This window comes from Ahaetulla prasina, chromosome 3 (assembly GCF_028640845.1).
Source record: "Ahaetulla prasina isolate Xishuangbanna chromosome 3, ASM2864084v1, whole genome shotgun sequence".
Lineage (NCBI taxonomy): Eukaryota > Metazoa > Chordata > Lepidosauria > Squamata > Colubridae > Ahaetulla > Ahaetulla prasina.
In genome coordinates this window covers 14,783,870-15,072,227 of record NC_080541.1, presented here as the reverse complement: position 1 = coordinate 15,072,227, position 288,358 = coordinate 14,783,870, and the positions used below count along the sequence as shown (strand labels likewise).

The 288,358-nt window shown below is 43.8% G+C and overlaps 1 protein-coding gene and 1 long non-coding RNA gene across 4 annotated transcripts; both read right to left on the bottom strand.

The window, feature by feature from the left end:
• Nucleotides 1–7,953: 7,953 nt before the first annotated feature.
• Nucleotides 7,954–20,422, bottom strand: LOC131195286 (uncharacterized). The gene is made up of 3 exons (XR_009154397.1): nucleotides 20,182–20,422; nucleotides 18,079–18,127; nucleotides 7,954–9,567 (listed from the first exon to the last, which is right to left on the bottom strand). It is a non-coding gene; the product is annotated as an uncharacterized LOC131195286 (long non-coding RNA).
• Nucleotides 20,423–97,519: 77,097 nt separating this feature from the next.
• ADCY8 (adenylate cyclase 8) lies at nucleotides 97,520–277,213 on the bottom strand. 3 transcript variants are annotated; one of them, XM_058177076.1, is made up of 18 exons: nucleotides 274,603–277,213; nucleotides 207,201–207,350; nucleotides 203,177–203,307; nucleotides 199,866–199,977; nucleotides 194,004–194,131; nucleotides 182,065–182,223; nucleotides 173,571–173,841; nucleotides 148,908–149,105; nucleotides 135,156–135,256; nucleotides 132,616–132,817; nucleotides 131,005–131,094; nucleotides 128,370–128,542; nucleotides 123,415–123,496; nucleotides 114,831–114,989; nucleotides 104,882–105,028; nucleotides 100,195–100,287; nucleotides 99,000–99,114; nucleotides 97,520–98,019 (listed from the first exon to the last, which is right to left on the bottom strand). In XM_058177076.1, exons 1-18 carry the CDS (start codon nucleotides 275,479–275,481, stop codon nucleotides 97,532–97,534), a joined length of 3,678 nt encoding a protein of 1,225 aa, XP_058033059.1. In that variant the 5' UTR covers nucleotides 275,482–277,213; the 3' UTR covers nucleotides 97,520–97,531. The 3 variants fall into 3 exon arrangements, with proteins under 3 accessions (XP_058033059.1, XP_058033060.1, XP_058033061.1); XM_058177077.1 differs by having other exon boundaries at nucleotides 99,000–99,111; XM_058177078.1 differs by lacking the exon at nucleotides 148,908–149,105.
• Between the last annotated feature and the right edge of the window lie 11,145 nt (nucleotides 277,214–288,358).

Below are 288,358 nucleotides of genomic sequence, written 5' to 3'. Positions count from 1 at the left end.
TCTGGACAATAGCGGTTTCTAACTCTACATGAAACAAACAGGATTGGACTAGATCACAGGGGTGTCAAACTCAAGGCCCGGGGGCCGATCCAGCCCAGAGGGTGCTTAGATCTGGCCAGTGGGATCATCCTGGAAACAGCGGACTGGCCCGCAGTGCCTCTGCCAGAGAAAATGGAGCTAGGGAGGGCTGCGTGTGGCCCTCATGAGCTGTTTTCCCTGGCAGAGGGTTGCAGGAGGCTGTCGCAGCTGAAAACGGAGCTCGGGAGCCCGTTTTCGATGGGAGAGCACTTGGGGCACTACAGCCCCCCCCGACACGAGTGATGTTAAGCTGGCCACACCCATCCTGGCCATGCCCATCCCAGGCCCCCAAGTTCAAACCTAACCCTGATGCATCCCTCAATGAAATCAAGTTTGGACTAGATGACCTCCAAGGTCCTTTTCCGAACAAACAGGCAACATCCAAGTTACTAAATCTGAGCTGCTCATTTATTTTGTTTTTTTTGCAGCAAAGCCTTCGATTACAGCTGTCGCCTTAGTGGCACATTGTGAGCGTAAAATTTTAATCTGCAAAGTGGAGCGGTGTGATCAATGCCTACTTTTGATGGAGGATTAAAATTCGCATCAAAAACGCCACTCCTTTGCCAACGGAGCCATCACTAACCGGAGGAAGATCAGCCAAAAGCAAAGACCAGCAAATGTTCGCTTTCCACCCATTAAAAAGTTGGAAGCGATCCTTCAGTCACTTTACGATTATTATGTTTTAAAAGGGGTGGAGGGTGGGGTGTCCTCATCCACACCACCCGGTCTGGCTAAGTTTTCCTTCGATTTATTTATTTTGGTTTTGGGTTTTTTGCCTCCAACTCCTTAAAGTAAAAAACAAGCTACGTCTTAAAACTGTCTTGCGGAAGCATTTTTTTTTGGGGGGGAGGGGAAAGGGAGGAGCAGGAGAGGGATTCAGCTCACTCCCAAGATCTGATTGGATCTCTGGACCCCAGAATAGCCTTAATTTCAATGTGTGTTTTTAAGCCGCGGGAGAGCCTGATGTGATGGCGAGCATCCATCAGCCAAATCCCTGCGGCTTTGCTTTTTTGCAAAGAAAAGACTGCAAACTCCAATTTTGTCACTTCCAGCTGTTGCTACTTCTTTGGGAAAAAAAACAAAACACACAACCCAATTCTTTCAGCAGTGGCTAGAATAAAGCCTTCTGCGTGTCTGTCTAGGCTGAGTCACACACACACACACACACACACACACACACACACACACACACACACAAATAGTGCAATATTTGGACAGGTGTTTAGCTGGGGGATTGCAGCGATCAAGAAGGTGAAACAGCTACCAGTTTGGATGTTTAGGGTGAGATCGGGTGGGGGCGGGTTGGGTTATTCCCCCCCACCGCAAGTAAAGAAAGCAGATAAAATTGAATGTGGAAATGTCTTCTTGCTCATTATACCCAAAATCAAGGGGATGTTTGGTGTAGCAGTTAAGGCACTAGGCTAGAAATCAGGCGACTGTGAGTTCTAGTCCTGTCATGAAATCTGGCTGGATGACTTTGGGCCAATGACTAGGAGTCAGTGAGTTGTAGTCCCACTTTGGGTATGAAAGTCAGCTGGGTCAGTGGTGGTATTCAGCCGATTCTATTCGGTTCAGGCGATTGGTAGCGGTGGTGGCAGGAGGCTCAGCCCACCCGCCCGGACATCATCACATCCCATTTTCGATGCTCTGCGCAAGCGCGGAAGGTCCTGTGCATGCTCACATTTGTGAACCGGTAGCGAAGGTAAGTGAATACCACCCCTGGGCTGGGTGTCTTTGAGCCAATCTCCAGGAGGCTGTGAGTTCTAGTCTCACTTTAGGTATGAAAGTCAGCTGGGTGCCTTTGGGTCAATTCACCAGGAGTGTGAGTTCTAGTTCCATCTTAGGCATGGAAGTCAGCTGGGTGACTTTGGGCCAATCCACCAGGAGACAGTGAGTTCTAGTTCCACCTTAGGCATGAAAGTCAGCTGGGTGCCTTTGGGCCAGTCCACCAGGAGACAGTGAGTTCTAGTCCCACCTTAGGCATGAAAGTCAGCTGGGTGCCTTTGGGCCAATCCACCAGGAGATAGTGAGTTCTAGTCCCACCTTAGGCATAAAAGTCAGCTGGGTGACTTTGGGCCAATCACCAGGAGACCGTGAATTCTAGTTCCATCTTAGGTATGAAAGCTGCTAAGTGACATTGGACCAGTCACTCTCTTTTTCTCAGCCCAACCCACCTCACAGGGTCATTGTTGTGGAAAAAACAGAAAAAGGAAGAGGTATTAGGTATGTTTCTTGGCTTGAGCTACTAATAAAGTAATAAAGATGGGATAAAAACCAAACCAATAAATAAAATTGCAGAAAAGAAAAGGAATTGTGTGGTTTTTACTGGTTATACAGATAGGAACTAAAAAAAAAGGGCAAGGGACAGCTGAGTAAATCTGATAAATTGAAAATACTACTTTTCAAAAATAAATGTAGAAAATTTATTCATTGATGCAAATTGTATTAAAGGCCCAACTGAGATTTGTGGCTCATTTGGTGATAACAGAACCTTGCATAATAAATTCAGGAGAATAATCTCAGTGGGGGAGGTGTCAAAACCTGCCAGGTGGCAGGTGAGGAATTGCATGACGGCCTCACCTTTTTTGCCCACATGTCTGTCATTGTGCATGTTTTGGCACACGCTCAAATATAGACACTGCTTTTGAAGAATGGCTGCCTATTTTTGTGAAGGTACGCTTCAATGTCCAGGAAAAAAAAATTGCATCGGAAAAGCAAACAACCTATGGAATTGAATTTTAACTGGAAAGCATTTTTGGATTCTCATTTCATAGCTGGATTTTTCAGTCACATCTAAAATTGGGGTTTTCTTAATTATGGAGTTTATATTTAATAGATTTATTTTTATTTATTTATTTTTTATTTATGAATCATATTTCTATACCGCCCTTCTCCCGAAGGACTCAGGGCGGTTTACAGCCATATTAAAACCATTTCTACAAACGTTAAAATAAGATAAAATAAAATATTTAAATTTGGCTGACATTATAAAACCCATCTAAAACTCCCAATTAAAATTCCCAATTAAAACTATCAGGCCAGTCCTGCTCGATGAAACAGCCATGTTTTCAGCATGCGTCGAAAAGTCCGGAGATCGGCGAGTTGGCGCATGCCTGATGGTAGTTCGTTCCAGAGGGTTGGAGCCCCCACAGAGAAGGTCCTCCCCCTGGGGGTCGCCAGCCGGCATTGTCTAGTCGACGGCACCTGGAGGAGGCCCACACTATGGGAGTGCACTGGTCGCTGGGAGACCGTTGGTTGCAGTAGGCGGTCCCATAAGTAACCAGGTCCCATGCCATGAAGCGCTTTAAAGATGGTAACCAGTACCTTGAATTTAACAGATTAACAGAGTTGGAAGGGACTTTGTAGGTAATCAAGTCCAATCCACCCAGCCAAGCAGGAGACCCTACACCATTTCTGACAGATGGCAGTCCAGTCTCTTCTTGAAAGCTTTCAGTGATGGAGCTCCCACAACCTCTGAATGCAAAGCTGTTCCACTAGTTGATTGCTCTCACTCTCAGAAAATTTCTCCTTATTTACAGGTTGACTCTCTCCTTGTCAGTTTCCATCCATTATTCCTTGTCTGGCCTTCGGTTGCTTTGGAAAATAGCTTGACCCCCTTCCTCTCTGTGGCACGCCCTCAAATATTGGAAGACTGCTATCCTATCTGCCCTGGTCCTTCTCTTCACTAGACTAGCCATGCCCAGTTCCTGTAACCATTCTTCATATGTTTTAGCTTCCAGCCCCCTAATCATCCTGGTTTTTCTTCTCTGCACTTTTTCTAAAGTCTTTTTTAAAGTATGGTGACCAAAACTGGATGCAGTATTGTAGGTGTGGCCTTACTAAGGCTTGATAGAGTGGTATTAATATTTATATTTTAACTTAAGATTTGCTCCTCAGGAGGAAAGCTTTGGCAAACCTAGACAGCGTATTAAAAAGCAGAGACATCACCTGTTGCTGAATGAGACAGTTGTTAAGTGAATTTTGCCCCATTTTACAGCCTTTTCTTTCTCAGTTGCTAAGTGAACCACTGCAGTTGTTAAGCTAGTAACATGGTTTTTAAGTGAATCTGGCTTCCCCATTGACTTTGCTTGTCTGAAGGTCACAAAAAGATGATCACATGAGTGTGGGACACTGCAACCTTCATATATTTGAGCCAGTTGCCAAGCATCTGAATTTTGATCACATAAATCCTTGGGATGCTGCAATAGTCATAAGTGTGGGAAGAAAACTCCGGTACGGTTCCAAGCCAGGAGAAAGGTGCTGGAAATAAAATGGAGGCTGACTGCAAGGAAAGGATGTTTATTCGGTTTCCAGAAACTTCAGTGATAGCAGCAAATGGTGCTGGAGTGGCTGACAATTTAATAAATAATAATAATAAGATGGCTGAGTGAGTGGATGGATCTTTATAGAGTTCCGGGGTTTTGTGATTGAGATGCTCCAGGGGGGTTGTGCAATGTAGTGAGCCTTGTGACTTTTACTATTTCAATGGCAGTGGGTTAATCCTATTATGTTCTAAAGGTCATGTCCTGTCCTTAGAATTTGGGTGCGGGGATGTAAATTCATAATCCCATCAGCTGTGGGAACTGTGGGGGCAGAAAGCATTTTCTTTATGAATAAATTGGCCCAGTCTTTCTTAATAGGTATAAAATATCTAGCTCTAAAGACTTGAGGCTTCTGCTTGAGGCTATTAAGAAAGACTGGGGCTGCTTTCTGCCTTTAAAAACATGTTTCTCCATTTCTCCTTTGGGGAAATAAAACATTTTACCTCTTTTAATATTCCCCCAAATATTTCATTCTCTAGGAGTGGCTTCCCACAGTGTGAAAAACGGTCATAAGTCAACTTTTTTTTCAATGCAGTTGTTACTTGGAATGGTCACTAAGTGATCTGTTGTACCTCGAGGATTATTTGCGCTGTAGCTCAATTGTGCTGAGAAAGCTTTATGTCCCCCAAAGGGGCCGAACTGCATAGCTAAGCAGGATTATCTGCTATATTTTAGCCCCGTCTTCTTCAACCTGATGCGTACCACTCTCAGCCTCGCTGTGGATTTATTAATTTAGTTAAGCATTCACAGAGCCATCCAGCTCAGACCAAGTGACTTTGGGTGGCCTACTAAAATGAGAAGGAAAAAGAGAAAGGCATGATGGGAGTTGTAGTCAAATACCTTTCGGAGACTGCTAATTTGAGCTGGCAGCTGCCCAAACCACCATTACAATTCTTCATATGTCCTATATAGATCAAACCTTGTCTTTGTATCCCCCAGAAGCCCAGAATAAAAACTATTTAGCTTTCCACACACTGTGCCTTCAGATTATATTGTGTAATCAAAGATAATTGTTTTGCAGATGTAGTTGTGATGCTGAGGGAATATTCCGGTTTGAAGCAAATGGGAAATAGAGGTTCCCTAGCAAAGCAGTTCATTCCAATGGAATCGTAAAACATCACTTGCCATGTCTTGGCAACATTTTTATTGTTCCACACAATACCTCCCATGTAGTGGCACCTTAGGGAATTCTGGGGAAAAAATGCTTAGATGTTGCACCTAATAATACCTAGGAGTAAGATTGCCAGTTCAATTTATTTTTATTGGTCATTTCTCAACAGGGACACCCTACATAAAAAAAAGTCACATAAAGACCCAGTTTGGTCTAATGATTAAGATATCAGGTAAAAACAAGAGCCTGTGAGTTTTAGTCCAGCCTGTTGTGGTCCACCAGCAGCCTGCGGACCTGGCAGCGGAGTCACACAGTGACGAGGCTGGGGAGGACAATGGGCCAGTCCTAGAGTCAGGGGAAGGCCCAGACGAGGGCTCTGCATCAGAGGCAGAAATGGGGCCAAGGCCATCTGGGAGCAATGTGCGGACTCTGGAGCCTCCAGAGGCAGACAGCAGCGAAGCAGAGGAACAGGAGGACCCTGTTCCTAGTGCACGCATTCGAAGAGCTGCCAGAAGGCAAGAGCAGCTAAAGCAAAAAGGACAACTCGGGAGTAAGGCCAGGAGATGATTGTCTCCTCCCATAAGGCTTAAAAGAGCAGCAACGAGCCATTGGGTTCTTTGTGGAAAAGCAACATTGATTCCATTGCTTCTTGTCAGCATCTCTTGAACTTTGTGGGGTTTTTGCCAAGAAAAGCCTTTGGCAGGTTGCCAAAGACAACGAAGATTGGTGATAAGGCCGAAGGATTGTTTATGAAGAATTTGTTTTAGACTCAGCTGAGAATGAATTAATTCTCAGCTGTTTTAATAAAATAAGTTTGTTCAGGACTGAATTGTGTTTGGTAATCACTCCTTGGGCCTCGGTCACAACACCGCCTTTACCACGAAAGCCAGCTAAGTGACTTTTGGCCAATCACCAGGAGACTGTGAATTCTAGTCCCGCCTTCACCAGGAAAGCCAGTTGGATGCCCTTCAGCTAGTCACTCTCTCAGCCCAATCCACCTCATAGGGTTGTTGTTATTGTGTGGAAAATAGGAGAAAGGTTATTGGATATGTGTGCCACCTTGAGTTATTTTTAAACATAATAAATTAAATAAAAAATTAAAAAATAATTGTAATTGCACACATGAGATGTAATAGTGCCCCAAATATACTATATCTAATGGATATTTCATAAATTTGTTGGCTGCCATCACTGGGAGGAAGGTGTGTTGGATATATTTGCCACCTTGAGTTATCTGAAAAAAATAAATAAATAAAAGCAGGATAGACACACACAAGGGCAGCTCAGCTCAGGTTAACATGCTGAGCTTGTCAGCTGGAAAGCTGGCAGCCCAGGTTCGAAACCCAAGCATCACACGACAGGGAAAGCTCCAGTCCTCACCCCAGCTCCTGTCAACCTAGCAGATTGAAAGCATGCAAATGCAAGTAGATAAATAGGTACCACTTCAGTGGGAAGGTAACAGCACTCTGTGACATCATGATAGTGTTAGCAGAAGCAAGAAACAGACTCCTTGTCACAAAACACCCCTCTTTATTTACCTCTTGTGAATTAATTGCATTCACCCACTGAAAACTCCAGGCAATAGTCCATCAAAGAGTTAACTGCAGTAACAGACCTTATCAGTTCCTTGCGATAATTACCAGGCCAGGCTGTGAGTTCCCAGCTGAAAGGCTGCAAATTAAGTTCTCACAAGCAGTCTCTGTGGCAAGAAACACAATGAGCAAAATCTTCAGAAATACGAACAGTTGTCTCCTATGACAAGCACTCCTCTTTCCTTCTATATATTCCCCAGCCAGGGAGGGGCCATTCAGCATCCATGTGTGCTTTGCTTCCCGAGTCAACTCCTTGTCCTCCATTGTTCCCCTCTCCTAACTGCTCTGCGCATACGTGCATCTGGAACAGGCCCCAGCTGTTCTTCCTCCTCATTCATATCAGCCTCCAAAGGCAGCTGCCTTTCCACTGGCTGGGAATTGTCAGGCAGTCCTGGCTCGATCTCTGCGTCCAGCACAGAGCATCCATCAGAGCCTTTCCCAGATTCCAGAACTGGCCTAGATTCCTCCCAAACCTCCTCATCATCCATGGTCTGGCTGGCAGGCCACAACAAATGGCCACATGACCTCAGAAATGTCTTCAGACGGTACTAGATTAATAGCCTTGAAATGAAGATGAGCAACCTCTTCCCCCTATAGTTGGCAATGATTAAAGGAGTAAAAACTGCAGGGACTCCTTGACCTTTTTATTTATTTATTTTATTTATTTATTTTTTTATTTTATTTGATTTTTATACCGCCCTTCTCCCGAAGGACTCAGGGCGGTGTACAGGCAAGATAAAACCAGCAATACAAATATACAAGTTAAAATATCATTTAAAAAACTTATTTAAAATTAGCCTGAAATTAAATTACCATAAACTAAAAACCCCGTTTAAAAATTAATAAAAACAACTAACAAATAAAGTAGGAAGAATACAGACAGGAGGTTGAACCACCTCATGGTGTGACCGGAACAATCTGGAACTGAACACACTCAAAACCATAGAAATGGTGGTAGACTTTAGGAGAAAACCTTCCGTACTTCCACCTCTTACAATATTAGACAAGACAATATCAACAGTAGAGACCTTCAAATTTTTAGGTTCTACCATATTGCAAGATCTAAAATGGACACCTAACATCAGAAAGCCATCAAAAAGGCACAACAAAGAATGTTCTTTTTGCACCAACTCAGAAAGCTCAAACTGCCCAAGGAGCTGTTGATACAGCTCTACAGAGAAATTATTGAATCTGTCATCTGCACCTCTATACCTGTCTGGTTTGATTCTGCAACCCAACAAGACAGACACAGACTTCAGAGGATAATTAAAACTCCAGAAAAAACAATGGCTTCCAACCTGCCTTCCATTGAGGACCTGTATACAGCAGGAGTCAAAAAGAGGGCTGTGAAAATATTTACAGCCCCCTCACATCCTGGACATAAGTTTTTTCAACTCCTACCTTCAAAACGACATTATAGAGAACTGCACACCAGAGCAACTGGACACAAGAACAGTTTCTTCCCGAATGCCATCACTCTTCTAAACAAATAATTCCCTCAACACTGTCAAACGATTTACTAAATCTGCACTACTATTAATCTTCCCATCACCCGTCTCCTTTCACTTATGACTGTATGACTGTAACTTTGTTGCTTGTATCCTTATAATTTATATTGACATTGATATTGTTTTCTGATTGCTTATTTGTACCCTATGACTATCATTAAGTGTTGTAAGTGTTGTACCTTGATGAAGGTATCTTTTCTTTTATGTACACTAAGAGCATATGCACCAAGACAAGTTCCTTGTGTGCCTAATCATACTTGGCCAATAAAAAATTCTATTCCATTCCATTCCATTCCATTCCATTCCATTCCATTCCATTCTATTCTATGAAGAAGAAATATTATCTGGCAATCCAGATAAGACCCACTGACACAAGATAGGCCTGTTCATCAGATGATCTTTTCCCCACGATTTCTGGCATGGAGATCTGGAGAACAAACGAACAATGAATTCACATAGGGGGGAAAAAATCCTTCTTTTGGAATCCACGCAGAGATTCTCTGTTCAATCTCTATTTTTCTCCGTTAAATTTTACCTCTTCCCAACCCTGCTGGCTTCCCTGTCGCCTTGTTTTATTGAACCCCAGTTTGCCGCTGCGAAGTTGCATGTTGCGTTTTCGATGCAGCTGGTTGCACAGAGGCGTCTGCGCCTTCTGGAGCTCAGCATGCCCAGTTTATGTGGTGGCACACATCTTGGCACAATTAAATGCTCCCTCCTTTTTAAAAAACAAAAACAAAAAAAACCACACACACGAGGAAGATGAGGCAAAATATTGGCTGTAATTTACTTAAAACCAGCTGGCATATTAATCATAACGTTTTGCCTGTTCTTTTCTCTCGCTTGGTGGTTTGGGTCCGTTCCCAACTGGTCTTTCCACTGTGTGGGTTGCTCCATTTAGTCCTTGGCTGTCCTCATCCTTCGGCAAGGATTGTGCTTCCTCATCGCATAATGATAGCCTGTGGGATGTATCAGAGAACAAATTGCTAGCTGTGCCACACAGTTTCTCAACTTTCCAGTCAGGCTTATAGCTCTGAGATGTTCCTGTCAGCTTTAGAAACCATATTAACACCGGAAGCTTCCACGCCACCACATTCTTGTGCTTGGGAAACTAGGAGGGGGGATTTAGTAGAGGGAATGTAGTTAGACATAATAGCATTCTTCTTTTTGGTCAAGGTCATGGCATGCCTGCATCCGGAGGAGGAGTGGTTGAAGTTAGTGTCTCAAGTTGGGACAGATGGTGATTGGACCATGTGATGGACTGATGGGTGGAGGGGCTGGATTTGGGGTTTTGATTTACTGAGGGAAGACCTTGAACTCTCAGATTTGGGTTTTCCCAGACGTGTCAATATATCTACTCTAATAAATGGGAACTTTGAGAAAATGCCTGTCTCGGAGTTTTAATTGGGGTTGGGTTCTTCTGGAATGCTGACAGTTCCTTGGTCTCCCATCCAAATACCAACCATATCTACACCTGCTTAGCTTTCCTTCAAGATCCAACCATGGTCTTAGTAGTATCTCTTGAAGGTAGTAAACAAGAAATGTGCATAATTTAGCCTTAAAAGACAGAAGGGATATTCAGTCAGTTTAATGGTCTGCTTGAAGCTACATCAGAAACAATAGAATGTAACGCTGAGAAAAATCCACATTTGCAATTATTCCAGCTCTGGGCAATGTATTCATTCAGGCATAACCATCAACCTTGAAAAAAAATTTAAAATGGGGAGAATGCAAAGAAGAAGACAAATGATACAATTTTGTGGTTCACACAGAGGGCACTTTTGTGCACTGCAAACAGCCAGACACTGATCTTGTGATAAAATTAAATTAACTGGGACATAGTGATTGGACTCATTAGCAACACTGTGGCTGCAAAACTGCTGTCTTAGTAAGAGAACTGCTGTATTTATTTAGTGTTTCAGGCAAAGGCCAAGAAAACTGAAGCTAAAATGTTGTTTGGCTGGCAGATATAGACTCCAAATGTAAACTGTAAAAAATTAGCAACAGAGATTAATCCAGTGTTGGATATTCGAGCCCAGAATTAAAATTTCAAGAGTTTGGAAAACACCATTCTTGTTTTTCTCTTTTACTGTGCTATGATAAAATTCAGAGAAACTGATTATCTATGCACCCTGTTTTCTTGATTTCCAAACCGGTTTTTATTTATTTATTTATTATTTATTATTTCAACTTCTATACCGCCCTTCTCCCGAAGGACTCAGGGCGGTTTACAGCCAACTAAGAAGAAAAAAAATACAAAAATCAAAAACAGATTTAAAAGATTAATTTAGATAGGCTGAAAATACTAAAATACAGAAAATACTAAAAACTATTAAAATCCCCATTAAAAACTATTAGGCCAGTCCTGCACAATGGAATAAAAGAGTCTTCAACTCACGCCGGAAGGCCGGAGGTCAGGGAATTGGCGTATCCCTGGGGATAGCTCATTCCAGAGGGCTGGAGCCCCCGCAGAGAAGGCCCTCCCCCTGGGGGTCGCCAGCCGACATTGTCTGGCCGACGGCACCCTGAGGAGACCCTCTCTGTGGGAGCGCACTGGTCGGTGGGAGGCCACCGGTAGCAGAAGGCGGTCCCGTAAGTAACCCGGTCCTAACCCGGTTGCATATGATTTATGATTTCTTGCAATGGGGCTGCAAGGCTGTAGTGTCGTGCATTTATTTTGCAACCGCCCCACTTTTGATGGCTTGTCAAAGTCACGAGGATGATTGTGAACACAACTATGCAAAATACGGAGCAATGTGTGTGCAAGATGGATGGTAGAAAGGCTTAACGTCCATATGCACAACCGCAACTCGTGACTCCTGATTTTTAATTTTAAATCCGTCTTGCAAGGGCATTCAAGGCAGGGGTGAAATGCTCCTGGTTCGGACTGGATCGCCTGATCCGATAGCGATGGTGGTGGGTGGTTTGGAGAACCAGTAGCAAAAATCCCTGCCCCCACCCCCCGGTCCAAGCCCAGCTGAGCTGCGTGATCATCAGAGGCTTTTTTTTTTACTTTTAAAAGCATTCTTTCTTCTGCTGAAAAAATGCTTTTGAAAGTAAAAAAGAAAGCCTCTGATGATCGCGCGGCTCAGCTGGAATCGTCAGTGCCTTTTAAAAGCATTTTTTCTACAACCTCTTTGGCCAACGAGGTTGTAAAAATGCTTTTAAAAGGCTCTGACGATCCCAGCTGAGTTGCCTGATCATCAGAGGCTTTTTTTCTTTTAAAGGCAAAAAAAAAATGCTCAGCGGAGCCTTTTAAAAGCATTTTTTCTACAATCTCTTCAGCATGTAGAAAAATGCTTTTAAAAGTAAAAAAAAAAAGTTGGCCATGCTCACCCAGTCACATTACCCCCCCAAGCCACGCCCACAGAACTGGTAGTAACAAATTTGACGTTTCACCACTGATTCAAAGTTAGGCTACACTAGCAAAATGTTAATGAAAGATTGACAAAAAAGAGGGAGGGATTTATCTGAACCAGAGAATAAGGCACCCCTTGGAAAACAGGCGCTTTCATAAGACATCACTAGGACACTTAAGTGACTATCACCATGAATTAACACAATAGGAGAGGCAGTTTGATGCAGTGGTTAAGGCACCAAGCTAGAAACCAGAAGACTGTGAATTCTAGTCCCATCTTAGACATGAAAGTGACTGGATGACTTTGGACCAATCTTCAGGAGATGGTGAATTCTAGTCCTGCCTCAGTTATGAAAGCCAGCTGGGTAACTTTGGCCAATTATCAGGAGATGGTAAATTCTAGTCCTGCCTTACGCATGAAAGGGACTGGATGACTTTGGGTCAATCACTAGGAGACAGTGAGTTCTAGTCCTGCCTCAGTAATGAAAGCCAGTTGGGTGACTTTGGACCAACCACCAGGAGATGGTGAATTCTAGTCCCGCCTTATGCATGAAAGGGACTGGATGACTTTGGGTCAATCACTAGGAGACAGTGAGTTCTAGTCCTGCTTTACGCATGCAAGCCGACTGGGTGACGTTGAGCTAGTCATTCTCTCATACCCCAAACCACTTCGCAGAGTTGCTGTTGTGGGAAAATAGGAGAAAAGGGTATTAGGCATACTCACTGCTTTGAGTTTTATGTATGTATGTATGTATGTATGTATGTATGTAGGTAGGTAGGTAGGTATGTATGTAGGTAGGTAGGTCTTTGGTTATTCGGGTTTTCTCCCACGTAAAATTGGAAGTGTCTTGGCGACGTTTCGACGAAGTCTCAATCATCATCTTCAGGCTGGGTGTTTACAGCTTCGTGCTTCTAGGAGAAATGTGTGATTCCAGCTGTTTCTTCCTTTTAACTGCTAGTGGGGGTTTGAACTGATTGGTTGGGTGCATGGCTGTGTTCTTGGCTGTGGGCGCTTGGCTGTGAAAATAGCCAAGTGCCCAACCAATCAGTTCAAACCCCCACTAGCAGTTAAAAGGAAGAAACAGCTGGAATCACACATTTCTCCTAGAAGCACGAAGCTGTAAACACCCAGCCTGAAGATGACGAATAAGACTTCATCGAAACGTCGCCAAGACACTTCCAATTTTACACGGGAGAAAATCCGAATAACCAGAGACCTATATACAAACACCCGCGAAAACCTCAGAAAATATATATATATATATATATATATTTATATATATCTATGTATATAAAAAGAAGGCTGGATAAAAAATAGTAATAATAAAAAAATAAAATAAAATACTGTCTGGGTTAATGTAGTTGTATGAGCCTTGAAGAAAAATACTTGATCTAAGAGAAAGCAATCCATTCCTAACTGGAGCATCATCTGCAAACAGGACTTGGCGCTTGCTCTTCAGCCTCCTACCCCATCTACCCTGTCTAATAATGTTGACAAACTCACATTGGCTGACTTGCCCTGGGCCTCGGACTCTTGAAAGATAGGCTGAATTCACCCAGTGAGATATATCAAGGTTTGACAGCCTTATTCTTTTTTTTTTCTTTCCCCAGCCTCCTTCTTTGTCAGTTGTCAGAGGCAGGAAAATCGGCCTGATGGATGAATTCTCCAGCTCTGCTTAAAACCATGAGTCACTTTAGTAATCCAGCCTACAGTGATGGATGACAAGTTCATTCCCCCATTGGCAAAAATCAGCTGATGGAGGAGCTTTGTGCAGCTGCTGCTTCAGCAACGAAGAAGCAAAAGGCAGAAAGGAAGTTTGGTTTCCTACGGAACAACTAACCATCTTCTGCAGAAAGTCAGCACTCACCCATCCTGCTAGAGCAGGGGGAGTCAACCTTTTTATATCTACCGCCCACTTTTGTATCTCTGTTAGTAGAAAAATTTTCTAACCGCCCACCGGTTCCACAGTAATGTGCCGTGTATCGTCGTTTGCGCATGCCTCTCGCGCATTGTGGATTGGGTTGGGGGAGGGGCGCCAGCTACCAGCTCTGCTTGTCTGTTACAACTGGGTGGTGTGGGGGGAGATGTGCGAGCTATTCTGGGACGAGGCTCTTTTGTTTGCGGTCACACTATAGCGCCATTTACTTTCACTTATGTAACGTGAACTAAACTTATGCGCGGGTGATACAACTAGTATATTTTCAGAAATTTAAATTGTCACAGGGAATTTTATGAAAACCTAATGAAAATGTTTTTAAATAACCTATGAAAATTTTTTAAAAAGACAATTAAATTAAAAAAAGGAAAATGCTTCAGTATCGGATAAATGAGAAAGAAGGACTCACTGGAGAAGAGCCTAATGCTGGGAAAGATTGAGAAGAAGAAGAAGGGGACGACAGAGAACGAGGTGGCTGGATGGAGTCACTGAAGCGGTAGGCATGAGTTTAAATGGACTCCAGAGGATGGTAAAGGACAGGAAGGCCTGGAGGAATGTTGTCCATGGGGTCGCAATGGGTCAGACACGACTTCGCAACTAACAACAACAATCGGATAAAACCCCTACCACCCACCATGAAAGCTGGAATTCCCACTAGTGGGCGGTAGGGACCAGGTTGACTACCAGTGTCATAGAGCCATGATGGCAAACCTATAGCACGTGTGCCACAGGTGACATATGGAGCTATATCTGTGGGCATGCGAGCGTTGCCCTAGCTCAGCTCCAGGACGCATGTGCATGCTGGCTAGCTGATTTTCGTGCCTTCTGGGCCCACCAGAAGTTGGGAAACCAGCCATTTCTAACCTCCGGAGACCCTCTGGGTGTGTGTGGGGAAGGCCGTTTTTGCCCTCCCCAGGCTCCTAGAAAGGTTCGGGGAGCCTGGTGAGGGTGCAAAACAGGTCTACTGGGCTCACCGTGCCATGGCGTGGCAAAAGCGGGGGGAGCGCAAGGGGGTGGGTGTCACGCACACATGTGTGGGGGGTAGGTTACATTAAATTAAAGACCCCTTCGCTCTCCCCCTGCTTTTGGCACATGGCGGCAAAAAGGTTAGCCATCACTGTCCTAGAGAATGAAATATTTTGGGGAATATCAAAAAGGCAGGATAGAATATGTCCCCTAGAGGAGAGATGGGGAAAAATCTTAAGGGAGGCAGAAACCGACCCCAGTCCCCCTGCCCCAAACAGAAACTGAGGAGGCCATTTTTTCGAAATGCAGATTTGGTAATCCATGTAAGTAAGCAAGATTGGGTCGGAGAGAAACTCCAGATAAGGGACACAATTAGGCAAGCCAAAGGTTGACAAGGTTAGCTCAGATAAACACCTAGGATTTGCATTTCCCCTTTTGCCTATACAGCCAGCCATGACCCCTACATGACAATATAGGAATCAAGAAAGTGTTTAAAAAAAAACCCCACCCATTCTCAACTCCATTTTGTCAGCTCTCCCAGAACTGCATGCTGTGTGCGTGTTGGTTTGTTCACCAATAAATGGATCTTTCTTTCTTAAGTAGCCTCCATTTAATTCCCGGCTTGGAAGTGGACTGAAAGGGCTGACCTTTTACGAAATTTGCAAAATTATCACCAGGAGTTGCTAATAGGCAAGCGCAAACCATGAAGGGTTCAATTTAGATGAGCAGCTCAACTGAAACCTGAGTTTGGAGATTGCCAGCCTTGCTCTTTAAGTCAAATTGATCTGATTGATTCAATAAAGGATATTATTTGATTCAACAAAGGGATTCAATAAAGGTTGGAAGTATTAGTACCACTTTACTTAATAAGACCACACATGGAATACTGTATTGCATCCAATTTTGGTCACTGTTAATATAAAAAAAGATGTTGAAATACTGGAAAGAATACAGAGACGAGCAAAAAGGCTGATTAGGGGGCTGGAGGCTAAAACATATGAAGAACGGTTGTAGGAACTGGGTATGTCTAGTCTAATGAAAAGAAGGACTAGGGGAGACATGATCACAGTAGTCCAATATTTGAGTGGCTCCTACAAAGATGAGGGGCTCAACCTATTTTCCAAAGCACCTGAAGGCAGGACAGGAAGCAATGGATGGAAACTAATCAAGGAGAGAATTAACCTAGAACTAAGGAGAAATTTCCTAATAGTGAGAACAATTAACCAGTGGAATGCTTTGCCTTCAGAAGTTGTGGGTGTCCCATCGTTGGTAGCTTTTAAGAAGAGATTGGATAACCATTTGTCCGAAATGGTGTAAGATCTCCGGCTCAGGCAGGACTAGAAGACCTCCAAGGTCCCTTCCAACTCTGTTATTCTATGTTCTAGAGGGAGCTTTCTGTACACGGGAATAAAAATCTGTTGAGCCTCTGAATTGGTCTTAAGGAAGATGATTTGATTGTCAGGCAGCAAAACAATTTGGTCCAATGACTTAGTTCAGAATGAGGTTTTGTTCAAATCACTTCCAATAGAGCCTTCAGATAAAACCTTTGGATAATTGTGGTTGCTGGAAGAATAAACACACAGAGTCCTGCATGATGGACTATCTATCTATCTATCTATCTACCTATCTATCTATCTATCTATCTATCTATCTATCTATCTATCTATCTATCTATCTATCTATCTATCTACCTACCTATCTACCTACCTACAGATCAGTAGTTTTCTTGGCAAGAATTCAGAAGTGGTTGCCTCCTTCTTAGGGCTGAGAGAAAATGACCGGCCCAAAGTCTCACCTAACTGGCTTCATATCCTGTGGCAGCACTAGAATTCTTCGTCTCCTAGTTTCTAGCCTGAGGCTTTTCGTGGCTGGAGATGATGCTGGCTGAGGAATTCTGGGATTGAAGTCCACACATCTTAAAGCTGCCAAAGCTGAGAAACACTGCATTAAGCCAACTATTTCTAGCAACTACCTTGTTCTTCAGTGACAGGAAAAGCAGGAAAAGGGAAATCTGAAATAGCAGGACTTTTCAAGATGGGAGGGAGGAAAACAACATCTCACAACTGGTTCATCATCAGTATGGAGAGATATTGCTTTAGCAGAACTGAGATCCTTTGCTAAAGACCTCCAACACTGCAAGAACCCATATTGGATGATAGTTCTGTCTTTAGGTAGGAATAGTCAAGGCTCTGGTTTTCCTAGTTACAATGTATGGCTGTGAAAGTTGGACCCTAAGGAAGGCTGAGCGCCAAAGAATTGAGGCCTTTAGTTTTCTTGGCAAGAATTCAGAAGTGGTTGCCTCCTCCTTAGGGCTGAGAGAAAATGACCGGCCCAAAGTCTCACCCAACTGGCTTCATATCCTGTGGCAACAAACAGGCGAACAAACAAATCAGTCCTAGAGGAGATCAACCCTGACTGCTCCTTAGAAGGTCAGATCCTGAAGATGAAACTGAAATATTTGACCACCTAATGAGAAGGAAGGACTCCCTGGAGAAGAGCCTAATGCTAGGAAAGATTGAGGGCAAAAGAAGAAGGGGACGACAGAGAACAAGGTGGCAGGATGGAGTCACTGAAGCAGTAGGCATGAGCTTAAATGGACTCCAGGGGATTGTAGAGGACAGGAAGGCCTGGAGGAACATTGTCCATGGGAACACAATGGATTGGACACAACTTCACAACTAACAAGAACTAGGTAGGAAATGACCATTAACTAACTTTAAAAATTCTTCCCTTTTCATGGTTCTTGGCTGTTTACCATGTCAAAGAGGCTCTTTCTTCCAATGCAGCAGTTTACATTTGTTCCTTCTCTGAATTCTGCTGAGGTTAGTGCTCCGTTTTCAATTCTCCTTCCCTTTGTTTTTATTCTGCGTTATATTAGGGATATTCTTTATAGGAATCTATTTTAAATTTTTGAAGGCTGCTTTGGCAGCCTTGAGTAACAAAAGCAGTATTGTTTTACCATTTCCATAGTGTTACTTTTAAGAAGAGACTGGAAAGCCATTTGTCGGAAATGGTTTCTTACTTGAGTAGCAACTAGAGGACCTCCAAGGTCCCTTCCAACTCTGATGATGATAATGATGTAATCCAAGCTGCTGAGTTTTAGAAGTGTTGCATGGCTCAAGAAACAAGGGCATAAAAAAACAAACAAATCAGGATCCCCTCGTTTTCTTCTCAAAAAATTTCTCCCCCCAAATGAGAACTGTGCTTACCTTATATGAGTTTCTTAACTCTTGTAGGAAGTTAGCACCCACCACCGTCCTAGGAAAATGAGAGATATTATGGGAAATATTAAAAGGGTAGAATATTTCCCCAAAAGGGAGGCAGAAACTCCGCCCCCACCACCTTTGACAATGGGCCATTAAGGCCTGAGCAAGTCCATTCTACACAACAAAGATAGGATTAGTCCTCTACCCATCTAGTAACTGAACTCATCACATGGCGCCTGGGGAGATTACATCAGCCAGCAAGGCTCAACCAAGCCTGGGAGACAGACAGCCTACAAAGTTAGCTAAGATCCCCGCCTCCTGGGAGTCTGACTACCAATCAGAATTAATTAATTAATTAATATTTCTAGACCGCCCTTCTCCCGAAGAACTCAGGGCGGTTTACAGCCATATAAAAACAATATTACAAACCTTAAAATAATTTAAAATGAAATATTTAAATTTAGGCTAACTCCATTTAAAACCCATTTAAAATTCCCAATTAAAACTATCAGGCCAGTCCTGCGCGATGAAACAGCCATGTTTTCAGCTCGCGTCGGAAAGTCCGGAGATCAGGGAGTTGGCGAATACCAGGTGGTAGTTCGTTCCAGAGGGTTAGAGCCCTCACAGAGAATGCATTTTTTACACAGGAACAGGAAGCTCTAGGGTGGGGCCCAGAGAGGGCATAAAACCCAGGTACTCTCAGCATCTCTGCCCTTTTTCTGCTCAGGATCTCAAGCCATGCGATCCTGTTCATCAATAAACCTTCCTTTCAAGCAACTTCCATGAATCTAGTGTCTTTTTCCCCACTTGAAACTGAAGGATATTTCTTCCAACACCCTCATAAACAAAACACAAAGGGTAACTCTTGAGCTGATTTAACATCATCAAATGGTAACTATAGATACCCTTTAAAAAGAATGGTCCACTTGCAATTCCAAGGTGAAAAAAGTTATCAGATGTCTCTCTCTCTCTTTATTTATTGATGGGGTGGCAATTCTTGGAATTCTTCATATCAGGGCTTCCAAAATTGGCACTATGCATAGTCCTTGACTTATCCTCGAACCAATCAATCCAGAGGTTCAAATAACAAGGCTCAAATTATCCTACTACAGGCACATTATATGTGAAGCTTTCTGGAGAAGGCTCTGCTGCTGGAAAGTTGGAAGGAAAGAGAAGAAGAGGAGAACCAGAAACAAGGTAGATGATCAGTTACCATGGAAATGGGACCACCATTGGAAACCCCAAAGGACCAGGCTGGGGATAGATCATCTTAGAGAAAATTTACCTTTGTGATTGCTAAGAATTGATATTAACTTGATATCACACAATCAATCAATCAGTCAATCAATCAATCAGCTAACCACTTTCTTCTTTTTCTTACCGACCACACTGAATAAATGTCCATGAGTAAATGGAGAGAAAGAAAGGAAAATGGGAAGAATCCTATCATGGAACCCTTCACCCAAAGACCTTGATCTGACCAAGAAGGACCAGGCAGAGGAATGATAACGCTACATCAATTATGAAGTGTAAGGAATGTGATGGAGAGTTCATAGTGTAGTTCACTCTAGGAGAAGGAATGGCAGAAGCTGAGGGTGGAGTTAAAAGAGGAATAAGCCTAGAATCCCTACGTAGCCACAAGTGAACTAAGTCCAGCCTCTCTTGAGTTCTGTTGAACCTTCTCTAATTCTAAACAGGTGCTGACCTGTTAATTGAGAAGATTCTTGTGCATGGCAATAAATCACTTTAATTGAACCTTCATGTGTGGACCTGGCCTTTCTCACCTGATACCCATCTATCTGTCCCTGGACTGTCCCTGCTTTGTCTTCTGGGAAGGCTGCCTGGCTGCCATGTATTTGGGGAGAGATTAGGGGTGAAATGCAAACCAATACTAAAAAAAAAACTATTGGTTCTGGCGACCCAGAAGTTAGAAAGCTATCGGTTCGGGTGAACCGGTAGTTAAAAAAAGCTACTGGTTCGTTCAAACTGGTATTTCTGACAATCAGCTGTGCCGCGTGATTTATAGTAGCTAGAAAGCAGGAAATCCTGCTTTCTAGCGAACCTAAATCGCGTGGCACAGCTGTTCCCCCTCGCTGTTCTACTTACCTTCTTAAGCCTCCTTTTTCCGTGCACAGCGTGTGTTTGGTGTGCAGTATGCATGTGTGTGCAGCATGCGTTTGGCCCATGCACACGTGCAGTGCGCGTTTGACACACACCGCGCATGTGCAGGAAGTGAACCGGTGGCAAACCGCGGAGGATTTCACCACTGGGAGAGATGCTTCCATGGTGCTATTCCAGCCAAGCTGACCTAGCTTGTATCTCATCCGACTTCTGCGGTGCTCCTAAGAAACACAGCTAAAGCAAAGACCAGATGGCAGAGTGTGATTTACAGCTTCCTGTTTAAGGAGAACGAGTGAAATTTGTTCTTCCGGGCAGGTTGATATGTTTGTTTCCCCTGTTTGCCCCCTCCCCCGCCTTCAGCATTTTATTTCATGGTAGCAAAGCAAGAGAGCACAGTCTGAATTTTCCATTTAGGACAGGAGGCTGGGCAGTGGCCAGACTTTTAGGGCACAATGCAAGGAAAGCATTTCCTTGAATCTTTTAAAACTGCAGCTTGCCTGCTGGAACAGTTTGTTCCTTACAGCGAGTTGCTTTTTTCAAAGAAAGAGTCTGGATTTTGGCAGGGGTGTGGAAGAGGAGTGTGGAAAAACTTTTCTGTAACAGAAGCCTCTGGCCTACGAAAGGGAGAGAACGAGAGCTTTCCAAATTGCCCATGCCGACAGCTAGCCAAATGAAAAGAAAAGCTATTGTTCCTTCCTTAAGGCAAAGATTCAAAGGCATCTTGGTTGTGTCAGTCAGGTTCAGGAGTATGAATTACTCAGAGTCTTACTCCACGATTAGGAGAGCCATCCCGGCGCTCTTACAGATTATAAGGTTTCACCGTGTCGGTAGTACGGTGGGAATTGCACCCTAATATAAAGACTATTGGGGACGTGGTAGCTCAGTGGGTAAGACGCTGAGGTTGTCGGTTGAAAGGTCAGCAGTTCAGCGGTTTGAATCCCTAGTGCCCCGTAACTGGTGAGCTCCCATTATTTGTCCCAGCTTCTGCCAACCTAGCAGTTCAAAAGCACGTAAAAAATGCAAATAGAAAAATAGGGACCACCTTGGTGGGAAAGTAACAGTGTTCCGTGCACCTTTGGCGTTTAGTCATGCCGGCCACATGACCACGGAGACGTCTTTGGACAGTGCTGGCTCTTTGGCTTTGAAACAGAGATGAGCACTACCCCCTAGAGTCGGGAAGGAGTAGCACATATGTGCGAGGGGAACCTTTACCTTTACCTTTATAAAGACTCTTAAATAAAGAGTCACGGGGAAGTATAAAAATTAGATAGATGAATGAATGAATGAACAAAATGAATCAATGAATGAATGAATCAAAATAAATCACTCCAACTCTTCAGTATATAAAATGTATTTATTTGTTTATTTATTTGTAACTTTCTATAAATAAAGTGTAAAATGGAGACCCAGATTGTTGGGGGCAATATGCTGTAAACTCCTTAGAGGGGGCTATAAACTGGTATATAAGTCTAAGTGCTAGAATAGAATAGAATAGAATAGAATAGAATAGAATAGAATAGAATAGAATAGAATTTTCTGTTGGCCAAGTGTGATTGTACAGACAAGGAATTTGTCTTGGTGCATATGCAATTTCTATTTGCTATATAAACTTCTAGTATGCTTTAGTCTAGACCAATGTTACTCAACCTGGGCAAGTTTAAGATGTCTGGACTTTAATTCCCAGAAGCTAGGCATTCTGGGAATCGAAGTCCAGACATCTCAAAAGTTGCAAAGATTGAGAAACCCTGGACTAGATGACTAGTTTCCAGTGATCTATATTGACAGTAGTGGGTTTCACTTACCTTCACTACCAGTTTGGAATCGGGACCGTGTGTGTGCACGTTTGTTTCGCTTGTGCACAGCGCTTCTGCAAATGCGCAGAGCGTCTATGATGACATCCAGGCGGGTGGACAGAGCCTTCCGCCACCACCACTACTGGATCGCCCGAACCAAGGCGAACCGGTAGAAACCCCTCACTGTATATCAGTGTGTGGACTTCAACTCCCAGAATTCTTCAGCAGGTTAAAATCATGATATTTTTTTGTTTTTTAAAGTAGCGCTAGTCTTAGGAAAGTGTCCAATAAATGTTAACTCTCCAATTCATGAGGCTCTGGGTGCAAAATCCTTCATCCTCACAGACGTACCACTGCAGTGATGTTGATTCTGGTTTTATCTGCAAACATTTTCCCCCCTCTCTCGTCGAAAGATTTAAAAGTCAGTTGTAAAAAGAAAGAAAAGCGCTTCTTTTTAAAGAATGAGATTGAATTGTAGGGCACAGGAAGATCTGTTCTGAATTAGACATGTTTCTCTCCACATTACTTGCAAATGCTTCCTAGATTTGCACATGCTTTCCCCAACCTTGTTTACCAAGATTTCAGCTACAGAGCCGTAGGCAATGTTGCCATAGCGTACGAGCGATTTGGAAATTATCTCCTCAAACAGCTCTTTAATTTGCCAAACAGAAATGTTACATCAAACAGCCTCGATTGATTGGAAGAAAAGGGGGGAAAAAAACTATGTAGAAGGATTTGGCTTCCCTCAGAAAAAGCTGAGTCACTCTTGCCTGAAAAAAGATTTATCATTTTTCTTGATAAACTTATTCCTTAGATGCTGCCTCTGTTTATTTGTTTTGGGTGGTGATACTTGTTAAAAATTTAAGGAAATGCCTTTGTCTTTTGATGGGGACAGTGAAGTAGACTTTTAACTTAGTATTTTGTGGAAGTTGCATTTTCCCAAAGATTAGACAGGGATAATGGTATCTGCGGTTTGACACACTTAGAAAGGAATTCTGGTAAGGCTACAGGAAGAAAAGAAAAAACTTCAGGGTATACCCACTATCTTGTCCACCTTTTGCTGATAGGAATGCTATTGAGTTTGTAGAACTGCCATATCTGGGCTGCAAAAATCTGGATCACCACTAGATGGCAGCAAACAGAGGTGGGAAAACTAGCTCCTTGGTGCCATCTAGTGGCTCTCCAGAGTATTGCATTTTGAATATGGCAAACCTACAGTGCAGTACTTTCTCCTCATTTCCCCCAATATGTCCAGTTACAGACAGTTACAGGGTGGCTATATATATATATATATATATATATACTGTGACTTATACAGTGTATTTCTGGGAAATGCAAAGGTTTATAGTGACTCAGTAAGTTAATTGTAACATGGGGAAAAAAAGGAAGTTTATTCAAATTGCAACGCTTGGGATTTTTCAAACAACACCTGACAACTTCCCTGCTGTACCTAATTTTATTACTGTATAGATGTCTTTTAAATTAAAGCATGAATCACTTGCAAACAGACGGCATATCAAAGTAACAACGTCAAACTTAACCTGAATTTCTAAAAATGTTCGGATAGAAAACAAAAGACTTGGGTTGCTATAATTCGGCCTATTGGTGCTTAGGCGTGGCCACAAAAATCTCACAGCGGTCATTATATGAGTCCATAACACGCTTACAAAATTTTATACCCAGTTCACTGGGCCAGAGAGGCTCAGAATCCCATCCTATAGGATTGCCTGTTAGATAATGAACACAATTTGAATAGAATAGAATAGAACAGAATTCTTTATTGGCCAAGTGTGATTGGACACACAAGGAATTTGTCTTGGTGCATACGCTCTCAGTGTACATAAAAGAAAAGATACATTCATCAAGAATCATAAGGTACAACACTTAATGATAGTCATAGGGTACAAATAAGCAATCAAATCATGCTAGGAAACAATAGAATAGAATAGAATAGAATAGAATAGAATAGAATAGAATAGAATAGAATAGAATAGAATAGAATAGAATTTTTTATTGGCCAAGTGTGATTGGACACACAAGGAATTTGTCTTGGTGCATATGCTCTCGGTGTACATAAAAGAAAAGATATATTCATCAAGAATCATAAGGTACAACACTTGGTGATAGTCATAAGAAACAAATAAGCAATCAAATCATGTTAGGAAACAGTCAATATGAATCTTAAGGATACCAGCAACAAAGTTACAGTCATACAGTCATAAGTGGGAGGATAAGTGGGAGGGGAATGATGAGAAGATTAATAGTAGTTCAGACTTAGTAAATAGTTTGACAATGTTGAGGGACTTATTTGTTTAGCGGAGTGATGGCATTGGGGAAAAAAAACTGTTCTTGTGTCTAATTGTTCTGGTGTGCAGTGCTCTATAGTATCGTTTTGAGGGTAGGAGTTGAAACAGTTTATGTCCAGGATGTGAGGAGTCTATAAATATTTTCACAGCCCTCTTTTTGACTCGTACAGTATACAGGCCCTCAATGGAAGGCAGGTTGGTTGTAATTGTTTGTAATCTGACAGTAGGTAGGTACCACTGCCAGGAGTGTTTTCAGAGTTTGGGCAAAAAAAGTCAAGATGGGAAATTGCAATGTTGCATTCGATGCTCTTTGTCATATGCAATGCACAGAGCATTGAGATACTGGAGCCACTCTCTTGAATTTTGACTATCTGGAAAGACTTAAGGGCCTATTGCATTTGCTGGAGCAAGTCCCCAAGATCTCAACAAATGGCAGTTTGGGAAGTGTCAGAAGAGGACAATTAGCAGATACATGGAAATTAATTGTACAGGTAGTCCTCAACTTACGACCGTTCACTTAAAACCTGTTTGAAATTACAACAGCACTGGGAAAAAAAAGGAAATTATGACTGTTTTTCACACTTGTGACTGTTGCAGCATCCCCATGGTTGCATCATGATCAAAATTTGGATGCTTGGCAACTGGCATGGATTTATGACTGTTGCAGTGTCCCAAGGTGACGTGATCCAGTGTTGAAATGTAAAACTTGTTACTACTGGTTCTGTGGGTGTGGCTTGGTGGTGGGGTAATGTGACTGGGTGTTTTTTGTTTTTTTTACTTTTAAAAGCATTATTTTTGCCCTTTATTTTATTTATTTTTATTTATTTATTTTGTCACAACAGTATATATAAACATAAGCATGAAAGTAACTATATAACATATAAGCATATATATAAGTATGTAATAACTATATTAATTGGATATAATGAAAGAAAACAATAGGACAGGAATGGTAGGCACTCTTGTGCTCTTATGCACTCCCCTTACAGACCTCTTAGGAAAGGGGAGAGGTCAATAGTAGACAGTTTTTGGTTAATGCTTTGGGGATTTGGGGAAGAGACCACAGAGTCAGGTAGTGTGTTCCAAGCATTAACAACTCTGTTACAGAAGTCATATTTTCTGCAATCAAGATAAGGGCCTCTGGTGGCTCAACAGACTAAGCAGTCTGTTATTAACACAGCTGCTTGCAATTACTGCAAGTTCAAGTCCCACCAGGCCCAAGGTTGACTCAGCCTTCCATCCTTTATAAGGTAGGTAAAATGAGGACCCAGATTGTTGGGGGCAATAAAAGTTGACTTTGTATATAATATACAAATGGATGAAGACTATTGCTTAACACAATGTAAGCCGCCCTGAGTCTTCGGAGAAGGGCGGGATATAAATTCAAAAAAAAAGAAAAGAAAAAAAGATTGAAGCCGTTAACATTAAGTTTAAATCTACTGTTTGCTCTTGTATTGTTGTGATTGAAGCTGAAGTAGTCTTCAACAGGAAGGACATTGCAATAGATGATTCTATGATTCTACAACCTCTTCAGCCTTTGATAAGAACATGGGAGGAATTAAAGTATCTAGACCTGAGCCAGGCAGAAAAGAAACAGGTGGAGTTTTGATCACACTATCATGACTGCCATCCTGACTTTTTTGTCTATTCCCTATGGATATCTATCCCCCACCCTCGATTTTTAAGGAAGTCTGTAGAACATTCAAGTTTATTTCACCCAGAGGTGGTATTCTGCAGGTTCTGACCAGTTCTGGAGAACCGGTAGCGGACATTTTGAATAGTTCAGAGAACCAGTAAATGCCACCTCTGAATGGCCCCGCCCCCATCTATTATCTGCCTCCTGAGTCCCAACTGATCGGGAGGAAATGGGGATTTTGTAGTAACCTTCCCCTGGAGTGGGGAGGGAACGGAGATTTTACAGTATCCTTCCCCTGGAGTGGGGAGGGAATGGAGATTTTATAGTATCCTTCCCCTGCCACGCCCACCAAGCTACACCCACCAAGCCACATCCAGAGAACCGGACGAAAATTTTTTGAAGGCCACCACTAATTTCGCCCATGGTATAAAAATCTAAGAGATAATCTTCTTCCTTAAATTGGATAATTTTTCATTGTAGCACAGTCATCTTTAGAAAAACAGAGCTGGATTCAATTCATTTGATACGTTTATGCCCCAATTTTCATATGTATTTATTATTTCCATACAATAAAAATAGATATTGGTTTTTTCCCCCCTAACAAACTTTATTATACAAGAGAAACTTCACACATAATCGATAGAGAAAAAGAAGTTCATGAATAAATAAACAATTGATGGCTTCTACTCACACTTATATGACTATTTTTAATTTTCCTCCTCTCTCCCAGAGCAACACAGTCATTTGATGTGGAGCCAGCAAGGAAGATATTATTATGGGCATTGTTGAGATGCTAGCAGGAAGTTCTACAGCTTTTAATGCCTGGAGCTGTTGAATTTTGAACTTATATTTACTTGGCTGGCTCTTGTTGCCTTAATTAACTTTCTTGTACACAACATTTTCCTGTATATATTGTGAAGAGGTACAATGTAGGTCAAGCTCAATTCCCAGTGGTGACATCCTTGAAGTTTTCTCAACAGTATTACAAGAATATTCTGCAAAAATGTTTTCGGTGATTTTTTTGGGGGGTCAGGAGTAGAACTTTCTGATGGTTCCTCATTCAAGTATTAACTATGGCTGATGCTGCTTAGGGTCTCACTGACTCTGCCACCTGCTAGACCTATTTACAGAAGCAACTAGATGGATCTACAAAACAGTGGATGGAGGAATATTTGAATTCAGTATCCTTTATTCCAGGGGTCTCCAACCTTGGTCCCTTTAAGGCTTGTGGACTTCAACTCCCAGAGATCCTCAGCCAGCTTTGCTGGCTGAGGGACTCTGGGAGTTGAAGTCCACAAGTCTTAAAGGGACCAAGGTTGGAAACCCCTGCTCTATTCCAGGAGTATCAAACTCGATTTCATTGAGGGCTGCATCAGGGTTGTGTTTGACTTCGAAGGGGCCAGGGTGAGCATGGCCAGCTCGATGTCACTTGTGTCAGGGGTGCCTGTGGTAGCCTCAGGGGTGAAAGGCTCCTGGTTCAGACCAGTTCGCCCAATCCGTTAGTGATGGCGGCAGGTGGTTCAGAGAACTGGTAGCAAAATTCCCTGCCCCCCTTTGCCCATGCCCAGTTGAGCCGCACGATCATCAGAGTTTTTTTTTTTTTACTTTTAAAAGCATTTTTTCTTCGGCTGAAAAACTGCTTTTAAAAGTTTTTTTTAAAAAGCCTCTGACGATCGCGCGGCTCAGCTGGGATTGTCAGAACCTTTTAAAAGCATTTTTTTCTACAACCTCTTCAGCTGGAGGTGGTAAAAAATGCTTTTAAAAGTAAAAAAAAGAAGTTGGCCACGCTCACTCAGTTACATTACCCCACCGAACCAGTAGTAACAAATTTTACATTTCACCCCTGGGTAGCCTGAGTGCTCTGCCTCTGGTGGCTCAACAGACTAATGCAGTCTGTTATTAACAGCAGCTGCTTGCAATTACTGCAGGTTCAAGTCCCACCAGGCCCAAGGTTGACTCAGCCTTCCATCCTTTATAAGGTAGGTAAAATGAGGACCCAGATTGTTGGGGGCAATAAGTTGACTTTGTATATAATATACAAATGGATGAAGACTATTGCTTGACATAGTGTAAGCCGCCCTGAGTGTTCGGAGAAGGGCAGGATATAAATGCAAATTTAAAAAAATGGACTCCTTAACACCGTTTTCGGCTGCCATGGTCTCCTGCAACCCTCTGCTAACCAAAACGAAGCTCGGGAAGGCCTCGTGTGGCCCTCCCGAGCTCAATTTCACTGGCAGAAGCATCATGGGCTGATCCTTCACTTTTTCCAGGTGGCTCCACAGGCCAGATCTAAGTACCCCACGGGCCGGATCCAGCCCCCGGGCCTTGCATTTGACACCCTTGCTTTATTCTCTTGATTGGTTGAACTTTCACAGATAACCTTGGTTAGGATTTGACAACTTCCATGTCTAAACTACAGCTAATGTGTCTCGGTTAAGATATCCCAATTATGAAATTCCTTTCACATCTACCTAATGATTGGTGATAAGTTTTATTGGCTTTACCACCAATTAAAGAATTATCCATTCACCAAGATTTGGACTGGATTTATGCTACTGTGTTTTGGGGGTCTTTCCCTCTCATTAAGACCTCTGACAGTCTTTCAAAATTGTGATGTAACTTACCAGTATAAAGTAACATTAGTTTAGTTCAGTGGAAGAGAAGGACTATTGGTGACATGATGGCTGTGTTCCAATATCTAAGGAGCTGCCACAAAGAAGCGGGGATCAACCTATTTTCCAAAGCACCAGGACGCAAGACAAGAAACAATGGATGGAGCCTAATCAAGGAGAGAAGCAATCTAAGACTAGGAAAAAATGTCCTGAGAGTTAGAACAATTAATCAGTGTAGCAGCTTGCCTCCAGAAATTGTAGGTGCCCCAACAGTGGAAGTTTTTAAGAAGAGATTGGACAACCACTTGTTTGAAATGGTATATGGTTTCCTGCTTATGCAACAGTGGTGAAATCCTCTGAAATCCGCTACCGAGTCACGCGCACCTGAGGCGCACCCAAACAGCACTAAAAAAGGAACATTTTGAAAGCCTTGCAAATCTGCAAAGGTAAGTAGAACAGCGTGGGGGGGGGATCTGCTGTGCCACGTGATTTAGATTAAGTAGAAAGCAGAAAATCTGAAGATTCTAGCTAATATAAATCGTGCGACAGAGCTGATCATCGGAAATACCTGCTAGCACGAACTGGTAGCAGTTTTTACTACCAGTTCGGGAGAACCAGTCTGAACTGGTAGCATTTCACCCCTGTTATTCAAGGGATTGGACTAGAAGAACTTCAATGTCCCTTCCAACTCGGTTATTCTGTTAATAGGCATTTGTGGAATCCATGCAGTGTCTATTTCTTGGCCTGGCCAACCTCATTGACATCAATTTTCAAAGTCTGCCAGAGTTTTCTTCTCTCTCATCTTATACCAAAGAAAATCAAGATAGGGTTACTTTGAGGGTTTTTTCTCTCTCTCGTGCTTCTTGTAACTCTGGGCTCTATATCTTTTCTACGTTCTTTCTTAAAAGGTTACTCATAACTTACCCAAGGCTAGCTTTAAATATCTTCACACTTGGCTTCCCGTGTTTCCAATGAACTCCAAGAGAAAAGCTCATGTGGAAACTTCGCCAGGAGCCTTTTTCAACAGCAATGCTGCTGTCACAGCTAAAGGGAGGAGAAATGCATTTTTGGGAAATGGTTGGGTAATTTCTCCTTCCTTTGAATGAATTCTGAGAAATTATTCACCCAGCTTCTCTGCTGACTTGACTGTTGGACAATAACTCAATCTGATCATTAGAACGGAAGTTCTAATGTTCCCAAATGTTGGAAATTTATTTATTTATTTATTTTTCATATTTTTATACCGCTCTTCTCAGTGTACAGCAGAAATAAACCATAAATATCAAAAAATTTAAAATACAATAATCGATTAAAAATCTAATTCAATAAGCTGAAAAATTTAAAATTAATAAGTAAAAATTTATAAAATAGATTAATCCCTTTAAAACCCCACTAAAACCCTCAATTAAATCTTTATCATTAGGCCAGTTTTGAGCTCGCGTTTAAAGGTCCGAAGATCAGTGTGGACAATGTGGACAAAAGCTAGATACCTTCTTTCGTATATGGTGGTTATGCTCCGAAACTAAAAAGTATTGGACGAAGGTACATAGTTGGATAGAGGAAGTAACAGGCTTCAAGATAGAATACACACCAGAATTGTCTCTTCTAGGAATAATGAAAAGGAAATATGAAAAAAACCCCATATATTATTGTGCACATGATAACTGTGGCAAGATTGGCTTTCACACAATGTTGGAGAAGTCAAAACATACTTTCTGAAGATTTAATAATTAAAAAAGTATTGGACTGCGCCAAAATGGACAAAATGACTCTTGAATTGAAAGGATTGATGGATCTGGATTTTTTCGTAATATGGGAGAAGTGGTACAATTGGATCGAAAATAGAAGCAAAAAAAGGGGATAGAACTCTAAATAGAATGTAAAATTAGTATAAATGTATAGAACATAGGTGAATATTAATACGAGGATATAAAAATGGTCACAGTCATGTGTAAGCGGTGAATAAGAATTGTTCTGTAAAAACTTAATAATAATAAAAAAAGAACAGAAGTTCATAATTGATCATGAATTCTTCCTCCTAGGAGGCCATATCTTACCAGCCTATAGGATGAGGGGAATTTCCTTTCCTCTTGAAAATCCTGAATATCATTGTGAGTCTTAACATCTGACCTCAAGATAATTCTTTGGATGGAATAAGTTTCTCTCTTTTTTTCTGATTACTGTATTTCCAATTGAATTTCTCTTTATTATCAGTTTCTTCTTTTAAAAAACAACAACAACCATCCTCGTCTGTTTCAACAAGGTGTATTCTTCCTAACCAATGGGCAAGTGAACAGATAGGTACAGATTAACAGAGTTGGAAGGGACCTGGTAGGTCATCTAGTCCAACCCCCTGCCCAAGCAGACCATACACCATTTCTGACAGATAGCAGTCCAGTCTCTTCTTGAAAGCTTTCAGGGATGAAGCTCCCACAACTTCCGAAGGCAACTTCTGCTCCTTCAGTTGATTGCCCTCACTGTCAGAAAATTTCTCCTTATTTCCAGGTTGAATTTCTCCTTGTTCAGCTTCCGTCGGTTATTCCTTGTGTGGCCTTCAGGTGCCTTGGAAAATAGCTTGACTCCCTCCTCCTCTCTGTGGCAGCCTCTCAACACTGATTCCTCCTCATTGCTTGCATAGAATATAGAATGGTAGGGTTAAAATGGACCTTGGAGGTCTCCTAGTCCGACCACCTGCTCATTTCAGGAGCCTTATACCATCCCATCAAATGGTTGTCTAATCTATTATTGAAAACCTCCAGTTGATGGAGCACCCCCAACTTCTGGAGACAAGCTGATCAATTGTTCACAATGTCAGGGAATTTCTCCTTAGTTCTAAGCTGGTTGGCTCTCTCTTTAACAATAATGGGTGGAAATTTCCACCCGTTATTTCTTGTCCTGCCCTCTGGTGCTTTAGAGAATAATTCAACCCTTTCTTCTCTGTGACAGAGAAAGACAGTCGTCATGTCCCTCCTAATCCTTCTCTTCGATAGACTAGACAACCATTCCTCATACAATTGAGCCAGATCATCACAGGACTTCTGAATTTTTAAAATTAAAGTCAACCTCATCAGCTTATCTCAGCTTAGGCAGGAAGGAACAGCATCGCTGGTAGTCTTCCAGACATGTTTAAAAATACAAACCCACTTCCACCCCTAAAAGGGCAAATACTACAGTGGCCAACTGTAGATAAAAATCAAGTTTTACCATCAATCATGTTGTATCAGAATAAATATAAAACAGAAGATTGAGATCTTAGGAGGCCTCTGTGAGAGCAGATGTCCATAGACCAATAGATTGTCCAGTATAACCCATCAGGTTTCTATAAAGGAGGACTAGAAACACACTAGCACATATCAGCATACTCTTAAAATCTAGATAAATTCAACTTTATTCCAAGATCTAAATCAGGATGCACCTACTGTCTTTTGGTTAAGGCAGATAGTTTCATCAGCCACCCATGGAGTTTATCAATTCCCTTACCAGCTTATTAGCTGATATTTTTTTCCTATAACATTTCTAACTTTGAAATATTGCAATAAACGTCCTACCCACCTAATCTCCCCCCCCCGACTCCAGTATAGATATGAGTTATATTACTTGCTTTAGAAATATCAATGGATTTTTAAGACAGGCAAAAGCTAGAGAACAAGGAGATGAAATCTGAAATACTTCAAGCACTTATCAAATGCTTTATCATTTCCCCCCTAAATTCTTTAACCGAAAGCTTGATAAGGTATGATTTGTTGGACACCACCCGGCGTCACTTGCTTGTGAGATGGACAGCTGTGTAGCTTAGATAAGTAAAATAAAATGAATAAATATGCCTTGTTATCTCCTGTAACCTAAATCTTCTCAACTAAGGCCTCCGGTGAAAGTATTTGGTAGCACACTTAACTAGGTCACTTAGTGCAGGGGTGTCAAACTCAAGGCCTGAGGCAGGGGTGCTATTCAGCAGGTTCTGACAGGTTTTAGAGAACCGGTAGCAGAAATTTTGAGTAGCTCGGAGAACCGGCAAATGCCACCTCTGGCTGGCCCCAGAGTGGGGTGGGAATGGAGATTTTGCAATATCCTTCCCCCAGGAGTGGGGAGGGAATGGGGATTTTGCAGTTTCCTTCCCCTGCCATGCCCACCAAGCCATGCCATGCCATGCCCGACAAGCCACACCCGCAGAATTGGTACTAAAAAAAATTTGGATTTCATTACTGGTCAAATATCTTGGGTGAAGCCCGAGAATAAGTTGTGTGGACACATCATTCAACTTTATTTTGTTTTAGACTGGAAAATGGGAATGTGAGTTGGGTTCTGAATGTTTTATGTTTTACTTTAGTACGAACTGCTCAAACGCTGCCAAAGTGTCTAGATAAAATATACATGTTTCATCAGAAGGCATATCTCAAGATAATTTCTCGTATGCTGAATGAACACAAGATAAATCTGTTTATTTCCATGTTCTTTGTGTATATGAGATGGAGGAGAAATATTGCAGTCTCACATATTTGAAGCTTGGGCTGCTTGTCCTGCAAATTTTTTTTTTTTTTGAGAGAGAGATAGTTTGGTGAGATGGTTAAGGCACCAGGCTGGAAAGCAGGAGATTATGAGTTCTAATCCTACTTTAGGCATGAATCCTGGCTGGGTAAGTTTGGGCCAATCACCATGGACCAATCCCCAGGAAACTCTGAGTTCTAGTCCTGCCTTAGACATGAAAGCTGGCTGGCTGATTTTGGGCCAATGCACAGGAAACTCTGAATTCTAGTCCTGCCTTAGGCATGAAAGCTGGATGGGTGACTTTGGGCGAGTCACTCACTCTCAGCCCCAACCCTACTTCATAAGATTCTGCAGGCAACAACTTGCCTGCAGAAGTTGTGAATGCTCCAACACTGGAAATTTTTAAGAAAATGTTGGATAGCCATTTGTCTGAAATGGTGTAGGGTTTCTTGCCTGGGCAGGGGGTTGGACTAGAAGACCTCCAAGGTCCCTTCCAACTCTGTTATTATGTTTTATGTTTGTTGCGGGGAAAATAGGAAGAGGAAGGAGCATTGTGTATCTTTGCCACCTTGAGTTATTTATCAAAAAAATAATAAAAAGTGGAAATAAATAATAATAAATGATCCACAAAGGAATTGTTCTGTCCCCCACCTCAGTCCGGGAGGCACGCGAACTGACTCAGTTAGTTAGCAATTTAGTCCACGGCAACTATCAGCTCTGGCAGCAAACCAGCGTTCGTCTGCCAAGGTTTTCTTATCTCCTTGATGCCGACGTCGCAGAGCTCGTTACCGGAGCAATCAGGAAGTCAGGAGCAAACAGCAATTCAGGCCAAATGCTCAGTCAGATAGTTCAGCTCAAGTTTTCTCCAGTCAGTTGATTTGTTCATCATGAAGTAGTATAGCAGCCCCTTCTGCTTTTATACCCTGTGGGGTGTGGCTCCGTGACTCAGCACTTTCTAGGCCTGCCCCACCCCTGCTTCTGTTGTTCCCGCCTCTCTTGTCTACGAAACCTGGGATCTAACCAGGGCTGATTGTCCACAGCTGGGACTGGAAGCATTTCCTGGGCGGGGGGAGATACAGGAGATGGAGGCCTCGTCACCTCCTCCACCTGGCCTACCTCTGGCTCCTGGAGCTGAGCCAGAGAGGCAGGCCCTGCAGAAGGGAGCCCTGACGGCCCTTCCCCCTCACTCTCTGAGTCACTTTCAGGCAGGGGGCCAGGCTGGAGCCACAACAGGAATATATAAATAATATAAACCACACTAAGCTTGTTTTTTCAATATTCCATAGTAAGCTGGGTATGTGTGTTTGTATACATATGTGTATGTGTGTGTGTATATATACATACATACACACATATATATGCATGCATGCACACACACACATATAATACACACACACACACACACACACATATACATACATATGGTATATATCTACATAGATATACATACATACACATAAATATATATATTACATACACACACACATATATATACGCATGCAACAAACACATATATACATGCATACATGGCACAGGACCGGGTTACTTACGGGACCGCCTACTGCCACCAATAGCCTCCCATCGACCTGTGCGCTCCCATAGGGAGGGCCTCCTCAGGGTGCCGTCAGTCAAACAGTGTCGACTGGCGGCCCCCAGGGGGAGGGCCTTCTCTGTGGGGGCTCCTGCCCTTTGGAATGAGCTGCCTCCGGGGTTGCGTCAACTCCCTGACCTCCGGACTTTCAAACGCAAGCTCAAGACCTTTTTATTCCACTGTGCGGGGCTAGCCTAACGAAATTTTTAATGGGGTTTTATGACGATTTAGGATAGTTTTAATCATATTGGGCCAAATTTTAGAATCAGTTTCTTAATATCTTTTTAATTGTTTATGTCTATGTTGTTTTTATTTTGGCTGTTAACCACCTTGAGTCCTTCGGGAGAAGGGCGGTATAAAAATTTGAATAAATAAATAAATAAATAAATAAATAAATAAATAAACAAACATACATATATATATATATATACACACACACATACATGCATACACTCAGATTATTATGGAATATTGAAGAAGCAAGCTTAGTAAGGTTTCTGGATTGTTAGTGGTGGACTTCACCATCATCTGATGAAGAATCCCAGTTGGGGATAAAGATGGAGCCGATTTCACTGATGATGAAGAAACATCTGAGTCAGAGCAGGAGATTTAGTCAAACCGATAAGTCAGCTCTCTTGTTTTACCAAGTTCCTCCACTATTTTCTTAATATTGGGTTGAACCGCGGAGTCTGCTGTAGTTCAGAAGAGCGATGAGGAGCTACCTCATGAACCTCTGCTCCTTTCTCTTGGCTCTCTCACGCTTGTCATCTTCTGCCTTTTATTGGCTTTATTTTAATTTCTTGCTTTTGAGTGTCGTCAGCTACCCAGAGTCGTTAGGAGTCAGCCGGCATATCAGTTGAATAAATAAAGACACAGAACTAGGGCGATGTGACAAGCCTCTCGTTTTAAAATGGCGCATTCGTGCACCCTCAAACATTGGATAAATTGCCCTCCCTTGAGGATGGAAGTGGATTAATAGATGCATTGTGAGTCCCCCAAATAACTTCTCCCATCTGATCCCATTGATGCAAAAGCACAGCTGCGAAAAAACAACACCAACAGGGATTGTACCTTTATAATTCCGCTCACGTTTCTTAGGAGGGATGGTTTTGCCCTTAGATAATTTCTGCTTTGCTGGCAGATCCAGGCCATTATAGGCAGAGTTCGGACAATTTAACTTTCAGTATCTCCTAAAAGAATGTCTTTCAGTCCCCCATCCCACCCCACACATTCTGTAAAGCTTTCCGCCGAAAGCTGAAGACCTATTTGTTTGTTCGCGCAGGACTGGCATAGGATTTTAATAGGATTTTAATTAGTTTTAATGTTTTAACATTTTAAAATTTGGGGTTTTATTCTAAATGTTTTAATTCGGCCATTTGTATAATAAATTATGGTTTTATGTGTATATTGCTGTTGTTTTTTATTATGGCTGTAAACCGCCCTGAGTCCTTCGGCAGAAGGGTGGTATAAAAATTTAAATAATAATAATAATAATAATAATAATAATAATAATAATAATAATAATAATAATAATAATAATAATAATCTGAAAATAGAAGAGAATAGAAGAGCAGAGCCTACCGATGATACATTTAAGCAGGAGGCCCATTCTTCAACCATCCTCTTTGCAGTAAACGTGTGTTGAACCCAAGTCCTTATTCCTGGAGATAATTTATTTATTATTTTATTATTTAAATTTCTAGAATTTAAATAATGAATGAATAATGAAAAATAAGTCTTTGCTTCAATTTTCTTTGGTCTTAAACAGATCTGAACAGATTAACAGAGTTGGAAGGGACCTTGTAGGTCATCTAGTCCAACCCCCGCCCCACCCAAGCAGGAGACCCTACCTACACCATTTAGTTCCGTTTACCTTATTGTCATTGCACCTCGCACAACGAAATTAAATGCCATCTTCAATGGACGTCATACATAAGAAAACCATAAAAATAAAACAAAAACTTCACATTCCATACAATTGAATTAAAAACCCATGATACTGCATTAGTATTACACTATACAGTAGAATTCAATATAGTTACTGCCCTGGGATAGAAGCTGTTTTTCAGCTTATTTGTCCTTGTTTTTATTATCCTGTACCATGTGCCGGATGGTAATGGTTCAAAAAAAAAAAAAAAAGGTGCCCAGGATGAGATGGAGCTTTAAGAATGTTTTGAACTTTCTTAAGGCAGCGGGAGCTGTTCCAAAGAGGGGAGAGGGCAACCAGTGATCCTCTGGGCAATGACGTTGACCCTCTGGAGCACCATCCTATCTGCCACTGTGCAGATAGCAAAACATACACAGGTGCAGTAAATTAAAATACTTTCTATGACGCAGTGGTAGAAGGTCACCAGCAATTTTTCAATCAGTGGTTGTTTCCTGAGAAGTCTCAGGTGGTATAATCTCTGCTGGGCCCTTTTGACCAGTGCTGTAATGTGAGCGCCCCAGGTCAGGTCCTCTTTTATGATAACACCCAGAAACTTAAAACTGGCCACTTGCTCTGCTTGATCTCCATTGATAAACAAGGGCTGATGTCCGATCTATTCCTTCTGTAGTCCACTATAAGCTCCTTGGTTTTATTGGTGTAAAGGACGAAGTTATTCTCTCCACACCATGAAAACAATCAGTCCACTTCATCTCGATAGGCAGACTCTTTCCCCCCCACCCCGCCTCCCCCCTCCCCCCGGAGATGAGTCCCACTACTGTTGTATCATCTGCAAATTTCTGACAGATGGCAGCCCAGTCTCTTCTTGAAAGCTTCCAGTGATGAAGCTCCCACAACTTCCAAAGGCAACTTTTGTTCCATTGGTTGATTGCTCTCACTGTCAGAAAATTTCTCCTTATTTTCAGGTTGAATCTCTCCTTGATCAGTTTCCATCCATGATTCCTTGTCTGGCCTTCAGGTGCCTTGGAAAATAGCTTGACCCCTTCCTCTCTGTGGCAGCCCCTCAAATATTGGAACAGTGCTATCATGTCTCCCCTGGTCCTTCTCTTCACTAGACTAGCCATGCCCAGTTCCTGCAACTGTTCATCCTATGTTTTAGCCTCCAGTCCCCTCATCATCCTGGTTGCTCTTCTCTGAACTCTTTCTAGAACTTCAACATCTTTTTTATAATCTTGTCTCACTTCCAGAACAGGAAGGCCAGGCGTCCCATGTATCAGCAAATGAGCCACGATACAGGTCATGTCAGCTTGATTATAGGTAGTCCTCGACTTACGACCATAATTGGGCCCAAAATTTCTGTTGCTAAGCAAGACCGTTATCAAGGGACTTTTGCCCCATTTTCTTGCCCCATTTGTTAAGGGAATCACTGCAAGTTGTTAAATTAGTAACGTGGTGGTGAAATGAATCTGGTCCCCCATTGACTTTGCTGATCAGAAGGTCGCAAAAGAGGATCACACAATTCCAGGGACTGTCGTGTCCCCCTCCCCCTCTGATGACCGGGTCAAGAAAGTCCGTATCAAATGTGGCAACGAAGCCTCTGCAGGTTGTCAAATTCCTTCGAGGTTTCTCAGGGCAGGCAGGAGTCCAAGTTGTGACTTCAGCAAACTAGATGAGACTTTGCTTGACTCAAGGTTGGAATGCCAAAAGCAGGTCCTTTATATAGGCTGTGGAGTGTGGCTCCGTGACTCAGCATTTATCCAGGCCTGCCCCTCCTTTCCTTTTGCTGGCGTCACCTCTCAGATCTCCGGAAGCCAGGATCCTCCCACTTTGAATTCTCTTCAGCTGCCTCTACTAGAATAGAATAGAATATTTTAATTTAATTTAATTTTAATTTAATTTTAATTTAATTTTTAATTTTAATTTTAATGTCGGCATCTGGGAAAGGGAAGGGTCAGAGGGAGCAGGTCCGGGTAATTGCACCACTTGGCTGACTTCCTGCTTTGACAGCTGCGTCGAAGGAACACACACAGTATGAGTGAGCTGTATTGGATTTCTCTTTTCACTCCTTGACTCCTCTCCGGGCATGGGGGCAGGGCCGGGGGCTGGAGGCATGACAGGCCATTCATCTTCATTATCAGACTCAGAGTCTGATAATAGGCCCAGGAGGAGATGGGAGGGGCCCAGCTGAGGAGGACGAGGCACAACAGGGACACTGCTACGGTCATAAATGTTAGACAGTGGTCAAGTATCCAAATGTAAATCACATGACAATGGGGATACCATGCATTACTGCATGGCACAGGTAGTCTTACCTGGTACAGGTAGTCTTACCCAGTACAGGTAGACTTGCAGCCATTGCTTTAGCAGCCATTTAAGGTTACAACAGCAGTGAAACCATGACTTGTAAAACTGGTTCTTGCACTAATGACTGTAGCAGCCTCCCCATGATCACCTGATCAAAATTCAGGCACCTGGCACCTAATATGTATTTACAATGGTTGCAGTATCCTGAGGTCATAGGATTGCCATGTGACCTCCCCAGCCAGTTTCTGACAGACAAATTCAACGGAGGAAACTCTGTTCGCTTAACGACTGTGTAACTCACTTCACAAATGCAGCCATTCACTTAACAACAACCGTGGCAAAAAGGTACTCAAATCAGTGTCAGGCCTGGAAGCAGGGGTGAAATCTACTTACCATCTCTACCGATTCAGAAGTGCGTGCTCCATGCTCGTGCGCTCACTTTGCTCATGCGTGCTTGGACCCTCTGCACATGCACAAAGCCTTCTGTGCATGTGCAGAGGATCAAAAACAGGTTACTTCCTGGTTTTAACGATGTCCGGGTGGGTGGGCAGAGCCTCGCACTGCCGCCGCTACCGATTTTCCAAACCACGCACCACCGCCAGTCCGAATCAGTCTGACCCGGTAGCATTTCATCCCTGCCTGGAAGCCATCTTTTTCATTGGCTCTTCAGGCCTGCCACATTTACTACTGTGGGAAACTGGGAGGGGGGACCGTATGACACATTGGTGAGATGTAGTCATAATAACATTCCTTTCTCAGAGAGTCAAGGGTATCTTGCCCTGCACCTTGGAGCCTGGAACTGGGAGGCATCTCCAGTTGGGACAGTGCTGTGATTGGACCATGTGATGGACATGTGGGTGCTGGGCAGGGACTTGGACTTTCCTTTGGGTGGGGAAAACCTGGAAGCTTTCAGATTTGGGTTTTCCCAGATGTGCCAATATGACATCTCTAATAAAATGGAAACTCAAGCCTCTGAGTTTTCTTTCGTTGGGGGTGTTACTAGGAACCCTGACAATCAGGTCCATTCATTCCCTAAAAAAATTGTGATCCAAATTCGGATGCTTGGAAAGTGGTTCATATTTATGAAGGTCGCAGTATCCCGGAATCACACGAATTCCCTTTTATGACCTTCCTTACAAGCAAAGTCAGGTTCACTTAGCTACCGTAAAACTCACATAACAATTGCAGTGATGCAGTTAACAACTATGGCAAGAAAGGTTGTAAAATGGGGAGGGGGGGAATTCACTAACAAATGTCTCGCTTAGGAACAGAAATTTGGGAGCTCAGTTGCATTCGTAAATCGAGGACTACCTGTATAGATTTCTTGAGAGAACTAGGTCCACCAATCCCACCATTAGCATAAATACGAGATCTCGGTCCTCCAACCTGCTCCTCAAATCTGCTTCTTCATTAATTTGGGTGGTTTTTCCCAGTCGAAGCTAAATGAAAGAACTCAGTTCTTAATAACTCTTGTCATTTAACTAAGCTGTATAAAAGAGATCTGACAAGAAACCCCACATAGACTTCAAGATAAAAGCAGGAGCTATGAATATTAAAGCCATCAATCCGGGGGTGGGGGAGGGCTTTAAAACCATGCAGTACAATGAAATACAAAACTCTTTTCATGTCACAGGCAAGAAAATGACTGTGAGCAGGGTGATGATTCAATGCTTTGGGAAGGAGAAACAGTGATGTAAAATGTTCTTTTTTGGAATAGAACCGAGGTAGGAATTTAACAAACTGGGAAAGAAAACAACAACAATAAGTGAGAAGGAAGTTATGAGAAGAAAAGGCAGGAAAGTTGGATCTTCAGAGTCCTACATATCTTGGGATCAGTTTATTGGAAGGAAGAACTCTCCCCGAATTGCATGATTAAGGAGTACATGATATGATGATTAGGGGGCTGGAGGCTAAAACATATGAAGAACATGTTGGAAGAAATGTCCATCTGGGTTCAGTTCCAAGTGGGGAGAAAGACACTGGAAACATGGAGACCGCTTGGAAAGATGGTTTAATAGTGGACAGGACCACATAGTTTGAGGTTCTGGGCAAAAAATCACATGGGTGATATATATGTATGTATGTATGTATGTATGTATCTATGTATCTATGTATGTATGTAGGTCTTTAGTTGTTCGGGTTTTCTCCCGTGTAAAATTGGAAGTGTCTTGGCGACGTTTCGATGAAGTCTCATTCGTCACCTTCAGGCTTCAGCTTCATGCTTGTGGGAGCTTCTTTTGCTCCCAGAAGCACGAAGCTGAAGCCTGAAGATGACGAATGAGACTTCGTCGAAATGTCGCCAAGACACTTCCAATTTTACACGGGAGAAAACCCGAACAACCAAAGACCTACATACAAACACCCGTGAAAACCTCAGAAAACAAATATATATAAAGCCTCTGCTGGGCTTTGAATTTGAGCTTGTATTCTGATTGGTTGTCAGACTACCATGGGGCAGGGGTCTTAGTTAACTTTGCAGGCTGTCTGTGTCCCAGGCTTGGTTGAGCCTTGCTGGGTGATGTAATCTTCCCAGGTGCCATGTGGTGGGATGAGTAGAGGGCTAATCCTATCATGTCCTCAGGGCCATGTCTTAATCCCATCACCCTGGAGCTGAAAGATGCGGGGGAGGGGGAGGCAGGGAGCTGCAGGAAGCTGCTTTGTCCTTAAAAAAATTTTTTCTCCTTTTCTCATCCAGGGAAACATAATATTCTGCCTTTTTAATATTTCCCAAAATATTTCATTCTTCTAGGAGAGGGGTGGGTCCTAACTTCCTTCAAACAGTTGCAGGAATTGGGTATGTCTAGTTTAATGAAAAGAAGGACTAGGAGAGACGTGATAACATCTCTGACATTAATACAATCGAACCTGTCCAGAAATATTTTACAAGAAGAGTTCTCCGCTCCTCTGAAAACAACAAAATACCTTATACCACCAGACTTGAAATCCTGGGGTTAGAAAATTTAGAACTCTGCCGACTCCGTCAAGACCTGTGTTTAACACACAGAATCATCTATTGCAATGTCCTTCCTGTTAAAGACCACTTCAGCTTCAATTGCAATAATACAAGAGCAAACAATAGATTCAAACTTAATGTCAACCGCTTCAAACTTGATTCCAGAAAATATGACTTCTGTAACAGAGTTGTTAACGCTTGGAGCTCACTACCTGACTCTATAGTCTCAACTCAAAATCCCAAAGACTTCAACCAAAAACTGTCCACTATTGACCTCACCCCATTCCTGAGCGGACTATAAGGGCGTGCATAAGAGCATAAAAGTGCCTAAGGTTCCTGTCCTATTGTTCCCTTTCATTATATCAAATTAATATAGTTGTTGCATACTTTTGCTCATATATATGTTTTTTTTCTTTTATGATGTGTTGTTGTTTTATGTCGATGTTTATGGATACTGTTGTGACAAAAATAAAATAAAATAAATAAATAAATGTTCCAATATCTAAGGAGCTGCCACAAAGAAGGGGGGAGGGTCGATCTATTCTCCAAAGCCCCTGAAGGCAGGACAAGAAGATGGAAACTAATCAAGCAACCTAGAACCAAGGAGAAATTTCCTCGCCATTAGAACAATTAACAAGTGGCCATGCCCATCAAGCCACACCACGCCCACCAAGCCACGCCCACAGAACCGGTAGTAAAAAAAATTGGATTGTACCACTGCTGTGGACTTCAACTCCCAGAATTCCTGAGTGGCTATCTCTCTTTCTCTCATTTTCACTAATTTAGAAGTGGCTCCTGAATATTCTGGGCAGTTTACACTTTAAAAGCTAGAGCAGCATTTAGGAAGAAGTCATAAACAACTAGAAGAGAAAAGTCAAAAACCAGGGAAAGTTTTAAGATAACAACTGCTCAGTTAAAAAAAAAAAAGGGTGAAAAATATAATTGTATGTTTTTCTTTTCTTTGGTTTCTCTCTTGTAATTCTGTTTCTTATTTTCTATGTTTGTTCTTGTTTGTTTGGGACATTTTGTTATGATGAAAAGTGTTATGGATATAGAGATAGAGATAAGTAGATAAAGTTGAAAAGAAAAAAACGACCACAACAATCACAACACTTATCCACTGGGAAGGTTTATAACTTACATTCCCAGGATTTGGCTATTAATACAGCAATAATAATAACAACAACAACAACAGAGTTGGAAGAGACCTTGGAGGCCTTCTAGTCCAACCCCCTGCCCAGGCAGGAAACCCTACACCATCTCAGACAGATGGTTATCCAACATTTTCTTAAAAATTTCCAGTGCTGGAGCATTTAAAACTTCTGCAGGCATGTCTCATAATGTATCCAAGTGGGTGAGGGACTTCAAATGAAGCATAAATGCTGTATTAAATATTAACTGAGTTGGCCAATTGTTTTAAAAATCAGCGTGACAGCATCTGGGGTGGGTGTGGGTGTGTGTGTGGGTGGGGGGGAGTGGAAACTGTCTTCAAAACATAGTAGCAGACAGAACAAAGAAAGGGAAGAACAGGTAGCAGAAGAGGAGTTCAAGGGGAGGTGGGGAGGGGTCCTGCAAATGGACATTCCAACTTTTTGGATAAAGGACTCCAAGTCTTTTTTTTTTTTTTTTTTGTGAATGGTATTTTAAAGTTACTTTCAATTTTAGCCTCCAGTTTCCACCCTCATGGAATCTACCTTCCTTCCTTCCTTCCTTCCTCCCTCCCTCCCTCCCTCCCTCCCTCCCATCCTTTTGCCCCTTCTCCTTCCTTCCTTCCTTCCTTCCTTCCTTCCTTCCTTCCTTCCTTCCTTCCTTCCTTCCTTCCTTCCTTCCTTCCTTCCTTCCTTCCTTCCCCTTCTCCTTCTCCTTCTCTCCTTTCTTGCTCTTGCCTCTTGCTTTCTCCTCCTTCCTTCCTTCCTCCTCTTCTCTTCTCTTCTCTTCTCTTCTCTTCTCTTCTCTTCTCTTCTCTTCTCTTCTCTTCTCTTCCCTCCCCTCCCCTTCCCTCCCCTCTCCTCTCCTCTCCTCTCTTCCTTCCTCAGAGGGGAGATGTTACTTGATGATGCTTCTTAACTGTAGGCATATTTTGGTATCTCCTGCAGGAAGAAGGTGAATAAAAACGTGAAACAAAATCTGGAATGGGTGCCATCTTGTGGCAGTAGGCTTGTATAGCTTGGAAGGCCACTTATTCCTTCGAGTGGAATATTCATGCCAAGAGCTCAGAAGGAGCTCTTAAGAAAACGAAGCATTGAAAAAGAGGCTTTACTGCCTGTCACTACAAATTTTCACAGAAACAGAGATAAAGAGAGGGTTTTTTCCCCTGCAGTGTGCTGTTTCCCAGCCCGATGAATTCCTAGACATGTGGACTGCAATTCCCAGAAGCCCAAGGTGGGATTATACTACCTGAGAAATTCGAGAACTTGAAGTCCACCCATTGGGATTAGTTGAGAAACATCACTTTTGAGCAATAGGAAGGCAAAATCTTTTGCCATTCGATTGCTCTGATCTCATTATGCCTGTGGTAAAGGATGATGGGAACTGTGGTTCAGCAACAGCTGGAGAGCCATAGAGTTCTTCACCCCTTATTAGTTGTTAATTTTTGGATAAAAAAATTCCTCTGGAAATTCTTAAAATAATATCAAATTGTGCTCATTTCTCCCATGTGCCAATCAAAACACAGGGGAACTTAGTTAAACCCAGACAAAATCAGTAAAGATAGAAAGTGGGAAATAGAAAGCAGTATTTTCAGATATTCTAAAAGAAAACATGCTTTGGGTCATTCATTCATTCATTCATTCATTCATTCATTGAATAGCAATAGCAATGCACCAGAGGGCAGGACAAGAAACAACGGATGGAAACTAATCAAAGAGAGAAGCAACCTGGAATTAAGAAAGAACTTCCTAACAGTGAGAAAAATTAACCAGTGGAACAGCTTGCCTCCTGATGTTGTGGCTGCTTTATCACTGGAGGTTTTTAAGCAGAGACTGGTCAGTCGCTTGTATGAAATAGTCTAGGTGAACCTGTCCTTTAAGATTTTCTCCCAGAGTCCTCAGCCAGCAAAGCTGGCTGAGGAACTCTGGGAGTTGAAGTCCAAAAGTCTTAAAGGGACCAAGTTTGGACACCCCTGGTCTAGGGTCTCCTGCTTGCGCAGGGGGCTGGACTAAAAGACCTCCAAGGTCCCTTCCAGCTCTATTTCTATTTGTGATTTTGATTTGAATGGACAGAGGAATTATTGAGTCTGTCATTTGCACCTCTATAACTGTCTGGTTTGGTTCTGCAACCCAACAAGAAAGACACAGACTTCAGAGGATAATTAGAACTGCAGAAAAAACAATGGCTACCAACCTGCCTTCCATTGAGGACCTGTATACTGCACGAATCAAGAAGAAGGCCGTGAAAATATTTACAGATCCTTCACATCCTGGACATAAACTGTTTCAACTCCTACCCTCAAAACGACGCTATAGAGCACTGCACACCAGAACAACTAGACACAAGAACAGTTTCTTCCCGAAGGCCATCACTCTGCTAAACAAATAATTCCCTCAACACTGTCAGACTATTTACTGAATCTGCACTACTATTAATCTTCTCATCGCTTTCATCACCAATCTCTTTCCACTTATGACTGTATGAGTGTAACTTTTTGTTGCTTTCATTAAGGGTTAAATTGCAACCTATGACCATCATTTGTGTTGCAAATGTTGTACCTTTGATGAAGATTTTTTCTTCTTCTCTTTTTCTTTTATGTGCGCTGAGAGCCTATGCACCAAAACAAATTCCTTGTGTGTCCAATCACACTTGGCCAATAAATTCTATTCCATTCTATTCTATTCATGTGGTTGCAAGTGAAGGATTACCTGAATATGGAAACTGACTGCTTTGAAACTGAGTTAAAGTCTTACAAGGGTTTTAACGAACTAACAGGCTGCACTGGCAGTGCCCTCTTCCTTCTGATAAGGGTATTTAGATGGCCACATTTCTAATTTCAGCTGTGGGTGACCCTGTCTGGATGTTCTGCTTTAATTGTGTCTCGTTGCATAACCTCGGTGGCTTTGATCTGTCTTTGGTTTATTTATAACAGCTCCCTCTTGGTAAATAATGATCGCTGGTCCAGAAGCTTTTGCAGCTCAGAGAACTGGTTTTATGCTTACTCTTTGGTTGAATTGAACATCATTTTTTTAAACAAATCTCCGAGATTATTTGGGAGTCACTACCACTTTACCACCTGGGGATTATGGATTTAGAGCAGATTGGCAGAGCGGCCTAAGGAGCTTGTCTTCCAGCTGTCCCTTGCTGTTCCTGAAGATGACTTTAAAAATTCCATCTTCTTGGCAAGGATTTGGCAATAGGGGCAGGCTACTATCCATCCAGATTATGGAAATCATGGGGCCCAACTGGTTAAGCGTGCAGAGAATAGCACCAGAGATGATGAGGGGCGCTAGAGGCTAAACCATATAATGAATGATTGAGGGAACTAAGAGCTGTAGTGGCACAGTGGTTAGAAGCAGAGGGGATATTCAGCCAGTTCAGACCAGTTCACCTTGTTGTGGTCCATCAGCAGCCTACAGAGCTGGCAATGGAGTTGGACAGCGATGAGACTGAGGTGGGGCCAGGGCCATCGGGAAGTGAGGTGCGGACTCCAGAGCCTCCAGTGACTGACAGTAGTGAGGCAGAGGAGCTTGTTCCTAATGCACGCGTGAGAAGAGCTGCCAGAAGGCAAGAGCAGCTCAAGCAGAGAGAACAACTCGGGAGTAGGGCCAAGAGATGATTGGCCCCTCCCATAAGGCTTAAAACAAACCAGCAATGGCGTTTGAGCTTTGCCAGAAAACAACATTGATACTTCATCTTCTTCTTCGTCTATGTCTTTGTTTTTGTGGTTTCTAGATGTTTGCCAGGAAGGGCCTTTGGCAGTTTGCCTAATTGGACTAAGGTTTGTGAGATAACGGAGTGCTGGGAATGAAGTAATTCCCAGCTGTTCGAATAAAGTTGGTTTTTCCACAGACTAAGTTTATTATGACCTACTTGGGCCTGGGTCACAACATGCCTGAACTGGTAGCGGAAATTGCGGGTGGCCCTGCCCACCCGCCCCGGCTCTATGCCATCCTCTTTAGGCATGTTTTTGAGGCCAGAAGGCGGAAGGCACATGCACCAGCAAAGTGCGTGCACGGAAGGATGGGTGTGTGCGTGTATGGACGTGCTCACATTTGAATGCTCATATTTGTGAACCGGTAGGGAAATACCGGAATACCATCCCTGGTTAGAAGGCAGTACTGCAGGCTACTTCTGTTGACTGCCGGCTGCCTGCAATTTGGCAGTTCGAATCTCATCTGGCTCAAGATTGACTCAGCCTTCCATCCTTCCGAGGTTGGTAAAATGAGGATTGTTGGGGGTGATAGGCTGACTCTGTAAACTTCTTAGAGAGGGCTGTAAAAGCACTGTGAAGCATTTAAGCGTCTATAAGTCTAAGTGCTATTGCTATGTCGAGTCTAATGAAGAGAAGGATTAGGAGTGAAAGGATACCTGTCTTCCAATAGTTGAGGGGCTGTCCCAGAGAAGTGGTGTTTGACTTATTCCACACAGCGCCTGCAGGCAGGAGAAGAAGTAATAGGTGGAAGAAGATTAAAGAGAGACCCAAACTAAAATAAGGAGAAATTTCCTGACAGTTAGAAAAATCCATCAGTGGGAATGACTTAACTCTAGAAGTTGTGGATTCCCCATCACTGGAGGTTTTCAAGAAGAGTTTGGACAGCCATTTGTCTGGAATAGTATAGGATCTCTTATTTGAGCAGGAGGTTGGACTAGAAGACCTCTAAGGTTCCTTCCAACCCTGTTAATCTATCTTCTAAGTTTCTGCCCTTCCCATTGGCTGACTTCTGTCTGGAACACATTTCCCAGTTCCTGCTTCCTCTTTTTAGCGGTTGCTTCTGCTACAATCATCCTTGTTCTTTTCTTTCGTGTTCCCAGAACTTTGTCCACATGGATGCCTTCACGTTCCCTTCCCACATTCTTTTTTTTTTTAATACGAGTACAAATAGTTTTCTTCCCCTCTCCTTTATTGTACCCTCCTTGCTTTGAAGCTGTAAAGATTAAAGCAAAAGGAACAGGTTGTTCCTCCATTCCTGTCGATCTGTGGAAACTTTGAGGCAAGACAGAATTGGATGGTTCTGCTTCATAGGAGCAAAATAGCATTCAGTGAAATTCTGTCGCTATCTCCCAACGACTCTGCATGGCAAAGTAAAGGTTTTCTTTTTCACTTCAGGGAACTCTTGTGGTAAGGAATGGAATGGAAAGGAAAGAAATATGCTTCACTCAACCCTAAAGTGGAATTGCAAAGCAACCTCGCACCCAGAGCATTACAGCTTCCAGGAGCTGGATTGAAAGAGGTAGCTTAAGGATGAAAGTGTTTGTCAAAGTATTAAAAAATCAGCCCACTGAGAGAATAATTGTCCTAGTATACTGCACGAGTCAAAAAAGAGGGCTGTGAAAATATTTACAGACCCCTCACATCCTGGCCATAAACTGTTTCAACTCCTACCCTCAAAACTATTCTACAAAGCACTGCACACAAGAACAACTAGACACAAGAACAGTTTTTTCCCCAAATGCCATCACTCTGCTGAACAAATAATTCCCTCAACACTGTCAGACTATTTACTGCACTAGTATTAATCTTCTCATTGTTTCCATCACCCATCTCCTTCCACGTATGATTGTATGACTGTAACTTGGTTGCTTGTATCCTTACAATTTATATTGATATTGATTATTTCCTGATTGCTTATTTTTACCCTATGACTATCATTAAGTGTTGCACCTTATGATTCTTGATGAATGTATCTTTTATGTACACTGAGAGCGTATGCACCAAGACAAATTCCTTGTGTGTCAATCACTCTTGGCTAATAAAAAATTCTATTCTATTCTATTCTGTTCTGTTCTGTTCTGTTCTGTTCTGTTCTGTTCTATTCTATTCTAGTAATAGATGCTAAAAACATGTGCAAATATAAATGTAAATACAGGTAGTATAGGAGATGGCCAGGCTGAGTCTGAAGGAGGGGTCAAATGTATCATCAGCCATGAGTCCCTTTATGCCCACAAGTGATCCAAGACCAACCCGCCTTGAATTCCTCTGATTCTTATCTCCCACTTATTTCCCTTGACTGTTAGTAGTTCAGATTCTTGTAGAGAGCTTATGTTTGCAATAAATCTTTATATTTATTTGAATTGCCCGGATCTCCTGATTGCCCTGGCACTTGGCAGATAGTCCTCGGTTTACAAACAAAATTGAGACCGAAATTTCCATTGCTATCCCAGACAATTGTGAAATGAGTTTTGCCCTGTTTTATGACATCTCTCGCCACAGTTGTTAAGTGAATCGCCGCACTTCTTGTTTAGTTGGTAACAAGAAATTAACACTTCTTTGTTAAGTTGGTAACAACAGCTGTTAAGTGAATCTGGCTTCTTCATTGATTTGCTTGTCAGAAGGTTGCAAAAAGGATCACATGACTCTAGGATACTGCAACCATCATAAATACCTGCCAGTTGCCACATGTCTGAATTTTGATCATCTGCTGTGATGGTCGTAAGTGTGAAAAATGGTCATAAGTCAATTTTTTTCAGTGCCGTTATAACTTTGAATGGTCACTTAAATGAATGCAAGTTGCCTGACGACCTGTAAACAGAGTTCAGTACTGAAAAAGGGGCCTCTAGTGGCTCAACAGACTAATGCAGTCTGTTATTAACAGCATCTGCTTGCAATTACTGCAGGTTCAAGTCCCACCAGGCCCAAGGTTGACTCAGCCTTCCATCTTTTATAAGATTGTTGGGGGCAATAAAAGTTGACTTTGTATATAGTATACAAATGGATGAAGACTATTGCTTGACACAATGTAAGCCGCCCTGAGTCTTCGGAGAAGGGTGGGATATAAATGCAAATTTAAAAAAAAGAAAGAAAGCAAAAGCAATCAGAAAAACAAATTCTCTTTTGCTGGGGAAAAACAAGAGACCGAAATCTTTGCAACTTTGACCTCATTTGTTAAGTTGCCAACCAGTGGTGGGTTTCAATTTTTTTTACTACCGGTTCTGTGGGTGTGGCTTGGTGGGTGTGGCATGGTGGGTGTGGCATGGCTTGGTGGGCGTGACAAGGGAAGGATACTGTAAAATCTCCATTCCCTCCCCAATCCAGGGAAGGTTACTGCAAAATCCCCATTTCCTCCCGATCAGTTGGGACTCCGGAGGCAGAGAATAGATGGGGGCGGGGCCAGTCAGAATTTTTGCTACCGGTTCTCCAAACTACTCAAAATTTCCGCTACCGGTTCTCCAGAACTGGTCAGAACCTGCTGAAACCCACCTCTGTTGCCAACTCTAATGCTTTTCTAACTGCATCTCTGCAAATCAGTGATACAGCTTTGAAGACTCTAGCAGAAAAGAACCCTGAAATAAGAAGAAGGGGGAAAAGAAAGAGAGAGACATAGAGAACTGGTTTTGTGGTTCTCCATATTCTTAAAACCAAACGGAATGACAATTTTTTATTTTATTTATTTCGTCAAGCATGTATTTTATGACAGGTTCAAGTGTAAACTTAATTATAAACATTAGGACAGGTGTCGTGTCCCACTCCTCCTCTGACGGCCGGGTCTGGGAAGTCTGTATCAAGCATGGCCACGAAGCCTCTGCAGCTTTGCCAAATTCCTGTCAGAGTTCTCAGGGCAGGCAGGAATCCAAGGTGCGACTTCAGCAACCAGATGAGACTTTGCCTGACTCAGAGAATGCCAAAAAGCAGATCCTTTATATAGGCCATGGGGTGTGGCTCCATGACTCAGCACTTATCCAGGCCTGCCCCTCCCTTCCTTTTGCTGATGTCGCCTCTCCATTCTCCGGAAGCGGGGATCAGCCCACCTTTCGTCCTCCTGCTCAGCTGCCGGCAATTCTAGCTCGTGGCTGGCTTCATGCTCACACGCTGCAGGAGGGAGGTTTGTTTTCTCAGTCTGTCCGGGCATGGTGCCAGGGCTGGGGGCTGGAGGCATGCCAGGCCATTCTTCTTCACTATCACTCTCTGGCTGAGATAGCAGGAGATGGGAGGGGCCCGGCTTTGGAGAGGGGGGCGGGCGAGGCACAACAATTTGGGTTGGGGCGGCGGGAGAAGAATGAATTTTATTTTGTCTCTGTGGTCTTTGGGATGCCAACTGGGATTATTGCAAAAGATGGTCTATAAACACGGGATCATTTCTTGTCATTGTTGGAACAAATATCCATGTGGGTTCAGTTCCAAGTGGGGAGAAAGACACTGGAAACATGGAGACTGCTTGAAAAGATGGTTTATTATGGTGGATAGGACCACAAGGTTTTGAGGTCCTGGGCAAAAAGGCAAATGGGGGAGAAAGAGAGAGAGAGAGAGAGAGAGAGAGAGAGAGATTTATACCCTCTGTTGGGCTTGAATTTGAGCTTGTGTTCTGACTGGTTGTCAGACTCTCCATCAGGCCCTGCAGGGGCAACTCTGTAGGCTGTCCTGAGTCCCAAGCTTGGTTGAGCCTCGCTGGGTGATGTAATCTTTCCAGGTGCCATGTGGTGAGATGGGTAGAGGGCTAATCCTATCATGTCCTGAGGACCATGTCTTAATCCCATCACCCTGGATCTGAAGGGGGGAGGCAGGGAGCTGCAGGAAACTGCTTTGTCTTTAAAAGCATGTTTCTCCTTTTCTTACCCAGGGAAACATAATATTCTGCCTTTTTAATATTTCCCAGAATATTTCATTCTTCTAGGAGGGGAGTGGGTGCTAACTTCCTACATCTTTTGGGGAGAGATGAGAGAATGAAGTTGGGTTTTTCAGAATTGCTTGGTTAAAGTACATTCTGAACATTTCACATTGTTGCCCGAGCGTCATTAATTTCGACATGGACACAATCAAAAGACAGATTGAACTCATTTGTCTATCCTGAAGGTAGGCGTAGATGAAAGAAATGGAGATGTCAGCCAGATGCTGCTTCTACCTCTTTTATACAAACTTTGATCTCACATCTGTTTCAGCTTCCGATGCCCAAAGCCTGATTAGGGAAGCTGCTGGACTCCTACCATCTAACTTACAGAATTAAACAGAGTTGGAAGGGAAACTGGAGATCTTTTAGTCCAACCCTCTGCTCAATCCAGAGACCTTATATCATTCCATTCCGTTCCAGACAAATGGCTATCCAATCTGTTCTTGAAAACCTCCAGTGATGAGAGCACCCACAACTTCTGGAGTTTGGTGTCTCTGGAAAACCTGTAGTCTTGAAGTAGCATTTAAAAGTCTAGGCCACCCCGTTGAAAAGACAGAATACTGGAGGTGAAGATAGTCACCTGGAAGAGGCAGAGGAAGGTGGCTGTTGTGTCTCGTCCGCTTTCACCGCAGCCGGGGCCTTCTTATTTGCTTCCAAACGCTGAGGAATGTCCTAGTATGCCTCCCGGCCCCAGCTCTGGCTCCATGCCCAGACAGGCTGAGGAGGAAGAAGTACCTCCAGCCCCCAGCTCTGGCTCCATGCCCAGGCAAACGGAGCAACTAGACCCCTCCCCCTCCCCCATAGCATGTGAGCCTGAGGGAGGTCAATTACCAACAGCTGCAGACTGGAGTGACCCTCGCTTCAGAAGAATTGATAGGCGGCGGCGACAGAAGGAAGGGAGGGGCAGGCCTGGATAAGTGCTGAGTCATGGAGCCACACCCCATGGCCTATATAAAGGATCTGCTTTCTGGCATTCTCTGAGTCAGGCAAAGTCTAAACATATCTTGCTGAAGTCACTTTCTGGTCTCCTGCCTGCCTTGAGGACTTTGCTAGGACTTTGGCAGAGCTGCAGAGGCACGCCTGATTTGGATTTCCCTGACCCGGCCGTCAGCAGAGGAGTGGGACACGACAGTGGCTGTTGAAACAACACACTGCAACATAGTCTCACTGTTTAGAACAGGGATGGCGAACCTTTTCGGCACCGTGTGGAGATAGTCACCGGAAGAGGAGCTGCCCAGGGTGCATGTGCGCGCCCGAAAACGAACTTCCGGTTTCCTGCATGTGCATGCACACTGACCAGCTAGTCTTCCGGATTCCTGATGTGCATGTGTGCACGACGATCAGCTGGCTGGTACACGTGCTCACACAGGAAAACTGAAAACCAGCTCTTCCATTTACCAGCTTTACCGGTCCACAATAGAAGGCATTCTCACTTATTGCATCACAGTATGGCATGCCGGTCTGACAGCCACGGATAAAAAAGCACTACAGAGGCTGGTGAGCAAAGCACAAAACATCGTGGGCTGTCCCCTGATACCACTAGGCAAACATCGCTAGGGCTCACTGCCTTAGAAAAGTGTGGAAAATCCTCAGGGACGACTCACACCCTGGTCAGCACTTCTTTACCTCTGTTGTGTCTCGTCCAATCTCACCTCAGCCGGGGTCTTCTTATCTGCTTCCGAACACGGAAGAAGAAATACCTCCAGCCCCCAGCCCTGGCTCCATGCCCAGACAGGCTGAAGAAGAAGAAATACCTCCAGCCCCCAGCTCTGGTTCCATGCCCAGGCAAACGGAGCAACTAGACCCCTCCCCCTCCTCCACAGCATGTGAGCCTGAGGGAGGTCAATTACCAACAGCTGCCGACTGGAGTGACCCTCGCGTCAGAAGACTTGATAGGCGAAGGCAACAGAAGGAAGGGAGGGGCAGGCCTGGATAAGTGCTGAGTCATGGAGCCACACCCCATGGCCTATATAAAGGATCTGCTTTCTGGCATTCTCTGAGTCAGGCAAAGTCTAAACATATCTTGCTGAAGTCACTTTCTGGTCTCCTGCCTGCCTTGAGGACTTTGCTAGGACTTTGGCAGAGCTGCAGAGGCACACCTGATTCGGATTTCCCTGACCCGGCCGTCAGCGGAGGAGTGGGACACGACAACCTCCTACCATCCGGAAGGAGATATAGAAGCATGGCCAGCTGCACAAACAGGCTGAAGAACAGTTTTTATCCGTGGGCTGTCAGACTCCTGAATGGGAAATAACATCATAACTATGTAGTTTGATGGACCTACGGGCCCGGCGCAATGTATAACATTTTCACACTGTTGCAATAGGGCTGGGTGTTTGTTAATATGATTTATTGGGTTAGGGATTTTCTGTTTCCACTGTGAGTTGAATTGTGTTAGGGGCTGAGGGAGCTCCACCAATCTCATTGTACAAATGTTGTACAATATGTTGTACTACTATTAATCTTCTCATCGTTCCTATCACCCATCTCCTCCCACTTATGACTGTATGACTGTAACCTTGTTGCTTGTATCCTTATGATTTATATTGACTGTTTCCTAATATGATTTGATTGCTTATTTATATCTTATGACTATCATTTATTTACTTATTTATTGTTTAGAGTTATATACCGCCCTTCTCCCAAAGGACTCAGGGCAGTTTACAGCCAAATAAAACAAGCATATAAAACCATATAAAAGTTAAGAACATTATTAAAAAATTTATTCAAATTGGCTAAAAGCTAAAATCCAATAGAAAACTAAAAACTTAAGTTAAAACTCCATTTAAAAACCCCATTAAAACTATCAGGCCAGCCCTGCGCATGGAACAAGAATGTTTTTAGCTCGCGTCTAAAGGTCCGGAGGTCAGGGAACAGACGTATCCCTGTAGGTAGCTCGTTCCAGAAGGCAGGAGCCCCCACAGAGAAGGCCCTCCCCCTGGGGGTCGCCAGTTGACATTGTCTGGCCGACGGCACCCCTAGGAGGCCGTCCCTATGGGAGCGCACTGGTCGATGGGAGGCATTTGGAAGCATCATTAAGTGTTGTATCTTATGATTCTTGACAAATGTATCTTTTCTTTTATGTATGCTGAGAGCGTATGCACCAAAGAAAAATTCCTTGTGTGTCCAACCACACTTGGCCAATAAAGAATTCTATTTTATTCTATTCTATTGTGCAGTGACAATAAAGGTTATTATTACTATTCCAGTTTCTGGCACTGGATTTTTAGGCAGGAAGCAGACTCACTCTTAATTGCCCCCACCCTCCTCAATAGCCCACAGCAGATGTCAGCACTTAAGAGATAAAGAGATAGCTAGGTCTATTCATAAGCAAATGTTCTCACCCAAGAACTAACAAAGGTAGGATTAGCCCTCTACCCATCTAGCAACAGAACTCACCACATGGCACCTGGGGAGATTGTATCACCCATCAAGGCTCAACCAAGCCTGGGACTCAAAAGACAACCTACAAAGTTACCCCTGCATGGCCCCATGGGAGTCTGACAACCAATCAGAATACAAGCTCAAATTCAAAGCCCAACAGAGGGTGTAAATCTCTCTCTTTCTCTCTCACCCATGTGCCTTTTTTTTTTTTTACATTTATATCCCACTCTTCTCCGAAGACTCAGGGCGACTTACATTGTGTAAGGCAATAGTCTCATTCTATTTGTATATTTATATACAAAGTCAACTTATTGCCCCCCCCCAACAATCTGGGTCCTCATTTTACCTACCTTATAAAGGATGGAAGGCTGAGTCAACCTTGGGCCTGGTGGGACTAGAACCTGCAGTAATTGCAAGCAGCTGTGTTTAATAACAGGCTTCTTACAGCCTGAGCCACACCGCGGCCCCTATCCTGATCCTGTTCATCAATAAACCTTCTTTCCAAGCAATTTCCATGACTCCAGTGTCTTTTCCCCACTTTTATTTTTATTTATTTTATTTATTTATTTGGCTAGCATATATAACAGGTAAAAGCATTAACATAATTTGAATACATGAAAAGAGTAAGAGTAAAAAGGAATATTAGCACAGTGACGGTAGGCATGCAGGTGCTCTTATGCACGGCCCTTACAGACCTCTTAGGAATGGGGTGAGGTCAACAGTAGACAATTTAAGCTTAAAGTTTTGGGGGTTTGGGGAAGAAACCACAGAGTCTGGTAGTGCATTCCAGGCATTGACCACTCTGCTGCTGAAGTCATATTTGCTGCAATCGAGTTTGGAGCGGTTTACCTTAAATTTGTATCTGTTATTTGCTCATCAATTTTTGTGGTTGAAGCTGAAGTAGTCTTTGACAGGTAGGACGTTGTAGCAGATAATTTTATGTACTACGCTTATGTCAGACTGAAGGCGGCATAGTTCTAAGTTGTCTAAACCCAAAATTTCAAGTCTGGTGGCATAAGGTATTTTATTGCAGGTAGAGGAATGGAGGAGTCTTCTCGTGAAATATCTCTGGACTTTCTTGATCGTATTTATGTCCGATATGCAAGTGCGGATTCCAGACAGATGAGCTGTATTCAAGAATTGGTCTAGCAAATGTTTTGTATGCTCTAGTTAGTAGTACAATATTACCAGAGAAGAAGCTACGCAAGATTAGGTTTACAACTCTTAGTGCCTTTTTGGCAATGTTGTTACCGTGGGCTCTGGCACTTAGATCTTTAGAAATGAGTGCTCCAAGGTCTGAACTGAACCCAGACAGACATTTCTCCCAAAACTCCCCCTTCCCAGTTACTCACTGAGGAGGCATACAGTGGTGTTCACTGATGTGAAATCAAAAGTTTTGTTGACATGCATTACCTTCCATTCTGGCTTTGTTCTCCCTTACAAAAGAAAGCATTCTTCCCGAGTTATTTTCCAATTTGACTGCTCTCTCTCATCAAAAGCAAATTAAGCCCCCCAGCACTGTCTCTGGACTTCCCGCTGTTCTGAAAAAATGAAACACGCTTGATGATACTGAAATTCTTTTCCTTCTGAATTAAGAAGGAAACACCAGATGATGTTTTTAAACAATTTCGAAGCTCAGCGATGACATCCCAAATGCCTTTTTTAAAAAAATGCATATGTATTGATTTGCACTGGTGGGGCCATTAATTTTAAATTTTTAACTAATCCGTTAAAAAAGGGATGAGAGTTCAGAAAAGATTCTTTATGAATTGCCCGGGAATATCTGCTGAATGCATTTAGAATCATAGGGCTGAAAGGGACCTGGGAGCTTCTAGTCCAACTCCTGCCCATGGCAGGAGTCCTTACCTACCATTAAATCCATTGATACCAGCGATAACTACATCTTTATTTTAACTTTCATCAAATAAACCTACTTTATATTCCTTGTTCTAGTGTACTTTTTAGGAAAAAGAAGATTTAATACACATAGTCCTTGACTTACAACCATTCATTGAATGGCCATTTGAAGTTACAATGGTGCTGAAAAAAGTGACTTATAACCATTTTTCAAACTGATGACCATTGCAGCATCTCCACGGTCACATGATCCAAATTTAGATGCTCAGCAATTGCTTCACATTTCTGACTGTTGTCCTGGTATCCCAGGATCATGTGATCACTTTTTGCAACCTTCTGACAAGCAACCTTCTGACAAGCTTTACGCCGTCCTCCTCGTCCTCCTCGTCCTCCTCCTGCTGCAAGCGAGAGGTGCCTCTGAGACTCGACTGAGAAAGAGAGGGTAGGGGCAACAGCAGAGAAAGCTCTCTTCCTGGACCCTGCCAGCTGGAATATTTAGTCTGATGGGACACAACACATGGCTTGTGTTCTGTCTCCTTCCCCACTTCAGACCCACGAGCTGGCCTTCAGCCAGTGGATTCACGGCTCTTATCAGTCCTGGCAGAGAAATCGCAGCTGCCTGCCAAAGTTCAAACAAATGACTCACATAGCAAGACTTTCAGCTCTTTTTGAAACGGATCAGCTAAACTTTGCTTCCCGTGGAGTGAGAGCAGTCCCAATGCTCCTTATATATCCTGTGGGGTGGAGCTTCTGCCCCACTCTTCCTTTTGGTGATGCTGCCTCTCTAATCTTCTGAAGCGTGGGTCAAGCCAAGCTTGATTATTATTATCAGGTGTCTGAAGGCATAGCCTGGGGAAGGGAGGAATCAGGGGATGACGGCCTCATTACGTCCTCCGACTGGTCTGGCTCTGGCTCCTGGAGCCGAGCCAAAGGAATCGGTGCTCCCGAGGTAAGCCTTACTGGCCCTTCCCCCTCACTTTCTGAGTCACTTTCGGGCATGGGGCCAGGTTCGGGGGCTGGAGTCACACCAGCTTGTGTGCTAGAACAAATGGTATACGCCAATCCAATGTGGTGTCAATTTAGTGCTAACCGAACAGTAAATAAGCTGGAGCTTAATTTATGGTCCTGATTCATTGAGCCTGACATGTCCTGAAGTCAACTTGGAAGAAAAGGATGTTCTTTTTCGCCACATGTGGAATGATGAAATTTACTTTCACAAGATGTGGTGACAGCCACCCATTTACATGGTTGTTGTGGCCTGTCACACTCCGACGATGAGGAAGTTGGGGAGGAACTTGGGCCAGTTGTGCAGTCTGGGGAAGGCTCTAATGGATATTCTATGTTGGACACAGAGATAGAGCCAGGGCCATCTGACATTTCCCAGCCACCGGAGAGGCAACTGCCTTTGGAGGCTGAGATAAGTGAGGAGGAAGAACAGCTGGGGCCTGTTCCAGATATGCATATGTGCAGAGCTGTTAGGAGAGGAGAATAACTGAGGACAAGAGTCAACTCAGGGAAGCAAAGCACACATGGACGCTGAATGGCCCCTCCATGGCTGGGGAATAAACAGAAGGAAAGGAGAATGGCGGTCATAGGAGACAACAGTTCGGATTTCTGAAGATTTTGCTCATTGTGTTTCATGCTACAGAGACTGATTGTGAGAACTTAATTTGCAGCCTTTCATTTGGGAACTCACAGCCTGGCCTGGTAATTATCGCAAAGAACTGATAAGGTCTGTTACTGCAGTTAACTCTTTGAAGGACTATTGCCTGGACTTTTCGATGTTTGAATGCCATTAATTCACAGGAGATAAATAAAGAGGGTTTTTTCAGGACAAGGAGTCTGTTTCTTGCTTCTGCTAAGGTTGGGGTCAGAATAGTGGTTTTTAAAAAGAGGATGAACAGATCCATGGATGAGAGGGCTACCAATGTCTACAAGTCTAATTCCTGAACCATGGGCAGGACAGAGGCATGCCTGGTATGTCTGTGTGTATGTCAAAAAATCCTGATGAAAGGTGCAACAATATCAGAGGTGGGTTTCAGCAGGTTCTGACCAGTTTTGGAGAACCGGTAGCAGAAATTTTGAGCAGTTCGGAGAACCGGTAGTAAAAATTCTGACTGGCCCCACCCCCATCTATTCTCTGCCTTCCAAGTCCCCGCTGATCAGGAGGAAATGGGGATTTTGCAGTATCCTTCCCCTGGAGTGGGGAGGGAATGGAGATTTTATAGCATCCTTCCCCTGCCACGCCCACCAAGCCATGCCACACCCACTAAGCCATGCCCACAGAACAGGTAGTAAAAAATTTGAAACCCACCACTGAAAAATATGAGTCAAATTCTGCTGGTTTGTACATTTGTAAAAAAAAAAATGGGAAGAGATACTCCATAATTGTATCTGGAACGGCCCTGCCTGCTAAATTCTGATCTACATGCTCATTCTAATTTTATCTCTGTCAGCAAGGCCTTGGAGGTTCGCGTATGATTTCAAAAACCTGGACAACTTATTTGATGGGAACTGATTGCAGGGGAGGAAAGGATAGTTGTCAGTTTGCCGTCTAAAAATAAAACAAGACAACCGGGCAAGAGCTTTTTAAGTAAACACCATCCTTCCATATTTTTTTAAAAGCTCTTGATTGAAACATGCTTTCCTGAATCAGGGTGCCACAAATTATACAACGTTTTAAGGAACTCTTACCTGCTTAGGGTGTTCTGAGAATTCGCAGCTGGCTAGGTAAGCCTAAAATCCGTGGAGACTTAAGATGTTTTTTTTTCCCCTCTTGGAGACTTAGTTTATTAGAAGGGTTTTGACAGAGTAGAAAGGCGAGCAAATGAGACTAACAAGACATTGATGAGCTGCATTTGAAGAATAGCTGTTAAGGAGTTCAAGTAAATGGTATGAAAGAGGCTATGCACCAGAGTGAATAGGACCAGTGGTGGGTTTCAAATTTTTTTACTACCGGTTCTGTGGGTGTGGCTTGGTGGGAGTGGCTTGATGGGTGTGGCAGGGGAAGGATACTGTAAAATCTCCATTCCCACTCCACTCCAGGGGAAGGATACTGTAAAATCTCATTCCCACCCCACTCCAGGGGAAGGATACTGTAAAATCTCCATTCCCTCTCCACTCCAGGGGAAGGATACTGTAAAATCTCCATTCCCTCCCCACTCCAGGGGAAGGATACTGTAAAATATCCATTCCCACCCCACTTCAGAGGAAGCATACTGCAAAATCCCCATTTCCTCCTGATCAGCTGGGACTCAGGAGGCAGAGAATAGATGGGGGCGGGGCCAGTCGGAATTTTTACTACCGGTTCTCCGAACTACTCAAAATTTCCGCTACTGGTTTTCCAGAACTGGTCAGAATCTGCTGAAACCCACCTCTGAATAGGACTCCGTGAAGATATTAAAACAATGCTAAAGGAGAATATTTGTAGCTTGGGGTTGAAACGAGAGGTCCTCGATGCTCTCTGAGCTTGTGGCAGATGTTTCATTACCAAACTAGGCAATATCATCAATGCTAGAGCTGTAGCGCTGACCATGTTACCTAGTTTGGGTAATGCAACATCAGCAAGAAAACAACCAAACTTGGAGAGAATCCAGAACCCCTCATTAAAACACGTCTTTTGAATTTCCACCTTCCAGATCTCTTATATCAGGGATGTCAAGCTCGATTTCATTGAGGGCTACATCAGGGTTGTATTTGATCTCAGGGGGCAGGGGTGGCATGGTGAGGGTGGGCATATCTAGTTTGACCAGTGTGGCTAGGAAGGGCCAGGAGGGGAATGGTCACTCGTGTCGAGGCGCCAGCAAAAACGGGCTCCCAAGCTCCATTTTTGGCCACGACGGCCTCCTGTAACCCTCTGCCAATGAAAATGGAGCTCAGGGGGCAGCCCTCACAACCTCTGTTTTTGGCTGTGATGGCCTCCTGCAGCCCTCTGTCAGTGAGAACAGCGCCTCCTCGAGCTCTGTTTTTGCTGGCAGGTGGCTGCAAGAGGCCGTCACAGCTGAAAACAGAGTTCGTGAGGGCTGCCCCCCGAGCTCCATTTTCATTGGCAGGATACTGCAAAATCCCCATTCCCTCCCCACTCTGGGGCCAGCCAGAGGTGGTACTTGCCTGTTCTCTGAACTACGCAAAATTTCTTCTACCGGGTTTTCCAGAACCTGTCAGAACCTGCTGAATTTCACCCCTGCTATTGACCACATCCCAGGGCCCGCTAGGAAACCGACATTAACATCTTCCAAAGATGAATACAAACTCTTAACGTTAATTGATGACTGTGAATCTCACAATAGCCTCTCTTTACACACATGTAGCTTTGGGAGAGGCAATCTTTTAATTTTGAGGGTGGATGCTTTCAGCATCCAGTACACAGGGAATGTCATGTGGAAATTGGCAATAAACCAGAAGGATGGCCTTCAGAAATTAACCACAAGAAAGGACTTAATCAATCCCATTTAAAAGCAATAGGATTTGCAATTAACTTGATGAAATGGCAAGGAAGCTGATGGGTTTACCCCCCACTGAATGCTGACTGTGAAGAAAGAAGGCATGGCTGTTATCTCCTAATACTCTCCAGCAGTGGTGAAATCCAATTTTTTTTACTACTAGTTCTGTGGGTGTGGCTTGGTGGGCGTGGCGTGGCTTGGTGGGAGTGGCTTTGTGAGTATGGCAGGGGAAGCATACTGCAAAATCTCCATTCCCTTCCCACTCCTGGGGAAGGATATTGCAAAATCTCCATTCCCACCCCACTCTGGGGCCAGGCAGAGGTGGTATTTGCCGGTTCTCTGAACTGCTCAAAATTTCCGCTACCGGTTCTCCAGAACCTTTCAGAACCTGCTGGATTTCACCCCTGCTCTCCAGATGATGTAAGGGCAGTTTAAGTCACAGGTGGCAAATTTTAGGCCTGTAGATGTCTATGGAGATTCTCAGTCATCCAGGTCATGGTTGTCCCAAAGGTGCTTTTTCAAGAGGCAACTGGACTTTCTGTTTTTTCTTTGAAGACGTTTCGCTTCTCATCCAAGAAGCTTCTTCAGCTCTGACTGGATGGTGAGGAATGGAAGGATTTATATTCTTTGAGCGAGTCATTAAGGCCACCTAGAGGTTTATCTGTGTCCTCAGGGTCACCTGAGTGGTGCAAATGAGTGTGGAACCTCCTTGGAACTGATTTTTTTTTAAAAAAATATTCATAGAAAGAGCAAAATTTTCAATGTCTATATAAACAGTGTGTTGTCTGGGTATAGTTATTTTGGAACTGCTGAAAGGGCTGTATTGTAGACTAGAGATAGATGATGTCATATCCCTCCCTCTCTGTTGAGAGACGGCTGTTCAATTTTGACATAGATGGTCTCTTTGACCTCTCTTTCCAGTGGTCCTCTGCCCAAAAATGTAGACTTTGCTGTCTTCAAAAGGGTGGCCTTTGTTTTTTGAATGCAGATGGACTGCTGAATCTAGTCCCGATGGGTTTGTTTTCCTATGTTGTGCCATGCATTTATGAAGTGGTTGTCTTGTTTTCCCCAATGTACAGATCTGCACATGGCTCACTGCATCACCCTGTTAGTCCTGTAGACTTCAATTCCCAGAATTCCCCAGCCAGCCAAGTCTGATGCTTCCTAGGTTCCATGAAATCTGATCTGTTTGTTCCCACAGGAAGGCAAACAGTCTTGGGAGACTTTTATAAGATAGGTAGAGCACAATAAAGTTGCATAGTTGGATCTTTTACAAGTCACTGTAATTCTTTGCACCTGACAATTGGGTTGCTATATAAATTTGAGCATAGAACATAGAATTGTAGGGTGTAAAGGGATCTTAGAGATATTCTAGTCCAGCCCCCTGCTCAAGGCAAGAGGCCTTATACCATCCCAGTCCAATGGTGAAATCCTACCAGTCCGCACCTGGTTGGGTGAACCAGTAGTGATAAAATCTACTGGTTCATCTGAAGCGGTATTTCCAATAATCAGCTGTGCCACATGATTTATATTTGCTAGAAAGCAGGAAATCCTGCTTTCTAGTGAATCTAAATCACGCGGCACAGCTGTCCCCCCCCTCACTGTTCTACTTACCTTCAAATGGCTCGTGTTTGGTGTGCACTGTGCATGTGCGTACAGCGTGCATTTGGTGTGCATTGTGCATGCATGTGCAGCCTGCGTATGGCACGCACCACACATGTGCACACAGCAAACCTGTTCTGTCTCCTTCCCCACTTCAGACCCACGAGCTGGCCATCAGCCAGTGGATTCACGGCTCTTATCAGTTCTGGCAGAGAAATCGCAGCTGCCTGCCAAAGTTCAAACAAATGACTCATGTAGCAAGACTTTCAGCTCTTTTTGAAATGTATCAGCTAAACTTTGCTTCCCGTGGAGTGAGAGCAGTCCCAAAGCTCCTTATATATCCTGTGGAGTGGGGCTCCTGCCCCACCCTTCCTTTTGATGACGCCGCCTCTCTAATCTTCTGAAGCACGGGTCAAGCCAAGCTTGATTATTATTATCAGCTGGGTCTGAAGGCGTAGCCTGGGGAAGGGAGGAATCAGGGGATGACGGCCTCATTACGTCCTCCGACTGGTCTGGTTCTGGCTCCTGGAGCCGGGCCAAAGGAATCGGTGCTCCTAAGGTTAGCCTTACCGGCCCTTCCCCCTCACTCTTGGAGTCACTTTCGGGCATGGGGCCAGGTTCGGGGGCTGGAGTTACAACAAAACCGGTAGTAACCCGGGGAGGATTTCACCACTGTACCAGTCAAGTTGTCCAGTCTATTTTTGAAAACTCCAGTGATGGAGTATCCACACCTCTAGGAAGCAAGCTATTCCATTGATGAATTGTTCTCACTGTCAGAAAATTTCTCCTCACTTCTAGGTTGGATCTTTCTTTAACAAGCTTCCACCCATTGCTTCTTGTTCTGCCCTCTGGAGCTTTGGATAATACATCAATCCCCTTTTCTCTGTGACAGTCCCTCAAGTAATGGAAGATGGTTATCATGTCCCCCCCCCAACCCTTCTCTTCCACAGGCTAGACATACTTAGCTCCCTCAACTGTTCATCATATGATTTGGCCTCCAGACCAGGAGTTAGCAACCTGTGGCTCTGGAGCCGCATGTGGCTCTTTCATCCCTCTGCTGCGGCTCCCTGTTGTTGGTCGGCTCCCCAATTGATAGGGCTTTCAGTTAGGACAGGTAGAGGAAAAAGGATGCCATGCTAGGAGGAGACTATGATGGGGGAACTGGACTTCCAGTCGGCTCCAGAATTGAACGGGGGCTTCTGGTTAGGAGCTTTGTGGCTCATTGAGTGTTTAAGGTTGCCGATCCCTGCTCCAGACCCTTTACCATGTTGGTGGTTATTCTCTGCACATTTTCTAGGGCAGGGGTCACCAACCTTTCGGACCTCAGGGACCACTAAATTCATAATTTTAAATCCCGCGGACCACTAATATGATCTGCCTAATGACTGGCTGGGTGGGTGTGGCTAGATGGTCATGTGACTGGGTGGGCAGGGACAACTTGTTGTCACTCACATTGTGGGGCGCCTCACCAGACTCTACTTGCCCCTCCCTTCCCAGCCCCTCCTTACCTGCCCACCCAAGCTCCTTAGGGCCCTAACAGAAAGCAGTTGTTGGAGCTAAGCAGCCACCATGAGAAAGAGTGGGCAAAACAGCTCAGTTCAAATTGGATCTGACCGAGATGGAGGCTCAGCAGAAGCACCTCACTGAGGACTACGAGCATAGACTTTCCAAGCAGAGGGAAGACCTGCGGGAGTGCAAAGCCAGGTACAGGTGCCTGGAGGCTCAGTGGGCTGAGATGGTCAGCCAATTCCAGGCCATGATGCAGTCCCACTGGAACGAGGTCCTCCAGCTCTTTGCCACCAGCAGCGCTTCCCTCCAGCCTTAAACCAAAGCCCCACACCAGGAGACCCCAAGTTGGAATTTCTGCCCCCCCCTGACCTGCACAAAAAGACCCGAAGGGGGAGACTCTCTGTAGCAACACAAATGTTCATTGCATGTATCCAGCCATAGTTTGAGGACCCCTGATTTAGTGCAATATAAAAAATGCAAATAATTTTTCTGCGGACCATCAAAATTTTCTCATGGACCGCCAGTTGGTGACCGCTGTTCTAGGGCCTCAGCATCTTTTTTTGTATCATAGTGACCAAATTTATTCCCGGTCATTGAATATTTTCCCCCTCCTATCACATTACAAATTACCTTGGGGTTGGGAGGGCTTTTCGAGTTAAACCTAAAATTTGAAACATGTTTTTGAGAGACCCCCCCCAAACCTACACATTCAGAATTAGTCTGCATTTGGGAATAATTATTTGACCGAAGTTTTTGGTTAGAGTTGCCATAAGATGGCAGCAGAGGAAAACTGAAAATATCAACGTTAAGGGCATTCAAGGATAAGGAGTTTTCCAACTGTGATTAAGTTGCTCAAAATAGCAATATGTTTGAACCTGGAACTCTTAGGGGAAAAAAAAACACCTGGTGAGAAAGGAACATATTGAAAAGTATTTTCAACTCATCCTGGGCTTCTTGGAAGTATAATATAATTAAAGTTAAAAAGCTGCTTCTTTCTGAATCTGGCCTTGGTTGATCTCTGTTTGTCTATTCCAACTTGCAGACAATTTCCAAGGTCTTTTACCATCACAGTCAACTTGTTCTCCCCTCCTCCACTTGTATAGTTCATTTCGTTGGGCATTTATGCAAAGTAGATACCACTTTATAATGCCTTGGTAAGGCCGCACTTGGAATACTGCATTCAGTTTTGGTCGCCACGATGTAAAACAGATGTTGAGACTCCGGAAAGAGTGCAGAGAAGAGCAACAAAGATGATTAGGGGACTGGAGGCTAAAACTTATGAAGAATGGTTGCAGGAACTGGATATGTCTAGTTTAATGAAAAGAAGGACTAGGGGAGACATGATAGCAGTGTTCCAATATCTCAGGGGCTGCCACAAAGAAAAGGGAGTCAAGCTATTCTCCAAAGCACCTGGGGGCAGGACAAGAAGCAATGGGTGGAAACTAATCAAAGAAAGAAGCAACTTAGAACTAAGGAGAAATTTCCTGACATTTAGAACAATTAATCCGTGGAACGACTTGCCTGCAGAAGTTGTGAATGCTCCAAAACTGGAAATTTTTAAGAAAATGTTGGATAACCATCTGACTGAGATGGTGTAGGGTTTCCTGCCTGGGCAGGGGGTTGGACTAGAAGGCCTCCAAGGTCCCTTCCAACTCTGTTGTTATATTATATTATATTAAGAGGGGGAAAAATGGATTCAATACAGATATATTTTCCTTTTTTTTTTAAAAAAAGGAAAGAAATACCAGATGAAAGGACTTGGGTTTATTTTATTTATTTTTTAAAGTGGCGGAACATTTTTCATTAGTTCATTTTGAGGGGCCCTAGTTTCCCTCCTCTGCACTAGAACTGCAGAAGGCAAGATAACAAGTATTTGCAAAAATAAATATTCTGTTCCCATGTAGCCACTGGGTAGCAGTATCAAGATGACGAGAAAGAGAGAATTCTAATTTTAATCACACAGAATACTTCATACTCTTCTACCCTTCTGTCGTGTCCCACTCCTCCTCTGATGGCCGAGTCGGGGAAGTCCATATCAAGCGTGCCTCTGCAGCTCTGCCAAAGTCCTTTCAGAGTCCTCAGGGCAGGCAGGAATCCAAGGTGTGACTTCAGCAATCCAGATTAGACTTTGCCTGATTTAGTGCAATATAAAAAATGCAAATAATTTTTCTGCGGACCACCAAAATTTTCTCATGGACCACCAGTTGGTGACCACTGTTCTAGGGCCTCAGCATCTTTTTTTGTATCATAGTGACCAAATTTATTCCCGGTCATTGAATATTTTCCCCCTCCTATCACATTACAAATTACCTTGGGGTTGGGAGGGCTTTTCGAGTTAAACCTAAAATTTGAAACATGTTTTTGAGAGACCCCCCCCAAACCTACACATTCAGAATTAGTCTGCATTTGGGAATAATTATTTGACCGAAGTTTTTGGTTAGAGTTGCCATAAGATGGCAGCAGAGGAAAACTGAAAATATCAACGTTAAGGGCATTCAAGGATAAGGAGTTTTCCAACTGTGATTAAGTTGCTCAAAATAGCAATATGTTTGAACCTGGAACTCTTAGGGGGAAAAAAAACACCTGGTGAGAAAGGAACATATTGAAAAGTATTTTCAACTCATCCTGGGCTTCTTGGAAGTATAATATAATTAAAGTTAAAAAGCTGCTTCCTTCTGAATCTGGCCTTGGTTGATCTCCGTTTGTCTATTCCAACTTGTAGACAATTTCCAAGGTCTTTTACCATCACAGTCAACTTGTTCTTCCCTCCTCCACTTGTATAGTTCATTTCGTTGGGCATTTATACAAAGTAGATACCATTTTATAATGCCTTGGTAAGGCCGCACTTGGAATACTGCATTCAGTTTTGGTCGCCACGATGTAAAAAAGATGTTGAGACTCCGGAAAGAGTGCAGAGAAGAGCAACAAAGATAATTAGGGGACTGGAGGCTAAAACTTATGAAGAATGGTTGCAGGAACTGGGTATGTCTAGTTTAATAAAAAGAAGGACTAGGGGAGACATGATAGCAGTGTTCCAATATCTCAGGGGCTGCCACAAAGAAAAGGGAGTCAAGCTATTCTCCAAAGCACCTGGGGGCAGGACAAGAAGCAATGGGTGGAAACTAATCAAAGAAAGAAGCAATTTAGAACTAAGGAGAAATTTCCTGACAGTTAGAACAATTAATAAGTGGAACGACTTGCCTGCAGAAGTTGTGAATGCTCCAACACTGGAAATTTTTAAGAAAATGTTGGATAACCATCTGACTGAGATGGTGTAGGGTTTCCTGCCTGGGCAGGGGGTTAGACTAGAAGGCCTCCAAGGTCCCTTCCAACTCTGTTGTTATATTATATAAGAGGGGAAAAAATGGATTCAATACAGATATATTTTCCTTTTTTTTTTTAAAAAAAGGAAAGAAATACCAGATGAAAGGACTTGGGTTTATTTTATTTATTTTTTAAACTGGCGGAACATTTTTCATTAGTTCATTTTGAGGGGCCCTAGTTCCCCTCCTCTGCACTAGAACTGCAGAAGGCAAGATAACAAGTATTTGCAAAAATAAATATTCTGTTCCCATGTAGCCACTGGGTAGCAGTATCAAGATGACGAGAAAGAGAGAATTCTAATTTTAATCACACAGAATACTTCATACTCTTCTACCCTTCTGTCGTGTCCCTCCTCTGATGGCCGAGTCGGGGAAGTCCATATCAAGCGTGCCTCTGCAGCTCTGCCAAAGTCCTATCAGAGTCCTCAGGGCAGGCAGGAATCCAAGGTGTGACTTCAGCAATCCAGATTAGACTTAGGCAAAGTTAGAGAATGCCAGAAAGCAGATCTTTTATATAGGCCATGGGGTGTGGCTCCATGACTCAGCACTTATCCAGGCCTGCCCCTCCCTTCCTTTTGGTGACATCACCTCTCCATTCTCCGGAAGCGTGGATCTATCCATTGCATCGTTTTGTCTCCAGCTGTTGGTAATCCCAGCTCGTGGCTGGCTTCAGGCACACATGCTATCGGAGGGAGGTTTGTTTGTTCGGTTTGTCCGGGCATGGTGCCAGGGCTGGGGGCTGGAGGCATGCCAGGACATTCTTCAGCACTATCAGCGTCCGGCAGGAGATAAGAGGGGCCCGGCTGCAGCGGGGGGAGCGAGCGAGGCACAACACCTTCTGAGTTCTGAATGGCTTATTAAAGAGTCCTTTTATTGCTGAGAAACATAAAATCCCGAGGCTGGAAGGGAGCTTGATGGTTTTGTAGTTCAGCGGTCACCAACTGGTGGTCCACGAGAAAGTTTTGGTGGTCCGCAGAAAAATGTGGACATTATTTGCATTTCTTATGTTTTATTTCCATGTTTCTCCGGGACTGATTTTCTTTTAGGCTTGAAAATAAGCCCTTGGGCTTATTTTTTGGGGAGGTCTATGTTTTTTGAGGTGTAGGAGGCATCGAGCATGATCACCTCATGGCTGCTGGGCCCTTAACTGCGGTCCCTGGATCAACTGAGCCAGCGAGGGGCGGGAATTCTTATTTCTATCGTAAACACATGCTATCCACAATCATCCTTTTCTCCAGCAGCACCACCATGTGAGGGAAAGGGGGTGGGGGGTGGGGGGGCAGGGCTGAGCAACACCCAAGCTCCAGGCCTGGTGGAGCGCAAACCAGTGGTCACCACCTGCTCCACAGCCACCATGTGAGCTGAGGAAGAGAGGGATCCTCAGCTGCAAGGTTGCCTGATGGTGTTGTGACTCCAGCCCCCCGAACCTGGCTGTATGCCCAAAAGTGACTCTGAGAGTGAGGGGGAAGGGCCGGTAAGGCTTACCTCGGGAGCACCAATTCCTTTGGCCCAGCTCCAGGAGCCAGAACCAGGCCAGTCGCAGGACATAATGAGGCCGACATCCCCTGATTCCTCCCTTCCCCAGGCTACGCCTTCAGACCCAGCTGATAATAATAATAATCAAGCTTGGATCGACCTGCGTTTCAGAAGATTAGAGAGGCAGCGTCATCAAAGGGAAGGGTAGGGCAGGAGCCCCACCTCACAGGATATATAAGGAGCTTTGGGACTGCTCTCATTCCATGGGAAGCAAAAAATTAGCTGAACCATTTCAAAGAAAGTCTTACTCTGTGAGTCATTTGTTTGAACTTTGGCAAGCAGCTGCGATTTCTCTGCCAGGACTGATAAGAGCCATGAATCCACTGGCTGAAGGCCAGCTCGTTGCTCGGAAGTGGGGAAGGAGACAGAACAGATGGCGTGGGGAGGGCTGGGGCTAGCAAGAGTGTGCTGGAAACATCTCCAGGCACCCGGAGAGACAGAACTCCTGGCCCAGCAGTCATGAGGTGATCGGAGAAGGGAAGGGCTGCCTCCTGAGCTGGCCACACCCACCCCCTTCACTAGGCCTATTATTTTACAAATGTATTTATCTTTTTAAAAAAAAAATCATATTAGTGGTCTGCGGGATTTAAAATTATGAATTGAGTAGTCCCTGAGGTCCGGAAGGTTGGTGACTGCTGTTCTAGTTCAACCCTCTGCCCGAGAAAGGAGACCATATACCCTCCCAGATAAATGAATGTTCAATCTTTTCCGAAAAACTTCCAGCGATGGAGCACCCGCATCTCCAAGAGAAGAGCTGTTCGGCTGAGTAATTGTTCTCATTGTCAGAAATTTCTCAGCTGATCTCTCTCCGTCCCACCCACCTCATAAAATGATAAGACATGCTCTTATTTTTATTTTATTTTTTTAATGTAAAAGTCACTGGCCCAACAAGTGTTGCATCAGCTAACATTTCTCTAAAATCTGATCAGGATCCTCCATTGTTTGCGCAACCATCATCCCAATCTGTTCCTCCACAGTAATAACCATAAGAAGATAACAGATATTTATGGTTTCCCCCCGCCCTTGCTAATTAACAAGGGGCCTTGATCTTCCTTCAGAATCAAAGGAACAGAGGCACGAGTCAAAGTGAGCAACGAATGAATTGGCTCAAACCAGTTAGAAATTGGATTTTTTTTAAAAAAAAATTCTATTAAATCTTTTCTGTAACTGTAGGATACAGTATTGTATGAATGACTTCCCAGTGTTTTCACTATGTGTGTTTCTGTACGGCATTCTCTAATAAAAGCTGTACAATCATATGAGGCACGTGTACATATCAATACAGTTGTTCTGTATTATTATTATTATTATTATTATTATTATTATTATTATTATTATTATTATTATTATTATTATTATTATTATTATTTATTATTATTATATTTGTATACCGCCCTTCTCCCGAAGGACTCAGGGCAGTTCACAGCCAGTAAAAAGCACAATACATACAACATACATACATGTATGTTGATTGCCTCTGTATCAGAGGTAAAATCCAGCAGGTTCTGACAGGTTCTGGAGAACCGGTAGCGGAAATTTTGAGTAGTTCGGAGAACTGGCAAATACCACCTCTGGTTGGCCCCAGAGTGGGGTGGAATGGAGATTTTGCAGTATTCTTCCCCCAGGAGTAGGAAAGGAATGGGGATTTTGCAGTATCCTTCCTCTGGAGTGCTGTGGGAATGGAGATTTTGCAGTATTCTTCCCACAGGAGTAGGGAGGGAATGGGGATTTTGCAGTATCCTTCCTCTGGAGTGGGGTGGGAATGGAGATTTTGCATTCCCTTGCCACACCCAGCAAGTTACACCACGCCCACCAAGCCACACCCACAGAACCGGTAGTAAAAAAAAATTGGATTTCACCACTGCTCCATATGTTGTCCCACTTCAACCCCTTGGATGGTCAATTTTCAGAAGTTTTACAATACGTTTTAGCTTCCAGTCCCCCAATCATCTTTGTTGCTCTTCTCAGCATTCTTTCTAGAATCTCAACATCTTTTTTCTATAGTGGCAACCTAAATTGGATGTGATATTCCAAATACGGCCTTTTTATAAAATGATATTAACACTTCACGTCCTCCACTGTTCACGACAGCTCCCGAGAATCTCCTTGGCATAGAACAGGGGTGTCAAACTCAAAGCCTAGGAGCCAGATATGACCTGTGGGGTGCTTAGATCTGGCCCATGGAGATGCCCTGGAAACAGCAAATGACTGGCCTTTGGTGCCTCTGTCAGGAAAAATGGAGCTCTGTACGGCTGCCATGGCCCTCGTGAATTCCATTTTCTCTGCCAGAGGGTTGCAGGGGGCTGTCGCAGCCAAAAATGGAGCTTGCAAGGGCTGTGGGCAGCTGTTGTGATCCTTCAGCGGCCTACGGAGCTGGCAATGGAGTCGGACAGCGATGAGGCTGAGGTGAGGCCAGGGCCATCGGGAAGTGAGGTGCGGACTCCAGAGCCTCCAGAGACGGATAGTAGTGAGGCAGAGGAACAGGAGGAGCCTGTTCTTAGTGCATGCATGAGAAGAACTGCCAGAAGGCAAGATCAGCTCAAGCAGAGAGGACAACTCAGGAGTAGGGCCAAGAGATGATTGCCCATACTCCCATAAGGCTTATAACAGACCAGCAACGGCGTTTGGGCTTTGCCAGAAAACAACGTTGTAGCTGCGTTTTCTGCTTCATCTTCTGCTTTGTGTACATCTTTGTTTGTGTGGCTTCTCGATGTTTGCCAGGAAGGGCCTTTGGCAGTTTGCCTAATTGGACTAAGGTTTGTGAGATAACTGAGGAATTTGTGTTGGGAGGTATTTGTTTTAATTTGAGTTGAACGACGCTGTGAATGAAGTAATTCCCAGCTGTTCGAATAAAGTTTGTTTTTCCACGGACTAAGTTTATTACTACCTACTTGGGCCTGGATCACAACAGCAGCTCTGTTTTTTTGCTGCCAGAGATTTGCAAGAAGCTGTTTCAGCCAAAAACAGAGCTCGAGAGACCGTTTTTGATGGCATAGCGCTCAGGCCTCCACAGGCGCCCCCGACACAAGTAACGTTGAGCGGGCTATGCCCACTCTGGCCATGCCCCCACCCGAGATCACAATCCTGATGCAGCCCTCAATAAAATCGAGTTTGACACCCGTGGCAGAGATTATGGTTAATAGAATAGATAAGCCAATAAATATTTTCATTCCCTCGCTGCTAAAAATGGATCCCGAACTGATGAACGACACGAATAAAGTGCTAACACAGTATGATATTATTGTGCTAATGAGGATGGCATTGCTGCACATTTATTGCTGTGTCACTTTAACTTGTGCTATGACTTTTTTCAATGATTTTGATGGTGCCTTGGTTGTTGTTTTTTAATACGGCATTCGATGAATCATTTTCTAAATAGTCCGATGCCTCCTACAATAATTTAAGGTGTTAGGGCACTGTGCTTCTCTCCATCTGCTGACTTAAAACAAGACTTGGAATATTCAGATATTTGGAATAATACTTGGCCACACTTGGAATATTGCACCCAGTTTTGGTCGCCACGATGTAAAAAAGATGTTGAGACTCTAGAAAGAGTGCAGAGAAGAGCAGCAAAGTTGATTAGGGGACTGGAGGCTAAAACATATGAAGAACGGTTGCAGGAACTCGGTATGCCTAGTTTAATAAAAAGAAGGACTAGGGGAGACATGATAGCAGTGTTCCAATATCTCAGGGGTTGCCACAAAGAAGAGGGAGTCGGGCTGTTCTCCAAAGCCCCTGAGGATAGGACAAGAAGCAATGGGTGGAAACTGATCAAGGAAAGAAGCAATTTAGAACTAAGGAGAAATTTCCTGACAGTTAGAACAATTAATAAGTGGAACGACTTGCCTGCAGAAGTTGTGAATGCTCCAACACTGGAAATTTTTAAGAAAATGTTGGATAACCATCTGACTGAGATGGTGTAGGGTTTCCTGCCTGGGCAGGGGGTTGGACTAGAAGGCCTCCAAGGTCCCTTCCAACTCTGTTGTTATATTATATTATATTAAGAGGGGAAAAAATGAATTCAATACAGATATATTTTCCTTTTTTTTTAAAAAAAAGGAAAGAAATACCAGATGAAAGGACTTGGGTTTATTTTACTTATTTTTTAAACTGGCGGAACATCTTTCATTAGTTCATTTTTTAATAACGGCTTGCCTGCAGCTAGATATGTCTTTTCCATGACAGTGTTATCATTTTTAGTTCTGGGTAATTAATCCTCCAATTGATTCCATTCTTCTCCACAGCAGAAGATGCTTGTTCTGCTGAACCCAAGAAGGTTTTCCATTAATAAGACGGGATTGTGTCCAACATGTGTAAGAGGAAACAAAATGAAAACAGGGAAAACTGCGGCGTGAACTTTAATATACTCTCTTGGAAGCGCTGCTGCTGTTGAAAAGTCTTCCCTAATAGCAACGACTTAATTTTATCAGTTGTATTCACAGGTTAATAATACCTGAGTAGAGATATAAACAGTGGTGGGATTCAGCCAGTTCGCACCACTTCGGGAGAACCGGTTGTTAAGTGTCTGAGCAGCTTGGCAAACTGGTTGTTGGAAGAAATCATTAGGGCAGAGAACCGGTTGTTAAATTACTTGAATCCCACCACTGGATATAAATGTGATCTGTTGTCCCTTAAGGAAACGAATAGCAGTTAAGCAGGGAAGAAATGTGTGTTTGTGTTTAAATGACAAGGAGAACGATACTTGGGGGCACTTGCACGGGGGATCGTAGCTGCAAAGATGTGCTCTTTTTTGGCTTGTAAATGTGTCACATAGAACAGGGGTCTCCAACTTTGACAACTTTAAGCCTGGTGGACTTCAATTCCCAGAATTCCCCGGCTAGCAAAGCTGGGATTCTGGGAGTTGAAGTTCGCCAGGCTTAAAGTTGCTGAGGTTGGAGACCACTGGGCCTCTGTGGCTCAGACTGGTAAGACAGTCTGTTATTAACACAGCTGCCTGCAATTACTGCAGGTTCTAGTCCCACCAGGCCCAAGGTTGACCCAGCCTTCCATCCTTTATAAGGTAGGTAAAATGAGGACCCAGATTGTTGGGGGCAATAAGTTGACTTTGTATATAAATACAAATACAAATACAAATAGGATGAATATACAAATAGGATGAAGACTATTGCTTAACACAGTGTAAGCTGCCCTGAGTCTTCGGAGAAGGGCGGGATATAAATGCAAATAAAAAAAAACACAGAAGTCTGTAGGAAGTTAGCCCCCACTCTTCTCGAGGAAATATTAAAAAGGCAGAATATTATACCTCCCTGGAGGAGAAACGGAGCAACATGTTTTTTTTAAGGCAGGAAGCAGACTCACTCTTAATAGCTTCCGCCTTCCTTAATAGCCCACCGCAGATGTCAGCACTTAAGAGATAAAGAGATAGCTAGGTCTATTCATAAGCAAGTGCCCTCACCCAAGATCCAACAAAGGTAGGATTAGCCCTCTACCCATCTAGCAACATAACTCACCACATGGCACCTGTAGAGATTACATCACCAGACAAGATTCAACCAAGCGAGGGACTCAAAAGACAACCTACAAAGTTACCTTTGCATGGCCCCATGAGAATCTGACAACCAATCAAAATACAAGCTCAAATTCAAAGCCCAATAGAGGGTATATATCTCTCTCTCTCCCACCCATGTGCCTTTTTGCCCAGGACCTCGAACCCATGTGGCCCTGTCCACCATTAAACCATCTTTCCAAGCAGTCTCCATGTTTCCAGTGTCTTTCTTCCCACTTGGAACTGAACCCAGGTGGACATTTCTTCCAACAATTCCAAGCCCTGTTCAGGCAGGAAACTGTGCAATTTTCTTGGCAAGGGCAGTCAGTGAAGGAGTAGGCTGTTGGCTGAGATTTCCCCCCATCCCCAAATTTCCAGTCTAAACTACACCTCTAAGATTACCTGGTGGTGCCCCATCCAAAGGCCAACGCATGCTGAGACTTGTCGGGAATCACAATTTATAATTGTTTAATAATAATAATAATAATAATAATAATAATAATAATAATAATAATAATAATAATAATAATAATAATAATAATAATAATAATAATAATAATAATAATTTAATTTCTATACCGCCCTTCTCCCGAAGGACTCAGGGTGGTTTACAGCCAGGTAAAAACAACAATCAATAAATACAATATAAATAAAACCAATGTTAAAAAGCTTATTCAATTTGGCCCATCATTTAAAAAATACATTACATCATAAAAACCCCATTAAAATTACTAATAAAACTAATTTTATGCCAGTCCTGCGCGGAAGAATAAATACGTCTTCAGCTCGCGGTGGTAGGTCTGGAGGTTGGGAAGTTGTCAAAGTCCTGGAGGAAGCTCATTCCAGAGAAGGCTCTCCCCCTGGGGGTCGCCAGCCGACATTGTTTGGCTGACGGCACCCTGAGGAGACCCTTTCTATGGGAGCACACCGGTCGGTGGGAGGCAGGCGGTAGCAGTAGGCGGTCCCGTAAATAACCCAGTCCTAAGCCATGGAGTGCTTTGAAGGTGGTAACCAATACCTTGAAGTGCACCCGGAAGACCACAGGCAGCCAGTGCAGCTTGCGCAGGAGAGGTGTTATATGGGAGCCACGAGTGGCTCCCTCTATCACCCGCGCAGCCGCATTCTGGACTAACTGGAGCCTCCGGGTGTTCTTCAAGGGAAGCCCCATGTAGAGAGCATTACAGTAGTCCAGGCGAGAAGTGACAAGGGCATGAGTGACTGTGCATAGTGATGGTGAGAGCATTGTAAGGTGGTAGGTTCAAGTGCCAAAAGACTCTGGAAAGATTTAAAACTCTCCCTTACTGTTTTCAAAATAGATGCATGTTGTAAATAGATTTGTCGCTCTTCTAGCTGTTCTAACAAGAAATCTTGACAATACCCGCATAGCATAATTTCTCCTTTTATATGCAAATGCTTCCTCGCCTTATAGCTTCTTAGCAACTTTTCTATCAACAATTCTTCTTAAATTCCCTTTATTCGGGGGACTATGGAGTGGAAATTTGATTATACTGCCCTACCAGCTATGCTGTGTGAGCCACAACCTCACATTAAGCCATAATATGGTTGATTTGCTCAGGCACAGCATGTGATGTGTATACAGTGAAAATAAGGAAGAGGATTGATAATAAATTGGCTGGAGGTTATAGGTGTCTCATGTTAAATAAAATGAAAATAAATTGGAAATCCACTCCAAAGGAGCCTAGAAACTAGGCCAGGTATGAATTGTGCTTCGTGCTTTGTTAACCGGAGTTTATGGTTTTATCCTGTTGAGAAGCTACAGAGAACAATACGCTTTAAAAACCCTTGAAGCAAATTGCAGGTTGCAACTTTAGCTCCTCCGACGGTTTCACAAAATGTCAGTTTTGGCCTGGCAGCTTTTATGGATTTTCAAAGCGAACATTTTTTGAAGAGGCTTTTTTTTCTTCTGTAGCGTATATTTCACCTATTGATATTCTCCGGCAGAGTGAGAACTTATGGCCTGGTGTGGTTTGAAAGATCTGGAAATGGACAATTTATATTTCGTCCTCTGATTCTCCCCCACCCCTGGCTTGAGGTCGATAAAGTGGACAAGTGGGGAAAGTAAAACATTTGATTTTCTGGATTGGATTATTTATTTCCCTGTTCCAAGCTGCTGTTGGGGAGATCAAACACATCCTGGGAGATATACAATACAGAATGTGCAATAACAGAGTTAGAAGGGACCTTGGAGATCTTCTAGGCCAACCCCATGGTTGAAGCAGGATACCCTATAGTAAAGTGACCACATTTCAGCGATGGCAAAGCGGGACACCATTGACCGGGGGGGGGGGGCTTGCCACCTGGCTGAAGGAGGAGCGGCTGCTGCACTGCTTCTTGCCTCTTCCAGGCAAGCTCGGCTCTCCTCTCGGCTCTTCCAGACACCCTCCGGCGGGCGAAATCAAGCAGCGTCTCTCCTCCCACCTTCAGACGCAGACTCCATTCTCCATTCACTCCCATTCTGAAAATGGGAGGCGGCAACGCAAGAGGAGGAGGAGGAGGCAGGCGGAGGAGAAACGCTGCTTGACGTCTGTAACACCCACTCCCCCACCTCCGCCTCCTCCTCCTCCTCCTCCTCCTCTTGCGTTGCCGCCTCCCATTTTCAGAATGGGAGTGAATGGAGTCTGCGTCTGAAGGTGGGATTTTTTTAAAAAAATTTTTTTAAAAAAGAAATCAGGACTTTTTTGAAATGCCGCGGGACGCGGGACAAATTATTAAAAAGCGGGACGTCTGGTCACCTTATCCTATAGCCATGATGGTGAACCTATGGCACACATACCAAGCTGACACGCAGAGCCCTCTCTGCTGGCACATGAGCTGTCATCCATCTCATGCCCAGTGCGCATGCGTGCACATGGCTTCTAACGGTAAGCTGATTTTCGGATTGTGCAGGGGATGGGGTGTATGCATGCATGTGTGGGGGGCAGGGGGAGCGTGGGGGAACCAGTGCACGCATTCCGGAAGTGCCTCCGGAGCCCAGGAGAGGTCATTTTCGCCCTCCCGGAGGCTCGGCAAAACCCTCCGGAGCTTGGGGCTGTGAAAAACGGGCCTCCTGGAAGTTCTGAAAGTCCAGAAATGGGCCCTTTTCCAGCCTCTGGAGGGCCGCCAGAGTCTGGGGGAGGCCATTTTCACCCTCCCGGAGGCTTGAGGGAAGACTCTGGATCTTGGGGAGGGCGAAAACAACCCCCCCACACACACACCGGGGTGCAGATTGCTAAAATTTTTGAATCCCACCCATCACGTGCATGTGTGTGGGGTTGGGGGTCGCATGCGTGCACAACCCCTGCCTCCCCTGTGCATGTGTGCATGTCTCCGACATGTGCCCCTCCCCACACATCCCAAAAATCAGCTAGCTGGCGGGAGGCGCACTTGTATACGCGGTGGAGCTGAGCTGGGTGACGAGTCGCGTGCCCACAAAGAGGGCTCTGCGTGCCGGCTGTGGCATATATCACGGTCCTATACCATTTCAGACAAGTGATTGTCCAGTCTATTTCTTAAAAAACTCTCCAGTGATGGAACACCCACAACTTCTGACTGCAAGCTGCCCCCACTCCCCCAACCACAATTAATTAGAAATGCAAACTGACTAGATGTGCCAGCAATTTATTCTTGCCAAGTCCTCTTATCTATCAGAGCGACTGCAGTCCGAGTTGGAACAATCCCAAAGTTCAAAAGGAAACGAAACAGAATCCAGGAGCCGAAGTACAGCCAACGTTTTCAACAGTCAATTGTTTGTTCATCACAAGAACTATAGGGCAGCCCCTCCTGCTTTTATATCCTGTGAGGTGTGGCTCTGTGACTTAGCACTCTCTAGGCCTGCCCCACCTTTTCTTTTGATGTTGCTGTCTCTCCTATCTGCGATACCGGGGGTCCAGCCACGACTGATTGTCAGCAGCTGGGTCTTGAGGCATGGCCTGAGAGGGAGGAGATGCAGGAGACAGAGGCCTCGTCATCTCCTCCACCCTGGCCTGCCTCTGGGACTTGGAGTGGAGCCTGAGATGGAGGCTCCGCAGAGGGAAGCCCTGTCGGCTCTTCCCCCTCAGTCTCTGAGTCACTTTCTGCCAGAAGGCCAGGTTGGGGGGGGGCAAGTTCGGTGGGGGGGAGCGAAGACACAACAAGTTAATTGTTTTCACTTGTAGGAAGTTAGCACCCACCCCTCTCCTAGAAAAATGAAATATTTTAGAAAATATTAAAAAGGGACATAATATTACATTTCCCTGGATGAGAAATGGAGAAACATGTTTTAAAGACAAAGGAGCTCCTTGCAGCTTCCTGTCTCCCCCTACTTTTGTCAATGGGCCAGAGACAGAAACTCACCCCCCCCCCCCTTTGTCAATGGACCATCATCTGCAACACAATAGGATCCATCTAGCAACAGAAACTCACCACATGACACCTGGGAAGATTACATCAGCCAGCAAGGCTAGCTAAGACCCCCACCCCCCTGGGAGTCTGACAACCAATCAGGACACTCTTCCTATGCCCCAGAAAGTTCAAAGCTCAGAGAAAGCATAAAGCCAGGGAGCGCATAGCAGCTCAACCCTTTTCTGTTCAGGAATTCAAGCCATGTGAACCTGACCACCATTAAACCATCTTTCCAAGCAATCTCCATGTTTCCAGTGTCTTTATCCCCACTTGGAACTGAACCCAGATGGACGTTTCTTCCAACACGGTGTCAGGAAGTTACTTCTTAATTCCAGGTTGCTTCTCTCCTTGATTAGTTTCCATCCATTGTTTCTTGTCCTGCCTTCTGGTGCTTTGGGGAATAGACTGACCACCCGTCCTCAACAAGACCTGAAGACTTGCTTCAGAAGGCAAGATATGGCCTGTGGTGAAAGAAAGGCTGTTTGGTAGGTTTGCTTCTTTTCCTCAGTCACGAAATCAGATAAATACCTTTGCAGTTTCTTTGGGAATCTGAAATGACTCATGCTATGTCTCAAATAATGGCTAGCTGGAGCAAGACTTCTGTCACCCCACAAAAGCACTTTCAATTCTATATGGAGGAGCAGTCAGAGTAGAAGGTCAGCAGAAGGATGCATGTGTTTGTGTATGTGTATGTGTGTTTGTGTGTGAAAGAGAGAGCGAGAAAGAGAAGAGAGGGGAAAAGATTAATAAAGTGGATTAGACAGATATATGAGCTGGATTAAGCTCACATGCTATTGTTCATCACAAATCATTTTTAGTGTAAAACTTTTTTTTTTTTAATGTAACAAATCTATTTTGGTCTCCAGACTGAACCAGACAGTTGCATTAAAGTGCAAACTAGAAGAATAGAATAGAATTCTTTATTGGCCAAGTGTGATTGGACACACAATGAATTTGTCTTGGTGCATACGCTCTCAGTGTACATAAAAAAAAAACCCTTCATTAAGGTACAACACTTACAACACTTAATGATAGTCATAGGCTACAAATAAGCAATCAGGAAACAATCAGTATCAGTATAAATCGTAAGGATTTACGATGAGTTACAGTCATACACTCATAAGTGGAAAGAGATGGGTGATGGGAATGATGAGAAGATTAATAGTGCAGATTTGGTAAATAGTTTGACAGTGTTGAGGGAATTATTTGTTTAGCAGAGTGATGGCATTCGGGAAGAAACTGTTCTTGTGTCTAGTTGTTCTGATGTGCAGTGCTCTATAGCGTCGTTTCTGAGGGTAGGAGTTGAAACAGTTTATGTCCAGGATGTGAGGGTTCAACAACCCTCAACTACCTTGAACCAATAAAGAAAAAACAGGCCAGAACTGAATCTCCTGGCCACTGGCCACTGATGGGGCTGTCCAGTCTTTTTAAAAGAAAGCTCAGAACTCCTGCTGCCCTTGTCATATTGATGAAGGACACTTCGAGGGAAGCCATTGGTAGATTTTGCTGACTTTGTCTCTTGTCCTACTCAGGATAACCTGCAGGTGGGAAAAAACAGCCACCTGTCAGAGTATATTCACGAACTGGAATAGAGACATGGTAACAAGTCCTGCCAATGAATAGGCATAGCAACTACAGGTAAGTCAGCCAATTGGCAGCTGAGACAGACTGGAGCCAAGGCGTGTTTTAGTCTGCAGCTTCTGAGTCTGTGCTGAGAAATTGAAACGGAAAGCAGTCCGTACTTACTTGTCTGCTCTGCTGAAATGAAACTAACTGTTCTCTCCTGCCTTGTGTTTTGCCTGTAACTACTACTACGTTGAAGACTAATTATATTGGTATTGTATTTGTATATTCTTGTATATAAAGAAATTAATGAATCCTGCTGAATCAGTTTATCTGTGGGTACTTCTGGATTTGATTTTTGCAACAAACTCTGACACCACCAACCACTTTCCTTAATTGGGGTGGGTTGGCATAGGAGGTGAGTTTCGAGAGATGGCTAAGTCCCTGGTTTAGCCATCTGTTAGAGCCAGGCATTGAGATTTTGGATCAGTAGAGTGAAGTTGCCAAGGTTCCTGGTCCCTCAGATTTCAGAGGCTTCACTTATCTGCCACAATGACAAGGGATTCTCCAAAGCACCTGAACACAGGACAAGAAGCAATGGATGGAAACTAATCAAGAAGAGAACCAATCTAAGGATAAGTTTCCTGAGTAAACAATTAATCAGTGGAACGGTTTGTCTTCAGAAGTTGTGGGTGCTCCAACACTGGAGGTTTTTAAGAAGAGATTGGACTGCCATTTGTCTGAAATGATTTAGGATCTCCTGCTTGAGCAGGAGATTGGACTAGAAGGCCTCCAAGGTCTCTTCTGTTATTCTGTTATCATGTCCAGGGGGGAAAAAGGTGCTTTTTCTGGAGGCCTCTGGTGGCTCAACAAACTAATGCAGTCTGTTATTAACAGCAGCTGCTTGCAATTACTGCAGGTTCAAGTCCCACCAGGCCCAAGGTTGACTCAGCCTTCCATCCTTTATAAGGTAGGTAAAATGAGGACCCAAATTGTTGGGGGCAATAAAAGTTGACTTTGTATATAATATACAAATGGATGAAGACTATTGCTTGACATAGTGTAAGCCGCCCTGAGTCTTCAGAGAAGGGCGAGATATAAATGCAAAATAATAATAATAAAAAAAAACCTGGACTTTCCTTTGGGACAACCATGACCTGGATGACTGAGAATCTCTACAGACAGCAACCACCAAGGAATGGTTAAGCTGCCTACATGTAGTCCTTCACTTACGATCACAACTAGAACCAGAATCTAAGCAAGGTGATTATTGGGTCGCATCTCACATTACCACCTCCTTTTGCCATGGTTATTAAGGAAATCATTGCAGTTATTAAATGAATAGGTGGTTGTTAAGCAAATCCAATTTCCTCCATTGACTTGGTGTGTGTCATGTCACCAGGACTCTACAACTGTTGTAAATACACACCTGTTCCCAAGCACCTGAATTTTATCGCGTGAATGTGAGGAAGCTGCAATTGTCATAAGTCAAGGAGGGGTTGTAAGTCACTTTTTTCAATGCTGTTGTAACTTTGAAAGTCACTAAACAAATGGTTGCAAGTACCATTGAGAACATGACGGCTAAAAGTGGTTAACACAACATGTTTGTGTTATGTATCTTTAAATGTTTTGGCGGGAAACAAGCACGTTGCTGATTGGTTGAAGCCGCCGGTTAAACAGTATATAAGGAGAGGTTTTTCCCCAGCCAGGTTGCTGGGTTCACCCTATATTAAAGAGCTGTTGTCACTACCCTGGTCTCCAGCCTCGTTACTTCCCGAACTTAACACTGGCGATGAGGATGGGATTTCGAGGCTAAGGAGCACCAGAACCGAGCTGAAGCACGGAAGAACCGAACCCAGCAAACCCAGGGCAGAAACGCGGAGATGGCCAGTTACACTCCGCCCGCGCCGTTTGACCCAGCCAGAGAAATGGGAACGACATGACCCGTTTCGAAAGCTTCCTAGAAGCAAACGAACTGCAAGGAGTTCCAGACAACCGCAAAAGGGCATATTTCTTGAGCCACTGCGGTCCCGAGGTCATTGACATCGCGTAAGCCCTGGCAGAGCCAACGCCGGTACAATCGGTATCGTGGCAAACTCTGCAAACCCTGCTAAAAAACCATTTCGCGCCAACGCCGTCCAAATACGTGCGGCGTTTTGAATTTGGAGAGCGCCGACAGCTAGAGGGCGAATCCATCAGCGACTACATGGCCGCCCTGCGGAAAGCCTCCAAAGACTGTGGGTACCGAGACCTGGACGAGGCGCTGCTAGAGCAACTCATCCGTGGGGTCAGAGACATGCGTTTGCGGAGGCGGCTGCTATCAAAAAGCAATCTAACGCTGGCAAATGCTCTGGACGAAGCCAGAGCGCATGAAATGTCCACCCAAGCGGCGGAGACCCTGCAAAAGCCACTCACACCGAAGGCGAGCACAAAATCAACCCCGGTGCACCAAGAAGAGATCCAGACCGAATCAGACAGCGAGGATGAGGAAGGGGTTTGTCGTACCGAGAAACGTGGCAAAGAAGACCGGGAGGAATGCGGAAGTTGCGGAGGACAACACCAGCATCAACAATGCAAATTCAAATCGTCTCAATACAGTTGGAAAAGCAAGAGAATTTTATGTTGAGGTATTAAAAGTTGGAAGTCTTCCCCCATTGGAAGCTAGAAGAAGGGAGGCTGAAGTGAAGGAAAGAGAAGTGAAGCAGGTACAAGAACAGATTGTGATGGAAGAAGATTTATTACAAGTATTGGAAATACCTACGACGGGTTTAGATTCAAAAGAACAAAGGCTGACAAGAGCTGCTGCTAAACGCAAGGAACAAGAGATGAAGGCACAACAACAACTGGCAACTACTACAACGGAAACAGTGGGAGGAGCAAGGCCTAAAGTAAAATGTGATCTGCGGCTGGTGTTCCAAAAGTTTCCTTTGGCCGATAATGGCAATTAAACTATTATCTTGGAATGTTAATGGCCTGAATTCACCGCAGAAGAGAAGGAAAGTATTTCATTATCTGAAACAATTTAAAAATGACATTACCTGTTTACAAGAAACACATATTAGATCTTTAGACCAGAAATATTTGATAAACTCAAAACTGGGGGTACATTTTGTTGCCTCCTCTTTGGAAAAAAAAAACGGTTTAGTTATATATATAAAAAAGGATATATCAGCAAAATTAATTGAGGTGGATAAGCAAGGAAGATACATTGCTATTGAACTTTTGTTGAGGAAAGAAGGTATTATTAATAGGAGTTTATGCTGAATCAACAACAAGAAAATTTTTTCAAGTTTTTATATAAAAGAATAGTGTTTTGGGATTATAAATCATATATATTAATGGGTGATTGGAATGGTGTGTTGGATACTCAAAAAGATAAAAAAAGTTTAAGGAAGATGTCAAGTAGGGCGAAATTACCAAAGGTTTTTTTTGAAATGATGGAGGACTTGGAATTAAGAGATATTTGGAGAGAACATAATACAGAAGAGAGGGATTTTACCTTCTTTTCTGACAGGCATCAATCATTTTCGAGGATTGATTTTATTTTGATTTCTAATGATTTGTATTCTAGAGTGAAGAAGACTAAGATTTGTTCAAGAACTCTATCTGATCATAGTCCGGTTTGGATTGAAATTGATCGGGAAAAGGAGGCTAGGAGATCATGGAGGTTGAATGAGAATTTGTTTAAATATGAACAAAACGTAAATGAATGTAAAAGCAAATGGAGGAATTTTTTATTATGAATATGAAAAAGAAACATCTATAGAGATGATTTGGGACGCTAGCAAGGCCTATATGAGAGGAAATCTTATACAAATGAATATTAAATACAAAAATAAATTGCAGAAAAGAAAAGGAATTGGAAGAGGAAATTAAAAGAAAGAACAGTTATTGATAAATAGCCCAGGAAATAGTAAAATAAAAGAATCAATAAATATATTAAGAGGTCAGTTTAACATGTTGATGGCAGATCAAGTAGCAATTAATTTACAATATGTAAAACATGATACGTTTAATAATGCCAATAAGCCAGGAAGATGGCTTGCCTATTTAATAAGGAAAAAACAGAAATCACGAATGATTGATAAAATAGAATATAGGGGTAAGGAAGTTTATCAAAAGAATTTGATTAAAAAAGCATTTCTAGAGTATTATAGTAAGTTGTATACTAGGGATATGATTGATGATATAGAGATAGAAAGATATTTACAACAACAAAATATTTGTGAGCTTACAGAAAATCAAAGAGAAGAACTGAATCAATTAATTACTTCAGAGGAAATTTTGTTAGCAATTAAGCAACTTAAAATTGGTAAAGCACCAGGTACAGATGGCTTAACAGCTGTTTATTATAAAAATTTACAAAATGAGATGGTTGAACCACTTAAAGAGTTATTTAATAAAATTCAAATGGGAGGAGATGTTCCCCCTTCATGGAGGACAGCCTTTATTTCGCTAATACCGAAGGAAGATCGAGATGGTATTAAAGCAGAGAATTATAGGCCTATATCACTTTTAAATACTGATTATAAGATATTTGCCAAGATACTTGCTAATAGATTAATGCCAGTGATGAAGAATGGACACTCAAAGTATCAAATCTGGCAGAGATGGCAAAAATCTCCGCTTACTTGAAAGTCTATACACTAGAAAAATATATTTTAGAATGGAAAATGTGGATTGATTATATTCAAAATAAGTATCAGATAAAAAAATATCGAATAGCATATGAGTAAATTTAGGAAATATTTTGTATTAGATATATTTTTGAAAGAGAGGGGAATTGAGAGTGTGACTAAGTGTGGTGTGACTAGAGATTATAATTTAGGAATTATTTTGGATTATGATTGTTAGTTTTGATACCCTGCATTTTGTTCTGGGAAGTCGGGGTGGGGGGTGGGGGGTAAGGGGGAGGGGAATTGGGGGGGGTTTGGTAGAGATGGAGTGATGGTTAACGTACAGGGATTATTGAAGATGTATAAATATAATTAATGCAGGGTCGGGTCTGCCCAGTTACCACTTTAGAACGGTGGGGAGGGAGAAAAGAGAGTAGGAGGTAGGAAAGAGGAGAAGAGGAAGGAAGAGGGGTAGAAGAGGGAGAAGAAAGGTGTAGGGTGGAGGGAGGAGAGGATGTAGATAAGAGAAGGAGAGGAAGGTCTGGAAAGTAGAAGAAGGTAGAGGGAAGAGTGTTAAAAAGGGGGGTGGTGACTGGGCAAGCCCGACTAATTGTATATAACTGTACATTGGATGAATTATTTGATATGATTGTAAAAATAAAACTTTTTATAAAAAAAAAACAAAAACAATGCAAATTCAAGGACGCTACATGTCGGCGGTGCGAGAAGAAGGGGCACCTGGCTCAAGTCTGTCGAGCACCCCAACATTCCCGCCGAAAATTCAAACCGACCAATCAGAGCGCGGGATCGGCCAGGCGACCCGTGATTGGCTCAAACAAAAAAGGCGCGAACTTGAATCGAACGACCGTGATCATAGGCCGCGCCGCAACCAAGGTGGAGAAGAAAATCTTCACCAAACCCAAAATAGAAGGAGTGCCGTGCCGACTAGAAGTGGACACCGGGTCAGCGATCACAATCATGTCCTGGGACACTCTTGCGAAAGCTTTGCCAACAGTAGCAAAACGACACCTGCAAACACAACGGCTACGAGTCCACGACTATCAATGGAATCGCATCCCTGTTCGAGGGACCACCTCCATCCGAGTCGAGTACGGACCACACAAGAAGACCCTGCCCATCACGATCATCGAAGGGACCCTGCCAAGTTTGTTGGGACTAGACTGGTCCCGTGCATTGGGCATGGGAGTGACTGGCATCTACCGAAGTGACGTTAACCTTAAAGATGCACTCATGAGTGAGTTCGAAGATGTGTTCAAGGACTGCCTGGGCAAGTACAAGGGGACCCCTATTTCCTTTAACCTAGACCCCCAGGTAGCCCCTATCCGGATAAAAGCAAGGAGGGTACCTTTTGCCCTTAAGCCCAAGATTGATAGGGAGATAGACAAGTTAATAAGGCAAGGGATACTGGTACCAGTCGACCATGCCAAATGGGAGACGCCAATCGTCACCCCGGTGAAACCAGATGGGTCAGTTAGAATCTGCGCTGATTACAAGGCAACGTTAAACAAAGCCTTGCAAAAGAGTGCTTACCCAGTTCCCGTAGTGCAACACTTGCTGCACTCACTGGGACAAGGGCAAATTTTTGCTAAATTAGATTTAGCACAAGCCTATCAACAACTACCCGTAGACGCAACCACCGCCGAAGCCCAAACGATCGTGACTCATAGGGGGGCTTTCAAGTGTACCCGGTTACAGTTTGGGGTGAGCGTGGCACCAGGTCTATTTCAAAACTTAATGGAGCGACTTTTGCAAGGGCTCCCCGGAGTAGTCCCCTACTTCGATGATGTTTTGGTATCGGCAGAAAATTTAGAGGAATTGGGGGAGCGATTGAGAAAAGTTTTGGGCATTTTCCGGTCAGCCGGTCTAAAGCTTAAAGTGAACAAATGCCAAATCGGGGTAGAATCCGTAGAATTCTTGGGCTACAGAATTGACAAAGAGGGAATTCACCCCACCGAGAGCAAGGTCAAGGCAATAAGAAAGGCTCCAGCGCCCAAAAACAAAACAGAGCTACAGGCTTTCCTGGGTTTAGTGAACTTTTACGCGGTTTTTTTAAAAAATAAGGCAACGATTGCCGAGCCGCTACATAAATTATTGGGAAAGAATGCTGCATGGTCTTGGGGGAAGGCGGAAGCAAAGGCTTTCGAAGCAGTAAAAAACCTACTCTCGAGCAATAGCTTGCTAATCCAGTATCACAGCAATTTACCATTGGTTCTAGTTTGTGACGCTTCCCCTTACGGAGTGGGGGCAGTGCTCAGCCACAGACTTCCAAATGGCACAGAAGCCCCAATAGCATTCTATTCAAGAACGATGTCCTCAACCGAGAGGAACTATAGCCAGTTGGACAAAGAAGCCCTAGCTATAGTGTCAGGGGTCAAGAAGTTTCACGAATACGTTTTTGGCAGAAACTTTGAAATTGTCACAGACCATAGGCCACTGTTAGGATTATTGGCTGGCGATCACCAACGCCGGTGGCACTTTCACCCCGATTGACCAGATGGACTATCTTTTTGGCTGCTTACTCCTACAAGCTGCAGCATCGACCAGGAAAAGACCTGGGGCATGCGGACGCATTAAGCAGATGCCCACTGCCAGGGGCAATCGAGGACCCCACTCCGGGGACACCTGTACTATTGATTGACTCTCTGGACTCCGGCCCAGTCACATCTAAGGAGGTGGCTAGGGCGTCGTACTGGGACGTTACCTTAAGAACTGTACTGGGTTGGGTGCAAAGGGGGTGGCCCGCTGCGCCGGGCGAGCATTTTAAGGAATTTGTGAAGAAGCGGGGGGAACTCTCGGCTCAAGGGGGGTGCCTGCTATGGGGCGATCGAGTGGTGATCCCGGAGAAATTGAGGGGAAAGGTATTGGATCTTTTCCACGAGGGTCACCCAGGGATCGTAAGGATGAAGGGGCTAGCGAGAAGCTATGTTTGGTGGCCATTAATGGACTCAGAAATTGCTGAGAGGGTAGGGAAATGCCTGGCCTGCCAGGAATCCAGGCCACTACCCCCAACGGCCCCGGTTAGGGAATGGGAAAAACCCCAAGGGCCCTGGTCAAGAATCCACATCGATTTTGCCGGCCCCTTCCACGGCCAAACCTTCTTAGTGGTAGTCGACGCTTTCTCTAAATGGTTGGAAATCATTCTCATGAGATCCATGACAGCCGAGGCGGTAATCGCAGCCCTGCGGCACCTATTTGCAACCCACGGGTTGCCCGACACGCTAGTATCCGATAACGGCCCGCAATTCACGGCAACCCAGTTTGAGGAATACTTGGCAGATGAGGGCATCCGACATGCCCTCTCTGCGCCTTCCCACCCTGCGTCGAATGGCCTTGCAGAGCGTTCCGTCCGGAGCGCTAAAGAGGCATTGTCCAGGCCCAAGCCAGGCGACTGGCAAACAAAAATAGATTTCTTTCTGGCCGTTCAGCATAGAACCCCCAGCACTGCAACAGGCAGAAGCCCAGCCGAATTATTGATGGGACGGAAGCTCCGGTGCCCACTGACCGTTTAAATCCCACTACACACCAGAGGGTTACAAGGGGAACTGGAAAAACTAGAGAAATGGGCATAGGCGACGAGTGTGGGCCCGCAACTATGGGGACGGCCCAAGTTGGCTGGCAGGGCAAATCATAAAAGCAACCGGTCCAAAGTCATACTTAGTTGAGTTACAAGACAACCGAGTATGGAGGCGCCACATAGGTCAAATAAGAAAACGAATAGCCGAACAATCCGAGCTAAATGAAACAGACCATGACCACACATTATTTGAACCCACAGCTGACCTTAACCCAGGAGAGGCGCAAGACTTAGCTGAGTCCCAGGAGGTCCAGCGACGCCATCAGGTTCCCTTGGGAAACAGCAGGGACGACTCTGCAAGTAATCCAAGGCCGGATGGCCTAGAAAAAGAGTCTGCAAGTAATCCAGGGCCGGATGGCCTAGCGAAAGAGCTGGGAGGAGCAAACAGCCCCTCCGACCAGCTCAACCCACTCCCAAGGACTGAACCGCGCAGGTCCGAAAGAATCAGGAGACGCCCAGGTTATTTGCGTGACTACGTCGAAAAATAACATGTAAATAATATGTAAATATAGGTAAAGTGTTTTCTGGGAGGGGAGGAGTGTTATGTATCTTTAAATGTTTTGGCGGGAAACAAGCACGTTGCTGATTGGTTGAAGCCGCCGGTTAAACAGTATATAAGGAGAGGTTTTTCCCCAGCCAGGTTGCTGGGTTCACCCTATATTAAAGAGCTGTTGTCACTACCCTGGTCTCCAGCCTCGTTACTTCCCGAACTTAACAGTTTGTGTTGGAGTTAGGCGTGTGTAAAGATCAGCCCTTAGAGATGAGTGAGGGGTTACTTTAAATTACAATTAGCTGCCTAAGCTTGTGAGATGAGGTCCAGGAAAAGTGATTTTTAACAGAAGGGCTCCAGGTTAATTAAGGCTGGTGATCCCAATGACCAGCAGACTTCCAAATAATTCCAGAATTGTTTAATTGCTCATTTGCCATTTTTTCTAAACAACAGAAACAAAAAAATATGAACAGTCCCAGTGGTGGGTTTCAATTTTTTTTACTACCGGTTCTGTGGGTGTGGCATGGCTTGGTGGGCGTGGCAGGGGAAGGATACTGTAAAATCTCCATTCCCTCCCCAATCCAGGGAAAGGTTACTGCAAAATCCCCATTTCCTCCCAATGAGCTGGGACTTGGGAGGCACAGAATAGATGGGGGCGGGGCCAGTCAGAGGTAGTATTTACCGGTTCTTCGAACTACTCAAAATTTCCACTACCGGTTCTCCAGAACTGGTCAGAACCTGATGAATATCGCCTATGGACAATCCCTGTATTCAGGCATGAGCACTTAACTGCTCTGTGCGCGTGCTCCCTTTTTGGCACTCAATACTGAAAAGGTTTCCTATCACTGGTATAGGATTTCCTGCTTGAGCAGGGGGTTAGATTAGAAGATCTCCAAGATCTCTTCCAACTCCTTTATTCTGTTATTTAGAAGACTCAAAGCCACCCTTTTCAATGAGCTGTTAGAACTTGGGGAATGATAATGATGTTTGAGCCATTCCTTTTCACCGGATTTTAATTGCTTTATATTTTATTTATGACCGTTAGCGGTCGTAAATAAAACATAAGGTTTCCACTGAAATAATACATCGAGTCTACAGTGCAGGAACACAACCGTGTGTATTATTAGCTTTATAGTCCTCTTCAACCTGATTAATTCCCTATTTTTTGCCCCGTTCATTTTAAAATGAATTTTGTTGTGGTTATTGTGTTAATGCAGCCAGGATTAGAAACCAGGAAGCACTCAGCAAACATATTTATTATTAAAGAAATATGCGTACCAAATTAAAACATTTGGTAGACAAAGGAACTCAAAGAGTTACTTTGGTCTAGTGCAGTAATGGCTAACCTTTTTGCTGTCGCGTACCAAAAGCAGGGGGAGCAGGGGGGATTGCGTGAACGCGTTCCCATACCCATAATTCAATGCGCCCTGTCCCTTGCACATGTGCATGTAACCCCCCTGCACGACCCTTGCTTTTCGCTGGTAGGCGAAAATGGCCTTCACCAGCCCCCTGAGGCCCTCCGGAGGCCAGAAACTGCCCATTTCCCAACTTCCAGTGGGACCAGAAGGCCCGTTTTTCTCCCTCCTCAGCTGCAGAGGCTTTCTAGGAGCCTGGGGAGGGCAAAAACAGCCTTCTCCACCTGTTTCTCAATTTCTGGTGGGCTCGGAAGGCCTGAAAATCAGCTGGCCAGAGCGCACATGCGCGCTGGAGCTGAGCTAGGGCAATGCTTGTGTGCCCACAGATATGGCTCCGCATGCCACCTGTGGTCTGTGATCACAGGTCTAGTGGCTAAGGCACCAGGCTAGAAAGCAGGAGACTGTGAGTTCTAGTCCTGCTTTGCAAGCTAGGTTTTGGGCCAGTCACTTCCTCTTTGGGCCAATCACCAGGAGACTGTGAGTTCTAGTCCTGCATTAGGTACTAGAATTAGGTACTAAAATGAGCTGGGTGACTTTGGGCCAATTGCTAGGAGACTGTGAGTTCTAGTCCCAGCCTTAGGCATGAAAGCCAGCTGGGTGGCTTTGGACCGGTCACTCCCTCTCCGCTCAACCCACCTCACTGTTGGTTGTTGTTGTTGGGGAAATAGAGGGTGGAAAATGTGGTGGATATGTTTGTCGCCTTGAGTTATTTGTAAAAATAATAAAGGTGAGATGCATACAAACAAACAAGCTAATAAATAAAACCCTACTTTTTGGTGAGGCTGTAACTGTGGCATCTGTTCAAAAGTTTAACGAGGCTCAAAAGAATTTAACGAGGCTCAATCCCAGTAAAGGTTGTTCGTCTAAAAATAATTTCTATCTTCCCCACTTTTTTTTTTTTTTTAACTCACTTCAGTGTAATTTTAGGTGAGAAACAACTGTTGGCGATCCTTAGCTGTGAAAAATTGCTTGCGACAACTTTCTACATTCAGCTGATAAAGCCAGAGCACTTTACTTCTTGAGCATCAATACGAGAATGACAAGTGCTACTTAGGGTGTCAAGGCAAGGAACGAAAGAAGAGAAGTCACTGGAAGAGATGCTATTTCGGTCCACTTTGTGGAACATGTGAAATTATACTGGAAAGTTTGACAACTTCTGTTGTGTAGGAGAAGATACAGAGCAGAATTTGTTGGCAAGACAAAATTAAATGGAAAGTTTTGTCGTTCACCCTATCCCACCAGACTTGAAGTCCTAGGCTTAGAAAACTTGGAACTCCGTCGCCTTCGACAAGACCTAAGCTTAACTCACAGAATCATCTATTGTAATGTCCTTCCTGTTAAAGACTACTTCAGCTTTAATTGCAATAATACTAGAGCAACTAATAGATTTAAACTTAATGTCAACCGCTTTAATCTAGATGGCAGAAAATATGACTTCTGTAACAGAATCATCAGTGCTTGGAATACTTTACCTGACTCTGTGGTCTCTTCCCATAATCCTAAAAGCTTTATCCAAAAACTTTCTACTATTGACCTCACCCCATTCCTAAGAGGGCCATAAGGGGCATGCATAAGCGCACAAACATGCCTACCGTTCCTGTCCTATTGTTTTTCTTTTCTTCTTCCTATATATATATATGCTTATACCTCCTTATATTTATAGAATAGAATAGAATTTTATAGAATAGAATAGAATTTTATTGGCCAAGTGTGATTGGACACACAAGGAATTTGTCTTGGTGCATATGCTCTCAGTGTACATAAGAAAAGATACGTTCATCAAGGTACAACAAGGTATAAACATGTGTTTATATACTATATAATCTTTTTTGTATGATACCTACATATATTGTTGTGACTAAATAAATAAATAAATAAATAAATAAATAAATAAACAAACTTCAGCAACGTCTAAAATGCAGGTATCAGCTCCCAGAATCCTCAGCGATGGTCCTACTGGGAGAGGGATTCTGGGGATTGAAGTCCATACATCTGGCATTTGCCAAGGCCAGGAAATTTGCTTAAGAATATATAGTCTAAATGGGTTTCCTGTCCTGTACCTTAATTCCTGAAGTTTGATACATAATGCCTCTGCTTTCAGAAATTAAATCAATTGTGGTTTCTATTGTTTCACTGTGTGATGAGGAAAAGGAGATTCTAGCGAGGGAAAAAATCAGAATTTATCTACTTGGTTGAAATACTGTGGGGTCCTTCGTGCTCTCTGAACTTCGTTGCTTTCTTGCTGACGTTTCATTACCTAACTAGATAACATCATCAGTGCTAGAAAGAAGTGGGGTTTGCTCTCTGTTACATATAGTGGCTTGCCTTGCCTATGGAGATGCTATTCCAGAAGAAGGGGACAGCAACTGCATGTTTTTATGGCCCCTGATGATGACAGTCTCTGATTGAGGAAACACATAAAGACTCATCTCTGTTAGATTTTAGCAGCTTGCAGAGGTTGCTGGAACAAGGGAATTTCACAATTACGTGGGTCCTGAACCTTGATCAATAATATTTCCACTCAATAATCAATAATCTTTCTGAAGGGTTCTTGGTGGTCTCTGAGCTTGCTTGTTTTCTTGCAGATGTTTCATTATCCAAACTAGGTAACTTCATCAGTGCTGGTAAGGAGTGCTGTTTGCTGTCAGTTTATATTCCGCTGAGTTACCAGTCTGTGTGGGTTGGGGCGGTCTTAAGGATTCTTTGGTTGGATGGTTTACTGATGACTCTTTGGGAGTTTCTTGATTGGGGTGTTGTTTACTTGACTGTTGGTCTGAAGTTAACCTTGGAGTTAATTTATGCTGATCTGAGTGCTGATTACTAGTGGAGAGGTGCTGGAGTCTTTTTGTTCTCTTTTGGACTGGTTGATTTTCTCTTTTTCATAGTCTATAAAGGTAAAGGTTCCTCTAGCACATATGTGCTAGTCGTTGCCGACTCTAGGGGGCGGTGTTCATCTCCGTTTCAAAGCCGAAGAGCCAGCGCTGTCCAAAGACTTCTCCGTGATCATGTGGCTGGTATGACTAAACGCTGAAGGCACATGGAACGCTGCTACCTTCCCACCAAAGGTGGTCCCTATTTTTCTACTTGCATTTTTTACGAGCTTTCGAACTGCTAGGTTGGCAGAAGCTGGGACAAATAATGGGAGCTCACTCCGTTACGCGGCACTAGGGATTTGAACCGCTGAACTGCTCACTTTTTGATTGACAAGCTCAGCGTCTTAGCCACTGAGCCATTGTGTCCCCCTATGTAAGATAGGTAGAACACAATGAAGTTGCCAAGCTGGATCTTTCACAAGTCACTGTAGTTCTTTGCACCTGACAGTTGGGTTGCTATATAAATTTGAGCATAGAACATAGAATTGTAGGGCTGGAAGGGATCTTGGAGATATTCTAGTCCAGCGTCTTAGCCACTGAGCCACTGCGTGCATAGTCTATAGATGTTGTTAATGTCTATGTGTCTATCGATGGCTGATTTGTCAGAGTGCCATTGTCTAGAAATTCCCTGGCATTTTTGGACTTGGCCTGGTCTGGGATGGTCACATTTTCCCAATTGAAACTATGGTTAAATCATTTATAGAGAGACAGCAGCTCCGACCACGCTTTGCTCACAGAAGCACGAAGCCGAAAGCACCAGCCTGAAGATGATGAGTAAGACCTCGTCGAAACATCACCAAGATGCTCTCAACCTTACACGGAAAAAGACCCGAATATGCCAAGTCCTACATACCTATAACCATGAAAACCTACGAAAACAAATATGGTTAAATCTGTCTATATGTTGTGAAATTAAAGAATTGTCATCATGCCTTCTGACCGCCATTTGGTGTTCATGGATATGTTCTGCCAGTCTTCTGCCTGTTTGCCCTACATAGTGGTTGTTGTAGTTCTTACACTGTACGTTGTAGTTGGCTCGTGTTTTTTCTTCTGGGGTTGCTGGGTGTTTTATTTAGGATGTTTTGAACATCCTAATTCTAAACATCCACTCACCACCAATCAATACCCAGATAAGCAGATTTACCATGATGTAAAAAAAAATGTGGATCTCGCCTCTACTGGCTTCCAGATGCGAAAATTTGATCTCAGAAAATGGAGCTCCGTTTTCCTGAACCGCAGCAGCATGACGTCACCCCAGAAGTCAGCAGTGTTCCAATATTTGAGGGCCTGCCACAAAGAAGAGGGAGTCAATCTATTCTCCAAAGCACCTGAAGATAGGACAAGAAGCAATGGGTGGAAACTAATCAAGAAGAGAAGCAATTTAGAACTAAGGAGAAATTTCCTGAGAGAACAATTAATCAGTGAAACAACTTGCCTCCAGAAGCTGTGAATGCTCCGACACTGGAAGTTTTTAAGAATAGATTAGATAACCATTTGTCTGAATTGATGTAGGGTTTTCCTGTCTAAGCAAGGGGTTGGACTAGAAGACCTCCAAGGTCCCTTCCAACTCTTGTTATTCTATTCTACCCCAAGATATTCATGTTCTATGCAAAGTGGGATCTTTAATCTAGAGACTATCTTACAAGCCAATGTATTGTTTGTTTGTATCACAATAAGCTGCCCAGGGTTATTTACTTTATGGTAAGATGAGTGGCCAATAAATTTTTAAAAAGGTAAAAATTTCCCATCCAGTCATACCCAACTCTAGGGGATGGTGCTCATCTCTGTTTCTTGGCTGCTGGAGCCACTGTTGTCCAATGACACTTGTGTGGTCATGTGACCAGCATGACTCTATACAGAGGCACATAGAACTCTGTTACCTTCCCATCGAAGTGATACCTATTTATCTATTCGCATTTGCACGCTTTCGAACTGCTAGGTGGGCAGGGCCTGAGGCAAGGAATGGGAGCTCAACCAACTGTATGGCACTCAGATCTCAAAACTGGTCTGTCAGTTTTCCATCTGACAAGTTCCGCATCCTCCTTTGATACATTTTACAAATAAATAAACAAATGACGAGGCCTATGCAGTATCTTCAGCTAGATTGGGTGGCAGGAACCCATGACTCCGGAGCTGCATGCGGCTCTTTGGGCCCTCTGCTGTGGCTCCCTGTCCCATCACTGGCTGGCCCCACCCCTCTCCCTCCCTCGCCTGTCATGGGAAGGTAAGGGTGATGGCGGGGAATACAGAAGCAGCCGGGGCTGATTCTCCGGTGCCTCGCTCTCTTTGCTCATTGGTGCTGGGTGTGCCTTGCAACCAACGCCTGCCTCGCTAACACTAGGGCTAGTGGGGTGGGAATGGGATCCAGGAAGAGGGGATGGGCCTGCAGCGCCCAGCTGCAGCTTTAAGAAGCTCAGGGCAGGAGGAAAAGGGGGCTGGCTCTGCCGAACCTCGCACACCAACCACAGGGGTCAGGCTTGGATAAAACCAGAGTGCCCTCGCCAAAGACGCTTGCCCGTCAGCCGGTCTTCCTCTCTCTTTCTATGCCTCACTCTCTGTATGTGTGTATGGTTTTGCCCACACCTGACATTTATTTCCTTTTGTCAGCAAAACCATGCCCCATAGTGAACCATTCATTCGCTTAGTGGTCCTTAAGCAAATGCAGCATTAAGGACTGTGGTGCTGTTTTACAGTCACCATGTTTGCTTAATGTTGGCTCAGCTTTCCCTCCTTCTGAGGTCGATAAAACAAGGACCCAGATTGTTGGGGGGAATAGGCAGACTTTATAAACTGCTTAGAGAGAGTTGTAAAGCACTGTGAAGCAGTATATAAATCTAAGCGCTATTGCTATTAATTTTAATATATTTAATTTGATAGTGGAAAGAGTAAATAGTATAATGGGTCACAATGTAAGCCGCCCTGAGTCTTCGGAGAAGGGTGGGATATAAATGTAAAACAAAACCACAAAAAAAACCACAACAACGCGCAGTTGGAATGTGATTGGTTGGAGAGTGCGGACTCCTGCATGAGGCAATCTATGTTATGATTGGTTGCCGGGGGTAAAGGGGATGTTTCCCTTTTTCCCGCCTTTTTTTCTTCTGGGTGCCATTCTGCCATATACCTGACAATTTACCTCACGATGTAGTGAAGTGCCTGACTATCTTGTTTGCTGTAAATAGAACTGTAAAATATATTTATTTATATAAAACTACAAGTTCATCTCAGCATCCCTGACTCCATTTGGACACTGGCTGTTTGATTCTCTGATACTTAATGACCACTGCAAACATGTTTGCAAAATCAGGCGGTCATTGTTTTATGACTGTCAAAATTTATGACCCTGGTGGGCAGGCTCCATTGCGGTTGTACGTTGAGGACTAGCTGATGGGCAGGCTCCATTACAGGGTTGACCCTGATGGGCAGGCTACATTATAGTTGTATATTGAGGACTAGCTGTATGTTGAAACCTCAGAGGCCGGAAAAACATCTAAACTTTTCTACCCATCTTGGTGAATAGTTAAAAAAGGACTTTAGATCTTTTCAGCTCAAAGCTTAGTCCAGTCACCGTCTGCCTAATCCTTACCGCATCTTTTCTTTTAGCACGGAAATGTGTGGGAGGGAATCAAATCTCAGATGTCCCAACTTCAAGTTCAGAACCCAGATTTCTGAATTGGAGCGGGACCTTCAAACCATTGCTAAAAGCAACCTTGGATGAGCCGCTGCTGGAAAACTGTGCTGCTGTGGATGCAATGAACCCATTTTAAAGAAGAAGAAGAAGAAGAAGAAGAAGAAGAAGAAGAAGAAGAAGAAGAAGAAAAAACTGGTTCTAAAAAAAATTAAAACATATTTATTTATATATTTATTTCATATATAAAAGAAATTAAAAAAAAAGGAAAGGAAAGAAATCACAAGGAAGATGCAGGCTTATGGCAAATCCGTCTTGTCGGCGGCTTCTGCCTGGGCAGCTGACTCGGACCCGCCCGGAGTTAGTAAAGTCCGCCGATTGTAATGACCTTTAATGATGCCCGAATTATTGTTGTCGTTTAAAATTTGCTTCTGCTTTTGCCTGTTCAGAGATTGCACGAGCCCCAGCACGACAGCAGCTAAGGAATATTGTCCTGTTAGTTTTCTCGGTTGCATGGTCAAAGGGTTGGGCTGGACTCTTCCCAGAAGGAAGTAGGTTTTGATTTTGCCTTCTTGCTCGCTGATGCCCTTGACGTAAATCTCTCCCCGATAGTCAAAGGCGAATCCCCGGTCCTTCAAGATCAGATAGGTGTCCTCAGGCACTTGTATTCGGCCACTAATTCCAGTACTGTCCATTCGACTAGCTAAATTAACAGTTTTGCCCCAGATATCATACTGTGGTTTCTTAGCACCAATGACCCCAGCTACAACCGAGCCCTGGCTGATACCTAAGAAGAAGAAAAAAGCAAATTACGGTTATGGTCAATATTCTTACCACCGGTTTGCTGCACGTGTGCATGCTCGCTTCGCGTATGTGCGTGCCTTCCACCCATGTGCCCGAACTTCTGCGCATGTGCCTTGCTCACTCACATGCCTTCTATGGATGCACCTGGCCTTGAAAACATGCCTAAAGAGGATGGCGTAGAGCTGGGGCAGGTGGATGGGCCCACCTGCGATCTTCGCTACTGGTTCATCCAAACTGGCTGAATATCACTTCTGGTTATGGTACAGAGAAATCCAGGGGTGAAATCTAAAAATTTTCCTTGTGGGCATGGCTTAATTGGTGGGCGTGGCTTGGTGGTCAGGTGACCCAGTGGGCATGGCTTGGTAGTCAGGTGACTGAATGGGTATGGCCAATAATAATAAATAATAAAAATAATAAAGTATACAAAACTTGGGAGTGCACTGGTCTACCTTCTTTAAAAATAGAGGCACCGATCTACTAGCCTCTTGCAGTGCTGATCAGCTGTAGTGCAGCCCTTTGAAGCACTGTGGCAGTCATTTAAGGCTGTTTGCAGCTATATCACCACTGAGAGCTTCAGGGACAGAGAAGAGGAACAGTGAGGCATGGGCGCTGGTGGGTGGGTGGCAGGGATTTTTGCTACCGGTTCTCCGAACTACCCGCCTCCATCACTACCGGATCGTGTGATCCGGTCCAAACCGGGAGCATTTCACCCCGGAGCAATCTTATGAAATCTGAGTTATCCAATGAATCCAACTATATTGTGAAGACTTGCTTGCTCACATCAAGGGGGAAGTAAACTTTAGGTTTTCAAAGAGATGCATCTGTAAGTTTTGGTGACATTTCTACCTATGGCAAGCAGCACTGAAGTGATTCAATAAATAAAGGCTTTCTTTTCAGCTGGTGAGAACCCTTCTCATCTTGAACAGCGTGGAGGTCACTTAAAAACATTCAGCAGATACCTACCGATGCGGAGCTCAAAGTTGTTAAAAGAATGCTTGTTAATCTCTTGAATGCTTTCATTCAGTGCAATGGAGAAATCTGCCAGGGCGCATAAATGGCCCCACTTATCTTCACACTGCTGAGGAACGAAAGACAGAATCAATGCATCATGCGTGTTGGCTGATCAGCTGCTCCATCAAAATGGAGCCAAATTCTGACACAGTTCAGAGAATTGAACTTAAAGGTTGCAGAATATTACCCAGGAGAGAAGCATATCAGAACACCACAACAAAGAGAGCTTTCTTTGAAACATAGGAAGATTCTAGTCCTACTTAGTTCATCTATCTAATTTGTCCTTGGATGCCATTTTAGAATAGAATAGAGTAGAACAGAACAGAACAGAACAGAACAGAACAGAACAGAACAGAACAGAACATTGGCCAAGTGTGATTGATACACAAGGAATTTTTCTCTGGTGCATAAGCTCTCAGTGTACATGCAAAACAATAAAGTAATGATAATCATAATATCCAAGTAACAATTATCATAATAATGATACCAATAAGAGAAGGTAGTGGAACAGATGTGAAGGATAAAAATAATGCAGCCATAGTACATGGGTAAATAGACTTAGACATAAGACCATTTTGTGGGAATTAGGTGTTTGGAGAAATATTGAAGCAAACAACCGCTTTGTACAATTCACAACTCTGCTTTTTTAGGATCTCAAAATGGCAAAGAGATGGGACCGAAACAAAATATGCAGCTCTACCCCACATCTGTTTACAAATCTTCTTTCTTCGGTGTCTAAATCATTGACGAAGAAATAAGAAATGGAAAAAAATGAAAAAATATATGCTGGCAATAGAAAAGTATTTGAAATCCCATAGTTGGAAATTTATGTAGCTCAGGTTTCAACTATTAAGTTCTTGGTGTGCACCAAGCGTTGTTTCCTATATGTTATCAGGCTAGGTCAGGGGTCTGCAAACTTGGCTCTTTTAAGACTTGTGGACTTCAACTCCCAGAGTTCCTCAGCCAGCAAAGTCTTAAAAGAGCCAAGTTTGCAGACCCCTGGGCTAGGTGACTTCATCTGTGTGAGGGGGAGTAGAATTTTTGGGTTCTTTATATATAATGCTTTGCCCTGCTAGTCTTGGTTGGGATGTGGCTTCCTTCTTGAAACCAGACAAATATGTGTTAGAAAATCAGATTAGCTCCTTACCTGTTTTTCAGGCGATAGCCCTGATACCGCCATATATGTGCTTCCAATGGTTTTAATTTTCTCAATATCCTGAAACCGTTCTTCACCTAATAACTGAAAATATGGATTTCAAAGTCATGGTTATGAGTTATATTCTTGCTAAATGATTTCATTTTACATTCTTCACCCTGTGATTTATTGCTTTTGAGTAATGGACAATATAGGCAGTCCTTGACTGATGATCACAACTGAGCCTAAAGTTTCTGCTGGTAAGTGAGACAGTTGTTAAGTGAATTTTGCCCCATGTTATGATAGTTCTTGCCACAGCTCTTAAATGAATCACTGCAGTTAAGTTTGTAACACGGTTGTTAAATGAATCTGGCTTCCCCATTGACTTGGCTTGTCAGAAGGTTGCAAAAGGGGGAATCACATGACCCCGGGACACTGCAACTATCATAAATGTGAGTTGGTTGCCAAGCAGCTGAATTCTGATCACATGACCATATGGGGATGCTGCAACAGTCGTGAGTATGGAAAACGGTCATAAGTCACTTTTTTTGGTGAAGTTCTAACTTCAAAGGGTCACTAAACAAATTTATTTATTTATTTTGTTATTTGTATTTTTATACCACCCTTCTCCGAAGACTCAGGGCGGTGTACAGCAAAAATAAAACATAAATATCGAAAAAAGTTTAAAATACAATAACCACTAAAAATCTAAATTCAATAAGCTGAGAATTTAAAAAAATTTGAATAAAATTATTAATAAAATTATTCCCCTTAAAAAACCCATTAAAACATTCAATTAAAATTGTATCAGGCCAGCTCTGCTTGGTGAAAAAAGAAGGTTTTGAGCTTGCGCTTAAAGGTCCGAAGATCAGGGAGAAGTCGTAGCCCAACGGGTAGTTCATTCCACAGGGCTGGAGCTCCCACAGAGAATGCTCTCCCCCTGGGGGTCGCCAGACGACATTGTCTGGCCGACAGCACCCTGAGGAGGCCCTTTCTGTGGGAGTGCACAGGTCGATGGGAGGTTACCGACGGCAGTAGGCAGTCCCGTAAATATCCCGGTCCCATGCCATGGAGCGCCATGTTGTAATTGTTGTAACTTGAGGACTATCGGTACTGTATTGACCCAAAAGAAAGATGATCAATAAGCCTGAAAGATGCCATTCCCCTTCATGAAAGGAAGAAGAGCTAAAAATAATTGTTAACAGACAAATTGTTGTATAGTACTTACTATCCCTATGAATAGTCTGAATAATGAAAAATTCTCTCTCTCTTTTTTCAATGAAAATGTGAGAGTCAGTTTGATGTAGACTGGAAGCTCAAGATTATGTCTTCTATATTCCATTGTCAGGCCTGGAAGCCATCTTTTTCATTGGGCCTTCAGGCCTGCTACATTTACTACTGTGGGAAACTGGGAGGGGGATTGTATGGAGCCAAGGTGATATATAGTCAAAATAACATTCTTTTCTCAGAGAGTCAAGGACATCTTGCCCTGCACCTGGGAGGCTGGAACTGGGAGGCATCTCCAGTTGGGATGGTGCTCGGATTGGACCACGTGATGCACATGTGGGTGCTGGGCAGGGACTTGGACTTTCCTTTGGGTGGGGAAAACCTGGAAGCTGTCAGATTCAGATTTTCCCAGATGTGCCAATATGACATCTCTAATACAATGTAACTTTGAGGAAACTCAAGCCTAGGAGTTTTCTTTCATTGGGGGCAGAGGTGGGATTCACTGACCTTCCCTACCGGTTCGCAAATTTGAGCACCCATGCACGCACACACCACCTCTGCGCATGTGCACGGCCTGCACAGGCGCAGTAGTCATGCATTATGTCCGGGTGAGTGGGCTGAGCCTCCCGCAGTCTCTGCTGCCAGTTCGCGCGATCTGGACAGAATTGGCTGAATCCTACCACTGATTGGGAATGTTACTTGGAACCCTGACACCCGTACTGACCAAAATCATAGATCACGGACCATAACCGTCAGTGAAAAAACCTTCAACTTATAGTTGCCCAATTCAGGCTGATCATGAGAAAAGTAATAACAATAAACGTGTGCACATCTGCGCACTCTTGTGTAGCAATCATTTTTCCACGCAGATGGAGATTTTCATGAGATGTTGGAATATTAGTGTTGCTCATCGTTGCAATGAGGGCTTGATGGCTGCTCTATTTTGTTGCTTATGAGCTTAGTTTAATTATTCTGTTGGTTGGGTTTATTGCCTGGTTTTAATTGAATGGCGGTCTTTATGCTTTAACCTTTCAGCAGCCCGTGTAGGTTGCGAGAGAAATAAATAAGCAACCCACGGGGCTTTTCTATAATCCTGCAGAACGAACGTCTAAACGTGGTTGCTTCATTAAATTATGATGCCACTGGACCTTTGAGATTTTGTTTTGATAGTATTTTGTGAAGAACGACAGAACGATCATCTCTTTCCTGACCTTGAGAGAATTTGTGTCCATTAAATTGTCTTTGATTTTTCCAATCTAGGCAGTGTTTCTCAACCTTGGGAACTTGGAAAATGTATGGACTTCAACTCCCAGAATTCCACAGTCAGCCATGCTGACTGGGGAATTCTGGGAGTTGAAGTCCACACATCTTCGAATTTCCTAAGGCTAAGAAACACTGATCTTGGTTCTTTCCCAGGTAGACATTGAAGTTGGATGGTAATTGGCAGATTTTGAGGAAAAATCAAATCAGAAATCTAGTTCTAAGGCTCTTTAGAATAATTCGAACAAATACAGATGGTCTCATGACCAGAATCGGGCCCAGAACGTATGTGGTTAAGTGAGAAATTTGTGAAGTGATTTCTGTCGCCGTTTTTACAGCTTTTCTTGCCACATCTATTGTAATCATCTATTGTAATGTCCTTCTTGTTAAAGACTACTTCAGCTTCAATTGCAATAATACTAGAGCAACCAATAGATTTAAACTTAATGTCAACCGCTTTAATCTAGACTGCAGAAAATATGACTTCTGTAACAGAATCATCAGTGCTTGGAATACTTTACCTGACTCTGTGGTCTCTTCCCACAATCCTAATAGCTTTAACCAAAAACTTTCTACTATTGACCTCACCCCATTCCTAAGAGGACCATAAGGGGCGTGCATAAGCGCACAAACGTGCCTACCGTTCCTGTCCTATTGTTCTTCTTTTCTTCTTCCTATATATATATATATATATGCTTATACCTCCTTATATTTACTCATATATGTGTTTATATATTATATAATCTTTTTGTACGATACCTACATATATTGTTATGACGAAATTAAATAAATAAACATTTGTTAAGTGAGTCGCTTCAGTTGTTAAATTAGCCACGCGGTTGTTAAGGGAATCTGGGTTCCCCATTGACTTCACTCGTCAGACGGTCGCGAAAGGTGATCACGTGACCCTGGGACACTGCAACCGTCATAAATATGAACCGGTTGTCAAGCATCTGAACGTAACTCACGTGGCCGTGGGCATGCTGCAATGGTCACAAGTGTGAAAAATGGTCATAAGTCACCTTTCCCAGTGCCGCTGTAACTTCAAACGGTCAGTAAACGAACTGTTGTTAAATCGAGGCCTGCCTGTACTCGCACATGGCCACGTCCCTCTGCTTCCAGTTCTCAGTACATTCCTTCTGGCATTCTTTTTTTCAGCCTCCCTAACCCATATCCCTGTCCTTAATTAGATTATAGAATAGAATAGAATAACAGAGTTGGAAGGGATCTTGGAGGTCTTCTAGTCCAACCCAGGGGTGAAATGTAAAACCTGTTACTACCAGTCTGTGGGTGTGGCTTTGTGGGGGGCGTTAATGTGACTGGGTGGGCGTGGCCAACTTTTTTTTTAAAGAAAAAAAAAGCCTCTGACGATCAGGCAACTCAGCTGGGATCGCCAGAGCCTTTTAAAAGCATTTTTTTACAACCTCTTCGGCCAAAGACGTTGTAGAAGAAATGCTTTTAAAAAGCTCTGATGATCCCAGCTGAGCCGTGCGATCATCAGAGGCTTTTGTTTTTTTTACTTTTAAAAGCATTTTTTTGGCCAAAGAAAAATGCTTTTAAAAGTAAAAAAAAAAAAAACCTCTGATGATCGCGTGGCTCAACTAGGCATGAAGTGCGGAAAGGGATTTTTGCTACCAGTTCTCTGAATCACCCACTGCCATCGCTACTGGATCGGGAGATCCAGTCTGAACCGGGACCATTTCACCCCAGGTCCAACCCCCTGCTTAGGCAGGAAACCCTACACCACTTCAGACAAATGGTTATCCAACCTCTTCTTAAAAACTTCCAGTGTTGGAGCATTCACAACTTCTGGAGGCAAGTTGTTCCACTGATTAATTGTTCTCACTGTCAGGAAACTTCTCCTTAGTTCTAGGTTCCGTCTCTCCTTGATTAGTTTCCACCCATTGCTTCTTGTTCTACCCTTAGGTGCTTTGGGGAATAGCTTGACCCCCTCTTCTTTGTGGCAACTCCTGAGATATTGGAGATATTATCCTAGCTGCTTTCCATCATCTACTTAAGCTGGACTCACCTCCATCCTGAAATCAATCCATGTGCCTTAAATTAAAGGCCTAAATTAAAAAGAGATTAGCTGCTAGCTAAAATGGCACAAACGCAGAGGTTAACGTAATCGATTGGCTGACAAAATGCCAGGCCTATTGGCTTGGCCAGCTGTTCGTTAAACCTTACCGGGTCCTAAAGGTTGCAAAATTACCTCGTCGAAGTCAGCAATGATTTCGTTCAGCAGTCGTAGGCATTCCACACCCTGGTTGTTCATTTCGGTCTGGGAATAGAAGTCGGCAAAACCGGGGATAGAGGCAAACATGACGCCAACGGCATCATAGGACTGAGAGTACAGATCCTAGAAATGAGGAGAAGAGCAGAGAGAAGGAAAAAAAAGAGGCCGTTAAGGGAAATTTTGCAGGGGAGAACATGGGCATGCTTTTTCTTGCTGCTAATGTGTGCTTATTTTGAGTAGTGTGCTGGCCTAGAGGTGAAGATGCTCACCTCCGACTCGGAAGGTTGAGAGTTTATACTGATATTGATTGTTTCCTGATTGCTTATTTGTAGCCTATGACTATCATTAAGTGTTGTATCATTAAGTGTTAAATTTGTACCCTATGACTATCATTAAGTGTTGTAAGTGTTGTAAGTGTTGTAGCTTGATGAAAGTATCTTTTCTTTTATGTACTCCGAGAGCATATGCACCAAGACAAATGCCTTGTGTGTCCAATCACACTTGGCCAATAAAGAATTCCTATTCTATTCTATTCTATTCTATTCTATTCTATTCTATTCTATTCTATTCTATTCTATTCTATTCTATTCTATTCTATGAATATACTAAAAACCCAAAATATATTCAGAGGCTATACAAAAAAATCACATCATCATTACAACAATCATTGAACAGCCAATGGTGCTTCCTCAACCTCCCAACCCCAGTTTCTGCGGGGACATCTAGGTTTTAAGACGTTATGAAATGTCAGGAGTTGGCACTATCCCGATCTTCAGGAGAAGGCTGTTCTATAGGGCCGACTTGCAATCTCGCTTGCAGAAGAGAGGACATTTATTTAATTTGCTCATCAATCTAACCTTCAACAAACCACGCTGGTGGCCTGAGGTTCAATCTTACAACACGTGGTTAAATATTCAAGAAGAATTAGGAGTCTGTTTGGAGGTTAACTATCTAGCACTGATAATGTTACCTGCCATTGGGTAATGAAGCATCTACCAGAAAACCACCAAGCTCACAAGCACTAAGGAACAAGCACACAGTCGAACCCGGAGCTACAAAAATTCTCTTCTGTTGGTAGAACAGTTTGTTTCTTGCATACACATTTCTTGGTCATGATCACTGCGGGAACTTGTTGCTAGCTTCCCAGGGCAAATGCATCTATATTTAGAATCTATTGCTGGTAAGCTCATGGTTGGTGTGCTGATCCTTATACAAACAAAACAGCACCAACCAGAAACGGGGATGAGGGTACTTGGTTAAAATATTCTACATCACCATCAGTAAACAACCCCAAAGAACAGAAGATCACAAACACTAATGAGTGTGCACAGTGGCTATTGAATATTGTATGAGCATGCATTGTGAGTAGAGCAGAGTAGAGTAGAGTAGAGTAGAGTAGAGTAGAGTAGAGTAGAATAGAATAGAATAGAATAGAATAGAATAGAATAAACAGAGTTGGAAGGGACTTTGGAGGTCTTCTAGTCCAATCCCCTACTTAGGCAGGAAACCTCTACCATTTCAGATAAATGGTTCTCCAATCTCTTCTTTATTTATTTATTTATTTATTTATTTATTTAAATTTGTATACCGCCCTTCTCCCGGAGGACTCAGGGCGGTTCACAGCCAAGTAAAAATACAATACTATAAATACAAATTAAAATACAATTAAAAAACTTATTAAAATTGGCCAGAATTAAAATTTAGAGCTAAAACCCATTAAAACCCATTAAAACACTAACCCAGTCCAGCGCAGATGAATAAGTAAGTTTTAAGCTCGCGGCGAAAGGTTCGGAGGTCCGGAAGTTGACGAAGTCCTGGGGGGAGTTCGTTCCAGAGGGCGGGAGCCCCCACAGAGAAGGCCCTTCCCCTGGGTGTCGCCAGACGACACTGTCGCGCCGATGGCACCCTGAGGAGCCCCTCTCTGTGAGAGCGCACGGGTCGGTGAGAGGTATTCGGTAGCAGCAGGCGGTCCCGTAAGTATCCCGGCCCTATGCCATGGAGCGCTTTAAAGACATTCACCAACACCTTGAAGCCCACTGGCCACAGGTAGCCAGTGCAGCCGGCGCAGGATAGGTGTCACTCGGGAGCCACGAGGGGCTCCCTCAATCACCCGCGCAGCTGCATTCTGAACTAACTGTAGCCTCCGGATGCCCCTCAAGGGGAGCCCCATGTAGAGAGCATTGCAGTAGTCCAGACGAGACGTCACGAGGGCGTGAGTGACTGTGCACAAGGCATCCCGGTCTAGAAAGGGGCGCAATTGGCGCACCAGGCGGACCTGGTGGAAAGCTCTCCTGGAGACGGCCGTCAAATGGTCTTCAAAAGACAGCCGTTCATCCAGGAGAACGCCCAAATTGTGCACCCTCTCCATCGGGGCCAATGACTCGCTCCCGACAGTCAGCCGCGGATTCAGCTGACTGTACCGGGATGCCGGCATCCACAGCCACTCCGTCTTGGAGGATTGAGCTTGAGCCTGTTCCTCCCCATCCAGACCCGTCGGCTTCCAAACACCGGGACAGCACTGATGGCTTCATTGGGGTGGCCGGTGTGGAAAAGTACAGCTGGGTGTCATCAGCGTACAGCTGGTACCTCACACCGAAGCCACTGATGATCTCACCCAGCGGCTTCATATAGATGTTGAACAGAAGGGCGAGAGAATCGACCCTGCGGCACCCACAAGTGAGGCGCGCGGGGTGACCTCTGCCCGTCAACACCGTCTGCGACGGTCGGAGAGATAGGAGGAGAACCACCGATAAACGGTGCCTCCCACTCCCAATCCCCCAACCGGCGCAGCAGGATACCATGGTCGATGGTATCAAAGCCGCTGAGAGGTCTAATAGGACCAGGGCAGAGGAATAACCCCTATCCCTGGCCCTCCAGAGATCATCCACCAACGCGACCAAAGCCGCCTCAGTGCTGTAACCGGCCGAAGCCGGACTGAACGGGTCCAGATAGACAGTTTCCTCCAGGTGCAGGGGAACTGATATGCCACCATACTCTCTACAACCTTCGCCGCGGCGGGTTGGAGACTGGACGATAATTACCTAAAACAGCCGGGTCCAGGAAGGCTTCTTGAGGAGGGCCTCACCACCGCCTCTTTCAAGGCGGCCGGAAAGACTCCTCCAACAAGGAAGCACTCGTAATCCCCTGAGCCAGCCTCGTGTCACCTCCTGAGTGGCCAGCACCAGCCAGGAGGGCACGGGTCCAGTAAACATGTGGTGGCATTCAATCTACCCAGCAACCTGTCCATGTCCTCGGGAGTCACAGGGTCAAACTCATCCCACACAACATCACCAAGACCGCCCTCAGACGTCCCGTCCGAATCGCTGCAATCTTGGTCCAGACCGTCCTTCAGCTGAACGATTTTATCGTATAGATAACCGTTAAACTCCTCAGCACGTCCCTGCAACGGGTCATCCCGCTCCCCCTGGTGAAGGAGGGAGCGGGTCACCCGAAACAGGGCAGCTGGGCGGTTATCTGCCGACGCAATGAGGGAGGAGGCGTAGCAACGCCTCGCTTCCCTCAGTGCCACTAGGTAGGTCCTAGTATAGGATCTAACTAGTGTCCGATCAGCCTCTGAACGACTGGACCTCCAGGAACTCTCTAGGCATCTTCTCCGGCGTTTCATCCCCCTCAGCTCCTCGGAGAACCAAGGAGCCGGTTGGGATCTACGCCGGGTCAGAGGCCGCAAAGGCACGACACGGTCTAAAGCCCCAGCCGCAGCCCGTTCCCAGGCTGCAGCTAGTTCCTCTGCCGTGCCGTGAGCCAGACCCTCAGGAAATGGCCCAAGCTCCGTCCGGAACCTCTCTGGGTCCATCAGGCGCCTGGGACGGTACCAACGTAATGGTTCCGTCTCCCTGCGGTGTTGGGTAGCGGTCAGAAAGTCCAGGCGAAGGAGAGAGTGATCTGACCATGACAAAGGTTCAATGACTATTTCCTTTAAGTCCAGATCTCTCAACCACTGACCAGAGACAAAAATCAGGTCCAGTGTGCCACCCCCGATGTGAGTGGGGCCATCCACTACTTGAGTCAGGTCCAAGGCCGTCATGGAAGCCAAGAACTCCCGAGCTACCGTCGATGACGAGCCGGCAGATGGCAGGTTAAAGTCCCCCATGACTAAAAGTCTGGGGGTCTCCACCGCCACCCCGGCAAGCACCTCTAGGAGCTCGGGCAGGGCAGCTGTCACGCAGCAAGGAGCCAGGTACGCGACCAGCAAGCCCATCTGACATCTAAGACCCCACCTCACAAAGAGGGATTCACACCCTTTAAAATTCCAGTGTTGGAACATTTACAATTTTTGGAGGTGAGTTTTTCCATTGATTAGGAAATTTCTCCTTAGTTCTAGGTTGCTTCTCTCCTTGATTAGTTTCCACTCATTGCTTCTTCTCCTGACCTCAGGTGCTTTGGAGAATAGCTTGACTCCTTCTTCTTTGTGACAGCTCCTGAGATATTGGAAGACCACTATCATGTCTCCCCAGTCCTTCTTTTCATTAAATTAGACATACCGAGTTCCTGCAACCGTTCTTCATATGTTTTAGCCTCCAGTAATTGTTTTAACTGTTAGGAAACTTATCCTTAGTTCTCAGTTGCTTGATTAGTTTCCACCCACTGCTTCTTGTCCTGCCCTCAGGTGCTTTGGAGAATAGGTTGACCCCCTTTTCTTTGTGGCAACCCCTGAGATATTGGAACACTTCTACCATGTCTCCCCTAGTCCTTTCCCCCCCCATTAAACTAGACCTACCCAGTTTCTGCAATATTTTAGCCTCCAGTCCCCTAATCATCTTGGTTGCTCTTCTCTGCACTCTTTCTAGAGTCTCCACATCTTTTTTACATTGTGGTGACCAAAACTGAATGCAGTATTCCAAGTGCGGCCTTACCAAGGCATTATAAAGTGGTATTAACATTTTAGGTGATCTTGATTCTATCCCACTGTTTATGCTGCCTAGAACTGTATTGGCTTTTTTTGGCAGCTACAGCACACTGCTGGCTCATATTTAAGTATCCCTTGGTTACTCTTCTCTGCACTCTTTCCAAAGTCTCAACATCTTTTTTTGTATTGTGGTAACCAAATGTGGGTGCAGTATTCCAAGTGTGGCCTTATCAAGGCTTTTTAAAGTGGTATTAGTACTTCACATGATCTTGATTCTATTCATTCGCGGAAGCAGAGGGTGCATGTGTCTGCTGCTCACACAAATGGAGCTGTGTGCGTGCGCCCACCACTCACATGCCCCCCCCTTGCCCCCTAGGCTGGGCCACCAAACTGGAAAGGTTGGGGACTGCTGGCATGACCCACAGCTTCATAATGGGTGGAGAAAAAACCCTGAGAAGTGACACCCTCTTTCCCCAAATTCTTAGACTGTAAAGAAGACGGCGGGAGATTTGTACTTTCAGACTTGCAAGATTGTGACAATGTGGCCTTACAATTAAGTCGAATCAGCTCATGTGGTTCTGTCTGGCTTGACTTGGGATGTCTGACAAAATCTAATTTTAGTTCCCCAAAAGGCAGAGTCCAAGAATTAACACCCTATAAACACCTGACTCCCTTACATAACTGCCGTTCAAACAGGAGCTGCCCACACATCTGGAGAGGCTGGGGAAAGGGTTGAAATGCAATCTGTTTGCAGTCGCTTGTTTTAATCGATTCAGAAGCTTCCGTGCGGCGAGCCTTAAGCCAATCTGTGCAGAAAGGAAAGCATTCATTTCCCTATTCACTTCCCCTGGGGAAGAGGGAGGTTAGAATATTACGTAAATAAGTGTTTATGGTATTGAACCTTGAATGATCCAGGCAGCTGATGCTGAAACTCTCTGCAGGTCTGATTATTCAATGTAACAGCAGGAAGAGAATAAGCCTGGGTGGTTTGTGGAGTGGAGGGAGGGCGGGGAGAGGGGAGAGCATTACAGGATTCTTCTTGCAAATAGCTAGTATGCTTTCATTGCTAAGAACACATGTGCCAGGAGTGGGCTGCGCCCCCCGAGCCGGGCCCCCTGCCAGAAAGTGACTTGGAAAGTGAGGGGGAAGGGCCATCAGGACTTACCTCGGGAGCACCCGGCTTCCCTGGCTCAGCTCCAGGAGCCAGAGGCAGGCCAGGTGGAGGAGATAACGAGGCCTCCATCCTCTGACTCTTTCCCTCCCCAGGCTACGCCTCCAGACCCGTCTGATGGCAATCAGGCCTGGCTGGACCCTAGGTTTTGTAGGCAGGAGAGGCAGGAACGACAGAAGCAGGGGTGGGGCAGGCCCAGGCTGAGTCATGGAGCCACACCCAAATGATATAAAAGCAGCAAGGGCTGCTATACCTCTTCGTAGCAAGCAAATCAACTGCTTAACTAGAGCTGAATTACTGTTTGTTCCTGGTTGACTCATCAAGAGAGATAACAGAGACACTTGGTAGACGCTCGCTAGTTTGCTGCCAGAGCTGATAGTGCCGGCTAATTAAGTCATTGCTCAGACTGAGGCAAGGGGGACAGAACATCGGGAGAACCTTTAGCTAAGATTCTGTGCAGTGCGGCCCATTTTGGATGCAAGCAAGTGCAGGGCGTGCACGGAGGCTTGGGGAGGGTAAAAAAAATGGGCCTACCAGAACCCAAACAGGCCTCCGGAGCCTAGGGATGTTGTGACCCAGACCCGAGCAGGTAGCAACAGATGCAGTCCTTAGTAAAAATACACTTTATGCAAACAGCTGGGAATTAATTCATTCCCAGCGCTGGGTAACTCGAAACAAAACAAAGGCTTCACCAACAAACAAACGTTCTTTGGTTATCACAAACCTGAGTTCAGTTTGGATAACTGCCAAGGTCCTTTCTGATAAATGTCCAGAGCAGAGAATAGAGCAAAGCAAAGAGAGCAGCTGCAACGTTGGTTTCCGGCAAACTGAGACACCGGTGCTGGTTTCCTTTTAAACCTTATGGGAGGGGCCAATCATCTCTTGGCCCTACTCCCGAAGTGACCTCTCTCCTTGAGCTGCTCTTGCCTTCTGGCAGCTTGTCTCATGTGGGCATTAGGAACAGGCTCATCGCAGTCCGATTCTGCCGACAGCTCTGTAGGCTGCCATTTTCGCCCTCCCAGAGGCTCGAGGAAAGCCTCCAGAGCCCAGGGAGGGCACCAGTGGTGGTGTTCTGTCTCCGTCCCCACTTTGGAGTAATGAGCTGGCCTATAGCCAGTGGATTCACGGCTCCTATCAGTCCTGGCCGAGAAAAGGCAGCTGCCTGCCAAAAAGTTCAAACAGATTAAGACTTCAGCTCACTTCGACACGGTTCAGCTAATTTGCTTCCTGTAGAAATGAGAGCAGTCCCAAAGCTCCTTATATATCCTGTGGGGTGGGGCTCCTGCCCCACCCTTCCCTTTGATGACACCGCCTCTCTAATCTTCTGAAGCGCGGGTCGATCCAGGCTTGATTAGTATTATTATCAGCTGCGTCTGAAGGCGTAGCCTGAGGAAGGGAGGAATCAGGGGATGTCGGCCTCATTACGTCCTCCGACTGGCCTGGTTCTGGCTCCTGGAGCCGGGCCAAAGGAATTGGTGCTTCTGAGGTAAGCCTTATCGGCCCTTCCCCCTCACTCTCGGAGTCACTTTCAGGCATGGAGCCAGGTTTGGGGGCTCGAGCCACAACAGGTGGGTTGCCCCTGGTTGGGACTGGTTCTATAGAACTGGTAGTAAAATTGGTCGGAGGATCTGCCCACTGACCCGAACATCATCAAAAGTGATCTGTGCATGTGCAGAAGCTTCTGTGCAGAAGAGTATGCGTGTGCACGAGTGGCGTGCATGTGTGGGCACGATGCGAATCAGTCGTAAAGGTAAGTAGAACCCACCCCTGGAGGGCACCCCATCCGAACCGTGGTGCAGGAGGCCGACTAGGCCACGCCCACCATGCCACGCCCACCCAGCAACCAGGCAGAGAACCCCTTGCTAAAATTTTTGAAGCCCACCCCTGCATGTGGCTTACCATTAGGAAGCAGGTGATGTCTTTTACCTTATATAGCTACTTCAGAGGGCAGGAAAGAGTTAATATCACGGGCTTGGAAGGGACATTGACCGCTTCTAATTTATTTCATCTATTTATTTATAAAATGTATTTGCCACTCATCTCATATCCAGTGACTCTGGGCATTTTACAACATGAAAAAAAAACACATAATCCAATCCTTTACCCAGGGTACAAATCTGGATATTATCCTGGACAAACTGTGGCCCAACCTTTCGATGGCTCTTCGTTCTCCTATGTCAGGGGTCTGCAAACTTGGCTCTTTTTTAAGACTTGTGGACTTCAACTCCCAGAGTTCCTCAGCCAGCTTTTCTGGCTGATGAATTCTGGGAGTTGAAGTCCACAAGTCTTAAAAGAGCCAAGTTTGCAGACCCCTGTCCTATGTCTATAATCTGTAGGTGCTTCTGATACAAATAATGAAAAGTAATTTTGCTTGGAATGACCAAGGAGACCACATCTTTACCAATACTGGCAAGGCAAGTACCATATATAAATGGAGCAAACCCCACTCTCACCAGACTGATGATGTTACCTAGTTGTGTAATGAAACATCTGCAAGCAAACAACCAAGCTCAGTGAGCACCAAGTGTTCTACTGTCCAAACTTTGTCTGAAGATGTTCAAGAATGGAACCCCCACAACTCCAGAAGGTGGGCTATTCCAATATTTATAGGGGATTTCCCACCCCCCCCTTTTTTTTCCAAAAAAAAAAAGGATGTGTTTTAGGGTACAATGCAGTGGTGAAATCCATTTTTTTTTACTACCAGTTCTATGGGCGTGGCTTGTTGGGCATGGCTTGGAGGGCGTGGCAGGGGACGGATATTACAAAATCCCCATTCCCACCACACTCCAGGGGAAAGATACTGCAAAATCCCCATTCTCACCCCACTCCAGGGGAAAGATACTGCAAAATCCCCATTCCCACCCCACTCCAGGGGAAAGATACTGCAAAATCCCCATTCCCACCCCACTCCAGGGGAAGGATACTGCAAAATCCCCATTCCCACCCCACTCCAGGGGAAAGATACTGCAAAATCCCCATTCTCACCCCACTCCAGGGGAAAGATACTGCAAAATCCCCATTTCCACCCCACTCCAGGGGAAAGATACTGCAAAATCCCCATTCTCACCCCACTCCAGGGGAAAGATACTGCAAAATCCCCATTCCCACCCCACTCCAGGGGAAAGATACTGCAAAATCCCCATTCTCACCTCCAGGGAAAGATACTGCAAAATCCCCATTCCCACCCCACCCAGGGAAAGATACTGCAAAATCCCATTCCCACCCCACTCCAGGGAAAGATACTGCAAAATCCCATTCCCACCCCACTCCAGGAAAGATACTGCAAAATCCCATTCCCACCCCACTCCAGGGGAAAGATACTGCAAAATCCCCATTCCCACCCCACTCCAGGGGAAAGATACTGCAAAATCCCCATTCCCACCCCACTCCAGGGGAAAGATACTGCAAAATCCCCATTCCCACCCCACTCCAGGGGAAAGATACTGCAAAATCCCCATTCCCACCCCACTCCAGGGGAAGGATACTGCAAAATCCCCATCCTGACCCCACTCTGGGACCAGCCAGAGGTGGTATTTACTGGTTCTCTGAACTGCTCAAAATTTCCACTACCGGTTCTCCAGAACCTGTCAGAACCTGATGGATTTCACCCCTGGTACAATGACAGACTGTTGACAGCCTGATAAAAATTCTCTTTTCCTCCCCTTCATCAAGACAGGCCAGTTTTGAGTTTCTTCCTCAACCTTTCCTGTCTTTCTGGGTTAAGCTGATGTTTTGGCAAAGGGTGTCAATACCTCCCTCAAGGCTCTCTCCATTCCTCTTGACAGCTTGCCAACCTTTGTTATTAAAACCAGAAAGCAAACTCTAAAAAAGAAGCTTAGCTTTTTTTTTTTGGCCACGTCCATTACGAGAACCCAGTTCTTACGTACTTCATTATCTCGGTCCTTTTCCAGGAAGTGACGGGCCACGTGGCTTGGCAGGATATTGCGTAGCATATTTTCGTTGTGTTCCCTTAACTCCTTCATCTCGTTGATTTCTTCTTTGGCCTGGCCGCGCCACAGAAAGTCGAGCCTTGCTGTGTATTCAAGCTGCAAAGACAAGAAGGCCTCTTAAGATAAAGGTTCCCCTCGCACATATGTGCTAGTCGTTCCAGACTCTAGGGGGCAGTGCTCATCTCCATTTCAAAGCCAAAGAGCCAGCGCTATCTGAAGACGTCTTTGTAGTCATGTGGCTGGCATGACTAAACGGCAAAGGCGCACGGAACGCTGTTACCTTCCCACCAAAGGTGGTCCCTATTTTTCTACTTGTATTTTTTACGTGCTTTCAAACTTGGCAGAAGCTGGGACAAGTAACCGGAGCTCACCCCATTACATGGCACTAGGGATTCGAACCGCTGAACTGCCGACTTTTCAATCGACAAGCTCAGCATCTCAGCCACTGAGCCACTAAGCCACTGCATCCCGGTACTCTTAGCTTCATTTTAATTGAACACGTGGTCCATCCTTAAGACTAGGCATCTTTTTGTTGTTGTTTTGTTTTTGTTTACATTTATACCCCGCCCTTCTCCGAAGACTCAGGGCGGCTTACAGTGTATAAGGCAATAGTCTCATTCTATTTGTATACTTTTTACAAAGTCAACTTATTGCCCCCCCAACAATCTGGGTCCTCTAAGAGAAGTGTGGGTATATCAAATTAATTCTAGGGTGACCCAGTAGAGAAGCACCAACTTCCATATTTGGGCTTAGAAACAGTCTGGCAGTTAATGAAACTTGGTTCAGAGACGTTCAAACTAGACTATTGGGGGTGGTTTGTAGACTGTCTTCAAGGACAAATACAGTTCTAGTACATTGCAGGGTAAGAGAAGATCAGGCAGAGTTGGGTGATGGAGTGAAATGCACCATCAGCTTAGAGTTGTTACATTGCAACAGATGCTCCACGTCCATCTCCTCTTGAATTTTGTTGACTTTTATCTGATGCCAATTTGGTACTGAACTTTAGTTGACTAGATCTTGTTTAGGGGCTTGAGCAATGAACCTTGCTCAAGGTTCGCCTGCTGCCGACAGTTACCTCCCATTGTCCGGTATGTCCAGTGCGCGCCCACAGGGAGGGTCTTCTTAGGGTGCTGTCGGCTAGTCAATGTCGGCTGGCGGCCCCCAGGGGAAGGGCATTCTCTGTGGGGGCCCCGGCTTTATAGAATGAGCTGCTGGTGGGACTCCGTCTCCTCCCTGATCTCCGGACCTTTAAGCCTGAGCTCAAGACTTTCTTTTTTCACCAAGCGGGGCTGGCCTGAATTGATTTTAGTATGGGGATTTTAGTGGGTTTTTTATAGGGTTTTACCTAAGTTTTAGTTTTGATAAATTTTAGCTAATATTTTAATGTTACAGCGATTGAATCAGTTTTTTAAATTTGATAGTGTATTTTAAATTTTTGGGGATTCTTGTCGTTTTATTGGCTGTACACCGCCCTGAGTCTTCGGAGAAGGGCGGTATAAAAATATGAATGAATAAATAAATAAATAAATAAACTACAACTTAATGCATGGTCCTGATCCTTTGTGCCTGATATTAATCTAGTCAACTAATCATTTGGGATCCCTAGTATATATTTTAATTCATTTCTCTAAAAATTAGCCATTTCCATGTGTTTTTTTTTTTCCTTTGTAAAGTAAAAGTCAACTGAGAATCTCCATCGTCTATGGAGATTCTCAGTCATCCAGGTCATGGATGTCCCAAAGGTGCTTTTTCAAGAGGCAACTGGACTTCCTGGTTTTTCTCTGAAGACGTTTCAGCTTCTCATCCAAGAAGCTTCTTCAGCTCTGATTTCCCACCATCCAGTCAGAGATGAAGAAACGTCTTAGATGAGAAGCGATACATCTTCAAAGAAAAACCAGAAATTCCAGTTGCTTCTTGAAAAAGCACCTTTGGAAAAGTCAGCTGAGTCAATTTTTCTTTTAGCAGTAGCAATAGTGCTTAGACTTATAGGCAACTTCACAGTGCTTTTAATAATAATAATAATAATAATAATAATAATAATAATAATAATAATAATAATAATAATAATAATAATAATAATAATAATAATAATAATTTAATTTTTATACCGCCCTTCTCCCGAAGGACTCAGGGCGGTTCACAGCCAGAAAAAAACCACCAATACAATACAAATAAAAACACTGATAAAAAACTTATTAAATTTGGCCCCTAAATTAAAATACATAAAACCATAAAAACCCATTTAAAATTACAAATAATAATACTAATTCTATGCCAGTCCTGCGCGGAAGAATAAATACATCTTCAGCTCGCGGCGGAATGTCCGGAGATCAGGAAGTTGACGAAGTCCTGGGGGAAGCTCGTTCCAGAGGGTAGGGGCCCCCACAGAGAAGGCCCTCCCCCTGGGGGCCACCAGCCGACATTGTTTGGCTGACGGCACCCTGAGGAGGCCCTTCCTATGGGAGCGCACGGGTCGGTGGGAGGCAAACGGTGGCAGAAGGCGATCCCATAGATAACCCGGTCCTAAGCCATGGAGCGCTTTAAAGGTGGTAACCAACACCTTGAAGTGCACCCGGAAGACCACAGGCAACCAGTGCAGCTTACGCAGGAGAGGTGTTATATCTCTATCACCTGCACAGCCCTCTCTAAGCGGTTTACAGAGTCAGCCTATTGCCCCCAACAATCTGGGTCCTCATTTTACCCACTTTGGAAGGATGGAAGGCTGAGTCAACCTTGAGCCTGGTGAGATTTGAACTGCCAAATTGCAGGCAGCTGGCAGGCAGCAGAAGTGGCCTGCAGTACTGCACTCTAACCACTGCGCCACCGCGATTCATTTTAAAATGTTCCCTGGGGATAAGCTCGAGAGGAAAGGGTTAAAACTCTTCTCCCTCTCTGAAAGGATCCCGATGTGGATCAACAGGGCTGCATAGATACTTTGAAGTACATAAAATTAGGGCAGGAGTTGCACAATATGTAATTCATGTAATGTGCAGTTTGTTCTTCAGAATAGCCATCTAAGTCAAAGTTGTAAAAGACATCAAATCAATTCCAGTGTGAAGAATTATAAATGTCATTGCACCAATGATGTGTCCTTTGAATCTCTGAATGTGTAATTTAGCAAACCCTCCCCATGGGCATCATTACACTTTTACTGCACTCCATGTTAAAGTAACCTTTTGTGCTGGGGTCACGTCTTAGTTATTGGCTGGACAAAATTAGCTGAAGATAAACAAGGACTAACAACAGAATAACTGAGTTGGAAGAGATCTTGGCGGTCACAGATTAACAGAGTTGGAAGGGACCTTATAGGTCATCTAGTCCAACCCCCGCCTAAGCAGGAGACCCTACGCCATTTCTGACAAATGGCAGTCCAATCTTTTCTTAAAAGTCTCAAGTGATGAAGCTCCCACAACTTCCGAAGGCAACTTCTGTTCCATTGGTTGATGGCTCTCAATGTCAGAAAATTTTTCCTTATTTCTAGGTTGAATCTCTCCTTGTTCAGTTTCCATCTATTATTCCTTGTCTGGCCTTCGGATGCTTTGGAAAACAGCTTGACCCCTTCCTCTCTGTGGCAGCCCCTCAAATATTGGAAGACTGCTATCATGTCTCCCCTGGTCCTTCTCTTCACTAGACTAGCCTTGCCCAGTTCCTGTAACCGTTCTTCATATGTTTTAGCCTCCAGTCCCCTAATCATCCTGGTTGCTTTTCTCTGCACTTTTTCTAGAGTCTCAACATCTTTTTTATAGTGTGATGACCAAAACTGGATGCAGTGCTCTAGGTGTGGTCTTACTAGAGGCTTTATAGAGTAGTCTTAGTACCTCACTTGATCTTGATTGTATCTGTCTGTTAATACAATTTAGGATTGTATTCTAATCCAACCCCCTGCTCAAGAAAGAGACCTTTTACCATTCCAGACAAATGGCTGTCCAATCTCTCCTTAAAAACCTCCAGTGATGGAACAACTAGAATTTCTGGAGGCAAGTCGTTCCACTGATTAATTGTTCTCACTGTCAGGCAATTTCTCCTTAGTTTTAGATTGGTTCTCTCCTTGATTAGCTTCCATCCATTGCTTCTTGTCCTGCCTTCAGGTTTTTGGAGAATAGGTTAACCGTTAACCCCCATTTATTTCTGGCAGACCCTCAAATATTGGAACACTGCTACCATGTCAACCCTAGTTCTTTTTTTCACATAGCTAATTCCTGCAACTGTTCTTCTCATGTTTCATCCACCAGCTCCCTAATCATCCTTGTTGCTCTTCTCTGCAGTCTTTGTAGAATCTCAATGTATTTTTTTTTTATATCGTGGGTGCCAAAACAGGATGCAGTATTCAAAGTGTGGCCTTACCAAAGCATTATAAAGTGCTATTATCACATCACATATTATTGGGGGAGGTGGGTAATGCTTATTATATACTACCAAATGTGAAGACATTTGATCCTAAAGTTAACTGGAATTTCTGGGTATTATGGCCTTTGTCCTTCTTATATTTGATACCATCCCTTTTTCATGTTTTCATCAATTGTGTTGTAAATGTTATACCTTGATGAACGTATCTTTTCTTTTATGTACACTGAGAGCATATGCACCAAGACAAATTCCTTGTGTGTCCAATCACACTTGGCCAATAAAATTCTATTCTATTCTATTCTATTCTATTCTATTCTATTCTATTCTATTCTATTCTATTCTATTCTATGTTATATTTCTGATTCCTAAGCAGAGATAAATTACAAACATAATGCTTAATGACTATATGTCACAATAGATGTACAAAAACCTACCGTATTTTTCAGAGTATAGGACGCACCGGATTATAAGACGCGCCTTAGTTTTGGGGGAGGAAAATAAGAAAAAACTGATTGGCAGGTGGATTGCTTCCCGGAATACCCCCAAACAGCTGTTCCCAGAGGTGAATTTTAGCAACAGGTTCCTTGGTTGTGAGCTCTGTGCCTTGCTTTTTTTTTTTGCTCTTTTTTCTGCCTCTCAAACTTCTGAAACTGTTTCAGAAAAAACTTTTTTTTCTGCCTCTGAAAGCCTCCAAAACAGCTTCAGAAAAAAAGATTCTGAAGCTCTGTTTGGGGGCTCCTTTTCTGAAGCTCTGTTTGGGGGCTTCTTTTTTGAAGCTTAGTTTCTGATGCTTTTTTCAGCCTCTGAAACCTCCCTTTGAGAAGCTGGGTGAGGCTACATTCTGAGTACAAGACGCACCCAGATTTTCACCCTCTTTTTGGGGGCGAAAAGGTGTGTCTTATACTCCTAAAAATACGGGTAGGTCTAGTGCATTACGTTTTAACCATATCAACTTCCCCAAGCATGCTGACTGGGGAATTCTGGGAGTTGAAGTCCAGGCATCTTAAAGTTGCCTAGGGTGAGAAGCATGGGTCTAGTGGTTAAAGCGTTGGGCTAGGAATAGAGAAATGTGAATTGTAGTCTTGCCGTAGGCACCAAGCCAGCTGGGTGACCTTGGGCCAGTCAATCTTTCTCAGCCCTAAGAAGGAGGAAATGGCAAACCACTTGCAAAGTCTTGCCAAGAAAACTGCAGGAACCTGTCCAGACAGTTGCAAGGACTCAACATTGGCTTGAAGGTTTCCCCCACCAACACACACAATATACACACAGATACATACACACACACACACACGCACATGCGCGCGCACACACACACACACACACACACACACACACACACACACACACACTTATCAGGGAGACTCCATACCACATGAAAACTGAGTGGAAAATGCTTGTCAGGCATCCCTTGTCCAGTTCATAACTGGAATAAGTGGGGAGAAAAAAAATTATGAGATTTTCACTGAATATTTGTTCTCCCTTGGCAATTTTTTGTTGTCTAACAAATGGATAGAAAACCATCTGTCTTTACAGAGCCAAGAAATTTTTTACCAGACGCTATTTGAGATCATTATCTGCTCTTTAAACAAAGTTTAAACAAAATGAAATTTCAGTCAAGTTGAGCTTGACTTCTGGTGACTTTCATAGACCCGTCCACGTTGTTTTGTTTTGTTTTTGGCAACACAAAAGTGGTTTTCCATTATCCTTTTCTGATTCCCCCACCCTTTGTTACTTTATGTAGTTTACAAGCTTGGGACCATCCAAATATTGACCACATAAAAACCTTCTTCTGCTATTGAGATCCATTAAGGTCTAATAGATGTTGCCAGCTAGCTAAACTTCCTTCTTATCTTGTTTGTTTGGAAAAATATTGCAGGTTTATGAGTTCCTTTTTTGCTTTAGTGGAACTTGATTATGTTCCTGGACACCAGAGTGCAACAAAATGATTTTAGAAGCCTATAATATTTAAGTTCAAAAGCCTCTGCTTCTATTTCCCAACGACTGTTCAAAAGATATCTGATTTACCACGAGGCTAATGAAGTCTAATGCAGTCCTTGTTAAACATTATTATTTTTTAAATATAAATTGAGGACTTTGCAGAAGACATCATGCAGACCTATTGACTGTGCGACGAGAGACCTCTAGAAGAAATTACATTATGGTAGGGGAAAAAAAGTGCTAGTCTCAGGATTTTCTAAAAACTAATTAAATTAAAGTTTCTTACTAAGGATAAACAAACCAAAGCAGGAACAAAAATAGCGAACTGTATGAAGTACAGGGGGGAAGATTGCAACTTGAGTGGGAAGTCTAACAGTTTTGCTATCAACCCCCCTTGTGAATTAGGGGTAGGACATTTGCTCCCCCTAAGGATTGAGTCGTTCCATTTGAAAAAAGCTTTGAAAGCATAGAGCAACGTTGAGTAGCTAAAAGCGCTGATAAACCTCAGCATGGATAAGAATCTGAAAGACTCTTTAGCACCTGGTTGTTCCTCTCCTGAGAAATTCATTTCCTCCAGTTATTCTTTTTCACAAGAAGGAGAAAACGATACGAGCAAATATCTCGTTTTTACAATCATTCCCTTGGGTCAAGCAACGACATAGACCGATAAGATGTTTTTCAACCTTGGCAACTTTAAAAGGGGTGGACTCCAACTCCCAGTATTCCCCAGCCACCCCCTTAAATTGGTCAAGGTTGAGAAACACTGACATAGTAAAGCTAAAGCTAAAGGTTCCCTCTCGCACAAATGTGCTAGTCGTTCCTGACTCTAGGGGGCGATGCTCATCTCCGTTTCAAAGCTGAAGAGCCAGCACTGTCCGAAGACATCTCTGTAGTCATGTGGCCTGCATGACTAAATGCCAAAGGTGCACAGAATGCTGTTAGTTTCCCACCAAAGGCGGTCCCTAGTTTTCTACTTGCATTTTTTATGTGCTTTCGAACTGCTAGGTTGACAGAAGCTGGGACAAGTAATGGGAGCTCACCCCGTTATGCGGCACTAGGGATTCGAACCGCTGAACTGCCGACCTTTCGATTGACAAGCTCAGCATCTTAGCCGCTGAGACACCGCATCCCTTACTGCCATCCTTACCACCATCCACTAATTTTTCTGGGCAGTGATAAGGAAATCATTTGCCCTTCTTCTCGCCATACTGGTAGGTTTTTCAATTTCCTAATCTAATCCACAGCCTGAGGGAGTTCATGATGGTCTCACATCCAAAACCTGGTCAGATCCTAGCCATGACTTAATCATGTGGGCAGTGGTGGGATTCAAATAATTTAACAACTGGTTCTCTGCCCTAATGATTTCTTCCAACAACCAGTTCACCAAACTGCTCAGAAAGTTAACAACCGGTTCTCCCAAAGTGGTGCGAACTGGCTGAATCCCATCACTGCATGTGGGCCAAGTCATCATGGAGAATTGTCGACTTGGTTTTGTTTGGTTCTTACAGGATATTTTTTTCACAACCTCTTCAGCCGAAGAGGTTGCAGAAAAAATGCTTTTAAAAGGCTCTGACGATCCCAGCTGAGCCATGCGATTATCAGAGGCTTTTTTTTTACTTTTAAAAGCATTTTTTTGGCTCTTATGATCGCACGGCTCAGCTGGGCATGGGGAGGGGGAGGGATTTTTGCTACCAGTTCTCCAAATCACCTGCCGCCATTGCTACCGGATCAGACGATCCAGTCCGAACCAGGATCATTTCACCCCTGCCCCTGGGGCTTTGAGTTTAAGACCCCTGCCATATGTAATCAGATATTACTTTCCTGCAATTTTAATTTTTTAAAAAATCCCCTTTTTTACAGTTCCCTAACAGGAAATCTGCCATTCTCGTAGAATCTGTCTGCCCTGGTTTGGATTTTGCCGTCAATTTTGAATTTCCCGACCACAGCAAATTGAATAGAGACAGATCAGATAGTCTGAAACAGCTTTCTCTTTAATAATATTTTCATAGCAATAAAAAAAAAAGAGAAGCTGCATGGACCTGGCCGTGTGTTCATTTTAATTGGCCCTTTCTTTGAGGTTAATCAGGTCTTCAATTATTGAAGGTCATAAAATATTCTAGTCTGATATTTAATTATTTGCTCCAAAGGGGAGCTGTGATTGCCAGGTTCTAGCAGAGCAAGGGGAGATATTTTCTGCTGGGAATATGTGCAAATGGAAAAGAAACATTTGCCTTACCTGTTGGCCGTGATAAAACACAGCTAAGAGAAACATGGCCATGAGGAGCAAGGAAGCTTCTTTCGTTCCCAGGAAATCCGTGCTATAAAGAGAGAGAGAGAAAAAAAAGAGAATGAGGAGGCCATTAAAAAAAAAACAGAAAAGAAGAGGAAAGCTTAAACTAAAATACATTTTTTATTGTTTTGTTTTTAATTCGTCAGGTATGACAGTGGGCTGGGTGACTTTGGGCCAATCACTAGGAGACAATGAATTCTAGTCCAATCTTAGGCATGGAAGCTGGCTGGCTTACTTTGGGCCAACCACCTTCAGAAGACTGTGAGTTCTAGATCTGCCTTAGCCATGAAAGTCAGCTGGGTGACTTTGAGCCAATCAATCACCAGGAGACGGTGAGTTCTAGACCTGCCTTAGGCCTGGTCCATGGGTGGTATTCACTTATCTTCGCTACTGGTTCACAAATGTGAGCGCGCATATGCAGGACTTTCCGCACATGCGCAGAGCATCAAAAACGGGATGTGATGACGTCCAGGCGGGTGGGTGGAAGTCCCACCGCTGCTGCTACTGGTTTATCCAAACTGGATACCACCACTTGTTGTGGTCTGTCAGCAGCCTACGGAGCTGGCAACGGAGTCAGACAGCGATGAGGCTGAGGTGAGGCCAGGGCCATCGGAAAGTGAGGTGCGGACTCCAGAGCCTCCAGAGACTGATATTAGTGAGGCAGAGGAACCGGAGGAGCCTGTCCCTAATGCACGCATGAGAAGAGCTGCCAGAAGGCAAGAGCAGCTCAAGCAGAGAGGACGACTCGCGAGTAGGGCCAAGAGATGATTGGCCCCCTTCCATAAGGCTTAAAAAAGACCAGCACCAGTGTTTCAGCTTGCCAGAAAACAACGTTGTAGCTGCGTCCTCTGCTTCACGTATATCTTTGTTTGTGTGACTTCTGGACGTTTACCAGGAAGGGCCTTTGGCAGTTTGCCTAATTGGACTAAGGTTTGTGAGATAACTGAAGAATTTGTGTTTGGGAGGCATTTGTTTTACTTTGAGTTGAATGACGCTGGGAATGAAGTAATTCCCAGCTGTTTGAATAAAGTTTATTTTTCCATGGATTAAGTTTATTGCTACCTACTTGGGCCTGGGTCACACCACTGGTTTATTCATGTGTGAATGCAGGAAGGAAAGCGTCAAAGAATAGGGTATAGATTGTTTATGGAGAAGATACCAGGAAGTGGATGCATTGGTTCCCTCTCAGACGGGGTAAAATCCAACAGGTTCTGACAGGTTCTGGAGAACTGGTAGCAGAAAATTGGAGATTTTACAGTATCCTTTCCCTACAGTGGGGAGGGAATGGGGATTTTGCAGTAACCTTCCCCTGCAGTAGAGAGGGAATAGGGATTTTACAGTAACTTTTCCCTGGAGTGGGGAGGGAATGGGGATTTTGCAGTAACCTTTCCCTGGAGTGGGGAGGGAATGGGGATTTTGCAGTAACCTTTCCCTGGAGTGGGGAGGGAATAGGCATTTTGCAGTAACCTTTCCCTGGAGTGGGGAGGGAATGGAGATTTTACAATATCCGTCCCCTGCCACGCCCACCAAGCCATGCCATGGTCACCAAGCCACGCCCACCAAGCCACGCCCACAGAACCAGTAGTAAAAAAAATTGAATCCTACCACTGTCTGGCATGCTAGGTTTCTACATGCAAGGAAATAATCTACCCCCCCAAAAAAGTGCGCTAAGATGCTGTGCATATCACCATGCAATTATTCCGCAGCCTCTTCTTATTTCTTCAGAACAATGGAACAAAAATAGCCTCGACCAGCAGAGAGCCTTACCTGAATCATCTCATCCCTAGACAAGATAATTCTGCAAAGATGCTAGAAATATCTCATCAGCTGGAAAAAATATGGGCAGAAATGAAAGGAGAAAGTCTTTATAATGGCTCCTCAAAGAGGAAAACAACATCACGGCTGGTTTGATGTGTCAATCTTTTATTGTCAGGGGCTTTTCATTGAGTCTCATCTCAACGGAAACATGGAATTGGAGATAGTTTTTTTTTTAGCATCAGGTGGAAAACCAGGACAGGTTTTCCAACTCCATTGTTCTGTTATACTGCAAATAAATAGAGTCTGAGAGCAGTGGCGAAATCCAAATATTTTTACTACCCGTTCTGTGGGTGTGGCTTGCTGGGCATGGTGTGGCTTGGTGGGCGTGGCATGGTGGGCATGGCAGGGGAAGGATACTGCAAAATCCCCATTCCCACCCCGCTCCAGGGGAAGAATACTGCAAAATCCCCATTCCCTCCCCACTCCAGGGGAAGGATACTGCAAAATCCCCATTCCCTCCCCACTCCTGGGGGAAGGATACTGCAATATCCCCATTCCCTCCCCACTCCTGGGGGAAGGATAGTACAATATCCCCATTCCCTCCCCATTCCTGGGGGAAGGATATTGCAAAATCCCCATTCCCTCCCCACTCCTGGGGGAAGGATACTGCAAAATCCCCATTCCCTCCCTACTCCTGGGGGAAGGATACTGCAAAATCCCCATTCCCTCCCCACTCCTGGGGGAAGGATACTGCAAAATCCCCATTCCCTCCCCACTCCTGGGGGAAGGATACTGCAAAATCCCCATTCCCTCCCCACTCCTGGGGGAAGGATATTGCAAAATCCCCATTCCCTCTCTACTCCTGGGGGAAGGATAGTGCAAAATCCCCATTCCCTCCCCACTCCTGGGGGAAGGATAGTGCAAAATCCCCATTCCCTCCCCACTCCTGGGGGAAGGATATTGCAAAATCCCCATTCCCTCTCCACTCCTGGGGGAAGGATACTGCAAAATCCCCATTCCCTCCCCACTCCTGGGGGAAGGATACTGCAACATCCCCATTCCCTCCCCACTCCTGGGGGAAGGATACTGCAAAATCCCCATTCCCTCCCCACTCCTGGGGGAAGGATACTGCAAAATCTCCATTCCCACTCCACTCCAGGGGAAGGATTTTGCAAAATCCCCATTCCCTCCCCATTCCTGGGGGAAGGATATTGCAAAATCTCCATTCCCCCCCTACTATAGCCATCCAGAGGTGGTATTTGCCGGTTCTCCGAACTACTCAAATTCCTTTCCCACTCCAGGGGAAAGGTACTGCAAAATCCCCATTTCCTCCTGATCAGCTGGGACTTGGGAGGCAAAGAATAAATGGGGGCGGGGCCAGTCAGAGGTGGTATTTACCGGTTCTCCGAACTACTTAAAATTTCGGCTACCGTTTCTCCAGAACTGGTCAGAACCTGCTGAAACCCACCTCTAATGCCAGATGCCACTCCTCTCTGGAAGGATTACTGTAATGTAATTGATGTAGCTGGAAGGCATTTGACTCCAGCCAGCTGTCATGAAAATGACTGACAAGCTGGGGGATTTGGAAAATTGTAGCAACTCTATTTTTGATAGTTGCATTTTACTGTGAGGGACTATTTTATATAAGGAATATGATGCAGAGCAGAGGAACATCCATTCAGGGTTGTTATTTACTTTTTAAATGTATATGCCACCTATCCCACTATCTAAAGTGCCCCTGTGTGGCTAAATCTTTGTTAAAGGGGTCCAATTAAAAACAGTTATGCCCAGTTAAGCTGCAATTCGGTGTAATGGTTAAAGTCGCTGGATTAGAACCAGGAGACTGTGAGTTCTAGTCCCTCCGTAGGCATGAAAGTGTCAGGGTTTCCTATCCCCCCCCGGCCTATGGTAACTCGAGAGCAGCCCAGATATGCTTTGCGAGTTGACAGAAAGGTGGATGGGTAACTTTGGGCCAATCATCACGAGTCTGTGAGTTCTAGTCCCTTCTTAGACATGAAAGCTAGCGGAATGAATTTGGGCCAATCATCAGGTGATTGTGAGTTCTAGTCCCGCCTTAGGCATGAAAAGCTGGATGGGTGATTCTGGGCCAATCATCAGGAGATTGTGAGTTCTAGGCCCGCCTTAGGCATGAAAAGTTGGATGGGTGAATCTGGGCCAATCATCAGGAGATTGTGAGTTCTAGGCCCGCCTTAGGCATGGAAAGCTGGATGGGTGATTCTGGGCCAATCATCAGGAGATTGTGAGTTCTAGGCCCGCCTTAGGCATGAAAAGTTGGATGGGTGATTCTGGGCCAATCATCAGGAGACTGTGAGTTCTAGGCCCGCCTTAGGCATGGAAAGCTGGATGGGTGATTCTGGGCCAATCACCAGGAGATTGTGAGTTTTAGGCCCGCTTTAGGCATGAAAAGTTGGATGGGTGATTCTGGGCCAATCATCAGGAGACTGTGAGTTCTAGGCCCGCCTTAGGGATGAAAAATTGGATGGGAGAATCTGGGCCAATCACCAGGAGACTGTGAGTTCTAGGCCTGCCTTAGACATGAAAAGTTGGATGGGTGAATCTGGGCCAGTCATCAGGTTGATTGTGAGTTCTAGTCCCTTCTTAGGCATGAAAGCTAGCTGGATGAATTTGGGCCAATCACCAGGTGACTGTGAGTTCTAGTTCCACCTTTCCCACTTGATAAAAAGTGTCTACAAAAGAGATTTGAAACAAGATGGATCGATGACATCAGCAAGTATTGTGGGCCCAATTGGCAAAAAGAAAGCCTAGGACTGTATTGGTTGGGAACATACGGAAGACGCCTTCATCCCACAGCGGATAGACAATGGCTAAAATGATGATGATGAATGATGATGATGATGATGGGTTCCATCTGAAAGTCAGCTGGATGATTTGGGGCCAATCATCAGGCGATTGTGAATTTTAATCCTGCCTTTGGCCTGACAGCTACTGGATGACTTTGGGCCAATCCCTCTCTCTTGACCTAGCCTGCTTCACGGGGTTGTGGGGGAAATAGGAGGAGCAAGCAGTATTAGATATGTTTGCCCTCTTGAGTTATTTATAAAAAAACAATAAAGGCGGGATAAAGATCTAACGAATAAACAAATAAGTAAAGAAAGACTTACTCTCCATTATGATTGATGTCATCGTACTGGAGAAACAGGGAAGCATAAATGGTCTCAGTCAGGAAGCAGTAGATTGCAATCATGATGAGAAGCACAGCTAATTTAAGGACCGAATTGAGACGGAGAAACACGGCACAGGTCACCATTGCCAGGATACCAGTAAAGACGAAATACTTTATAAAGAAAATTGGGAGAAACATCAGCTTTTAGCTCAGCGACCTAAACTAATGTATTCAGAATCTCATATAGAACCATGTAAGTCCTTCAAGTATTGGATAACGGATATTACATCTCTCCTAAGTCTTCTCTTTGTTAGCCAGAGCAATAGCGCTTAGACTTATATGCCGCTTCACAGTGCTTTTACAGCACTCTCTAAGCAGTTTACAGAGTCAGCGTATTGCCCTGGAACCATCTGGGTCTTCATTTTAGTGACCTTGGAAGGATGGAAGGCTGAGTCAACTTTGAGCCTGGTGAGATTTGAACTGCCACACTGCTGGCAATCGGCATTCCGCAGAATTAGCCTGCAATACTGCATTCTAACCATTGCACCACCAATGGCTCATGTTAGGCTAAACATACCTAGTTCACTTAGCCATTCATCTTATAATCTAACATCGAGACCCTTTATCAACTTCATTACTCTTTTCTGCACTCTTTCTGGGGCCTCATAATAAAAAGCAACTTTGTTAGACTAAATTAGACTTTGCAGGAAAAAAATACAGAGGGATTTCCTCCGCTAACATATATGTCTGTGGAGATTCTCAGTCATCCATGTCATGGTTGTCCCAAAGGTGCTTTTTCAAGAGGCAATTGGACTTTCTGGTTTTTCTTTGAAGACGTTTCGCTTCTTATCCAAAAAGCTTCTTCGGTTCTGGCTGGAAGTCAGAGCTCAGAAGCGAAACGTCTTCAAAGAAAAACCAGAAAGTCCAGTCGCCTCTTGAAAAAACACTTCTGGGTCTGCTAACATATACATGTACAACAGCTGAAGACTTTTTGAGAGCTCTTGAGAATGTACGAATGTGCTGAAGTTTTTTATTTATTTTATTTATTTTGATTTATTTATTTTGTGAACCATATATAAGATAACAGGTATAAACATAATTTGGATACATGAAAAGAGTAAGTAAAAAGGAATATTAGGACAGGGACGGTAGGCACGTAGGTGCGCTTATGCACGCCCCTTACAGACCTCATAGGAGTGGGGTGAGGTCAACAGTAGACAGTTTAAGCTTAAAGTTTTGGGGGTTTGGGGAAGAAACTACAGAGTCAGGTAGTGCATTCCAGGCATTGACCACTCTGTTACTGAAGTCATATTTTCTGCAATTGAGTTTGGAGCGGTTTACCTTGAGTTTGTATCTCTTATTTGCTCGTGTATTGTTGTGGTTGAAGCTGAAGTAGTCATTGACAGGTAGGACATTGTGGTAGATAATTTTATGTACTGTCAGGCCTGGAAACCATACTAGGCCTTAGGTTTCCAGACGCTGCCACATTTTTCCCCTGAGGGGAAGAAGGGGGGTTGAGGGGTATGGTAACATTCTTCAAGCGGTCAAGGTCGGATTGTGTTCACATCTGCAGAATGAGGGCAAGAAGAGGTTTCAAATAAAGTGGAAGGACGTTGGACCATGTGACCAGCAAAGGGGTTAGGGGGGTGGGACTCTTGGGGTTTGTATAACTGGGAAAAAAATCCGGAAGTTCAGTTTTGGAATTTCACTCATCGTGTGCCAGTTTCCTTATGCTAGTAAAGAACTCTGAAAGACAATGGCTTCTGAGTTTTTTTTATGCAGAGGAGGTTTTTCTGAAACCTTGACATGTACTATGCTTAGGTCAGACTGAAGTCGGCGTAGTTCTAAGTCGCCCTCAAAGTCAACTGCCAGAAGGCCTTCTACCACAATGGGCTTATTGACCACTGACAATCTGTTTTTTCACTCTTACATAGGGGAATTATATAGGGGAAATTCCTGAATTTTAAGATTGGAATATCCTGTTCTTGCCCACTTTCTGTTTTGGACCATACTCCCTATATATCCTGGCAGTAGACCATGCATACTCCAGAACATCTGGAGAGCATCAGGATGCAAATGGCTGAGTTAGAGACAGTTTGGAAGGGTTCTTTCAAACCCACTTGAAATGAAGCAACTTGATATGGGTAGTCCTCGACTTATGACCGCCATTGAGCCCCAAATTTATGTTGTTACGTGAGACATTCGTTAAGTGAGTTTTGCCCCATTTCACGGCCTTTCTTGCCACGGTTGTTAGGTGAATCTGGCTTCTCCAGTTGATTTTGCTCGTCAGAAAGTCACAAAAGGGAATCAGGTGTCCCCCGGGACACTGAAACCGTCATAAATATGGATTTGTTGCCAAGCAACTTAATTTTGATCACGCAACCATGGGAATGCTACAACGCTTATAAGTGTTACAATGGCCATAAATCCCTTTTTTTCAGTGCCGTTGTAACTTCGAACGGTCACTAAATGAACTGTTGTAAGTCGAGAACTACCTGTAGTTTACAGCGTCACTGAAATAAAACTTTGCTTTGAAGGTTCACATCATCCCACAGTTTGTTATCGGCCATCATTGCCTAGCCTAACATATTGTGTTGGCTTTTCTCTGGGCAAAATGATATGCTTAGGATTACCTCTGGATATGAGCAAATATCTGTAAAATATACCGAAGAGTTGAAAGTTTGATTCTTAAAAGGCAGTTGTTTGTCCAAGTCACACCAGAGCTGTGGATGAAGAAAAGAAAGACGAGTAAGAAAAACAGTGCAATTGTTTTGTAGAGTCTGTGTTGAGAAATGTAGGAATGAGAATACTTGATTGGGGGGAGAAGAAGGAGGAGGAGGAAGAGGAGGAGGAGGAGGAGGAGGAAGAAGAAGAAGAAGAAGAAGAAGAGGAGGAGGAGGAGGAGGAGGAGGAGGAGGAGGAGGAGGAGGAGGAGGAGGAAGAGGAGGAGGAGGAGGAGGAGGAAGAAGAAGAAGAAGAAGAAGAGGAGGAGGAGGAGGAGGAGGAGGAGGAGGAGAAGAAGAAGAAGAAGAAGAAGAAGAAGAAGAAGAAGAAGAAGAAGAAGAAGAAGAAGAAGAAGAAGAAGAAGAAGAAGAAGAAGAAGAAGAAGAAGAAGAAGAAGACGACGACATTAGTGTTAATGCTTCCAACTGGGAGAATACTCTGGAATAAAAAACCACTTAAGAAAAAGCAGAAAAATAACCCTGTATTTTTTTTGAGAAGTCATATACTGAGGGCAATAGCGAGCAACTCTTTTGAAAGGATGAAGAATCTGTAGTGCATGGGTTTACAAGATGTTTCCATTGGAAGCCATATTAAAAGCATCAGCCACTCAAGCATATTAGAAAGCAAATCAGACAGTTCCCAGTTTCTTTCCTCCCTGTGGGAATTTTATGAGGGTCACAGACAACCTCTCCATGCTGTATGGTTCTAGGACTGGAATTCCCCACCTTGTATTACGCCAGATTTCTATTTTACTATTTCAAATATAGATAGATAGATAGATAGATAGATAGATAGATAGATAGATAGATAGATAGATAGACAGATAGATAGATAGATGGATGGATGTAGATATAGAGATAGAAATAGAGATATAAAGAGTGTTTTGCTTTAAGCCACACTCTTTTGTGAAATGGGTGGCCATAGAAATACGATAGATGATAAATAGATGATGGATGGATAGATAGATAGATAGATAGATAGACAGATAGATGATAAATAGATGCTAGATACAGATGATTGATAGATAAAATATGATTGATAGCTGATAGATACAGGTGATTGATATATAAATGCTAAATGATTGCTAGATGATGATGGTGATGATAATGAACAGATAGACTAAATAATCTGGGGTTTGATTTCCTTCCTTCCTTCCTTCCTTCCTTCCTTCCTTCCTTCCTTCCTTCCTTCCTTCCTTCCTTCCTTCCTTCCTTCCTTTCTCCCTCCCTCCCTCCCTCCCTCCCTCCCTCCTTTCACTTTCCAGAGGGAGTATATTTAAATGCTTTCAAGAGCAAAATATCAGAAGCTACTATTCTGGGAAATCAGCTTTCTCCAATCTTTCACTTTGCAGATTTTTGGGTTGTAGCTCTCATCATAGCCAGCCAGAATATTATGAAAGTACCAATAGAACAGAATTATTTGTAGCTCAGACTTCACAGTAAAGTGGCTTTTAATAACTAGTTTATGCTTTTTCTGCTCCCTTCTCCATTCAGACAACCTTTCCCTTTTGAAATACTTACAATATTGATGATGGCTCCCAAGAAATTAATCATAATTGAGGCAAATATGATGACATTTCGGGCCAGGTAGGTCTCATTAATCCAGCAGCAAGTTTTCCGGAGCACCAGGGGTAAGCATTTGTAATCCTCTGCAGTGGTTATCAGCACGAGAGATGAATGTAATATAATTAGAATTGAAAACTGGACAATCATTGGAATCATTCTGGAGAAGAAAGACAGACGCACGTCCTTAGAAGACAGAAAAACAGCCTTCTCCTGCATTTATAGGAAGAATAAAATCTAACGTTTCAGGTCTTCATTAAATCTTCTAATTTCATGTTCTCAGGACAGGTCATCCTGGAGAATGTCTACCCAGGTGGTCCTTAGGAGTTGATGCCAACTTAATAGCACTTAATCAATTCATTTTTATTATTGTGCATATGCATGCAATATACTTGTAGATGTAGGAGAGGAGCAGGCAGAGCTGGGGGGGGGAGTTAAGTGTGTGATCAGCCTAGAATTGCCATGTTGCCACAAACGGTCCACACCTCTTGAATTCCATTGACCCGAATCTACTGCCAATTTAGTATTGAACTTTAGTTGACTACATTCTTGTGTACAGGCAATACATTTTAACATATGGTCTGATCCTGACTGCAGGGGACCCATGCAGATATAACCTGTTCTTATATGACAGGATGACTAAAACAGTGCTTCTCTAAGACATTGTACTGCAAACTAGGGCATACAAAACAATACATACAATACAAAATTCTTGAATACAACTCGTCTGCCTGGAATCCACACTATATATCGGACATTAATACAATTGAGCAGGTCCAGAAGTATTTCACGAAAAGACTCCTCCACTCCTCTGCTCACAATAGAATCCCTTACGCCACCAGGCTTGACATTTTGGGCTTGGACAACCTAGAACTACGCTGCCTATGGTCTGACCTAAGCATAGTACACAAAATTGTCCACTACAATGTCCTACCTGTCAATGACTACTTCAGCTTCAACTGCAATAATACATGGTCAAACAATAGATACAAACTCAAGGTAAACCACTCCAAACTCAATTGCAGAAAATACAACTTCAGCAACAGAGTGGTCAATGCCTGGAATGCACTACCTGACTCTGTGGTTTCTTCCCCAAACCCCCAAAACTTTAAGCTTAAACTGTCTACTGTTGACCTCACCCCATTCCTAAAAGGTCTGTAAGAGGCGTGCATAAGAGCACCAGTGTGCCTACTATCCCTGTCCTACTGTCCTCATTTATTTGTACTCATTTCCTATGTTCATGTCCATGTTTATACTTATACCTGTTTTCTTATACATGTTTGACAAACTAAATAAATAAAAAAATGAAGTATATACACAAAGAGAAACATTACAAAATAAACATAATACTGCTTTAGAACGAAGATGAACTTTGGGGTGCTAGCCAATAGACCCCGCTCCTGGCAACTTTTTTGAAGCTTACTAAAACCATCTTTGTACTGTTGTGTACCTCTAAGCCAGTCCTAACTTTTGACGACCCCATGGATAAGTTCATGGAGTCTTCTCAGCCTGGACCCCATGGATAATTTCATGGAGTCTGCTCTGTTCTCACTGACACTGAGATGGAACGGAAGTTGCCTTTGGAAGTTGTGGGAGCTTCATCACTGGAGGCTCTCAAGAAGAGATTGAACTGCCATTTGTCAGAAATGGTGTAGGGTCTCCTGCTTGAGTGGGGAAGGGTTGGACTAGATGACCTTCCAACTCTGTTGACCTTCCAACTCTGTTGATCTGTATCTTTATCTTCAGATGTGGTGTGCCACTGACTTCTTTCGAGAATGGATGGACATCAGAGTCATCAAACTGGCTTCATTTCTCAGTTTCTAGCATGGTGCCTTTAACATGGCTTAGGGCCAGGGTACTTACGGGACCGCCTACTGTTACCCCACGCCTCCCACCGACCCGTACGCTCACACAGAGAGGGACTTCTCAGGGTGCCATCCGCCAAGCAATGTCGGCTGGCAGCCCCCAGGGGAAGGTCCTTCTCTGTGTCAATTGCCTGACCTCCGGACCTTTCGCCGCGAGCTGAAGATGTATTTGTTTATTCGCGCGGGACTGGCTTAAATTTTAAATTTTAATATTTTAATAGGGATTGAATTTTAATTTATATTTAATATAAATTTTAGGGGGTTTTAGGTCTAAATGTTTTAAATTTTGCCAATTATATAATAAGTTTTTTAATTTCTGTTTTAATTGTAAATTGTCACTTTTATATTAGCTGTGAACCGCCCTGAGTCCTTCGGGAGAAGGGCGATATAAAAATCTAATAAATAATAATAATAATAAAATAATAATAATAATAATAATAATAATAATAATAATAATAATAATAATAATAATAACCGCTACACCAAACTGCCCTCACTGCAATCACTACAAAGAGGTGCTAACTGCTAAACTATCTTTTGCAGGAACCCAGTTTTCCGATGCTATAGAAACCGCCATAAAATAGAAAGTTTATCCCAACTCCGATTAATCTCCCCATTCCAAACCAAACTCACCTCGAAGACGGAAGTAGACTTTGGATGGCGGTGATAAATACCAGGACAATCAATGCACACACCAAGTTTGACTTGAACACCTCATCCCTCATTTGGGAGTACTGAAATAGAAAACAGAACACAAAAGGGAATCAAGTAAGTGACGTTTCTAAATTAACTCTAGAAACAGAGCAAGGCACATATAGGAGGCTTCTGAGAAACTAGCAAACACAGCTCAGTAAAGGAAGCCCGCTGCTGGGATAAGTATTCAGTATATTAATAAATGAGAATATTTATGAAATGGTGGTAGACTTTAGGAGAAACCCTTCCATACTTCCACCTCTCACAATACTTGACAACACAGTATCAACAGTAGAAACCTTCAAATTTCTGGGTTCTATCATATCGCAAGATCTCAAATGGACAGCTAACATCAAAAACATCATTAAAAAAGGACAACAAAGAATGTTCTTTCTGCGCCAACTCAGTAAGCTCAAACTGCCCAAGGAGCTGCTGATCCAATTCTACAGAGGAATTATTGAGTCTGTCATTTGCACCTCTATAACTGTCTGGTTCGGTGCTGCAACCCAACAAGAAAAACACAGACTTCAGAGGATAATTAGAACTGCAGAAAAAATAATTGCTACCAACCTGCCTTCCATTGAGGACCTGTATACTGCACGAATCAAGAAGAGGGCCGTGAAAATATTTGCAGATCCCTCGCATCCTGGACATAAACTGTTTCAACTCCTACCCTCAAAACGACGCTATAGAACACTGCACACCAGAACAACTAGACACAAGAACAGTTTTTTCCCGAAGGCCATCACTCTGCTAAACGAATAATTCCCTCAACACTGTCAGACTATTTACTGAATCTGCACTACTATTAATCGTTTCATAGTTCCCATCACCAATCTCTTTCCACTTATGACTTTATGACTATAACTTGTTGCTGGCAATCCTTATGATTTACATTGATATATTGATCATCAATTGTGTTGTAAATGTTGTACCTTGATGAACGTATCTTTTCTTTTATGTACATTGAGAGCATATGCACCAAGACAAATTCCTTGTGTGTCCAATCACACTTGGCCAATAAAAAAAATAAAAAATTCTATTCTATTTGTAGCTCAGGGTTGGAATGGGAGGGGGGGGATCTTTTGTGCTCTCTGAACTTTGTTGTTTTCTTTCAGACATTTCATTACCCAACTGAAGGTTACCCAACTAAGTATGAACTGACATGGTGATAATTTTGGTCTATCTCGTTTTTTCTACATGTTTCACTTTTCTTCTTTGAACTGTAACTGCTATTCTAATAGCAAATCCTTCATTAAAAGTAATTGCATTACATTCTTGATTAAATTATCTTTCCATTGATATATAATTTTATGGTACTACTAAAAAAAAAAAGTGGTGTTATTAGCTAGTTTTCGAAAATACACTTTTCCCAAAAGGTTTCCACAATTGACCACTACTGTGGTTGGATATGTAGCACTGATTCGTTAGAATAGTACATATCATGCCCTTGTTGCAATATTCCTCTCTTTAGGTATTATTATCAGGCCCCAAACCATGAATGACAAGTAGTGATTCTCTCAAGCTTCCTTTTGCTATTGTTTCACACCTGTAGAAAAAAAAATCCTGCCAGACTGAGGACTCTACTAGCTGCATAAATTAGGTGAACTATTATGGAGGAGCTGTCTTCACCCTCTTTCTGGGCAACATCATCAGAACTAGTAAGGAGTGGGTTAACTCTCAGTTTATATTCTAGCGGCTGTTTATATTCTAGCTACTAGAATATAAACTGAGAGCAAGCCCCACTCCTTACTAGCACTGATGATGTTACCTAGTTGGGTAATGAAATGTCTGAAAGAAAACAACTAAGCTCAGAGAGCACCAAGCACCTACCCATATTGTTTAACATCCATACAAAGAAATAGCCCATCAAAACAAACATGCTTGCAAAACCCATTAAAGAATTGTGCACCCGCAAGCCCAGGAGAGCAGTCATTCCACCTTTGCGCTGGAGTTTTACTAAGATGGCTTTGTCACCTAATCAGGTGCACATTTTTTAAAGGATGGGTGGCCCCATTGAAGGGAAATGGTGATCTAGAAATGCAGTGAGATAAGTAGGAAGGAGTGCATCTAATGGGAATATCCTTAGGAGCTTGCTTGGATACTGCAGTCTCATTTTAAACAACAACATATATTTTAAGAAGATACTTGGTTGATACCTAGGATGCTGGCAGCAACCCGTATCAACCATTAGCACCAGTCAATGGTATTTGTGACACATTTTTAATCATGTTAAATGAATAAGTTAATAATAATAATAATAATAATAATAATAATAATAATAATAATAGGTACTTGGTTGATACCTAGGACGCTGGCAGCAACCCGTATCAACCATTAGCACCAGTCAATGGTATTTGTGATGCATTTTTAATCATGTTAAATGAATAAGTTAATAATAATAATAACAACAACAACAACAACAACAACAACAATAATAATAATAATAATAATAATAATAGGTACTTGGTTGATACCTAGGACGCTGGCAGCAACCCGTATCAACCATTAGCACCAGTCAATGGTATTTGTGATGCATTTTTAATCATGTTAAATGAATAAGTTAATAATAATAATAATAATAATAATAATAATAATAATAATAATAATAATAATAATAATAATAGGTACTTGGTTGATACCTAGGACGCTGGCAGCAACCCGTATCAACCATTAGCACCAGTCAATGGTATTTGTGATGCATTTTTAATCATGTTAAATGAATAAGTTAATAATAATAATAATAATAATAATAATAATAATAATAATAATAATAATAATAATAATAATAATAATAATAGGTACTTGGTTGATACCTAGGACGCTGGCAGCAACCCGTATCAACCATTAGCACCAGTCAATGGTATTTGTGATGCATTTTTAATCATGTTAAATGAATAAGTTAATAATAATAATAATAATAATAATAATAATAATAATAATAATAATAATAATAATAATAATAATAATAATAATAATAATAATAATAATAATAATAGGTACTTGGTTGATACCTAGGACGCTGGCAGCAACCCGTATCAACCATTAGCACCAGTCAATGGTATTTGTGATGCATTTCTGAATATTCAGTTGACTGAGTTTCATGTTTAATGAATAAAGAAAATGGCATGCTTGCGCATGTGAGGACCAGATTAACCAGAAGATAATCGCTTGCATGTGTGCACCGGGTGGCTACTCTTCCGGCTTCTGACATGTGCATTCATGCACGCGCTCCCATTTCGGCACTCAATGCCGAAAAGGTTTGCCAACACTGGCCTAGATTGTTGGAAAAAACTCAACGCATAGCAAAAGACAACACCAGCTAAACAACTGGCAGCTGCATGTCACACTGCTGGCCTCAAACATCTCAAACTGATCCTGCCAAGACTGCAGACATAACCCTTGTAACACTTACGACTGATCATTTAAGTGACTATTCAAAGTTATGATGGACTTATGACTCAGTTTTGAAGTTCCAAAGTTGAGTCCCTCCCCTCCCCCCCCATGCAGTCACATGGCTCCATTCTGGTTGCTTGGCAACCGGCCCTCATTTATGGCTATTTGCAGCATCTCATGGTCACATGACCACAATTTACAGTGTTTTTGCCAAAAAGAAAAAAAACAACAACAACCAGCACCGACTTCCCACTGTCATTAAAAATGGGACCACAAAACAACGGATTTGCTTTATGACTGTAGCATTCACTTAATGAGTGTCGCAGCAAAGGACATAAAATCAGGTCAGTCCCAATCATCACGACTTACAGCGGTGATGGGCAGGCTCCATTACGGTCATACATCAAGGAGTATCTGTACACAATTACAGCAGTAGCCCACTAGATCAGGGGTCTCCAACCTTGGCAACTTGAAGATTTGTGGACTGCAACTCCCAGAATTCCTCAGCCAGCAAAGCAAAGGAGGAACTCTGGGAGTTGAAGTCCACAAGTCTTGAAGTTGCCAAGGTTGGAGACCCCTGCACTAGATTGTGACTGTAGTGTCTTGAAAAATTAGGTCTATCTGGGTTTCACAAGCTTGTTTAGCTACTGAATCATCCATTGCAGTCATTAAGGGTGGAGTACCAATCTTTTTGAACTGCTGAACACTTTCACGCTGTTGAGAAGATATACAGATGGATGGATGGATTGATGGATGAATAGACAGATATACATAGCTTGATAGATGATAGAGATATATAGATTGAGATAGATCAATACATCTATCATTTTGGTAGATATATAATATAATATAATATAACAGCAGAGTTGGAAGGGACCTTGGAGGCCTTCTAGTCCAACCCCCTGCCCAGGCAGGAAACCCTACACCATCTCAGACAGATGGTTATCCAACATTTTCTTAAAAACTTCCAGTGTTGGAGCATCCACAACTTCTGCAGGCAAGTCGTTCCACTTATTAATTGTTCTAACTGCCAGGAAATTTCTCCTTAGTTCTAAGTTGCTTCTTTCCTTGATCAGTTTCCACCCATTGCTTCTTGTTCTACCCTCAGGTGCTTTGGAGAATAGTTTGACTCCCTCTTCTTTGTGGCAGCCCCTGAGATATCGGAACACTGCCATCATGTCTCCCCTAGTCCTTCTTTTCATTAAACTAGGCATACGGAGTTCCTGCAACCGTTCTACATATGTTTTAGCCTCCAGTCCCCTAATCATATTTGTTGCTCTTCTCTGCACTCTTTCTAGAGTCTCAACATCCATAGCTTACATACATACATACATAGCTCAACATCCATAGCTTGATAGATGATAGAGATACATAGATTGAGATAGATCAATACATCTATCATTCTGGTAGATAGATACATAGATTGATCAATCCATAGACAGACAGCTGACAGAACAGAACAAGGGCAGTTTGTGAAATGCACAAGGAGAATGAACTGATCTCCATATTCAAAACGCTTCTCTTCTATGTATTTAGAAGAGAGAGAGACAAGGGCTAAAGGCCAGGTTGTGTGTGTGTGTGTGTGTGTGTGAGAGAGAAAATCAGGATGGGCTGGGGCCACTTCCACACACCAAACACTGAACGTGAGGAGTACATGCAGTGAAGATTACAACGGCTATCAAAACGCCGTCTCCTGCCTCCCCTGCGCAAATTTTGTTTTGATCTAAAAATAAGCCTCCCGAGAGCTGTTGTGACAGAACGTTCACCCCATCAGCCTTTCAGCTGATACTTTTTACCTTTAAAAAAAAAAATAAACAACGTTCTCGCTTAGCAATAGAAATTTTGGGCTCAATTGTGGTTGTACGTTGAGGACTATCTGTAAAACTCAAGGCTCATAACTTACAAGAGAACATAGTAGCAACCTGGGGCGGTGGGAAGGTTATTTTCCTAACACCTTGATATCTCTTTACCTGATCAGAAGGAGAATTAGAATCTTAGAATCTAAAATTCTAAGATCTTAGAATCTAAGATTCTAATCTCTGGGCCTCTGGTGGCTCAGCAGACTAAGTCTGTCTGTTATTAACATAGCTGCTTGCAATTACTGCAAGTTCAAGTCCCACCAGGCCCAAGGTTGACTCAGCCTTCCATCCTTTATAAGGTAGGTAAAATGAGGATCCAGATTGTTGGGGGCAATAAAGTTGACTTTGTATATAATATACAAATGGATGAAGACTCTTGCTTAACACAGTGTAAGCCGCCCTGAGTCTTTGGAGAAGGGCGGGATATAAATTCAAATAAAAAAAATATCTTAGAATCTTAGAATAACAGAGTTGGAAGGGACTTTGGAGGTCATCTAGTCCAACCCCCTGCTTAGGCAGGAAACCCTACACCACTTCAGACAAATGGTTATCCAACATTTTCTTAAAAACTTCCAGTGTTGGAGGACCCACAACTTCTAAAGACAAGTTGTTCCACTGATTAATTGTTCTGTCAGGAAATTTCTCCTTAGTTCTAGGTTGGTTCTTCTTTGGGGCAGCCCCTGAGATATCAGAATACTGCTATCATGTCTCCCTAGTCCTTCTTTTCATCAGACTAGACATATCCAGTTCCAGCAACAGTTCTTTGTATGTTTTAGCCTCCAGTCCCCTAATCATCTTCGTTGCTCTTCTCTGTACTTTTTCTAGAGTCTCCACATCTTTTTTACATCGTGGCAACCAAAACTGAATGCACTATTCCAAATTCCATTAAGCCCTGCTCTCCTTCTTGGGTTGATGTGCATTTCAGGAGGGAAAGGTGAAACAAAGGGTAGGAGGATAATGGCAAGAATGGTCTTGTGGCATAAATTAGGCCGAAATCTTCCAACCAAGAGCTGGTTCTGTTCTATAATTTAGGGTCTTGGCATGTTGCTTGTATGTCTTCATGGAATCAGGAGAAGCTTCCCAAAGAAGAGAATTACAAAGCTGGAAGCTAAAACATATGAAGAATGGTTGCAGGAAGTGGATAGGTTTAGTTTAGGGAAAAGAAGGATGACATGATAGCAGTGTTCTAATATATGAGGGGCTGCCATAAAGAAGATGGGGTCAACCTATTTGCCAAAGGTGACCTGAAGGCAATGCAAGAAGCAGTAGTTGAAAACTAATGTAGGAGAGAAGCTACTCTAAAACTAAGGAGAAATGTCCCAACAGTGAGAATGTTGTGGCTCCCGCTCCCGAACCTGGCCCCATGCCCGAAAGTGACTCGGAGCCGGGCCTGCTGCCAGAAAGTGACTTGGACAGTGAGGGGGAAGGGCCATCAGGACTTACCTTGGAAGCACCGCCCTCCCTGGATCAGCTCCAGGAGCCAGAAGCAGGCCAAGCGAAAGGGATAACGAGGCCTCCTTCTCCTGACTCTTTCCCCCCCCCCACAGGCCACGCCTGCAGACCCAGCTGACAGCAATCAGGCTTGGCTCAATCCCAGGTTTCGTAGGCAGGAGAGAAGAGAACAACAGAAGCAGGGGAGGGGCAGGCCTAGGAAGTGCTGAGTCATGGAGCCACACCCCACAGGATATAAAAGGCAGCAAGAGCTGGTGTGTCTCTTTGTATCAGGCAAATCCACGGATTGACTAGAGCTGAAGGTTGTGACTCACCAGCGTCTTGGCAGCCAACGAGCGCTCTTGGCAGACCCTGGCTCTTTTGCTGTCAGAGCTGATAAGAGCCGGCTAATTAAGCCATCGTTTGGACGGAGGCGAGGAGGACATAACAGAGAACAATTAACCAGTGGAACGGCTTGCATTCAGAAGTTGTGGGTACTCCATCACCTGAGGCTTTTAAGAAGAGACTGGACAGCCACTTGGTATAGGGGTTGGTATAGAATGGTATAGAGTTTCCTGACTGAGGAGAGGGTTGGACTAGAAGGCCTCCAAGGTCCCTTCCACGTCTATTATTTTTGTTAAACCTAAATAGAGCTGGCTATCATCGAGTACCTTCTCATACCTGCACTTAACCAGGGTTACAAATGCTTTCTTGGAGCATCTGGTTTTTTGCCATGTCCTCTAGGATAGAGCCGCTTTCTCAAGTTATGAATGAGATACTGTGTTTTCCTATAAATATATTTTTTGAACCCCGAAATAAGTGCTTGGCCTTACTTTTGGGGAGGTCTTATTATTTTGGGGTGCATGGAGCAAGACGGGAATCCTCTTGCTATCTTACCTGATTCCATCTCTGTCTTCCTAACCCTAGACAGAGGAAATATCAGGGACCGGCTGCACATGCAGTTAAATATTTTCAGGGAGGGCTTATTTTTAGGGAAACACAGTAGGCTTACTCAGCCTTAGCTATACTAGTAGTTAAATTAACACTTCCCTCCCCTCCTTATATCATGGTCATCCAAGGTCCACCAGAAGATCAAATCTGTTAGGCTTTGGCATCCAACAGATGAAGGACAGCCAAGGTATTCAGTGATTGGAGAAGAACAATCAAGGCAGGATGGACGAGTACAGTAATAGGGACAGAACATTTCCTATAGTTTTTAACCAACTCAAGGATGGATGAGGAACTCAGGCAATGGGAAAGGTCTTGATTTTTAGAAATTGGTTGGCTTGGATTTGAACTTTCCTGACCATTGACCAAACTGAATTGATGGAATATGTAAGTCATCTAAAAGATATCAGGAAGGCTGAGCACCAAAGAATTGAGGCCTTTGAACTATGGTGCTGGAGAAGACTCCTGCGAGTCCCTTGGACTGCAAGGTGATCCAACCTTGTCAGTTCTAGAGGAGATCAACCCTGACTGCTCTTTAGAAGGCCAGATCCATGAAGATGAAACTCAAATACTTTGGCCACCTAATGAGAAAGAAGGACTCACTGGAGAAGAGCCTAATGCTGGGAAAGATTGAGGGCAAAAGAAGAACGGGATGACAGAGAATGAGGTGGCTGGATGGAGTCACTGAAGCAGTTGGCGTGAGCTTAAATGGACTCCAGAGGATGGTAGAAGACAGGAAGGCCTGGAGGAACATTGTCCATGGAGTCGCAATGGGTCGGACACAATTTCGGAACTAACAACCTCAAAAAATACCAAGCTGAGTGTTTAAGCTCTTTCTTCTCAGGAGAAACAAAACTTAATTCCTTGAAGTAGGTTCTAACCTCTATCTCTCAAGTATCCAGGCCTTAAAAGAAAATCTGTATCATTGTTAATAAAAAAATAGTAGTGTCTGAAAGTAATATATTCCAATAAAGACCTTTTCATGGAATACTTCCCCAGATCTAAGTGGATTTAATGTCTCAGCAATTCTAATAACAATATTAAAGATAAAGTCAACCACCAGGAGTGTAATTCATTTGTAAAATAGTTAGAAAATGATTTAAGGGCACTGTACCCTATGACTTATAGGGACACGGTGGCAGTGGGTAAGACGCTGAGCTTGTCGAACAAAAGGTCGGCAGTTCAGTGGTTTGAATCCCTAGTGCTATGTAACGGGGTAAGCTCCCATTACTTGTCCCAGCTTCTGCCAACCTAGCAGTTTGAAAGCACATAAAAAATGCAAGTAGAAAAAATAGGGACCACCTTTGGTGGGAAGGTAACACATTCCGTGCACCTTTGGCATTGAGTCATGTCGGCCACATGACCACGGAGACGTCTTCGGACAGTGCTGGCTCTTCGGCTTTGAAACGGAGATGAGCACTGCCCCCTAGAGTCGGGAATGACTAGCACATATGTGCAAGGGGAACCTTTACCTTTACCTTTACATTTTTACCCTATGACTATCATTAAGTGTTGTACCTTAGAATTGTTGATGAAATATCTTTTCTTTTCTGTACACTGAGAGCCTATGCACCAAGACAAATTCGTTGTGTGTCCAATCACACTTGGCCAATAAAAAAATCTATTCTATTCTAAAAAGATGGTACCCACAGAATCAGAAAGTAGCAACCTCTTCCCATTTTCAACCTTATTTTGGGAAAAAGAAAGAAAAGTAGGAGAGAATAAACCACTCAGCACTGTATTTTACTCGTGGCTCCCATGTAAAACCATTCCTGCATAAGCTGCACTGGCTGCCTGTGGTCTTTCGGGTGCACTTCAAGGTGTTGCTTACCACCGTTAAAGCGCTCCATGGCTTAGGACCGGGTTACTTACGGGACCGCCTACTGCCACTGTTTGCCTCCCATCGACCCGTGCGCTCTCACAGGGAGGGACTCCTCAGGGTACCGTCAGCCAAGCATGTGGGGGCTCCCACCCTCTGGAACGAACTTCCCCCAGGACTTCGTCAACTTCCTGACCTTTGGACTTTTTGCCGCGAGCTGAAGACATATTTATTTATTCGCGCAGGACTGGCATAGAATTTTAGATGTTTTTTATTCGGTTTTAATTTTATTTAGTGGGTTTTATTGTTTTAAATACATTTTAACTTGGGGCCATATCTAATAAGTTTTTTAATTACTGTTTTATTTTGTATTTATTCACTGTTGTTTTATCTGGCTGTGAACCGCCCTGAGTCCTTCGGGAGAAGGGCGGTATAAAAATTTAATTAAATAAATAAATAAATTTTAGCAGCATATTCTTAGGTGCTTGGGGGTGTCTCAGAATCAGTGCTTAGGGGGCTACTATAACCCTGAGCCCCAGGTGACGTATCCCATTTTAAAGATATAAGAAATGTTTCAGCCCATAACTTTGGCTTGCTGGTTTCTTACTATTCATACTCCCTCTATATATAATTTATATAGTTATATAAGCTCTGTGACAGTGTTATTTAGTCTGCTGTTCTCTTATCCATCCCTTTGCAGTTAGGTTCACCAGGCGTGCTAAACCTCATGCCCTAATCCACAAAACATATATCACACCACACCACATGCCCAACAAAATAAACTACAACTTCCTATCTTCTTAGTCTAGACTAGCACGCAATGCGCACCCAACCAAACTTTCCTGTTCATTTCATCCTTCGAGGTCTTGTTTTCAGACCAACCAATTCTTCGTCTCTCAAGTATCTGAACTCATAACAAGGGGAATTGTAGAAAAAGGGATGGAAACCTATCTAAGCGAGATCCAACCTGAAACTAAGAAGACATTTCTTGACAGTAGGAACAATTAATCGGTGGAATGTGTTGCCGTCAGAAATTCTGGATGCCCCATCACTGGTGGTTTTTAGGATGTGATTGGACAACCATATGTCCAGGATGGCTGTAAGCAGTGGTGGGATTCAGCCAGTTTGCACCTATTTGGAAGAACCAGTTGTTGGAAGAAATCTTATTTTGCTTTTTTTCCACTTTACAGGGCTAATCCTGTAAGGAAGGCAGGAAGGTAACATTCTGGTATTTCTAGCCTAATCTTTATTGTCCTGCTTACAGAAACTGCCTCTCGGGTTAACCCTTATTACATTGTAACAGCTAAGGCGAAGCACTTCATCTACGTGAGTGATGTTGAGTTGGCCACGCCCACACAGTCACATGACCACCGAGCCACGCCTACCCAGCTGGTCATTAGGTCAGAGAACCGGTTGTTAAATTATTTGAATCCCACCACTGGCTGTAAGGTCTCCTGCTTGAGCAGGGGGTTGGACTAGAAGACCTCCAAGGTCCTTTCCAACTTGGTTTCTCTGTTCTTTTGAACCCCGGGGACAGACCTTGGCTAAATGAAAAGAAGGGGCTTCAGGGAAGCAAAAACACCTCAAATATGTCAAACTATTTACTAAATCTGCACTGCTATTAATCTTCTCATCGTTCCCATCACCCTTCTCCTTCCACTTATGACTGTATGACTGTAACTTTGTTGCTTGTATCCTTACGATTTGTATTGATATTGATTGTTTCCTGATTGTTTATTTGTACCCTATGACTATCATTAAGTATTGTACCTTATGATTCTTGACGAATGTATCTTTTCTTTTATGTACACCGAGAGCATATGCACCAAGACAAATTCCTTGTGTGTCCAATCACACTTGGCCAATAAAAAATTCTATTCTATTCTATTCTATTCTATTCTATTCTATTCTATTCTATTCTATTCTATTTCTTTTATGTACTCTGAGAGCATATGCACCAAGACAAATTCCTTGTGTGTCCAATCACACATGGTCAATAAAGAATTCTATTCTATTCTATTCTATTCTATTCTATTCTATTCTATTCTATTCTATTCTATTCTATTCTATTCTATTCTATTTCTTTTATGTCCACTGAGAGCCTATGCACCAAGACAAATTCCTTGTCTGTCAATCACACATGGTCAATAAAGAATTCTATTCTATTCTATTCTATTCTATTCTATTCTATTCTATTCTATTCTATTCTATTCTATTCTATTCTATTCTATTTCTTTTATGTCCACTGAGAGCCTATGCACCAAGACAAATTCCTTGTGTGTCCAATCACACTTGGCCAATAAAAAAAATTCTATTCTATTCTATTCTATTCTATTCTATTCTATTCTATTCTATTCTATTCTATTCTATTCTATTCTATTCTATTCTATTCTATTCTAAATGAGACCAAGAAGTAAAGAAGAAATGAGGAAACCATAAACTTGTAAGTGTGATTGTTTATCCAAATGAAATGACAGAAATTGTAATAATGGCAAGGAGACGCAAGAATAAGGTAGTACGTCAGATGTTTAGGTGGTCTCATCTGTGGTACCTTTGCTTCCCTGAAGCTCCCACTCTTTCACTTACCCATGGCCTCTCTCCTGGGTTCCTTTTTCCACAATGACAAGTCAGTTGCCCCCAATCTTACCACCTTTTCCCCCCACAGTCGTTAAACGAATCACTGCCGTTCTCACGTGACTCATGAAGTAGTTAAGCAAATCCAGCTTAATGCCATGGATTTTGCTTGCCAGGAGATGGCCGAGAAAGTTGCCAACGGCAACCCCATGACCCTGGGATGCTGCAACCGTCGTAAAAACACGCCATCTGTCACGCCCCCGAATTCGGGTCGCATAACATGGGGAATGCCGCAACGGTTGTAAGTGTAAGGACCAGTTGTCAAGTCACGTTTTTTTTCAGTGCCGCTGTAACGTCAAAACGGCCCACTGAATGGATGGTTGGAAGTCAAAAGATGATCTGTATACCATTTTGGGGTTCGCACCATAGATCAGGGGTGTCAAACTCAATTTCGTTGAGGGCTGCATCCAGGTTGTGTTTGAACTTTGGGGGGGTGACAGGGGGGGCGTGGCCATGGTGGGTGTGGCCAGCTCGACATCACTGGGTGATGGGGATGCCTGAGGCGGCCTGAGCACTCTGCCAGTAAAAACGGGCTCCCGAGCTCCCTTTCTGGCTGCGACGGTTTCCTGCAACCCTCTGCCACCCAAGCTCTGTTTTCGCTGGCAGAGGCATTGCGGGCCAGTCCTTCATTGTTTTCAGGGAGGGTCAGATCTAAGCACCCCGCAGTCCGGATCTGGCCCCTGGGCCTTGTGTTTGACACCCCTGCCATAGATGAAACTATAAGTAACCAAACATGTTGCACTGTTGCACAAAAGGTCTATCACCCTCTTTCTGCATCTCACTCTGCATCTCTTTGTCTCTTTCTCTGACTCTCTCTAACTCTCTCTTTCTGTCTCCTCCTCCATCTCTACCTCCACCTCCATTTCCATTTCCACCTCCTCAGTGGTGGGATTCAAGTAATTTAACAACCGGTTCTCTGCCCTAATAATTTCTCCCAACAACCAGTTTTCCAAACTGCTCGGAAAGTTAACAACTGGTTCTCCCAAAGTGGTGTGAACCGGCTGAATCCCACCACTGCACCTCCTCGTCCACCTCTACTTCCACCCTACACCATCCTGGACAAATGGCTGTCCACCTCCACCTCAATCTATCACTCTAAGTTTCACCTGCTGTGCAAAGGCATCTCTTAAGTCTTTATCTGACCTAGCTAAGTCTTTATCTGACCTAGCTAAGCATGTGCAACTTTTCCTAGGGCCTCTGGAGGTCACCTGCTGATGACAAAGAGGGATAAAATTGTCCCTGGGGAAAAAAAGGAAAACCCTACATCTGATTTAACTAAACTGTAATTTATTAAAACTGCTGACCACCACACCTTCCATATTTTTCAGTTTTCCTCCTCTGATCCCATCCAAGACGTCTGGAGGCAACGTGTGGTGGGAGCTTTCAGCTTCCATTAAGCTTTCAGGAGCTGCCCACAGATCCCAAATCTCAGGATCTGCACCCTTCGTGTCTGAAGGAATCTTAATAACTCCATCTTTGAAAGGTGGGAAGAAAGGGAAGGGGGAAATTTAGAAGTGAAACCCACCACCATTTGGTCTTTGCTAATCAACGGTCACTGCAAGTCAATCTGAGATGGCAAAAGTCAATCTATCAAGACCCAGCTACCTTATGTTCCAGGCCAGAGTCTTTAAACATCAGGGAAAAAGGCTTGATATGCTCTCTTCGCAACTTATCGCCACTCCGCAAGTCGATGGTGTGTTCTATTCGCTTGTTAATTTCCTCAGGCCCAGACTGGACATGCAAAGCTTGTGCAAGATGGTTTGGAAGCAGATTTATTGAATTTCTTGTTAGGGCAGCCAGAGTCTAGGGGAAAGCACATGCAAAAAGAATAAACCGGCTAGTCCCCTTGTGGGTTAAAAAAAATGCAAAATGTTCTGTTCTTTTCAAAATGATCATGTTGCATTGCAAATTGTTAAACGGCATCCCATGCAATTCATTCATCCAGCCATCTGAACATTTTAGGAGGAGGGGGAGGAGGCTCAGCTAGCAAAGGACATCCGAGAAGAACAAGCAAACTCTCAGGGTGGCATCTTTTCTAAGCGGCATTGAGCCTCTTGATTTGTCTGCTTAACATTCATCTTGCCATTCATCCCTTTAAAAAAGAGAATGAAGTTGGGTATGGAATGGGATAACTCACCATGGCCAATTTATCATGGTGAACTCACCGTGGCCAACTTGTCATGGTGAACTTGCAAGGCCCAACTTGTCATGGTGAACTCATTCCGGCCAACTTTCCATGATAAACTCACCATGGGCAACTCACCATGGTGAACTCATCACGGCCAACTTGCCATGGTGAATTCATCATGGCCAACTCGCCATGGTGCACTCACCATGGGCAACTCACCATGGTGAACTCACCATGGTGAACTCATTGCAGCCAACTTGTCATGATGAACTCATCATGGCCAACTTGTCATGGTGAACTCACCGTTGGTGATTCACCATGGTGAACTCATTGCAGCCAACTTGTCATGAATAGAATTAGAATAGAATAGAATTTTATTTTATTGGCCAAGTGTGATTGGACACACAAGGAATTTGTCTTGGTGCATATGCTCTCAGTGTACATAAAAGAAAACTTGCCATGGTGAACTCACCGTTGGCGATTCACCATGGTGAATTCATTGCAGCCAACTTGTCATGATGAACTCATCATGGCCAACTTGCCATGGTGAACTCACCGTTGGCAATTCACCATGGTGAACTCATTGCAGCCAACTTGTCATGGTGAACTCATCATGGCCATCTCATCATGGGTAACTCACCATGGGCAACACCATGGTGAACTCATTGCAGCCAACTTTCCATGATGAACTCACCATGGGCAACTCACCATGGTGAACTCATCACGGCCAACTTGTCATGATGAACTCATCATGGCCAACTTGCCATGGTGAACTCACCGTTGGCGATTCACCATGGTGAACTCATTGCAGCCAACTTGTCATGGTGAACTCATCATGGCCATCTCATCATGGGTAACTCACCATGGTGAACTCATTGCAGCCAACTTTCCATGATGAACTCACCATGGGCAACTCACCATGGTGAACTCATCACAGCCAACTTGTCATGATGAACTCATCATGGCCAACTTGCCATGGTGAACTCACCGTTGGCGATTCACCATGGTGAACTCATTGCAGCCAACTTGTCATGGTGAACTCATCATGGCCATCTCATCATGGGTAACTCACCATGGTGAACTCATTGCAGCCAACTTGTCATGATGAACTCATCATGGCCAACTTGCCATGGTAAACTCACCGTTGGCGACTCACCATGGTGAACTCATTGCAGCCAACTTGTCATGATGAACTCATCATGGCCAACTTGCCATGGTGAACTCACCGTTGGCAATTCACCATGGTGAACTCATTGCAGCCAACTTGTCATGGTGAACTCATCATGGCCATCTCATCATGGGTAACTCACCATGGGCAACACCATGGTGAACTCATTGCAGCCAACTTTCCATGATGAACTCACCATGGGCAACTCACCATGGTGAACTCATCACGGCCAACTTGTCATGATGAACTCATCATGGCCAACTTGCCATGGTGAACTCACCGTTGGCGATTCACCATGGTGAACTCATTGCAGCCAACTTGTCATGGTGAACTCATCATGGCCATCTCATCATGGGTAACTCACCATGGTGAACTCATTGCAGCCAACTTTCCATGATGAACTCACCATGGGCAACTCACCATGGTGAACTCATCACGGCCAACTTGTCATGATGAACTCATCATGGCCAACTTGCCATGGTGAACTCACCGTTGGCGATTCACCATGGTGAACTCATTGCAGCCAACTTGTCATGGTGAACTCATCATGGCCATCTCATCATGGGTAACTCACCATGGTGAACTCATTGCAGCCAACTTGTCATGATGAACTCATCATGGCCAACTTGCCATGGTAAACTCACCGTTGGCGACTCACCATGGTGAACTCATTGCAGCCAACTTGTCATGATGAACTCATCATGGCCAAATTGCCGAAAGATACCTTGCCATGGGGTGATTCGCTGCAGGACAATTCAACAATTCAACTTAATTATTTAAAATAATTACTTTAATTTTTGTCATTTGCATTTCCTTTTGTCTCGCCTTTTGCATCCTTTCTTGAATGATTCTATTCCCTTTTCTTCAATATTAGTTCAATATTAGTGTAATTCTTGTCCTGCAGCAAGTTGGTGATGGCGAGTTGTCCTGCAGTGAGTTGGCCACAGTAAGTTTGCAGGAGTGAGTTGTCCTAGACCCAGTTGGGTTATCCTATGAAATTCACTGAAATGTTGTTAAAAGCAGGACACCTATCATGGGCTTTTTCTTATCCAATTAGCAATCACACTTAGTACTTAGACTTCACAGTGCTTTACAGCCATCTCTAAGCAGTTTACAGAGTCAGCATATTGCCCCCCCCCCAATCATCTGGGTCCTCATTTTACTGACCTTGGAAGGATGGGAGCCTGAGTCAACCTTGAGCCAATGACACTTGAACTGCCGAACTGCAAGCAACCAGCAGTCAGCAGAAGTAGCCTGTAATACTGCATTCTAACCACTGCACCACCATGGCTCATGTTATAAAGGAGTATGATGAACCTGAACACATGATCCCAGGAAGAAAAGGACTGTTTCCACATTAGAACTGGCTACAGCACTCCAAATCTGTGATCAGTCATTTGGAGGGATTCATGCTGACATATCTGCCCTACCCTGGAAACAATAACGCTATAGGGCACTGCACACCAGAACAATTAGACACAAGGCCAGCTTTTCCCCTGAATGCCATCACTCTGCTAAACAAATAATTCCCACAACACTGTCAGATTATTTACTAAGACTGTATTACTATTCTTCTTCTCATCCTTCCTAGTACCTATCTCTTCCCACTTACGGCTATAACCATGTTGCTTGTATATAATTTATATTGTTTATAAATTATAATTTATATTGTTTTATTTGTTTCCTAGTACGATTTGATTGCTTATTAGTAACCTATGACTATCACTAAGTGTTGTATCTTATGATTCTTGATGAATGTATTTTATTTTTCTTTATTTACACTGAGAGCATATGCACCAAAGACAAATTCCTTGTGTGTTCAATCACACTTGGCCAGTAAAGAATTCTATTCTATTCTATTCTATTCTATTCTATTCTATTCTATTCTATTCTATTCTATTCTATTCTATTCTATTCTACTCTACTCTACTCTACTCTACTCTATTTCTATTCTATTCTACTCTACCCTACCCTACCCTACCCTACCCTACCCTGTTCTGTTCTGTTCTGTTCTGTTCTATTCTATTCTATTCTATTCTACCCTACCCTACCCTACTCTACTCTACTCTACTCTACTCTAATTAAAAACTCTGGTGCTCTCTGAACTTTGGGGTTTGCTTCCAGATGTTTCATTACCTGACTAGGTAACATCATCAGTGCTAGGAGTGTGAAGTGTGCTCCCTGTTTCTATGCAGTAGTTTGCCCCAAGTAAGAAGAATCTATCCGAAGCAGATTCTGTGCATCGACAGTCTTGAAACAAGACAGAGACAAAAAACATCCTTTGACTTTGATCATAGACAGGCCTGAGCGTACTTTCATTGCACATCAAGTCAATGTTTTCCAGGGCTGTGTATTATGGTCCTTTCTCGAAGCATTTTAGATGATTTACCTATCTGGTCAAGGCTGACTCTTTCTAAACCTCTCTGTGAGCATGCACACAGAGTCTGCACTGGTGGGAACAAGCCTTGGACTTAATGCAAGATCTTTGGGCAGACAGTCACTCTGTGAACGAGATGGGTGGCTTCTAAATTAATTAATTAATTAATTAATTAATTATTAATTAATTCCAGATAGCTACCTAACTTGCTTGCATAGTTCTCTAGAAGGGTTACAGGCAGCCCTCAACTTCCAACTATCCAACATTTCCATTGCTAGGTGACGGTTAAGGGTTAATGATGAAGTGAGTTTTGCCTCCATTTTATGACCTTCTGCTGTTAAGTGAATCGCTGCAGCTGTTAAGGGACCCATTAAGCAAAGCAGACTTCTCCCATTGCCTTTGCTTCTTAGAAACCAGGTGGGGAGGCTTACAAAAGGTGATTGCATGTCACAAAATACGTGCCAGGTGCCACCAGCCTGAATTTTGATCATGTGACTCTGGGATGCTGCAACAGTCATCAGTGGGAAAACCAGTCACTTTTTCTCAGTGTTGTTGTAGCTCTGGAATGGTCAGTAAACGAATGGTTATAAGTCGAGGACTATCTGTACAAATATGATCAAGGGAAAGTGCTTACAAATATACTGTATTGAGGCAACTTCCTGAAGTTCCTGACCTGTAGGAATTTCTCAATACCTTCTACTGAATGCACCCTGAACCTTTGCCCAGACCTTCAAACTTCAGCGCACAAAGATCTATGCAGGAACCTTCTGGGAATGTGTAGGAGTGTGTCCATGCGCTGGCAGCACTCATATGTGTGCTCTGGTTGTGTATTGGGAAGCGGGCAGGATCACGGTTTTAACCCTTGTGCAACGTTTATGCAATATTTCTAGCTGGCTTCCTGATTATTTGTGTAATTGGAGATGCTATGACCTGGCAGATTCTCCATGTTCTTATATGAATAACCAGAGTTATTTGTTTTTCAGAGTGAGATGGGAAGCATATAAATTACAGTAAATTACATAGAAGATGATAGATAGATAGATAGATAGATAGATAGATAGATAGATAGATAGATAGATAGATAGATAGATAGAAGGATGATATATATAAAGAGATAGATGATAGATAGATTTTTTTTAAAAAAATGTATATCTACATATATATATATATGTAGGTCTTTGGTTATTCGGGTTTTCTCCCGCGTAAAATTTGAAGTGTCTTGGCGACGTTTCGACGAAGTCTCATTCGTCATCTTCAGGCTTCAGCTTCGTGCTTCTGGGAGCAATCAATTGGGCTTCAGCAATTGCTCCCAGAAGCACGAAGCTGAAGCCTGAAGATGACGAATGAGATTTGAAGAGAAAGAGAAATGTATGATCGCTGCTGTTTCTTCCTTTTAACTGCTAGTGGGGGTTTGAACTGATTGGTTGGGAGCTTGGCTGTGTTCTGATTGGGTGGAGGTGTGTTCTGATTGGTTGGGAGTTTGGCTGTGCTCTAATTGGATGGTGGGGTTGGCTGTGCTCTGATTGGCTGGGGGTGTGTTCTGTTGTGGGGGGGCTTAGTTGTGCTAGGTTGGTTTGAGATGCAGGGGGATTTGAATTGGTGAGTTGCATTGCTGTTGTTTGGCTTCGCGTTTGTGGTCGTGCTTCATCTTCATGGTGGGTGTCAGTCTGCTGCATGTATGGATTGGAGGGGTTTGAAATGGCTAATGATGCAGATGCGGTCTGGCTTCTGGTCCGTGGTCGTGCTTCATTATCAGTGTGGGTTTGAGTTTGCTTTCTGTATGGATGTGTGGTGGTGACATGCTGTTGGCACTCACGAGTGTGAGTCTTGCGTCATTCTTCATGTTAGGGACTCGTTTGTCGATAAAGGGCGGGTTTCCAAATGGCTGGTAGGCGGGAGGTATCATCTCGTTTATTCATGCTGTGTGGGCGTTTTTCTATCTCGATGGCTTCTCTGATTATTCTGTTGTTAAAGTGTTCAGTTTTGGTGATAGTTCTGGTATTTTTAACCAATTTATAATTAACCAAAGACCTACATACAAACACCCGCGAAAACCTCAGAAAACATATATATATATATATATATATATATATATATATATATATATATATATATATATATATATATATATATATGTAGGTCTTTGGTTATTCGGGTTTTCTCCGTAAAATTGGAAGTGTCTTGGCGGCGTTTGACGAAGTCTCATTCGTCATCTTCAGGCTTCAGCTTCGTGCTTCTGGGAGCACGGCTGAAGCCTGAAGATGACGAATGAGACTTCGTCAAACGTCGCCAAGACACTTCCAATTTTATGCGGGAGAAAACCCGAATAACCAAAGACCTACATACAAACACCCGCGAAAACCTCAGAAAACAAATATATATATATATATATATATATGAGAGACAGAGAGATGATATAGATGATAGAAATAGATAGATAGATATAGTAATAAATTGATGATAGACAGAATGATGATACACTTTTGGGACAGCCATGACCTGGATGACTGAGAATCTCCATAGCCACCAGTAATAAATGATGAGATCTGACATTTGAACTACAGAAACAACAGTAACAACAACACTGACCCTAAAAATCACACTATTTCAGTATTGTCCTTCCACTGCAGTTCTCCCTTGGAAACACACTTCGCTGTGATCCACAGTTCCTTGATTTCCCCCCTCCCCACTCCTGACCTTAAAAAGTTATGCTTCATAGCCACAAAGAAGATTGTGCACTTCAGCATATTTGCACAGACCCTATAGATTTCACCTATCCCATGTATAAAGGGAAGCCCTTGAACAATACTGGGACAAAGTATCACTACTATTTTAACAGCGCCATTTGCTCCTAACCGTTAAGCCTGATTTCAGTCAAATTTTCCACACGACAGCACCAACGGGTGGAGTTTACACATCGTAAAAGACACAAGCACAGACATTTAAAGCGGAATAATGAATAACAATGAACCCTATATGAACATCAGATTTGAGCATGGGTGAGTCTTTCATGCAGGTATCTTATTAGAATTGCTAAACATGTTCCTGCTTTCAGCTGTGTATCCATGTAGATCAGTGGTGGGTTTCAAATTTTTTTACTACCGATTCTGTGGGCGTGGCTTGGTGGGCGTGGCTTGGTAGGCGTGGCAGGGGAAGGTTACTGCAAAATCCCCATTTCCTCCCGATCAGCCGGGACTCAGGAGGCAGAGAATAGATGGGGACGGGGCCAGCCAGAGGTCGTATTTACCTGTTCTCTGAACTACTCAAAATTTCCACTACTGGTTCTCCAGAACTGGTCAGAACCTGCTGAAACCCACCTCTGATGTTGATCTACAAAGTGGATTTTTCCAACCTTGCAGGAAAAAGATGAGCTCTTTTTAATGTGACTTTGCATCCTGACTTTGTTCCTGTAATGGTACATGGGACTCTGGGAGACAGGAGAAATGGACCTCCATCTCTGGAGGTGGAAGGAAGACTCTAGTGGAGAGAAGGACCAGGGGAGACATGATAGCAGTGTCTAATACTTGAGGGGCTACCATAGAAAGGAGGGGGTCAAGCTGTTTTCCAAAGCACCTGAAGGCCAGACAAGGAATAATGGATGGAAACTGACCAAGGAGAGATTCAACCTAGAAATAAGGAGGAACTTTCTGACAGTGAGAACAATGAACCCATGGAACAGAAATTGCCTTCGGAAGTTGTGGGAGCTTCATCACTGGAGGCTTTCAAGAAGAGACTAGACTGCCATCAGTCAGAAATGGTGTAGAGTCTCTTGTTTGGGCGGGAGGGTTGATGACCTACAAGGTCCATTTCAACTCTGTTAATCTGTTGAAGATTCACAGCCAGGGTAAAGGTTCGATAAGCAGCAACATAGCCTGCAGAAGGAACGTGGGCATGGCAAATATCTCATAAGGGTCACAGAATAACAAAATTGGAAGGGACCTTGGAGGTCTTCTAGTCCAACTTTCTGCTCAGGCAGGAAAACCTTATTCCTGTTTCAGACAAATGGCTGTCCAATCTCTAAAGAGGGACCCACTTTAGTTTCTGGGACTGTAAAAGTGATAGGGGAGAAATAAATCTCTTGTCTTGCAAACTTGATTTTAGCCTTGTTAGGTAGTCCAAACAGGAAGCGTTCCCAGATGAACAAATCCTACTATATTGTCATAGGATTATTATAGGATTAACAGAATCTTGCAAGTTTGAATGTACATTTATCTCCATCACCTCTAAAGCCAGAAGTGGGCTTCACATAATTTAACAACCGGTTCGCCCCAGCACCGAAAATTTGAGCGTGCACACGGCTTTCTGTGCATGCACTTGGCTTGTATGTGCACTTGCACGCATCCACGTGGTTTAAAAAAACACAGCTAAATAAGATGGCATAGCGCCGGGGTGAGTAGGTGGGCCCACTCACAGGTCACAACTATCAGTTCGCCTGGTATGAACTGGTATGAACTGGTATGAACTGGTATGAACTGGTATGAACTGGTATGAACTGGTATGAACTGGTATGAACTGGTATGAACTGGTATGAACTGGTATGAACTGGTATGAACTGGTATGAACTGGTATGAACTGGTATGAACTGGTATGAACTGGTATGAACTGGTATGAACTGGTATGAACTGGTATGAACTGGTATGAACTGGTATGAACTGGTATGAACTGGTATGAACTGGTATGAACTGGTATGAACTGGTATGAACTGGTATGAACTGGTATGAACTGGTATGAACTGGTATGAACTGGTATGAACTGGTATGAACTGGTATGAACTGGTATGAACTGGTATGAACTGGTATGAACTGGTATGAACTGGTATGAACTGGTATGAACTGGTATGAACTGGTATGAACTGGTATGAACTGGTATGAACTGGTATGAACTGGTATGAACTGGTATGAACTGGTATGAACTGGTATGAACTGGTATGTCTAGTTTAATGAAAAGAAGGACTAGGGGAGACATGATAGCAGTGTTCCAATATCTCAGGGGTTGCCACAAAGAAGAGGAGTCAAACTGTTCTCCAAAGCACCTGAGGGTAGAACAAGAAGCAATGGGTGGAAACTAATCAAGGAGAAGCAACTTAGAACTAAGGAGAAATTTCCTGACAGTTAGAACAATTAATCAGTGGTACAACTTGCCTGCAGAAGGAACGTGGGCATGGCAAATATCTCATAAGGGTCACAGAATAACAAAATTGGAAGGGACCTTGGAGGTCTTCTAGTCCAACCTTCTGCTCAGGCAGGAAAACCTTATTCCTGTTTCAGACAAATGGCTGTCCAATCTCTAAAGAGGGACCCACTTTAGTTTCTGGGACTGTAAAGGTGATAGGGGAGAAATAAATCTCTTGTCTTGCAAACTTGATTTTAGCCTTGTTAGGTAGTCCAGGCAGGAAGCGTTCCCAGATGAACAAATCCTACTATATTGCCATAGGATTATTATAGGATTAAGAGAATCTTGCAAGTTTGAATGTACATTTATCTCCAGCACCTCTAAAGCCAGAGGTGGGCTTCACATAATTTAACAACCGGTTCACCCCAGCACCGAAAATTTGAGCGTGCACACGGCTTTCTGTGCATGCACTTTGCTTGTATGTGCACTTGCATGCATCCATGTGGTTTAAAAGAACACAGCTAAATAAGATGGCATAGCGCCGGGATGAGTAGGTGGGCCCACTCACAGGTCACAACTATCAGTTCGCCTGGTATGAACTGGTATGAACTGGTATGAACTGGTATGAACTGGTATGAACTGGTATGAACTGGTATGTCTAGTTTAATGAAAAGAAGGACTAGGGGAGACATGATAGCAGTGTTCCGATATCTCAGGGGTTGCCACAAAGAAGAGGGAGTCAAACTATTTTCCAAAGCACCTGAGGGTAGAATAAGAAGCAATGGGTGGAAACTAATCAAGGAGAGATGCAATTTAGAACTAAGGAGAAATTTCCTGACAGTTAGAACAATTAATCAGTGGTACAACTTGCCTCCAGAAGTTGTAAATGCTCCAACACTGGAAATTTTTAAGAAAATGTTGGATAACCATTTGTCTGAAATGGTGTAGGGTTTCCTGCCTGGGCAGGGGGTTGGACTAGAAGACCTCCAAGGTCCCTTCCAACTCTGTTGTTGTTGTTGTTTATTATTACATAGCTTGAAACAGATCTATACTCGTCTCCCTTTATTTCTGTATCGGTAAATATAAATTTAACACAAAACTAGTTTGTGGCGAAAGCAACTGCCAGTGAAGGCTTCTGGATTGGGGCTGAAAGGCGAAAGCGGAAGCAGTATGCTCCGACCCATATTGTGTAGACCAGGTTGCCCTGATAAAAAACACTTAATCTCTCTCCCTCTCTCTCTCTCTCTCTCTCTCTCTCTCTCTCTCTCTCTCTCTCTCTCTCTCTCTCTCTCTCTCTCCCTCCCTCTCTCTCCCCTGGTATAGCTGACAAAGCGAGGAGAGCCCGTGGCTTAGAGGTTAATACATCTACCTTAGTGGTGGGTTGCCCCTGGTTCGGACTGGTTCACAAGAACTGATAGTAAAACTGGCGGGAGGCTCCGCCCACTGATCCGGATGTCATCAGGAAGCTTCTGTGCATGTGCAGAAGCGCATGTGTGTGAGTGATGCAAGTGCACATGCGTGAGCGACGCAAGCGCACCTGCGGCCCCATTGCAAACCAATAGTAAAGGTAAGTAGAACCGACCCCTGATCTACCTAATATGTAAGTAGCCTGGGTTCAGGTATGGCTAGCTAACAAGAGCTACATGGAGTCCTAGTGGACAACCATTTAGATATGAGCCAGGAGTGTGCAGCAGCTGCCAAAAAAGCCAACACAGTTCTGGGCTCCGTAAACAGAGGGATAGAATCAAGATCACGTGAAGTATTAATACCACTTTATAATGCCTTGGTAAGGCCACACTTGGAATATTGCATTCAGTTTTGGTCGCCACGATGTAAAAAAGATGTCGAGACTCTAGAAAGAGTGCAGAGAAGAGCAACAAAGATGATTAGCGGACTGGAGGCTAAAACATATGAAGAACAGTTGCAGGAACTCGGTATGTCTAGTTTAATGAAAAGAAGGACTAGGGGAGACATGATAGCAGTGTTCCGATATCTCAGGGGTTGCCACAAAGAAGAGGGAGTCAAACTATTCTCCAAAGCAACTGAGGGTAGAACAAGAAGCAATGGGTGGAAACTAATCAAGGACAGAACTAAGGAGAAATTTCCTGACAGTTAGAACAATTAATCAGTGGTACAACTTGCCTCCAGAAGTTGTAAATGCTCCAACACTGGAAATTTTTAAGAAAATGTTGGATAACCATTTGTCTGAAATGGTGTAGGGTTTTCTGCCTGGGCAGGGGGTTGGACTAGAAGACCTCCAAGGTCCCTTCCAACTCTGTTGTTGTTGTTGTTGTTGTTGTTGTTATTATTATTATTATTATTATTATTACATAGCTTGAAACAGATCTATACTCGTCTCCCTTTATTTCTGTATCGGTAAATATAAATTTAACACAAAACTAGTTTGTGGCGAAAGCAACTGCCAGTGAAGGCTTCTGGATTGGGGCTGAAAGGCGGAAGCAGAAGCAGTATAGCTCCGTCCCTGATAAAAAACACTTAATCTCTCTCCCCTGGTATAGCTGACAAAGCGAGGAGAGCCCGTGGCTTAGAGGTTAATACATCTACCTTAGTGGTGGGTTGCCCCTGGTTCGGACTGGTTCGCAAGAACTGATAGTAAAACCGGTGGGAGGCTCCACCCACTGACCCGGATGTCATCAGGAAGCTTCTGTGCATGTGCAGAAGTGCATGTGTGTGAGCGATGCAAGTGCACACGCGTGAGCAACGCAAGCGCGCCTGCGGCCCCATTGCAAACCAACAGTAAAGGTAAGTAGAACCGACCCCTGATCTACCTAGTATGTAAGTAGCCTGGGTTCGGGTATGGCTAGCTAACAAGAGCTACATGGAGTCCTAGTGGACAACCATTTAGATATGAGCCATTCTCTCTCCTCTCTCTGTCTGTCTCTCTCTTTGTCTCTCTCTCTCATTCTCTCTCTCTGTCTTTCTCCTTCTCTGTCTCTGTCTGTCTCTTTGTCTCTCTCTCTCTCCTTCTCTCTGTCTCTCTCTCCTTCTCTCTCTCTCCTTCTTTCTGTCTCTCCCTCCCTCTCTCTGTCCTCTCTGTCTCTCCCTCTCTTCCCTCCTTCTCTTTCTGTCACTCTCTCCTTCTCTCTCTCTCTCTCTCTCTCTCCTCTCTCCCTCTCTCAAGACAAGTTCTGAAGACAAACAGAATGAGAACAAATGAGGACGTCTTCAGTTTGGGTAAAAAAAATAGAGACAAAAATCTACCCAACCATAGTGGTAAACAATTATTTTTTTGAGGGCTTTGAACTATGGGGCTGGAGAAGATTCCTGCGAGTCCCTTGGACAGCAAGGCGAACAAACAAGTCAGTCCTAGAGGAGATCAACCCTGACTGCTCTTTAGAAGGCCAGAACCTGAAGAGGAAACTCAAATACTTTGGCCACCTCATGGGAAGGAAGGACTCCCTGGAGAAGAGCCGAATGCTGGGAAAGATTGAGGGCAAAAGAAGAAGGGGATGACAGAGAACGAGGTGGCTGGATGGAGTCACTGAAGCAGTCGGCGTGAGCTTAAATGGACTCCAGAGGATGGTAGAGGACAAGAACGCCTGGAGGAACTTTGTCCATGGGGTTACGATGGGTCGGACACGACTTCGCAGCTAACAACAACAAAGCAAAGCCCAAATAATGATTGGATGGCTTGGAATTTCTTGAGATGCGATAGGGGAGGTGGGTATAGAATATAATGTATACCCTAAATATGCCAGTTAGTTATTCTTGGGAGGAAAAAAAGAATCTCTGCAAGAATATTAAGGTGAAATTTAGCAATTGTTACAGCAAATGCAGCTGTTTTCTGCAGGGTTAAACATAGTTCATATTTGCTTTATTATGAATGGCTGCAGTTCGGCAAAATCTCACCTATGTGAAATCTGCAAACTAGGATCTAGAGCCAGTGTGGTCTAGTGGTCAAATCACCAGCCTGGAAACTGGGAGACTGTGAGTTCTAGTTTGCTTTTGGGATAAAAGCTGGCTGGGTGACCTTGGGTCAATCACCAGGAGACTGTGAGTTCTAGTCCTGCTTTAGGCATGAAAGCCAGCTGAGTGACTTTCGGCCAATCACTGGGGGACTGTGAGTTCTAGTCCCACCTTAGGCTTGAAAGACAGCTGAGTGTCTTTGGGCCAATCACCAGGGGACTGTGAGTTCTAGTTCTGCCTTAGGCATGAAAGCCAGCTGGATGACCTTAGTCCAGTCACTCTCTCTCAGCCCAAACCACTTCACAGGGTTGTTGTGAGGAAAATAAAAGGAGGAAGAAGAATTAGGTAAGTTCGCCTCTGAATTATTTGTAAAAAATTTTTTTAAAAAATAAATTTATTAAATAAATAAATAAAATCATTTACACACAAACTATGAGCTCTATCCTATCTACTCCCCCAACTACACTCAGTGACGGAGGATTGAAAAAGAAAACAGCGATGGGTTCACTCTCAGGGGCGATAAATCAATAGTCAAAAGCTTAAGAACAGGGGCGTCAAACTTGATTTCACTGAGGGCCGCATCAGGGTTGTATTTGACCTCGGAGGGCCAGGGTGGGCGTGGCCAGGGTAGGCGTGGCCAGCATGGCGTCACTCATATCACGAGGCGCCTGTGGGAGCACGAGTGCTCTGCCAGTGAAAAGGGGCTCCTGAGCTCTGCTTTCAGCTGGGAGGGCCTCCTGAAACCCTCTGCCAGGGAAAAAAGAACTTGGAAGGGTCATGTGCAGCCCTCCCGAGCTCCATTTCCGCTGGCAGAGGCACCGCGGGCTAGTCCTTCGCTGTTTCCAGGGTGGCCCCGTGGGCCAGATCTAAGCACCCTGTGAGCCGGAAACAGCCTTCCAGGCCTTGACTTTGACAACCCTGCTTCACAAAATCAGGTTGCAAGCAATGCTCTGTGTGATCCCGAAAATGCCATTTTCTATCATTTTTTTTTTTCTCCCCAAGTAACTTTTAGAAACCTGCTGTTTAAACTTAGTCGTCCTTTGGCTCAACATCTTTATTCTAGTTTTAAACTTTGTGATTATTTTAATTATAATTCTCTTTTTATGAATATTTTTTAAAAATTATTTTTAGCTATTTTGAACACCGTTTTTGGCATCAAGGGGAGCAGAATTTCCATAAAGTATAGCACTACGGCATTCATATTTTTATTTTTTTTATCAAATAGGCATGCATAGGATAGGTATACAAGGGAGGAATAGATCCTGCTGAAATACAGTTTCTAAATTATAATTGTTGTGGGCCGCCAGCAGTCTGCAGAGCTGGCAACGGAGTCGGACAGCGATGAGGCTGAGGTGAGGCCGGGGCCATTGGGAAGTGAGGTGCGGACTCCAGAGCCTCCAGAGCCTGATACTAGTGAGGCAGAGGAACAGGAGGAGCCTGTTCCTAATGCATGCATGAGAAGAGCTGCCAGAAGGCAAGAGCAGCTCAAGCAAAGAGGATGACTCGGGAGTAGGGCCAAGAGATTATTGGGCTCTCCCATAAGGCTTAAAACAGACCAGTAACGGCGTTTGGGCTTTGCTGGAAAACAACGTTGGTAGCTTTGTTTTCTGCTTCATCTATGTTTTGCATTTATTTTTGTGACTTCTGAACATTTGCCAAAAAAATGTTCAGAAGTCTAATTGCCTAATTGGACCAAGGTTTGCGATAGGACTGAGGAATTTGTGTTGGGAGGAATTTGCTTTAATTTGAGTTGAATGACGCTGGGAATTCTCAGCTGTTCGAATAAAGTTAGTTTGTTTTTTCACGAACGGAGTTTCCTACTACCTACTTGGGCCTGGGTCACAACAATAATGCCAATTTTGATTTCTAATAAAACTCAGAAATACCAGAACAGTAGATAGTGGGGACGTTCAATAGAGCACAGCCTATTTGTAAAATATTCCAGAGAAGTTTTCCCGCCCAAAATGGGCCAGTCTAAATATTCCATGGTCCTTTATCCAATGTGAAGCCATGCAGACATAGTTAACAGATTCCTGTTCACACAACTACTGTGGCCACCCAACACACTAAACTGTAAATCTGGATCCACAAGCCCCAAATGCTGTATATAGCGAACCCTAACCCTAACCCTAACCCTAACCCTCACCCTAACCCTAACCCTCACCTTAACCCTAACCCTCACCCTAACCCTAACCCTAAAGGTTCTTCTCGCACATACGTGCTAGTCATTGCCGACTCTAGGGGGCGGTGCTCATCTCCGTTTCAAAGCTGAAGAGCCAGCGCTGTCCAAAGACGTCTCTGTGGTCATGTGGCCAGCATGACTCAATGCCAAAGGTGCACAGAATGCTGTTACATTCCCACCAAAGGTGGTCCCTATTTTTTCTACTTGCATTTTTATGTGCTTTCAAACTGCTGGGTTGGCAGAAGCTGGGACAAGTAACGGGAGCTCACCCCATTACACGGCAGCACTAGGGATTCGAACCACTGAGCTGCCGACCTTTCGATCAACAAATTCAACATCCTAGTCCCTGAGCCACATTATGGCTTAATTTAGTGGCTGAGATCACTCTGCCCTAGCAAGGAAGGAGGTGGTGTTCGGTTGACTTTCTTCCAGACTGACTCATAGTCCAGTCAAGTGTGGCAGAAAAGACTTGGTGTCTTAGGGCATTTTAACCTTTTCCGCTTTAATTTCTCTCGACAGCCTTCAAAAGGGATTTTGATGAGATAGCTCGTAGAGGAAGAGAGAGAGAGAGAGATGGAGAGAGAGAGAGAGAGAGAGAGAGAGAAAGTCACAACCCACTCATGTTGAAGCTGCCAAAATTTCTAGTTATGAGGTCAGAAATCATTTCTCTATCTAGGCTGTGCAAATTGTTGAAATTGCTTGCTGGAAAAACCACAACCACACCTCCAGTGAGCTTCAGGCACTGTTGGGCGAGATCTCTGAGATGAAAAATTGCCTTGAACAGAACTTCTATCTCTCTCCCTTCATTCCTGAGGAATCTCAAAGTGCTTGCTTCTGTTTCCATCACCGTAAGTGTTATTGACTTTTGAGATATCCGTTCCCCCAACTAAAGGTTTCTTCAGAATGAGAAGGTAGGTGTCATGATCTTGTGAGACAAGATCCACCCTTTAGGCCTGTCCGTGAGATGGCAGAAGACAGATATAAAAGGGGTATAGATCATTATCATGATGTAATGATGTACATTTTGACATGTGCACCATTTTCTATCACTGCCTTGGAGAAACTCAACCACGTTCTTCCATACATTCCCTGCTTGTCACAATGATGGGCTTTATTATGAAAAAGTCCTAAAGGCAGCATTTATATGAAGAAGTCTCTCTCTCTCCTTCTCTCTGTCTCTCTCTCATTTCCCCCTCCTTCTCTCTCTGTCTCTCTCTTTGTCTCTCTCTCTCTTTCTCTCTCTCTCCTTCTCTCTCTCTCTGTCTCTCTCTTTCTGTGTGTCTGTCTCTCTCTTTGTCTCTCTCTCTTTCTCCTTCTCTCTCTCTCTCTTTCTCTCTCTCTCTCTCTCTCCTTCTCTCTCTCTGTCTGTCTCTCTCTTTGTCTCTCTCTCTCTCGTTCTCTCTCTGTCTCTCTCTCTTATCTCTCTCTTTGTCTCTCTCTCTCTCCTTCTCTCTCTCTCTCTGTCTCTGTCTCTGTCTCTCTCTCTCCTTCTCTCTCTCTCGTTCTCTGTCTCTCTCTCCTTCTTTCTGTCTCTCTCTCCCTCTCTCTGTCCTCTCTGTCTTTCTCCTTCTCTCTCTCTCTCTGTCTCTGTCTCTGTCTCTCTCTCTCCTTCTCTCTCTCTCGTTCTCTGTCTCTCTCTCCTTCTTTCTGTCTCTCTCTCCCTCTCTCTGTCCTCTCTGTCTTTCCCTCTCTCCCCTCCTCTCTCTGTCACTCTCTCCTTCTTTCTCTCTCTCTCTCCCCCCTCTCTCCCTCTCTCAAGACAAACAGAATGAGAACAAATGAGGACGTCTTCAGTTTGGGTAAAAAAAATAGAGACAAAAATCTACCCAACCATAGTGGTAAACAATTATTTTTTTGAGGCCTTTGAACTATGGGGCTGGAGAAGATTCCTGCGAGTCCCTTGGACAGCAAGGCGAACAAACAAGTCAGTCTAGAGGAGATCAACCCTGACTGCTCTTTAGAAGGCCAGATCCTGAAGAGGAAACTCAAATACTTTGGCCACCTCATGGGAAGGAAGGACTCCCTGGAGAAGAGCCTAATGCTGGGAAAGATTGAGGGCAGAAGAAGAAGGGGATGACAGAGAACGAGGTGGCTGGATGGAGTCACTGAAGCAGTCGGCGTGAGCTTAAATGGACTCCAGAGGATGGTAGAGGACAGGAAGGCCTGGAGGAACATTGTCCATGAGGTTACGATGGGTCGGACATGACTTCGCAACTAACAACAAGAAAGCAAAGCCCAAATAATGATTGGATGGCTTGGAATTTCTTGAGATGCGATAGGGGAGGTGAGTATAGAATATAATGTATACCCTAAATATGCCATTTAGTTATTCTTGGGAGGAAAAAAAGAATCTCTGCAAGGATATTGAGGTGAAATTTAGCAATTGTTACAGCAAATGCAGCTATTTTCTGCTGAGTTAAACATAGTTCATATTTGCTTTATTATGCATGGCTGCAGTTCTGCAAAATCTCATCTACATGAAATCTGCAAACTAGGATCTAGAGCCAGTGTGGTCTAGTGGTCAAATCACCAGCCTGGAAACTGGGAGACTGTGAGTTCTAGTTTGCTTTTGGGATGAAAGCTGGCTGGGTGACCTTGGGTCAATCACCAGGAGACTGTGAGTTCTAGTCCTGCTTTAGGCATGAAAGCCAGCTGAGTGACTTTCAGCCAATCACTGGGGGACTGTGAGTTCTAGTCCCGCTTTAGGCTTGAAAGACAGCTGAGCGTCTTTGGGCCAATCACCGGAGGAATGTGAGTTCTAGTTCTACCTTATGCATGAAAGCCAGCTGGATGACCTTGGTCCAGTCACTCTCTCTCAGCCCAACCCACTTCACAGCATTGTTGTGAAGAAAAAAAAAGGAGGAAGAAGAATTAGGTAAATTCACCTCTGAATTATTTGTAATTTAAAAAAAAAAATTATTAAATAAATAAATAAAATCATTTACACACAAACTATGAGCTCTATCCTATCTACTCCCCCAACTACACTCAGTGATGGAGGATTGAAAAAGAAAACAGCAATGGGTTCACTCTCAGGGGCGATAAATCAATAGTCAAAAGCTTTAGAACAGGGGCGTCAAACTCGAATGTCTCTCTTATCTCCCGCTCATTTCCCTTAACCATTAGTCGTTCAGATTCTTGTAGAGAACTTAAGCTTGCAATAAATCTTTAAACTCATTTGAACTGCCCGAATCTCCGAGACGACTTCCGGTGTCCAGGGGCAACGGTCGTCTGGAGGCTTCTCCTGCCTCCAGTGCCCGAATCCGGCCGCCGCCGAGGCCCCTAGGGGCCAGGTGTTCCGAAAAAGGACACCTGCCGCACGGACGGCTCGCCAGGGGTCTCCCAGCCGACATACAGGACTGGGGGGACCGATGCTGGCGCGTCCTAGGCTCGGCGGGGTTTGGAGGCCACGGGCCACGGCCATTACTTTGGTCGTCGCCTGGGCCGCTGTGCCCGGTGACACCGGGGCTTTGGATTTATAACTGCAGCAGCCTGGTGGTGAACAGGGAACGGAGAAGAATTGAGGAATGGAGAAGGGAAGGGATGTCAAATGGCAGGTGGAGTGCCCCGGAGTGCGGGGGGGTTTTTCTCCCCTGCAGCTGGAAGGAGCACGAGTCATTCTGGAGAGAGGAGAACTTAAAATAAGAAGATTACCGGTTTTGTGGAGCTCTGGAGAGAAGAGGTGATGGAGAAATTTAGGAGGGAGGTTTGAGGCCCCTCCTCTGGGGAACAGTGGTGGCGTCCAGCTTCCGCCTTCACTATGAGAATCTTGATGACATCACTTCCTTCGGCTTCCTGGTTGACTAACTGTACTCTGGACTCGTTGCTCCTGTGAGTGCCCCTGGTGGATCCGGAGGAAATTACAAGGATACTGTGCTTGCCTGAGGATTTTGAATTTTTTAAATGGCAAAGGTCAGAGACCAACTGCTGGAGAGATGGAGAATTCTGGAAAAGTTATCCAATATGGACAAGAAACTGGATGATTTGCAAAGAGGCCAACGGAAATAAGAGCAGAAATTGTGACTATCCAAAAGGATTTAAAGGATACTCAACAAGTCTCAGCAGAAAACAAGCAGAAAGTGGAAGGTCTGGAGGGTGAGATCGGGCAGTGCAGAAAGAGGAGACGACAGGCAATGCTGTGCTTGGACTACAGATGGATAAAATGTCTTATTTTCTTAGGTTTCAAAATTTGGAAGAAGTGGACCAAGAAGATTTGAGAGATGTTGTGACTAAATTGTTGGGAGAATTTCTTGGGAGAGGTGTTGATTTCATGAATTGGGATGTGGATCGAGTTTATAGAGTTAATTCACAATATGCACGCACGCATGCAGTTCCCAGAGAGGTTCATGTCAAATTTGTGAGAAGAGAGACGAGATGAAATTCTTAGAAAACATAGGAGTGGGGCACTGACTTATAGGGGCAGGGAGATAGCCATTCTGAGGCAGATTCCCAGACAGGTACGTGAAATGAGAAAGAAATATTACTTTTTGTCAAGCAAATTGTACCAGAAGGGAGTAGGCTTCAGATGGCTGATGCCAGAGGGATTGATGATTTTCCGGGAGGGCATTAAAAAATTAGTACAATTGCGGAGGCTACGGCCTACGTGGAGGAACACAAAGCCCTCCTGGAATCAGATGACCCAGGAATTGAAGAAGGGGAGGTTATAGACCATGGGGCGGAGGCGGCTGCCGCTGTTGCGGCCCTGGAGTTGGGTCAGGCTGAACCCAGAGTTCTGAGATCCAAAACTAGGAAGTGATAAAGATATTTGGTATTGTGTTGGTTTTCCTTATTCTCTTTTATGATATTCTGTTTATTCTTGACCCTTCTTTATTGAGTATGTAAGATTTGTAAACTTAGCTACTTCGTGTCACCTGCTTGCCATATGGCTGTTGTATGTGTTAAAAAATTTGAGCAAAATTCTTATCTTGTATAAGAAAAATGAAAATTTACCATACCTGATATGTATTTGTATAAACTTTTTTTTGACCAATAAAAACTTTTTGAACAAAAAAAAAAAAGAACTGCCCGAATCTCCTGATTTACCCGGCGTTTAACAACATTTCCCCAAATCATTCTAGTGGCCAACAGATATAGTAATACCAGTATTACCATAAATGCACAACAAAAATAAATAACTACATGACGAAAAGAATAATAGCTGAGAACAACCATTGAAAATAAATTATATTATAATGAATTAATTATAATTATGTTATAATTAATTAAATATTATAATTATGTCATGTGTAATAATAACTATAACTCATAGGGTCAACTAACCTCCAAGGTCCCTTCCAGCTCTATTCTGATTGAAAACAACAACTGGAGCATCTCTTAAACACCATCGGCATTGAGATGTTCAGCATCAGTCAATTGCAAAAGGCAGATTTACTCAGAACGGCTTACATCCTGTGATGATATCTGTAATACCATCAAACATCCACATTTGCCTAGCCCAGGTCTTTGGGTAAGACTCGATAGGTGGACAAAAATGCCAAATCCAGTCTGAACAGCTGGCTGACTGCATTACAAACCATAACAGTTTCTTAAACATCCACTTCCGCCTATCTCAGGTCCGTGGGAAGGACTCACTAAGTGGACAAAAATGCCAAATCCAACCTAAACATCTGGCTGATTGAATGACATATAGTATAATAACTTCAGTGTACATGTCCACTCATTTGTAGGAGATGACCAGGCTGAGCCAGAGGGAGAGGGTCAAATGCATCATAAGTCACGAGTCCCTGCGCGCCTGCAAGAGAGCTAACTCCACAAAGAAGAGGGAGTCAAACCATGCTCCAAACCATGCTCCAAAGCCATTGTAGAACAAAAAGGAATGGGTGCAAACTAATCAAAGAGAGAAGCAACTTAGAACTAAGGAGAAATTTCCTGACAGAACAATTAATCAGTGGAACAACTTGCCTCCAGAAGTTGTAAATGCTCCAACACTGGAAGATTTTAAGGAGAGATTGGATAACCATTTGTCTGAAGTGGTGTAAGGTTTCCTGCCTAAGCAGGGGATTGGACTAGAAGACCTCCAAAGTCCCTTCCAACTCTTCTCTTCTCTTCTCTTCTCTTCTCTTCTCTTCTCTTCTCTTCTCTTCTCTTCTCTTCTCTTCTATTCTATTCTATTCTATTCTATTCTATTCTATTCTATTCCAGCCCACCTTGAATGCCTCTCTTATCTTCCGCTCATTTCCCTTGACCGTTGGTCGTTCAGATTCTTGTAGAGAACTTAAGCTTGCAATAAATCTTTAAACTCATTTGAACTGCCTGAATCTCCTGATTTACCTGGCGTTTAACATCATTTCCCCAAATCATTCTGGTGGCCAACAGATAATGTTGTACCTTGATGAACGTATCTTTTCTTTTATGTACACGGAGAGCATATGCACCAAGACAAATTCCTTGTGTGTCCAATCACACTTGGCCAATAAAAATTCTATTCTATTCTATTCTATTCTATTCTATTCTATTCTATTCTATTCTATTCTATTCTATATAGTAATACCAGTATTACCATAAATGCCCAACAAAAATAACTACATGACAAAAATTAAAAAAAGAATAGTAGCTGAGAACAACCATTGAAAATAAATTATATTATAATGAATTAATTATAATTATGTTATAATTAATTAAATATCATTATAATTATATCATGTGTAATAATAACTATAACTCATAGGGTCAACTAACCTCCCAACCTGTGAGCCTAGAAGAAGAGCAAGTCTTAAGGTCTTCTGAATAACCACCAAGATTGGGGTCAACCTAATCTCATGGAAAAATTGGAGTGACAGACAAGCCATCTCTAGCATATTGCACAAACCCAACCAGTATTTTCCCTGTTGGATAATGGTTTAGTTTCTAACATAAAGCAGAGGAAGTAACCAATTGTGTCATGACTTGACAAAATCAAAGGCAGGAGAGATTGAACAGAAACAAAGCCTTCTCTTTGCAGAAGTAATCTTCTTATATATATAAATATAAGCCATATATATATATATATATATGGCTGTGTGTGTGTGCGTATGTTCCAGCATAACTCTGGAATGCCTCGAGCAATTTCAACCAAACTTAGCACACAGATGACTTACTCTCTGGAAAAGATACTGTGAGGGTAAGACACCCCTTGGTGTGTGCATGTGTATGTGTTCCAGCATAACTCTGGAATGCCTGGGCCACTGAAATGAAAAGGAATGAATTATATCTTTAGTGTCAAATCACAGTACTTTTGACAGTGATAGTGTTCGTTTTGCATTCAAGTTCTGTTAAGATACAGCCTGTTGTGCCTTAAAATGTCTTCTACTGTACAGCAAAGTGGAGTTACCATGGTAATAGCTTCACATTATTCCACAAGGGGGCTCCCTCTGGTAAGGGGATTAGTTCTGTAAAAACAACAACAACACCCTAGGCCCTCAGCTTCAGGCCAAAATGGCAAGTTGTGTGTGTGGGAGGTGCCTGCTAATGCAGATAATCACCTCAAAGGTGGGATTGGGATAAATAAATACCTGAGCAATGCCAGGTTATCAGCTAGTGAGTAAATAAATCCCTATACGAGGCGGGAAAATGGAACCTAATTTTTTTCCTCATTGTAATCATCCAATTCTGGATGTAGAGAAAAAGAGCATGCAAATAACGCTTTGTCTCTACATGTGTCTCTTATTGCCCAGAGGTGACCCTTTTTAGAAATCTGGATGGACGTCCAGAAATAATGAAAATCAGCTTGATGTGAGGGCCAGGATAGCCAAGATAAACTGACATTTATTTTTATATTTAATGGGGCAGGGGATTGGCTTGTTTTCCTCCCTCCTATTCTACGTATTGTAAAAGAATTTTTTCTTAATTACTAGAAAGGGTTGAGAATCTTGATTCATTGCAATGGGTGTTAATGTGATTAAAAAATGGAATGACAAATGTGCCACACTGTTTTGCTGCAACTGCTTGCTCCCGTTACTACTTGCATGTTGACATCGCAACACAGGTAGGAAAGAGGTGGAGCTTGCAAGCAATAACATGCTTGTTTTGTCAAGTGTCTCTCCTCAGCCCTATGAGGATTTTCTTCATGATACTGCATTGCAGGGAAATGTTCAGTTTCCCATCTGCTATCTGAAGAGCCTTCAAGGGCACTTACCACTTGCCCACCTGGGAAGATTATGGCTAGCTTTATGACATTTATGTGGTAGTAATAGTTGGGAGTTTAAATTGATATCTATTTCTCTTTCCATCAATCCAGTTATCCATCATCTATGTATCTACCTAACCATCTTTCTCCATCCATTCATCCATCCATCTGTATCCATCCATCCATCCATCCATCCATCCATCCATCCATCCATCCATCCATCCATCCATCCCTGTTTGTCTGCCTTTCTGTCACTCTGTCTGTCTCTTCTATCCATCCATCCATCCATCCATCCATCCATCCATCCATCCATCCATCCATCCATTTATCTGTCATCTATCTACCTAACCCTCTTTTGTCATCCATCCATCCATCCAACTACTGATCCATCCATCTAGCCGTCATGTTCTCTCTCTCTCTGTCTCTCTCCATCTATCCATATATCATCTTTCTTCCTCTTTCACTATCTGTCTCTCTCCCTCTCTCTCTCCCTGTCTATCCATTCATCCACCCATTCCTCATTGATCTACTAATCATTTCTCTCCATTGATCCATCAATCGATCGATCGATCGATCGATCGATCCATCTATCCATCCATCCATCCATCCATCCATCCATGCATCAGTCCACCCACCCACCCATCTTCTTTCTTTCTCTCTCTCCCTCCCTCCCATCTCCTTCCTTCCTCCCTCCCTCCCTCCCTCCCTTCTTTCTTTCTTTCTTTCTTTCTTTCTTTCTTTCTTTCTTTCTTTCTTTCTTTCTCCTCTCTCTCTCATGCATTACTGGTAGCTATCTAAAGTATCTAAGTATCTCTCTCTTTTCATCCACCTCTAAATACTTATCCATCTCCCCATCCATCTTCCATCTCTCTCTCTCTCTCTCTCTCTCTCTCTCTCTCTCTCTCTCTCTCTTGCAGCCATGGGTCCACCAAAGTAAAAAACACATTAAGCTTAAAACATGCCTAAAATCTACAGCACACCTCATTTCATAGTCTGGAATGACAAGTTTCCAGCCACCGTGTTTTGATGGTGCCTCTCGCGCTTTCTGTGGAGCAGAGCGATGACCTCTGATATGTCTCCAGTTCAACTAACACTCAGAGAAAAGGGACATTTGGATACCTAGCCTAATTCTGCCCAGTGGCAGCATTTTTAATTCGCTCTTGTCATTTAGTGGAAAGGCTAAGCAGAGATACGAAAATGAAGTCAACCCTAGGTGGCAGGTGATCTTAAAGAGGAACATTAAACTTACATGTTGCTTTCCCACGATGTTGTCAAAAGGCAGCTCGGGGCTCCAGGATCCTTCGGTGAAGGTGGCTCCGCTGCTTCTCCTGTCCGAAGAAGGGATCGACTCTTTGACAATGTCTTCGGGTAAAGTCAGCAAGCTCTCCTCGGGCTGTTTGATCAAGTAGGTCTCGATGTTGTGCTTCCTTAAGAATTCGTTGCGTTCTTTGCCGTGTCCTTCCTCCACTTTGTAATCCCCGTTGAGACAATCTAAAGTCGCCTTGGATATGTGGATTCGCCTAGACAGAGAGGTAAAGAAGGAGCAGAATGGATGGAAGGGAGCAGTGGTGAAATCCAATTTTTTTTTACTACCGGTTCTGTGGGCGTGGCTTGGTGGGCGTGGCAGGAGAAGGATACTGCAAAATCCCCATTCCCTCCCCACTCCTGGGGGAAGGATACTGCAAAATCCCCATTCCCTCCCCACCCCTGGGAGAAGGATACTGCAAAATCTCCATTCCCACCCCACTCTGGGGCCAACCAGAGGTGGCATTTGTCGGTTCTCTGAACTACTCAAAATTTCCGCTACCAGTTCTCCGGAACCTGTTAGAACCTGCTGGATTTTACCGCTGGAAGGGAGGCACAGATTGGGCAATTCTGAGGAATACCAAGTTGCAAAATGTTACAAAATGCTTTTCTGCAGCTGAAAAAAATTCTGCTGCAGATTCTGCCAGGAGTGGATTTGCATGTTTGGCTCCCAATGAATCACTGGGTAGAGTAATACTGTAGGTACTGATAATCCCCCACTTACGACCGTTCATTTAGCGACCATTCGGAGTTACAACGGTACGGAAAAAAGGGACTTACGATTGTTTTTCACATTTTTGATCATTGCAGCATCCCCAAATTGCAGATGCTTGGCAACCAGTTCATATTTATGATGGTTACAGCTTCCTGGGGGTGATGCGATCACCTTTTTCAAACTTCTGATGAACAAAGCCAATGGGGGAGCCAGATTTATTTAACAACCTAACTTAACAACTGGAGTGATTCATTTAACAATTGTGGCAGGAAAGGTCATAAACAGGGGGCAAAACTCTCTTCAACAAATGTCTCACTAAGGGACAGAAATTTGGGGTACAATTGTGGTTGTAAGTCGAGGACTACCTCTATGTGCTGACTCAATGTTGATTCCTGACAAATACCTACACCAGTCCCTGGAGTTTTCTTGGGAAGTGATTTGCTCTTGCCTGCTTTCTAGGGCTGAGAGAGAATGGCTGACCCAATTTCACCCAGATGATTTCGCGCCTAAGACGGAACTAGAACTCACAATCTCCTAGTTTCTAGCCTAACAGCAATATTAGCTGAAACAGTTAGTATTAATTGTTCTCCTTTTTTAAAAAAAGCTTCTTTTTGGAAATATATAAAGTCCTTATAGTGGGGTAAGAAAACTCTTGAAGTTTCTTCCTTTTTAAAAGCCAAAAAGCCTCACATGCTAATATGAGACACTCCGGAAAAATGGTCACTAACCGGTGGTCTGCAGAGCACTGGTGGTCTGCGAGAAAATTTTGGTGGTCCGTGGAGAAACTTTCGTATTTTTGCCGGTGCAGCCTCGTGGAGGAGCTGCGGAGCAAGCGGGCCAAAGAAGCAATTGCGATGGCTGGGAGCTGTGGGAGTGAAGCACTACGTATACTTGTGCAGCATCAGCATTCCGCTGTTGTGACCCAGGTTCCTGGACCCGGACTCCTGGACTCGGATGATTCAGAAAGTGAGGGAGAAGACCTGGCAAGCCCTGCTTCTTTTGGGCCCTCTCCCTCCCTGGCACCCACTCAAAGCAAGGAGGAGGGGCCGGCAAGGCCTGATTCTCTCGAGCCTTCTTCTGATTTGGCAACGCCCCAAGAACAGTTTTGGAGTGATGCAAGACTGCGCAGACATGACCGGCGTGCGCAGCAGAAACAGCGTTGGGATAAAGCCAAGGAATGATGGTCATGCAGTGACATCTGCAGAGACTATAAATAGGAGGCGGGACTTCCTGGTTTTTTGTCTTGGACAAAGCAATGAATTTGCGCGGGCAAACTGTATCAATGGAGGGAAGAATATATTCGTGAGTAATTCTGGCCTTATCTATAATTTCCTCGTTATCTCCAGAAACTTGGCAGGCCTGTGGGTAGACGTGGCCAGGACATTTATCTATGTAAATAAAGAAGAAGAAAAGGCCTTTGACAGACTCTTTCTTGGGAGTATTGGGGGAGGGAAACAGAACACCGCCTTGGTATATTTGCCCAGCTGGTGGTGCAAAGCAGCCCTCGTCTCCTGCCGCTTGGGACTCGGAGCGGTAAACGGCGCCTGGTCTGGGGACCAGCCAGATTTTGCTCTCCATTGCGGATGCCAGATTGGCCCTCTGCAAGCTCTCGTCTCTCGAGGAGTGCTCGCTGAAGTGGTGCGGGAAACTTCAGCTGGGCTCCTCGAGAGATGAGAGCTTGCAGGGAGCCAATCTGGCATCTGCAATGGAGAGCAAAATCCGACTGCTCTCTTGACCAGACTCTGTTTACCGCTCCAAGTCCCAAGCGGCAGGAGACGAGGGCTGCTTTGCTCCACCGGCTGGCACAAATATATCGAGGTGGAATGCTGATGCCGTGCAAAATGAAATAGAGAAAAAGAGACAGAATGAAAGAGAGAGAATGAGAGAAAGAGAGGGAAAGAGACAGAGAAAGAATCAGAGAGAGAGAGAGAGAGAGAGAGAGAGAGAGAGAGAGAGAGAGAGAGAGAGAGAATCAGAATGAGAGAATCAGAATGAGAGAGTGAGGGAGAGAGAGGGAAAGAGAGAATGAGAGAGAAAGAGTGGGAGAGAGTAGGGGGAGAAAGAGAGAGGAGGGAAAGTGCCTGAAGGACCCTATCCAATCACTGGGAGTCCAGGCACTTCAGCAAGTGACGCTCTGGATTCATATTAGTGGTCCGTGGGATTTAAAATTATGAACTTGGTGGTGCCTGAGGTCCAAAAGGTTGTGGATCCCTGCTCTGGAAAGCAATTTGTTCTTTTTTTCTTTCAGTACTTCCTGGCCTGATCAAAGAACCACTTTCCTCCACTCTTTAAATTTTATTTTATTAAAGAAAATGTATAAAAATGAAACAAAACAAAAGCAAACATTTTAAAAACAGTGCATGTCCTGGATGGATCAGAGACATTGATTGTGGTAATTTGTGGTAAATAAGAAGCCACTATAGACTTTCTGGAAATCATATACAATAAAAGACTGTTAACAGAAGATTTTCAAGTTTTGAAGAGAAATGCTCCATTCAAAGATTGGGACCATTTTCTGTATGATGAACCAAACATGGCTGTTAGAAAGTAGATAAAAAGATAGAGATAGAATGGAATGGAACGGAACGGAACGGAACGGAACGGAACGGAACAGAACAGAACAGAACAGAATAGAATAACAGAGTTGGAAGGGACCTTGGAGGTCTTCTAGGCCAACCCCCTACTTAGGCAGGTAACCCTACACCTCTTCAGACAAATGGTTATCCCACATCTTCTTAAAAACTTCCAGTGTTGGAGCATTCACAACTTCTGCAGGCAAGTTGTTCCACTTATTGATTGTTCTAACTGTCAGGAAATTTCTCCTTAGTTCTAGGTTGCTTCTTTCCTTGATTAGTTTCCACCCATTGCTTCTTGTCCTGCCCTCAGGTGCTTTGGAGAATAGCTTGACTCCCTCTTCTTTGTGGCAGCCCCTGAGATATTGGAAGACTGCTATCATGTCTCCCCTAGTCCTTCTTTTCATTAAATTAGACATACCCAGTTCCTGCAACCATTCTTCATATGTTTTAACCTCCAGTCCTCATATGTTTTAGCCTCCAGTCCAGATATTGTGATATGGGATCTTCCCACTTGCTCTTGATCTTCTAATATTATTAATTTATTTTTTTAAAAAAAAATATCCTCCCTTTATTATTTTTATACATAACTCAAGGCTTTCATGCTTAAGGCAGAATTACAACTCACTGCCTCCTGGTGTCTAGTCTGGTGCCTTAACCACTAGATTAAATTGGATTTTATTTTTATTAGTGGTTTTTATTGGTTTTATTACGATCCTATGTAGATAAGAACCACTTTTGAACGATGCCTGCATTACTAGCAGTAACGCTGAAATGGGGCCGGAGGGCTATGTAATTTTGAGCATATGTCAGCTTTCTGCCTGGGTAGTAAGTATTGTTATTAAGCTATCAGCATCTTTTTCAGAGAGGCATTCTCGTTCCGATGACTGCAACATTTCTGATATGCAGAGATCAGTGACACGCAGTTGAGTCTGGCCGGCAGGGAGATAAAGGGCTTTGTCCGGAATTATGAAATGCCAGAAAGAAAAATGGAACAGAAGATCAAGCAGTCAAATGTCTTGACGCTATTATACTTCAGAGCACTGTTATAGCATTGTGTGTTTACCCTTGCAGCAAAGCCAGATGGATTATATACCAGAGTCATGTTTTTGGTTCTGCAAGCACGGAATTCTAAAGAGTATTTTGCAAACTCTGCACCACAGATTGCTTAGTCCTCTTCTCCAGAGTGACATACGGAGTGACCTTGGAGTTTTCATATCAAATGACCTAAGTGCCAAAGCCCACTGCAACTACATAGCAAAAAAGGCTCTAAGAGTTGTAAACCTAATTTTATGCAGCTTCTTTTCCAAAAACTCTACACTACTAACCAGAGCATACAAAACATTTGCTAGACCAATTCTTGAATACAGCTCACCTGTCTGGAACCCATACCACATCTCTGACATTAATACAATTGAACGCGTCCAGAAATATTTTACAAGAAGAGTTCTCCGCTCTTCTGAAAAGAACAAAATACCTTATACCAGGTATTGGTATATACCAGACTTGAAATCATGGGATTAGAAAACTTAGAACTCTGCCGACTCTGACAAGACCTGTGTTTAACACACAGAATCATCTATTGCAATGCCCTTCCTGTAAAAGACTACTTCAGCTTCAATCGCAATAATACAAGAGAAAACAATAGATTCAAACTTAATGTTAACCGTTTCAATCTTGATTGCAGAAAATATGACTTCTGTAACAGAGTTGTTAACACTTGGAACACACTACCTGACTCTGTGGTCTCTTCTCAAAATCCCAAAAACTTCAACCAAAAACTGTCTACTATTGACCTCACCCCATTCCTAAGAGGTCTGTAAGGGGCGTGCATAAGAGCACCAACGTGCCTACAGTTCCTGTCCTAATGTTCCCTTTCATTATATCAAATTAATATAGTTGTTGCATACTTTTGCTTATATATTATGTTGGTGTATACTGTTGTGACAAAATAAAATAAAATTAAAAAAAAAGAGTGACAAAGAAGTATAAAACAGAATCATCTATTGCAATGTCCTTCCTGTAAAAGACTGATGGACAGGCATTTGTTTTACTTTGAGTTGAACGAAGCTAGGAATGAAGTAATTCCCAGCTGTTCGAATAAAGTTTATTTTTCTACGGACTAAGTTTGTTGCTACCTGCTTGGGCCTGGGTCACAACACCTTCCGAGGCGGGTAAAATGAGGACCCAGGTTGTTGGGGGCAATAGGCTGACTCTGTAAACCACTTACAGACGGCTGTAAAGCACTATGAAGCGGTACATAAGTACTATTGCTATAAATACATGCCAGTTGCCAAGTGCCCCATTTTGATTACACGACCGTGGGAATGCTGCAAAGGTCATAAATGTGAAAAATGGTCAGAAGCGCTTTTTCCCCCCAGTGCTGGGTGACTTTGAACCATCACTAAACAAATGGTTGTAAGTCAAAGACTACCTGTATCTAATTCTGACATTCTGATGGCTGCCCCCCAGGACAGGTGACCACCTTTCAGGCGCTTGGTAACTGGCCCACATTTAGGGCCATTCTTAGTGTCTTACAGTCACATGATCATAATTTACAACATTTTGTCCGGAAACTGGGTTTATTTCTGGTTGTGGTAAACATGCCTCATAGCAAACCATGGGTTTACTTAATCATCTTCTTTTAATGACCCCGTAATCCCTTGTAGGGGGGAGTCTGGACAACTGAATGGAGCTGAGCGTTTATTGGCCGGATGCCCTTCCTGTCGCCAATGAGGGGTTATATTCAGCCAATATATTCTCATTGTGCCCAGAGAGTGAAATATCTGCCTCTACCTAGGATTGAATTCACAGCCTCCTGATTGTGAGGTGAGAGCTCCACCTCTAGGCCCCCGCACCACCCAATGGGTTTACCTAATGACTGTGGCATTCATTTAACACCACCAAAAAATGGTTGTAAAATCAGAACTGTCGCAGCTTACAACCATAGTGGAAAAGTTCCAGTACAGTCATAAGTCAAGAGCTATCTGTAGAGTTGAAGAAGGGAAGTTATGAAGAGGCTAGATGTTGTGACCCAGGTTCCTGGACCCGGACTCCTGGACCCGGATGATTCAGAAAGTGAGGGAGAAGACCTAGCAAGCCCTGCTTCTCTTGAGCCCTTTCCCTCCCTGGCACCCACTCAAAGGGAGGAGGAGGGGCCGGCAAGACCTGATTCCCTGGAGCCTTCTTCTGATTTGGCAACGCCCCAAGAACAGTTTTGAAGTGATGCAAGGCTGCGCAGGCGTGACTGGCGTGCGCAGCAGAAGCAGCATTGGGATAAAGCCAAGTCATAATGGTCATGCAGTGACATCTGCAGAGACTATAAATAGGAGGCGGGACTTCCTGGTTTTTTGTCTTGGACAAAGCAATGAATTGGCGCGGGCAAACTGTCTCAATGGAGGGAAGAATATATTCGTGAGTAATTCTGGCCTTATCTATAATTTCCTCATTATCTCCAGAAACTTGGCAGGCCCGTGGGTAGACGTGGCCAGGACATATATCTATGTAAATAAAAGGAGAAAAGAAGGCCTCTGACTGACTCTTTGCTGGGAGTATTGGGGGGAGGGAAACAGAACACTAGATCTCAGGAACTTCAAGCCATGTACATAAGATGCCCGTGTTTCTGCAACGAGAAGTCTGTGATATGGGCTGAATGATACACCAAGACTTCCCTCCAAGTCACCCAGTGAGTTTCCAGGGCTGAGAGTGGACTTGAATTTGGATTTCCGCATAATGAGTTTAGCACTTTCACCACTAGTCCATCCCTGGAGATCAAGGTTCTCCAAACTTGGCAACTTGGCAACGTGGTCAAAATAGGCAGTGCCCTATCAAATCCCGCTCCTGTCAATCGCGGTGTCCCCCAAGGCAGCGTTCTGGGACCAGCACTCTTCATATTATACATTAATGACCTCTGTGACCATATTATAAATAATTGTGTTCTCTTTGCCGATGATGTTAAACTATTTAACACTACCAACAATGCGGCTACCCTTCAAAAAGACCTTGACTTTGTGTCAGAATGGTCAAAAATTCAGCAACTCCAAATCTGAACCAGCAAATGCTCTGTCTTACACATTGGAAAAAAAGAATCAGAACACTAAATACAAGCTCGATGGACATTACCTTGTAGATGACCCTCACCCCATCAAAGACCTTGGAGTTTTCATATCAAACGATCTAAATGTCAAAGACCACTGCAACTATATCGCCAAAAAGGCTTTAAGAGTCGTAAACTTAATCTTGCATAGCTTCTTCTCCAGAAAGATTATACTACTAACCAGAGCATATAAAACATTTGCTAGACCAATTCTCGAATACAGCTCGCCTGTCTGGAACCCACACCTCATTTTGGACATTAATACAATTGAGCGTGTGCAGAAATATTTTACAAGAAGAGTTCTCCACTCCTCTGAAAACAACAAAATACCTTACACCACCAGACTTGAAATCCTGGGTTTAGAAAATTTAGAACTACGCTGCCTTCAACATGACCTGAGTTTAACTCATAGAATCATCTATTACAATGTCCTTCCTGTTGAAGACTACTTCAGCTTCAATCGCAACAATACATGAGCACACAATAGATTTAAACTTAATGTTAACCACTCCAATCTTGATTGCAGAAAATATGACTTCAGTAACAGAGTTGTTAATGCCTAGAATGCACTACCTGACTCTGTGGTCTCTTCCCAAAATCCCCAAAGCTTTAACCAAAGACTATTTACTGTTGACCTCACCCCATTCCTAAGAGGTCTGTAAGGGGCATGCATAAGAGCACCAGCGTGCCTACCATTCCTGTCCTAATGTTCCCTTTGAATGTAACTTTGAGACTTGTGGACTTCAACTCCCAGAATTCCTCTACTGTTCCTCAATTCTGGGAGTTGAAGTCCACAAGTCTTAAACTTGCTAAGTTTGGAGATGCCTGCTGTAGACCACTCTTGGCACGAAGTTTGATTGAGAAGATCCTTCCTTATCAGAATGATGAGCAAATCCGAGAAAACAATGCTTATAACCGAGAGGTCTAAGAGAGGCAGGAGTTTTGATTCCACACAGACGGGGCCTGGGAAAAGCCCAAACTTCAGTATTCTTGCCGTAGGAGTAAGACTCAAAATCTAGAACATGATGGTGTAATTTGACTAGACTCCACTTACCCAGGTATTCCACCTGACTCAAGTTTGTTCGCAATGTCTACATCCCACGACCAGACATCAAATTGCCACTTCCGCAGACCCAGGACTCCACACAGCACAGATCCAGAGTGTATGCCAATCCTCATGTCCACATCATGCTTTGTCCTTGACCGAACATACCTAAGAAAAGATTCAATTCAGTTATATGAGATATACATATACACATAGAATACACAGAGTTGGAAAGGGACCTTGGAGGCCTTCTAGTCCAACCCTCTGCTCAGGCAGAAAACCCTCTACCATTTCAGACAAAGCGTTGTCCAATCTCTTCTTAAAAACTTCCAGTGTTGGAGCATCCACAACTCTGGAGGCAAGTTGTTCCACTGATTAATTGTTCTAACTGTCAGGAAATTCCTCCTTAGTTCTAGGTTGCTTCTCTCCTTGATTAGTTTCCACCCATTGCTTCTTGTCCTGACTACAGGTGCTTTTGAGAATAGCTGGACTCCCTCGTCTTTGTGGGAGCTCCTGGGATATTGGGACACTGCTATCATGTCTCCCCTAGTCCGTCTTTTCATTAAACTAGACATATCCAGCAACTGTTCTTCATATGTTTTAGCCTCCAGTCCCCTAATCATCTTTGTTGCTCTTCTCTTGCTTCTTTCCAAAGTCTCAACATCTTTTTTACATTGTGGCAACCAAAACTGGATGCAGTGTTCCAATTATGGCCTATTGGGGGGGGGAGAGAGAGAAAGAGAGAGAGAGGAAGGGAGGGAGAAAGAGTGAGAGAGAAAGAGAAAGAGAGAGAGTGAGAGAGAAGAGAGAGAGAGAAAGAGTGAGAGAGAGATGGAGAGAGGGAGAGAGAGAGAAAGTCAGGGAGAGACAGAGAGAGAGAAAGAGAGAGAGAGAATCCAATCTAAAATTGCAGAACCATCATGATATTTAAGATGGACACATCTGACAATCTAAGGAACAGGCAATATTTCTCAACGAAGAATTACATTTAGTGTTTTGGTTGCATGCTGAAATTATCTTCCAAAAAGACACAGAACATAGAATAACAGGGTGGGAAGGAACCTTGGTGATATTCTAAACTAACCAAATGCCCGTGGCAGAAGATCCTACACCACTCTGAACAAATGGCTGTACAGTCTTCTCTTGAAAAACTCCAGTGATGGAGCACCTACAACTTCTGAAGGCAAGTCCTTCCACTGATTAATTTCTCTTACTGACGGGAAATTTCTCCTTAATTCTAGGTTGGATTGCTCTTTGATAAGCTTTCACTATTTACTTCTTGTCCTGACCTTTGAACTTTGTAAATATAGACAGATCACAGCACTGGGATATCTTTACCAAGGCCTTCATGCTCTACCAAGTGAGAATCTATGACGTATTTCTTGACTTTTCCTTTAGTGCTGATCCTAAAAAACAGAAGCTATCCATCACTTTCATACCTTCATTGCCAGTTCTAAACCGATTATATGAAACACTTTTATGTCCCCCAAAACATTTCTAAATATGCAAAAATAAATACGCTGAAACTTTTAGAAAGTTTAATCGGCTATGAATAGAGGCATTAAGATCCCATTATGCCTATGGGGTTAATGTTATTAACATAGATATCATCCCTCATTTGATTGATGTCCTTAGAAGTGTTCTAATGTTAATACCTAGTGCAAATTTTCTCCACATTACTAGGTTATTTAGGAAATTTATTTGGGATAGTGGGCCCTTGAGACATTCATTATTTCAATTGAGATTATCCTTGGAGGAGGGTGGTTTTAATATATCTAATTTACAAAAAATATAATTGGGCTTATTTTATCAGCCATAAATGCATGGAATGACAATTTATGGAACATTGTCTTTTATAGCCCATATTGGAAAGCTATTTTTATTCCCTTTGTAGTCATGGCAAGTTTTTAGAACAACGTAAAGCAGAAATGGTGTTTTTATTTCGAGGAATGCAGGCTATGAGAATGTATATTGTTTTTTTTGAAGAATGTATTTCAACAGAACAGAATAACAGGGTTGGAAGGGACCTTGGAGGTCTTCTAGTCCAACCCCCTGCTTAGGCAGGAAACTCTACACCACTTCAAACAAATGGTTATCCAACATCTTCTTAAAAACTTCCAGTGTTGGAGCATTTACAACTTCTGGAGGCAAGTCGTTCCACCGATTAATTGTTCTGTCAGGAAATTTCTCCTTAGTTCTAAGTTGCTTCTCTCCTTGATTATTTTCCACCCATTGCTTCTTCTTCTACCCTCAGGTGCTTTAGAGAATAGGTTGATCCCCTCTTCTTTGTGGCAACCCCTGAGATACTGAAACACTGCTATCATGTCTACCATCATTAAACTAGACATATCCAATTCCAGCAATCATATGTTTTAGCCTCCAGTCCCCTAATCATCTTTTTTGCTCTTCTCTGCACTCTTTCTAGAGTCTCAATATCTTTTTTACATCGTGGTGACCAAAACTGGATGCAATGTTCCAAGTATGGCCTTACCAAGACCTTACCAAGACATCTTGTTTTAATGTGTATATTGTGGATTTTTATTTGGCTGTACACCGCCCTGAGTCCTTCGGGAGAAGGGCAGTATAAAAATCGAATAAAATAAATAAATAAATTATAAAGTGGCATTAGCCCTTTATGTGGTCTTGATTCTATCCCTCTGTTTATGCAACCTAGAACTGTGTTGGCTTTTTTGGCAGCTGTAGTACACAGCTGGCTCATATTTAAAAGATTGTCCTACTTGAAAAGGAGGACAAAGATTTTCTCTGTTGGAGATGTAAAATCAGTAGGTTGCGTTAACCTATGTTAGGGGTCTCCAACCTTGGTCCCTTTAAGACTTGTGGACTCTGGGAGTTGAAGTCCACAAGTCTTAAAGGGACCAAGGTTGGAGACCCCTGACCTATGTGATGTGGTCCTATGCATTCTTGACAGTTTTCCAGAATTGCATTTTAATGGACATAAGTTGATCTATGGGGAGATGTTAAAAGATGTTAATGTGCATACCATTATATACCATAGCTCAAGAATCGGTTTGTGAGGCATCATGGTTGCATCATGCACAGGGAGATCTTTACTGTGAAATTGGAAAAGTGATATTATTCCAAATATAAATGATATGTATTAATATGTATGGTCTTAAAATAAATTAATAATGACAATGACTAGCTTGTTTCCAGAAATCCTGGGCACTGCATCAATAGATGTTGTTAAGAAGAGTCTTCCATTCTATATTTTAGAATGGAAAATGTGGATTGATTATATTCAAAATAAGTATCAGATAAAAAAATATCGAATAGCATATTTCCAAACTTAGGAAATATTTTGTATTAGATATATTTTTGAAGGAGAGGGGAATTGAGAGTGTGATTCTGTGTGGAGTGACTAGAGATTATAATTTAGGATTTATTTTGGATTATGATTGTTAGTTTTGATACCCTGCATTTTGTTCTGGGAAGTCAGGGGGAGGGTAGGGGTTAGGGGAATTGGGGGGGGGGATGAGGGTAGAGGATGGAGTGATGGTTAATGTACAGGGATTGTTGAAGATGTATAAATATAATTAATGTAGGGTCGGGTCTGCCCAGTTACCATTTTAGAACGGTGGGGAGGGAGAAAAGAGGAGAGAGTAGGAGGTAAGAAAGAGGAGAAGAGGAAGGAAGAGGGGTAGAAGAGGGAGAAAGAAAGATATAGGGTGGAGGGAGGAGAGGATGTAGATAAGAGAAGGGGAGGAAGGTCTGGAAAGTAGAAGAAGGTAGAAGAGGGAAGAGAGTTAAAAGGAGGGGGTGGTGACTGGGCAAGCCTGACTATTGGAAAAGACTGTACATTGGATGAGTTGTTGGATATGAATGTAAAAATAAAACTTTTTAATAAAAGAGTCTAGACCCGTGATGGCGAACCTTTGGCATGCGTGCCAGAGGTGACACGCAATGCCCTCTCTGTGGGCATGCGAACCGTTGCCCAGTTCAGGTCTGCTGCGCATGTGCGCATGCCTCCCACCAGCCAGTTGGTCTTCGGGTCTCTGCTGCACATGCGTGGGGGGGTCGCATGCAGGGGGCTGTGCGCGCATGCAGGGGGCGCATGCAGGGGGCACATCCACATGCATGGGGGACGGGGCTCATGCACGCACATTGTATTTTGAGGGTTTGGGTGCACACAGATTCGTGCATGCCCGCTCACGATTTGGGCACTCGGTCTGGAAAAGGTTAGCTACCACTGGTCTAGAGTCGCTTATCTGAAATGGTATAGGTTCTCCTGCTTGAGCAGGGGGCTAGACTAGAAGACCTCCAAGGTCCCTTTCAGCTCATTCATTCTAGTCTAATCTAGACTAGAGGATCCAGAGTGCTGAGAGCAATGTGCTGACTCAGTAAACTGCTTAGAGAGCACTGTGAAGCGGTATAGACATCTAAGTGCTATTGCTATTACTAGGGAGCAAGTGCAGATAATTGACATGTTAGTAGATGGAGATTGAAGGGTGAATGAGAAACCACCGGGGAAAAAATAGGGAAATAGGAAGATCTTCAAATAGTGTTGTGGTCTGCCAGCAGTCTGCGGAGCTGGCAGCTGAGTTGGACAGTGAGGAGGCTGGGGAGGACAATGGGCCAGTCCTGGAGTCAGAGGAAGGCCTGGACGAGGGTTTAGCATCGGACGCAGAGATGGGGCCAGGGCCATCTGGGAGCAACTCAGACTCCGGAGCCTCCAGAGGTGGACAGCAAAGAGGGAAAGGAATAGGAGGAGTCTGTTCCTAGTGCATGCAGGTGAAGAGCTGCCAGAAAGCAAGAGCAGTTAAAGCAAAAAGGACAACTCAGGAGTAAGGCCAGGAGATGATTGGCCTCTCCGATAAGGCTTAAAAGAGCAGCAACGTCTCTTGGTCTCTTTGTAGGAAAGCAATATTGCTACAATTGTTTCTAGTCGGTATCTGTTGTTTCTGAACTTTGTGGGGCTTTGCCAAAAGGGTGCCAAAGAAGACAAAGGTTTGTGATAAGGCCAAAGGACTGTTTCTGAAGGATTTGTTTTGGACTTAATTTGGACTAAGCTGAGAATGAATTCTCAGCTGTTCTAATAAAATATGTTTGTTTGGGACTGATTGCTTCTGGTAATAACTATTTGGGCCTAAATCACAACAAACAGAAATTTAGTAAATGTGGAAAAATAAAGCTGTAGTGGTGCTAATGGTGCTTAGTGCACTGGGTACTATCCCAAGATAGCATAATAGGAATGGATAGGATTGTAATGAAACATGACAAATATGATGCATTACTTTGAATAAAATACTTATTACGATAGCACCTTTAGATATCCGTCAGGCTGCTCCATTCCTAACATTGACCAAAATGTTCCTGCTCTAAAGTAGATTCCAACAAGAAATAGCGCTTAGACTTCTATTCCACTTCACAGTGCTTTACAGCCTTCGCGCGGCGGGTTGGAGACTGGGCGATAATTACCTAAAACAGCGGGTCAGGAAGGCTTCTTGGAGGTCTCACCACCGCCTCTTTCAAAGCGGCCGGAAGACACCCTCCACCAAAAAGCGATCGTAATCGCCTGGAGCCAGCCTCGTGTCACCTCCTGAGTGGCCAGCACCAGCCAGGAGGGCACGGGTCCAATAAACACGTGGTGGCATTCAGTCTACTCAACAACCTGTCCATGTCCTCGGAGCCACAGGGTCAAACTCATCCCAGACAATGTCACCAAGACCACCCTCGGACGCCTCACCTGAGTCACTGCAATCTTGGTCCAACCATCCCGGAGCTGAGCGATTTTATCGTATAGATAACCGTTAAACTCCTCAGCACGTCCTGCAGCGGGTCATCCCGCTCCCCTGGTGAAGAGGGCGAGTCACCGGAACAGGGCGGCTGGGCGGTTATCTGCCGGCGCAATGAGGAGGAGGCGTAGCGCCTCGCTTCCCTCAATGCCACTAGGTAAGTCCTTGTATAGGACTTCACTAGTGTCCGATCAGCCTCTGAGCGGCTAGACCTCCAGGAACTCTCTAGGCGTCTTCTCCGGCGCTTCATCCCCTCAGCTCCTCGGAGAACCAGGGGCGGTTGGGACCCGCGCCGGGTCAGAGGCCGCAAAGGCACGACACGATCTAAGGCCCCGCGCAGCCCGTTCCCAGGCGCAACAAGTTCCTCAGGCGTGCCGTGAGCCAGACCCTCAGGAATGGCCCAAGCTCCGTCCGGAACCTCTCCGGGTCCATCAGGCGCCTGGGGAACCAGCGCGTCGGCTCCGTCTCCCTGCGGTGTTGGGTGGCGGTCAGAAAGTCTAGGCGAAGGAGAGAGTGATCTGACCATGACAAAGGTTCGGTGACTATTTCCTTTAAGTCCAGATCTCTCAACCACTGACCAGAGACAAAAATCAAATCAGTGTACCACCCGGTGTGGGTGGCCATCAACTACTTGCGTCAGGTCTAAGGCCGTCATGGAAGCCATGAACTCCCGAGCTGCTGTCGATGGCGAGCGGAAGAAGTTAAAGTCCCCATGACTAAAAGTCTGGGGTTTCAACTGCCACCCCAGCAAGCACCTCCAGGAGCTCGGGCAGGGCAGCTGTCACGCAGCAAGGAGCCAGGTGCGACCAGCAAGCCCATCTGACATCTATGGCCCCACTTCACAAGGAGGATTCACACCGACAATCTGAGGTACAGTGGTCTCCCTCGGCTCCAGACTCTCTCTAATCACAACCGCCACCCCCACCCCTACCCTGGGCTCGGATGATGAAATGCGGAAACCTGGTGGGCACATCTGCACCAGGGCACGCCTTCTGCGCCCAACCAGGTTTCCGTAGCCTATAAAGTCCGCACCCCTGAATAAGGTCGTAAATTAGGGGCCTATTGGCCACGGACCGTGCATTACATAACATCAGCGAGGCCCAGGCTCTGAGGGTCTTGGCTATCCGAGGCAGGAGAAGTCTGGGGCTCGGGCGATCGCCTGCAAATATCGGCGCCCCTTAACACGATCCGAGCCCCCTTCCGCCATATCTGCCCTCCCCAAACCGTGCAAATAGCCACCCTCCACCAATGGAACCTGAACTCCCCATAACCTTGGACCTATTAGCTCACCGCCACGAGCATGCGGGCTGATACCCCACCGGCGGGTTTCCCCAACACCGCCTACCCCTCCCACCCCTTAAAAATGCCCTATCTAAAAACCCCAAAGGCTCTTCCTCTTAACCTCTGTGGATCCCAAGATCCGTCATTGAGGCCGGCCCTTGTAATAATAAGCAGGCCATTCCTGCGGCGGGGCACCAGGCGCAAGAGTTCCTGTGCCGAATAACATAGGCGAATCGTGAAATAATACTACTTAGCTAGGGAAAACAGTGGCAGGAGATGATCATTGTCCAGGATGGCAGAATATTAGTCCATAGTGCTTCACACGGATACCCATCGTCCGATGGTGGCTAATAATGATGATAAATAGGCTAAAGATGGAAAGATGGAAAAAATAGCCCAGTCCAAAAATCCATGGGGGAAAACGAGGTGGGTGGGTAGATCTTCTACCACCCTCGGCACTGTCTACAGCTGTTCCTGGGTATGTCCACTGCTAGATCTCAAATCGGTCTCCAAGTCTCTTCCACAATAATTCCAAAGAGCAATCCTGGCCAAAGGTCCCAAAAGGCCAGATAAGTGCAGATGACAGTGCACAAATAATAGTGAGAGAAACAGGTAATAATAATAACAATGACTAGCTTGTTTCCAGAAATCCTGGGCACTGCATCAATAGATGTTGTTAAGAAGAGTCTTCCATTCTATATTTTAGAATGGAAAATGTGGATTGATTATATTCAAAATAAGTATCAGATAAAAAAATATCGAATAGCATATGAGTAAATTTAGGAAATATTTTGTATTAGATATATTTTTGAAGGAGAGGGGAATTGAGAGTGTGATTCTGTGTGGAGTGACTAGAGATTATAATTTAGGATTTATTTTGGATTATGATTGTTAGTTTTGATACCCTGCATTTTGTTCTGGGAAGTCGGTGGGGGTGGGGGGTAAGGGGAGGGAATTGGGGGTTGGTAGAGATGGAGTGATGGTTAATGTACAGGGATTATTGAAGATGTATAAATATAATTAATGTAGGGTCGGGTCTGCCCAGTTACCATTTTAGAACGGTGGGAGGAGAAAAGAGGAGAGTAGGAGGTAAGAAAGAGGAGAAGAGGAAGGAAGAAGGTAGAAGAGGGAAGAGAGTTAAAAGGAGGGGGTGGTGACTGGGCAAGCCTGACTATTGGAAAAGACTGTACATTGGATGAGTTGTTGGATATGAATGTAAAAATAAAACTTTTTAATAAAAGAGTCTAGACCCATGATGGCGAACCTTTGGCATGCGTGCCACAGGTGACACGCAATGCCCTCTCTGTGGGCATGCGAACCGTTGCCCAGTTCAGGTCTTCTGTGCATGTACGCATGCCTCCCACCAGCCAGTTGGTCTTCGGGTCATTCAATGGCCATTGAGATAGAAAAACGCCCACACAGCATGAACAAACGAGATGACACCTCCCGCCTACCAGCCATTTGGAAACCCGCCCTTATTGACAAACGAGTCCCTAACACGAGGAATGACACCAGACCCATCTTAAGGTCCCCACAGGATGTCACCACCGCATCCACCCAGAAAGCAGACCCAAACCCACACTGATCATAAAGCACGACCAAGGACCAGAAGCCAGACCGCAGCTGCAACATTAGCCATTTCAAACCCCTCCAATCCATTCATGCAGCAGACTGACACCCACTATGAAGATGTAGCACGACCACAAAGCCAAACAACAGCTATGCAGGTCACCAGCTCAAATCCCCCTGCAGCACAGACTAGACTGAGCACAACCAAGCCCCCACCAACACAGGACACACCCCCAGCCAATCAGAGCACAGCCAAGCTCCCACCCAATCAGTTCAAACCCCACTAGCAGTTAAAGGAAGAAACAGCTGCGATCACACATTGCTCAGAAAAATAATGAAGCCTGAAGATGACGAATGAGACTTCCGAAACGTCGCCAAGACACTTCCAATTTTAGAGAAAACCCGAACAACCAAAGACCTATATACAAACAATTTGTGAAACCTCAGAAAAATCATATATATATATATATATATATATATATATATATATATATATATATATATATATATATATATATATATATATATATATATATATATATATATATATATATATATATATATAATTACTCAACAAATAAATAAATAATTAAATAAGATTTGTATTTCAATACACAATCACAATTCAAGTTTCTTCCAATGTCTTTTAGCAAGGACTTCTATTCTTTCAGAATGTCTTCTTTCTTCTTTCTGTTCTTCTTGTTGAACTCTTTCTTTCTTTCTAAGTGGGTAGGAGGAAGCCAAAGTTCTACAAAAATGTTTATTATCCCATGTGAATGTAAACCACAGACCGTAGCACAGTATAGGACTGGCACTGGCATCCTTCAGTCTCAAAAGACTATGGTATGGGCGCTCTGGAAAGAGATCTAAAACAGCATCTAATTTCAAAAATAGGATCAACAGAGTGGCAATCCGTTCCACACTGGGCAGATACTGTCCCCTGCCCAGCCCCCAGCAGATTTTGCTGGTTTGGACTGCCTCTTTGCCTCAGCCTGGCATAAAATGTCTCTCTTTGGAAGGCCATGCTGTCTTTACTCTCCAAGCTGAACGATCGGCACAAGGTTTCCCAGGTGTTAATGTCCACCTTTAGGTTCCCTCTTGCAGATATCCTTATATTGCAGCTGTGGTCTCCTCTGAGGTGCTTTCCTGCATTCTCCATACAGGAGTCTTGGAATCAACCATCAGCCATTCTCATGACATGCCAAGCCAGCGTAGACTTCAGCTGTTTCAGCAGTGTATACATGCTAGAAATTCCAGCACGTTCCAAGACTGAGCTATTTGGAACTTTGTCCTCATCCATGCCAAAAAAAACAGACAGCGCAAATGAAAGGGGTTCAACTTTCTCTCCTGTATTCATAAAGGGTCCAAGACTCGCTGCAGTACAAGAGTGAGCACATTAGATGGCAGCAATGAAACCAACACAAGTTAGATGGTTTTGATCATGCTGAGTCCCATCTCCGCAACAGTGGCGTGATCCTGCCGAGGCTCGGGAAGCCCAGATACACAGTAGTAGCAATCTCCCAGGATCTTAATTCTAAGGCAGTGATGTTCCTAGAGATAAAAAGAAGAAGAAGAAGAATTGCAGCTCTGAAATTCTTTATACAAAAAGAAAGATGGATAGGATAAACACCGGGGAGAAAAGGATGGACATGCCCAGTGGTGGGATTCAAGTAATTTAACAACCGGTTCTCTGCCCTAATAATTTCTTCCAACAACCAGTTTTCCAAACTGCTCAGAAAATTAACAACCGGTTCTCCCGAAGTGGTGTGAACTGGCTGAATCCCACCACTGGACATGCCTATCTGTATCCAGAAAGAAACAAGTCTTGCTATTTTCCATAAAGAACGGCATCTTTTTTTTTTTTATATTCAAAAAGTTTTTATTAGTCAAAAAAGGTTTATACAAATACATTTCAGGTATGGTAAATTTTCATTTTTCTTATCTAAAATAAGAATTTTACTCAAATTTTTTAACACATACAACAGCCATATGGCAAGCAGGTGACACGAAGTAGCTAAGTTTACAAATTTTAAATACGTAATAAAGAAGAGTCAAGAATAAACAGAATATCGTACAAAGGAGAGTAAGGAAAACCAACACAATCCCAAATATCTTTATCACTTCCTAGTTTTAGATCTCAGAACTCTGGGTTCAGCCTGACCCAACTCAGGGCCGAACAGCTGCAGTTCCTCCCCATGATCTATAACCTCCCTTCTTCAATTCCTGGGTCATCTGATTCCAGGAGGGCTTTGTGTTCCTCCACATAGGCCGTAGCCTCCGCAATTGTACTGATTTTTTCGTAATGCCTCCCGGAAAATCATCAATCCTCTGGCATCAGCCATCTGAAGCCCACTCCTTCTGGTACAATTTGCTTGACAAAAATAATATTTCTTTCTTTTTCACGCACCTGTCTGGGAATCTGCCTCAGAATGGCTATCTCCTGCCCCTGTAATTCAATACACAATCCTGAATTCAAGTTTCTGCTCCAATGTCTTTTGCAACGAATGTTCTTTCTTTCTTTCTTTCTTTCTTTCTTTCTTTCTTTCTTTCTTTCTTTCTTTCTTTCTTTCTTTCTTTCTAAGTGGGTAGGAGCGGGGAAGCCAAAGTTCCTACAAAATATTCTATTATCCCAATGTAAGAGCTGTAAAACCACAGACCGTAGCACAGTATAGGACTGGCATTGGCATCCTTCAGTCTCAAAAGACTATGGTATCGTGCTCTGGAAAGAGATCCTAAAACAGCATCTAGTGTGGCTAAAAAGGCCAATTCGAGAGTGGCAATCCCTTCCACACTAAGGGCAGATACATTCTGTCGCCTGCCCAGCCCCCAGTTTTCGCTGGTTCCGGGACTGCCTCTTTGCCTCAGCCTGCCGAACAAATGTCTCTTCGAATTGGAGAAGGCCATGCTACTGTCTTTAGTCTCCAAGCTGAACGATCGGAGGTCAAGGTTTCCCAGGTGTTAATGTCCATTCCCAGGGCCTTTAGGTCCCTCTTGCAGATATCCTTATATTGCAGCTGTGGTCTCCCTCTGAGGTGCTTTCCCTGCACTAATTCTCCATACAGGAGATCTTTCGGAATCCAACCATCAGCCATTCTCATGACATGCCCAAGCCAGCGTAGACATCGCTGTTTCAGAAGTGTATACATGCTAGAAATTCCAGCACGTTCCAAGACTGCGCTATTTGGAACTTTGTCCTGCCAGGTGATGCCAAAAAAAATACGCCAGAGACAGCGCATATGAAAGGGGTTCAACTTTCTCTCCTGTCGTGCATAAAGGGTCCAAGACTCGCTGCAGTACAAGAGTGAGCACAGTATGAGGGCAGCAATGAAACCAAACACAAGTTACCTGATGGTTTTGATCATGCTGAGTCCCATCTCAACGCAACAGTGAGCGTGATCCTGCCGAGGCTCGGGAAGCCCAGATACACAGTAGTAGCAATCTCCCAGGATCTTAATTCTAAGGCAGTGATGTTCCTAGAGATAAAAAGAAGAAGAAGAAGAATTGCAGCTCTGAAATTCTTTATACAAAAAGAAAGATGGATAGGATAAACACCGGGGAGAAAAGGATGGACATGCCCAGTGGTGGGATTCAAGTAATTTAACAACCGGTTCTCTGCCCTAATGATTTCTTCCAACAACCAGTTTGCCAAACTGTTCAGAAAATTAACAACCGGTTCTCCCGAAGTGGTGCGAACTGGCTGAATCCCACCACTGGACATGCCTATCTGTATCCAGAAAGAAACAAGTCTTGCTATTTTCCACAAAGAACGGCATCTTAATTACTTTCAAGATCTGAGACCAGTGGTTGGTATTCAGCCGGTTCCGACCGGTTTGAATGAACCGGTAGTGGCGACCTGCAGGTGCCCTGCCACCCTGGAGTTATGCTGTCCTATTTAGCCACATTTTACACCACGCACATGCATGCAAGCCACGCGTGCAAGCACAGCGCATGCATGGAAGGCCACACACCTGTGTGGAAGGCGCGTGCTCACATTTTCGGTGCGTGGCAAGCTGGTGGTAAAATTATGTGAAACCAGGGGTGAAATGCTCCCAGTTTGGATCGGATCGCCTGATTCAATAGGGATGGCGGCGGATGGTTTGGAGAACTGATAGCAAAAATCCATGCTCCCCCCATGGGGAAAAAATGCTTTTAAAAGTAAAAAAAAAGCCTCTGATGATTGCACAGCTCAACTGGCATCATTAGAGCCCTTTAAAAGCATTTTTTACAACCTCTTCGACCAAAGAGATTGTAAAAAAATGCTTTTAAAAGGCTTTGACGATCCCAGCTGAGTTGCCTGATTGTCAGCATTTTTTTTCTTTTAAAGGCAAAAAAAATGCTTTTAAAAGAAAAGAAAAGTCTCTGACGATCAGGCAACTCTGCTGGGATTGTCAGAGGAGCCTTTTAAAAGCATTTTTTTACAACCTCTTCAGCCAAAAAGAGGAAATGCTTTTAAAAATAAAAAAAAAAGTTGGCCACACCCACCCAGTCACATTACCCCCCCACCAAGACATGCCCACAGAACCGGTAGTAACAAATTTTAGATTTCACCACTGTGTGAAACCCACCTCTGTCTGAGACCCTTGGTAAGTTACCCATATCAGAACTCAAAAGGAAAAAATTCCCCATGTTTAGATTATAATAAGAGGAATCTAGAGATTGGACAATGATGAAGATGGCAATCTGAATGCAGATTAGAGTTCTCAGATTACAAGGTATTGGTGATCTACTTGGGCAATGAAGAGCTGCTGTTGTTATCCAACTGTAGGGCACTTTTGTTTGTTTGCTTATTTATTTGTTTGGATCTGGTCTTTAGTGGGCAGAGAGAGAGAGAGAGAGAGTGACTGGTGCAAAGTCACCCAGCAGGCTTTCATACCTAAGAAGAACTAGAACTCACGGTCTCCTGGTGATTGGCCCAAAGTCACCCAACCGGTTTTCATGAGTAAGGTACAATTTGAACTCATGGTCTCCAGTCTTTTAACCTGGCAGCTTAACTACTAGACAAAAACTGGCTCTTCAGTTCTTATTTGGAACAAAGTTTTGGCCAAACAGTCTTTAACTGATTTATCTAGAGATGAGAATGAAAATGATCAATGATGATGTACATTTAGTCAAAGTCATCTGGATGTTGCCATTTAAATTACAATGCACTCAGTCTACAGCAGTTTCTTGGCAGAAACAAAGGGCAAAAAATATTTTTTTTAATGATACTATAAGAAATTTTTAAAAACTTTGAAGGAGGCCCAAGATGTGGTAGTAATGTTTTATATCACCTCTCCTAACCCTGTTAATTCCAAAATGTGATGTGTGTTTCATAATCTAGAAAGGCTGGGAATATTGTATTGGACAGAATCCAACTTCTATTCTGGTCTAATAGAAGATAAGGAAAGTAAAGGTTAAAGCAGGGGTCTCCAACCATGGCAACTTTAAGCCTGGTGGACGTCCTCCAGGCTTAAAGTTGCCAAGGTTGGAGAACCCTGGGTTAAAGGAGTCCCGGAGGATTTTACTCCACTGGTCATTTTGATGCTCATCTCCATGTGAAGGCCATTGAGCCAGCTCTGTCTGAAGACATTTCTGTGGTCATGTGGCCAGCATAACATCACGGAGCACTGTTAACTTCCCACTGAAGTGGTACCTATTTATCTACTCCCATTTGCATGCTTTCGAACTGCTAGACTGGCAGGAGCTGCAGCATGGGATGAGAGCTCACTCCATCATGTGGCATTCGGGTTTCGAACCTGGGCTGCTGGCTTTCCAGCCGACAAGCCCAGTAACCACTGAGCCACAGTGCCACCTGAGGATAAGGAGAACTCTTCTATTCTCCTTATCTTCTATTAGACCACAGTAAAAATTGGATTAGCCAATGCAATGAATTGGATATCTTGCAGACAAAGATGATGCAAGTGTGTATGTTTATGAGCCTGCTCTAGAATAGGTTACAATCCCTGGAAAGTTGGCTGCCTAGCAGGACAAAGATGACAGATTTCCATCTGTGCTCTGTTGCGTCTCCAGATGGTCTCCGCACTATATGTAGTAATGGCAGCTTGAAAAAAAAAAGGTCATAAGAATTACATCACGAAGACACAGAAATCATAAAGATGGGGGTATTTTTTTTAAAAAAAATATCTGTTTCTATCAGAGCATGACTCAAAATATTCGAAAATCTTTTCTCTCGTTTACTTGATGGTCCTCCAGTCTTCATGGTTCTTGGTTTTATTTGACAAAATGTGACTTGTATGCAAATCAGATACAATCTGCAACACATGTATTTTGATCTAGAATATGATTTAAGCCATAAAGTACTAAAATACTATCAAAGCACAATAGGAACAAATTCAGAGTAGGAAACTCAAAGATGGGCTAAGAGACCATCATCTAAGACAGGGGTCTCCAACCTTGGCAACTTTAAGACTTGTGGACTTCAGCTCCCAGAATCCCTCAGCCAGCTTTGCTGTCTTAAAGTTGCAACTCTTAAAGTTGCCAAGGTTGGAGACCCCTGATCTAAGGGATACCAGATATATAAAAAACCCTCCCTTTCTATGACCCCATAACCCCTTAATTTGAGTTAGAGTTGGGGTGACTGGATGAAATTGAGAGTTTACTGGCCATATACCTTTCCTGATGCCTACGCAGTGTTCACAGCAGATATTTTTTCTTTGCACCCTAGGAGAGAAAAATATCTGCGACTACCTAGGATTGAAACTTCTGAGTGGGAGGCGAGCCACCACGCCACTCACAAGGGGCACCAGGTATAGATGGTAAAATCACATTACCAGATATAAATCCATTGTTTGAAATAAAATACTGCAACTTACAACTGTTCATTTAATGACTGTTTGAATGGCTTTGGAAAAAGTGACATGTCCCGTGTCAGCCGGAAGCTTCCGTGCTGCCACTTTCTCATGTGTGGGAGTGGGGGGGGGATTTAGTAGAGGGATTGTCTTTAGACATAATAGCATTCTTCCTGTCAATCAAGGTCAGGCCAATCCTGCATCTGGAGAAGGAGTGGTTGGAGTAGGTGGTGGGATTCAAGTAATTTAACAACCGGTTCTCTACCCTAATGATTTCTTCCAACAACCAGTTCGCCAAACTGCTCAGTAAATTAACAACCGGTTCTCCCAATGTGGTACGAACTGGCTGAATCCCACCACTGGTTGGAGTGTTGTCTCGAAATGGACGGTTGGCGATTGGAGCATGTGATCGACTGAAGAATGAGGGGATGGTTTTGGGGGTTTTGGTTTACTGAGGGAAAACCCAGAACTCTCAGATTTGGGTTTTCCCAGATGTGCCAGTTTACCTATCCTAGTAAATAGAACCAGTGGTAGGATTCAAATAATTTAACAACCAGTTCTCTGCCCTAATGATTTCTTCCAACAACCAGTTCACCAAACTACTCAGAAAGTTAACAACCGGTTCTTCCGAAGTGGTGCGAACTGGCTGAATCCCACCACTGAATAAAACGTTGAAAAATACTTGCTTCAGAGTTTTTACTTGGAGTTGGGTGTTTTTTTTTCCTGGAATGCTGACATCCTGTCCTTGAAGTTACAACTATCCGACCACCCTTGTGGGCACATGATCACAATCCGAGCACTTGGCAACCCGCTCACATTTATGTTGGTTACGGAACAATTTGCAATGTTATGGGCCAGTTTCTGACAACCCCGGTCTGTTGGGGAAACTGGATTTGCGTTATGATCATGTGATTTGCTTAATGACCAGAGTAAAAAAGTTTATAAAATCAGACCTGGCATTGTGATGTAATGAAAAGAAGGACTAGGGTGTGTGTGAAATGATAGCAATGTTCCAATATCTGAGGGGCTGCCACAAAAAAGAGGGAGTCAAGCTATTCTCCAAAGCACTTGAGGGCAAAACAAGAAGCCATGGATGGAAAGTCATCAAAGAGAGAAGCAACCTAGAACTAAGGAGAAATTTCCTGACAATGAGAACAATTAATCAGTGGAACAACTTGCTCCCAAAACTTGTGGGTACTCCAACACCGGAGATTTTTAGGAAAAGGCTGGGCAGCCATTTGTCTCAAATGGTAAATGTTTCATGCTTGAGCAGCAGGTTGGACTAGATAGAAGACCTCCAAACTCCCTTCCAGCTGTGTTATTATGATGACTTGCTTAATGACTGCAATCACTTAGCAACCCAAATTCTGATCTGAATTGTGATTGTAAATTGAGGATTATCTGTAAATCTCACAATCATTACCACCACCAATCATCACCTAAGCCTGTAAACATAGCAGAGACGATACAGTTTTTTGACAATACAATTTTCTGCATTTCCCAGCTTCTCCTTACATGAGCAGAACTGTGGAGAGGAATGTCATGAACTCTGATAACCAAAGCTGTAGGCCGCTAACCACAGGACAGCATGCCAGATTGAACCCACTAAAATTAGTTCATGATAGCAGATGCATTCCTCGATGACTCAGTGAGATGTTTTTCGTTCATTGAATATTTACTCATTTAATATGATGGATTAGTAATAGCTCGGTCTTGTCATGACTTAATGAATGAAGATGAAATATGAATCATTGCAGCTTAAGGGATGTTTGAAGGCTATTTAACTGAAGCTTACTCTTGACCAATGGTGGGATTCAGGTGGTTCGGGCCGGTTTGGGTGAACCAGTAGTTAAATTGCTGGCTGGCCCTGCCCCTTCCTGCCCCATCCCTTTCAGGAGTCCCCATGCACCCCATTTGGTTCCCAGGTAAGTGCAGGGAGGCCTCCTAGGGCCAAAATGGGGCATGTGGGAGGTACATCAGGAGAAATGGAGAATATAACTTGCTACTTATTCTGGTTTGAGTCGGTTTCTCAAGGAACATTGTCTAGTTTCATGAAACATGAGATGGGAAAGAAACATTTGCTTCAAATGAAGAAAAAAGCAATTTAGCTAGGCAAATAAATGGAAGGAACAGTTAACCCAGCAAAATTAAAATCAGGGATATTTCAAGACTGTGCAACAACTATGTACAGCCTGCCGAGCACATGTTAGTTGTGCCCGTCTTAGACTGAAAAACTGAGAAAAACCGAAAACTAAAAAACTGAGAAAAACCGGAAACTAATAGCAAAATTTTGCATTTGGCCTTGTGAGTCACCCAATGTGCAAATCTGATTTAAGTGTCATTTGTGTATGCATTTTTCTTTTATCCGTCATGCTTCTCTACCGAAGTTCAGAGAAAAGACATCAGCAATTGGACTCACATGTGCTAAGCGATCGAATCTGGCAAAAAGTTCATTCAGCATCCGAACCAGCTCTTGAGCCGATAATGTTGTAGAGAGATTGGTGAATCCTTTCACATCTGCAAAAAGAATGCTGAACACAGAAAGGAGATGAACAATCAGATTAGTAAGGATGTAGTACTCAAAGAGCAATGCTACACAGAGAAGTAATCATGTATGACTGATCCTCTCATCAAGAATGGAATGGAATGGAATGGAATGGAATGGAATGGAATGGAATAGAATAGAATAGAATAGAGCTTTATTGTCACTTTAAATGTACACTAATCAGGACACATTAAAATGAAATTTCGTTGCATTCAGCTCTCAAAGGCTAACCATTATGCATATCCACACACACATATATGACACACAGAGAAACAACACAGTCTATTTCAGATGTATACATGTACATGGCGAGAAAAACGAATCTTGCAAGTTTACTAGATGGATGGCATAAGGAACAAATTTGTTACAGAATCTAGTAGTCTTGCTAGAAATACTTCAAAACCTCCTTCCAGAGGGGAGCAACAGAAACAGACCATGAGCTGCTTTGAGCTCTAAGCACATAGTGTTTATAAACAGTATTCTGAATAACAGAAAGCGAGCTTCCTATCATGTTCTCGGCTGTCCTCACCACTCTCTGTATGGACTTTCTATCTGAGGCACTTCAGTCACCAAACCAAACCAAAGTTTTAGTGACTATATAGACTTTTTCCAGAATGATCTTTCCCCAACCTGATCCTTTGATTTTCCAATGATGTAGACTAAAAATAATGTTTGTGGCAGAATCAAGTTTGGGGGAGACAGAAGAGAGAAAAGGGAACAGATAAGCTGAAGGAACAGAGGAATTAATACATCTAGAACTCGACTTACAACCATTTGTTGACCATTCAAAGTTGCAACGGCACGGAAAACAGTGACTTCCATATTTCCGACCACTGTAGTACCCCCACTGTCAACGTGATCAAAATTCAGACACTTGGCAATATATATATTGATGATGGTTGCAGTGTCCTGGGGTCATGTGATCACCTTTGGCAGCCTTCTGACAATCAAAGACAATGTGGAACCCAGATTCACTTAACAACTGAGTTACTAACTTAACAATTGCAGTCATTCACTTAACAATTGTGGCAAGAAATGTTGTAAAATGGGGCCAAGCACACTTAACAGCTGCATTGCTTACCAACAGAAATTTTGACCTCAATTGTGGTCATAAGTGAGGGACTACCTGTAGTAATTAGGCAGGCAACATTTGTCTCTGCAATCACCATCCATCTAACCCAAAGTCCCTTAACCAGTGGTGGGTTGCTACCAGTTCATCCCGGTTTGGGCAAACTGGTAGTGGTGGCAGTGGGAGGCTTCTGCGCATGAGCGAACTGGTAGCAAACTAAATTGAAACCCACTACTTCCCTTAACCCTAACCAGGGAGAGGGAGTGGGAAAGAAAGAGAGGGAGAGGAATTAATTTATTAAGCCTGTGACAGGATGGAATAAATAACTGGATAATTCCTCTCAAGCATAATAAAATATGCAGGCCCGAATAGTTATTTTAACTGAATAGTTTAAAAAAATGTGATTCCAACTGGCAGGATTGCTAGCTAGCAGTCCAAACGAAATTGGGTTTCAGGATGCCCTATTGCATTCAGGAGGGTTAGTCTTTTTTCATCCATGCTTTGATAGCTCTGCTTTTCTTTCTGTTTCCTGGCGGTTGCCCAGCCAGGGATAAATCAGTCTTCCATATCTTGAATTGTGCACATCTGTGCGATTGCTGCAAGGGCCTGGGCATACAGCAGTAACTGAAAAGATTGTTGCTGAAGCTTAATCGTATTTACAAGGAAGCAAGTCCCATCCATTGTGTCCATACATCTGTTGTGCCTGTGGGCCCCGAACCTGGCCTCCTGGCAGAGAGTGACTCGGAGAGTGAGGGGGAAGAGCCGACAGGGCTTCCCCCTGCAGAATCTTCCTCTCTGGCTCCACTCCAGATTCCAGAAGCAGGCCAGGTGGAGGAGGAGGAGCTGACATGGCCTACTTCCCCTGACCCCTCCTTCCCCCTGGCAATGCCCCAAGAGCCAGCTGAGGAGGAGGATCAATTGTGGCTAGATGCAAGGCAGCGACGCCGAGTGAAGCGTGCGCAGCAAAAGAAAGAAAGGGGCCAGCCCAGGGAGTGCCACACCCCACAGGGTATAAAAGTGGGTGGAGCTGCCTTTGGGGCTCCGTGATGGACAAAGACTGACTTTTGGAAACTTTAGTTGCTTTATTCAGGAATTGGCTTTTCGGACTTCTGTTTACTTCTGAACTCTGGGTTGCTCTAGCAACAGACTGCAGTAGCATTGAAGAGATAAGGAGGACTTGGCAGGCCATCGCAGGTTCATTGCCAGAGCTGATATCTGTAGCAAGAATAAATTGCTGGCAAATACAGTCGGCTCATGTGTCTTCTGTTGGGTGGGGCAGAACACATCCTTTGAAGTTAGCATGCTTGGGATGGCAGACTCAGCGGGCTACAATGGAAAACTGGAGCACTAAAATGATATCAGTCCCCTCTCATTTGTAACAGAAAGTGAAACGAGCAAAAGAAGACCTGGATATTTTGAGGAATTAGACAGGGACATCTCCGTTTCCAAACAGATGTTCCCCACTTCAGATTAACGAGCTGGCCTTCAGCCAGTGGATTCACGGCTCTTATCAGTCCTGGAAGAGAAATCATAGCTGCCTGCCAAAGTTCAAACAAATGACTCACGTAGCAAGACTTTCAGCTCTTTTTGAAACGGTTCAGCTAAACTTTTGCTTCCTGTGGAGTAAGAGCAGTCCCAAAGCTCCTTATATATCCTGTGGGGTGGGGCTCCTGCCCCACCCTCCCCTTTGATGATGCTGCCTCTCTAATCTTCTCAAGCGTGGGTCAATCCAAGCTTGATTATTATTATTATCAGCTGGGTCTGAAGGCGTAGCCTGGGGAAGGGAGGAATCAGGGGATGACGGCCTCATTACGTCCTCCGACTGGCCTGGTTCTGGTTCCTGGAGCCGGGCCAAAGGAATCGGTGCTCCCGAGGTAAGCCTTACCGGCCCTTCCCCCTCACTCTCGGAGTCACTTTCCGGCATGGGGCCAGGTTCGGGGGCTGGAGTCACAACAACAGGAAGAAGAAGAAGTGGAGAACAACAACAAGAAGAGGAACTCAACAATTCAGGAACGTCTCCTAAACCTTCCAAACCATTGAGGAAGAAACTGAGCAAAAGACGAACATGCATTCAGCAGAAGAAGACACAGTTAATCTGGAAAAAAAGGAGAAGCACCTGACGTTTTCGTAACGGTGAATATAGATCTTATGGAACTGGTGTTGTAAATGTTCGCCCTCCACATTGCTCATGTCATTAATCATTTCTAGCACGACAAATCGAGGTAACACAGACAGAACCAGCCGCTCCTGAAACAACAAAACAACAGGGAGAGGAGTTAATAGGCTCTGGATTTAATGAACCAATAAAATTGCAACCAACCAAAAAAAAAAAAAAAACCCAAACACCCGACTTTCACCTGAAGTCTATTGATTCAGTGGAAAATATTTATGTATTTGAATCTTTCATTGGTGAAGATTCTGGTGAGAAAGGCAGCAGTATAAATTTGATAAATGACTGAACGAATAAAAATATAAGCACTTGGACAGTTCTTTTGAAATGTTAGAAGATAGAATAATAGAGTTGGAAGGGACCTTGGAGGCCTTCTAGTCCAACCCCCTGCTCCAGCAGGAGACCCTATATCATTTCAGACAAATGGCTGTCCAGTCTCTTCTTGAAAGTCTCCAATGATGAGCACCCACAACTTCTGAAGGCAAGCCGTTCCACTGGTTGATTGCTCTCACTGTCAGGAAATTTGTCCTTAATTCTAGGTTGTTTCTCTTTTTTTTTATGTGCATGACATGATGGAAATCTGGAATTTCAGATTCATTGTTGTCCTTGATCTCCAAATTGTGACTCAGTTTCTGGTGAAATGGGATGAGTATTGAATTGTTTTTCCTTTTTTTGCTAAAAACAACTGTGCATGGAACCTTGTTTAAAAGGAGATAGACATTAGATTCCCCCCACCCCACCCCAAAAAAATCAACTTGCAGCAAAAAGAAATGTAAAAACCTTCCCTCGTGTCAAAATAGCTCAGGAAACAATTTGGAAATTTCAAACATTGGAGAGAAAGATATGATCCCACAAGTTCCATTTAAATCTTCTGCCATGGCCTCTTGAAAATTGTTAATGGAGGAAACATAGGTTATTATATTTTTTCCCTCATTCCTATTTCTGAGGGTCCACCAGATTTGGTTCCAGCCATGGAAGTTGAAGCCCCCATATCTTAAAGTTGCTGAGGTTGAAAACCATTATCCTAGACTCTTGAATGGGAGAAGTCAACCATTTTGAACTCCTCCTGTTGAAGTTTTAATACTTAGTCATAAGCACTGCTTGGTCTGCAGGCCAATTATTGTTGAGGAGATAGGTGGGTTTCAATCTACCAGACTTATCCTAAATTCTAGTTTAATGTTGCGTTCCCACAGCTTCTCTTCATAACAGCTTTCCATAATCCTGTTTGAATCCTAATGTAGGATTATCTAAAACTAGACTCAGCTGATAAATGCAGGTTTGAAAGAACCCATTTCTTATCATTAGAAAACTCATTTTCTATTAATGAAGTGTAGGAGGACTGCTTTTCTGAAGTTGAATGATCAATGTTCACACCACTTTATAAAGCCTTGGTAAGGCCACACTTGGAATACTGCATCCAGTTTTGGTTGCCACGATATAAAAAAGATGTGGACTCTAGAAAGAGTTCAGAGAAGAGCAAAAAAGATGATTAGGGGACTGGAGACTAAAGCATATGAAGAACGGTTGCAGAAATTGGGTATGTCTAGTTTAATGAAAAGAAGGACTAGGGGAGACATGATAGCAGTGTTCCAATATTTGAGGGGCTGCCACAAAGAAGAGGGGATCAACCTATTCTCTAAAGCATCAGAAGGCAGGAAAAGAAGCAATGGGTGGAAACTAATCAAGGAGAGAAGCAACTCAGAACTAAGGAGAAATTTCCCGACAGTTGGAACAATTAATCAGTGGAACAATTTGCCTCCAGAAGTTGTGAATGCTCCAACACTGGAAGTTTTTAAGAAGATGTTGGATAACCATTTGTCTGAAGTGGTGTAGGGTTTCCTGCCTAGGCAGGGGGTTGGCCTAGAAGACCTCCAAGGTCCCTTCCAAATCTGTTATTCTATTATTTCTATTTCAATAGAAAGAATGGGATATTAATGAGTACGATCAATGCATAATAGCAGATTTTTTCCCCCTATATCTCTGATTGTTAAAGCTATTTTGTATTGGTATTGCCTTTGTCTTCTAGCTTAAAAAAATCCCGAAATTTAAGTACACACAATTTTGGAGAAGAGAACTCACTTCACACATCGAAGACTTTAGATCAAGATCGATTTTCTAATTCCTCAAAACTTCGCCCTGGGATAGAACAAAGTTTTGCTGTTTCTTTGGACCAGCGCTTATCATATATCTCATTCCACTGAAGGAGGAGAGAAATTAAACTTCCTGGGCTATGCCCAAATGTTTGAATATAAATAGTTATGGATGATCTCGCATTTTAGCTCAAAGCACAATGACTCACAACTTTCTATCTAGAGGTTTTCAGCTGAATGAATGACTGGCCATGGGTAAGCTCATATTCAAAGAATATTCAAGAAAAAAGGTAACTATTTTCTCCTTTGGTGCTTAAGAGTTTGCTCCTTTTTAAAAAGCCATTTAATCACAGCACTAATAACCCTTTTTGTCTTCATTCCAAGTGCATTTAATGTATTGTTGCTAGGTTCTTATTAAGCATGGAACTTATTTTAAGGCGAGAAAAGCGAAGCATCAAGTAAGTGTTTTTCACTAAGAAGAACTTTAATCCTAAACCTGAAGATTGGATGAAAATATTCAGTATTCTTAATTTTCTGCAAGAACAAAAATGCTGCCAGAAGTCTTCCACTGTTGCAAAGCCAAAGGCAGAATGGAGAGCACCAGTGGTGGAATTCAAATAATTTAACAACCGGTTCTCTGTTCTAATGACTGGCTGGGTGGGCGTGGCCATGGTGGGCATGGCCAGGGTGTGAGTGTTGTGTTCGGCATGCTGCCATGACAACTCAGAGGCTGTTAACCTATTGGCCGACGCACATAGTTACTGCACGCACGGGAGTTCTCCTTATGTTTATTGGCTGTTCGGTCTGACAGCCTTGCTATATAAGAGTTGTCAGATGCTGTTGTTGTTGCCGGTTCCTGGAGTTGCCTGTTAGCCGAGTTCTGTTCATTAAAGAACTCTGACATTAGCCTTATATTAGCCTTCTCTCGACACCTCAGTTATTCACCTCAGTCTCCAGATAGAGCACTGGCGATGAGGATGGGATTTCTGAGGCGATTGTGAGCTAAGTCACTACTGGAGCGGCTAGCACTGAGATAGTGCTGCCACGAGTCACGGGCGATGAGACGTCGCAAAAGTTGGCAACTCCATTACACTCCTGAGCCGGTCAGTCCAATGGCACCACTAACCTTTGCCCTGTTCAACGCTGCCGCTGAGACATAGGAAGCGTATAAGGAAAGGTTGAGTGTTTTCTGGAGGTGAATGACTTCACTGATCTTTCAAGCAGCGCATTTTCTAAATGCATGTGGTCCCGAAGTTTTTGCAACTGCCAGAGCCTTGGTCGCCCCCCAGCCAGGGCATACGGTCCCATGGGAAGCCTTGAGGGAAACAGCCTCTGAGTTGTCAGGACGGCACACCAAACACAATAGTGTGACAGGCAGCACTCGGCCTCCTGCACACCCTGGGAGGAAAAATGGGCCGCAGGGGGGATGCACACCTCCCCACGCCATTTTGGGCCTAGTAGGCCTCCCTGCAGCCACCTGAGAGCAAAAATAGGCCATGGGAGAGGGGGCTGTACAGCTCCCCCGGTGCCCCATTTGGGGCCTAGTAGGCCTCCCTGCAGCCTCCTGGGAGTGAAATCAGGCTGCATGAGGTCATGCTGCATCCCCCTTGGGCCTAGGATACCTCTATGCAGCCTTCTGGGAGCAAAAATGGGCCACGTGGGAGCCACGCTGCACCCCCCCCACGCCTCATTTTGGGCCTAGGAGGCCTCTCTGTTGCCTCCTGGGAGTGAAAACAGGGTACAAGGGGACTCCTGAAAGGGGCGGGGCAAAGCCAGCCAGCAATTTAACTACCAGTTTGCCCGAACCGGCCTGAACCGGCTGAATCCCACCGCTGGAGAGCACACAGGGGAAGTTCTCCAGATGTTTCCTCTTGCCTTACCTGCCGCTGATTTTCGGTTTCCAGCCGCAGTCGAGCTTCTACACATCTTCGGGTCTCTAAGAAGGCTTGGCGTTGTGCTCGATCTGACAGGTAGCTAATGAAGATTCCAGCGGTATTCATGCACATAAATAAAACCGCCTGAGCTGCTGTCTGCAGGGGGCAACAGGAAATGAACAGAAATGAGAGGCCTGCATGCAAATTTAGTACATTTATTTTTCTTTTTACGACCTGAAATCCCTTTCTGTTGGGTTGACTGAATGGAGCTAAGCATGTTTACTGGTTGGATGCCCTTCCTGACACCTATGTGGAGTTCACAGCAGATATTTTCTCTCTGCTCCCTGATAGTACAAACACAGGTAGTCCCCGACTTACAACTGCAATGGAGCCCAACATTTCTGTTGTTGTGAGACAATTTGTTAAGAATGGAATTTTTGCCCCATTTTATGACTTTTCTTGCTACAGTTGTTAACAAGTGAATCATTGGGGTTGTAAAGTTAGTAACAGGATTGTTAAATGAATCTGGCTTCCCCATGGACTTTGCTTGTCAGAAGGTCACAAAAGAGGATAACGTGACCCAGGGACATTGCAGCTATCATAAATATGAACCGGTTGCCAACAGTCTGAATTTTGATCACAAGATCCTGGGGATGCTGCTAAGGTTGTAACTATGAAAAAACGGTCGTAAGTCACATTTTTCAGATCCGTTGTAACTTTGAACAGTCACTAAAGGAACTGTTGTAAGTTGAGGACTATCTGATATTCTCCACATTATCTCCACATTCAGGCTATAGAAAACTAAAACAATACTTAGGCGGTCAACCAATGAGCTGAAATCACTTTCTACATTCCCCAATCTATTTTGTTGTTAGTTGCGAAGTCATGTCCGACCCATCGCGACTCCATGGACAATGTTCCTCCAGGCCTTCCTGTCCTCTACCATCCTCTGGAGTCCATTTAAGCTCATGCCTACTGCTTCAGTGACTCCATCCAGCCACCTTGTTCTCTGTTGTCCCATTCTTCTTCTGCCCTCCATCTTTCCCAGCATTAGGCTCTTCTCCAGTGACTCCTTTCTTTTCATTAGGTGGGCAAAGTATTTGAGTTTCATCTTCAGGACCTGGCCTTCTAAAGAGCACTCAGGGTTGATCTCCTCTAGAACTAACCAGTTGGATTGCCTTGCAGTCCAAGGGACTTGCAGGAGTCTTCTCCAGCACCAGAATTTAAAGGCCTCAATTCTTTGGTGCTCAGCCTTTCTTATGGTCCAACTCGACAAACTATACTATGGGTATCTATTTGAGATGCTGAAGAAAGTGTAAGAAGTAGTGCTCACATGAATGAAAACTAGCTGTCCCAGTTGGAGCAATTAGTGTCCAATCATTCCATGCGCTAATATAGTCACATACCAGAATCCCACATATTTCAGGATTTGCAAACACACACACATGCTTTTTTAATTGATCCCATTAACACCCCCAGATGAATAAAAACTGAGGGCGGAATTGATTAATGCACTTAAGAAATACTTCTTATATATTAATCTATGTTTGTCTGGAAATTCTAGCAGAGGAGTACCATTTTTGTATATCCTCGAACAGTGGTGAAATCCAATTTTTTTTCCTACCGGTTCTGTGGGCGTGGCTTGGTGGGCAAGGTGTGGTTTAGTGGGTGTGGCTTGGTGGGCATAGCAGGGAAGGATACTGCAAAATCTCCACTCTGGGACAAGCCAGAGGTGGCATCTGAAGGTTCTCTGGACTACTCAAAATTTCTGCTACCGGTTCTCCAGAACCTGTCAGAACCTGCTGGATTTCACCCCTGTCCTCGACCAAGAACAAGATGTTGCTCTTATCTGGGATGGACATCCTCTTCTACCAAGGGTGCAATTCCAGTGGGAAATCCATTTATAACACCCTGCCTACTCATTCCAAGTAGTTGAGTCAAAATTCACAATCAAGGAAGTGACACAAAGAAGCCTTTCCTAAATGAGAAATGAACATACCAACTTTCTCTGGATCACTGTCAGAGTTGAATATTACTATTAACACCACTTTATATATTTTTTATTTTTTATTTTAATTTGAATTTATATCTTGCCCTTCTCCGAAGACTCAGGGTGGCTTACATTGTGTAAGGCTTATAAAGCTTTAGTACTGCCACACTTGGAATACTGCATCCAGTTCTGGCCACCACAATATTTAAAAAGATATTGAAAGTCTGGAAAGGGTGCAGAGAAGAGCAACTAAGATGATTAGGGGACTGGAGGCTAAAACATATGAAGAACGGTTGCAGAAACTGAGTATGTCTAGTTTAATGAAAAGAAAGACTAGGGGAGACATGATAGCAGTGTTCCAATATCTCAGGGGCTGCCACAAAGAAGAGAAAGTCAAGCTATTCTCCAAAGCACCAGAGGGCAGGACAAGAAGCAATGGGTGGAAACTAATCAAGGAGACAAGCAACTTAGAACTATGGAGAAATTTCCTGACAGTTAGAACAATTAATGAGTGGAACAATTTGCCTGCAGAAGTTGTGAATGCTCCAACACTGGAAGTTTTTAAGAAGATGTTGGGTAACCATTTGTCTGAAGTGATGTAGGGTTTTCCTGCAGGGAAGAAACTAGAAGACCTCCAAGGTCCCTTCCAACTCTGTTATTCTATATTCTATGTTCTAAAAAGAAGTCAACATTTGGGCTATGAATAATTAGATCTGGCTGGCAAGAGCAGGAATGGAAAGTAACAATGGATTTCAATGAAAACATTTATAAAACATAAAATGCTGATTCTGCACGGAGATAAAAAAAAAGAGAGATAAGAAGCACTTGGAAGCATTAAACTCTCACTGAACTATAAATGTTTGTAAGGGATGAGTCATGGTACCAGAGTCAGGATGGATTGCAAACACAATTAGCCATTTTTAATATATTTTTATTTCATTTATTTTCACAGAACATCTTGTGACTCGCTTGGCAGTTTGGTGTAATATAGAACGAGAGGGGTCAGGAAAAACATACATCATACTCAGCGTGGCACTGTTGTTATTGCTGTCAGTTTATTTGGGGAAATAATGAACACAGAATGAAATCATTCGGCAGGTTCATATTTAGGCTTTGTTGCTTTTTGGGAGGGGTTCGGTTGGTAATAAGGGTTGGGTTGGTTCTCTTTGGCTCTAGGGGACACGGTGGCTCAGGGGCTAGGATGTTGAGCTTATTGATCGAAAGGTCGGCAGCTCAGTGGTTCGAATCCCTAGTGCTGCCGTGTAACAGGGTGAGCTCCCGTTACTTGTCCCAGCTTCTGCCAACCTAGCAGTTTTGAAAGCACATAAAAATGCAAATAGAAAAACAGGGATCGCCTTTGGTGGGAAGGTAACAGCATTCTGTGCGCCTTTGGCGTTGAGTCATGCTGGCCACATGACCACGGAGATGTCTTTGGACAGTGCTGGCTCTTAGGCTTTGAAACGGAGATGAGCACCGCCCCCTAGAGTCGGCAACGACTAGCACGTATATGCGAGGGGAACCTTTACCTTTTACCTCTCTTTGGCTACATAAGAGTGCCTCAAAGTTGTCATAATAGATCTTGGCCACCAAACTTAGCATTCTTGGACATTTTGGAAATAGCAATAGCACTTATATACCGCTTCACAGTGCTTTTATAGCCCTGTCTGAGCTGTTTACAGCAGTAGCATATTGCCCCCAACAATCTGGGTCTTCATTTTACCAACCTCGGAAGGATGGAAGGATGAGTCAACCTGGAGCCACTCAGAATCGAATTGCTGGCAGTCAGCAGAGTTACCTGCAATACTGCATTCTAACCACTGCGCCACCACAGCATCATATGAGCCATGGTGGCACAGTGGTTAGAATGCAGTACTGCAGACTACTTCTGCTGCCTGGCGACTGCCTGTAATTTGGCAGTTCAAATCTCACCAGGCTCAAGGTTTAGTCATCCTTCCATCCTTCTGAAGTGGGTAAAATGAGGACCCAGATTGTTGGGGGCCATAGGCTGACTCTGTAAACTGCTTATAGAGGGCTGTGAAGCAGTATATAAGTCTAAGGGCTATTGCTATTGCTATCAATAGAATAATGACAGCTTCTAAACGTCAATGTTTCAAAGGTACAAAGTACATGGATTGAGGTCTTCTTAGAGGTCTGACATGATAGCAGTGTTCCAATATTTAAGGGACTGCCAGAAAGAAGAAGAGGGGGTCAACCTATTTTCCAAAGCACCTGAAGGCAAAAGAAGAAGCAATGGAGGAAACAAATCAAGGAGAGAAGCAGCCTAGAACTAAGGAGAAATTTCTTGACAGATAGTACAATTAATCAGTGGAACAAGTTGCCTCCAGAAGTTATGGATGCTTCCAATACTGGACGTTTTTAAGAAGAGATTGGACAACCATGTGTCTACAATGGTATAGAGTTTCCTGCTTGAGCAGGGGCTTAGAAGACTTCCAAGGTCCCTTCCAAATTCTGTTAGAATTGTAAATTCCAGAGAAAAAAAAGAATTTTGCAGGATCTGGCAAGGACATCATGATAACAGGTTCTTCTGTTTTGTACTTAGGGCACATGTCAGCATTGAGGGGCATCGTTTGCATCAGAATATCGCATCAGACCTTTAATCATCGTTCCCTTTCCGTGGACATCATGATTCCCACCGTTCAGAGATCGAATAAAATTATAAAGTATAATTTGTTTCCCAGAAGGGTGATGACGTGATCCAAAATGAGAATAAATTTTTAAAAATGAGCAACTGAAACTCTGAAAGCCAGGCATACTTGTTGCTGTTGTGGTCTACCAGCAGCCTGTGGAGCTGGCAGCGGAGTCGTACAATGAGGAGGCTGGGGAGGACAATGGGTCAGTCCTGGAGTCAGGGGAAGGCCCAGATGAGGGCTCTGCATCGGAGGCAAAGATGTGGCCAGGACCATCTGGGAGCAATGCACGGACTCCAGAGCCTCCAGAGGTGGACAGCATAGAGGCAGAGTAACAGGAGAAGCTTGTTCCTAGTGCACGCCTGCGAAAAGCTGCCAAAAGGAAAGAGCAGCTAAAGCAAAAAGGACAACTTGGGAGTAAGGCCAGGAGATGATTGGCCCCTCCCATAAGGCTTAAAAGAGCAACAACAGTTCTTGGGCTCTTTGTAGGACATTCAGACATTCATTTTGCACATTCAGGAGCCAAACGGATGACAATGCAATCCAGCCCCATTTTACATGTGCAAAATGTACAACATGCCATGGGAACATAGAATAATAAAGTTGGAAGGGACCTTGGAGGTCTTCTAGTCCAAACCCTGCTCAGGCAGGAAGCCCTCTATCACGTCAGACAAATATTTGTCCAATCTTTTCTTAAAAACCTCCAATAATGGAGCATCCACAACTTCTGAAGGCAAGTCGTTCCATTGCTTGATTGTTCTGATGGTCAAGAAATTTATCCTTAGTTCTAGGGTTTATCCTGGGTTTAGAAAATTTAGTACTCCACCGCCTTCGACATGACCTGAGTTTAACTCATAGAATCATCTGTTACAATGTCCTTCTTGTTGAAGACTACTTGTCGTGTCCCACTCCTCCGCTGACGGCCGGGTCGGGGAAGTCCGTATCAGGCATGCCTCTGCAGCTCTGCCAAAGTCCTAGCAAAGTTCTCAAGGCAGGCAGGAGACCAGGAAGTGACTTCAGCAATCCAAGGTAGACTTTGCCTGACTCAGAGAATGCCAGAAAGCAGATCCTTTATATAGGCCATGGGGTGTGGCTCCATGACTCAGCACTTATCCAGGCCTGCCCCTCCCTTCCTTTTGCTGACGCCGCCTATCAATTCTCCTGAAGCGAGGATCTCTCCAGGCTCCAGCTGTTGGCAATTCACATTCCTCAGGCTCACATGCTGTGGGGGAGGGGGAGGGGTCTAGTTGCTCCGTTTGCCTGGGCATGGAGCCAGGGCTGGGGGCTGGAGGCACGTCAGGCCCTTTGTCTTGCTCGGCCTGTCTGGGCATGGTGCCAGGGCTGGGGCCTGGAGGCATGCCAGGACATTCCTCAGCGTTCAGCAGGAGATAAGAGGGACCCGGCTGCGGGGAAAGCGAGCGAGACACAACACTACTTCAGCTTCAATCGCAACAATACATGAGCACACAATAGATTTAAGCTTAATGTGAACCGCTCCAATCTTGATTGTAGAAAATATGACTTCAATAACAGAGTTGTTAATGCCTGGAATGCACTACCTGACTCTGTGGTCTCTTCCCAAAATCCCCAAAGCTTTAACCAAAGACTATCTACTGTTGACCTCACCCCATTCCTAAGAAGTCTGTAAGGGGCGTGCATAAGAGCACCAGTGTGCCTATGGTTCCTGTCCTAATGTTCCCTTTGATTGTATCCAATTCGTATAGTTATTTCATGCTTGTGCTTATATATATGCTTATATATCGTATAGTTATTTCTTGCTTATGCTTATATATACTCTTGTGACAAATAAATAAATAAATAAAAAATTAAAAAAAGGTTGTGTTTCCATCCATTGTTTCATGGTGGCTGTGAGGAATTCTGGGAGTTGAAGGGGTAGGGTTTGGGTTGCTTAGCAGCCATCTTGCCTTTTTTTTGACATCCCCTGTCATGGAAGACACCTTTCATTCTGAAAGGAGCAATTATCAAAGAACATTGTTTGTTATGGCTGCTCAGGCCACTGATCTCATAAAGCTGGCAAATTGCAGAGACTGGATTGCAGTTCTTTACTTCAATTTCTTTACTATCTCCATTGGAGGAGAAAGAAGAAGAAAGAGAAGGAGGACAATGAGGAAGAGGTGGTGGTGAAGGAGGAGGAGGAGGAAAAGGATGAAGACAAGAGGGAGGGAGGGAGGGAGGGAAGGAAGGAAGGAAGGAAGGAAGGAAGGAAGGAAGGAAGTTCCAGAATGCAAAAATAGCTGGAGATATATGAGTCAACATTCCTAGCACCGAGTGCCCTCAAATTTTCACCGGCATATATTCTCCAACTCCTCAAAAATGGTCAAACTACGACAACGTCTCATTGCATATCTTACAAACTTCGATCCTCTCATTCAAAGTTGTGTGAGATTTTGGTGAAACAGGAGCCCCATTTGGCGCATTCAGGATACCATTCAAAGTTCAAAAAGTTGTGCAGGTGTTCACATGTACCACTTTTCTGATGCCGGTAAAGCCAAATGAACATACAGTGCTCACCTACCAATATGGTATAGTGCCCACACACACACACACACACACACACACACACACACACACACACACACACAGTGTTCTTTGGAGACAAACTTTATAGACACAGTTAATAATGTATTTATGAAAGAACAGAGAAGGTAAACACCGTCTGCAGGGGTGGTATTCACTTACTTTCCCTAACGGTTCGCAAATGTGAGCACACGCGCCACTTCCGCGCATGCGCACGGCCTACCATGCATGTGCTTTGCTCGCACGCATGCCTTCTGTGCATGCACCCGGCCTCAAAAATGTGCCTAAATAGGATGGCATAGAGCTGGAGCGGGCCCACCTGCGATTTCCGCTACCAGTTCGGGTGAACTGCTCTGAACCGGCTGAATACTATCTCTGACTGTCTGCCATTTTGTCAAGTTTTAAGTGGGATAACCCGAGTCTGGAATAGTGCTTCAAGAACAACAGATAAGCACTTGACATACTGTAGAAATAGTCTCTCACAGCAGGGAAAACATTAAAATGGGTGAAAACCTGAGAGAAAGTTGGAGAGGTGTGGATGTTGGAGACGTAAAGGAAGAGGGGAAGGAAGAGGAAGATGGCTAGCTGGCAAGCAAGATGAGAATTAAGTATTCTTTGTTGCTAAAGGAATGCGGGCTTCAAAGTGACTCAGAATAAGCAAAAAAAGAGTCGGCAAGATGACAACACAGTGTGGGATCTGCCTCTCCTGTGCAAATTCCCAAAGACTGAAAAAGAGACCCAAAGAGGAAGAAAAAACTAGGTTTTGCCAGCCTCAAAAAGATTGCCAGCTAAGTTTTAAATGATCTTGATTAACTCCTATGGAAAATTCAGTGGCAATTACATTTCATAAGACTGGAGGCTCTTGGTCCGTTTGGCAGAAGCAGTATGATTGTTGACGGACAATTAGTCCCTGAACTGTTACAGCAGTTAGTTCATAAAGTAATTTTCTACACTCCTCACTTCTTTAAAGCCAGACGCCCAGCAACAGGAGAGAGAACTGTGAGTTTTTTATACTCATTAGCTGAATCTCCTTTGCTCTGGTATCTATCAGGAAAAGCCGGTCTTTCAAAGAAAATGATACCTTTTCAAGAGGTGGAATGATACCTTTTCAAGAGGTGGAATTCACTTACCTTCCCTACCGGTCATGGGTGGGTTCTACTTACCTTTACTACCAGTTTGCAATGGGAGCACGCGCACTCGCTTCTGCGCATGCGCAGATAACCATTGATAATGGTCCAGGGCGGATGGGCGGAGCTTCCCGTCGATTTTACTACCAGTTCTATCGAACCGGACAGAACCAGGAGCAACCCACCACTGCTACCTGTTTGCAAATGTGAATGCAATTTCTACGCATGCGCAGTAGTCTTGCATTATGTCCGGGCAGGTGGGCGGAGCCTCCTGCAGGCACTGTTACTGGTTCATGTGATCCGGACAGAACCGGCTGAATCTCACCAATGGCCTTTTCTGCTAGGTTGGCAGAAGCTGGGACAAGTAACGGGAGCTCACCCTGTTACACGGCACAAGGGATTCGAAACCGCTGAACTGCCGACCTTTCGATCGACATGCTCAGCATCTTAGCCACTGAGCCACCACGTCCCTTCATCCCCCTACATACTTGCAAGCAATTTCCATTTTTAATTCATTCTCATTTTATTACAGCAAACCTATCTAACCCTGATCTGCTCCTGCCTTCATGGGAGGCGGGGAGGGGGGTCTTTTTCCATTCTTCCAAGTTGAACAAGCATCACATTCATCAACTTAATGTTTCCTTTTGGGGTTTTGCTCCCGTATGTATCTAAAACAATTATTCCAGAGGACTGTATGAAATAATTTGGCAAAGTGCTTTAGAGATTTGGGAGATTGAAACACATACACACAAACATACACCCCAAAAGCTCTTTAATAGGTCAGGTAGAGCAGGTTGGAACAGTGGCATCGCTCCTGGGATTATTCCGTTATATCATGTTCCAGGTTTTTATCTTGTTATATCTAAAATGGGTTTGTCAACTGTAATCTCTCTGACATCTTTGCTGAAGGCCTCTTCCGCCAGCCCCTGCCCAAAAGTGCTCAAATAAATATTAACTTGCTCCTTTCCCCCTTAATTTAGCGTTTTGAAATATGCATGGAGTTATACAGGAGTTATAAATAGTTCTTTATGACAACACGTCTGAGATTCTGCTCTGCGTGTATAAGGGAAGAGAAGAAAGGCAGAAAGAGAGAAAACAGACTGAAAAAACCCCTAAAGTTGGCTTTTCCTCAAGGGAGATTCTGACACTGTTCCATATTTTTAGAATAGAATAGAATAGAATAGAATAGAATAGAATAGAATAGAATAGAATAGAATAGAATAGAATAGAAGAGTAGAGTAGAGTAAAAAGAGAGAAGAGAAGAGGAGTAGAATATAAGAGAAGAGAAGAGAAGAGAAGAAAGAAGAGGAGTAGAGGAGAGGAAAGGAGAGGAGAAGGGAAGGGAAGAGAAGAGAAGGGAAGAGAAGAGAGGAGAGGAGAGGAGAGGAGAGGAGAGGAGAGGAGAGGAGAAGACAGAAGAGAAGAGAATAGGAGTAGAGTAGAATAGAACAGAACAGAACAGAATGGAGAAAAGAAGGAAGGAAGATGGGATAGGGTAGGATAGGGTAGGATAGGAGAGAAGAGAAGAGAAGAGAATTTGTTATTGCATAAGCTGTCAATCCGCCAAAAAAATGTATAGTCAAGGCTATGGTTTTCCCAGTTGCAATGTATGGCTATGAAAGTTGGACCATAAGAAAGGCTGAGCGCCAAAGAATTGAGGCCTTTGAATTCTGGTGTTGGAGAAGACTCCTGAGAGTCCCTTGGAATGCAAGGTGATCAAACTGGTCAGTCCTAGAGGAGATCAACCCTGACTGCTCTTTAGAAGGCCAGATCCTGAAGATGAAACTCAAATACTTTGGCCACTTAATGAGAAGGAAGGACTCACTGGAGAAGAGCCTAATGCTGGGAAAGACTGAGGACAAAAGAAGAAGGGGACAACAGAGAACAAGGTGGCTGGATGGAGTCACTGAAGCAGTAGGCATGAGCTTAAATGGACTCCAGAGGATGGTAGAGGACAGGAAGGCCTGGAGGAACGTTGTCCATGGAGTCGCGATGGGTCAGACACAACTTCGCAACTAACAACAACAAGCTCTCAGTGTACATGCAAGCAACAAAGTGATAAATCATAAGATTCAATCATAAATCATAAGATACAACCAACTGACAGGCAGATAGCCATAAGATACCAATAGGAGTAGGTAAAAGGAAACATGAGAAGGATAATAGTAAATATAGCCCTACTACATGATTCTGATATCCTTAGGCGTAAGACAGGGCTATGGGAATTAGGTGTTTAGCAGAGTGATGGCATAGGAGAAAAACTGCTTTTCTGTCTAGTTGTCTTGGCATGTAGTGCCCAACAGGGGCATCCTAAAGGAAAGAATTGAAAAAAAAAAAAAACGTCTAAGATGCGAGGGGTCTGTAGATATTTTCTCAGCCCTCTTTCTGGCTCATGCAGTATACAGATCCTCAGTGGAAGGCAGGCTGGCTGCAATTCTTTTGTCTGCAGTCCAGCTATCTGTTGAAGTCCAAGTCTGTTTAATTGCTGTACCAAACCAGACAGTTACTTTTTCTTTTAATTTGCATTTATATCCCGCCCTTCTCTGAAGACTCAGGGCGGCTTACACTATGTCAACAGTAGTCTTCATCCATTTGTATATTATATAAAAAGTCAACTTATTGCCCCCAACAATCTGGGTCCTCATTTTACCTACCTTATGAAGGATGGAAGGTTGAGTCAACCTTGGGCCTGGTGGGACTTGAACCTGCAGTAATTGCAAGCAGCTGCTGTTAATAACAGACTGTCTTACCAGTCTGAGCCACCAGAGGCTTATAGATGATTAGGTTTATAGATGATTTTCAACCATCAAAGGCAGGGGTGTCAAACCGGATATCTTTGATCAGCATTGTACTTCTCCTCCGTGGGCCAGCCGGGGTGGGTGGCTGGGTGGGGTGAAGAGACGGGATGGATTGCCTCCTGCAGCACGCTGCCAGCCAAAATGGGGTGTGGGGGGCGGCGACCCGTTTTTGGCCTGGATAGCTCCTGCAGCACTTTGCCAGCCAAAATGGGCTCCGGAGGGCTACGTGTGCCCCCCCTCCTCCCACACCAGTGGTGGGTTTCAAATTTTTTTACTACCGTTTCTGTGGGTGTGGCTTGGTGGGTGTGGCATGGTTTGGTGGGCGTGCCTTGGTGGGCATGGCAGGGGAAGGATACTGTAATAGCTCTATTCCCTCCCCAATCCAGGGGAAGGTTACTGCAAAATCCCCATTTCCTCCCGATCAGCTGGGACTTGGGAGGCAGAGAATAGATGGGGGCGGGGCCAGTCAGTCGGAATTTTTTCTACCAGTTCTCTGAACTACTCAAAATTTCTGCTATCGGTTTTCCAGAACTTATCAGAACCTGCTGAAACCCACCTCTGCCTCACACCCCATTTTGGCTGCCAGAGGCACTGGGGGCCAGTCCTTTGCTATTTCCAGGCTGGCCCCGTGGGCCACATTGAAGCACCCTGTGGGTCAGTTCTGGGTCACAGGCCTTGAGTTTCACATCCGTGATCAAAGGAATGTATTCCTCACATTGCCTTCACAGTTTTAATCGTTTTAATTCTTGCTATTTGCAGTTCTGAGATGCTCACCAGCATCTACCAAACCATCTCAATTCAACACCTGTTAGATATTCTCAAGGCCCATCAGTTCAATTTATACCCCTTTTAGCCAAACCCGGATACCTAATCCTATTTTGTCATAAACGTGAGGAAATGGAATCAGTTTGCAAACACTTGTCTTCTTTTCTCCAAAGAATCCACGGACAGCAGACAGATCAACTACAGCAGGGGTCTGCAAACTTGTAATTCAAAGCAAAGCTGGCTGAGGAACTCTGGGAGTTGAAGTCCACAAGTCTTAAAGGAGCCAAGTTTGCAGACCCCTGAATTACAGTAAGTCACATTATCAATTTTCCAGAGGCTAAGAGCACTGATCTCTCTTTTTTTTGAATCCACATAGAAACTCAATGAGGGATTCAATCAAATTTATATTTACAAGATAACCTTCACAGGAGGACTTTGAAGCACTTAACAAAGTCAATATTAAAGAAAACCCACCATTTCTGTGGCCAACGCGGTAAGGATACGTCAAATAAGTCAAATGGGGTAAGATAATTTCATATTTGGAAATGGATTTTAATTCAAGCATAATTCGTTTTTTATCTGCAACCTGTCATATGGAATATGGCAAGAATTTTGCTAGATGACATTACAATATGTATTTTAATCAGTCAGAAAGCATGGAGTTTCTGGCAAGAAGGAGATAGGCTATTCATACGCTACTTCACAAAAAGAGCAAGATTAAAAACAGGAATGTGAGAACTCTTTTTCTCAAGGCACTGCCCTTCCCCCACCTCCCCAACAGAACAGATATTTTTCAGACCTGAGAAAGTGAAAAAGAACATTTATTGCATGTTTCCTGATGCAATGGAAACATAGGATCAAGTGAATTGGCGTGAATTATGGGTCTTTTGGGCAGGGACGCGGTGACTCAGTGGCTAAGATGCTGTGCTTGTCGATCGAAAGGCCAGCAGTTCAGCGGTTTGAATCCCTAGTGCTGCCGTGTAACGGGGTGAGCTGCTGTTACTTGTCCCAGCTTCTGCCAACCTTGCAGTTCGAAAGCACGTAAAAAATGCAAGTAGGAAAATAGGGACCACCCTTGGTGGGAAGGTAACAGTGTTCTGTGCGCCTTTGGCATTGAGTCATGCTGGCCATATGACCATGGAGATGTCTTCAGACAGCACTGGCTCTTCGGCTTTGAAACGGAGATGAGCACCGCCCCCTAGAGTCGGGAATGACCAGCACATATGTGCAAGGTGAACCTTTTCCTTTACCTTTATGGGTCTTTTGAGCCAATGTTGATCGAGTAATAATAGATCCTACCTCCCCTGCCCATTCCACCTCAAATCCTCCCCATGTGTCCTTGATTTTAATCTTGGTTTTAATTTATTCTTGTTTTAATGTAGATGTATTTTTATATCTGGAAGCTGCTCAGAGTTACTTTATGGTAAGATGGATGGCAAACAAACAAACAAAACCAATGTGAAACTGAATCACAGTTGCTGAATGTGATAAGAATAATAAATAATGGAGCAAAAACATCCATGAGAAGAAATCCAGGAGAGAAGCAACCTAGAACTAAGGAGAAATTTCCTGAAAATGAAAACAATTAATCAGTGGAATTATTTGCCTTCAGAAGTTGTGGGTGCTCCAACATTGGAGGTTTTGAAGAAGAGATTGGACAACCACTTGTCTGAAATGGTGTAGGGTTTCCTGCTTGAGCAGGGGGTTGGACTAGAAGACCTCCAAGGTTCCATTCAACTTTATTATTCTGCTATTCAATTAAATGGGATGCTTAGGGAAATAGGTTCACCCCTGTGTGTGGAATAAGAAACGGATGTATGGTGTCTGTTTGGCTATTTAATATATTTTTGGTAAATTTGCAAGAAATACTTGTGAGATTAGAGGTGCACTAATTGAGGATATGAATGAATGTGTCCTTTTGCATGGAGATATTATCATTTTGCTGGCTGAGAACATGAATGATTTGCAGCAAATCTTAGATGCAGTGGTGGGATTCAAATAATTTAACAACCGGTTCTCTGCCCTAATGATTTCTTCCAACAAACAGTTCACCAAACTGCTCAGAAAGTTAACAACCGGTTCTCCCGAAGTGGTGCAAACTGGTTGAATCCCACCACTGCTTAGATGGGTTACATGATGCGACAAACAACGAATATAGATGCAAAAACTAGATTGTATCAAAGGTGTTATTTATGGATTTATTTATTAAACAAATATATGTAGTTATCCATCTATTAAAAGGAATGGTGGGTGGCGAGCAAAATAAAGATACCAATACAAGACATCAACCAATTATAAGTATAAACTTGGTTGAGGGCCAGAAGAAGAAGAAAAATACTCATATCCATTCACCCACAACCTCATACCAGTTGTATTAACATCCTGGCTCCAGAAAATCCAGATCTTCATTGCCTTTATTTTCAGGATTGTGTCATCTGTATCTCCAAGGGGAGACTACAAAGCCAAAAAGAGGAGGGGGGTCAACTTATTTTCCAAAGCACCAGAAGACAAGACAAGAAACAATGGATAGGAACTAATCAAGGAGAATTAAGGAGAAATTTCCCAACAGTGAGGACAATTAACCAGTGGAACTCTTATTCTATTCTGTGAAACTTTGAGTGGTTACTAAACAAATGGTTGGAAATCTAGGACTACCTGTATGGAGGGAACCTAACCAGGTGCCAACAGAGGATCTCACCAAGCAGTTACATGTTAAATAGTTGAACTTTGTGGCACCCCTAAAAGCTGGGGCCTACGACTGGACCTCAACCCTCCACCCAATCCCAACACCACCAACTGTATCAGGGGTGGGCTTCAAAAATTTTAGCAAGGGGTTCTCTGCCTAGTTGTTGGGTGGGCATGGATATGGTGGGCGTGGCCTAGTTTGCCTCCTGTACCATGGCGGTGGCGGGGGAGGGTATTTTTGCCCTCCCCAGGCTCCAGAGGCTTTTCTTGAGCATCTAGGAGGGTGAAAATGGCTTCCTCAGGCTCCAGAGGCCCATTTCCAGCCTTCCCAAACTTCTAGTAGGCCCGTTTTTCACCCTCCCTGAGGCTCCACTCACACCCTACATTTACCTGCATCCAAAATGGGCCGTGTGGGAACTCCTGGGAGGGGTGGGGTGGGGTGGGTGGGCCAGCCAGGAGTGGGATTTGGGGGTTCTCCGAATTGCACAGAATCTTAGCTAGAGGTTTTCCTGAACTCCTGCGGACCCCCAGCAGCCAACCCCTGAACTGCATGAAGGAGACCAGAAGTCATCTGAGGAAGAGAACAACTAAAAGCAGTCCCGTCTACTCCAGTGGTGGGTTTCAAAATTGTTTACTAGCGGTTCTGTGGGCGTGGCTTGGTGGACGTGGCAGGGGAAGGATACTGTAAAATCTCCATTCCCACCCCAATCCAGGGGAAGGTTACTGCAAAATCCCCATTTCCTCCCAATCAGCTGGGACTCGAGAGGCAGAGACTAGATGGGGGCGGGGCCAGTCAGAATTTTTACTACCAGTTCTCTGAACTACTCAAAATTTCTGCTATTAGTTCTCCAGAACTGTTCAGAACCTGCTGAAACCCACCTCTGGTCTACTCCCAAGTCCCAACCCCAAGTAACGGGGTCCAGATAAGCAAAAGAGTTGTCCTTTACTGAGAAAATGGAGTTACATAAAATGGTAAAAAGCAGGAACAAGCAGATAAATTTGTAGATTGTTTATTATTAAAGAGGAGAAGATGGATGCAGAAATTTTAGACATGCAAATGTTGGTGGAAACTCTCACAACGTCAGCCCAAGGCAGAGCAATAAATTATTTTTTTTCCAGAAACTCAGCCAGCACTGTTAGAAGACTCAAGGACAAATCTTGGGACCAGCCTGATCTTCTTTATTAGGGACTTAATTGCGGATACAAGAGACTCCGATAAAGAAGATGAACTACCGTAGAATCAAAGCCTTTCTTTATAATTGTTTGTGTTTAAATCTTAAGGCTGGCTTTTGTTCCTCAGTTTTACGTAGGGATGGCATATGAACTCCAAATCTCTACCAGTAAATGCTCAGTCTTACATATTGGAAAAAAGAATCCTATCAACAAGTACAAACTTGATGGTCATTACCTTACTGACGACCCTCACCCTGTCAAAGATCTTGGAGTTCTCATTTCAAATGACCTTAATGCCAAAGCCCACTGCAACTACATAGCAAAAAAGTTTCAAAAAGTAGTTAACCTAATTTTATGCAGCTTCTTTTCCAAAAACTCTACACTACTAACTAGAGCATACAAAACATTTGCCAGACCTATTCTTGAATACTGCTCATCAGTCTGGAACCCACACCACATCTCTGACATAAATACAATAGAACGCGTCCAGAAATATTTTACTAGAAGAGTTCTTCACTCCTCCGAAAACAACAAAATACCTTATGCCACCAGGCTTGAAATCCTGGGATTAGAAAACTTACAACTACGTCGACTTCGACATGACCTGTGTTTAACACACAAAATCATCTATTGCAATATCCTTCCTGTAAATGACTACTTCAGCTTCAATCGCAATATTACAAGAGCAAAAAATAGATTCAAGCTTAATGTCAACCACTTCAAACTTGATTGCAGAAAATATGACTTCTGCAACAGAGTTGTTAATGCTTGTTGTTAATTACCTGACTCCATAGTCTCTACAAAAAATCCCAAAATCTTCAACCAAAAACTGTCTACTATTGACCTCACCCCATTCCTGAGAGGACTATAAGGGGCGTGCATAAGAGCACAAAAGTGCCTACCGTTCCTGTTGTTCTCTTTATTATATCTACTTAATATAGCTATGCATATCCTTTACATACATACATACATATATATATATATATATGTTTTCTGAGGTTTTCACGGGTGTTTGTATATAGGTCTTTGGTTGTTCGGGTTTTCTCCCGTGTAAAATTGGAAGTGTCTTGGCGACGTTTCGACGAAGTCTCATTCGTCATCTTCAGGCTTCAGCTTCGTGCTTCTGGGAGCAATGTGTGATCGCAGCTGTTTCTTCCTTTTAACTGCTAGTGGGGGTTTGAACTGATTGGGTGGGAGCTTGGCTGTGCTCTGATTGGATGGAGGTTTTTTTGTGCTCTGATTGGCTGGGGGTGTGTCCTGTTTGGGTGGGGGCTTGGTTGTGCTCAATTTAGTCTGTGTAGCAGGGGGATTTGAGCTGGTGAGCTGCATAGCTGTTGTTTGGCTTTGTGGTTGTGCTACATCTTCATAGTGGGTGTCAGTCTGCTGCATGAATGGATTGGAGGGGTTTGAAATGGCTAATGTTGCAGCTGCGGTCTGGCTTCTGGTCCTTGGTCGTGCTTCATGATCAGTGTGGGTTTGGGTCTGCTTTCTGGGTGGATGTGCAGTGGTGACATCCTGTGTGGACCTTGTGAGTGTGGGTCTGGTGTCATTCCTCGTGTTAGGGACTCGTTTGTCAATAAGGGCGGGTTTCCAAATGGCTGGTAGGCGGGAGGTATCATCTCGTTTGTTCATGCTGTGTGGGCGTTTTTCTATCTCAATGGCTTCTCTGATTATTCTGTTGTTAAAGTGTTCAGTTTTGGCGATAGTTCTGGTCTTTTTAAAGTCAATATCATGTCCTGTGACTTTAAAGTGTTGGACCAGGGAAGAAGTTGGTTCCTCTTTTTTGAATGAGTTCTTGTGTTCTTCAATGCGTGCACTTATTCTTCTGTTGGTTTGTCCAATGTATGTGGTGGGGCAGGCGGTGCATGGGATTTCATATACTTGAAATACTTGAAAGGGGGTCATATATATATATATATACTTGAAAGGGGGTCATATATATATATATATATATTTCATGATATGTTTTTCTTTTGTTTTTTACTATGACAATGTTTATGTATACTGTTGTGACAAAGTTAAGTAAAAAAAAAACTGTGATTTGATAGTTTGCCTGTGTGGACTTAATGTTCTTGGCTTGGTTTCTTGGTTCAGCCCTCACCAAAGGGTAACAGAGCACAAGCCATTTTTATCAGGAAGAAGGAACCTTCGTCTAAAATAGGAATCCAGAAACTCTTCGGGTCATCGGCCCTTTCATGAAGTTTCGGATTCCATCCCCCAAAGGTTTATTATGTTAAAATAATGTAATAATAAATACTACCTTAATGAATAGTACTATCAATACTACTAAAAAGAAGTGGCAGTACTTAGAGACAGCAGAAGAGAAGAGAATCCCACACATGCAGAGGGGGAACACAGGGGGATGTGGCATGGGTCCCCCCCAGCCCCTTTTTGGGCCAAGGAAGCTGCAGGGAGGCCTACTAGGCCCAAAATGGGAAGGGGCAGGGGGTCATGCACACATGCGCGGAGCCCCCCACATTGCATTATGGGTGCCGGCACATGCACGCGCTATCACATATGGTACACGCTCACTTTCGGCACATGATGAGAAAAAAATTTGACATCACTGTCCTAGGATGTTAGCTTGCTTGCCAGGTTCAACCCTCATAGAAAAATAATGGAGCATATGATTCATTATGGGTGGACACTGATCAAGGGAAGAAGCAACTTAGAACTAAAGAGAAATTTCCTGACAGTCAGAACAATTAATGAGTGGAACAACTTGCCTGCAGAGGTTGTGAATGCTTCAACACTGGAAATTTTTAAGAAGATGTTGGATAACCATTTGTCTGAAGGGGGTGTAGGGTTTCCTGCCTGGGCAAGGGGTTGGACTAGATGACCCCAAGGTCCCTTCCAACTCTGTTGTTGTTGTTGTTGTTGTTGTTTGAACTAGACGACCTCCAAGGTCCCTTCCAACTCTGTTGTTGTTGTTGTTGTTGTTGTTATTACAAAGAATGCACATTGGTCTAAAACAGGCCTCCAGAATCTCTTCAACTTATTGGTCTGTTCATGAAATTTCACATGGTCTGAAAGGTGCTTTTTCAAAAGACAACTGGACTTTTGTTTTTTGTTTTTTCCCTGAAGATGTTTTGCTTCTCATCCAAGAAGCTTCTTCATTCAGAACTTCAAAGTCCAGATGCCTTTCAGACAACCATGATCTGGATGACGGAGAGTTTCCATTGAAATTTCAGATTGTTCATCGACTACCAAGCATTTATTTTTTAATAATATATACTGCTTTAATTCCTTCCTTCCTCCTCCTCCTCCTCCTCCTCCCTCCTCAAAAAAAACCCCTTTTAAAATATGGGATCATGGAAATTTTTGATGGCCCTCATAGCATAATTCTTTTTCTCTGGAACACCATGATCCATTCCCCTCTTTAGAAAATATACTTCCAGAAATGACAAACTGCCCCTGGAGCACTGGAGGAGACCATTCTCAGAAGAAGACAGAATGTTCCAAGGGAACATTTCATACCCAGAATAGACAGTCCCACAACTTTGATTAATAATACAAGGAAGGCATCGCCACCGTTTTTCCATTGTGTTCAACAGTGAGTGATTCCAACATTTCAATTTATCAAAAAAAATAAATAAATCTTCCTGAGTGCCAATTTTGTTCTTATTGTATCTCACAGCATTGTAAATTTTTCTTCTTCTGTCATTCAGATCTTATCATTCATAGGGTGGATGGATGGATGGACGGACAGAATGATAGATGATTATTGAGAAATGCAGATTTCTGTTACAAAATCCACTACCTTTTAAACCTTTGGCTATTATTTACTTCTTGTATTTGCCTGCTTTTTATCCCATTTTTTTTTGCCAGTTAACTGTGTTTGATTTTTGTCGATTTTCATAAACATATTTTTGGTAGCTGTTTGTGTTTGCTGTGATCTGAATATCGGAAGGGTGCTGGGAGCCAATTAAATTGGAAATTGCGGTAAATTTCCCAATTACTGTGTTTATTTTTTATCTTGGGTCATCTATGTATGTGTCTGAGTCTGTCTATCATATCTCTTCCGCCCCCCTCCATCTTTTATTATCTATCATATGATCTATCATGTATCTATCATCATTATGGATAAGTGAATTTTCTTTGCATTTTTTTATTGATTTCATTTTTTTATACTTGCCCATCTGAACAAGTGATTCTGGGCAACATACATGATTCTGCACCTGTATTTTAATGCCATTTTTTAAAAAACAAAACAAAACCTGTCTTTTGACATTTTTCAAAATGCATTGTTTTATTTCAGAACAATGCCAAGCACACCTGCTTTACAGGAATATTTTAATTAAAAAGAAATCCAATAAAGAAGCATGTTTCCAGACATTTTTTTCTTTTCTTTAGATACTTGGCTATCTGTTGTTAAAAATTTAAAGCTAAGCTGTTTTTTTCCACCCCTCTCTCTAGGTGCACGTTGCCGTGCGATAAAATCATATTGTTTTTATCTTCTTTATTCAGTACAAGATTTTACCATGGCTCCAAGGAGCTATTTTGTAGACAGGACAGAAAAATGGCCTGGACAGAAAAACTAATTAAGAATGCTTAATTGTTAATGATGGAATTTGAAACTACAAAAAGTCTTTAAATATAACTATGGAATTTACTTAAAGCATTAGAAATGCTACTATGAAGATACATTGAGTTTTCTTTTTTCTTTTTTTTCTTTTTTGACTATGGTTAATACTATATGAATTGCTATTGAATTGCAAATATATGAGTGATTTGTAGTTTGATAAGTAGTATATATAAAAGGTTACAAATACTAACTGGGAAATAAAGGGTTTAATCTAAAGAAGAGGGGGGAGGGAAGAGAGAAGTTGGTAAATGATTAGAATTTAGAGTGAAGGGCAGTGGTGGGTTTCAAATTTTTTTACTACCGGTTCTGTGGGTGTGGATTGGTGGGCATGGCAGGGGAAGGATACTGTAAAATCTCCATTCCCACCCCACTCTGACATCAATACAATTGAATGCGTCCCGAAATATTTTACAAGAAGAGTTCTCCATTCCTCTGAAAACAACAAAATACCTTATCCCACCAGACTTGAAATCCTAGGCTTAGAAAACTTGGAACTCCGTCGCCTTCGACAAGACCTAAGTTTAACTCATAGAATCATCTATTGTAATGTCCTTCCTGTTAAAGACTACTTCAGCTTTAATTGCAATAATACAAGAGCAACCAACAGATTTAAACTTAATGTTAACCGCTTTTTTAAAATTTATTAAATTTTAATAAATTATTAAATTATTTAAATTATTAAAAAATAATTGCTACCAACTTGCCTTCCATTGAGGACCTGTATACTGCACAAATCAAGAAGAGGGCCGTGAAAATATTTGCAGATCCCTCGCATCCTGGACATAAACTGTTTCAACTCCTACCCTCAAAACGACGCTATAGAGCACTGCACACCAGAACAACTAGACACAAGAACAGTTTTTTCCCGAAGGCCATCACTCTGCTAAACAAATAATTCCCTCAACACTGTCAGACTATTTACTGAATCTGCACTACTATTAATCGTTTCATAGTTCCCATCACCAATCTCTTTCCACTTATGACTGTATGACTATAACTTGTTGCTGGCAATCCTTATGATTTATATTGATATATTGATCATCAATTGTGTTGTAAATGTTGTACCTTGATGAACGTATCTTTTCTTTTATGTACACTGAGAGCATATGCACCAAGACAAATTCCTTGTGTGTCCAATCACACTTGGCCAATAAAATTCTATTCTATTCTATTCTATTCTATTCTATTCTATTCTATTCTTTAATCTAGATTGCAGAAAATATGACTTCTGTAACAGAATCATCAGTGCTTGGAATACTTTACCTGACTCTGTGGTCTCTTCCCATAATCCCAAAAGCTTTAACCAAAAACTTTCTAATATTGACCTTACCCCATTCCTAAGAGGAACATAAGGGGCATGCATAAGCGCACAAACGTGCCTACCGTTCCTGTCCTATTGTTTTTCTTTTCTTCTTCTTATATATACTGTATATATATGCTTATACCTCCTAATATTTACTCATATATATGTTTATATACTATATAATCTTTTTATATGATGTTGTGACAAAATAAAATAAATAAAGGTTACTGCAAAATCCCCATTTCCTCCCGATCAGCTGGGACTCGGGAGGCAGAGAATAGATGGGGGGCGGGGCCAGTCAGAATTTTTACTACGGATTCTCTGAACTACTCAAAATTTCCGCTACTGGTTCTCCAGAACTGGTCAGAACCTGCTGAAACCCACCTCTGGTGAAGGGTAAGATTAGATATACAACATAAATAATAAGAAGGAAAATAAAAATGAGAGAAAATATATTAATGTAAACTTATAAAACGCGTTGGAAGAGAACTAAAAGTTGTATGAATTTGAAACCTGGCCAATATTCTTTTTCAGAAAAAAATGCATTGTATGTTGATGTGTGTGTGTTAAAAAAATTACAAAAAATTACAAAAAAAAAGAAAAGAAAAGAAAAGAAAAAGAAAAATGGCCTGGACAGAAAAACGTCTCAACCAATTAAGAATGCACATGTACATTGTTTCAAGCTTGGAACAAACCAGCCTTAATTCAAAGCAATCCATCAAAATGTCTCATGGTTGTATCCCAGAAGAACACTTGAAAACTGCACAAACGCTTCTTGTTCTGGGATAGACAAAACTGGAATCCTTTGAGGTGGTCCCATCAAAAGCAACAGGAATTTAGAGCTTGTTTTTTAGCTGTGGATCATAAAGGAGGAGGAGTCCATGCTGATTGATCCTACGCTACCAAGAAGGCAGAAAAAAATGCCAATGTGAGGATTTTAAATTATTTTTATTATTTTATAAGACATGAAACAGTTCGATTCAGTTTTGGAAGTCAGGGGAACGAAAGAGCTATTGTCTCAACCATTGAAAAATGGGCTGCTTTAAATTGCAACGTTACCAGGCAGACACGCCCTCCTCTCGCTTGAACAAAATTTATTTTCAGTTAATTTAATAAAACCTAAAGTGTGGAACCCATTCATTAACTGGAAAAAACAGCTAATGTTTTAACACATTTCTTTCTATGAATGCTGCATCAGGCAGGCACAAATTATATTCCTTTTGCCTGCATCCTTTTGGTTTTCAAAACATTTTTTAAAAAAAAAACACCTCCCCATGACTAAAGTTTCTCTACCCGTAGACGCCTTGTCTACATATCATGATGAAGTAAAGGTAGTCCTTGACTTATGACCACAATGGAGCCCCAACATTAGGTTGCTCGGTGAGAAATTTGCTAAGTGAGTTTTGCCCCATTTTACGATTTTTCTTGCCACATTTGTTAAGTGAGTCACTGCAAGTTATTAAATTACTATCAGGGTTGTTAAGTGAATCTGGCTTCCTCATTGATTTTGCTTGTCAGAAGGTCGCAAAAGGGGGATCACATGACCCTGGCACACCACAACCGTCGTAAATATGAACCAGTAGTCAAATATCAAAATGTAAAATCGTGTGACCATGGGGAAGGGGGATTGCTGCAATGGTCATAAGTGTGAAAAATGGTCATGGCTCACTTTTTTCAGTGCAGTTGTAGCTTTGAATGGTCACTAAACAAGCTATTGTAAGTTGAGGACTACCTGTAATAGCATTTTGTTTTTTGTTGGAAGGAAGGAAGGAAGGAAGGAAGGAAGGAAGGAAGGAAGGAAGGAAGGAAGGAAGGATTGTTGGTATTTGTTAAATTCCAACAACTCCCTTGAAATGCATCATAATGGAACACTTGATATTTGATGCAAAAGATCTCTTGCGTTAACAGAGGGATACAATCAAGATCAAGTGAGGTACTAACACCACTCTATAAAGCCCTATTAAAACCACACCTAGAGTACTGCATCCAGTTTTGGTCACCACGCTATAAAAAAAGATGTTAAGACTCTAGAAAAAGTGCAGAGAAGAGCAACCAAGGGGATTAGGGGACTGGAGGCTAAAACATATGAAGAACGGTTGCAGGAACTGAGCATGGCCAGTCTAGTGAAGAGAAGGACCAGGTGTGACATAGAATAGAATAGAATAGAATAGAATTTTTATTGGCCAAGTGTGATTGGACACACAAGGAATTTGTCTTGGTGCAGATGCTCTCAGTGTACATAAAAGAAAAGATACGTTCATCAAGGTACAACATTTACAACACAATTGATGATCAATATAGCAATATAAATCATAAGGATTGCCAGCAACAAGTTATAGTCATACAGTCATAAGTGGAAAGAGATTGGTGATGGGAACTATGAAACGATTAATAGTAGTGCAGATTCAGTAAATAGTCTGACAGTGTTGAGGGAATTATTTGTTTAGCAGAGTGATGGCCTTCGGGAAAAAACTGTTCTTGTGTCTAGTTGTTCTGGTGTGCAGTGCTCTATAGCGTCGTTTTGAGGGTAGGAGTTGAAACAGTTTATGTCCAGGATGGGAGGGATCTGCAAATATGATAGTAGTAGACATGATAGTAGTGTTCCAATATTTGAGGGGCTGCCACAGAGAGGAAGGGGGTCAAGCTATTTTCCAAAGCACCTGAAGGCCAGACAAGGAATAATGGATGGAAACTAAACAAGGAGAGATTCAACCTGGAAATAAGGAGAAATTTTCCGACAGTGAGAACAATCAACCAATGGAACAGAAGTTGCCTTTGGAAGTTATGGGAGCTTCATCACTTGAGACTTTCAAGAAGAGTTTGGAGAGCCATTTGTCAGAAATGGTGTAGGGTCTCCTGCTTGGGCGGGGGTTGGTCTAGATGACCTACAAGGTTCCTTCCAACTCTGTTAATCTGTAAACTTGCTATCTTTTCTGTGAAGTCATTTTCATTTATTTAAGTGGAGATACCACTGTTCATGCCTGCTCTATCAAAAGGGAACGAAGACGCCCTAGATCTCTCTCATCACCGGTTTTAGTATTATTTTAATGTAATTTGCTGGATATTGTGATTCAGTACCACTTCTAAGCACTACTTATACATCAAAAAGATCGCTGCCTCGGCTGCGCGACTGAAATCAACACGCACGATGATTTGGCTGAGTCAGAAGAGCTGAATGTAAGATGATATATCTTCATCTGGGAAACTAAATTAGGCAGCTCTCTCACCAAGCAGAAGTCAATCAGACATTCAGGAGCAATTGTCTCCAGCTGGAGTCCCCACTGTATTGTCTACAGACAATTTACTTGGCATCTGCCAGTATCTTTGTCCCATCTGACTTTTTAAAAACACTTTCAATTTATTTTTTTAAAAAATTAGGGAGCTGGGAGGCTGCAGAACAAATGCCAGCAACTTAACAGAATAGCAAGAGTTGGAAGGGATATGTTGGAGATAGAATAGAATAACAGAGTTGAAAGGGACCTTGGAGGTCTTCTAGTCCAACCCCCTGCTTAGGCAGGAAACCCTACACCATTTCAGACAAATGGTTATCCAACAACTTCTTAAAAACTTCCAGTGTTGGAGCATCCACAACTTCTGGAGGCAAGTTGTTTCACTGATTAATTATTCCAACTGTCAGGAAATTTCTCCTTAGTTCAAGGAGATTAGTTTCCACCCATTGCTTCTTCTCCTGCCCTCGGGTGCTTTGGAGAATAGCTTGACTCTCTCTTCTTTGTGGCAGCCCTTGAGATATTGGAACACTGCTATCAGGTCTCCCGTAGTCCTTCTTTTCCTTAAACTAGACATACAGAGTTCCTGCAACTGTTCTTCTTATGTTTTAGCCTCCAGTCCCCTAATCATCTTTGTTGCTCTTCTTTGCACTCTTTCTAGATTCTCAACATCTTTTTACATCATGGCGACCAAAACGGATTGGTCTTCTAGTCCAAGTCTAGTTCAGGCCGGGAAACTCTATACCAGGGATGTCAAACTCTGTTTCATTGAGGGCTGCATCAGGGTTGTTTTTGACCTCGGGGAAGGGGGGGGGGCTAAGCATGGCCAGGGGCGTGGCCAGCTCAATGTCACTTGTTGAGGCCCCATTTTTGACCGCGATGGCCTCCCAAAGCCCTCTGCAAGCGAAAACGGAGTTTGTGGGGGCACGTGGCTCCCAGAGCTCTGTTTTTCCTGGCAGAGGGCCACGGGAAGTTGTTCCAGCTGAAAATTATCCTGTTTTCACTGGCAGAGGCACCACGGACCGGTCCGCCACTGTTTTCAGAGCGGTATCGCGGGCCAGATCTAAACATCCTGCGGGCTGGATCCGGCCCGTGGGCCTTGAGTTTGACACCCCGATCTATGCTATTAATTGAGCGTGTCGTCAAAATAAAAAATAGATCTTAGAAAATACTAATATAGCTAGTCCTTGACTTACAACCATTCACTTAGTGACCGTTCACAGTTGCAAAAGCGCTGAAAAAAGGGACTGTTTTTCACGCCCACAAGCGTTGCAGCATCCCCACAGTCACGTGATCAAAATTGGGACACTTGACTCATATTTATTATTATTATTATTATTATTAATCACATTTATATACCGCCCTATCTCCCGAGGGACTCAGGGCGGTTCACAGGCAAGTAAAAGACATATAAATACACACTAAAACCACATTTAAAAAACTTATTCTACAAAGCCGAATTAAAAAGCAATATAAATAATAAAAACCCATTTAAAACCAATATAAATTTAAAAACTAATCCAGTCCTGCGCAAATGAATAAGTGTGTTTTAAGCTCGCGACGGAAGGTTCGGAGGTCCGGAAGTTGACGGAGTCCTGGGGGAAGTTCGTTCCAGAGGGTGGGAGCCCCCACAGAGAAGGCCCTTCCCCTGGGTGTCGCCAGACATTTATGATGTGTCCATGGAATCCTGGGATCCCCTTTTGTGACCTTCTGACAAGCAAAGTCAACGGGGAAGGCAGATTGACTTAACAACCATGTTACTAACTCAACGACTGCCGTGATTCACTTAACAACGATGGCAAGAAAGGTCCCAAACGGAGGCAGAATTCACTTAACAACTCTCTCGCTTAGCAGAGACACAAATATTGATTGTGGTCGTAAGTCAAGGGCTACCGGTACTAGGTATACTTTATGCATTTATTTATTTAAAAAACATTACAGATGCCCACCTTAAGGGCACAATTCTTCGCAGCTAAAACCAGTTTGGAATTATAAGTAAAGGTATAGTTAAAAATATTCCACGATGTCGTGTCCCACTCCTCCGCTGACGGCCGGGTCAGGGAAATCCGAATCAGGCTTGCCTCTGCAGCTCTGCCCAAAGTCCTAGCAAAGTCCTCAGAGCAGGCAGGAGACCAGTAAGTGACTTCAGCAAGATAAGTTGGACTTTGCCTGACTCAGAGACTGCCAGAAAGTAGATCCTTTATATAGGCCATGGGGTGTGGCTCCATGACTCAGCACTCATTAAGGCCTGCCCCTCCCTTCCTTCTGTTGCCTCCGCCTATCCAATCTTCTGATGCGAGGGTCACTCCAATCAGCTGTTGGAAGTAAACTTTCCTCAGGCTCACATGCTGTGGAGGAGGGGGAGGGGTCTAACTGCTCCGTTTGCCTGGGCATGGAGCCAGGGCTGGGGGAGGGAGATGCTCCTTCTTCTGCAGTTTGTGTGGGCATGGAGCCAGGACTGGGACCGGGAGGCATACATTCCTCAGTGTTCGGGAGAAGGCCCCGGCTGCTCTGAGGGCGGGCAAGACACAACACACTACAAAAAGAAAGCAAGACGCTATCTATGGAATGACAGCACCAACACACATATATATTGGGTTTCTCTAAGATCCACCTAACATAATACCTGTGAGAAAAGCCAAGACTTCACACCCGGAAGACCAGGAGAGTTGGGGTCTTTCAAATCTTAGGGGGAAGCTGTTCCATAAGGCATGTGTCAAGACATGAGATGGGACGTTACAGAACAGGTAGTCCTCCAGTTACGACTACAATTAAGCCGCAAATTTAAGCTGCTAAGTGAAACATTTGTTAAGTCAGTTTTGCCCCGTTTTGCAACTTTTCTTGCCACAGTTGTTCAGTGAATCGTTGCATTTGTTAAGTGAGTCACACGGCTGTTAAAGGGAATCTGGATTCCCCGTTGACATTTTACGCATCAGAAGGTCGCCAAAGGGGATCATGTGACCTTGGGACACAACAATGATCATAGATACGAGTCCGTTGCCAAATAGACTTTTAAGGCTGAGGTGAGGGGATTCCAACAGGTGAGGGGGATACCATAGCACCCAAAAATTTACACTTAGTAGCTTAGTTAGAGGTGTTGCTAGCTAACAGGGTGGCTGCTATATTTGCAAGATCCCTAAACTCCCCTTTTCTTATTGAAGACACCAATAGGAAGAAGATCAAAAGCGTTTTATCCCCCTTTAAATCAGAGCTATTATCTTCATTTAATGACCACATAATCGGGGTGGAGTCTGGGCAACTGAATGGAGCTAGCAGAGCATTTTAATGGCCGGATGCTCTTCCTGTTGCCAATGCAGTTTTTGTTCAGCAGATATATTCTCTCAGTGTGCCCAGAGAGAGAAAAATATCTGCCTCTACCTAGGATCGAACTAACGGCCTCCTGATTATGAGGCGAGAGTTCCACGTCTAGGCCACTGCACGCTCCTATACTATACACTATATCCGGGGTCAGCAACTTTAGACACTCCAAGAGCCACGAAAGTCCTAACTGGAAGCCCCCCATTCAATTTTGGAGCTAACCGGAAGTCCAGTCCCCCATCATAGAGTCTCCTTCTAGTGTGGCGTCCCTTCTCCTCTGCCGACCAGAAGTGCGGTTTCCCCCATAGAGTCTCCTCCTAGCACAGAATCCTTCCTCCTCTATCTATCCTAACTAAAAGCCCTATCAATTGTGGAGCTGACCAGTGACAGGGAGCCGCAGCAGGGGGATGAGAGCCACATGCGGCTCCAGAGTCGCAGGTTGCTGACCCCTGCACTATACTATACAGCTATACACTCTTTAAATAAGAATACAAGTGGAATGTAACAGAAGGCAATTCATTTTGTAAGGAGAAAGAGGCAGGAACTCTTCCTCCCTCCCCCTCCAATGTCAAAGCAAAGAAGATTTAGAGCTCATTTTCTTTTTCTTTCTTGGTTTTGCAGTAGACTTTGGTTCAAAGTGGAGAATATTGAAAAGCTGTTGTCGGTTTTTTTTCTCTCTCCTCTCTGCAACATATTTAAGATGTGCCGTCCAAAACCTCAGTTGTCATGGACACTGTTGATTAATAAGGTTTGAAGAACTGTGTTGATTTGTAATTAACACCTCGGTTAAAAATAGCAGGTATTTTATTTAGTGGAGAAACTAGCAAATATTGTTTCATTATTCTGTTTTTTTAATAGACACGGGGGAGGGAAATGAATGCTTCACTTATGTAATCCTTTTAACAACAATTCAAATCATGCTCAGTGCACAATTCATCTGTTATTGTATTTATATGGGCTAATAATGGAAATATGGTAGAGCTGTCCTGGGCTGCATTAATAGAAGGATAGAATCAAGATCATGTGAAGTGTTAATACCACTTTATAGTACTTTGGTAAGACCACATTTGGAATATTGCATTCAATTTTTGGTTGCTGGGAAATAAAACAGATGTTGAGACTCTAGAACAGTGGTTCTCAACCTTTATAGTGCTGCGACCCCTTTAATACAATTCCCCATGATGTGCGACCCCTTTAATACAATTCCCCACGATGTGGCAACCCCCAACCATAAAATTATTTTCATTTTGAATTTATCGCGCCTGAAGCCATATTGGCTAGCGATCTGAACTGCTTGCGATTGCCTTGAGTACGGAGGCATTAAAGTGGAGACTCCTCCCCTATTAAGTTGATCGCGCCTGAAGCCAGATTAGGCTAGCGATTGGGAGTGATTGCAGCTGGCTTGAGAGGGAGACATCAGAGCAAAGATTTCTCTCTTTTTTAATTGATCATGCCTGAAGCTGAATTCGGCTAGCTATTTGAAGAGCCTGCAGCTGGCTTGTGAAGTCAACCATTGGAGCACGATTCTTCAACTCGCAAGTATACTTCCCATATTTCCGATGGTCTTAGGCGACCCCTGGCAAATCGTCATTCGACCCCCAATGGGGGTCCCGACCCACAGGTTGAGAACCGCTGCTCTAGAAAGAGTGCAGAGAAGAGCAACGAAGAATATTAGGGGACTGGAGGCTAAAACATATGAAGAACGGTTGCAGGAACTGGGTATGTCTAATGAAAAGAAGGACCAGGGGAGACATGATAGCAGTCTTCCAATATCTCAGGGACTGCCACAAAGAAGAAGGAGTCAAGCTATTCTCCAAAGCATCTGAGGGCAGGACAAGCAATGGATGGAAACTAATCTAGGAGAGAAGCAACCTAGAACTAAGGAGAAATTTCCTGACAGTTAGAACAATTAATCCGTGGAACAACTTGTCTTTAGAAGTTGTGGGTCCTCCAACAATGGAAGTGTTGAAGAAGATAAAAAAATATTGAATAGCATATGAGTAAATTTAGGAAATATTTTGTATTAGATATATTTCTGAAGGAGAGGGGAATTGAGAGTGTGATTATGTGTGGAGTGACTAGAGATTATAATTTAGGAATTATTTTGGATTATGATTGTTAGTTTTGATACCCTGCATTTTGTTCTGGGAAGTCGGGGTGGGGGGTGGGGGGTAAGGGGGAGGGGAATTGGGGGGTTGAGGGTAGAGGATGGAGTGATGGTTAATGTACAGGGATTATTGAAGATGTATAAATATAATTAATGTAGGGTCGGGTCTGCCCAGTTACCATTTTAGAACGGTGGGGAGGGAGAAAAGAGGAGAGAGTAGGAGGTAGGAAAGAGGAGAAGAGGAAGGAAGAGGGGTAGAAGAGGGAGAAGGAAGGTGTAGGGTGGAGGGAGGAGAGGATGTAGATAAGAGAAGGAGAGGAAGGTCTGGAAAGTAAAAGAAGGTAGAAGTGGGAAGAGTGTTAAAAAGGGTAGTGGTGACTGTGCAAGCCCGACTAACTGTACATTGGATGAGCTGTTTGATATGATTGTAAAAATAAAACTTTTTTATGAAAAAAAAAAGGAAGTGTTGAAGAAGAGATTGCACAACCGTTTGTCTAATAGTATAGGGCAGGGGTGTCAAACTCAAGGCCCATGGGCTGGATTTGGCCCACAGGGTGCTTAGATCTTGCCCACGGGGCCACCCTGGAAACAGCAAAGGCCCGGCTGCACTCCTCCTCCCAAGGTCCATTTTCACTGGCAGAGGGCTATCAAAACAAATTAAAAAGAAAACAAATGGAGAAATGTTTTGCATTTGAGCATACAAGAAGGGACAGGAAAGGAGAAAGGGAAAGAGGAAAGAAAAAGAAAAAGAAAGGAAGAGAGGAAGAGAGCAAAGAAGGAAAAATAAGGAAAGAGGGGAAGGAAGAAGAAAGGAGAAGGAAGAGGGAAGAGGGAAGGAAAAAGAAGGAAGGAAGGAAGGAAGGAAGGAAGGAAGGAAGGAAGGAAGGAAGGAAGACTATAATGAGAGTGAGGGAGGGTCTCAGGGAAGTCCTGCCTTAGCAATTGGCCACCACAAGTGGCCCCCAACATGAGTGACATCGAGCTGGCCATGACCACCTTGGGCACGCCCATCCAGGCCCTCTCCCCGCAAGGTCAAACACAACCTTGATGCGGCCCTCAATGAAATCAAGTTTGACAGCCCTGGTATAGGGTCTCCTGCTTGAGCAGGTGGTTGGACTAGAACAGCAATCACCAACTGGTGATCCATGGACCATTGGTGGTCCGCGAGAAAATGTTGGTGGTCCCCAGAAAAATTATTTGCATTTTTTATATTGCACTAAATCAGGGGTCCTCAAAATATGGCCCCTGGACTTCATACATGCAGTGAACGCTTGTGTTGCTGCAGAGAGTCGCCCCCTTCAGGGTCTTTTGGTGAGGGTTGGGGTCTGCTTCAGCCTCCTGGTGTGGGCTTTGGGCAAAGGCTGGAGGGAAGTGCTGCTGGTGGCAAAGAGCCGGAGGACCTTATTCCAGTGGGACTGCATCATGGCCTGGAACTGGCTGACCATCTCAGCCCGCTGAACCTCCAGGCACTGGTACCTGGCCTTGCACTCCTGCAGGTCTTCCCTCTGCTTGGAAAGCTTATGCTAGTTCTCAGTGAGGTGCTTCTGCTGAGCCTCCTTCTCGGTCAGATCCAATTTGAATTGAGCCAGCTGTTTTCCCAACTCTTTCTCGTGGTGGCTGCTTAGCTCCAACAACTGCTTCCTGTTGGGGCCCTAAGGAGCCCAGGCTGGCAGGGGAAGAATGGGTAGGAGGGGAGGGGCAAGTAGAGGCCGACGACCTGAGTGACATCAAGTTGGTCATGCCCACCCAGTCATATGACCACCTAGCCACACCCACTCAGCTGGTCATTAAGCAGATCATATTAGTGGTCCACGAGATTTAAAATTATGAATTTAGTAGTCCCTGAGGTCCAAAAGGTTGGGGACCCCTGGATTAGAAGACCCCCTTCCAATTCTGTTATTCTGTTAGTCGTCTTTGACCTAGAGGTCTGAGTCCTTAATGTTCACCAAAAATATAAATCCCTGCTTTCTTATAGGCTATGAGGAACTGGAGAAAAGCAACAGGTAAATCCTGAGAATCTTCTGGAATATGATCGATTCTCTAGAATTTATGGGTAAATGCATAAGAAATGCTAAAAACTAAATGCTATTAGATGTACTTAAGAAAGTGAGCATAGATATGCTTTTATATGCAAATGCTATGTTTTTAGTTCAGAATCACAGTGATAATAGAATTATGCAATTGGAGAGAACCTTCAGTGCAAGCTTTCCAACTTCCTACTTAACGCTGGATTTGCTGGGATATCTTTAACAGCCAACTTCTGTTTGAAGATGTCCAACAAAGAAGAATTCACCACTTCACAGAGCAGCCTGCTTCATTGTCTGGCAGCTCAGACAGTTGAGAAGTTTCTTTTGATGTTTAGCTTGAATCACTTGCCTTACAATTTCAATTTATTGAGTCTAATTCTGCCCCCTGGGACAACTGAGATTAAATTAACTTCCTCTTGTGTGACAACCCTTCGGATACCTAAAGATTGCTCTTATAGCTGATCTAAATTGCCTCTTCTGTAGGCTAAATACACCCAGATACTTTAATTGTCCTCAAAGGGGAATGGGAATTAACAGATTGCGTAGACTTGAAAATTAGTGACTCAAAGAGGAAATGGAGTGAACAATTGCAAGCTAGATAAGAATGATGACAATAGCAGTAGCAATAGCACTTAGATATATCCCACTTTTGGAGGAACATGGTGGCTTAGTGGATAAGAGACGCTGAGCTTGTCGATCGAAAGGTCAGCAGTTCAGCGGTTCAAATCCCTAGTGCTGCGTAACGGGGTGAGCTCCTGTTACTTGTCCCAGCTTCTGCCAACCTAGCAGTTCGAAAGCAGGTAAAAAATGCAAGTAGGAAAATAGGGACCACCCTTGGTGGGAAGGTAACAGAGTTCCGTGAGCCTTTGGCGTTGAGCCACATGACCACGGAGACATCTTTGGACAGCGCTGGCTTTTCGGCTTTGAAAAGGAGATGAGTCCCCTAGACTAGCACATATGTGTGAGGGGAACCTTTACCTTTACCTTTTATATCCCACTTTACAATGCTTTACAGCCCTCTCTAAGCGGTTTATAGGGTCAGCCTATTACCCCCAACAATCTGTGTCCTCATTTCACCCACCTTGGAAGGATGGATGTTGTGCTTCGCCCGCCCCCCTCTCCGCAGCCAGGCCCCTCCCATCTCCTGCTATCTCAGCCAGAGACTGATAATGAAGACGAATGGCCTGGCATGCCTCCAGCCCCCAGTCCTGGCACCATGCCCGGACAGACTGAGCAAGACGAATGGCCTGGCATGCCTCCAGCCCCCAGTCCTGGCACCATGCCCGGACAGACTGAGCAAGACGAATGGCCTGGCATGCCTCCAGCCTGCAGTCCTGGCGCTATGCCCGGACAGACTGAGCAAATAAACCTCCCCCCCACAGCGTGTGAGCACGATGAGCATGAAGCCAGTCATGAGCTAGAATTGCCGGCAGCTGGGCAGGCAGACGAGGTTGGACAGATCCATGCTTCCGGAGAATGGAGAGGCAACGTCAACAAAAGGAAGGGAGGGGCAGGCCTGGATAAGTGCTGAGTCATGGAGCCACACCCCATGGCCTATATAAAGGATCTGCTTTCTGGCATTCTTTGAGTCAGGCAAAGTCTAATCTGATTGCTGAAGTCACACCTTGGATTCCTGCCTACCCTGAGAACTCTGACAGGACTTTGGCAAAGCTGCAGAGGCTTTGTGGCCACGCTTGAGACAGACTTTACAGACCCGGCCATCAGAGGAGGAGTGGGACACGACAATGGAAGGCTGAGTCAACCTTGAGCCTGGTGAGATTTGAACTGGCAAATTGCAGGCAGCCAACAGTCAGGAGAAGTAGCCTGCAGTACTGCACTCTAACCACTGCGCCACCATGGCTCATCTGACAAGGGCGAACAAGGAGCTGAATTTGGGATATTTGGTGGAATGCTTACTCAAAAGGGGGAGATGAGTGGGGAGAATGTTATATTGAAAAAGTATTCGCAGAAAGAAGAAGGGGAGGGGGGTCAACTTATTTTCCAAAGCACCAGAAGGCAAGGCAAGAAACAACGGATGGAAGTGAATCAAGGATTCTTGATTCACAAAGGACCTCTGTGGCTCAGACTGGTTAGACAGTCTGTTATTAACAGCAGCTGCTTGCAATTACTGCAGGTTCAAGCCCCACCAGGCCCAAGGTTGACTCAGCCTTCCATCCTTTATAAGGTAGGTAAAATGAGGACCCAGATTGTTGGGGGGCAATAAGTTGACTTTGTATATAATTATACAAATGGATGAAGACTATTGCTTGACATAGTGTAAGCCGCCCTGAGTCTTCAGAGAAGGGCGGGATATAAATGCAAATAAAATAAAAAAAAAGAGAGAAGCAACTTGGAAACTTCCTAACAGTGAGAACAATGAACCAGTGGCAAGGCTTACTTTCAGAAGTTGTGGGTGCTTCATCACTGGAGGTTTTTAAGAAGAGACTGGACAGCCACTGGTCTCAAATTGTACCAGATCTCCTGCTTGAGCAAAGGACTGGATTAGAAGACCTCCAAGGTTCCTCCCAGTTCTCTTCTGATTGATTGGAATCTGTGTTTGTTTGTTTTTTAAAAAAAGCACAGGTTTCAAGCTGATTTAGAAACTAATGCATTTGCAGTCAAATTTGGAGAAACCTGCATTAATATGAGTATGAGGCAGAATCAGAGCCTGCAGCATCAGAATTGGACCAGAACATCTAGCCAAGATGATCTCTCTCTCAAATGGAATGCAGGGGTGTCTGTAATACAACACAAATAAACATTTATATTTAGCCCTCTGCGTACTCGACTGCTATTTTAGAAATAGTGGGGGGGAAAGCTGAGATCTGAAAGTGTGAAGTTTTGTTAAAATAAACTTAATTCCCTTCCTTTTCGAGAACAATTTGTACGGTTCAAAACGGAGCCTTAAGTACACATAGGCGCTTGCTGAGACGTTTCATTACCCAACAAAGGAACGTCATCAGTGCACTAGGACTAGCATGGATAATTTTACCTAGTTGGGTAATGAAACACCTGCAAGCAAACTACCAAGTTCAGAGAGCACTAAGGGAGTCTAGGACAACTTGCCATGGGATCATAACTGTGTGAAATCCTTGCCCAAATGAAGTTTGTTCTTCCAACTACAAAAGAGATGTAACCTCTTGAAAAATACAGCCATTTACTTATATCTGTACACGAGTCTTTGCTAACTGAGGGCATAATTTTACCATTACCTGGATGGTAAGTTACCATCACTCTTTACATACCCTCTGTTGTGGCTCCCGCCCCCGAACCTGGCCCCATGCCCGAAAGTGCCTTGGAGCCGGGCCTGCTGCCAGAAAGTGACTTGGAGCCAGGCCTGCTGCCAGAAAGTGATTTGGACAATGAGGGGGAAGGGCCGTCAGGACTTACCTCGGAAGCACCGGCCTCTCTGGATCAGCTCTAGGAGCCAGAAGCAGGCCAAGCAAAAGAGATAACGAGGCCTTCTTCTCCTGACTCTTCCCCCCCCCCAGGCCACGCCTGCAGACCCAACTGACAGCAATCAGGCTTGGCTCAATCCCAGGTTTCGTAGGCAGGAGACGTAGGAACGACAGAAACAGGGCAGGGGCAGGCCTAGGAAGTGCTGAGTCATGTAGCCACACCCCACAGGATATAAAAGGCAGCAAGAGCTGGTGTGTCTCTTTGTATCAGGCAAATCCACGGATTGACTAGAGCTGAAGGTTGTGACTCACCAGCGTCTTTGCAGCCAACGAGGGCTCTTGGCAGACGCTGGCTCTTTTACTGCCAGAGCTGATAAGAGCCGGCTAATTAAGCCATCGTTCGGACGGAGGCGAGGAGGACATAACACCCTCTGACAAACGATTCATAATGAAGTCAGCCTTACCCTGACTTCCGGGTGGCGCCACCTTTCTCGCTGGGTGCTAATTTATGGCACTCCGCACTGGATATGGTAAAAGCCGGTGAAAACAGCAATGAACAGCTGTTCCTGGCTTCAATTTTCCTCTCTGGTTGAAAGAGAGAGAAAGAGCAGGGGGGGGGGAGAGTGGTAGATTCCCCTAGGGGCTTTGTTTTTGTTATGCAAAGTCCCGAAAAGTCGAATCCCATTGAATCCTCCCTTAATCTCCAGTATTCACTGTGCTCCTGCAAAAGCAGGAAAAGAGGAAGGTGTCCACTTCTGCTAACAATTGATTTCTTTTTGTGGATTTCTATAAGCAGACAGAAGAAGCATGAGTGAACAATTATTGGTTTGCAAGTATTTTTGATTTCCTGACTTCCATCTTTTTTAAAAAGAGAATTTCCCCCCCTTCTTTTAATTGTTTAAAATGGCATTTGAGAGCAACTGAAAGCAGAGCGATAAATCAAAGGGAGCCTTGCTGCAGAATCGAAACTGAATGGAGATTTTATCTTATTGTGTTGGACTGTGGATTGTTGGATTATATTACGTTGTTTAAGTATTTCACAAGCAGGAACTTTGTCATGAAGGTTCTTTCAGAAGAATGGATTCGTGACTTTATACAGGATTACACAGAAAGAATGTATTTAATTATTCAAAATACGAATTGATAAAAAATGGGGACGTTTTGGATGAGAGCTTGGAGGAAATTAACCAGTGCAAGAAGGACTTGGAAAATGGAATGGAGGAGATACAAACAAAAGTGGATAAATATGAAGATATGATTGTGAATAAACAAGTTGGTGTAAAGAAGTTTTCTTTAAATAGTTTGGATGAAATGTCTGAATTTGTGCTACAGGAAGCTGTCTCCCGAACCGAAAAAACTCACAGGGTTAATGTTTTCCAAGAGTTCTCTTTTTGGACTGATGGAATATACGGCAGTAATTTGTGGATTCTTGGACATAAGGAACTACTAGGAAATATTGTGACTAACTTTTCAAAAGGAGTAATGAAGGAAAGACAGAGATTAATGCATCAAAAAAAATGGCAAGAGACAAAAGTATTATCCTTGAAACAAGGTTTTTTTGAAATATTAACAGACAAAAATATTAGTGTCCCGGAAAGACAATATGTGAGGAAGATCTGGAAAAAATGGGTTGATTATATGTTTTATATCTATCATAAAAGACTAGATATTTGGATCTATACTGGATTTTGACGAGTAAGGACTAAAGTTGAATAGATATTGTAATTTTCTGTATTGAAATTTTATAATGTGTTGCACTGAATTTTAAATAGAATATTCTCTGAATTGGATTGGATTTTTATGCTTTAGCTGGTTTTAAATACTTTACAATTAATTTGTTCTATTGATTTATATATTTTATTACTGTTAATTGTTAATATTTTTTTTTGAAGGATTTTGGTTATGTTAGGAGGAAGTCAGAGCTAAAGAGGGAAAATTGGTATAATAGTTTTGGGGAAAATTTTTCTTAGCATATGTTTGTTTTATTTTTAATTATACCTTGTGCTTGTTCCGGGAAGTCAGGGGGGAGGGGGAGGGTATTAGTGAAGGGAGGGGGGTTGGGGGGAAAGGGGGGGATTTTTTTTTTTTTGTAAAACTTTTTGAATAAAAAAAAATAAAAAAAAATAATGGCCTTACACCGTCACCATCAAGTAAGGAAGTCTTTACGTGCTATTAGTCATCTCTACTTTAAGCCAAAGTGCCCTTATCTTGTCAATCAAATGCTTATTTGTTTTCAGTGTCCGTTGGGTATTTCTACACCTATTTAAAAAGTGATTTCTAGCCAATAATTCTTGGTAAGTCAGATTTGTCAGTTCAATTGGGCAGCCCCTGTTGCCTGGAACCATCTCCCAATACTGAAACATTCATTTGATCAATTCAAGATTGGATCCTGGTTTAAACTGAAACTTGAGAAAGTGTCCATATACAAGAAGGACTCTGATCTCTCATTTTGGAAGGAGGGAGGAAGGGAGGGAGGGAGGAAGGGAGGAAGGGAGGAAGGAAGGAAGGAAGGAAGGAAGGAAAAGAAAGAGGGGCCAATGAAGGAAAGAAGGGGAGGGGAAGGAGGGAAGGATGAAGGAAGTTTAATGGCATCACCCAAAAGCAAGCTATGGGTCCTTCGGTTTTCATATTTTACCCGTGTTGTTTTATCTGGTGTTAATTGTTCTTGTTTGATACTTTAGGAGATTTTTCTAGTTGCTTGTACTGGATTTTCTTCCAATAGTAAGTGAGGAAAATAATGACTTGTTTGCATATGTACACATGTTGGAATCATACTTTGAAACTTCAATCTATATAACCAGCTAGGATTAAAGAAGTCAAGATGGCAATTGGACTTCCTTCCTTCCTCCCTCCCTCCCTCCCTCCTTCCCTCCCTCCCTTCATCCACACCATCAAGTCTGCCATTCCATGTGGATACTCTTGGCTCATTCAAGGGTGTTATGTGGGCCTGGCTAGTTTAATGAAAAGAAGGAGTAGGAGAGACATGATAGCAATGTTCCAATATCTCAGGGGTTGCCACAAAGAAGTGGGAGTCAAGCTATTCTCCAAAGCACCTGAGGGTAGAACAAAAAGCAATGGGTGGAAACTGATCAAGGAAAGTAGCAACTTAGAACTAAGGAGAAATTTCCTGACAGTTAGAACAATTAATAAGTGGAACAACTTGCCTCCAGAAGTTGTGAATGCTCCAACACAGGAAATTTTTAAGAAAATGTTGGATAACCATTTGTCTGAAATGGTGTAGGGTTTCCTGCCTGAGCAGTGGGTTGGACTAGAAGACCTCCAAGGTCCCTTCCAACTCTGTTATTATGTTATATTCAGTGATGGGATTCAGCCAGTTCGCATCACTTCGGGAGAACTGGTTGTTAACTTTCTGAGCAGTTTGGTGAACTGGTTGTTGGAAGAAATCATTAGGGCAGAGAACCGGTTTGTTAAATTATTTGAATCCCACCACTGGTTATGTTATGTTGTGTTGTGTTGTGTTGTGTTGTGTTGTGTTGTGTTGTGTTGTGTTGTGTTGTGTTGTGTTATGTTATGTTATGTTATGTATTATGGAACTTTCCCTTCATGGTAAGTTTTCGCTCCCCCTGTGTGTCTGTGCAATCGCACCTCCCTTACTCTTTATATTAAGAAAAAGACATTTATCATGATCAGTTCTACTTTTATTGTTGCTTCTGAAATTAATCTGTGGCAATCAGCTGTAGGCTGAGGTGTTACAAAGCAACTGTCATCATTGCATCTTGCAACGTATCTTGGCAATTAAGATAAAACCAGATGGAAACACTGTTCAACAGCCAAGAAATAAAGGAAAAAGAAAATGTCCAAGCAAGATAAGTTGCAGAAAGATGAAACTATTCATTTAAGTACCTCTCAGTGGCAAATAGATGATCACCATGCAGCTGATCAATTTTTTTTTGCTTCTAATTTATTCAGCCGAAATGGCAACCCACTCTATTTTATCAATTACATATTTATCTTTAATTGGCCAGCAATAAATAATTCTTTACAAGCTTTATTAAATACTGTGAATACTACAGTAGAATGTCACTGGAATTCCCCTCTATTTTTTTTCTTTTCACAAAAGAGGATGTAGAGTAAAATGAATTACAATAGAATGTAATGAATGACAAGGAATTCAATTTTCTTCTGGTTGCATTAGTTCATAGATAAATTGTAGGAAGTGAGCACCCACCCCTCTCTTAGGAAAAGAAGATATTTTAGGAAATATTAAAAGGGCAGAATATTTCCCCTAAAAGGGAGGCAGAAACTCAGCCCCTCTCCCCTTTGCCAATGGGCCATTAAGGCCTGGGCCAGTCTATTCTACACAACAAAGATCTACCTCCTTCTAGTACAGGGGTCCCCAACCTTTTGAACCTCAAGGACCACTAAATTCATAATTTTAAATCCCACGGACCACTAATATGATCTGCCTAATGACTGGCTGGGTGGGCGTGGCTAGGTGGTCATGTGACTGGGTGGGCATGGCCAACTCAATGTCACTCACATCAAGGGGCGCCTCACCAGCCTCTATTCACCCCTCTCCTCCCAGCCACTCCTCACCTCCCCACCTGGGCTCCTTAGGGCCCCAAAAGGAAGCAGTTGTTAGAGCTAAGCAGCCACCATGAGAAAGAGTTGGCAAAAGAACAGTTCAAATTGGATCTGACCGAGAAGGAGGCTCAGCAGAAACACCTCACTGAGGACTATGAGCATAGGCTTTCCAAGCAGAGGGAAGTGCAAGGCCAGTTCCAGGCCATGATGTGGGGTCATGATCAGGGGGCCATGATCAGGGGGTCAGGGGATCAGGGGATCAGGCCATGATCAGGGGGTTGGACTAGAAGGTCTCCAAGGTCCCTTCCAACTCTGATGTTATGTTATGTAGTCCCACTGGAACAAGGTCCTCCAGCTCTTTGCCACCAGCGGCACTTCCCTCCAGCCTTCGCCCAAAGCCCTGACCAGGAGACCAAAGCAGACCCCGAGTCGGAATTTCTGTCCACCTCCGAACCACACAAAAAGACCCCGAAGTGGGGAGACTCTCTGCAGCAACACAAACGTTCATTGCACGTATCTGTCCCAAGGACCGTAGTTTGAGGACCCCTGATTTAGTGCAATATAAAAATAATTTTTCTGTGGACCACCAACATTTTCTCGTGGACCACCAGTTGTTGACCACTGTTCTAGTAGATCCCTAGTAGGAATTGCCCAAAGCCCTTTCATTACATCATCACCCAGCAAGAGTCAACCAAACCTGGGACTCAAAAGACAAGCTACAAAGTTACCCCTGCATGACCCCATGGGAGTCTGACAAACAATCAGAATACAAGCTCAAATTCAAAGCCCAACAGAGGGCATAAAACCCAGGCACTCTCAGCATATCTGCCCTTTTTCGGCCCAGGATCTCAATCCAATCAATAAACCTTTCATCAAGGTTTCATCAATAAATCTTCTTTCCAAGCAACATCCATGAATCCAATGTCCTTTCTGCACACTTGGAACTGAACCCAGATGGACATTTCTTCCAAGAAAATCTACCGGCATTTTATTTGATCTAGTATTCAGTTGGTGCAGTCTGAAAATGTAACCGGTAAAAAAGGCTTTATTCTAGCAATGGAATGTGAGACCTTCAAAATATGTGGTTTGTGCTCATCTTATTAGAAAAAAAAACCAACAACAACAACATTAAAAGCCATGTCAGCTAGGCAGTGTCGTCTGGCGACACCCAGGGGAAGGGCCTTCTCTGTGGGGGCTCCCACCCTCTGGAACGAACTCCCCCCAGGACTCCGTCAACTTCCGGACCTCCAAACCTTCCATCGCGAGCTTAAAACACATTTATTCATCCGCGCAGGACTGGATTAGATTTTAAATTTATATTGGTTTTTAATGGGTTTTATTATTTATACTGCTTTTTAATAATTCGGCTTTTTAGAATAAGTTTTTTAATTGTTATTTTAATTTGTATTTATATGTTTTTACTTGCCTGTGAACCGCCCTGAGTCCTTCGGGACATAGGGCGGTATATAAATGTGATTAATAAATAAATAAAATAAATAAATGTTTGCTCATTATGGTGTGACAGCTGGGCGCAACTGAGAATTTGTGAGCTCTGTTTTTGAAGCGAAAGGGTTGTAAATCCAGGTTTAGCCTGACTTTAATTTTTAATGAAACTGGCCTTGCATGCAAAAAAAATATAAATAAATGAAATTAAAAAAAATGGGTATCTGGTATTTTTAGGAAGGTTTTGAAAACACTTGGCAAGTTGCTGTTGAAAAATGATAGGACAGAATGATCTGATTTCAGGTTCAGCGGTTGAGGTCTCCCCAAAGAGACAATTAAGGGAGCATCTTCCAAGGTATTGGAAGGAAAGCGAAAAAGAAGAGGATAACTGCAGACAAGATGGATGGACAAATTCACAGCGGCTATGACTGTTCCATCAAGAGATTTGAGAAACAAGGTTAGTGACAGATCACCATGAAGAAAATGTCTCTATATGGTTGCTTGCACCGGACAGCAGGGGTGAAATGTAAAATTTGTTACTACTGATTCTGGGGGCGTGGCTTGGTGGGGGAGGTAATGTGACTGGGTGGGCGTGGCCAACTTTTTTTTTTACTTTTAAAAGCATTTTTTCTACAACCTCTTCGGCTGAAGAGGTTGTAAAAAATGCTTTTAAAAGCCTCTGATGATCAGGCAACTCAGCTGGGATCGTCAGAGCCTTTTGAAAGTATTTTTACAACCTCTTCGGCCAAAGACGTTGTAGAAAAAATGCTTTTAAAAGCCTCTGATGATCCCAGCTGAGCTGCACGATCATCACAGGCTTTTTTTAAAACTTTTATAACCATTTTTTTTTAGCCGAAGAAAAAATGTATTTAAAAGTAAAAAAAAAAAACACCTCTGATGATCGGGCGGCTCAGCTAGGCATGGCGGGGGGGCAGCAGGGATTTTTGCTACCAGTTTTCTGAACCACTCGCCGCTATTGCTACCGGATCGGGCGATCTGGTCTGAACCAGGAGCATTTCACCCCTGCCCGGCAGTGACTTGATCGTACATAATCCATCAGATAGTATCGGTTATTTGTTTTACTTTTGTTTAAACTAAATCTTTTTTTTAATCAAATACTTTTTATTTTTTAAAAAAACCAAGAAGACATAAGAAACACTAACATAAAACATATGTTCCTTCTTTACATCAGCTTCGTATCGGTATTCCTTTATTATTTACATTTTCCCCCTCTCGTTTTCTTTAATTATACTTATCGTTTTGTCCCATGATCCCTTATTTCTGTACATCTTCCATCATACCTATCATTATAACGATACATTTTCTTTCATGCACTACCTTTTTTTTTGTGACCTTCCCCCTTTTTTGTCATTTACCATTTCTAATTTCTATCCAATTATACAATTTATTCCATACTATATAATATTCCGTATCTTCCTTTTCTTTTAGCTCCTTTGTTAATTTATTCATCTCAGCACAGTCCAGAATTTTCCTTATCACTTCCTCTTCCAATGGTATGTTCTCATTTTTCCATTTTTGGGCATAAGATATTTCTTGTGGCTGTTATTATGTATAGAATTAGATACCTTATTCCTTTACTATATTTCCTATTGAGTATTCCCAGCAAAAAGGTCTCCGATTTCCAGTCTATGTGTTGGTCAGTTATTTCTTCCAGCCATTTTCTGATTTTGGCCCAATATTTTTTTGCAGATGGACATGTCCACCATGAATGGTAAATATGTTCCGTATACTTTTTTGCACTTCCAGCATATTGGAGAACTGTTTGGGCATATCTTAGTAAGCCTTGCTGGTGGGAGATGCCATCTGTAAAACATCTTCATCTAAATAAAGTTTAAACTAAATCTTATTTGGATGTTCTACACTATAATGAGGATCATTAAAAAGAACTTTATTTGGCTTGTAAGAATCTCCCAATTTTGAAATGCACTTCTTGGCTCTAAAGCCAAGAGCAACAAAGATGATTAGGGGACTGGAGGCTAAAACATATGAAGAACGGTTGCAGGAACTTGGGTATTTCTAGTTTAATGAAAAGAAGGACTAGGGGAGACATGATAGCAGTGTTCCAATATCTCAGGGGCTGCCACAAAGAAGAGGGAGTCAAGCTATTCTCCAAAGCACCTGAGGGCAGGACAAGAAGCAATGGATAGAAACTAATCAAGGAGAGAAACAACTTAGAACTAAGGAGAAATTTCCTGACAGTTGGAACAATGAATCAGTGGAACAACTTTCCTGCAGAAGTTGTGAGTGCTCCAACACTGGAAGTTTTTAAGAAGATGTTGGATAACCATTTGTCAGAAGTGGTGTAGGGTTTCCTGCCTGGGCAGAGGGTTGGACTAGAAGACCTCCAAGGTCCCTTCCAACTCTTCTTGTTGTTGTTGTTGTTGTTGTTGTTGTTGTTGTTGTTGTTGTTATTATTATTATTATTATCATTATCATCATTATTATTATTAAATGCTGCGTTTAAAAATACACATCACAGAGAAAATCAGCCTTAAGGTTCAGATCAAAGGTGGGATTCACATAATTTACCTACCGGTTTGCCCAGCACTGAAAATGTGAGCGTGCGCCTCTGCACATGCGCCTAGCCTTCTGTGCATGTACTTTGCTCACGTTCATGCCTTCCACGCATGCACCTGGCCTCAAAAATGTGCCTAAATATGGCAGCATAGAGCCGGGGGCCGGATCCGTGATTTCCGCTACCGGTTCGCTAGAACCGATCCTTACCGGCTGAATCTCTGGTTCAGATGTACTGTTTGACAAAGAGATTCAGAAGCTGGGGCCAGAGAGACTTAAAACTGAAATACACATAAGCTAATATAGGCTCTATAGGGACACGGTGGCTCAGGAGCACAGGTAACACATCACGGTGACACAGGTGGCTGTGTCACACACTGAGTGTCACACACTGTGACACTGTGACACCGTGTCACACACAGTGACACAGGTAACACATCACGGTGACACAGGTGGCTCAGGTAACAGAGTTCCGTGCGCCTTTGGCGTTGAGTCATGCCGGCCACATGACCACGGAGACGTCTTCGGACAGCGCTGGCTCTTCCGCTTTGAAACGGAGATAAGCACTGCCCCCTATAGTCGGCAACGACTAGCACGTATGTGCGAGGGGAACCTTTACCTTTACCTAATATAGGCTCTAAACAGTCTCACATGAAAAATCTTTAGCTCTTCCATGCACTGTTGAAAAGTCAAGTCCCGAATTAAGAAATGAAATTACCAGCATGTTAATTATTTAGCAGTAGACTTAGTTTTCAGGGATGCGGTGGCTTAGTGGCTAAGATGCTGAGCTTGTCGATCGAAAGGTCGGCAGTTCAGCAGTTCGAATCCCGAGTGCCGCCTAACGGGATGAGCTCCCGTTACTTGTCCCAGCTTCTGCCAACCTAGCAATTCAAAAGCACATAAAAATGCAAGTAGAAAAATTGGGACCACCTTTGGTGGGAAGGGAACAGGGTTCCGTGAGCCTTTGGCGATTAGTCATGCCGGCCACATGACCACGGAAACTGGCTCTTCAGCTTTGAAATGGAGATGAGCACCGCCCCCTAGAGTCGGGAATGACTAGCACATATGTGCAAGGGGAACCTTTACCTTTTTTAGACTTAGTTTTAACCTGTAATGTCTTCTCAGCTGCAAAACTAGTCTTCTAAGCCATTTCAGTTCCTATTCTAATTCCAAACTCTAATTTGCTAGCAGGTTTTCAACAGCATAAGCCAAAAGAGAAGATTTTCCAACTTCACATCTTCACCGATATTAACGGAAGCAAAGAATATCTGGTATTTTTAAATCCAGATTAATTCCTGTCCATAATGGTGCCAAAATAGACTTTTATTTCCCTTCATAATGGATAAAAAAATGAGCAGATATGTTCCAGAAACTAATTTATTTCCATTGAACGTTTTCTTGGAAATTGATAGGAATGTAAGAAGCTGCTTTATATGACATGAGACTCATTAACCATCTGGGAAGTATTATCTTTGTTGGCGGGTTCCATCTTGCCAAGGGAAGAGTCATTGTCATTAAGATGCAAAAGAACGGCCATTGTTTTCACCTAAAATTCAAAGACCCATGGACCCCTTTGAGGGGATGGGTGATGCCTGAGGACTTGAAGGAGGCTATGGTGGACCTCCTTCTCAAGAGGCTGCCTTGGACACAGCTAGGGTAGACAAGTGTCATTCAGTCTCCAATCTTCCTTTTTTTTAATTTTAGGAAAGTTTATTGAGGAGGTGGAAAAGCAACAATTACAGTACTTTGAAGAAATTTTAATTGGAATTCAAGCTGGGATTCAGTGCAGAGGCAATGCCAGTTGTTTTTTTTTTGATGACCTATAGTGGAGCCAGGATGGAGGTCGTGGCCCATCCTTGTCTGTCTGTCTTTCTTTCTTTCTTTCTTTCTTTCTTTCTTTCTTTCTTTCTTTCTTTCTTTCTTTCTTTCTTTCTTTCTTTCTTTCCTTTCTTTCCTTCCTTCCTTCCTTCTTTCCTTCCTTCCTTCCTTCCTTCTTTCCTTCCTACCTTCCTTCCTTCCTTCCTTCACTCTTCTTTCTTTCTTTCTTTCTTTCTCTCTCTCTCTCTCTCTCCCCCTCCCTCCTTTCTTCTTCCTTTCCTTCTTTCCATTTCCTTCCTTCCTTTCTTCTTTCTTTCTTCCTTCCTTTCTCTCTCTCTCTTTTCCTTTCCTTTCCTTTCCTTCCCTCCCTCTCTTTCTTTCTTTTCTCTTTTCCTTCCTTCCTGCCTTCCTTCTTCTCTCTCCCTCCCTCTCTTTCTTTCTCTCCCTCTTTTTCTTTCTTTCCTTCCTTCCTTCCTTCCTCCCTCCCTCCCTCCCTCCCTCCCTTCCTTTCTTTCCCTGCCCAACTTAACCAAGTGACTCTGACCAGTTTAAAATTCTAACATTCAAAAACAATTTAAAAAAAATTAAACCAATAAAACCAACCCATAGAATAAGTAATTTCTCAGTGTCTTTTGACACCAGGACCCACTGTAGCCTTTTGAGTCAGCTCCATGGCTTGGTGATCGGGGGCACGCGGGGGGGTACCCTTTTTTGGTAATTCTCTTTCTTTCTCCAGGGCCAGTTCCAGTTGGTGCTGATTGGGGGTGGGGAATGATTATTCCCCAGGCCCTTCTTGTGTGGAGTGTCACAAGGTTCTGTTCTTTTCCCCTTCCTTTTTTTCAAAAACAACAACAACAAACATCCACAAGTACATGAAACTGCTGTGTGAGATCATCCACTAGCTGAGGCTCTGTATAATCGGTATGTTGATGATACTCAGTGTTATCCTTTGAGAAACTGACTCTGACGTAGTCCTACCAAGAGACTGAGTGACTCTGGCTGTGGCTGTTGGGACCAGTTAGGTCTGAAGACTTCCGATTTTTACTCCTCGATAGAGCTGGACTTCCCCTGCCAGGAGTGGCATGCAAGGTGGGCTTCTCTTAAAACTCAGAGCTCCTAACTCATAAACTCAAGGAGCAAGGACCAGGTGGCCAAGAAGGCATTTGCACAACTCTATTTGGTACATCAGTTGTACTCTTTCCTGAACTGGACATTTCTCCAGGTATACACTGTTGTCTCAAGTCACAACTACTCTTAACATCCTTCACACAGGACTGCTCTTGAAGAGCCTATGGAATCTGAGAGAGAGAGAGGGAGAGGGAGGGAAGGAGGGAGGAGGAGGGAGGAGAGAGTGGGAGGGAGGGAGGGAGGAGAGAGGAGGAGAGAGGGAGGAGAGAGGAAGGGGGAGGGGGAGGGAGATGGAGAGTGGGAGGGAGGGAGAGGGAGGGAGAGGGAGAGAGAGAGGGAGGAAGGGAGAGGGAGGGAGGAAGGGGATAGAGAGAGGGAGGGGGAGGCTGAGGGAGGGGGAGGCGGAGGGAGGGAGGGAGAGAGAGAGAGAGAGAGAGAGAGAGACTGGCCCAAGATCACCCAGTTGGCTTTGTGCCTAAATTGGGGCTAGAAATCATACTCTCTTAGTTTCTGGCCTACTGCCAGGTAGCCAATATTACACCAAAAAATTAACTTGTCAATTTTATTTTAATCAATGTTAAAATCAAATGAATGTAACAGTAACTGATCCTATTGCTTTACAGTTTTTCCCCACCTGTGATTAGAATTCAGTGGCACAATCATTAGAATGTTGTACTACAGGCTAACTCTGCCCACAGTCTGGAGCTTGATCTTGACCAGTTCAAGGTTGACTCAACCTACTATCCTTCTGAAGTCGGTCAAATGAGGACCCAGATTGTTGAGGGAAATACACTGACTCTGTAAATCACCCAGGTGTTGTGTCTGCGCCCCCCAAGCCGGGGCCCCTGCCAGAAAGTGATTTGGAAAGTGAGGGGGAAGGGCCATCAGGACTTACCTTGGGAGCACCGGCTTCCCTGGCTCAGCTCCAGGAGCCAGAGGCAGGCCTGGGGGAGGAGATAATGAGTCCCCTGACTCTTTCCCCCCCCAGGCCACGCCTCCAGACCCGGCATGGAGCCACACCCCACAGGATATAAAAGCAGCAAGGGCTGCTCTGCCTCTTCGTAGCAGGCAAATCAACTGCTTGACTAGAGCTGAAGTACTGTTTGTTGACTCATCGGCATCAAGGGAGATAACAGAGACACTTGGCAGACGTTCGCTAGTTTGCTGCCAGAGCTAATAGTACCGGTTAATTAAGCCATTGCTCGGACTGAGGTGAGGGGGACAGAACACCAAGGTGGTATATAAATCTAAGTGCTATTGCGAGGCCAAGGTGCAGTTGGTTGAAATTTATCGCCATTTTCTCCTTAAGACTGCAACACAAAAAAGAAGAGAAAAACAAAACAAAATCCAAAGGTTTGTTGTGATTTTAGGCTCTATAGTCCTTGCATGATAAAACGCCACCAGCTGCCTGAGAAATAAAGCTCTGTGCTTTGTTTTCCCTCAAGAAAAATCTTCAATTAATGCTGAGTCACAAGCCAGTCCGTACAAATGCTAGCTAATTTTGATCTAGATGGGGTGGTCCCTGATAAAAATACTGTTCCCTTCATGAAGTCCATTGAGTTTGTCGGAAAGAAGAATTTAACCATCCTTGCCTTCGTGGAAAAAAAGGGGGAATCTACACTCAGAAAAGGGAGGGAATAAATCCTTCAGCCTTTAGGGAATTTGCTCGAAGCAGACACCAAATCACTTTGCAGAACTGTTTGTGCCATTGTTGAGAATCCTTCCATCTCTGTTATTCTGTTAAAACTCAGCTTTGTTTCGCTTCTGTAATTGAGACCCTATCACATTTAGTCTTCTGAATACAGCTGCAATGAAGAAGAAAAAACTTTCAGGGATTTTTGAGAGGATGATCTGATAGCAATAGCACTTAGGCTTATATACCACTTCATAGTGCTTTTACAGCCCTCTCTAACTGGTTACAGAGTCAGCCTATTGCCCCCAACAATCTGGGTCCTTTTACCCACCTCGGAAGGATGGAAGGCTGAGTCAACTTTGAGCCTGGTGAGTTTTGAACTGCTGAATTGCAGCTAGCAGTCAGCTGAAGTAGCCTGCAGTACGGCACTCTGCCATCTCGGCTCTTCATGATGCATAGTTAAATGAATTTTTAGGGCTATGATGACTCAAATTTGTCAGGAAATTGTTATTTGCCTAACTAGTTGGCCAGGCAATATATAAACTAACTATGTATGTTTGTAGAAAGGCATGATATTGCTTTAAGGCTGTGCTGCATCATGCAAGCATCCTGATTGGTTGAGCTCTGTAGCCAATGTATAAAAGGACTACTAAATTATGGCTTGTGGGGAATCTACAGGGACGCTACAGCATTGTAACCTGATGACATGCTGCAACTGTATATTTGAGCTTTATGATCGTTGCTTGATCATGGCTAGTTACTGATTCCTCAAGATACTGACTGTTGTGAATTGAACTGTGTTTTTCCAAACTGAAAGAAGACCTTGTTTGTTGTACAAGTCTACATTGGTAAGAAGACTTGATATTTGTAACACCCCTGATTGACTGGCTTTATATGTGTATGACCTGGAATTGTTTTTGGACTATGACTTTGCCTTTTCCCTAAAAGTAAAGGAATAGCAAACCCCAGTTTGTCTGCAAGTGACTCTTATTGTATACAGCCAGTCTTAGTCGTTTTCATGAGTAGGGTACTCTGCTCAACAGTCCTTAGTTGCGAACCCAGATTACCCTTAACAAAATTACACAGCATATTTAAGAAGGAAGCTATGTAATGTTGACTCCTATGAAAGCTAGGCAGTAACACCACTACATAAATCACAGGAAATCAAATTTGCCCAACTCATTGGCCAACAGTGAATACACAACAGCAAGGTTTCAAGCCAGACCATAGTCAGTTTTCCACGTGTCCTCAATTACCTGTCTAGATTGTGTAAGATCTATAGCTTCAACCTAGTAAACTTGAAGAGCTGTTGTAGAAGGGTTGATGCAATTGTGTGTGTGTGTGCGCGCCCGTGTGTCTGAAGAGTGTGTAGGTATGTGTTGGCAAATGAGGGCCGTAATAGCTCAGGCTGTTAGAAGCCTGTTATTAGAACACAGCAGCCTGCAATTACTGCAGGTTCAAGCCCGGCCCGAGGTTGACTCAGCCTTCCATCCTTTATAAGGTAGGTAAAATGAGGACCCAGATTGTTGGGGGGGCAATAAGTTGACTTTGTAAATATACAAATAGAATGAGACTATTGCCTTATACACTGTAAGCCGCCCTGAGTCTTCGGAGAAGGGCGGGATATAAATGTAAATAAAAATTAAAAAAAATGGCTCACAAAATATCAGAAGAAGCTCTTCTTTTGAAAAAATGATTCCCTTCATCTATACTTTTTTCCCAAACATTCTTCCTGATACATCTCAATCGACATCCCATATTTCTGTTTTCTTGAAGAAAGGTGACATAAAATCAGAAAAGAAAATTGTCAATAGCGGGGGTCCTAATATTGATAAAGCAATTGTGGGGGGGGATACCTTTTTATGATAGACATAAAACTTGTAATAGACATAATGTTGGTATTTATTTTTTAGTTTATTTTTTTAGTTTATTTTTTAGGGACGCGGTGGCTCAGGGGCTAGGACGTTGAGCTTGTCGATCGAAAGGTAGGCAGCTCAGCGGTTCGAATCCCTAGTGCTGCCGTGTAATGGGGTGAGCTCCCGTTACTAGTCCCAGCTTCTGCCAACCTAGCAGTTTCGAAAGCACGTAAAAATGTAAGTAGAAAAAATAGGGACCACCTTTGGTGGGAAGGGAACAGCATTCCGTGCACCTTTGGCGTTGAGTCATGCCGGCCACATGACCACGGAGACGTCTTCGAACAGCGGTGGTTCTTTGGCTTTGAAACGGAGATGAGCACCGCCCCCTAGAGTCAGGAACGACTAGCACGTATGTGCGAGGGGAACCTTTACCTTTACCTTTTGGTGTTTATTTTATCTGCAGAAAATGTATATGCTATTGCACTGGAGGAAATCATCCAATGCATAGATTAAATATCATTCGTTCTTTTATTTAGTAATATGCTGAGAAACAGCCCTTCGCTTCCCCGCCTCCCACCATACACCTTACTCTATAATTCTCATATTGGTCTCTCTTGCGAATTTTGAAGGTCAGGTTTGTTCCTGGAAAGGTTTGATCTGAAATGAAATTAACCTTCTGGGAGGCATCTACTCTTTGGATTAATGGGGAAAAAAATTGAATCAAAGCTCAGCAATTCAAGAACGGTATTCTAAGTGGTATTAAAACGAAAATAAGAATTAAAAAAAAACACTAGAGGGCGCCAAATGAAAATGCTGCAATTCAAACATACCTTAAGCAAGAGCAAGATAAAATTTCAGCACCCAAATTGGGGACAGCTCCGGAGTCCCTGGCCAGCCATCAGTTGCCAACATAATTATAGATCTCTTGACAATAGATAGATCTGTAGCACAGATCTGACACTCATTGGAAAGAACCTTCGCATCTTCTATTCTTCGCCATGTTATTTTGCAAATTCAGACTGATTTCACAGCATTCCGAACTCTCTGGATCAAAGCACTATCTCCCATTTAATTTTGATAAAAATGATAGAAGAATTATCCATTCTAAACACACATGGAGATAAATGAATCCGGGGAAAAAACAATATACATTCTATTCCAATGTGCATAAATCATGGTCCAGAATAGATATGATTTTGAAGGAATTCGGAATTATGTGAAAACGTACAAGAGATTGAAATTTAATCAAATTTATGGGCAGACCGTAACCTAATAAAAATTTGTTGGAAGGGTCAAAGGAAGAGAACAAGGTGGACTTTAAAGCAATCAATGATAATAATAATAATAACAGAGTTGGAAGGGACCTTGGAGGCCTTCTAGTCCAACCCCCTGCCCAGGCAGGAGACCCTACACCATTTCAGACAAATGGTTATCCAACATTTTCTTAAAAATTTCCAGTGTTGGAGCATTCACAACTTCTGCAGGCAAGTTGTTCCACATTAATTGTTCTTACTGTCAGGAAATTTCTCCTTAGTTCTAAGTTGCTTCTCTCCTTGATTAGTTTCCACCCATTGCTTCTTGTCCTGCCCTCAGGTGCTTTGGAGAATAGTTTGACTCCCTCTTTTTTGTGGCAACCCCTGAGATATTGGAACACTGCTATTATGTCTCCCCTAGTCCTTCTTTTCATTAAACTAGGCATACCCAGTTCCTGCAACCTATGTTTTAGCCTCCAGTCCCCTAATCATCTTTGTTGCTCTTCTCTGCACTCTTTGTTTCATTCAGATAATGGAAAGAGAATTGAGGTTCTTTTTTTAAAGAAAATAAAAAGGGAGAGACTACATTACAGAATGTGTGGGATACTGCCCAAGCAGATATAAGAGGATTAGCTATAAACTATATGGCACAGGAAAAATAAGAAAAAGAAACAAAATCAAAAGGCCCTGGAAGCAATATAAAGAACCTGAATTATAATCACAATGTTACCAATGTTCTATTCATTAACTGTTTCCCTGATTGGGCTTCAGGTTTCAACAGCCCAATTCAGATTAAAGGAAGGTGAAAGAGTTAACCTTGCCAATCTTAAGAAGGCTGGTTGTTCTGTCCCCCACCGCAGTCCGGGAGGCACGAGCAATGACTCAATTAGCCGGCAATTGAGTCCACGGCAGCTACCAGCTCTGGCAGCAACCCAGCAAGCATCTGCCAAGGTTTTTTGTTATCTTTCTTGATGCCGGCGTGTCAACCAGGAAGTCAGGAATAAACAGCACTTCAGCTCAAGTTCTCTCTAGGCAATTGTATTTGTTCGTCACAAAGCAGTATAGCAGCCCCTCCTGCTTTTATACCCTGTGGGGTGTGGCTCCGTGACTCAGCACTTTCTAGGCCTGCCCCATTCCTGCTTCTGTTGTTCCCACCTCTCTTGTCTACGAAACCTGGGATCTAACCAGGACTGTTTGTCCTCAGCTGGGTCTGGAAGCGTTTCCTGGGTGGGAGGAGATACAGGAGACAGAGGCCTCATTACCTCTTCCACTTGGCCTGCCTCTGGCTCCTGGAGCTGAGCCAGGGAAGCTGGCCCTGCAGAAGGGAGCCCTGACGGCCCTTCCCCCTCACTCTCTGAGTCACTCTCTGGCAGGGGGCCAGGCCCAGGGGTGGGGGGGCTGGAGCCACAACACTGGTCTTCTTAATCAGTTCAAAGTAGTGCTGTTTGAGAAATGTATGAATAACATTTTGAAACTCTTCATAAAAGAGAGGTGAAATATATACATATACGGCACAGCCCTTCCTCCAATGAAACTCCCTACTGTGTTCAATAGAATTTATTTTCATGACTTAGCAAGTGGAAGCATCTTACTGACTTTCTCTGTCTTTGGAAGCTAAGAAGGAGCCAGCTTGCTTACCTATTTGGATGGGCGTTTACTTGGAAATCCCAGAACTGTAGGCTAGAGGAAGAGATTGGAAAGCATCCGGCTAAAGGACAAACAAATCACTTCTTCTATTGCTGCCCAGAAAACTAAACACAGAGAATCACACAGACAAACACCCACAATCTTCTCACAGAATCAACTTTGATGTGACTTAGGGTGACTTTGGTTCAGGGGTGAAATTCGGCAGGGTCTGACAGGTTCTGGAGAACCGGTAGCGGAAATTTTGAGTGGTTCGGAGAACCGGGAAATACCACCTCTGGCTGGCCCCGGAGTGGAATGGGAATGAAGATTTTGCAATATCCTTCCCCCAGGTACGGGGTGGGAATGGAGATTTTGCAATATCCTTCACCCCCCCAGGAGTGGGGAGGGAATGGGGTTTTTATGGTACCCTTCCCCTGGAGTGGGGTGGGAATGGAGATTTTGCAGTATCCTTCCCCTGGAGTGGGGTGGGAATGGAGATTTTGCAGTATCCTTCCCCTGGAGTGAGGTGGGAATGGAGATTTTGCAATATCCTTCATCCAGGAGTGGGGTGGGAATGGAAATTTTGCAATATCCTTCCCCCAGGAGTGGGGAGGGAATGGGGAGTTTACAGTATCCTTTCCTACCACGCCCACCAAGCCACACCCACAGAATCAGTAGCTTGATTTCCACCATTGCTTTGGTTGCTTCATCAAGTGTAGCAGTGCCAGTGACAAAATTTTACAGGGGTGAGGGGGCTGAAGAATATTAATAGTATTTATGGTGTTCCTGAGTTCAGATATGAGAGGACGGAAAATGTGACTCCATGAACTAGTAATAGGTTCTATTCTGTGAAATCTTTGTACAGATAAGGAGCTGTTCACCCAGATACAGCTGCAGTGAACGTTCCTTAATCATACTATCCATGATTAGTGTAATCTAAATTTAGGGCAGCTGCGTATCTCTTGGGGTGAGCTGTGCCCTGCGTTAAATAAACAGAAATAGTATGTTTCGGATTAATATTCATGATGTTCCTTAAAATGGGGAAGGGGTTTTCTTAAGGCCAAATAGACCTTTTTCCCTCCTGTTCTATTTGCCTTCCTTCTCTTTCTTTTTTAGAGCTGCCTGAGGAAGGCTTGGGACTTCTGAAAACTATTCATTGATCTTCATTAGCAGATGAGACTTTACTCCAAATAAATAAAGACTTCAACTCATGGAAATCTACATGCAGATTCAAATGACTGTGAGATAGATAGATAGATAGATAGATAGATAGATAGATAGATAGATAGATAGATAGATAGATAGATAGATAGACAGATAATAGATAGATGATAGATAGAGAGATATAGATAGATGATAGATAGATAGATAGATAGATGATAAATTGATAGATGATAGGTAGATGATAGATAGATAGACAGATAGATGATAGATTGATAGATGATAGATAGATAGATGATAGATAGATAGATAGATAATAGATAGATGATAGATAGAGAGATATAGATAGATGATAGATAGATAGATAGATAGATAGATAGATAGATAGATAGATAGATAGATAGATAGATGGTGAATGGACAGATGGACATACAGATGGGATGTTGCTAATCTCTGTTTCAAGGCCATTGAGCCAGCACTGTCCAAAGACATTTCCACAGCCATGTGGCCACCATGATGTCATGGAGCACTGTTACCTTCCCACCAAAGTGGTACCTATTTATCTACCTACATTTGCATGCTTTCAAATTGTTAGGTTGTTAGCAAGAGCTGAGGTGAGGATGGGGACTCACCCCATCGCGTGGCACTCAGGTCTCGAACCTGGACTGCCGGCTTTCCAGCCGACAAGCCCAGAATCTTAACCTTAAAATTATATATATTCCTGTATCTTCCTTAAATAGTCTTTCCTTCCCCTTTGCCAGACAGAAGCTTCCTTGCTCCACTCAGTCTTGGAAATCGAAAATTGCTGGAGCTTAGTTACCCATGCGGTAACTAAGAAGTCGGGAGCTTACTCTGAATTCATCACTCATGATCTGGAGACATCTCGGTGAGATTTATTGCAAAATCTGCCGCCTGCGAGACTGCCTTGGATGGTCATTTGCGAGATTTAACTGGTTCAGAGTGGACATTGATTAATATGGGCAGGCCCCCTGGCAAATATAACTCTGCTGTGTACTGACTGTGCCATCTGCCCTGGCTTCCAATCGGTTTCTGAGTCTAATTCTTTGTAGGCTGATCCAGATGCTTTGGACAACAACTCAAGTCAGGTTTCCCCCACCCCCCTGCCCCACTCAATAGCCATAATGGCTCCGACAGATGGCAGAAATTTAGGATGCAAACCATGGGTGAAATGCTCCCGGTTCGGACCGGATCGCCCAATCCAGTAGCAATGGCGGCAGGTGGTTCAGAGAACTGGTAGCAAAAATCCCTGCCCTCGCCCCCATGCCCAGCTGAGCCACACGATCGTCAGAGCCTTTTTTTTTACTTTTAAAAGCATTTTTTAACAACCACTTCGGCCGAAGAGGTTGTTAAAAAAATGCTTTTAAAGAGTTAAAACAAGGCTCTGACGATCCCAGCTGGGGTGCCTGATAGTCAGAGGCTTTTTTTTTTACTTTTGAAAGCATTTTTTAAAAAGGTAAAAAGTTGAAGCCTGGTAGGCAAAAAATCGGGTGGGGGGGTTCGTGTGTGTGTGTGTGTGTGTGTGTGTGTGTGTGTGTGTGTGTGAGAGAGAGAGAGAGAGAGAGAGAGAGAGAGAGAGAGAGAGAGAGGGAGAGAGAGAAAGAAAGAAAGAAAGAAAGAAGGAAAGAAAGAAAGAAAGAAAGAGGGAAGAAAAAGGAGAGGAAGGAAGGACTACAAACCTGTCACTAGATGCAGCTTCAGAGGATAGTCCAGGGCTGGAAGGGACCTGGAGGTCATCTAGTCCAGGGGTCCCCAACCTTGGTCCCTTTAAGACTTGTGGACTTCAATTCCCAGAGTTCCTCAGCTAGCTTTGCTGGCTGAGGGACTCTGGGAGTTGAACTCCACAAGTCTTAAAGGGACCAAGGTTGGAGACCCCTGATCTAGTCAACCCTGCTCCAGCAGGACATTGTTAGTGAGTTTCTGTCTTTTGATCCCCTAGTCACATAGATGTGCCCATCTAGTCACATGACCCCCCACCAAGCCACGCCCACCAAGCCACACCCACAGAACCGGTAGGAAAGAAATTTAGATTTCACCACTGATGCAAACCGTACAGATAAATCTATGAACGATTCCAAAGAGAGGACCACTTTGTGCTATAAGACTGTAGCCCTGAAATACAGCCTGGTAGAAACTCTGGGGAGGAGGACACTCAGAGGTCACCAAGCTGAGATCTTTTGCTCCATCTGCAAATCTTTGCAATTAACAAGATATATGGTATATTGGTCACTAGGAATCGAAAATCACCTTGAGATATATAAAAATTTCCCAGTTCTCACCCTTCTGGGTGGTCTGTGCCTTCCTTAGTCTTGGGGGTCTGGGACTTTGGGGGTTCGGCACAGTAGCTTAGCTGTTCCTAGCACTGTACTTTGCCCGACAGAAAGAGTTCTGCCCTCATTCTTGGGATCTGCTAGAGCCACTCTCCCACCCATGGAAAAAATTCCAAATCTGTTCTATTAAAAAATTGTAGATTAGCTTGAAGCTCTTCATCATGGAATAGAATAGAGTAGAGTAGAGTAGAGTAGAGTAGAACAGAACAGAACAGAACAGAACAGAACAGAACAGAACAGAATAGAATAGAATAGAATAGAATAACAGAGTTGGAAGGGACTTTGGAGGTCTTCTAATCCAACCCCCTGCCTAGGCAGGAAACCCTACACCACTTCAGACAAATGGTTATCCTGACTGTCAGCAACCTGTGGCTCCAGAACTGCATGAGGCTCTTTGGAACCTCTGCTGTGGCTCTCTGTTGGGTGATCCCACCACTGACTGGCCCCGACCCCGCCCTCCCCTTCAAGTCACTCCTTTCCTGGCATGAGAAGGTAAGGGTGACAGTGTGGGATGGAGAAGCGGCCGGGGTAGAGACAGAGAGATACAGAGAGAGCGGGGAGGGAAGAGAGAAAGAGATGTCAAAAGACTTTTCTGGTTCCCGGTGTTTTTTAACAACCAATTCTCTGCCTAATGACTGGCTGGGGAGGGATGGCTAAGGGGTTCATGTGACTGGTGGAAGTGAGTGAAGTCAAGTTGGCCATGCCCACCCAGGTTTTGTGGCTCCCGGTGTTTTCTTTTCTGTGGGAAATGTCTCTTTGAGTATTTAAGGTTGCAGACCCCTTGGTTATCCAATCTCTTCTTAAAAACTTCCAGTGTTAGAGCATTTACAACTTCTGGAGGCAAGTTGTTCCACTGATTAATTGTTCTGTCAGGAAATTTCTCCTTAGTTCTAAGTTGCTTCTCTCCTTGATTAGTTTCCACCCTAGAGGTCCCAGCCCCGAGTTTTCCTACCACCACTGGGATCATTTTGGCTTTTATTTTCCACATCTTCTTTAGTTCCCCTTTCAGGGCCTGGTACTTTTCTAGCTTGTCATATCCCTTCTTTCGGATGTAACTGTCATTTGGCACCACTAGCCAAAGCAATTTATATACCACTCATTAGCGCTTTACAATATTTTCTGGGTGGTTTCTGTTGTCAGCGTATTGCACTCCCCCCCCCTCCCCGCCATGATCTGGGACCTCATTTGACCCACCTCGGAAGGATGGAAGGCTGAGTCAACCTTGAGCTGGTCAGGATTGAACTCCAGCCTGTGGAACGCAGATCTATAATATTTCTAGCCAATGCACAAAAGCTGGGAATAGCCATACAACAATACCTTGATTCTTAACAATTAAAGGTTGAACAACAAGGTTCAACAGTGCCTTGAACCTTAACAACAAAACCCCCACAATTCTTGACTACATGTGATGTCTAGTTTACTGCAATGGTTAGGTTCATATAATATGTTGAATGCAATTTCCCCAATTCCACTTCAACCTAGGCCAGCATGTTGATGAACCCAGCTGCTCCTTAGCAGACCAAGGTTAGGCAGGTGGAAAATTGTTCCCCAACAATCCAGTACAAAAGTCTATCAAACGACAAACTCTATTCAGCTGTGGTGGGTTTCAAATTTTTTTTTACTACTGGTTCTGTGGTGTGGCTTGGTGGGCGTGGCATGGCTTGGTGGGCGTGGCTTGGTGGGCATGGCAGGGGAAGGATACTATAAAATCTCCATTCCCACCCCACTCCGGGAGAAGGATACTGAGGGGTCTCTGGTGGCTCAGACTGGTAAGACAGTCTGTTATTAACACCGCTGCCTGCAATTACAATTACTGCAGGTTCAAGTCCCACCAGGCCCAAGGTTGACTCAGCCTTCCATCCTTTATAAGGTAGGTAAAATGAGGACCCAGATTGTTGGGAGGGCAATAAGTTGACTTTGTATATAATTATACAAATGGATGAAGACTATTGCTTGACATAGTGTAAGCCGCCCTGAGTCTTCAGAGAAGGGCGGGATATAAATGCAAATAATAAATAAATAAATAAATAAATAATCCCCATTTCCTCCCAATCAGCTGAGACTTGGGAGATAGAGAATAGATGGAGGTGGGGACAGTCAGAATTTTTACTACCGGTTCTCTGAACTACTCAGAATTTACGGTACCGGTTCTCCAGAACTGGTCAGAACCTACTGAAACCCACCTCTGCTATGCAGCCTTTGGAAGAGAAAGGCCACCAAAGCACCAGACTGAGGAAGGCCGATCTAGCTCCTTTCGCTTATCCACTCTTGTGACTGGTCATTTGACAGCTGACCATTACTGACCACCTTTATGGACCACAAGGGATGATAAATATGGATTGCTCGTGCATCACGAGAAAGAGGATGTTGAGGCAGCGTCACGGTAACCGGAAGAAGAGTGGCCTCATTGATGAACCCAAAGGTGCTTTTTTCAAAAGGCAACAGGACTTCCTTGATATAGAATGGAAATAGAAAGAGAAACAATAGAAAGAGAAGAAATAGAAATAGAAATGAAATAGAAATAATAGAAATAAAATAATAGAAATAATAGAAAATAGAAATAGAAATCATAGAAATAGAAATGAAATATGAATCATAGAAATAGAAATCATAGAAATAGAAATCATAGAAATAGAAATCATAGAAATAAAATAATAAAAATAATAGAAAAGAGAAAGAGAAATGAAAGAGAAATAAGAGAAAGAGAAATAAGAGAAAGAGAAATAAAAGAAATAAAAGAAATAGAAATGAAAATGAAATAGAAATAATAGAAATAGAAATAGAGCAGAAGAGAAGAGAAGAGAAGAGAAGAGAAGAGAAGAGAAGAGAAGAGAAGAGAATAACAAGAGTTGGAAGGGACCTTTGAGGTCTTCTAGCCCACCCCCCTGCTCAAGCAGGAGAACCTATACTATCTCAGATAAGTGACTGTCCAATCTCTTCATAAAAACCTCCAGTGAGGAAAAGCCCACGATTTCTGAAGGCAAGCTCTTCCACTGGTCAATTGTCCTCACGGTTAGGAATTATCTTAATTCCAGGTCGCTTCTCTCCTTGATTAATTTCCAACCATTGTTTCTTGTCCTGCCCTCAGGTGCTTTGGAGTATAATTTGCCCCCCCTCTTCTTTGTGGCAGCCCCTGAAATACTGGAATACTGCCATCATGTCACCACTAATTCTCTTCTCTAGACCAGCCAAGCCCACATCCTGCAACTGTTCTTCATATGTTTTAGTCTCCAGGCCTTTGATCATCTTAGTTGCTCATTGTAGAAGAGGCTTCCCCCCCCCTTCATCCATAAAATGGTTGAAGAATTCTTGTTGGCCTTAGCCAGGCTTGTCCAACACGTGGCCCACAAAGCAACCTTACATAACCTGTGCAGAAAGTCAATAAATTCACCAACACCAATTCCATCCCCAGAAGACTTCCAAGCCTCACTGCCACCACCCCTATCTTCACTCCTGTCCCCACTCTGCTACCCACCAAACAGGTGACAGCTGTGCCCAGTCCTATTTGCTTATTTGTACCCTATGACTATCATTAGGTGTTGTACCTTATGATTCTTGATGAACGTATCTTTTCTTTTATGTACACTGAGAGCATTTGCACCAAGACAAATTCCTTGTGTGTCCAATCACACTTGGCCAATAAAAAATTATATTCTATTCCCTTCCCTTCCCTTCCCTTCCCTTCCCTTCCCTTCCATTCCATTCCATTCCATTCCATTCCATTCCATTCCATTCTATTCTATTCTATTCTATTCTATTCTATTCTATTCTATTCTATTCTATTCACCTGCAGCCCACCAAGATTTTTAATTCCTTAATGTGGTGCTAGAGAAGACTCCTGCGAGTCCCTTGGACTACAAGGTGACCAATCCGGTCAGTCCTAGAGGAGATCAACCCTGACTGCTCTTTAGAAGGCCAGATCCATGAAGATGAAACTCAAATACTTTGGCCACCTAATGAGAAAGAAGGACTCACTGGAGAAGAGCCTAATGCTGGGAAAGATTGAGGGCAAAAGAAGAACGGGAGGACAGAGAATGAGGTGGCTGGATGGAGTCACTGAAACAGTAGGCATGAGCTTAAATGGACTCCAGAGGATGGTAGAGGACAGGAATGCCTGGAGGAACATTGTCCATGGAGTCGCAATGTGTCGGACATGACTTCACAACTAACAACAACAACAATATGGTCTCTTTCCCTCTTTAAGTTCCCCAGACTTGCCCTAAAGAATGCCATCCCTGCCAAGAAGGGAATGGACATCGCATGGTCTTCTAACCTTGGCAACTTTAACACCTGTGGATTTCAACTCTCAGCAAAGTTACCTGAGGAATTCTGGGAGTTGGAAGTCCACAAGTCTTAATATATATATTAATTTCATTTAGCTTTCCATGACAAAAATGCATGAGTCTATACAAAACTGGTTACCTACTTAAAGGGGAACCTGACATATGCAGAGTTTGCAAATAGGGATGTTCTTTCTGTCCAACCTGGAAATAGGGTTCTTAGCCAATTCCTGATAGAGATTACTGATTTCTCTTTTTTACTTATTTCCAATCCCATCATCAAGTTTCCCTGAGTGGCGAACAAATGAAAGCAAAGGTTTCTTTTTAAAAAATAATAATAGAAATCTAGTCAAATCACAATCCGATCACAGCATCGCTCTAAAAACCCAGCGGCTGAACAGAGCAGAGATAAAACTCATTCAACCAAAGAGCAAAATGACTGCGAGCGCTACGTTTCCTGGTCTCAAGACACAATGTGGCTGCAATAAGCCAGGAAGATTAAAATGTTTCAGGACTTTAAGCCAGTTTTAGAGAGCATTTAAAAAAACTTGGGCCAGGGCAGAGAAAACAAGGGAGACATGACAGGGAGGGCATGATACGCCGTGCAGTGTTAGAACACACTTTCTAAAACAGGGGTCTCCAACCTTGGCAATTTTAAGACCTGTGGACTTCAACTCCCAGCAAAGCTAGCTGAGGAATTCAGCGAGTTGAAGTCCACAAGTCTTAAATTGCCAAGGTTGAGACCCCTGTTCTAAAAGATCTTCCCTTGCAGCTCACTTGGACTGCATTCATCTCTCCTATCAACAGAGTTCACCTTGCCAACAAAAGTGTGTATAGTCAAGGCTATGATTTCCCCAGTTGCAATGTATGTCTGTGAAAGTTGGACCATAAGGAAGGCTGAGCGCCAAAGAATGGAGGCCTTTGAACTCTGGTGCTGGAGAAGACTCCTGCGAGTCCCTTGGACTACAAGGTGACCAATCCGGTCAGTCCTAGAGGAGATCAACCCTGACTGCTCTTTAGAAGGCCAGATCCATGAAGATGAAACTCAAATACTTTGGCCACCTAATGAGAAAGAAGGACTCACTGGAGAAGAGCCTAATGCTGGGAAAGATTGAGGGCAAAAGAAGAACGGGAGGACAGAGAATGAGGTGGCTGGATGGAGTCACTGAAACAGTAGGCATGAGCTTAAATGGACTCCAGAGGATGGTAGAGGACAGGAATGCCTGGAGGAACATTGTCCATGGAGTCGCAATGTGTCGGACATGACTTCACAACTAACAACAACAACAATATGGTCTCTTTCCCTCTTTAAGTTCCCCAGACTTGCCCTAAAGAATGCCATCCCTGCCAAGAAGGGAATGGACATCGCATGGTCTTCTAACCTTGGCAACTTTAACACCTGTGGATTTCAACTCTCAGCAAAGTTACCTGAGGAATTCTGGGAGTTGGAAGTCCACAAGTCTTAATATATATATTAATTTCATTTAGCTTTCCATGACAAAAATGCATGAGTCTATACAAAACTGGTTACCTACTTAAAGGGGAACCTGACATATGCAGAGTTTGCAAATAGGGATGTTCTTTCTGTCCAACCTGGAAATAGGGTTCTTAGCCAATTCCTGATAGAGATTACTGATTTCTCTTTTTTACTTATTTCCAATCCCATCATCAAGTTTCCCTGAGTGGCGAACAAATGAAAGCAAAGGTTTCTTTTTTAAAAAAATAATAATAGAGAAATCTAGTCAAATCACAATCCGATCACAGCATCGCTCTAAAAACCCAGCGGCTGAACAGAGCAGAGATAAAACTCATTCAACCAAAGAGCAAAATGACTGCGAGCGCTACGTTTCCTGGTCTCAAGACACAATGTGGCTGCAATAAGCCAGGAAGATTAAAATGTTTCAGGACTTTAAGCCAGTTTTAGAGAGCATTTTAAAAAACTTGGGCCAGGGCAGAGAAAACAAGGGAGACATGACAGGGAGGGCATGATACACCGTGCAGTGTTAGAACACACTTTCTAAAACAGGGGTCTCCAACCTTGGCAATTTTAAGACCTGTGGACTTCAACTCCCAGCAAAGCTAGCTGAGGAATTCAGGGAGTTGAAGTCCACAAGTCTTAAAATTGCCAAGGTTGGAGACCCCTGTTCTAAAAGATCTTCCCTTGCAGCTCACTTGGACTGCATTCATCTCTCCTATCAACAGAGTTCACCTTGCCAACAAAAGTGCGTATAGTCAAGGCTATGATTTCCCCAGTTGCAATGTATGTCTGTGAAAGTTGGACCATAAGGAAGGCTGAGCGCCAAAGAATGGAGGCCTTTGAACTCTGGTGCTGGAGAAGACTCCTGCGGAGTCCCTTGGACTGCAAGGCGATCAAACCGGTCAGTCCTAGGAGAGATCAACCCTGACTGCTCTTTAGAAGGCCAGATCCTGAAGATGAAACTCAAAGATATTGGCCACGTAATGAGAAGGAAGGACTCACTGGAGAAGAGCCTCATGCTGGGAAAGATTGAGGGCAAAAGAAGAAGGGGACGACAGAGAAGGAGGTGGCTGGATGGAGTCACTGAAAAAGTTGGGAATCTTGCTCCTAAAAGAATCCAGTGTATTTTCCAAGCCACAAAGTCTAACACCCATAAGGAATTCTTACCACCTCACCCATCAAATACACTAGGACTGTGTTTAATGACCTGCTAAGCTGAGTTACTCAATCTATCTCTTCTTCTGGGTTTGTAACACCATATGTTGAGCCATAAGTTAAGTAGGTCAAGTGGGCTTGCATAACATACTAAACCACAATAAAATAAAATATTCACCCTTTAAACCAACCCAGATTACCCTATTATGCAATAGGTGTGTGCAAATCTCACAATTTCAAGGGCAGAATATTCTGTTCTTTTCTAGAACATTCTGTTTTTCTCCTGCTTTAGTCTGCCTGGGGGAACTTCTTTTCTGGAAGGAATTGTTTTGGAACAGGAAATAAATCTGAAATGATAGCTTTCCCCTTCCTTATCAAATGCACCTGTTAGATCAGGGGTCTCCAACCTTGGCAACTTTAAGACTTGTGGCCTTCAACTCCCAGAGTTGCCATGGTTGGAGTCCCCTATGTTAGATCATTTACTGACCCGTTGAAAGATTTTGTGTGGATGCCATTAATATGTGTCAGTCTGACCTTTAACCCTCCTGGCCAAACCAATTTCTAAACTAAGTGTAGAGCTTTCTCACATTCGGACTGGATATTGTTGCGGCAAATTATATTGAATTCTGTCACAAGATGAAAACCTGTAGGAAGTTTTCAGTTCTGAGTATTCTTTCTTTCCTGGAATGAGCATCTGCATAAAATAAACAGCTAAATCAATAAACAAATTCGCCATGCCTTCTGGAAGTCAAATTTTTAATAATTGCATTGTTTTAGTTCCCAGTCCTTTTTTTTTGAGTTCCCAGAAACCAAACCACAAAGACTCAGCATAATTTATCTCCGAATTACCAATTTACCAAATAAATGGCTGACCTATGGTCTTCCTATTTGCCCCTAAATTAATCACAACTGAGAATCAGACCACCAGCCAAACTGGTTGTACTGAGCTCAAGTTGATTCATGTTAAATAGAGTTTCAGAGCTTTCAGAACACGAACCTGAAGAGCGGCAGAACCACGCTGAATTCAACTAGCCTGATTTAACGGACAGATGAGAATTGATATCATCCTGGGGGCCTCAGCCACAGATTTAGCAGGTGGCTTGGGCCACCTGACCACATTCAAGCTGTCATTTGATAAACATCAGAACTAAACAGCTGGGATACTGATGGGAAAGTCCTACAGATACGACAGGTGAATCGCACAAGTTTGAAATTGCACAACATCTCACTCCAAAATAACAATAACAACAACAACAACAACAACAACAACAATAACAATAACAACTGGCCAGGGATCTCAGCTAACAAACCACAGCAGTCAGCCAGCAAAAGCTGGGAAGAGTGTTATAAAGGCAGAAATCCTATATACCAACTTGTCCCAGCCTGGGTGTGTTCAAGTCCCATAATGCCTAATCTCAGCCCCAGCAAAACAACATGGGTGTTGAAGTACCAGACAGTTAGAGGGGAACACGCACACAGCAGCACCTGGGGAAGAGTCCTGACTCGGTGGCTCAAGTGGCTAAGACACTGAGCTTGTCGATCAGGAAGGTTCGACAGTTCGGCGGTTCGAATCCCTAGGATAGTTCTCCTGCGTGAGCAGGGGGTTGGACTAGATGACCTCCAAGGTCCCTTCCAACTCTGTTACTGTATAGTTCTCCTGCGCGAGCAGGGGGTTGGACTAGATGACCTCCAAGGTCCCTTCCGACTCTGTTGCTGTTAAATTGAACGAGGATGACTTTACTTTTCATGTTCCGCTTGTCATATGTATATAAGGCTACTCTCAAAAACAGCTCTTCTTCCGCTTGATGAACTCTGCTGAATAATTGATCAAATACTACAGGGACCCAATGCAGCATTTGAATGAGAGCTCAGAGGAGAAAGAATTACGTGACATTATCTGAGGACACCAAAACAAGCTCCCTTCGTTCTAAAAGTCTGGATTTGTACACTGTCCGATGTGATTGGCAGATTCCCCCTCCTGGCCTTGGTGGCCTTGAAGACTATTTTGAGGGGTGGGGGGAAAGTATGGGGCTGACTGGGAGATGCACTACATCTGGGTGTTCCAGATTAAAGCAGCTTCATTTGGTGTAAGAATATTGTGCTCTAGCTGGGAATCTACGGGATATTTCTCCGAAATGATCTGGCAACCCAGAAGGAAGGAAGGCCAATTTGGGATGACCTTGGGTCAATTTTCTTGGCCGTCTGTAAAAGAAGAACGGGACGCCACTATATTTTGTGGTTTTTCCCTCCATTCTGAGGCTCCCCCGGGTGGCTGGACTTCAACTCCCATGATAGCTGGAAAGGATCAACTTAGGAAAAATGAGATTCGGGACGGACACAATCCTAAAAAGTCTCTTTCCCCCTGATTAAGTAGTGCTACCAACCACACTTGCTTTTGCAAAGGATGTTGTTTTTCAGGAGCCACCATCCTGAAAATGCAAAGAGCATTCTTGTTGTGTTTTGCAAAAGGATCTTTTCCTCTCCTTACCATAACTGCAGACAAATTGCTACCAACCTGCCTTCCATTGAAGACCTGTATACTGCACGAGTCAAAAAGAGGGCTGTGAAAATATTTACAGACCCCTCACATCCTGGACACATAAACTGTTTCAACTCCTACCCTCAAAATGACGCTATAGAGCACTGCACACCAGAACAACTAGACACAAGAACAGTTTTTCCCCGAACGCCATCACTCTGCTAAACAAATAATTTACAAACACTGTCAAATTATTTACTAAATCTGCATTACTATTAATCTTCTCATCGTTCCCATCACCCATCTCCTTCCACTGATGACTGTAGGACTGTAACTTTGTTGCTTGTATCCTTACGATTTATACTGATTGTTTCCTGATTGCTTATTTGTACCCTATGACTATCATTAAGTGTTGTACCGTAGAATTCTTGATGATCTTTTCTTTTATGTACACCAAGAACATATATGCACCAAGACAAATTCTTTGTGTGTCCAATCACACTTGGCCAATAAAAAATTCTATTCTATTCTATTCTATTCTATTCTATTCTATTCTATTCTATTCTACTCTACTCTACTCATTCTATTCTATTCTATTCTATTCTATTCTATTCTATTCTATTCTACTCTACTCATTCTAGTCTAGTCTAGTCTAGTCTAATCTAGTCTAGTCTACTCATTCTATTCTATTCTATTCTATTCTATTCTATTCTATTCTATTCTATTCTATTCTACTCTACTCTACTCTACTCTACTCTACTCTACTCTACTCTATTCTATTCTATTCTATTCTATTCTATTCTATTCTATGATCTCAGAATCCTACACATCTTAGGCAGGACGTGCTATATCGTGTCCTGCTTAGGTTTGCTCTAGCAACAATCTGCCACCACTTCCAACTAACCTCGAGTAGAGGTGAACTGACTTGCCCAACTGGGTTTGGGAGGGGGGGGGAGAAGAAGAAGGAATGCACAAGAAATACCTGGTTGATGGAGATCACCACCTGTCTAGGGATGAAGGTCTGCATGATGAGCTGCAGGAGGGAGGTAACTAAGCCAGCCAAAATAGCCCAGGTGAGGGGCAGAGGGAGCATGCTGTAGGTGGCAAAGAGAGTGAAGAGCACGTAGCCAATGCCGTCGCCAAGGAGACCACAACCCAAGCCCGCAGCCAAGATTTGGGTGGCCATCGCCACCCAGGTGACCACCCCGCTGTATTGCAGGTAGGTGTAAGAGGTCGTGTCCTTCCTGACCACCACTAAGGCACAGATGACCACTTCGATGCCCGTGAAGAAGCCCAGCAGAATGCCCTTGAGGGGGTCCATGGGGGCCGAAGCCAAAGTCAGGTGGAGCAACAGGAGAGTCAGCTTGGTGAGCACATCCAAGATGTTCACCACCACTTCCGACTTCCGCCTCTGGCCCAGGAAGTAGCGTTGGTAGAGGCGCTCCAAGTCCCGAGACTTGAAGGAGTTGCGTAAAGTGGGGAAGATCACCCCCCGGTAAGTATAACCCCAGTTCAGGAAGAAATCGGAGTTGCTGGGAGCACAATCCAGGTGCAGGAAGCCCAGATCTCCACTGCTGCTGCTGCGTTCGGGGAAGACTTTGGTGCTCCCATTGTTGTGGCCACTGAGGCTCTTTCCCCCGGATTGACGCCGGGAAGGATGGCTGTGGTTGGGGCAGCAGGACTCTTCGGAGCCGAGGGCTTTGCCACTGCAGTGTTCTTGAATGAAACGCTGCTCCGTGATGTGGCGCACGGCGGTCTGCCACAGCAGGCGTTGGGAGCGGGCACCGCCGCTAGGGGGTGTCTGGTTGATGGTGTACAACTCGTCGCTGTCGCTCAAGCAACGTACCTCGGACAGCTCCATCGTTGGTGGGAGGTTGGAGCAGGAGGAGGAGGAAGGTCCTCCCCTGTCACATTGAAAGGCAGCTGGGTTTTTTTTTCCTCCCCTCCCCCCCACCTCCTCGGCAGGGGGATCAAAGGTCAGTCAGCAGCGGCAGAAGACAGGGTCCTCTCCATGCCTTGGTTGGCACTGGATATACCTTGGCAGCAAGGCGGGCCTTCGCCAACTGCATCCCCTCCGGCTTCCAGGTCAGCTGGGCAGGGTGAAAAGTAGGGCAGGAAGGCTGGTTAAGTAGAATCGAAGCCACAGGCCCCCAAGTCCTGTCTGGTAGCTTCCATGGAGCCTAGACCCAAAGTAAAGGAAGGCTACATACACTTGGGCGCCTTTGGGATCGTGGGGAGGGGCAGATCCCCCAAAGAGGCCAGCATGGAAGCTCCCATCCTACATTCTGAGCCACACACCCCCACACACACCTCCTTGTTTTCCTTGGCAGCCTTCCAAGTTTCAGGCAGAAGCCTTATCCTCCCATCCTTTGAAGTTCCTGAAGTTCCTTGCAGCCTTAGACGGAATCCAAGGAAAAGAGAAAGCTGCAATCCCACAGACAGGCGGGATTTTTTTATTTTTTATTTTAATAAGCCCACACGGGTGGAGATTAAGGGCGAGAGGGAGCGCAATGCAACTTCTCCAGGGCTGGAAGTTACGGGTTTAAGTTAGGAGACAGGTGGGTCAGGAGAAACCAGCTGGCGACCTCTTGAGGCTATACAGACGCAGCTGGGAAGGCTGGAGGCGGCCGTAACTGCGGGGGATCTCGGTCGTTCTCCGAGCGGCTGCTGAAAAGCGGCGACATCGGTCCAAGCAAGGGAGGGAAGGAGGGACCGGACGAGCGGCGAGTGGAAGAACCGACGGAAAGGAAAGCCAAGGGCCAAGATCAAGCCCCGGAACCAGGATCGCGGAGGCAGGGCGCCTTTGCAGCCACGGAGCAGGCGGGAAGCGGACGAAGCAGCTTCAAGGCAGGCGGCCCAACAAGGCTTGACTCTCTCGGGGCCGGAGCATCATCATCATCGTCATCACTGGACGGGCGTCCTGACAGCCCTGCCGCGATCGCCGCCCCCCGAGGCTGCAGCGGTACCAGACGGGCAGGAAGCGAGGACTTTTTCTTTTCTTGCGGGAGATCTTGAAGCGAGGCATGGCCCGGGGTGGGGAGTGGTTGGTTGTTTGGGTGGGTGGGTGGAATGCAGAGTCGGGAGCCGAAGGAATGGATCCGCTCCGGGCTACCCGACCGTTTGCTCCGCAGCCGGAGAGCCGGCTGCAGCGGCGGCGGCGGGATGCATCACCGGTTTCTGCAACCCGCCGCCCTCCGTCCTCTTTGCGCTCCCACGCCGCGGGTGGACCAGCCGGCTCCCCCGGGTCACGCGCGCCACAGCCGCCAAGCCAGCTTCCTCCCCCAGGCGCCGGGCTGCCTTTCCGCGGAGGGGGAAACCGAGGGAGCCCCGGACACAAGAACAGACCGACAGACCGTCGGGACGGGGCCCGAACCGAGGCAGATCCGTCGCGGGAACACTTGCCTCTCCTGGCGCAGGACTTTGCAGAGACGATCCCCCCCACACACAGCTCCACCTCTCCCCACCTTGCCAAAGTTGCTGCGCGCTCCGGGCTCGCCGCTCAGTTCCCGGACCGCGTCTGCCGGCCGAGCTCGGCTGCTTGCTTCGGTTCCTGCAGCCCGGAACGGTCGAAATCCGAGCCGGCGAAGGGACGATTCGGCTGGGCTTCTCCTCGCCCAGCCGCCTCTTCGCTTGGGAAGGGCAGAACCCAGCGCGGTCAGCTGATGGCCCGGTGACGTCAGGCTCTCGGCTCTCGGCTCCCCTGGGCGCCCACTTAAAGAAGTACCAGCCTCCTTCTCGTCCCTCTCCCCTCCCCTCCTCTCCCCTTTCCCTCCCCCAGAGAAGAAGCGACGGCTTGCCCGCGGGAGTCCGTTCACACCTGTCCCATCACACGCGCCCCACACCTGCTTGGTGGCCAAAAAAAAAAAAAAAAAACACTAACTCCGGCCCCGAGGCTCTACCCGGCCAGGAGTTTGCCCGAACGCGCAAGTGCGCAAACTTGGTCTCTTGGCTTTTGGGGAAGCTGCAGAAGGGGCGTTTGTGGAGTTTTAGTGGGCAGGAGGAGATTATTATTTTTTTTTTAAAAAAATGTCGATCCGAGTTAGAACCGGTTCAGCTCAAGGCGGAGAGAGGAGGGAAGAGGGAGGGGCGGACGGAGTGGGTGGGGGTGAAAGAGAGGGGGGGATGGGATGGGATAGGATGGGATGGGATGGAGGAAGGAAGGAAGAAAGGTAAATGAGAGCGGGAGGAAGGTAAAGAAAGAAAGAAAGAGGTATCTTTAAGCCCTCAGTAAACTTGACCACGTTTTTAGTCTGGTACCAGAAGTTGAGTTGACTTGAAAGATGACCAAGACCTCAATCATCCTAGAGGACCAGGAGTCGAGGCTTAAAATATAGTGAAGCCGATTCTGAGTGAGTAGAAGATTCTTCACAACAGAGTGATATCAATTTTTCAGAGATGGTGGGCCTTCCTTGGTTTGGAGCAGGCCATGAATCCGTGCATTCATCCATCCATCCATCTATCCCCTTATCATCCACAAAGAAAACAGCAATAGCACTTGGGCTTATATACCACTTTACAGTCTTGTCTAAGCCATTTACAGAGTCAGCCTATTGCCCCCAACAATCTGGGTCCTCATTTTATCAATCTCAGAAAGATGGAAAACTTAAATCAACCTTGAGCTTGGATCAGGAATGAACTGATGCCAGTCAGCAGAATTAGCTTGCAATACTGCATTCTAACCACTGCGCCACTACAGCTCTGGTTAGAATGCAGTATGCATTCTAAATTACCCCAAATTGGGTAAAAGTAGTTTTAGCCAGTTTGGGATAATTTATCCAGGTTTGGAAAACACTGGATTAAGGCATCAGGCTAGAAACCAGAAGACCGTGAGTTCTAGTCCTAGCTGAGACATCAAGCCAGCTGTGTAACCTTGGACCAGTTCCTCTCTCTCAGTCCTAGGAAGAGAACAGTGGTGAGGCATTTCTGAAATCTTTCAAAGAAGGCTTTAGGGACTAGTCCATGCAGTCTTCAGGAGTCAACAATGACTCAAGGACACAAGGAAGGGGAAGGGAAGGGGAAGGGAAGGGAAGGGAAGAAGAGGGAAGGGAAAGAAGAGAAGGGAAGGAATGAGAAGAGGGAAGGGAAGGGAGAAGGAAAGAAATGGAGATGAGAAGAGGGAAGGGAAGGGAAGGGAAAGGAAAGAAAAAAAGAGGGAAGAGAAGGAATGTTAAGAAGGAAGGGAAGGGAGAAGGAAAGAAATGGAGATGAGAAGAGGAAGGAAGGAAGGAAGGAAGGAAGAAGAGGAAGGAAGGAAGGAAGGAAGGAAGGGAAGAGGAAGGAAGGAAGGAAGGAAGGAAGGAATGAGAAAAGGAAGGAAGGAAGGAAGGAAGGAAGGAAAGAAATGGAGATGAGAAGAGGGAAGGGAAGGGAAGGGAAGAGAAGGGAAGGGAAGAAGAGGGAAGAGAAGGAATGTTAAGAAGGAAGAGAAGGGAGAAGGAAAGAAATGGAGATGAGAAGAGGGAAGGGAAGGGAAGGGAAGGCAAGGAATGAGAAGAGGGAAGGAAAGGAATGAGAAAAGGGAAGGGAAGGGAAGGGAAGGAAAGAAGAGGGAAGGGAAAGGAAGGAATGAGAAGAGGGAAGGGAGAAGGAAAGAACTGGGGATGAGAAGAGGGAAGGCAAGGCAAGGGAGAAGTGGGGAAGGGAAGGGAAGAAGGGAGGAAGGGGGAGGGAGGGAGGAGCTCAGGAGAGAATTCGATTGGAAGTAGGAGTCATTAAGGATCTTAATGACAGAGTTCCAAACTCTGCCTCTAGAAATCTCTTCTCACTTGTCCTCTCTAGCTGGAAAGGGAAAGATAGTCCAGCCTGATTGAGAGAACAAGGGGAAGGATTGGACAGTTGCTCAATGCAGGGAGAAGCTGCTGCAGAGCCTCCTCCCTGCAGAAGGAAGAAGGCACCAGCTGACCAAAATTCTGCTCCCCACTGCAGAAAGATGGAAAGATGGAAATTTTGCAAAGAACAAGCACTGCAAATATGGAGCATCCCTAATGCTCATTTCTTTGCCTTTCATGAGGGGTGGGAAGAGATTGATTGGGAGGGAGGGAGGGAGGGACGAAGGAAGGAAAGAAGATGGGATGGGATAGGATGGGATGGAGGAAGGAAGGAAGGAAGGTAAATGAGGGAGGGAGGAAGGTAATTGAGGGAAGGAGGGGAAGGAAGGAAGGAAGGAAAGGAAGGAAGGAAGGAAGATGGGTTGGGATGGGATGGGATGGGATGGAGGAAGGAAGGAAGATGGGAGGGAAGGAAGGAAGGAAGGAAGGAAGGAAGGAAGGAAGGAAGGAAGGAAGATGGGATGGGATGGGATGAGATGGAGGAAGGAAGGAAGGAAGGTAAATGAGGAAGATGGGATGGGATGGGATGGAGGAAGGAAGGAAGGTAAATGAGGAGGGAGAAAGGTAATTGAGGGAAGGAGGGGAAGGAAGGAAGGAAGGAAAGGAAGGAAGGAAGGAAGATGGGTTGGGATGGGATGGGATGGGATGGAGGAAGGAAGGAAGGAAGGTAAATGAGGGAAGGAGGGGAAGGAAGGAAGGAAGGAAAGGAAGGAAGGAAGGAAGATGGGTTGGGATGGGATGGGATGGGATGGGATGGGATGGAGGAAGGAAGGAAGGAAGGAAGGAGGGAAGGAGGAAGGAAGGAAGGAAGGAAGGAAGGAAGATGGGTTGGGATGGGATGGGATGGGATGGGATGGGATGGAGGAAGGAAGGAAGGAAGGTAATTGTGGGAAGGAGGGGAAGGAAGGAAGGAAGGAAGGAAGGAAGGAAGGAAGGTGGGATGGGATGGGATGGGATGGGATGGAGGAAGGAAGGAAGGTAAATGAGGGAGGGAGGAAGGTAATTGAGGGAAGGAGGGGAAGGAAGGAAGGAAGGAAGGAAGGAAGGAAGATGGGTTGGGATGGGATGGGATGGGATGGGATGGGATGGAGGAAGGAAGGAAGGAAGGTAAATGAGGGAAGGAGGGGAAGGAAGGAAGGAAAGGAAGAAAGGAAGGAAGCAAGCAAGCAAGCTAGCTAGCTAGCTCGCTCAAAGTTCTTCTAGTCCAACCCCTTGCTCAAGGCAGGAGGATTTATACTATCAAGGTCAAATGGTTTTAAAAACCTCAAATGATGGAATAAACACAACTCTGGGAGGCAAGGTATTCCATTGATTAATTGTTCTCACCATCAGGAAATTTTGCCTTACTTCTACTGTGGGATCTCTCTTTCATAAGCTTCCACCCATTACTTCTTGTCCTGCCCTCTGGTGCAGGAAAGGAAAGGAGGAGGCAAGGACTGGTTGTTTAGGAGTTTCTATCTTCAAACTTTTCCAAAAAGGATGTTAGGTAGTCTCTTTAGGTGGGCCACTTAGGTTAACTGCCGGTAGATTGGAAGAGCTTGGAGACCCTCCTTTCCTCCTAGAATATGCTACATCTCAGCCTCAAAACATCCTGAGGGTCTCTCAGCCAAGGGTTTATCAGGCCTGACTGTGCTTTGCCTTTTGAGATCTGCTTGGCTAAGAGATTTATACACCTGTTTAGATTAACAAACTTGGAAGGGACCTTGTAGGTCATCTAGTCCAACCCTCTGCCCAAGCAGGAAATCCTACACCATCTCTGACAGAGGGCAGTCCAGTCTCTTCTTGAAAGCTTCCAGTGATGAAGCTCCCACAACTTCCGAAGGCCACTTCTGTTCCATGGGTTGATTGTTTTCGCTGTCAGAAAATTTCTCCTTATTTCTAGGTTGAATCTCTCCTTGGTCAGTTTCCATCCATTATTCCTTGTCTGGCCTTCAGGTGCTTTGGAAAATAGCTTGACCCCTTCCTCTCTATGGCAGCCCCTCAAATATTGGAAGACTGCTATCATGTCTCCCCTGGTCCTTCTCTTCACCAGATTGGCCATGCCCAGTTCCTGTAACCGTTCTTTGTATGTTTTAGTTTCCAGTCCCCTAATCATTCTGGTTGCTCTTCTCTGCCCTTTTTCTGGAGTCTCAACATCTCTTTTGTAGTTGAAGCCAATGTTGACCACAGAGAAGATGTTTAAGAACGTCAAGCCAGATGAATTCTCTAACTCCCTTCACTATAAAGAATTTTAGCTAATCTAGACCCAGATTTCAGTTCCCAGATGGTTGTTGGCTTGGTACAGCGAAAACATTTTCTTTGGAGTCCTGTTTTAGAACAAACGTCTTCTTTTAGCTTCATACCCACCTTTATCAAGTGAAGCAAGGATTCGTTTTTCATAAACGCTGCTTAAAGAGCATTAGACCTTCTGTGCAGGGGTGGTATTCACTCATCTTCGCGATCAGTTTGCAAATGTGAGCGCGCCACCTATGCGCATGCGCAGAGCCTTCCACGCATGCGCAGGGGGTCAAAAGCAGGATGTGATGACATCCAAGTGTGTGGGCGGAACCTCCTACAGCTGCCGCTACCGGTTCGCCCAAACTGGATAGAACTGGCTGAATACTATCACTCTTCCTGTGTAATTTGCATCTTGTAACCTGCATGAGATGTCTCCAGAATTAAAGCGGCAGTTTTGTTTGATTGCCATTTGGGAAAGTTTGCCACCAGAAATTGTGAACCTCCTAGCAATTCCAGAATGAACTTCTACCTTGACGTTTTTTTTCAGTAAGACAAAGGATTAAACAGTGCAAACAATATGCAGCATCTTGCAGATTAAAAATGAAGCAGAGTGATAGAATCAGTGACCGTATGCTAAAAGCATAGACAATTTTATGATGCTGCTTGGAGCAGAGGACTTCTTCGGCCTGGGCTTGTCCAATTGGCCAATATTGGAGCAGTTGACATCCTTCAAAGCAGTGGTGAAATGCTCTGAAGTCTGCTACCAGTTCGCTGGTGTGGTGTGCGCCAAACACACGCTTGCACATGTGCAAGCACATTCACAGTGCATGTCAAATGCATGCTTTACGCGTATGCACACCGCAGGCAGTACCTCGCAGCACTCAAAAAGGAGGCTTAAGAAGCCTTTTTCAAGGTAAGTAAAACAGCGAGGGGTGGGGGGGACAGCTGTGCCGCGTGATTTAGATTAGCTAGAAAGCAGGATTTCCTGCTTTCTAGTGAATATAAATTGTGCAGCACAGCTGATCATCGGAAATACAGGTTCGTCTGAACTGGTAGCATTTTTTTGCTACCTGTTCTCCAGAACTGGTAGATTTTATTACTACCGATTCCAGCGAACCAGTCCGAACCGATAGCATTTCATCCCTGCTTCAAAGGGATAGAAGACAAAGGATACCCCTGGGATTGGACGTGAGGTAGTTTACATGCAGAGGGCACAGAAATAATGCCAACATCTGTGCAGAAGGACCAACTCTTGTCCCTAAGCCTACAGTACTGGGTTCCAGAGAAAAAAGAAAACATTGCAAGAAAACATTATCTAGCAATAAAGGAGAATTTTTGTAGTTCGGAGTTGAAATGAGGGATCCTTGGTACTCTCTGAGCTTGCTTGCTTTTAAGAAAGCCCAAAGCACCAAGGATTCTTCAAAGGAGGATCTCCTCTTCTGCTGAACTCTGAATCCCCATTTCTTTAGAGGAAGGAAGCTTTCCAACCTGTTCTCCTGAGCTGATCAGAGGATCATAGAATAGAATAGAATAGAATAGAATAGAATAGAATAGAATAGAATAGAATAGAATAGAATAGAATAGAATAGAATAGAATAGAATAGAATTCTTTATTGGCCAAGTGTGATTGGACACACAAGGAAATTGTACTCAGGCATAAGCTCTCAGTGTACATAGAAGATATAAGTGATAAATCATGATCATAGTCATCATAAATATATTCAGCATAAAGCATAAGATACAACACTTAATGATAGTCATAAGATACTAAATAAGCAATCAACATAAATAATGCTAGGAAACTAAATAAAACAATATAAATCGTAAAGACACAAGCAACAAGGTTATAGTCTTAAGTAGGAGGAGATAGACTCCTGCGCATCCCTTGGACTGCAAGGCGATCAAACCAGTCAGTCCTGGAGGAGATCAACCCTGATTGCTCTTTATAAGGCCAGATCCTGAAGATGAAACTGAAATACTTTGGCCACCTAATGAGAAGGAAGGACTCCCTGGAGAAGAGCCTAATGCTGGGAAAGATTGAGGGCAAAAGAAGAAGGGGACAACAGAGAACGAGGTGGCTGGATGGAGTCACTGAAGCAGTTGGCATGAGCTTAAATGGACTCCAGGGGATGGTAGAGGACAGGAAGGCCTGGAGGAACGTTGCCCATGGGGTCGCGATGGGTTGGACATGACTTCGCAACTAACAACAACAACAGGAGGAGATAGGTGATAGGAAGGATGAGAAGAATAATAGTAATACAGTCTTAGTAAATAGTTTGACAGAGTTGTGGGAATTAGTTGTTTAGCAGAGTGATGGCAGGAAAAAATTGTCTTTGTGTCTAGTTGTTCTGGTATGCAATGCCCTATAACTGTGATGGCGAACCTATGGCAGGTGTGCCAGAGGTGGCATGCACCCCCCTTTCTGTGGGCATGCGAGCCGTCGTCCTAGCTCAGATCCACTGTGTATGCATGAGCGCCTCCCGTCTCCCACCTCCCACCTCCTGTTGGCCAGCTGGTCTTCAGATCTGTGCTGCGCATGAGCGCAGGCAGGGCGCATGTGGGGGGCGGGGCTGCACACGCATTGCATTTTGGGGAAACATTTTTTGTTGTGCTTTTGGGAAGGGAGACTTGGAAGGAGCTATTTAGACCTTTGCTGGCAACTTCTAGGTGAGATGATTGGCATATAAGTGAAACAAACAAATCTGCTGGCTAGCAGAAGGACCCAAATTCAGCATCCACACAAGCTAGCAGTCTAATTGAAGATACACAGCAAAATGGAACCTACCCATCCCCTCTCTGGGTAAGGATACTACTACTGAACCGTTCTTACTATTGGTTGAACATTGCCACCTCATAGCTGGCTTTCTCTGTGTCTCTTCCAGACACTCTGGATCTGTTTTTAAAGTATGGTGTCCAATTTGGACAAGAAATTTAAGATGGGATCATGGAATCTGATCAATTGGAATTTTTTGTTTTGTTAGTTGCGAAGTCATGTCCGACCCATCGCGACCCCATGGACAACATTCCTCCAGGCCTTCCTGTCCTCTACCATCCTCTGGAGTCCATTTAAGCTCATGCCTACTGCTTCAGTGACTCCATCCAGCCACCTCGTTCTCTGCCGTCCCCTTCTTCTTTTGCCCACAATCTTTCCCAGCATTAGGCTCTTCTCCAGTGAGTCCTTCTTTCTCATTAGGTGGCCAAAGTATTTCAGTTTCATCTTCAGGATCTGGCCAGAAGATGGAATTATTTTTCCCCTAATTTGGAAACTACACTTTTGGTGATGCAGCCTAATTGCATTTATTTATTTATTTATTTATTTTAAAAAAACAGCCATAGCACCAAAATACAGATATTTGGGGAAGGGGCACATTTATTTGATTTAAATATCTAATTTGAACGAGGTTTGATCGAGTCTCTGAGACAAATCGGGAAATCCATTTCAGTTGTTGAAATCCTTTGAAAATGTTTTCAAAGGATTTCTGATTTATAGGCAGGGTGCAAGAACTGGTTTAAAGAAACCAGTTCAGAGGACCAGTTCAAATCAAACTGATAATTCAGTTTGGATGGCCGGACAGAATTGGATTGATTTCTCAAACTGAATCGATAGGATAAATATAGACTGAGATATAAATAGAGGTAGAAGCAGAGATATGTATCACTTTGGATGTCATGAAGAACAAAAGAAGACATGATAGATGTTTATAAAATTTACAGACATGTGCAAAATGCCAATTCTGGGATGTTTGTGGAGAAAATATATACAGGGATGTTTTTCTTCATGTCTCATAAAAACAAGAATCATTACGTGAAGCTAGGGATTAGGGCGTGGGAAAGATTCAAGGCAGACAAAAGGAACATTTCTATGCATGTAAGAGGGGTTTTGTTGCATTAGGTTAAAATAGATCTGGCTCTAATAAGAGAAAATTTACAACGTCCTATATAGGTAGCCCTTGAATTACACAACTGGGACTTGAATTATAGTTAGGAAGCAAGCACTTGTTAAGTCAGTTGTGCCCAATGTTACAACCCTTTTTGCCATGGATATTAAACAAACCACAATTGTTAACAGTTTAACAGAGTTGGAAGGGACCTTGTAGGTCATCTAGTCCAACCCAACTCCCTCGCCACCCAAACAGGAGACCCTACATCAGTGGTGGGTTGCTCCCGGTTCAGTCCGGTTCTTCCAAACCAGTAGTAAAACTGGCGGAAGGCTCCATCCACCCACCTGGACGTCATTATGGAGGAACTGAAGAAACCACCCCTGCCCTACATCATTTATGACAGATGGCAGTCCAAGTCTCTTCTTGAAAGCTTCCAGTGATGAAGCTCCCACAACTTCCGAAGGCAATATCTGTTCCATTGGTTGATGGCTCTCACTGTCAGAAAAGTTTTCCTTATTTCTAGGTTGAATCTCTCCTTGGTCAGTTTCCATCCTTTGTTCCTTGTCTGGTCTTCGGGTGCTTTGGAAAATAGCTTGACCCCCTCCTCTCTGTGACAGCCCCTCAGATATTGGAACACTGTTATCATGTCTCCCCTGGTCCTTCTCTTCACTAGACCAGCCATGCCCAGTTCCTGCAACCACTTTTTGTATGTTGTAGCCTCCAGTCCCCACCATGTTCTTGAGTTCATCGAAGCCTGGCACTCCACAAGCAATTCCATCAATAGACACATTAACCTACAAGCAGCCTACGAGCCCCTCAGAATCCAAATCAATCACCCAGCCAACCATAGACAGCTCCAATTCTCACCCAGTCCTTGCAACTCCCCCACCAGCAGTCCTCCCAATGACCCTGACCTGGTCTAACCTCCTTATCCCAAAACTCATCTCAGGACTCACTGATGACTCATGCCTGACCCATCACAAGACCCTCACTTGACACACCCACACCCGAAGCCCTTATAAACAGAAGAACACCGACACTGACATCCCCTAAACTCCACTGAAGATGTTACCCAGCCTGGTAACGAAAGATTTGGAAACCAACCCACAAGCTCAGAGAACGAACCTTCACCCTCAACCTACATCCGAGCTACAGATATTTGCCACTATTGCAGAACAAGAGCAACATTGGTGTGAGAAGAGAATCGCACCCACAGCAAGGTCACATTTGAAAAGTGGCTAAGTCTGACTGTGGGCTTCAGTAAAAGAAAAGCAGACGTATCCTCCAATGTATCCATGGGGAAGACAGAGGTGGGCAGGGGCTCAGAATGTTGCTGACACTTGCATTCTAAATGCCTTTAGTCTCTCTTATAGTCACATGACTATTATGAAAGGTTTGGAAAGAATTCCAGAAGATTCTCTCTCCCTCTCCCTCCCTCTCTTTTATGCACACACACCAGAAGTGGTATTCAGCCGGTTCGGGAGAACCGGTAGCGGAGATCGCAGGTGGGCCTGCCCACCCACCCCTGTGCTATGCTGTCCTATTAAGGCATGTTTTTGAGGCTGGGTGCATGCGTGGAAGGTGTGCGTGTGAGCAAAGTGCATGTGCAGAAGGCCAGGCGCATGTGTGGAAGGTGCACACCCGCACAAAGTGAGCATGCACACACGGCGAGCCACTGATAACAAAATGTGAAATTCACTGCTGATACACACACACTGTTGTGTCTCGTTCGCTTTCCCCACAGCCGGGCCCTTCTTATCTCCTCCCGAACGCTGAGGAATGTCCTGGCATGCCTCCAGGCCCCAACCCTGGCACCATGCCCAGACAGGCTGAGGAAGAAGAAGTGCCTCCAGCCCCCAGCCCTGGCTCCATGCCCAGACAGGCCGAGGAAGAAGAAGTGCTTCCAGCCCCCAGCCCTGGCTCCATGCCCAGGCAAACTGAGCAACTAGACCCCTCCCCTTCTCCCACAGCATGTGAGCCCGAGGAAGGTCAATTACCAACAGCTGGAGCCTGGAGCGACCCTCGCTTCAGGAGAATTGATAGGCGGCGTCAACAGAAGGAAGGGAGGGGCAGGCCTGGATAAGTGCTGAGTCATGGAGCCACACCCCATGGCCTATATAAAGGATCTGCTTTCTGGCATTCTCTGAGTCAGGCAAAGTCTACCTTGGATTGCTGAAGTCACTTCCTGGTCTCCTGCCTGCCTTGAGAACTTTGCTAGGACTTTGGCAGAGCTGCAGAGGCACGCCTGATTCGGACTTCCCCGACCCGGCCGTCAGCGGAGGAGTGGGACACGACACACACACACACACCTTTGTTTCTGTTAGAGTCCATTATTTATTTATTGATTGAGTTGTCAAACCTATAGTTTTCCCAGTAGTAATGTATGGCTGTGAGAGTTGGAGCATAAGGAAAGCTGAGCACCAAAGAATTGATGCTTTCAAATTGTGGTGTTGGACACGAATCTTGAAAGTCCCTTGGAGTGCAAGGTGATCCGATCAGCGACTGAACAACAATAAAAAGGTAAAGGTTCCCCTCGCACATACATGCTAGTCGTTGCTGACTCTAGGGGATGGTGCTCATCTCTGTTTCAAAGCCAAAGAGCCAGCGCTGTGCGAAGACGTCTCCGTGGTCATGTGGCCGGCATGACTCAACGCCAAAGGCTCACAGAACGCTGTTACTTTCCCAACAAAGGTGGTCCCTATTTTTCTACTTGCTTTTTTTACATGCTTTCGAACTGCTAGGTTGGCAGAAGCTGGGACAAGTAACGGGAGCTCACCCCATTACACGGCAGCACTAGGTATTCAAACCTCTG

Excerpts from the sequence above, each read along its gene's own strand:
- ADCY8 (XM_058177076.1), bottom strand. The coding sequence starts at position 275,481 with ATGGAGCTGTCCGAGGTACGTTGCTTGAGCGACAGCGACGAGTTGTAC. Across the intron at positions 194,132-199,865 it reads GATTCGATCGCTTAGCACAT|GAACATCACTGCCTTAGAAT; the intron begins GTGAGTCCAATT and ends TTTTATCTCTAG. Across the intron at positions 105,029-114,830 it reads AAAAGGACCGAGATAATGAA|GATCTGTACTCTCAGTCCTA; the intron begins GTACGTAAGAAC and ends CCTCATTTCTAG.